Source organism: Ostrinia nubilalis, chromosome 28 (genome assembly GCF_963855985.1).
Source record: "Ostrinia nubilalis chromosome 28, ilOstNubi1.1, whole genome shotgun sequence".
NCBI lineage: Eukaryota > Metazoa > Arthropoda > Insecta > Lepidoptera > Crambidae > Ostrinia > Ostrinia nubilalis.
In genome coordinates, this window is record NC_087115.1 from 7004462 (window position 1) to 7283760 (window position 279299).

Consider the following 279299-nt stretch of genomic DNA (forward strand, 5'->3'; position numbering starts at 1 on the left):
TAGTTGACTCGGCCGGCCTGTTCGACAACATTCTACAAGGTTCAAATACACAGTACGACGACGAGTTTTATGCCTACGAAGAATCATACAAAGGCATTAAAAAGGCTTTGAACCTAAAACTTGCATCAACTGTGCATCTTCAACAGTCGACACCACAAATCGACATACCAACCTTTACTGGCAAATATACCCAATGGCCTACATTCTACGATATGTACGTGGAAAGTATTCATAACAACAACCTCCTTACCAACACGCAAAAGATGCAACATTTGAAAGGTAAACTGCGAGGAGATGCTGAGCGACTGATTCAACATGTTTTGCACCGACAGTGGAATGTTGTCGATTTGGAGGTGCAAAGCGTCGATTGCACTCCAACGTGTTTGAATGTTGCGTAACTCGTCTTCCAATTCCCATTTGTCACGTATCTCGTCAATTCGCAGGCTTCTTACTTGTCGGTGAAAAGCTCTGAAGTTCGTTTGTTGTAGAGATAAAAGTTCGGCGGCCTGACCCTGATCTGAAGATGTCGTCAGCGCTGTCGACGTAGACGGCATCGTGAGTCTTGGCTGTAGCTTAGGTGGTGTCGGCAATGTAACCGTTTCAGGTTGCACGAACTTAGGCAGCGTTGCTGGAGCGGGAGAAATTGATGCAGCGGTTTCACTTGCAGGAGGAAACGACGATATCTTGTTACGCACAGAATCGAAGTATGTTCTTGCTTGTCGGTATTGATCTTCCACGAAGTAAGGATCCTTATCGTTTTCATAACTCGATAACTTGTGGTCATTGCCTTGAAACTCGGCCCATAACTTGTCAAGGGTGTCGAGTCGTTCATCCAAGTACTTACGAGTCTTCCTGATAGCGGAATCCTTGTTAAAGTTGCGTTCTACCTTCTTGATCGCTTCAACAATGTCGTGTTGGCGCTGAAGTAGACTCTCCATGTTTGTGGTTGATCATGTGGTGACACTTCCGAAGATGAAGGTTTTTCACACACTGGTTTGTTTGATTGATGATACTTTCTCGCAAGTCGACGTGAAAGTTTGATGCAGTGGTCCGGGATACCTTATGTCCTAGTGAACTAAGTACGACCTTATGCGCCTTCTCAATTAAACCGGGGATTCCCTCTTCCGGGAGGCCAGTCAACCGATTCGCAGTCGTAAAAAATTCACAAGAAACACAAAGCACCTTTAGCGTAGGGCCACTGTTGTAAGGATAGAAGTCCCAAGCGTCGATGGAACCTCAATAGTTGTTTGATGATGTAGATCACAGCATCCCCCGAGCGTCGACGAGAGATGAGGATCACGTTGTTGAGTTGTTTCTCGAAGGACCAAAGAAACTGTAGCGTCTTACAGTTACAGGATGAGTGCCGACGATTTGTATGGGATAGTTAGTGTACGAAACCAAACCCAATGATAGTCGTAATAACACTGATTTATTTCACATAACACAATTATTTATAAAATGATAGAATAGCAGAAGTACGAACGTACGTGACGTATAAAAGTGTGCATAATTGCTATTTCTAAGTGACCTAGATTAGGTATGTCGTTGACATTAACATAATATGTGCGGTAACCCGTACAGTAATATAGAAAATTATTAAAAAAACTGCAAAAGTTATGTTTATCTTTTCTTTTCTTCAAATCAAATAATTTATTCACATGGGCCCTTTCCAGGGCGCTTATACACTTCCCAAATATAGCTTGCCCTACCACCACTTCGGGACAACATATGATGTGCGTGTGGACTGAGTGATCTTTTCAAAAAACTCATCCAACCACAACCAAATTTTGAGAGGATTTAGGAAAAAACTGTGAAAACTTAATGGTAAGGCATTAAATTTGTGAAACCTAAACAAAGAAAGCTAGAATTAATTAACTGGATCACTCAATCTGGACACCTGAAGAATAAGCCATAACGCGTATCCAAAAATATACTACCATTACGTTAAATGGCAATGCCAGATTTTATATGGAAGGTGGCGTCTTTTTTTTTTTTGCGCGGCCATCGACCAAACCTTGTTTTTATTTATATTTCAAAATAGTGTATTAAATCAAACATTACCGTGACCAAACTTACTATGACATGTATTACCTCTAAACTCAGTCTGAACTGAGTTTCAAGCATTAGAAGTTTGATGATTTATTTACATACTAGACTAGCTTTCCGCCCGCGTGGAATTTCGTTTGTTAAATTTTCCTGAATTTTCTTTGCTATAAACCTCACGGTAAAATATGAAATGATGAATATAAAATATGATAATAGGTCAAATATGAGTCGTTAAGGGTTTATAGTGCCGTACTGTACTGTATGTCCTTGGAGGTATTTGGCCAGTGACCAGAAGAAAATTCTTGTATAAAAACGTTAAGGCTGAGTTGCACCACCTAACTTTAATAGTAACTACAACGATAACCGGTGTGTTTTTAAAAGTTAAAGTAAGTTGGTGCAACCCAGCCAAGGTATTTACTAATCACTTATTAAGAGGTAAGGGTGTTTTAAATAAAAATCAAATGTAAAGCGAACAATATATTATTATTAATACTACAAGAAACAACTACATACATGATTATTATTCGATTATACAATATAACAGTTCTAAAATCTAATACATTTTTTATCAATGGCAATACAGCGACAAGACAAGGAAACTGGCAACATTTTTTTGTACTAAGTTTCAGAATTATTAGTTATTCAAATGGAATGATTTAAACACTAATTAAATAATTTGATTTTTGATTTAATTTTAGGTCGTTTTTCGTTTTAAACCTTAATTCGAAGCAATAAGGTAAAACATTGATGAAATCTACACATTGCAGTTATAGTTATAATACTGAATAGTATTTTTTTAACTAGCAACACTAAATTATTTTTTCTACTTTGTCTACACTTGATACGATAAGTATAGCAAGTAACACCTACTTTTAATAGAAATGACAATCAGTATAAATCATTAAACTTTCCATGAAAATTGTGCGGGTATATTCTAAAAAACAACGAATGTAAAGTTACGTAAAGTAACTGGTATTATTTATCAGAAATTAGAAATGTTCAATATGACGTAAGTTTTAAGTCAAAATAATTCAAAATTAAATATTGCTGTTTAAATAAACCTTCAAATTGCAATAGCAGCGTTAGATTTCTGTAACACATGCCATTTGACAGGTGTCAAAATAATTTCGATGACAGTAGGTGACAGATCAGTGACACGTGACGTCACCATATTGCAAATAAACCATTTTATTACTAGTAGGTATATTGTGGATTTAGATGGTTGTGACTGATTTAGTTCACAAGTTTCGTTACGTAGTTGCTTGGGAAGAGGCCGGTCATCCCTCTGAGTTCGCCTGTAACAAATAATAATAATAAATTATTAACAATGTACCTAGCATTGTCAAACAACTGCGATTTGAACACAGTATAGGCTATTTAGTCTCCAGTAAATACATAAATAAATTATGTAGGGTACATTATCAAGTAGTTGACGTACTTTCTATGAGCTGTCAAAACGTGATTCTCATATTTTCTGTGTGGCAATACTAGTATACATACAGAGTGAGTTTTGATAAAACGTTCGAATAATCTTTAGTACTACACAAGCAATGTAAACTGTTTACATTATGACGTCGCTGCTGTCATAATTGCTTTCACGAGCAATGTGTTCCGTTTTTGGGCATATTGCTGCGACACCGGCCACGCCCCCTTTTCACATCTCCCTTTAGTTTCTGTGATCTGTGATTGCATACCTTGCCACCAAGCGGGGTCCTGGCTTCGGTCGGTGACTGCTATGATGTCGTCTTTCTCGAAACTCAGCTCATCTGCGTTTTGCGCTGTATACGGGTACAGAGCGATCACCTGAAATTAATATTAAGTAACTTAGACATCGTTATTTCAGCCAAATAACGTCCACTGTTGGACAAAGTCGTCCTAAAAGCGAGGTTTATGCCTGTTTTCACCATCAATCCCTATTTTTTAAGTGACCCCTTTGAAAACAAAATTCCTGTTAAATGTTACCATAGGGGTCACTTAAAAGTTAGGGATTGATGGTGAAAACGAGCATTAGACTAGCAATAAGCGATGTTTATGCCCGTTTTCACCATCAATCCCTAATTTTTAAGTGACCCCTATTAAAACAAAATGCCTGTTACGTTACCATAGGGGTCACTTAAAAATTAGGGATTCAAATAAAATCATTTATTTGCATGGATTGAAGGTGAAAACGGGTATTACACTAGTCAAAGTGCTTTTTAAAACCTTAAAATAAATGAGTTTTAATAAAACTTCCAGAAGTTGACTTCCGCAAGCTGTCACCACTGTATAAATTTTTGCTAGTCTAATGCCCGTTTTCACCATCAATCCCTAATTTTTAAGTGACCCCTATGTAAACAAAATTCCTGTTATTTGTTACCATAGGGGTCACTTAATAATTAGGTATTGATGGTGAAAACGGGCATAAACCTCGCTTTAAAGATTTCCAGTGACCGGTAAGAAGTAAAAGTAGGTAATTTATTTGACATTTTGATTTTGCTTAAAAAATGATTATTGAGTAAATAAAAACTGAAAAGATAAATAATTCAAGACCAGTAGCCTAGAAAAGCATAGTATAGATAGATGTCCAACAATGAACCGTCCCAGCTGTGACGTAAAGAGGGCGCTACTATAAATAATGGATTTGTATTATTATTACTTTTTTATTTTTGCCGATATAATTTGATTTTTACGTTATAAATGATCTGTTAAACGCGCTTCTCCCATAGATTTTGGATGGCATACTTTGTGACTTGAAAAAACATTTATCCTAATTTCTTTACCTTATCTATTACCGTCTCCGCTGGAAGCGTGTCCATCTTGGATAGAACTGGCGTGGTTCTACCGGACGTGCGTCCTGAGGACTGAAGAATCTGCAAATAATAATGTTTGTTTAATATCTAAATATATAAAAGGAGAAACTGACTGACTTAGTGACAGATCAACGCACAGCCTAAACGGCTAAACGTAGGCACTTGAAATTTGGAAGGGACGTAGCTTAGGTACCGTAGAGGTGCACTAAGAAAGGAATTCCCTAGATTCCCACGGAAACGGGAATTATCGGGAAAATCCTTTTGTATGAAAAAATCTAAACCGCTTAAGTTAGACGCTTGAAATTTGGCATGCAGGTACCTTAGTAAACTTAAAGCTTAGTTACAACAGGATATTGCAAAATTCCCACGGGAACGGGAGTTAGCGGGAAAAAACATTTGTATGAAAAAATCTAAACCGCGTAAGATGGATGAACGGGATCCACGCGTACGAAGTCGCGGGCGGCCGCTAGTCACTTAATATAACACTAAGCCCGACGGATTAGCAAGTTGAAGTGGCAATGGGCAGGGCACATAGTACGCAGAACTGACGGCCGATGGCGCAGCAAGGTTCTGGAATGGAGGCCACGTATCGGAAAACGCAGCGTGAGACATCCACCCACAAGGTGAACCGACGACCTCATAAAGGTAGCAGGAAGGCGCTGGATGCAGGCCGCTACCAACCGGGCGATGTGGAAATCATTGGGGGAGGCCTATGTTCAGCAGTGGACGTCTTGTGGCTGAAATGATGATGATGACTCACCTTGACATAGCTAGCAAGAAATCAGCCGACTTGGAACTTCTAGGTTCTTCTGATTAATTTCGTTGCGGGTCCAATGACTTATGACAGTTTAACTTTCCCCCGGGACTTTGACCTTCAGTGGCTGGGTTGAGCAGTCAAGCTGTAGATCCTGGCTACACAGGAGTTGCAGCGGTGGGAACGAGAGGTGGGAATAGTCAATAGTCCAAGCTGTAGATCCTGGCCAGGTGGGAAGTGGGAATAGTCTCACCTTGACATAGCTAGCGGGGAACCAGCCCACTTGTCTGTTCCTCCCTTTAGCCTGGAGTTCTCCCTCCCACCAGCCGCAGTTATACTAGCAGTGACTGACATCTAATGACACGGTGACAGCAGTGTTGCCACCTCAGATTTTTTTACCCTAACGTTTGGCGAATTTACTCTGAATTAGGCTGATTTATTATTTTTTACCCCGTTTTTTGTTAATGAACCAAATCAATAAATTACTCAATTAATTTATTATAAACTAATATCTAGTTTCCAAACATTCTTGGAATGCATCCATAGTAGTCATAGAACTGTCATCTGCAGTATTTTGCTTCCTAAAATCGTGTATTTCATTGGAAAAAATTTATATTTATTTTACCCTGAAAATTACATTAAAGGCCTATTCAAACATGAGCGATATTCGCTGCCACTGTAGGTAGAGGCAGGCCTGGCTCACTCCGCGCGGTACATCCGATAATTACCTACAGCGAAGCGCCCCGCCGGCGGGTATTATATCAGTCGAGTGTCACGCGCGCGCCCGTCAGGACGCTGGCGTGCATTGTAGTATGATTATAATTCTATGATCGAAGTATTATTTAAAAATGGACATAAAGAGAAAGAAATATTGTGCGGCGTTCGGGTGTTTAAATTCGAAAAGTAATCTACCGGATTCATCTTTTTTTTTCGCTTCCCAAAGATGCTGAAAGGTATGTTGGCCATGTAGGTAATCAATAATTACCACGAGGGGCTAATGGGACTATTAGTAATTTGGGCAATACAAATTGGTAATAATCTTTAAAAAAAAAAAATTCTTAGGTTAGTATAGGAACCTAACCTACTATGACTACTGCTCAGAATGCGTTCGTTCGTTTCAGCCAAATGACGTCCACTGCTGGACAAAGGCCTCTCCCAAGGTTTACCACAATGAATGCATACTTACCTACATACATAAAATAAAAATTTAAAAATTCATAAAATTCATTTATTTTTGCAAATAGGCTTTAAAAAAGCGCTTTTACACGTCCCAATATTAACCCTACCACTGCTTCGGGACAATAAATGGGCCAGTGCTGAGAAGAAGCAGCGCAAGAAACTCAGTCACTATTGTCAGCCTCCTTTTCAAGGTTTTACAGTCTTTAAAATATACAAATTATAGTCATAAGTATTAATGCGAGCTAGGTAGTTAAACATTCCAAACATTTTTATCCTTTATATAATCATCAACTTTATAGTAGCCCTTTTTCATTAAGGTGCTTTTGATATGTGCTTTAAATTTATGAATGGGCAATTCTACAACAGTTTGTGGTAATTTATTGAAAAGTTTAATACATTTCCCCGTAAATGAATCACCAATCTTGTGCAGTCTGAAATTTGGAACGGCAAGTTTATTTTTGTTTCTTGTATTGAACTTGTGTAAATCACTCTTTCTAGTAAATTGCTCTATATTTTTGCGAACATATAAAAGGTTTTCATAAATGAACTGTGAAGCTACTGTCAGTATATTAATCTCCTTAAAGAATACGTAGGTCATTACAAATAAGTAGATTAATTATTTTTTCACTAGACAGCAACCCTAATAGCGTAAGAAGAGTTCAGAGGCACGCGATAGAAAGAGACAAAACTTGTAGGTGAATAAAATTGTAGGTACGTAGTGCTGTGCGAGCTGAATTCCACTGTATCGCCTCGTAGCAAGACTCGCATTTATTTAAATCGTCTTGCGGAGTAATCCTTCTGTACCTGTACTATTACTTATTCTGTGGTAGAGGTACATAGGTAGACGGTAGCGAATACCGCTTAGGTTTGAACAGTATTATTACCGCATACCCACTGGGTTTTCTCTGCCGCAGACGGTAGCGAATACCGCTTAGGTCTGAATAGGCCTTAAATAATTTTCTACCCTAAAAATACCCTAAATTAGGGTAATGCCAGGTGGGGACACTGTCAATGACACTCACCTTGACATAGCTAGCGGGGAACCAGCCCACTTGTCTGTTCCTCCCTTTGGCCTGGAGTTCTCCCTCCCACCAGCCGCTGTCTGCTTTCTTACGGACGATCAGGAGTTGGCCCTTAGTCAGGGATAGCTGCTCGGCGCTGGAACAAACAAACAATATGACTAATGCCCGTTTTCACCATCAAAACCTATTTTTTAAGTGACCCCTATGAAAACAAAATTCCTGTTATTTGTTACAATAGGGGTCACTTATAAATTAGGGATTGATGGTGAAAATGGGCATGAGTTTCTTGCGCTGCTTCTTCTCAGCACTGGCCCATTTATTGTCCTGAAGCAGTGGTAGGGTTAATACTGGGACGTGTAAAAGTGCTTTTTTAAAGCCTATTTACAGAAATAAATGAGTTTTATGAGTTTTTACTATTAAGGCTGGGTTGCACCATCTTACAACTTTGACAAACGTCAAAAATCTTTCAAACTCCATACAAAAAACTTCGGTTATCGTTATAGTTACGGTCAAAGTTAGGTGGTGCAACTCAACCTTATGGTGGATTCGACCAAACAATGACGCCGCAGACACTGGATTATCCTAATAACACTTTGGACACTGGATGACACCTATGACACTTTTGACACCAATGACACTGGATGACACCTATGACGCTTATGACACTGGATGACGCCTATGACACTTATGATACAGGATGACGCCAATGACACTGGATGACTCCAATGACACTTATGACACTGGATGACGCCAATGGCATTTAATGACACTGGATGACACCAATGACACTGGATAACCCTAATGACGCCTGTGACACTGGATGACATTGGATGCCGCCAATGACACCTTTGACACTGGATGACACTTTTGACACTGGATGACACCAATTACGCCTATGACACTTATGACACGGGATGACGCCAATGACACTGGATAACCCTAATAACGCCTGTGACACTGGATGACACTTTTTGATACTGGATGACACCTATGACAATGGATGATACCAATGACACTGGATAACCTTAATGACGCCTGTGACACTCTTGACACTTGGCACTGGTTGACACCAATGACACCGGATGACGTCAATAACACTGGATGATACCAGTGACACTGGCTGACACCAATGACACTTTTGACACTGGATGACACTTTTTGATACTGGATGACACCTATGACACTGGATGCCGCCAATGACACACTTGACACTGGATGACGCCAATGACACTTTTGACACTGGATAACACCAATGACACTTTTGCACTGGATGACACCAGTGACACTTAATGACACTGGATGACCCTAATGCCACTTTTGACATTGGATGACATTAAGACACTTTTGACACTGGATGACACCAATGACACTGGCCGCCACCAATGCCACTGGCCGCCACCAATGCCACTTACGACACTGGCCCCGGGCTGCGGCACGGTGTGACGTCACCACAGTACCTGGCGGCGGTGTAGGCAGCCACGGCCTGCGCCACCTCGGGCTTCCGTCTGGATGACGCCTTTGACACTGGATGACGCCAATGACACTGGATGACCCTAATGACACTGGATGACACCAATGACACTTATGTGACACTGGATGACACCAATGACACTTTTGACACTGGACGACACCAATGACGCTTTTGACACTAGATGACACTGGATGACGCCACAGACACTATAGACACTGGATGACGCCACAGACACTATAGACACTGGATGACGCCTGTGACACTTATGACACTGGATGACACCAATGACACTTTTGACACTGGATGACACCAATGACACTTATGTGACATTGGATGACATTAAGACATAATGACACTGGATGACACCAATGACACTTATGTGACATTGGATGACACCAATGACACTTTTGACACTGGATGACTCCAATGACACTGGATGACACCAATGACACTTTTGACACTAGATGACATTAAGTCACTAATGACACTGGATGACACCAATGACACTTATGTGACATTGGATGACATTAAGACACTAATGACTGGATGACGCCAATGACACTTTTGACACTGGCTGACACCAATGACACTTTTGACACTGGCTGACCCTAATGACACTAATGACACCAATGACACTGGATGACACCAATGACACTGGCTGACACCAATGACACTTTTGACACTGGCTGACCCTAATGACACTAATGACACCAATGACACTGGATGACACTTTTTGATACTGGATGACACCAATGACACTGGATGACATCAAGACACTAATGACACTGGATGACACCAATGACACTTATGTGACATTGGATGACATTAAGACACTAATGACAATGGATGACATTAAGACACTAATGACACTGGATGACATTAAGACACTAATGACACTGGCCGCCACCAATGCCACTGGCCGCCACCAATGCCACTTACGACACTGGCCCCGGGCTGCGGCACGGTGTGACGTCACCACAGTACCTGGCGGCGGTGTAGGCAGCCACGGCCTGCGCCACCTCGGGCTTCCGTCGCGCGGTGGCGGAGTCCCGGCCCGAGTCGCGGCGGGCGGCCGACGGCGGGCGCGCCGCGTCCGTGATGGACCGACGACCGACCGTACGGGAGCGACGCCAGGGACGCTGGATGACGTCAATGACACTGGGGGACGCTGGATGACGCTGACGACTATGACACTGGATGACGCCACAGACACTATAGACACTGGATGACACCAATGACACTGGCCGCCACCAATGCCACTGGCCGCCACCAATGCCACTTACGACACTGGCCCCGGGCTGCGGCACGGTGTGACGTCACCACAGTACCTGGCGGCGGTGTAGGCAGCCACGGCCTGCGCCACCTCGGGCTTCCGTCGCGCGGTGGCGGAGTCCCGGCCCGAGTCGCGGCGGGCGGCCGACGGCGGGCGCGCCGCGTCCGTGATGGACCGACGACCGACCGTACGGGAGCGACGCCAGGGACGCTGGATGACGTCAATGACACTGGGGGACGCTGGATGACGCTGACGACTATGACACTGGATGACGCCACAGACACTTGTGACACTGGATGACGCCTGTGACACTATAGACACTGGATGACGCCTGTGACACTTATGACACTGGATGGCGCCAATGACACTGAATGACACCAATGACACTTTTGACACTGGATGACACCAATGACACTTATGACACTGGATGTTCAGGGAATTTAGTCGAACAATAAAAGATTTGGATTTTAGAATATTAGGTTTATAGATTTACCAAGTTTGAATATACGAGGGTGGTCTGAAAAGTTTCCGACCTAACATAGATACAAGTTTTTTTTTCTTAAAATTTATTTTTATTTTTCTACATAGTCTCATCTACAGTAATTAGTCGGCGCCAAAACTCGGATTTATTGCGCCTAAACTGCGCCAACAGAGCATTGGAAATGTTCATTCGAACACGTCGTTGGTCTGACGTTAGCAAACGCGGCAGCCAACGCGCGGACAGCTTTCTCATGCCTAAATCTTGATTTAATATGTGACAAACACGTTCTTTGGACATTTTCATTGCCTCTGCTATCTCTCTCACTTTAATTCGGCGGTCGTCGAACACCATTTGGTGAACTTTAGCGATGTTATCGTCAGTAGTTACAGTTTTTGGACGTCCCGAACGTTCATCATCTCCCAAGCTCTTACGGCCACGTTTAAATTCGGCTGCCCAAAATTTTACTGTGGTAAATGACGGTGAAGAGTCCCCGTACACAGAATCTAACTCATCTTTGATTTGCGTAGGGGTATTCCCTTTCAAAAACAAATATTTTATGACAGCTCGATACTCGATTTTTTCCATTTTCACAAAAATACTCACATCGACTCACTCAAACGACTTTCAAATAAAAACCGCGCGTCAAAAATGGCTGAAACTTTGAAGTGTTGCTGTCAAAAGATGCACAATTACATTCCCTGACTTTAATTGATGTGTGCTGCCATCTTCACGTTGAGGTCGGAAACTTTTCAGACCACCCTCGTAAATACAATGCAATCAAGTTAATAGTTCGGGAGGCGAAAGAGGTCTGTCGTTGGAGTGCGAATTTGACAGCTCGGCGCGGGAGCGCCCACGTTACGCGCTGTGATTGGTCCATAGATCAGCAGCGACATTATGGCGTAGACATCTTGCCGGCCCTTGGAAGCTCTAACTAAATAGAGCTTTCAAAACTGGTTCTCTGATGTTGGTAGAAGGCAGAGGCGATTGAGTGCTCTCCTGATCGTTCCTTGCGAAGTGGTGACGTCAGCGACGCGAGGCACGCAGTCGGTTCCAGGATATATCTTGGCAATTCTGCCTAATCGCCAGCATAGGGGTGGGGTGCTGTCATCCTTGACGAGCACTAGATCATCTAGTTTCAAGTTAGTACAATTGGTTCGCCATTTTGAGCGTTGTTGTAGCTCAGCAACATATTCGGTGGCCCACCGCTTCCAGAAGTGTTGTCTGTGTTGTTCGAGGCGTTTGAAGCGGTCGAGGCGATTGCTGTTGTGGTCCATGAGGCTCGGCGACGGCAGCGATGTCAGCGACCTACCGATCAAAAAGTGAGCCGGGGTAAGGGACTGATAGTCATTAGGTGAGGAGCTGAGGGGACAAAGGGGGCGGCTGTTGAGGATTGCTTCAACTTGTGCAAATAGAGAACTGAGTTCCTCGAATGTCAAGTGAGTGTGTCCGAGAACTCTAGAAATGTGATGTTTAGCTGATTTGACCCCCGCCTCAGCCAGACCATTGAAATGAGGAGCGTATGCCGGAGAAAATTTAAATTAGATGCCCCGACGAGCTCCAAAGTCTAAAATAGTGTCTTTATTGGACTCTACAAAATTAAAAATTTCCTTGGCTGCGGCAACAAAATTTCTACCGTTGTCACAATATACAATTTTTGGCATACCTCTACGTGCAATGAATCTATTTAAAGTTAAAATAAATGCATCCTTACTTAGTTCACTTACTGCTTCTAAATGAACACATTTGTACCGAAAACACACAAAAATACATAAGTAACATTTTGTGATTTTGCAGCCTCTCCCCTTTCTATCTGTAATGTAAAATGGTCCAGCAAAGTCAGTGGCCACTGTGTTAAATGGATAGTCAGGCTCAACGCGTTCATTGGGTAGATTTCCCATGATATTAGACATAGTCTTGCCCGTAAAGCGTCGACATACATGACAATTACGAACTATTTTTCGTGCCAAGTTACGACCGCCTATAGGCCAATACTGGTCTCTTACAGAGGCTAACAAATGCTGGGGACCGCAGTGTAGGAGTCGGAGGTGTTCCTGTTGAAATATCATTTTTGTTAGAGGATGGTTAGCGTTTAAAACTATAGGGTGCCGTTTTTCATAGGCATAATTTGAATTGTTTATGCGACCTCCCACACGCAGGGTTCCAGTTTGATCTAAAAATGGATTGAGGGATGAGAGATGCTTTTTGGGTGAAAGAGACTTATTTAATTTGAGACGATTTATTTCGTCATGAAAGCATTCGTTTTGAGCTATAATTATGAGCATTTCCTTTGATTTAGTTAATTCATTTACTTGGAGTTCTTTAACAAATTTATTTTTAGGATTTTTGCAATTGTGAATGAATCTGAATACCCAAGCATAAACTCTTTGTAGAGTAGAGAGTTTAGAGAATCTATTAAAATCGACCACCTGTTCCACAGGTGTCACTTCCGCCGCCAGAACGGTAACGGGAACAGTAAATGTAGGCCAGGAAGATTCTGGCTGAAGAAGGAATGTAGGCCCGTGCCACCATAAAGAACAATCTTTTAGATTTTGAGGATCTATGCCTCTAGATGCCAGGTCTGCTGGATTGTCGACAGTGGGTACGTGTCGCCACATAGAGACATCGGTGAGTTCTCCTATAATAGCTACTCTGTTAGCTACAAAGGTTTTTGCTTTACCTTCGGATTTCAGCCAACCTAGGGCAATACTAGAGTCAGTCCAGTAGAAGTGCCTATCGATTTTGCACCTCAAGGCCTTTGTTACTGACGAGCTAAGCTGTGCACCTAGGAGACAAGCACACAGTTCTAATTTTGGGATAGTGATGGTCTTTATGGGAGCGACGCGCGCCTTGGCGGTAAGCAAATGAACTTGACTGTTACCTGATGTGTTGGTTGACTTTAAATAGACACAAGCGCCATACGCTTGTTCTGAAGCATCACAGAAGCAATGCAGCTCAATTGTCGATCGATCTTGCATTAGAACAAGCCTGGGAACATTTAAAGCTGAAATGTAATGTACATTTTGAGCAAACTTTAACCAAGTTGTTTGAATGTCATGAGGGACAGGTTCATCCCAATCTAATTTTAGAGACCATAGTTTTTGCAATATTATCTTGGGTTTTATAGTGCATAATGAGAGCAATCCCAGTGGGTCGAATATTTTAAAGGTAGCGGAGAGAATAGATCGTTTAGAGATCTTTTCGATGGGATGAACTTCTATTTCGAAGTTAATTTTGTCTAAACTAGGCGACCAGCCGATACCTAATGTACTAGTGGCATGACTGATTATTAGGTTATCTGTTTCAGTTTGCAATTCATTTGCAGGGAATAAATCAGGAAGGTTAGATCTGTATTTCCTGAGGTTAAAACAGCCTTTGGATAGTTCATCTGACACTGAGCGCTGAATATGACGAAGTTCTGAAGCCGAATCGCTTCCTGTAAGCAAATCATCACAATAGAAATCTCTTTGGATAATAGTTTTAACACTTGGATCGTCACATTCCTCCCCCAATTGCCAGATACACCTTGTAGAAAGAAAACTTGCACTTGAGAACCCATAGGTTACTGTATTTAATTGAAATGTTTTTAAAGTTTCGCCTTCATTGTTACGCCATAGAATTATTTGAAGGCTACGATCTGACTCTCTAACATTGATTTGGCGGTACATTTTTTCAATGTCCCCCGATAAAATATATTTGTGTTGGCGGAAACGAAGGAGAATGTTAAATAAAGAATCTTGTACTATAGGTCCTACCATTTGCAAATTATTAATAGAGAAACCAGAGGAAGTGCGAGCTGACGCATCGAACACAACCCTTAATTTTGTGGATTCACTTTTTTCTCTAATAACCGGGTGATGAGGTAGAAAATAACAATTTGTAGGTAATAGTGAACTCTTAGTTTCAGAGAGATGACCGAGTTCAGCATACTCTTCAATAAATTCTGAATAGGCCTTTTTGAGTTCTGGTTGCCTTTTGAAACGACTTTCTAAGCTAATAAATCTTTTCTTTGCTAATTGATAGGAATTACCTAAACAATCTCTATCGTCTCGTAAGGGTATAACACGTCCAAGGTGTTGGCAATGAAATGTTGCTCACAAAGTCTTTCCTCACGTGTATAAGGCTTAGTGGGTGGAAGACTCTCTAGCTCCCAGAAAATTGACATTTGTTTTTCTAGATTAGGGAAATCTTGATCATTTTGTGTGAAGTTACATATGATTTGCTTATTAGGAATAGGTTTGGTAAAACTTGGCAGGGGACCTGCAATTAGCCAACCTAATTTTGAATCACGAAGTATAGGCATATTTTTCCCTAGAGTTATTTGTTTGGACCCTATTAGTTGCCAAAATAGATCAGCACCAATCAACATGTCAATAGTTGAAGGATTGTGAAAATTAGGGTCTGCTAGCTTGACGTTAGGCAGTTTTAGGACTTTTGAATCAATAGGTATTTTAGGTAAGTTGTCTGCAATTTTAGGTATAACTAAGCATGATATGGATACTTTGAATGAACCTTGCTTGGATTTTAGACGAAGAGCACATCTCTCCGTAGTTTGCTTGAGTGGAGTTTGACCGATACCAATTACATTGACATTTGATGGCTGAGAAGTCAGTTTTAATTGTTGCATAACTGCTGAACTTATAAAGGATGACTGGCTTCCGCTGTCAAGTAAAGCTCGTATTGTCAAAGATTTGTTAGTAATAGGATTGAATATTATAACTTGAGCTGTACACAGCAAAACTTCAGGGGCTGAAATAACAGACATCGAAAGAGAATAATTAGTGCTGGTATTTTCATTGCCTTTGGAAATGTGTAATAATGAATTGTGGCGCTTTTTACAGACACGACAAGAACCTGAAAGTTTACAGTTGTCAGTGTTGTGTCCGGGCCGAAAACAATTTTTACATAAATTTAGTGACGTTACAATGGAGTTCCTATCTTCTGGAGATTTAGATTTGAATGTGGGGCACTCATAGAGGCGATGATTTGCCTGGCACACTGCACACACAAAATTTTTGTTATAATTAGGAATTGACTCCTTAGACGTAACGACAAGAGACCTTGTTTGAGTTTTAGGCTGAATTGGAGAAACTATAGGCTTCGTTCGGTCTTGCTTGTTACGAAAAACAGTTTCCAAAACGTCAGCACGACTTTTCAAAAAGCTAAAAAAATCATTGAGAGTAGGTATGTCTGAGATAGAATTCCTATGTTCTTCCCATTTAAAACAAGTAATGCCATCTAACTTTGCTGTAACCATATAGATTATTAGGACGTCCCATTTATCGGTAGGTAGTCCTAGCGTACAGAGGGCACGCAGATTTTTTGTTACATGATCAATTACATAACGCAAAGACTTGTCTGACTCACGCATTGGTTCAAAACTAAATAAAGATTTTAAGTGATTATTAATTAATTGTCTTTTGTTGTCAAAGCGCTCGCACAGAAGTTGCCAAGCCTCTGGGTAGTTTTTGGCTGTAACTTCTAAATTACAAAGTACTCGAGCTGCTTCACCTTCCAAGTAAGAATTTAAATAGTGAAATTTATGTATATTGTTTATTTTATGATTGTCATGAACCAATGAACAAAAAGTTTCTTTAAACTCTAACCATTTGTAATAGGTGCCATCAAAGCTAGGTATTTTGATAGTAGGTAATTTAAACCCGAGTGGACTATGGCCCTCGTCATGGCAATGGTGATGAGTGGCATGAGTTGAGGTATTTGAAGTTATTTCATCTTGAGAAGATTTGGAAGGTGAGTACTTTTTTATAGTTTGTTGAGCCAATGAAATGTAAGTATCAAAATCTTGTTCAAAAATATCACGAGTTGTTAGTTCGACACTTAAATCTGACACATTCATTAGTTCGATTTGGCTTTGCAGCTCGTCGAACTCAATGTATAATGACTCCATTCTAGATAATTTCATTGAAAGTTTGCTAATTTCTAGTTCAGATACAGTTTCTAGCGTTAATAAATTATCAACGTGATTTTTAAACTTTGTTAGACGTCCTTTGGCTATTCCACGCCTAGAATTAAGCGAAGAATACCCTTCGGGGATCTTTGAGTCATTAGACATTGTGGCAAAATAAGTTAAGTTAATGGAAAACTACAAAAAATAATGAATTTGAATACGATACGCTCCTCACTTCGTGTTCCGGCTGAGATGCACGTTGAATGCGCAGCGGGTCGATCAGCTGATGCGCTCGAGTCGTAGGTAGCAGCAGGCCGCGAGAACAATAGGCGCCGAGTGCACGTTCGTAGCGCGTGGTCGGTCGATGACCGCACCCGATCGAAGCACACTGGAATGTTATTTTCGTGCACTTATTATGCGGAAAATTAATTAAATTAAGAAGCGGGGCGATATTTATGTACGCGTTGTAGCTTAATAATATGCTTAAATCGTAGTCAGTCAATTGAAATATGCAAATGAGTGCAAAATATTTAAAATAAATGCAATTGTAGCACAGAATTTAGCGTAGGCGAGCAAATTATTAAGCTAGTGCGCAGTATGAAAGAAGAAGTGATGGAAAATAATTAAATTTGAAATGAAGGTAGGAATATAGTGCCAAAAAAAAATCGAATGTTCTTGAAATAATGGAATTTGGGCGATTTAAAGCGTGAAATTGCGAATGAGAAGAGTTAATTTGAATAGTTAGGCACAGAATATTGATTTGAAACTGCGAATTTAACGGTAAAACACCACTTGAATGCAAGTTACAAAGTTCACTAATATGCACAAGTCAAAGGGGACGAAATTAGGATAGAAGAAAAGGAACGGGCTCACAGTTAGAAGGGCAGGAAGCAATGCTGGGAAGAGTAGTCCAGGCTGTTGGCTGCTGTCCGTCCACCTCGTACGTAGGCGTGATCCGTTTTGCGTAATTTCTTCGACACTTCTGTTATGGGGCGATGCGGGGCGCGAACTGGCTGCGTGTGCGCTCCGTTGTAGTCACCGCTGATGGTTTCCGTCCTTGGTTAGGCTTGACTTGGCTGCAAATTGTTCCGCGCGCAGGCGATGACCTTTGCCCTCCACGCGTTCGGTTGACCGTTGGATTGAGACTTCGTGTTTTAGGCGGAATATTAGTCCTGTCACGGTTTTGTTCAGGGAATTTAGTCGAACAATAAAAGATTTGGATTTTAGAATATTAGGTTTATAGATTTACCAAGTTTGAATATAAATACAATGCAATCAAGTTAATAGTTCGGGAGGCGAAAGAGGTCTGTCGTTGGAGTGCGAATTTGACAGCTCGGCGCGGGAGCGCCCACGTTACGCGCTGTGATTGGTCCATAGATCAGCAGCGACATTATGGCGTAGACACTGGATGACGCCTTTGACACTGGATGACAACTATGACAATAGATAACACCAATGACACTGGATGACACCAATGACACTGGATGACACCAATGACACTGGATGACACTTAATGACACCAATGACACTGGATGACATTTAATGACACCAATGACACTGGATGACATTAAGACACTAATGACACTGGATGACGCCAATGACACCGGATGACACCAATGACACTTTTGACACTGGATGACACTTTTTGACACTGGATGACACCAATGACACTGGATGATACCAATGACACTGGATGACATCAATGACACTTACGTGACACTGGATGACACCAATGACACTTATGACACTGGATGACGCCAATGACACTGGATGACACCAATGACACTGGCCGCCACCAATGCCACTGGCCGCCACCAATGCCACTTACGACACTGGCCCCGGGCTGCGGCACGGTGTGACGTCACCACAGTACCTGGCGGCGGTGTAGGCAGCCACGGCCTGCGCCACCTCGGGCTTCCGTCGCGCGGTGGCGGAGTCCCGGCCCGAGTCGCGGCGGGCGGCCGACGGCGGGCGCGCCGCGTCCGTGATGGACCGACGACCGACCGTACGGGAGCGACGCCAGGGACGCTGGATGACGTCAATGACACTGGGGGACGCTGGATGACGCTGACGACTATGACACTGGATGACGCCACAGACACTATAGACACTGGATGACGCCACAGACACTATAGACACTGGATGACGCCACAGACACTATAGACACTGGATGACGCCACAGACACTATAGACACTGGATGACGCCACAGACACTTGTGACATTGGATGACATTAAGACACTAATGACACTGGATGACGCCAATGACACTTTTGACACTGGATGACACCAATGACACTGGATGACACCAATGACAATGGATGACACCAATGACAATGGATGACACCAATGACACTGGATGCCACCAATGACAATGGATGACACCAATGACACTGGATGACACCAATGACACTTTTGACACTGGATGACACCAATGACACTTTTGACACTGGATGACACCAATGACACTTTTGACAATGGATGACACCAATGACACTTTTGACACTGGATGACGTCAATGACACTAATGACACTGGATGACATTAAGACACGAATGACACTGGATGACATTAAGACACTAATGACACTGGATGACATTAAGACACTTATGTGACATTGGATGACATTAAGACACTAATGACACTGGCCGCCACCAATGCCACTGGCCGCCACCAATGCCACTGGCCGCCACCAATGCCACTTACGACACTGGCCCCGGGCTGCGGCACGGTGTGACGTCACCACAGTACCTGGCGGCGGTGTAGGCAGCCACGGCCTGCGCCACCTCGGGCTTCCGTCGCGCGGTGGCGGAGTCCCGGCCCGAGTCGCGGCGGGCGGCCGACGGCGGGCGCGCCGCGTCCGTGATGGACCGACGACCGACCGTACGGGAGCGACGCCAGGGACGCTGGATGACGTCAATGACACTGGGGGACGCTGGATGACGCTGACGACTATGACACTGGATGACGCCACAGACACTATAGACACTGGATGACGCCACAGACACTATAGACACTGGATGACGCCTGTGACACTATAGACACTGGATGACGCCTGTGACACTTATGACACTGGATGACGCCTGTGACACTATAGACACTGGATGACGCCACAGACACTATAGACACTGGATGACGCCTGTGACACTTATGACACTGGATGACGCCTGTGACACTATAGACACTGGATGACGCCACAGACACTATAGACACTGGATGACGCCTGTGACACTTATGACACTGGATGACGCCACAGACACTATAGACACTGGATGACGCCACAGACACTATAGACACTGGATGACGCCACAGACACTATAGACACTGGATGACACCAATGACACTGGCCGCCACCAATGCCACTGGCCGCCACCAATGCCACTTACGACACTGGCCCCGGGCTGCGGCACGGTGTGACGTCACCACAGTACCTGGCGGCGGTGTAGGCAGCCACGGCCTGCGCCACCTCGGGCTTCCGTCGCGCGGTGGCGGAGTCCCGGCCCGAGTCGCGGCGGGCGGCCGACGGCGGGCGCGCCGCGTCCGTGATGGACCGACGACCGACCGTACGGGAGCGACGCCAGGGACGCTGGATGACGTCAATGACACTGGGGGACGCTGGATGACGCTGACGACTATGACACTGGATGACGCCACAGACACTATAGACACTGGATGACGCCACAGACACTATAGACACTGGATGACGCCTGTGACACTATAGACACTGGATGACGCCTGTGACACTTATGACACTGGATGACGCCTGTGACACTATAGACACTGGATGACGCCACAGACACTATAGACACTGGATGACGCCTGTGACACTTATGACACTGGATGACGCCTGTGACACTATAGACACTGGATGACGCCACAGACACTATAGACACTGGATGACGCCTGTGACACTTATGACACTGGATGACGCCACAGACACTATAGACACTGGATGACGCCACAGACACTATAGACACTGGATGACGCCACAGACACTATAGACACTGGATGACACCAATGACACTGGCCGCCACCAATGCCACTGGCCGCCACCAATGCCACTTACGACACTGGCCCCGGGCTGCGGCACGGTGTGACGTCACCACAGTACCTGGCGGCGGTGTAGGCAGCCACGGCCTGCGCCACCTCGGGCTTCCGTCGCGCGGTGGCGGAGTCCCGGCCCGAGTCGCGGCGGGCGGCCGACGGCGGGCGCGCCGCGTCCGTGATGGACCGACGACCGACCGTACGGGAGCGACGCCAGGGACGCTGGATGACGTCAATGACACTGGGGGACGCTGGATGACGCTGACGACTATGACACTGGATGACGCCACAGACACTATAGACACTGGCCGCCACCAATGCCACTGGCCGCCACCAATGCCACTGGCCGCCACCAATGCCACTTACGACACTGGCCCCGGGCTGCGGCACGGTGTGACGTCACCACAGTACCTGGCGGCGGTGTAGGCAGCCACGGCCTGCGCCACCTCGGGCTTCCGTCGCGCGGTGGCGGAGTCCCGGCCCGAGTCGCGGCGGGCGGCCGACGGCGGGCGCGCCGCGTCCGTGATGGACCGACGACCGACCGTACGGGAGCGACGCCAGGGACGCTGGATGACGTCAATGACACTGGGGGACGCTGGATGACGCTGACGACTATGACACTGGATGACGCCACAGACACTATAGACACTGGCCGCCACCAATGCCACTGGCCGCCACCAATGCCACTGGCCGCCACCAATGCCACTTACGACACTGGCCCCGGGCTGCGGCACGGTGTGACGTCACCACAGTACCTGGCGGCGGTGTAGGCAGCCACGGCCTGCGCCACCTCGGGCTTCCGTCGCGCGGTGGCGGAGTCCCGGCCCGAGTCGCGGCGGGCGGCCGACGGCGGGCGCGCCGCTTCAGTAATGGCTGCCACTTCTGATGACACTGGCGTTGAGGATTTTTGCTCCTGGAAGGAAAAAGAATTGGTTTTATGCGGGGTGAACCAAAATTAGCAAGTCATAGTAATACTGGAGGTGAAGACCGGTCGCCGAGCACATAGAATTTCGTCCAATGACCCCAAGCTAAATCTCGCACAGTCGCGAAAGGAATAAGGATGGGTAGTTTAAGGTAAGGACGAAATTCTATCTGCTCGGCGACCATACTTTAGCTGGAGCTTAAGGTCATAGCAGACAGAAACTATACGTATTATCAGGCCTGTTCATCTCCGCGAGTTTACATTGAAAACAAAACACGCACGATGACCCACCTATAGGATACTATTCGACAAGGCCTCACATACGAGCGAACATTGACTCACGCACGCGTATTCTTGTGTATGATGGAAGAAAATAAAGAAAATGGTGTACTAAATGGGCCATTCTTATTCTTACGCATTTTTGTGTGAGATGTAAGAATAGCATATGTTTTTAAAGAAAATCAGTGCACTGTATATTAATTTACTTAGTAAAATACCTCTATTAACTAGGCCCAATATCATTTTTATCATAAAACTATTAGAAGAATATTAAAAAAAAGTTACAAGTCCAAAATGTCACGGACCGTGTAGTGTGAGATTCCCGGATTTGGACATACAATATTTTTTTCTAAAGAGATGTTATGTTATTTTGATAAATATTACAGTAATTATGCAAGATTAATACATGTTATACAGGGTGTTAGGTAAATGGGTATATGAGCCGAGACCAGCCCATGTTAACATAGTCATATAAATACTATAGTGGTGTCAGAAAGTCTGGGAAAGGTACCATTATTGAGTAATCAGCTGATTCAGTTTTTGTCGCCAAATTGCGTCGTGACACCCCTGAAAATTAATAGTACGACAAACTAGCGTAGATAAAACAAATGACAGAATTCATTATAATTTTCTGCCTAAAAGTTTGTCTCTGAGAGGCAAAAACCTTAAGCAATCCCCCAGGAAAATCAGTCCATCTAAAAAGATTTAGCACAAGTCAAATACTCCCTTACCTTATTTGATTCGATTTGGATTTTGGATAAGTAAAAGTAAACAAAGTGGTCAAGAATTATTTTACTTCATTGACTGTAACTTACTTATTCAAATAAACTGAATAATCAGGACCGTTCATTGTGGAAGTCATTCGGCTGAAATGTATGAAGGAACGAATCATTAAACTTGATTAAGGAAAATGAGAAATTGTAGGTAATCATCTAAATTTTATCATCGTAAATCACGATATTGTGTACTAAAAATACCTTAACTAAAAATAAGACACCATTGAAAAAAAACCTTAGGCATTAAAGAAATGTGCCCAACGCACTGTTTAATCTTTGAAGGTCAACGAAAGGTCTTACAATGGGACCGGCACGTGTAGTGCGAGTGAGACGCAAGACGTATCGCACGGCGGCTTTCACTTGCAAGAAAGAGTCGGAAGATCATCGCGGATCAGGAGTAAGGATGTGTAAGGAGGTGACATTGAAGGCTAAAAATCGATTAAGATTTTTCACGTGTTCAATAATAAATCGTTGAAGGATTTTTTTTCTACAAATAATAAATTTAGGTGCCATTAATTGTGGTTGGGGTTAAGTTTTCATTTCATGATTGACTAATGAAGGTCGAGTCGTCTGAGGTCAAAGTGTCGTAATTACAGTGCCGTAATTACAATCCAGTTGGTCAGTACAGTAGTCTTGCCGATTGTCTATCAATAGCCTATCGAAAGGCAAACCAATCACTCATACTATCGTTAATAAAATATCATATTTTCTAAGAAAAATAACAGCGTTTATCGCAAATTTAAATTTAGCTAAAACATTTCCAAAAGCATGGCAGATTACGGTTTTCTTAATTTACCAAATAAAACTGTGTTGTTTTTTTTTTCAATGTCTTCTATCAATGCAATGGTATCGTTAAACTAATTTAGACCCATCGATAGTATGAGCGATTTCAGGTAGGTAGGATCTATCAATTAATCGATAATTGATTTTAAGACATTCCTATTGATTACTCAGATGGTTTTCAAACAATTTGATATTTTAATCGATTTTTTGTAATATCAATATCGATTACCGATTTTATGGAAAAAATAATGACCCCGCACTAGTTGCACCGCGCATGCGCCATGCGGCCATGTTTATTTGTTTACATTATTTTGTCAGTAAATAATTTGCGTTCGGTGCGATGTTTTGTTGTTGACGTTCTGGATAATTAGATATTCAAATAGCTAAGTAATACAGTGAAATTATGGTGATGTGTGTTGAGTGGTGTTGGTGCAATAGGACTTTGTTTGTGTCTTCTTTAGTGTGATGAACGATTTATGTCCGGGAGACCTTCCGTTCCACGATGCCTTGTATCTTAATGTTTTCGCGGGTGGGTGAATCGACACCACCATACCACCGATGGGAGACCCGGAGATCCCGTTCTTGAAAATAGGATTTCACTACAAGAACCTACCCGGCCACTTGAAAGCGTGGGAAGGTGAATAAGTGAGTGGATGGATGTGATAGATGTGTTGCGATTCGTTTTGTGAATTAGAGTGAAGTGTTACCCCCTGAATACCTTGGATTGCTTGCAGAGTCAATAAAAAGAGGTAAGTGAAGAATTGGTTCAAAAGTAATAATAAAAGTGCCGACTCGCGTCAAAATTTGTGAATGAAATACCGTTTGACCACGTTTGACCTAGGAGGGAGTTGCGCGATCGTAGGGCTGTCCAAAAATTAAAATAATAATAATTTATTTAGTTTTGTATGGGAAAATATTTTTTATTAAATATTACGATATCCACTTTCTGACACCACTATAGTATTTATATGAGTATGTTAACATGGGCTAGTCTCGGCTCATATACCCATTTACCTAACACCCTGTATAAGACTGTTAAAAATTAATATCAATAATAATTACCATTTTTGATTTTGAACACCAAACATTGTGTGAGCAGTTTTTGTGTCACAACCACGTGCGCCACTTTAAATATGCGTAACTCGGTAAAAAAACTATCTTTGATATTGACATCCCTTGCTAAGTTTTTTTAGAACAGTAACATTGTCATCTTATTAGATTTGCAAATGGCTAAACGTAGTGAGTGAGCCGCAAAAAATTATTTCCTATTTATTTGAAAAAAGGGACAACCATAACACGTCCATCCCGTGTACGGTTTTTAAAGGTAGGTATCAATGTCACGCTATTGTATAAAACATAATTATGTACCTCATGCAGTATAGTTTCAGATAATTGCACAAGATCTGCTAATTCACAGATAGTTTTTTGGATATATCGGACACGTTCCAAATTGTCACGGCCATGGTATTAAAAATGTGTCACTACCGCAAACTATTTAAGTACATGGTCGTGACATTACAACGCGTGGTTGTGACATTCTATTTTTATTATTTTAATAGTTTTTGTTGTTCTGCTAAATTATTTTGTGTATTGTGCAATTTTTAGGAGTAGCCTTTTAGTAAGTATACTTATTTTTCGCTAGTATGATTTTCTAGATGCCACGAAGGAAAAATTATTGCACTTTCTCATTTCTGCAGTAATATCAAATTTTACTGAGACAGCTCCCGGTAAAGGCCCTGCAGAGGTGGTCGGAGTTGTTTTAAAAGGAATTGCTATTAATCATATTTTTAGTGGTACGGTGACTATGAAACATGTTTAAGTTGTCAAAACCAACTGTTATGTGAATCCTACAAAAATCTCATTTGATACTCAATTAGGTACCTACTGTGTTTAAGATTTACTAATTTGTCAAGCATATTATCATATCGAAACCATGTAGGTAGCATACCGGAAGCATGATCAGATAGTGCCAATAATAAAAAGTCTATTTTTTTATTATCTAGTAGATATATTAACTACCTGACGGTATTTTTGATCTCAATTTTAATTAAATTTTTGGATGTTCAGAAAAAAGTACATATTACCAAATAACACCTTGTTGATGAAACGAATTTAGTGTATTTTATTGTTAATCAATTTAAACTATTAAGATATAAATTTAACAACATAAATATTATTATTTACAGTAAAAATGTAAAACTGTCACATCCGTGTCATGCAGTGTCACAGCCGTGTTTACGTAGGCTATTTTGTTTCCTTTCCGAGGGCTTTAAGGTTGTCCATATACATCAAAAGTATGCTTTTGGTTTATACTTTCGATACACATCGCAAAAAGTAAAAAAAAATAATCTTTAATTAAAAAAAAATAATTGGCACAAATTTAAGAATGGCCCAAATACTGTGCAGTATTTAACTGCGTAAATAATAATAAAAACACAGAATGTACTTTTTTAAGTTGCCTCAAGACACTGAGAGGTAAATAAGTAGTTAATATTATTCATGATAATTCATGCTAAATCATGCATTTCCTCCGCCATTTTCCGCAGTTTGGCACCTCACGTCACATCATTTTACCGAAGTCAGCCCTATAGCTTCGGCGCAGTGCCGATCGCTGACGTTTGTCAACAAAATGGTGCTTGACTCTTGAGACAGGCTAAATTACACCATATTGATAATGACATAGAGCATACATTTTTTAAATACCCTTGCGAAGTAAAACTTCTGTACGTAGTACTTATTATTATTCTGTGGTATTATTAGCAAATTAAGAAACGTCGAAAAGATGCGGGCGAACAAAACCTTACTATCAGATTCGTTCGGGGAATACCCAAAGTAGTCCAAGACCAGCCAAAAAACACAGAAAACAATATAACCACTACAAATGTTACTCACCAAGTCGCAGACACGCACCATAATGTAACACAAAACAATAAATCGCTAAAATGTTACTACGCTAATGCACAAAGTATAGTAAGACCAGGCAAACTGGATGAACTATAATGTATTCTAGAATCAATACCAGGATTGGTTCATGTAATAATATTAGTGGGAACTTGGATAATATTATTGGATAATAATAACGGTCAAATATACACCCACGAAGTTTGTCTAACCTTCCGCCAAACACCCTGTATAGTTTCCAATATGGAAAAAATCGGAACCAGCGATCCCTTGACGGTGGCGCCCCTCTGTCAATGTCACGGGTGGGACAGTTCATTGTATTGGGTCTATACGGGGCAATTGGCATGACGTTTCGTTATCGTGAACGACTTTCTATATTATCTAATTTGTTATGATACATTCTTATTAACTGCACCAAATCCGGCTCCACTGCTGGACAAAGGCCTCCCTCAAGGATTTCTACAATGAACGGTCCTGCGCTACTTGCGTCCAGGTACTTCCAGCGATTTACACCAGATTGTCGGTCCATTTAGTGAGAGACCTACTCGCACTACGTCCTGTAGTTGCTACTAGAGAACGTGGCGTGGGCAGGCCTCCCACTAGGTGGACCGACGATCTGGTGAAGGTCGCGGGAGGCGCCTGGATGCGTGCGGCGCAGGACCGGTCTTTGTGGAAATCCTTGGGGGAAGGTCTTTGTCCAGCAGTGGACGTCTTTCGGCTGAAACGAACGAACCTTCTTATTGTTATGTATGGAGGGTAAACCTTAAACTTATTATAAATACTCCTGTATGATGTGTGGTTCGCCAGTTCATAAATAGACGTAATAGCAAACAGACCGTTGTTTCATTTTATCAGTGGCGACTGCGGGTGGACTTGAAAATTGACGCGACCGTTATATTTACTCGTAGTGTTACTTAATTTACTTGTGATTCGGAACTATGTCGAAATTGAGTGAATTCAACGTGAAGGACGGCAATTGGCAGTCGTATTGTGACAGACTGGATATGTATTTCAAAGTAAATAGTGTGAAAGACGATCTCAAATTACCGACGCTTATCGCATTCATGGGTGAGGAGGCGTATGAACTGCTAGTAAATCTATGCAGCCCGCGCAAACCAGCCGAAATGACATTGGAAGAGGTCAAGCAGGCGATGTTAAACCATCTACAACCCAGTCCATCGTTTTTAGCGGAAAGATACAAATTTCGACAAAGACGTCAATGTGTGGGTGAAAATATGGCAGTTTACGTGTCAGAACTAAAAAAACTGTCGCGTTATTGTGAATTCGGAACAAGCTTGGACGAGAATTTAAGGGACCAATTCGCGTGCGGAATAATGAGTGACGTCATCAGACAGCGGTTGTTTGCGGAGGGAAAAATTACGTTTGTAAAGGCAGTGTCAGTAGCGAACTCCATGGAAGCGGCGGAAAGAGATTCAGCAGCGGTGAGCATGCACAACGGCGGCGAGGGCGCATCGGCGTCGCGGGCTGCGGCTGCGCCCGGGGGCCGGACGGGGCCGGAGGCGGCGGGACGACGTAGTTCCGCGGGAATGGATTTAGCTGGGACACTAAACAAGCTACATCTACAGGGAGGATGTTTAGCATGCGGTGATTATAGGCATAAGAAAAATGACTGCAGATTTAAGACATACGAGTGCAGCCGTTGTAAAAAAGTGGGTCATCTAAGGCGGGTATGCCAACAGAATATAGATGCCCACGAGCCTAGAACTCGCAGAGGTAACTATCAAGGCGGACAATGGGGGCGCGGTGGCGTTCACGGCGGTAACGCCGGCAACCGCATCGAACGTTCCAGAGGCGGCCGCCGCTCGGGGTCAAAGGTGAATCGGCTGGACCTTATCGTGAGGAAGCGGACGAAGGCGGGGCTACATATAGCAGCGAAGACGACGGAAATGAAGAAGCAATTTATCAAATGTCCTTAAATCAGTACCGACCGGTGAGCATGACAATATGTGTTAATAATGTAAATTTGTCAATGGAAGTTGATACGGGTTCACCTTTATCTTGCATTTCATTTGATACATACAAATTATTTTTCCAACATTTGCCTATTCAAAAATGTGATTTATCGGTTAGATTCTATAATGGAAGTAAAGTTAAGCCGTTAGGTTATTTGGAGGTAACAGTAAATTATAACAAAACGTGTAGAAAGCTAGATTTGTACGTTTTTAATGATGGGGTTACATCGCTCCTGGGGCGTCAATGGATAGCTGAATTAAATATTTCCATACCAAGTATACCTATACAATGTAACTCTTTAAATAATAATTGTAAGTTAAACGAAGTAAAGGAATTGAACAATGTACAAAAAAATGTAATCGTTAATGATGTTGTCGATAGATATAAGGAGTTATTCGACGGCGGGTTGGGGTGCTTCAACGGGGGCCGGGCGACACTTCGCATCCGCGAGGGCGCCGCGCCCGTGTTCTGCCGCGCGCGCCCGCTGCCGTACGCGCTGCGCGCGCGCGTAGACGCCGAGCTGGACGCCATGCTGCGCGCCGGCGTCATCGAGCCCGTGGACTGCTCGGACTGGGCCACGCCGCTGGTAATTGTACATAAACCGGACGGCGCTTTACGTATCTGTGCTGATTATAAGGTGACGTTGAACAAAGTTTTAAAAGTAGATAAGTACCCTGTGCCTAAAATAGATGATTTGCTCACTAAATTAAGCGGTTATAACTATTTCACCAAGCTGGATTTATCTCAAGCTTACAATCAGGTATTGTTAGATGATACGAGTAATTTAACGGTGATAAATACTCATCGAGGTCTTTTTAAATATAATAGACTTGTTTACGGACTGTCGTCGAGTCCAGGAATATTTCAAAGAATTATGTCACAATTATTTGCCCACATGCCCAATGTCACTGTGTTTTTGGATGACATTTTAATAGGAGGTACATCTATTTCAGCGAATTTGGAAACCCTAAATAATGTACTAAGAATATTGCAGGACCATGGTTTAAAATTAAAAAAACAGAAATGTGATTTCTTTAACAAAGAGGTAAAATATTTAGGTTTTATAATCAGTAATCAAGGTATTAAAGTTGATCCAGACAAAATTAAACCGATAATAAACCTTCTCCCACCGAGAAATGTTTCTGAACTTAAATCATTTCTAGGGATGATTAATTTCTACGGCAAATTTATAAAAAACTTAAGTTTTCATTTATCACCTTTATATGATTTGCTTAGGAAAGGAAAACATTGGCATTGGGAACATATTCATGATCGTTGCTTTAAGTTAGTAAAAAGGCTACTAATCGGCGCGGACGTGCTGGTGCACTACGACGAGTCGCGCGAGCTCGTGCTGACGTGCGACGCGAGCGCGCACGGGCTGGGCGCGGTGCTGGCGCAGCGCGGCGCGGGCGCCGAGCGGCCCGTGGCCTACGCCTCGCGGGCGCTCACCCGAGCCGAGATTAATTACAGCCAAATTCACAAGGAGGCCCTTGCTATAGTTTTTGCTGTAAAAAAATTTCATCAGTTCTTGTATGGTAGACACTTCACTTTGCGGACGGACCATAAACCCCTTGTAAGCATTTTTGGTCCGGATACAGGGGTACCGAGCATGACGGCTAGTAGGTTGCAAAGGTGGGCGTTGTTATTGTCGGCCTACGATTTTTCTATCGAATATGTTAGCACTGATAACAATACGGCCGATGCATTATCGCGCATGTTGGAAAGTTACAAAGCGCTGAACGCGACAACTCACGAGTCAAACGAACCGGAACAGACTTATCTACATTTTGCTTCGGAAGCATTACTACTTAAATACGAGGATATCAGAGACGGGACTAGGAAAGATCCGATTCTAGGGCGTGTGTTAAGTTACGTTAAAGACGGGTGGCCGAACGAAGTCGAAATTCGCGAGCTTCAACCTTATTACAATAGACGGAACGAGTTATACATAGAATTGGGTTGTCTCATGTGGGGGTATCGACTCGTGATTCCTAGCACTTGTCGGGATGACGTACTCAGAGAACTACACGACACACACATGGGCATCGTGCGGACGAAGAGCATCGCCCGCAGCTACGTGTGGTGGCCCGGCGTAGACGAGGCGGTGGAGGCGCTGTGCCGGGCGTGCGCCGTGTGCGCGGAGCAGGCGGCGGCGCCGGCGCAGCACGCGCCCGTGCCGTGGCCATGGCCGGCCCGCCCGTGGACGAGGCTACATGTAGATTTCTTAGGGCCAATTGGTGGCGAGAAATACTTAGTAGTTATAGACGCCTGTTCTAAATGGATCGAAATCTGCAAGATGCATACTACGACTGCTAAAACGGTAATAAATAAATTACGGGAAATGTGGGCTCGTTTCGGTATCCCTAAACAACTCGTTAGTGACAACGGGCCCCCGTTCAGTAGCGACGAGTTTAATTATTTTTTAACAAACAATGGCGTAGAACACATCTTTTCTGCACCATACCACCCCGCTTCTAACGGTTTGGCTGAGAATGCTGTAAAAATATGTAAAAAGGTCATTAAAAAAGCGGTCGCACAGCGAGCAGACGTAGATGCGGCCTTACAACGTTTTTTATTAATTTATCGCACCACGGAACATAGTACGACCAAGGAAAGTCCAGCGCAAATATTACAAGGTAGATTATTGCGAACGAGACTCGACCGGCTGAAACCGCCGCGGGAGGAGCTGGTGGCGGCGGCGCAGCGCCGGCAGCAGCGCGCGGCGGGCGGCTCGTGGCGCGGCTTCCAGGCCGGCGACTCCGTCTGGGTGCGGGTGTATCATCCGCAGAGTAAGTGGGTAAGTGGCTTAACTATCGAAAAGTTAGGTAACACAGATTATAATGTAAAATTAGACGATGGCACAGTGGTACATAGGCACGCCGATCAAATGAGATTGAAATGTAAAGTAAATACGTCCCAAATGACTTCAACGGACCCTGTAAACAGCACAGGTACGAATGAAAAGGAAGAATTGAGTAATCTGAGGAAACCGGTTCTTTATCCAGCTGCGTGTCTCACACCGAGCGGTGGGCGGGTGACGTCGGTGGGGGGCGAGGGCAGTAGTCGGCCCACGGGCCCGGTCCCTGGCGAATGCGAAGTGTCTGGGTCGGAAGTAACTAGGTCTCAGGATCAGACCGGAGCACACACAGGTCCAACCCATGAACCCCTGCCCATCGCGAATGAACCTCGTTACCCAATACGTACGCGTAGACCCCCAGAGCGATATGGATATTCATAATCCAATATAATAATACTTTATAACAGTATGTTGTTACTATATAGTATTGTATAATAATGAGTAGGTACCTATCTACTACTTTGAGATTTCTTGTAAATATAAAATGTCTATGTTTGTACCTTTCCTAGGCTACCTATCTCCGTCCGATGTTAGGTACGTAATTGTTAATAAAATTATTATATGAAACAAGGTTAAATTAAAATGTTATTTTTCATGAGTCATACTTATATGAATAAATATTTGTAGTGAAGACCTGTTACATAATGTGTTATGCTCAGTTCATTGTTCATAGCATAATTTAGTTATTAATTTAGTTATTGGTTGAATTCGTTAGTCGAACTTCAATGTATTAAATAAGGGTGGAGGTGTTATGTATGGAGGGTAAACCTTAAACTTATTATAAATACTCCTGTATGATGTGTGGTTCGCCAGTTCATAAATAGACGTAATAGCAAACAGACCGTTGTTTCATTTTATCACTTATAAGGCCCATGATAAGCGCGACCTTACTTTTGTGGGATACGATGTTCATCCACAATAAGGAAGCTAGATGTTAGTGCTTCCTTCCGAGCGGGTGTTGTGCTCGGGGACCAAGGTCCAATTTACACCATCTTGGTTTGTCTATATACAGTGTGAGTCACGTTAAAGTGTACATATGAAAATAGATGAAACTAGAACTATTTTTATCGACAAAAAAGAGGTCAAAAATTTTTTGACATTTTTTTTTAATTTTTTATCGAATTTTTTTTCTTCCAATTACTTATTGTAAAGAAAACGTAATAACTTTTAAACTAAGCGGTATATCCTTATAAAATAAAAACAGTAATAATGCTAAATAACAGGCGATACTAAAAAAATACATAAAATACACAAAAAAGGCCAACAAATAATAAAAAATGATACTTTTTGAAAAAAATCTGCTTAAAAATTCGTGTTTTTTTTGGTTATTTGATAATTTTTTCCAAAAAATGCCCCTATAACCGGTGGTTTTTATTACTTTGTATTATTCTCTATCGTATTACCTTCGTAAAACCAAAAATCGCATGTCTCTATCCCTATCACAACGTTTGCAATGATTGTTTGAACTAAGCCTCTCCGGGCGCGCCATTCAACGCTTCGTTAAGAACGAAACTGAAAATGGCTCTAGATTTGTAATTTTGATAAAGAAAAGTTAGATTTCAAATAAAAACAAAAGATTTCGTAGTAAAATAAGCATTTTAGTAAAAATTAAAATTGTCTCTACCTGTAGCGGAGAATAATGTTGTGGCAGGCCTTTGTTCAAACGATCATAGCAAATGTTGTGATAGGGATAGAGACATGCAATTTTTGGTTTTACAAAGATAATACGATAGAGAATAATACAAAGTAATAAAAACTACCTGTTATAAGGGCATTTTTTTGAGAAATTTATCAAATAACCAAAAAAATACGAATTTTTAAGCAGACTTTTTTCAAAAAGTCTCATTTTTTATTATTTGTTGGCATTTTCTGGGTCTTTTATGTATTTTTTCAGTATCGCCTGTTATTTAGCATTATTACTGTTTTTATTTTATCAGGATATACCGCTTAGTTTAAAAGTTATTACGTTTTCTTTACAAAAAGTAATTGGAAGAAAAAAAATTCTATAAAAAATTAAAAAAAAAATCTCAAAAAATTTTTGACCTCTTTTTTGTCGATAAAAATAGGTCTAGTTTTATCTATTTTCATATGTACACTTTAACGTGACTCACACTGTATACTTGGCAGGATATAAAACTCCGTCACCGCGATGCAGGTTTGTATGAGCGACGGAGTGTGCCATAGTGAAGTAGTGACAGCGCCATCTGTTGGTCACTAGTTTGTAGTGGCGTCGCCACACTTTTCTTTTCTTCTTCTCACCTGCACTAAATCCGGTTCCGGCGCCACGGCGACCGGCGCCGGTTGCGGCGCCGGCAGCGGGCTCGCCGGCTCCGGTTCCGGTTCAGCCGCCTCCGGTATCGTGCTGATGGTGTCGCCGGTGGAAGAGGTTGTATCTTTGGTGACGTAGTTTGAGGGGAATATGCCCGTTCTGGGGAGAGAAATGATTAATAATTAAATTAAGTTGGGAAAAATAGTCCTGTGTAATAATATTAGGGATTGTTGTTGGCATTAACTACTGGAGCAGTAGTTATTAACTGGTGGAGCAGTAGTTAATAACTGCCGGAGCAGTAGTTATTAACAGGTTTGCTGCCACTTTAAAAAAATATGATCAACTGGGAGGCCAAATATTGTTTTTTTATGAATCTACTAAGACGCGAGACTGCACCGGTATATGGACGGCTTCGATTGTGTACACCTTTTGGTTGGCAGGTTGGCAGTAAAAGCTGTTAACTGCTGGAGCAGTTGATATTAACTGTAAAGCAAGTAAAGCACACGCGACGTGAAATGAAGAGTACGGGCGGATAACTGCGCGAGAGCTGTCGACAGCTCCAGCAGTTAATGTATGCCTGGCGATTGCTTAACCGCCTGAAGCAGTCCGCTTTAACCGCCTTTGTGGTCTAGTGGTAAGACCACCTGCTTCAGTCGCAGAGGTCCCGGGTTCGATTCCAAGTGGGGGCAGATTTTTATGTTCGGTTTGGTTGGTCGTAGGGCTTGTTCTAAGTCCGCCTGGCTAGCTACCACCATCTTACCTAAGTCTGTCGCCATAGCAACAATGTTAACAGCATTGTTGTGTTTCGGCAGTTAGAGGTAAGATAGCCAGTTCCTCAGTGGTTGAGGATTCCGGGTGAAGCTCGCTTCCACCTTCGGCCTGATCGTCACTTACCATCAGGTGAGATACAGGCCAAGAACTTCTTCGTTGTGGATAAAAAAAATATAAAACAAAAAGTCAAAACTGCTCCTGCGGTTCCGTGTATTGTGTACGTAGAATACTGCAGTTTGCAATGCAAAGCTGTCGACACTCCTTCAAGCTGTCCGTCAGATGTCTGGGGTAAATTGAACTTTAAGACTAGGGATTAAGACTTACGACCTCATATAGGTAGCAAGAAGGCGCTGGATGCAGGCCGCTGCCAACCGTGCGATGTGGAAATCATTGGGGGAGGCCTATGTTCAGCTGTGGACGTCCTGTGGCTGAAATGATGATGATGATGATGATGATGAATAACTTACCGGATCCCAATCCGTCCAGTCCACCAGTCCCCATCCCGCCTCATGACCTCAATCCGCTCGCCAGCTTCGAAGGTGAGGTCACCAGGCTCGGCCGAAGTGTAAGGATACGCCGCTATGTAGAAATCTCCACCTTCTGTAGCAAAAATGATACATTATAGGGATGTTTCCTGGGTAAAAAAGCAGGAGTTTGAATTAGTCCGTCAGTTGATTTATCAAAAAATACTCGACACGTATTTTTCTCTATTTCAAACTGCTGAAAATTGAAAGAGATAAAAGACACCAAAGTTCAAAAGAAGAGGTTCCTAAAACACTTTTATGCCCGTTTTTACCATCAATCCCTAACTTTTAGGTGATCCCTATGGTAACACTTAACAGGATTTTTTTTCATAGGGGTCACTTAAAAATTAGGGATTGATGGTGAAAACGATTAGTCCATCAATATTATAATATCAAAAAATATTGAACACATATTTTTTTTATTTGTCAATCAAACAAGTGATTACGAAGTTGATGCGTTGAAGTTCCTCGTGACGTCACAAAGTGCTACACTTTAAAGCACTCCTTGACGTCACGGGCCTCTTCTTACTGGTGTACAAAACTAGCTGTGCCCGTGACTTCGAACGCTGAAAATAGTTTGAACAATATTTTGCCGGTATTGCAACATTTTTCTTTACTGCTCCGCCCCTATTGGCTCACTCTTACATGTGTAAATGTATTTGAATCTGCCACTTACCAACAACAGGCATCGCTCCACCCAAATCGTTTGCAATCTCTGCCTCTGGCACTTCTGCTATGCCTGAAACAATACAAGTACATATTAATATTTTAGCCTTGGTAGGAACAAAAACATCGTTTTAGTCTGCCGATAGTTTGGCCAGCTTTCTATTTGTATGAGGAATCGCCCGATACCAAATCGGTGTAAGTGCACACTTCCATACATGTATACAAGGTGGAATTTTGTAATGCCACCTGGAGGAAAAGTACTCTTAATATTGTAGATATACATTTTAGCTCAAAGAAAACATTCCTTTATTTTTTAAAAGAAATAGAACTGCATTCAAAGATTTCCAAAAATTTGCTTGCCACACTCGGGAATCGAACCTACTAAAATCTGTTAAAAATTACACCCGGTATTTTTATTGCATCGATCGTTAGGGCAGTGGTTCTTAACCTTTAAGTCACGAGGGTCCATTTTACCAAATTTCTATCTTGTCAGGGACCACTTTTTTTTTCAAATCCTATGAAAGGGGAGGTCGATTTCTCGCCCACTGTGCGCCGTTTGCGTTGTGTTGACTCGACTCATCACGTCACGTCACTTGTTTATTACGATGTCTTCGTGGACCACTTGGAATGCCTCCAGGGACCACCAGTGGTCCGCGGACCACCGGTTAAGAACCACTGCGTTAGGGTTAAGTATAAGGATTCTAACAAACTTGGTAAATCAAATGAAAGGAAAACCATGAAATCTTAAAAATTATTTTAATTATGTACAGAAAATTGTAGGTATGGCATGGTAGTGAATTTTCGAAAAGTTTTCGAAAACCTTTGAATGCAGTTCTCTTTCTTGAAAAAAATAATGGAATGTTTTCTTTCAGTCAAATTTTCTATCTACAGTTTTAAGAGTACTTTCCCCCCAGGTGGCATTACAAAATTCCACTCTGTATACTGATTAGCCCCATGAAATTATCGGTCAAAAATAAGTCTGTAGTTTGCTGGACTAACAGCAATAATATTCGACTGGTATTAAGTACGCCACTGTATATTCGTAGCTTTTAGCAAAATGACGTCCACTGCTGGACAAAGGCCTCCCCCAAAGATTTACACAACAACCGGTCCTACGCTGCCAGCATCCAGGCACCTCCCGCGACCTTCACCAGATCGTCGGTCCACCGAGTGGGATAAGCTAAGTCCTACATTAAAGACTTACCTTCGAGTTTTCTTAAAGGTTTTAAACCTATGTTTGTCACCTGTCATCCGCTTTGCAATGGAGGGAAGTCGAACCTTAATTTCGAACTCCTCCTATGTTCTTCTGATTAATTTCGTTGCGGGTCCAATGACAGTTTAACTTTCCCCCGGGACAAACTTGACTTTCATTGGTTGGGTTTTTGTGGCGGTCAAGCTGTAGATCCTGGCTACACAGGAGTTGCAGCGGTGGGAACGAGAGGTGGGAATAGTCCCGTTACCTTCGAGTTGAGTCTTGGTCTCCATAGGCTCGATGACTTCCGTAGCATATGCGGCCACCGCGTTAATGTCCTCAACATAGGATTCAGGGAACCAGCCCGATTGACCTGTGGGAACAACATGCATTTGGCACGTTAAAAAACTAAATAAATAAATATCCTTGGACATTTTACACTGCGCTTCTAGTCCCAAACTAAGCAAAGCTTGTACTATGGGTACTAGACAACGGATATAAACATACTTAAATACTTTTTTTTTGTAAATACATACATATTATACATAGAAAACACCAAATCCAATACAAACAAATATGTTCATGCACACAAATGTTTGTACTGTGCGGGAATCGAACCCGCAACTTCCGGAATAGTAGTCCGTTTCGAACCACTACACCAAACGGCCGACTTAACAGTGTCTTGTTTTTGGATGCTGTTCAAAAACGCTTTTTTTACAGCTACTTGCTGTATAATCCTGTTCAGAAACGCTATTTTTCAGCCATTTTCTATAGGTTACCATCAGAATCCTGTTCAAGTGCTTTTTTCAGCCACTCGCTTAAGGATTTCTTAAAAAAAAACGCTTTTGTCAGCTAGTTGCTTTAGGGTCCTGTTCAAAAACGCTTTTATTCAACCACTTGCTTTAGGGTTCTGTTCAAAAACGCTTTTTTTTAATAACTTGCTTTAGGATCTTGTTCAGAAAGGTTTTTTTAGTTATGTTAGAATTCTGTTTAAAAATGCTTTTTTCACTCACTTTCTTTAATAAATCTATTATAATCACTTATGTGTGATATAATGCTAAGCTTATTCTATTAACACCCTGTATATTACCTCTGGCTGTGCCCCACCGCCAGCCGGGCTCGGCGTCGCCTCTAGGCGCCTGCGCGTCGCTGACCTGATGGACAGACGATTTTATATTACACTTAGAAAAACAAAGGAGTCTCACCATAAGGGCTCTCTCCCACGAGGACATTCCGTTATATGCAGGTACTGTTTTTTGCAGGATACAGTTTAGAGTAGTATACAACATGTTTTAACTTTTAGTCCGTCAATTTATGTGCGTTCCCTTCGAGAGGCCACTGTGGAAAACGAAGGTTTCGTATACATAAAGATTTAGCAGAACCTCTAAAACAAATGTAGCCGGAATGATAAATTTGTAGGTGTTGTAAGTTGGACGCTACAACTCGCCGAATGTGGTCCCTCAGATGAACTATGTCAAATGCCAAATTACTGAATCTGACCAAATAAGATGATTTTGATGAATGGTAATATTTAGGAGGTAAATCGTAGAGCTACATACGAAAATAAGAGCTCTGCATAGTTACTGCAAATAAAGAAAATCCAATCAGACGATGGGCCCTCAGTTCACCAGTGCACAAAATTTACTTTAATGCTACAAATTGGAACTTGAGACTAAGTTTCTTTGGTAAGGTTTTAATTTTAGCAGAAGTAGCCACAATGCTACCCTGAGAGTACAGGGTTTATATATTCTACTAGTACAGAATAAAAGCTCTAGTAAAGTGAGCCCTCGGAACACACGCTAAAAACCAATTCCATGATAAATATCTCGCCCAACTCATTGTTTGATAAAAATAGTTAACAGCATTTTATGTACAAAATTTGCAGTTTAAAATTGTATTCAAATATTATTGCTATATAAAGTATTTAAAGAAATATCTTGCTTCTTAAATTCTCCGTAATGATTTTGTGTATGATAACCACATTGTCGATTTTTTTAGGAAACTCAAAACAAAAGTATAAATCAGGACTATTGATTTTATTTTAATTAAATAAGTACGACGTAAAAATAATTCTATTTAAATTACCTATGCATTGTGTGATACGGAATAGATTTAGAGCTGTGATACAACAAAATCGATTAATGCCGCGGTTCATTAATCAGTAGCAGTCTTAGATTAATAAAACCTAGATAGATAGTCAGTGCACGAAAAGTGAGGCAGATTTTAGTAAGCCTGAATGGCTTACCCGTAAACGTCACATGAACTGTCAAAGTGAAAAATTGGTAAACACGTCCGACGACTTTTAATTAATTAAGACGGTTTGTGCTGTGAAAGGGTGTCTAAATACATCAGAAAAACGAAAGAAAGTGACCAGTGTTATATTTCATAAGTAAGTACGATTCGACGCGTAGGTATTTTGCTTGAATTTGGCTTTCAAAAATTAAATACGGGAATGATACCAGTAACAAGAAAATTTATTTCCCAATTGTTTGCCGTACAAATACACTTCCTTTTTTATGAAATCGAGACTTTTAAGTCGATTTATCTTATTGTAATTAGGTAGGTACTTTGAATTCAATAAATAAGTAAGTAGGTACATGATGCGTTTTGTTTTTGTTAATTATAAAATAATTAAAAACGTATTAAAAATTTCCCTACTTTCGGGAAAATCGCCTTCACTGTCTACACTCCCCAACAAAATGGCCCTTTGGGTGACCTTGAGCCTTCATGAGGCCCATAGTAAACAACCACGTCTCAGACGTATACCATCACTGGCAACACACACTGGTCAGTCTTAAATAAATAAAATAATATAAAAAGTATTTATTTCAGATAACAGAGATCCATAAATGTTAGTAAAAATTTAGGCTAATGTTAGTATCTTATTTCTACAACCGACCTCGTCCTGCTGAGCATGTGGCCGATCAGTGGACAATCCCCACTTTCGGATATCTCCTTCAGTACGCTGTGGCACAGTTCTTAAGACTGCGGTATTTCGGACGTGAGAATATCGAGAAGCTTCCCGGCGGACGCTGCCCAGCAGAGTTGAATTCGACGATTGAGTGAAAATCGCACTGTACACATGGTAATTTTGTTATCAGTGTACTTTGTTTTATTATGCTCTATCTATAGAAATGTTTAACAGTACAACTTTATCTTGAATTTTTTTAATCATGGTATTGGTTGTGTAGGGACACTTTTTCTAGTTATCCATTAATTTTCTGATGTGTGGTTACCCTAATACGAATATTTTGTTCACACATAAATGAGTCAGTTTTATTTCAAGAAAGGAAATATTTACACACCACACAGATACTTAAGTTTGTACTACGAAATGACTACGTTTTTATAGTATTATGTGTAAATTAATACACCTTCCACCTTGTCTCTAAATATGATAACTTTTTTCTGAAACGTGTGGCCCGAGGGCTCACTTTACTAGAGCTTTTATTCTGTACTAGTAGAATATATAAACCCTGTACTCTCAGGGTAGCATTGTGGCTACTTCTGCTAAAATTAAAACCTTACCAAAGAAACTTAGTCTCAAGTTCCAATTTGTAGCATTAAAGTAAATTTTGTGCACTGGAGAACTGAGCGCCCATCGTCTGATTCGATTTTCTTTATTTGCAGTAAATAACCAGAGGTCTTATTTTCGTATGTAGCCCTACGATTTACCTCCTAAATATTACCATTCATCAAAATCATCTTATTTGGTCAGATTCAGTAATTTGGTATTTGACATAGTTCATCTGAGGGACCACATTCGGCGAGTTGTAGCTTCCAACTTACAACACCTACAAATTTATAATTCTGGCTACATTTGTTTTAGAGGTTCTGCTAAATCTTTATGTATACGAAACCTTCGTTTTCCACAGTGGCCTCTCGAAGGGAACGCACATGTCAATTTTATTATTAAACTAGCTGACCACGCGAACTCTGTTCCGCCTTAAAGGCAATAATAAGCCATCGCAATTTTTCCTTATTTGCTCACCGTTTAGACCTACCCTGGACTACGACAAACATTTTAAAACCAAAATCAGCTCAATCGGCCCAGCCGTTCTCGAGTTTTAATCAGACTAACGAACAGCAATTCATTTTTATTTATATAGATAGATAGATAGATAATTAAATTAAATTAAATTAAATAATTATTTATTTCAATCACATTGGGATCATATTAGTTTAGGTTAGTTTACACTCAAATTTAAAATTAAATAAATCAATAATATTGGTCATCTTTATTTGTCAATCAAAAAAGTAATCACGAAGCAATCGTGCGTGATGTCACAAAGTGCACACCTTTTACCACGCCTTGACGTCACCTTTTCTTTTGAACTTTGGCGCGCTTTATCTCTTTCAATTTTCATTAGTTTCAAAAAGTGAAAAATACGTGTCGAGTATTTTTTGATAAGTTAACTGAACGGCTAGCACGAAAAAATTTCGAGTTCGAATCGTTTGCGTATTCGAATCGCCATCAAAAGATTTAGTACGAAAACTACAACAGCGCCCTTGTGAAAGTGTCGTAAAGTGAACTTAGTATAAGTAATGGTTGCACGAAACTTATTCTGAGAATCAAAATTGTCACGTTATCGTTTAATTCGAAGGTTGAGTATCGAATTTTGTCGAATACGCAAACGATTCGAAGACGAAAGTTGTTCATGCTAAAGCCCGGTCCGTGAGCACGTAGAATTTTGTCCAATGACCCCAAGCTACCCATCCCTATTATAGCTCGCGCGTAATTATGTTGCTGTCGCGCTCGCACACTCACTGCGGGCGCCCGTCGCACAGTCGCGACAGCAATATAATTACGCGCGAGCGATAAGGTTGGGTAGCTTGGGGTCATTGGACAAAATTCTACGTGCTCACGGATCAGACTATAGAGGTACTGACAGACTAATTCAAACTCTTGTTTTTTTACTTAGGAATCATCCCTAACTGTCAAGCTTCACGTGACTTACCAGGTCACCCGGCTGCAAGCTAAGCTCGTCGGGCGTTCGCGCGTTGAACTCGTACACGCAGCGCCATCTCGCGGCCGATGGTGCTGACGTAGTCGACGGAGTTGATGTCACGGGTTCGGTGGCTGGGAAGGACAAAAATATTAAGTCATTATCATGAGCAGTGGGTCTTCATTTAAAGTCACTTTTCATGATTTTTCTTCTAAGGAATTTTTACTGGTTAAGAATTTTTAATACACGAGTCAAATGACTATTACTCTTATGCTCGTTTTCACCATCAATCCCCTAATTTTTAAGCGATTCGTATGTAAACAAAATTCCTGTTATTTGTTACCATAGGGGTCACTTAAAAATAAGAGATTGATGGTGAAAACATCTGACTAACTGATGTATCTTAACCGTTATAGTTTTCCTTGAAAGTTCATGAAAAGCAGAATTTTTCAAGCCAACAGTTTGGTTTTTAGAGGGGGGGATGGGGGACGGACAGACAGACAGACATATCGAAACTATAAGGGTTCCTTGTCAGGACTACGGAACCCTAAGAAGGCCTTTCGGTCTTCTTTCGACATAAAAACTGTCACATTTTGCAACTTGTCTAGGGGAGCTGGACACATAGCACGCTAGGTGTTTCTATACGAGATCGAATCAGAAATGAGGAGATCCGTAAACGAACTAAAGTCGCTGACGTAGCCCGACGGATTAACAAGCTGAAGTGGCAATGGGCAGGGCACATAGTACGCAGAACTGACGGCCGATGGGGCAGCAAGGTGAGTGAAGGCCACGTACCGGAAAACGCAGCGTGGGACCACACACGTCCATTATAAGGGGGACCGACGACCTCATTAAAGTAGCAAGAGGACGCTGGATGCAGGCGAATAGCGACTGGATTATGAAAATCATTGGGGGAGGCCTATGTTCAGCAGTGGACGTCCTGTGGCTGAATACGAGACTATTCCCACCTCTCTTTCCCACCGCTGCAACTCCTGTGTAGCCAGGATCTACAGCTTGACCGCCAAGCCGCCAACCCAACCAATTAAGGTCAAGTTTGTCCCGGGGGAAAGTTAAACTGTCATTAGACCCGAGTTCGAAGTTGAGGTTCGACTTCCTACGTTGCAAAGCGGATGACAGGTGACAAAAAAAGGTTTATGAAACGATATGCGCCACGGACAATAAACATCAATAAGGGATCTTATGAGCTATTAGCTACCTGCCAATAATATTTTTCACAAAATCGCTGCTGAATGATGATGATGATACTATTATCAACAATTTTCTTACCAGTGGTGGGAGGAGCGTCGCCCCAAGCGTCGTCTTGGGCTCCAGTGTCGCCCCAAGCATCGTTGGAAGTCCCCCAATCAGCTTCTAGACAACATAAAAAGATATTTTATATTTATTGCCTATTCACTCTCGCCTTGAAAGGGCCCGGATTAATATAATCAAGGCGAGAGTGAATAGGCACTTACAGGGCAGATATGTACCATCCTAGACTGCATCTCACTTAACATCAGGTGCGATTGCGGTCAAATACCTGGCTTGTCTTGCATAAAAAAATTATAAGGTGCAAAACATGGATTTTTATACATAACAAGGCAAGTATTTGACCCATAGAGAAATACGTAGAGAGATGGCAACTAATGCGCTGAGTTCGAAACTCAGTGTCGCATTAGAAATTGACACACACAAAGTAATCAAAATATGTGCTCATTATCCACTGCGGTATCAGTACTCAACGTTCGAATAATTTTTAGCACTAAGCAAGCAATGTAAACTGTTTACATTATGACGTCTGCAGCAATTTGTTCTGTTTTTGGGCATATTGCTGCGACACCGGCCCCGCCCCCTTTTCACAACTCCCTTTAGTTTCTGTGATCTGTGATTTGACCGCAAACGCACCTGGTGTTTAGTGAGATGCAGTCTAGGATTTAGTCTAGGGATGTTTCTCAAATTAAGATTGTACTTAAGTACTAGAGAGAAGTAAAATAAAATAAATATAAGTATAATTTTTCTAAGAGACATCGAAACATCAAAAAATAGGTGGACATACCAAAAGAAATAGCAAAAAAAAAAGATATTAAAAAAGAAAACAAAAAGGAAAAAAAAGAAAAAGAAGAAAAAGATAAGAAACAAAAAAAATATAAAAAGGAAAGAAAAATTAAAAGAAACATAGAAAAAAGATACGAAATATAGCGAAAAAGATATGGAAAAGTTAAAAAGTAATAGAAATAATTGAAAAATAGTAGAAAACTAACCACCAGTGCCCCAACCGCTCTCAGCAGGCGCTGTAGACCGCTGCTGCTGGTATTCCAGCCGCTTCGCTTCATAAACCTTCCATACGTTAGCGCACTTCTCGCTAAGTTCTGTCACTCGCGCTGACAGATCTGACAGCTGGGAGTTGTTGGACTCGAGGTCGGACTTCTTGCTTTCGACGATCGCTTTGGCTGCTTCCACCTGGGAGAAGGAAATCAAATCAAAAATCCATTATTATTTATTTTGAAAAATATAAACGTTAAAATATAGGTATCGTAGTCAATGGGCTGCTGTCAGGGTGACATTGACGTCAGTTATGTCAATGTCAGAATAGACGGACGGCGCTTTTATGCTAAGTGATTAATTGTATTAAAAATGAGGCAATATAATTTGCAAGTTAAGTATCCTGTGTTTTATTTATAAGAATAGAGATATACCAGTTACTATATAAGCATAAAAGCACTGACGCACAAATTATATTCTCAAGACAAAAAACTGTCAAAATGTACAAAAACGTATAAAAAAGTAGTCAAACTATAAAAATATCTGACACCTTTAAAATACCTATAATAAACCTTAAGCCTTTAGGCCCAGAACAGACGGTGAAACGCAACTGCAACGAAACTGCAACTTTGTGATGATTCTGATGAATGAAACTGAAAGTTTCAAACTGGTCGCGTCATGTGTGGTCTCTCAACGGACGCTATGGCAGAAACTTAGATGCAACTCAAAAGTAACTAGCAGTTGTAGTTTCGTTGCAGTTGCGTTTCACCGTCTGTTCTGGGCCTTATAGGGTTCTTGTTATGGCAATAATGCCACTATAAACCCTATTCACTTATCATAAGGTCAAAAAGCAATTAATTTGTTAAACACGCCGTACATTACAAAAGTTAAGAATTACCTTGTCCCGCAGTTGTTTCAGAGTGATCTCCATCATGTTCAGTTTTCCATCTTCACCAGCTCCTTCTGATGCTTTAGCCTGAAATTATTTCAAACAACAGTCATACAACTTCGTAAAATTAACTTAGCGGTCAAAGCTGTAGATCCTGGCTACACAGGAGTTGCAGCGGTGGGAACGAGAGGTGGGAATAGTCCCGTGTATCGCTATAGTCCCGTAAATATAGTATCTTCTTACCTTAGCGTCCAGCTCAGCTTTCTCTTTGTTAAGGGCGATTTGCTTCGCGTTGAGTTCCTTTACGCGAGCTTTGAGTTGCTGCATTTCAGCCATGCTTGAATCGCGGTCGGATCTGAAAACAAAGTTCATGAAATATCAAATACAAATACAATTTTTATTCAGTACTTAGGCCCTTTAAAGAGTGCTTATACATGTCCCAAATACCTTGCCCTACCACCACTTCGGGTCAATATGAACTGGTGTAGAGAAGTGGACCGACGACCTGATAAAGATAGCAGGAAGACGCTTGATGCAGGCCGCTACCAACTGGGCGATGTGGAAGTCATTGGGGGAGGCCTATGTTCAGCAGTGGACGTCCTGTGGCTGAAATGATGATGACGATGGTCAAGGATTTTTATATCTTGTATAGTTTTTGCGATATCATCTAGATCAGGGGTGGCCAACCGGTCGATCGTGATCTACCGGTCAATCGCGACTATTAGTCCAGTCGATCATGGCAAGGCAAAAAATACTACATGATTGCTACTACTTTGACCGTCTTAAACTAAGCCTAAACACCTTCATATTACAGTCGATTTCAGTCCTTACAGCTTTGTGTGTCTCTAATGTGTTGCTAACTGAAAATGAGCCTTAATCCTTTATCATAAAGTTAAATTTACCTCATTCCATCAATAGTACATTTAGCAGCGGCCACAGCTGTCCTGGTGTCTCTGATACTCTTGGCCAGGTCGGCCGCTTTGACCTTCTTAAAATGAGCCTAAATACCTTCATATTACGGTCGACTTCACTCCATCATTGATGTTGGACTCGTATGCCAACTGAAAATGAGCCTTAATCCCTTGTATTATCATAATAATATTATAAAGGCGAAAGTTTGTGAGTGTGTGAGTGAGTGTTTGTTGCTGGAGCGATTTTAATAAAATTTGGTATGAAGTTAGCTGACACCCTGGATTGACACATAGGCTACATTTTACCGCGGGTAACACCGCGGGGCAAAGCTATAGTCTGGTCTGCGAGCACGTAGAATTTTATCCAATGACCCCAAGCTACGCATCCTTATCGCTCGCGCGTAATTATGTTGCTATCACGCTCGCACACTCACGGCGGGTGCCAGTCGCACAGTCGCGACAGCAATATAATTACGCGCGAGCGATAAGGATGGGTAGCTTGGGGTCATTGGACAACATTCTACGTGCTCACAGACCGGGCTTTAGTAGATCATATTGCCGTACCTCATCCCGTCAATAGTACACTTAGCCGCAGCCACAGCTGTCCTGGTGTCTCTGATACTCTTGGCCAGGTCGGCCGCTTTGACCGTCTTAAAATAAGCGTAAACACCTTCATATTACAGTCGATTTCACTCCTTACAGCTTTGTGTGTCTCTATTTGATATTAAACTCGTTTGCTAATTGAAAATGAGCCTCAATCCTTTATCATGAAGTTGAATTTACCTCATCCCATCAATGGTGCACTTAGCAGCAGCCACCGCTGTTCTAGTGTCTCTGATACTCTTGGCCAGGTCGGCTGCCTTGACCGTGGCTGAGTTGAGTTCAGCTGAGACTGCTTGAGTCTTTGCTTTTAGGCTTAAGACTTTTGTTTGCTCTTCTGTCCTCATGGCTTCTAGCTCCCTTGTTCTGTAGATAAGAAAATTAATGAGTTTATTGGCCCACAAAGTATATTATTTACAATCTATATAAATAAAAATGAATTGATGTTCGTTAGTCTGATTAAAACTCGAGAACGGCTGGGCCGATTGAGTTGATTTTGGTTTTAAAATGTTTGTCGTAGTCAAGGGTAGGTCTAAACGGTGAGCAAATACGCGCGCGATATTGTTTTTCTGTGACAGACAAAATTCCACGCGGGCGAAGCCGCGGGCGGGAAGCTAGTAATCAATAATATATAACTCAAAGGTGACTGACTGACAGACTGACTGACTGACATAGTTATCTATCAACGCACAGCCCAAACCACTGAACGGATCGGGCTGAAATTTGGCATGCAGGCAGATGTTATGACGTAGGCATCCGCTAAGAAAGGATTTTACGAAACTCCACCCCTAAGGGGGTAAAACGGGATCCACGCGTACACTTATGAAGCAATAAATGATTATAGTCGCGGGCGGCCACTAGTAGTGTATAAGTGCCCTGTAAGGAGCTTATAATACTAATAAATAAAACCGGCCAAGTGCGAGTCGGACTCACGCACAAAGGGTTCCGTACCATTGATTTATGAAATTATTTTTTCTTTTAATTAAAGTTATTTGTATGAAAGATTACGCGGTAATAAGCGGTTTACGATTTACGAGGTATTAAAAAAAACTACTTACTAGATCTCGTTCAAAACAATTTTCGTTGGTAGTTTTTATAGTTATGTACATCATATGTTTTTTTTAGATTTTTCATTTTCTTATTTTAGAAGTTAGAGGGGGGGGGGGGGGACGACACCAACTTTTTTCCACTTTTGAAGCGTCTGTCACGCAAATTATTTGGTTTAGAAAAAAAATGTTTTAGAAACCTCGATATCATTTTTGAATACCTATCCATAGATACCCAACACGTATGTTTGACGAAAAAAAAATTTTTGAGTTTCAGTTCTAAGTATGGGGAGCCCCCAATATTTATTATTATTGTTTTATTTTTGCATCAAAATCTTAATGCGGTTCACAGAATACATCTACTTACCAAGTTTCAACAGTATAGCTCTTATAGTTTCGGAAAAAAATGGCTGTGACATACGGACGGACAGACGGACGGACAGACAGACATGACGAATCTATAAGGGTCCCGTTTTTTGCCATTTGGCTACGGAACCCTAAAAATGAATACTTTTATACCTCTTTTTCTCCCATTCTAGCTGGCACTGTCTTTCCATTTCTTTCCTTGCTGCTTCACGTTTCTCCTGCAAAGAAAACTCAAATAATTTTGAGCCATATATACCAAAGGTATAAGGTTGAAAAAGGAGGTAGCACACTTATCAACCCGGAAACGTATCGTAACTTTATCAACTCGAGGCGGTCAGTATCGTTTGCATGAAACTCCATACTGCAATGCACACTTATCCGCACCGTAACGTAAACGCCTCGCCTCGCGGTTGACAGGGCGGAAGGCGATACGATGTTGATCCCTTTCCGAGTTGATAAGTCTGCTATGAGCACATAGCTCGTAGAGACGATGGCCGTTGGGGCAGAAAAGTTCTCGAGTGGCGACCACGGGCTGGAAAACGAAGCGTAGGACCAGGGTAAATACAAATGAGTAGGTCATCTCAACTCCCCGCTAATCCCCGCTAAATTTTGTCAGCGTGTGCGTGCGCGCCGCATACGTATTGGCGCGCTCACATACAAACCGCGCTCGGTGCGTTTCTATGAAGATGACCTACTCATTTGTATTTACTCTGGTAGGACGTCCACCCGCAAGGTGGACCGACGACATCATAAAGCTAGCAGGAAGGCGCTGGACGCAGGCCGCTACCAATCAATCAACATGGATATCATTGGGGGAGGCCTATGTTCAGCAATGGACGTCCTATGGCTGAAATGATGATGATGATGAAGTCTATGACCTAAATACAGATACAGACCTGTTCTTCTTTCTGTTTCCTCATCAATTCTTCTTGTTCCTTCTTCTGAGCTTCCAGACGGATTTTTTCTCTCTTCTCTGCTTCTTCCCTCTCTTTGCGCTCTCTTTCAGCCTAAAGAAGAGAGATATAAATAAATAAATATAAATAAATATCCTTGGACATTTTACACTGCGCCTCTAGTCCCAAAGTAAGCAAAGCTTGTACTATGGGTACTAGACGACGGAATAAACATACTTAAATACTTTTTTTTTTTTGTAAATACATACATATTATACATAGAAAACACCCAGACCCGTCACAGAAATTAAAATTCATCATTTCAATTTCTGCCCGGCCGGGAATCGAACCCGGGACCTCTCGGCATAGTAGTCCGTTCTGAACCACTACACCAAACGGCCGACATCAAAATAAACAATTTGGTAATTCACTTAGTGGTAATAAGAGCAATTATTGAACAAAAATAGGTATAGTCTGATGTGCTACAGAAAACATTTTTAAATAATTTTATGTTATTTTTCTACAAATGTCTAAAATTGATATAAAAATTAGTGGTTATTATATTTACCTCGGCTTCCTAGAATGCAGAATGCAAAAGAAATAGAAATATTTAATAATTATATGACAATTATTATACTCTCCAGCTACCTACTAGGGGTCATCGGTTGAGTTCGTACTAAATAATCTAAAATGTAACAGCTATAAAAATAAATAGAAATTGTTTTATGTGCAACTTTTGTATTTTTACATGAGTGCGTCAGAAGGAGGGTTGTTTTTATGATCTTTTGTCTCTGTGTGACGTTCATTGCAATTTTATTCTTATTATTCTTTTTTTTTTCTTATTTATATCCCAAAGATGAGACGATGTTAGGTTAAATATGAGTTTTGCTTAGTGTCCGAGGGCCAGTGGCCAAATTCACGTATTTTGAAACAATCAAATGTTGACGTTTAGAAGTCGTCCTTTTGAAAAACAGTCCTAAATCCATTTTCACGTGTCATTTCGACGTTTATTCACTGGCACCAAACTTCTAAATATGTAATAGGTGTATACCGCAGAGGTATAGATGACCCACGCTGAACTGTCCCACCAAACTCAATGACAGGGGGGCGCCACCATCGTTCAACTATATGGTTTCCAACATGGCAAAAATCGGAACCAGCGATCCGGTATTGACGGTGGCGCCCCACTGTCAATGTCATGCATAGGACAGTTCAGTATTTTGGAACTATAAGATCAAATACGGATAAAAACGAAATCGAAAAAACATCGGGCGATTAATACGTGAATACGAAAAGTGACAAATCGCTTGCATGTCGTTGAAGTTTTGATACGTGAATGAGGCCACAAGTGAATTTGTGGGTAAATTCTGATCGTACCTTCTCTTTCATATGCTGGTCGGCCAGCTGCGACCGTCGTCTCTCTAACTCAGCCTGGCCTCTAGCTAGGTTCTCCCTGCGGCGTTCTTCGTACGACTTGTTGCTGCTCACTGACGTCACTGATTCACGCCTGTCAGATTAAATAACAAATTGTTAATCGTGAAAAATCTGTACGTTAAAATATCGGTATCGTTAAAGTCAATGAAATGCTGTCAGGTTGACATTAAGGTAGTCAATGTCAGCTTATAGTCTGGTCGCCGAGCACGTAGAATTTTGTCCAATGACCCCAAGCTACCCGCGACTGTGCGACGGGCGCCCGCAGTGAGTGTGCGAGCGCGACAGCAACATAATTACGCGCGAGCGATAAGGATGGGTAGCTTGGGGTCATTGGACAAAATTCTACGTGCTCGGAGACCGGGCTTTAGAAACGTCAGATTAGAGTATGCAGTGATGGGCTGATTTTTCAATCGTTGGATAACTTTTAACTGAAGAATAAGTTTGGCGCATTGACAGTTTCAGTACGGGAAATATAGCAAAATGACAAGTTTATTCTTCAGTTAAAAGATATCTGACGTGTCACTTTGCTGATTTTTATTTACCTGCTGCTGCTCGTCCTTTAAGAGAGCATGTGAAAAAGTAAACATACAAATAGAAATGTCGTAATTTGTTTTTTAAAATAGTTCACTACTTAAGTACATGTTCAGTATTGTACAACTTTTTTAATACTGAACAATTTATCCATTTATGTAACTACATACCTGAAAGTGGGCGGGATCAATTCTGGCGGTAGTTTTGCAGGCACCGGCTCGCCTTGCGTTGCCTTCTCGCACAGATACATGGCTAGCACGAACTCCTCACAACCTGCGACAAAAATAAAATAGTATATGTCGCAGGCGGTCATGAGTACGGACACTAAAGTGAAACGCAAGTGCGCCACCTAGCGGCGAATCGGCGCAACACCGCTTTGGCGCGCTTCGACAGAGTCGTAACGGTCACGGCGGGACGGATCGAACTCACTTTCGCTCCGGACGCCGACAAGAGAAGACATCGTCACGGAACTGTCCCACGTTTCATCTAGTGCCTATTTTATCGCTCGACGAAGTCTAGATTGTAGTACTAAGAACTAAGTGCTGATTTTGAACTCTGTTTGACGATTATTAAAAGTGTTAGAACACAAGTCTCATTCTCATTGCACGATACCCTATTTCGCCCACAATATCTGAGGTTCGAATCCCTGACGAGCCGACATCAGAATTGGGATCGAATCGTGCAATTGAGATCACTTTCAACGATATTGGAACCAACACGCTAATGAAGAGGCCAACATTTGCGACGTGCTATTTTGGACCAACAAAATAAGAACATACCTACCTATACCTACTACCGGCAAGCTCCTTTGGCATCCAGGAACCGCTCGCTCGCTGGTTGTTCACTGGGCCTCGACCAATGTCGTCTCACCCGGTGGGCTAGTACCGCGCTGAGGGCGGAACAGTGGTGTCAAAGTCGAGCTGAGGGTATGCCCGGAATATAACTGGCCAGAAGAATGAAGAATCAGGATAGATGACGCGGGGCGACGGTCAAGTTCACAGCGTTGGACCGGCGCAAGACAGCGGTCAAGCTCACAGCGTTGGACCGGCGCAGGACGGCGGTCAAGCTCACAGCATTGGACTGGCGCGGGGTGGTGGTCAAGCTCACAGCAATGGACGGCGGCGGCGGTTAAGTGGAGGACACTGGACCGGCGCGGCGCGGAATGAGGTTGCCCGCGAGTGCTTTGGATCACAAGGGTGAGCGATATTGTTTTTCATTTGATTCTTTTGCTGAATACTTGTTGTTGTTGGTTAAAGATTGTCGCCAAGATTGAGTGGCAGACGTTTCAATAATGTTACTGTAATGACCGGTATAGGTCAAACACAAGTAGTCAGCACAGAATACATTTTATGTTGTGTAATGATTAACGATCGAATTGGAGGAATGCCCATCAGTCGAGTGCCGATTGATTAGTAATAACGATGATTTGAGTAATGATATTAGTGATGTAGAGGCCACTGAGTGATAGTCACAGGGATGACTACCACTATGTCCGTAATCACAGGGATGATTGCGATGTGTGATGTAATCACAGGGATGATTACATAATTTTGACTTGATGACGGACCATAGACTTTCGACTTATGACGATATCGTGATCACAGGGATGATTGCGATTAGTAATGTAGTCACAGGGATGATTACATTATTTTGAAACCTATAGTCACAGGGATGACTTGGGGTGTAGTGTGCAGTTACAGGGATAATTGCAATAGTAGTCACAGGGATGATTACTTTATTTTGAAACCTATAGTCACAGGGATGACTTGGGGTGTATTGTGCAGTTACAGGGATAATTGCAATAGTAGTCACAGGGATGATTACTAGTGAAAGTGATTGTTACAGGGATAACATTCACTCATTTTGAGAGTCACAGGGATGGCTTTCAAAGTTGTGGCACTTACATACCTACTATTCATGATGATTTCTTTAAATTTGACTAAAAGGCACTTGTACTTTTTGGCTTTTCTCTAGTATTTTCGTTAAAGTACGTTTTATAGGACAAAGGTAGTTTTCAGTTAATGAATTTTCATGTTTTACCATTTGGTAAAAGATAGTTGTTTGCCAATTAGTATTACGTCCAATCGAGTGATAATTTAATCTTAATTCAAAATAATTTTTGGTTTGGCTCAGTGGTACAAATGGTATCCAAAAAAAGGAGGCCGTTAAGAACATGCAATAAATTACGTCACGTGCTCAATCACGCGTGACCTCAGCTGAGTTTACATTGAATGAAGATGTTATTGTAAATTATTTGGTTCCTAGGTGGTAGGTTCACCACTGATGTGAATATTATCGATACGGACGTACGTGACGGATGTAAATAGACTAAAACTATTAGAATTGCTTAAATAGACTTCCTGAATTCCTTGTCGGTTTACCTTGTAGGTACTCGTTTAGTAGAATACGGGCGGTGAGCTTAAAATAAGATTTCATCTTAGGAAAGTAGCAGCCTTGCCACTTTGCACTTGCGTACCTACTATTCATGATCAATTGAGAAGAATGCCATAGGGTTATGTACCAGTCTAAAGTTGAAGTCGAGGTACATGCTGATCACAGTTGTGGTGATGATGATTATTTTTCTGTAATGGGAACTCGAGTTTGCTCTTGAGCCGTAAATCGTGGTGTGTAGTCGGTGAGTGATGCACACGGTGGCAGAGGACGTGGTCTTGGTAGACCGTAGTGTGTAGTCCGTGGGTGATGCACACAGTGTTGTGATGGTACTTAATGGTACAGTTTCAGTAATGGTGATTACTGTGGCATATGGAGATACTCGAGTGTCCTACGAATTTATTAGTGACTAAGATTATTGAAGTGTTGAAGTTAATGATCATGTTACATAGCCGTGGCTACTTCTATGTTATTAGAGTTGATAATGTATCAAGTGTCGATTTTAGAAAATAATTAGAATTGAGTTAGTTTACTTTCATGTTTTAATAGCAGTGATTATGGTAGCGATTGGTAGTGTAATTATGAACATTGGATTGCAATGAAATTAGAACGCCTGAGGTAGACGTGTCTAATGTAGTACAAAAATGCTAGATAAAGTATTTGGTAGATGAGTGTACTTGATGGAGGTACATTGCTTTTTCATGGATAATAATGAATCCCCTACATTCATATGGACATGGACCTTAAACCAGTTATAGGATTAGTCGATCAAAACTCAATTATTTTAAAGTTACTTTTCTCAGTATCGTAGTATGCAAGTCGCTCAGATTGCTTGCATCTCCCGTGCATTCGTAGTCGTAAGCGTAAATCGGGCCTGATTTCCCGTAGCAGTGCGGCCATGACTGTGAATGGCATGCGTTTGGCGGGGAGGTGTAAACGATCGCTGTGAGTCCACCGGATTGTTTGTATTCGGGTACCGGAGGGAGGTAGCCCATGATTGTGTTGTATTGTACTGGATGAAAGTAGCCCATGATGTGTTGTATTTGGGTACTGGATGAAAGTAGCCCATGATGTGTTGTATTCGGGTGCCGGATGGAGGTAGCCCATGTTTGTGATATGGTGTAAGAAACAATCGGATGGAGATGAAGAGTATTGTTTACTGCTTTGCTGACCTTAGTTATTATGATGTAGTTTATTGAGTTTTGATGGACCTTAATCTCTATTGTGTTTTGATAATGTATCAAGCGATCGCTAGGTACATAGTAGCGTACGTGTGGTACGTGTCTCGCTGTATCGCACCTGCCGCGTTTCCGAATAGTCATCCGTTAAAATCTAACTGATCGTTGATTATTTCGTATTAAATTCTAATTGATTGTGGGAATAGACGTCTATACTGCAAATAGAGACTAATATTTCGAGTTTTCCCGCCATGTCTGACCCACTTTATAATGAGTCAACCCATCTACCTTCGTTTCAAATTGTGGAAATCTGTGATGGTGACCGTTATGTTTTAAGATCCCTAATTAACAAACGTGTATTGAGTATTCACATGATCGTGTTAGGAAGACCCCTGAAGGCCCAGTACCTATTGAGATTGTGAGGGAAACGAGTTGGATGACTAAGTTCCATCTAATTAATTACAAGCACAGGTTTCTCAATTGTTTGGTCGGAGATTGTACCAGGATGCCGTAGCCGTAGCCTATTAGAAACTGGTATCTGCTCTGAGTAGTCCGTGGGAATTCGGTAGTGCGATAGTTCTGGGTGGTGCAGTAGGATCTGACAGTGTGTAGCTAAGATCATAAAGTCATTGGTTGATTGACTTAGGCTCCCGAGGTAGGGTAGCAAAATGTGGACCGCGATTGTGATACCTGGGACTCATTCAATTTTTGAAGTAATTTTTGGTAATGATGATTTACCACATGGTCTTAGTGACTTCAATGTAGCAATTATTAGGAATTGTGAATAGTAGTGATTGGATTCCTAAAAGCTAGGTAGTTTCTAATAGATAGCTATGGTTACTAGTTAGAAACACTAGACATCTATTTGGATGGCTTTTATTTGGAAGAGTGGATAGAGTATAGTAAACTAGTAGTAGAAAGAGTAACTAGTTGTAGAAAGAGTAACTAGTTGTAGAAAGAGTAACTAGTTGTAGAAAGAGTAACTAGTTGTAGAAAGAGTAACTAGTTGTAGAAAGAGTAACTAGTTGTAGAAAGAGTAACTAGTTGTAGAAAGAGTAACTAGTAGTAGAAAGAGTAACTAGTAGTAGAAAGAGTAACTAGTAGTAGAAAGAGTAACTAGTAGTAGAAAGAGTAACTAGTAGTAGAAAGAGTAACTAGTAGTAGAAAGAGTAACTAGTAGTAGAAAGAGTATCTAGTAGTAGAAAGAGTATCTAGTAGTAGAAAGAGTATCTAGTAGTAGAAAGAGTATCTAGTAGTAGAAAGAGTATCTAGTAGTAGAAAGAGTGTCTAGTAGTAGAAAGAGTGTCTAGTAGTAGAAAGAGTATCTAGTAGTAGAAAGAGTATCTAGTAGTAGAAAGAGTATCTAGTAGTAGAAAGAGTATCTAGTAGTAGAAAGAGTATCTAGTAGTAGAAAGAGTATCTAGTAGTACTGAAAGTTTAGTTTCCTCATTTCTGAAAGCACATAAGTTGCTTGAAATAGGATTGGCCGAGCGGATACTGTGCTGTTCTTTTGGTTTTTTTCAGATGATCACACGAGGACGTGTGACACGCAGGATGGCCGTGTCGCAGGCGGTCATGAGTACGGACACTAAAGTGAAACGCAAGTGCGCCACCTAGCGGCGAATCGGCGCAACACCGCTTTGGCGCGCTTCGACAGAGTCGTAACGGTCACGGCGGGACGGATCGAACTCACTTTCGCTCCGGACGCCGACAAGAGAAGACATCGTCACGGAACTGTCCCACGTTTCATCTAGTGCCTATTTTATCGCTCGACGAAGTCTAGATTGTAGTACTAAGAACTAAGTGCTGATTTTGAACTCTGTTTGACGATTATTAAAAGTGTTAGAACACAAGTCTCATTCTCATTGCACGATACCCTATTTCGCCCACAATATCTGAGGTTCGAATCCCTGACGAGCCGACATATATTTAAAAGACCAGATAAAACATAACTATCTTTTGAATGCAATGGGTTAAACCCAAAGTTGAACGCCAGAAACCAATCAATGGCTGAAAACACCCATCAATGGCTGAGAAGCCATTAATCGATGGGAACCCACCAATGACTGAGAACACCAATCGATGGCTGAGAACACATTAGTGAATAAGAACCCACCCATGGCTTAGAACCATTAATGGCTGAGAATCTATCATTGGCTGAAAATCCCTCAAAGGCTGAGAACCTTTCAATGGCTGATAGGATCCATCAATGGCTGAAAGGGTCTGTCACTGGCTGACTGAGAGTTCATCAATAGCTGACTGAGAGGGTCTCTCAATGGTTGACTGGGAGGGTTCATTAATGGCTGAGAGGATCTCTCAATGGCTGACTGAAAGGGTCGATCAATGGCTGAAAGGGACTCTCAATGGCTAAAAGGGTCTCTCAATGGCTGACTGAGAAGGCCCATCAATGCCTAAGAAGGTTCACCAATGATTGAGAACACCCAGCAATGGCTGAGAACCCATCAATGACTCAGAACACCTATCAATGGCTGAGAACCCATCAATGACTCAGAACACCTATCAATGGCTAAGAACCCATCGATGACTCAGAACACCCATCAATGGCTGAAACCTACAAAAGTCTTAGCACTTGTTAAAGGCTACTTAGCACCTATCCCCACTTACCGAGCTTCCCGTCAGAGTCGGTCAGCGGAACTAGTCAATGGCCGAGAACCTACTAACGGCTGAGAACCTATCAACGGCCGAGAGAAAGGCTGGCTAGCACATACTAAAGATTGAGTTGCCTACTACCTACCAATGGCTTATTGAGGACTGGTTTGCACCTACCAATGGCTGAACACTCATTTAAGACTGGATTTGCGCCTACTAAAGGCTGAGATGCACTAATCAAAGGCTGACTATAATGGGGTCAATCTGAAAATACATACATTGAGAACATCCTTTTTTAAATCGGTTAAACCTCACTTACCGAGCTTCCCGTCGGAGTCGAGGTCAGCCAGCGCCCAGATTTGCGCGAGCGACTGTTGCGGCAGCCGCGACTGCAGCATCACAGCCCTCGCCTGCGCTCCCGACACGGACCCGCTCTTAGTGCGGTCCGTGGCGTTGAATAGTTGGGTGTACCTGGTGGAAACATAATCATCATCAGAGGGCTGAGTGTGAGTCAAAAAATGACATTTTGAGATACTGACTACTTGAGATACAGGTGTCATTACCTAGTTCAGGTGTCAGCCCACCATAGCCAATGTTTTACTGTAAACTAGCATAATTGTGTTTTGGAATGAACCTCGTTTGTATACGGTTATGGTGAGAAATAAACGATATTATTATTATATTATTATTTAATGTATGACGGATTGTACAGCGCCCCTAGCGGGAAACGTTCAAAAACTAAAATTTTCATACATTTTTTAATAAACTCACACTCAGCCCACAGGTTATTTAGACCGAAATAAACACTATCCTATGTTGTTCCTTAGGCCCGGTTTCAACTAAGACGGAGCGGAGCGGAGACGAGAGGTTTTATGCGGCGAAGCTAGCAGGCTGTTTGGAGGAGCAGAAGAGAAGTGGAAATAAAAAATAAGCCTATAATTGTTGTTTCATTGTAACTTTGATCATATTTGTTATTTTTAAGTGTACATGTTGTTATGTAACAATGTTGGTAGACCTAATAAATAAATAAATAATGAAATCAGCTCTGTTCTGCCTTGGTGGAAACAGAACCCTTAAGTACCAGTGTTGCCAGCGACTAATTTTTGACTGCCGTGTTCGGTGGGGGAAATTGCCGTGTTTCTAAGGAAAGGATGTCTTCGGCTGCCGTAGCACATAAATTGAATAATACATTTTTGTTTTTAATTTTTACAATCATTTTAATTAATAAAAAGTCAGTCAAAACTATTTTTTATCGTCATTTTAACAAAATTTAAATCTGTCTGGAAGCAAGTTTCACTTGGATGAGCGTTGTATGCAAGTTTCCTCATCCTGACCTAAATAATAATGGCAGCGGACAAAAGAAAGAACTATTCAAATTCAGTACAAATAACAGGACACTAGCGCCACCCGCAACTAGAGATGGGTTTCCACCCGGGTAAAAACCCACATGAGGGTAAAAACCCAATAAAAACCCGTTTCATTCCACCCGTGGGTGTTTACACCGGGTGAAAACAAATAATTTTATAATTATTTCAATTGGTATCTTTTCTTTATTTTTATTGAATTTTTCTCATTTAAGTTTATTGATTAATAAGTAATAAGTCAAATTTAACAATAATATGCATTTATATCGTGGCCAAATCGTAAAATTGATCACGTTATGATGATGTGACCAATTATTTTATAAAATGGTGTTATTTCAAGAATCGTTGAACCGATTTAGAAGAAATTTAGTAGGAACACAATAATTTGTGATCATGGCAAGGACATGGGGGGGGGGGGGGGGGGGGGGGTGGGGGGTGGATGCCAAAGATGCCAAACTTTCTCTTTGATGACATTACGGTATAAAGTTACAAATAACAACACCAACTACAAAGTACTTCTGCTTAAAAACTTGAAATCGAACCGCCCTTCCGCCACTGTAACGCATTGTAACGTTTTTCAAGACCTCCTCTCCTCCCAGATTGCATTACGTAACACTAGAACGCCCCCTTAGCAACAAATACCACTTCTCACTTTAAAAAAAACGCTATTTTTGTTTTCACCCACCAGAATGGGTGATAATGGGTAAAAACCGGGTTTTTACCCAAATCACCCAGTTTTAACCCAATCGAGTGAAATGGGTTTTTACCTACTACCCATCTCTACCCGCAACTGCTAAGCTAAATTTGTACCTCGTCATGGATAGAGATGGGTAGTGGGTAAAAAACCCATTTCACCCGATTGGGTTAAAACTGGGTGATTTGGGTAAAAACCCGGTTTTTACCCATTACCACCCATTCTGGTGGGTGAAAACAAAAATAGCGTTTTTTTAAAGTGAGAAGTGGTATTTGTTGCTAAGGGGGCGTTCTAGTGTTACGTAATGCAATCTGGGGGGAGAGGAGGTCTTGAAAAACGTTACAATGCGTTACAGTGGCGGAAGGGCGGTTTGATTTCAAGTTTTTAAGCAGAAGTACTTTGTAGTTGCTGTTGTTATTTGTAACTTTATACCGTAATGTCATCAAAGAGAGAGTTTGGCATCTTTGGCACCCCCCCCCCCCCCCCTCCATGTCCTTGCCATGATCACAAATTATTGTGTTCCTACTAAATTTCTTCTAAATCGGTTCAACGATTCTTGAAATAACACCATTTTATAAAATAATTGGTCACATCATCATAACGTGATCAATTTTACGATTTGGCCACGATATAAATGCATATTAGTGTTAAATTTGACTTATTACTTATTAATCAATAAACTTAAATGAGAAAAATTCAATAAAAATAAAGAAATTATACCAATTGTAATAATTATAAAATTATTTGTTTTCACCCGGTGTAAACACCCACGGGTGGAATAAAACGGGTTTTTATTGGGTTTTTACCCGGGTGGAAACCCATCTCTAGTAGAGATGGGTAGTGGGTAAAAACCCATTTCACCCGATTGGGTTAAAACTGGGTGATTTGGGTAAAAACCCGATTTTTACCCATTACCACCCATTCTGGTGGGTGAAAACAAAAATAGCGTTTTTTTAAAGTGAGAAGTGGTATTTGTTGCTAAGGGGGCGTTCTAGTGTTACGTAATGCAATCTGGGGGGAGAGGAGGTCTTGAAAAACGTTACAATGCGTTACAGTGGCGGAAGGGCGGTTTGATTTCAAGTTTTTAAGCAGAAGTACTTTGTAGTTGCTGTTGTTATTTGTAACTTTATACCGTAATGTCATCAAAGAGAGAGTTTGGCATCTTTGGCACCCCCCCCCCCCCCCCCCCCCTCCATGTCCTTGCCATGATCACAAATTATTGTGTTCCTACTAAATTTCTTCTAAATCGGTTCAACGATTCTTGAAATAACACCATTTTATAAAATAATTGGTCACATCATCATAACGTGATCAATTTTACGATTTGGCCACGATATAAATGCATATTAGTGTTAAATTTGACTTATTACTTATTAATCAATAAACTTAAATGAGAAAAATTCAATAAAAATAAAGAAATGATACCAATTGTAATAATTATAAAATTATTTGTTTTCACCCGGTGTAAACACCCACGGGTGGAATGAAACGGGTTTTTATTGGGTTTTTACCCTCATGTGGGTTTTTACCCGGGTGGAAACCCATCTCTAGTCATGGAACCAACCTAAGGGGAATCCCAGCCAGATATTGACATTCATGTTTTTAAAATTTTTGGCTTTGGCACTTAGCTTTGGTTTCATGCTAAATACGGCCTTTGCAAATTGCCGTAGATTTTGCTACGGTAATAGATTTGCTGCCGTAGGCCGTAGACTTCCCTTAAATTTCGTCCAATTTCCGTAGAACACGGCAATTGCCGTAGCAATGGCAACACTGTTAAGTACCCTTAAGTCGCATCTCAAACTAATTTTTAAATAGCTTGAAAAACGGACAGATAATCTAGCATTCTAGCTTAAAGTCTGGTGTACTAAGAAACTCACTTCAGTTTCTGAGGTTGCGGGATACCCCACTCCACCGGTGGGGGACTCACGACTCCCATCGGCATATCAGTTGGGCTTGTCACCACAGATCCTGTAAAAAAGGGGTAAAAAAACATAAACCTATCGATGACATAACTACTGTTTAAACATTGTTTCTGGTTACTTTAATAAGACAGAAAGAAAGAAAAAAAATGGAATAAATTATACGAGTAATGTAAAAATAAAACATAAAGAGCTAAAAATACTAGCTGCTCAACAATAAATAATCAATAACACATGAAGAAATCAATAAATTTAAAAAAATATAATTTAAACTTGTCTGCATCCTGTAAATGAATAATAAAAGAAAAAGCTGTGGTTTTCTGAATAAAGAAAAATATAAATAAAAACAAATTTACTTACCAGGTTTCGACAAAACTTCACTCTTCACAGCGTTAATAGGAGTGGAAGTGACAGGCTGGCCCGCCATCGAACCCGCTACCGTGTTGACAGGCTTAGGAGGACTGCTGATGAGCGACCCGACGGTCGTGCCACCCACTAACGACGGCTGGGATGAAGGCACCAAAGGTGTTGGACCCGCCAATGGCTGAGCCATTATCGGCTGATTCGGGATCAGCGGCTGAGCACCCATTAATGGCTGAGAACCTATTAATGGAGCTAGAGGCGGGCTAGCGCCAACTAGAGGTTGAACTGTCGTAGGTAAGGATTGAGTAGACGCTAACGGTGGAGATCCTCCAATTAAAGGTTGGGTAGCACCGATCAAAGGCTGACTTGCACCTACTAAAGGTTGAGTAGCACCCACTAACGGTTGAACTGCACCTACCAAGGGTTGAGTCGCCATTGGCTGAGCATTCATTAACGGCTGGCTCGCACCGACTAACGGCTGACTTGCACCAATCAAAGGCTGACTAGCTATAGGCGGAGCACCCACCAATGGCTGGGTATTAATCAATTGCTGGTCCATCAACGGCTGAGCCATCGGTGGGTTCAATGGCTTTACACCGGAGATCAAATCGGGTACAGCTGTGACCGGTTTGGTGGGGGGGATCATAGGGGGCACGACTGGGGGTCCAGTGCTGATTAAGGGTTGGCTAGGGGCCCCGAAGTCTCCTAGGAGGGAGTTACTGGTCAGCGGCTGAGGGGCTTGGGAGGGGAGGCCGCTTATGAGGGGCTGGGCCGGTTGGGGGGGAATGGATGGCATGGGAGGGATCGGAGGTTTCGCTGGGGGAGTGAATTGTTTCTGAGGTGGAGCTGTGAAACGAAAAATGGACAAGTTAGGGTATATTTGATAAGTACGTCATTTAATTAAATTACATAGGCTAAATAAATAGACATGATGAACTATCTATAGTGCAGGGGTGGCCAACCGGTCGATCGCGACTATTAGTCCAGTCGATCGTGGCAAGGCAAAAAATACAACATGATTGTGTACTAAACTATGCTGTTTTATTTAAGATTTCAAGAAGTATGTAAGCAGGGTGTCCACTGCAAATGTTCGAAAAAATTCCCTGACTTTTCCCTGACTTTCCCTGACAATTTTTTCAAAATTCCCTGACCAACTATGTATACAACGTGTCCCAAAATTCAAGGATAAGCCGGCGCCGCAGGATGGACATAGTCATGACTACTTTAGGAAAAATTAGGAAAAAAATCTATCTCAATTATTTTTTAAGTTACACAATATATTACGAAATTCTTCGAATATTGACACCCCTTATGATATTTTACATTACCACGACCACCATTTTTCAAATATTTCTGTTTTTTTGTTTGTATCGGCAACTTAAGTAGTGTTGCTGTCCACCCCAACTCTTAAAACCCCCAGAATCCTTGCAGTTTTTACACAAAAGTTAATCAAAATATTTTATTTCCTTACAATTTTGAACGATTTTTACTTTCACTCCATTTTGACTCATCGTTTTGTAAAAAAAAAGTATGAACACTACTGCGGCAAGTTTTTTATAAAGTTGACGCAACTATCCAAGATTCCAAAATGGTATAATACTCTAAGAAACCTAGTCGCAAAAAAGATATGCGTACCATTTTTACAAGCACTTCGCTTGTTAGTTAGTATGGGATAAATCTTACAACTGAATTTAAAACCAGTTCTCCTTAACCAATTGAGCTGAAATTGGGTATACTAAGTTTACTGTTTGGCGGAAAAATGCAAAAAACTTGGACTTCGTAAATTTTTTTTTCAAATGACGGATCGCTGGGGACTTTTGACATTTCATTAAGGATGGTGTTCTCAACAATCACACAAATTTTCAGCTCTATGCAAATTATTGTAACCTGGATTTTCTGACTTGACCGGGCTAAAAGAGTGACCATAGAGTTACAAGTAGAGTAGTGACGTGTGCATATAAGAGCTCTTAAACATAATAGACACGAAAACTTCGTATCTTAGAAACTCACGGTGCAGTCCTTCGTCTAAGTTGCAAACATTTTTCGACAATTAAAGATGACAAATGACATTGAGGTTAATCATTTTATATTCGACGTCGACAACACATCATGATACAATGCTGAGTCGTGGCACGAGGCGATATCACATTGGATTTATGTGTAAGACCGTTATGAAGAAAACACTTTTTTGACTCTTCGGATAATCGAATCTCAGAAACGCTGACTCTAAGGAGAAAGTGTATAGACAATTTTGATAGATAATTGTATGGTCTTAAACCTTGTCATACATATTTTTGTGATAAAACTTACCGTTTGGCTGAAAATCTCAAAAACCCGTATTTTTTAAGTTTGACCTTGAATTTTTTTTTAGCACACGTCGGATCGATGGGGACTTTTCACAGTTAATTCATAATGGTGCTCCGAACATTCGTACCAATTTTCAGCTGTATGCGAATTATTGCAGGGTTCATGTCTAATTTGACTGGACTATAAGGGGTGTCAATATTCGAAGAATTTCGTAATATATTGTGTAACTTAAAAAATAATTGAGATAGATTTTTTTCCTAATTTTTCCTAAAGTAGTCATGACTATGTCCATCTTGCGGCGCCGGCTTATCCTTGAATTTTGGGACACGTTGACTTTTCGGATAGATCCAGTTAATTCTGTAACCTATTACTGATATCGTTTGAAAGAGCCGTGAAGCACTTTCAAGATCAGTAATCAGTTTTTCGATATCTTGTGTAGTTTAGAAATAATTGAATGAGATCACTTATCGTTTCCACCCTGTATTAATAGCACTCACAGTGAACTGCTCACTAGTCTGCACTCAATAATCAAATCAAAAAAATATAAATAAACATAAGTTATAAGTCGCACTTTCACATCGACAATAGAAAATATTAATATCATTTTACTGAAACAAAAAGTACAACTATTAAAACAAAAAGGAGTAATCTAGTTATGACAAAAAAAATCATAACATAGGTCACTCTAATCCTGAAAAAAAAACTATATGAAAGTAATCTAATTAAGAACAAAATTATGTCATAATTTAGATCAATCCACTTCATTAGATAAAAAACTAAAAAGGAGTAATATAATTATGACTAAAAACAAAGTCATAATGTAGATCACTCCAAACCTGAAAAAAAAAATGCTTCGATAGTCAAGATCAAAGGTCTTTGTAGAGCATAAAGGACAATGACCAAATATGTATGGAGTGTGGTCCAAATGTCCACCACTAACGAGACCTATGTAGTAAAATAGTCTACTAAATACTGATTCATTATAGCCAAATCGCAATCAAAAATTTGCTGTCAGTAAAAAGTTATGACTGAATGAAAAGTCTGTTTTTTAACTTTTCTTCCGAAAAATGTTCTTGATATCATTCTATCCATTGCACATTTTGGACTAATCTACGCATGTTATATGTCATGTCGCATGTGGCGCGGAGTAATAGATGAAAATTATTAAATATTAAACTAGCTGTGCCTACGACTTTGTATGCGTGAAAATTGTTTGAATAATATTTCCCATTTGTACAACATTTGTCTTTACTGCTCCGCCCCTATTGGTTGTAGGGTGATGTTATTTAGCTTAAAACTATCCTTGATAAATGGGCTATCCATAACAAAAAGAATTTTTCAAATCGGACTAGTAGTTCCTGAGATTAGCGCGTAAACTACTATAATTTTTCTAACAGTCATAACTTTTTACTGACAGCTTATTTTTTTTTCGTCCCATACTGAAAGTTAATCTCTATTTAATGGACTATAAGCCAATATAGGTCTCATTGGTGGTGGACATTTGGACCACTTTTGGTCATTGTCCTTAATTAAAGGACAATGACCAAATATGTATGGAGTGTGGTCCAAATGTCCACCACTAACGAGACCTATGTAGTAAAATAGTCTACTAAATACTGATTCATTATAGCCAAATCGCAATCAAAAATTTGCTGTCAGTAAAAAGTTATGACTGAATGAAAAGTCTGTTTTTTAACTTTTCTTCCGAAAAATGTTCTTGATATCATTCTATCCATTGCACATTTTGGACTAATCTACGCATGTTATATGTCATGTCGCATGTGGCGCGGAGTAATAGATGAAAATTATTAAATATTAAACTAGCTGTGCCTACGACTTTGTATGCGTGAAAATTGTTTGAATAATATTTCCCATTTGTACAACATTTGTCTTTACTGCTCCGCCCCTATTGGTTGTAGGGTGATGTTATTTAGCTTAAAACTATCCTTGATAAATGGGCTATCCATAAAAAAAAGAATTTTTCAAATCGGACTAGTAGTTCCTGAGATTAGCGCGTAAACTACTATAATTTTTCTAACAGTCATAACTTTTTACTGACAGCTTATTTTTTTTTCGTCCCATACTGAAAGTTAATCTCTATTTAATGGACTATAAGCCAATATAGGTCTTATTGGTGGTGGACATTTGGACCACTTTTGGTCATTGTCCTTAATTAAATCCCTCATTTTACAAACACTTGGAAATTTCGGGAGACAAACACTGTTTTGGTAGACAAAATCTCAATGTTTCCCTGACTTTCCAGGTGACCCCTCTATTTCACTGACTTTCCCTGACTGCTATGAGCTTCCCTGACTTTTCCCTGACTGTCCAGAATGTGGACACCCTGGTAAGTGATAGATCGCCCAGGGTTTCGTTAGTAAACAGTAGATCTTATGTCTAATCAAGTAGGCCACCCCTGCTATAGTGGATAGTTTTAGTACCATATTGATAGTAGTCGATAATTTTAATACCGATAGTCAAATTAGTCGATAGTTTTAATATTGATAGTCGATAGTTTTAATATTGATAGTCGATAGTTTTACTAACGATAGTCAATGGTTTTATAATGTTAGTCGATAGATTTCATAGTGATAGTTTACTCTATTTCACTTACCTGCAGGACTCAACGATGCGATCAAAGATGGCGGGAGTGCTTTAGGTATTTCAATCCCGTGTAGCTTCAAATTGATAATCTGAAAACAACATGTAAAATATGTAATCATAAAAAGCTTACAAGATTTTTTCTGTTTTTGACTTAAAGGTTTTTCCACTGCTGCAACTCCTTTGTACACAGATGATGTTGTTGTTGACAGATCTTTTACTGAAGGATATAGCCAATAGTGGGGATTGTCCACTGATCGGCCACATGCTCAGCAGGACGAGGTCTGTTTTAGAAATAAGATACTAACACTAGCCTAAGTTTTTACTAACATTTATGGATCTCTGTTATCTGAATTGAATACTTTTTATTTTATTTATTTAGGTGATATTGTTAGACTTAGTTCCTTTAAAGCGACTGTAGTGCTTTTAGGCATGTTCATACATTTTCTGCGAGATTTCCGAGGGGGGGCGTTGCCCTCCTCTGTCCCCCTAGGTACACCCATGAAAGCTAGTGTATAATGTATACCTTGCAAGCAATGGAGAATTCCTTCAGGTCCAATTTCCCATCAGCGTTGGTATCGGCAAGCGACCAGATCTGCCCCAGAATGGGCGGGGGTAGCTGGGACTGAAACAAGCAAAGAACATATTTGGGTATTTCTCATCAAATTGCGAAATTTGATTCCCGAGCCATTAGTGCCGAGTCACATGCATTAAATTACATAAGTCTTTTTTTTATTTGAATGTACGCTGTCGATACCACTATTGCATAAAAAGAAAACGTATTACCTCTAAAGAAAAAAAAGATATGGCTACTTTATTACCGTGAAAATCATTCCCTCACCTTGTCCCTTAGTCCAAAATTATTACTAAAATGCCTATTAACTTGAATTATATCAATATTTTTAATAATAAAATTATGCAAATATGTAAGAAAGATGTTTGTTATTGTCCATAAAAGCTTTCATCTTACAACAACAAATTTATAAAAACAATGATTCGATTTTAAATGTGTCCCGCCAAATAAAATCATTCCCTCATCCTATTACGAATATTCGATTTCTGAATGTGTCAAACGATATTTGGGCATTTCTCCACTAAATGGAAAATCGCTGTCCCAAGCTAAATTTATGTAGTAAACCTTAAAATTTCTCAGGTTTTTGTATCAATACCGACATAGAATTAGGTATTCTTAGCATGACATAGCATATTTAGTAATTTAATCATGGAATATTCGAATAAATAACCTCAAACGTCTCAAATCACAGTCCCCTGGTACGTCCCTTTTCCAGAATTACACATATTGTTACAAATGTTTATTATATTGCTGTTGATATTTGAATAAAAAATATCCAAATACATTAACAATAACAGTTAGCATCTTAATACATCACAAACAATGTTTACAATATAATTTTAATCAAAATATCCTTCTGAGAATGCTGTCCTCAAATTATTAAAACATTCCCCTGTTAAAATTTTAAAACCGGTTTAAAGTCATATTTAGTTTTGGCGCAAAGCACTTAGATCGCGAAACGGAACGCAATAGGTGTTAAGGTTGTTCAGTTGTGTAGCTAGTGGGCAGCCGTTATTTTGTTTAATGCTACTACTGCGTCATCTGGTGAACCACGCGTCTCGGCCGTCAGTGAAAACATTCCCCTGGTGAGCCTTTTTTTTACTATTTTAAGAGTTTCAATAACGACAATTTGTTTAAATTAATTAATCTTCTAGTATGTAGCCACATAAGTTGCGTTTATTTTAATGTTTTTAAATGATATTGTTTTATGAAGTATTCACGTAAAAATAACATTCCCCTGGCGAACATTCCCCTGTCATTTCATAGCACAGGGTACTGTTCATACCACAGGGGACTGTTCATACTACTGTTTTCCTAGGTTTTGACCACTAAAATAACGTCTTTTTAGTAGGTATTATCTCAAAATTTCACCGAAAAAGAAGCTACGCGAAACATGAGAAGAATTTCTAGAACAAAAACGTATAGCTGTGAAATTATGATATCATCGACTTGAAACATTACCCTAAAAGAAAAATTGAAAAAAAAGAAGAAAAAAGAAAAACTTTAATTAAAATCAGTTAAAGATATGAGTTGTCGTGAGCATAAGGCTGTAAAAAAGGTTTGGAGGGAGCACTGTGCTAAGTTTCGTGCAAAAAAGAAAGTCATAAAGACATAAGAAATAATTTGTGTTTCTTTACGAGATCGAATCAGAAATGAGGAGATCCGTAAACGAACTAAAGTCGGTGACATAGCCCGACGGATTAGCAAGCTGAAGTGGCAATAGGAAGGCACATAGTACGCAGAACTGATGGCCCATCGGCAGCAAGGTTCTGTAGTGGAGGCCGCGTGGACGTCCCACGCTGCGTTTTAAGGTGGACCGACGACATTATAAAGGTAGTAGGAAGGCGCTGGACGCAGGCCGCTACGAATCGATCAACATGGAAGTCTTTGAGGGAGGCCTATGTTCAGCAGTGGACGTCCTATGGCTGAAATGATGATGATGATAATGAACAAATAATATCGGAAGAGAAAATACCTACATCTGATTCAGAAGATTTTGCAGAAAAACATCAGGCGCCTTTAAGATCATCTGACCCAACACGAAATAACAAGAATAGCGTTTCAATATTACATTCACCAGAAACGGGGTCAAAAAACAAAAATTAGCAGTAATAATGTTTTTGTTTATTACTTTTTGTATTTTTTTGGTTCTGTTTTAAAAGACAGGATACTACATTTTTGATTATTATAAAAAGACTGACTTTAGTGTCATACAATTTAAGTCTTAAAACTTAATTGTTCGTTAAGTTTAATGCTACTGTTATTAGACTTAAGAAAAGTCAATATAAATTAGTAATATTTGTTTTAATAATAATATTATTTGTTTCAAAAACTTACATATTTTTATAATGGCAAAGAAAAATAAAGAGTTTGTTTACTTAAAGAAAAATACTAATTGTTTTTGTCCATAAAACATTCCCCTGGGTGGTTGCAACAGTCCCCTGTCGTAATTTTGCGAAAAATCGCCAATAACTCAAAAACTAAGGGGAAAATGTGTGGGCTTTTTTAGATATGTATTTAAATTACTATTGCCCTGAATTTCATTGGCAAAATTTCTCAACAATTAATAAAATTACTTCAGGACAGTCTTGTATGGACGATTTTCCAAATAGCAGAGAAACACCCATTTAGTAACGCAACTTTAAGTTTTTAGTACCTGGATACACTCTCAAATGATTCAAGATGGCAATTTCTTCTCAACAGTAGGTTAGTTCGTGTAAAAAAATATTTTGCGTAAAATTGTTAAAAGTTAAATTTATGACGATCATTACCTCACGTTACATTAATGTATTAAGCATTTTAATATTTATCATTAAAATTTGTTGGTTTTATGCGTTTTTGGGAGTAAAATACATATTAAAAATGTAACAAGCAAATTGAGGTTATGTGTCGGTGTTTTTGTAGCTTAAGTTAAAATTCGTCATTCCCTCACAGTCATTCCCTCACTTCTAAGTGCAGTGAGGGAATGACGGTCGTGTGAGGGAATGATTTATCCAGTAATCTGCGGTTTTTTAGATTGTTTAGACACCGTTGATTTTTAGTCGACCGATAGTTTAGTTGGGTTGGGCTCTCAGTGCTCACACTGATTCAACTAAACAGTTGAATCGGGTGTGAGTGCGCAGACCGCCGATTTAAAATCGGGCCGATTGCTTCATTCGATAGAGAGCTGTTGAAGAGATCAGTCGCGTAGAATGTTTCCCAGAAATATTATAATTTTTTCTATACCAAATTAACTCATGCCTGCGGCTTCAACTGCTCGAAATTCAGATTGTTACATAAAAGATAAAAGTTTAATAAAAATCATCTCAAATTTATACATCATGAAAAGGAAATTGACCTCCTTCTTCTCGAAATTGGACCTACCTAGCTGAATCGTTTGTCCGAGGTAGACATACTTGTCAACAATCTCAAGAATCGAGCGCAACATGGACGTTCGACATAAGCTTCGTTTTGTCCGTGTTCATCCTGTGATGACTCGGAAACGTGGCCTCTCACTATAGACCCTATACAGAAGCTCAAAGTTGCACAGCGTACTATGGAGAGGGCTATGCTCGGTGTTTCTTTACGAGATCGAATCAGAAATGAGGAGATCCGTAAACGAACTAAAGTCGCTGACATAGCCCAACGGATTAGCAAGCTGAAGTGGCAGTGGGCAGGGCACATAGTACGCAGAACTGACGGCATGAGGCAACAAGGTTCTGGAATGGAGGCCGCGTACCGGAAAACGCAGCGTGGGACGTCCACCCATAAGGTGGACCGACGACCTGATAAAGGTAGCAGGAAGGCACTGGATGCAGGCCGGGACCAACCGTGCGATGTGGAAGTCATTGGATTATGTTCAGCAGTGGACGTCCTTGTGGCTGAAATGATGATGATGAAAGGGAAATGATCATGAAAAAGTGAAATCGAGAGTAATAACTAGTTAAATCAATTAATTAGTAATAATAACCTTTCCCGCCAAAAACGAGGAGCAAACTGAAGCTATCGGCCGAGTTGGACGACGAAAAATCGGCCAGTCTGCGCGCGCGTAGAGGAGCGCCGTCTGATCAAGCTATCGACCGATAGTTGGACGATACTTTAGTTGGAAGGCAGTTGGGAATCGTATTCAACTATTTAGTCGGCCAAATCAAATCGGCGTAATGTGCGAACTTCCATACATGCCCATACTGATTAACTGCCCGACTAAACTATCGGCCGACGAAAAATCGATGGTCTGCGCCTAGGCTTATTTATTTCATGTAACTTGTATTTCCTGGTATTTAATTTAAAAGAGATGCATGTATGTGGAAGCAAAATAGCACGACAAAAGAAGTTGAGTGATGCAAAAAAATAAATAAAAAAGAAAGAGTACGATAGAAAAAGGCGAGAAAAATGAAAAATAATACTGAATCTTTGAAAAAACTGCGGGAAAAAGAAAGATTAAAATATTTAAAGGAAAAAGCGAAAGTTCAAGTAAAAACTTAGACTAGTGAATACCCGAAATACTTGTCAAAACTTAAAGCATGCCAATATGCCATTTGTACATGTTGTTTTTTACTATAATATAATAATAAATCATTCCCTCACTCCGTTAATCATTCCCTCATTTATTAATTTTTATAAACCTCATTTTTTATAGGTAATATAAAAAAATATGGAAGACCAATACCCCTGGACAGATCTTTAAAAGTAACTTTTCTGATCTCTGCAAAAAATATCTAAGTTTATGTAAAAAAAAAGAAATTTAAAAAAAATCTCAAATTTTGAGATTTCATAAGAAATACCCATTTAGTGAAACACTGTTCCGTTCAAATGTACTGTTGTGGTCTCCTTCAGATGTTGATGTCAGCATTCAAACGTCGATAGAAAAGTTTGACGCTGACGTCTGATGCCGCGATATTTACAGTTATAAATATTTAAAGTCAAAGTATCTTTATTTGTATAGACTACTAGCTGTGCCCGCGACTTCGTACGCGTGATAACCCGTTTTCGCAACTTTTTTCATTGTTTCTTCTTTTTTCATTACTCATAGCAGTGGTGGATTTACAGTTTTGCCGCCCGTAGGCTAGGATGGGGTTGGATCTTTATTTAACTTTTATCTTCTGAAATCGAGTAAGCGTCATCTGAAATCTGCCGCCCCAAGGACGCTGCTGCCCCTAGGCCGCGGCCTATACGGCCTATTGACAGATCCAGGGCTGACTCGTAGCGTGATGGTATATAGCCTATAGCCTTCCTCAATAAATGGGCTATCTAACACTGAAAGAATTTTTCAAATTGGACCGGTAGTTCCTGAGATTAGCACAACAAACAAACAAACTCTTCAGCTTTATAACATTAGTATTGATTTAAATAGTACATACACATCGTCAAATATTTTACTCTTAAGAAGCCTCTGCATATCTCATAATCTATTTACCCTACCAGAGACCATTTCCTTAGAAGTAGAGGAGCACCACAGTGGCCATAAACAAGAGAAGAAGAGAATCTCTATGGTTGAGAATTCTGGATGAAGTTTGCTTCCTCTTTCAGCCTGATTATCTTTCCCAGATGCAGATTCAAATTCAAATAGTTTATCCAGTACATAAGCCCTATCCAGGGCACTTATACATGTCCCAAATATAGCTTGCCCTACCACCACTTCGGGACAACATATGGGCTGGTGCTGAGAAGAAGTGGCGGAAGAAACTTAGTCACCATTGGAAACTTGTTGTATGTTAATGAAAAAACTTTAAAAACATACCTGCAGCATGAATCTCTTGGCCTGCTCGCCGGTCAGCGCTCCGTTGATGGGTCCGAGGTTCCGGAAGTGTTCCGCGAACTTTGCATGCTCGTGTGGCTGAACCACCCAGGGATCCGCCGCCATCTTGCGGGTGTTATCTGTAGAGTAAAAGACCCTTAACTCAGCCCATAACGTAAACATAATATTTGATGACTCACGCCCAATTTACAAACGACGCTTGCTTAAGTGAAGCAGCAAATCGAACGCACAGCGTTGCATAGAGCTCTGTGATTGGTTCGTGTGTCACCCTGTGCGTCCACGCGCACTGTGAGACCTCATAGTAATGTTTGTGAATACAGGCGTCATTATCTTTAAAATACCTATTTATAGAAGTATTTGTACAGCTGTATCAGAGCTGAACTGTTAAATTCTTATGTCATTGTAGTAATTTAATGGAAGGTAACCAAAAACAGGCTTTAAATTAGCGCTATTCATGAAAAAAGGTAGTAAGTTTTATAAATTGATATTTTATTAATTAAGCCCGATTTTAATGATATCATTCAAGTCTAGCATCTAGAATCCATTAATAATTATAGGAAAATAATTAAAGTTGGATATAAACCATAGAAATCGGTAATAGTTATGCTAAAACGCAAAAGAAAGGGTGTAACTTTCTAGCGTAATTAAAACACATTTTTTACACTGTAAATCAAGAATTATTGAAAAGTACTTACATCCGGTTCGAGTTAAAGTTTTCCTGGTAAGTTGCAACGCCCCTTTTTATTGCAGTTTCACAAGATTTTCGAGAGATTAATGGAAAATCCTCGACCAAATATTGATCGGATAGCAACTGTCAAAACTGGAATTGACATTACGCATTTCGTTCAAAAATTGAAATGTCCTTTTCAAAGGACTGCTGCCTCATGCCTGCAGTCCGACTGGCAGTTTTCCTTTTCTGAAAGTCATCTCAAAATGTTATGTGATTAAATTGAGTGTAATTTCAGGAAATACACCTTTAAAGTGCTGTCCGACAGCCCCAGAATCGTTATTTTTCGTGTGCTCTATTGCTGCGATTAAGCGAGTGTATTTCAGAACGTTTACTAATGTCATTAACGTCACATTTTTGTTATTGTTGTGAGCCCGAGCCCCCTTCGCATTTTATCAATTATCTCCATATTTTCACGCCTAAACATGTCCAAAATAGCTGATAACATCAACCCACATGTCTACGAGAAGAATTCCGAGCGCGAAGTGACTTCAACCGAGCTTGACGAAGATATGGAGGACGAATTTGATGAACGTGAAATTTACGATTTAATTCGCAATATCAACGATCCTGAGCACCCTTTGACCCTGGAAGACCTGAGGGTGGTTGAGGAGAGTAACATAGTCGTGAATAATAAGGAGAATACAGTGGATGTAACGTTTACACCGACTATTCCTCATTGCAGTATGGCTACTCTTATAGGTTAGTTTTTTTCTTAGTTTAATTGAGTCAACTTATATTATAACAAGGTCATAAATGACCTATGATCAGGTGTATCATACAGTGAAATTATTGCACTGGTTTCCTTAAGCAGGATGGTATTGAAAAAATAATTACAGTTCTTACATTATCAATACAGCTTGCAGCTATTCTCATAAATATTTGGCTAGACACAATTTTTTTAATAACAAACTGCTGAGCTAAACATTACGGGTCTTTTACCCCTCAATAACCTTTCATTAATTGAATTTTGACATACTTATAATGCATATTCTATTTCCAGGATTATCAATCCGAGTGCAGCTGCTCCGAGCCTTACCCAGCCGTTTCAAGGTCACCGTCCGAGTGACTGAAGGATCCCATGCATCTGAGCATGCGGTGAATAAACAGCTAGCAGACAAAGAGAGAGTGGCCGCTGCATTGGAAAATAATAACCTGGTTCAAATCATCAACCAGTGTGTCGCTGGTTGATAATTCAGATACTCACTGGTTGCTGAATAATAGGTTGTTAGCGCTCCTGCTCACGACGCCGCTACCGCGCCGCCGCCGCGCCTTTGCACTGTTTATACGCGCCGCGTGAACACCGCTGCCGCGCCGCCGCCGCGCCGCGGGCGAAATTATGCTTTTATGGCGCGGTGGCGGCGCGGCGGCGGTTTTACTCGGTGCGTATGAACAGTGTAGCGGCACGGCGACGGCGCGGCGGCGCACAGTGGTCCCGATTTAATAAAAAATGGACATTGATGCTAGAGGCACGAAAATTTTTTTAATGGTTACTGCTATGATAACTAATAAGGTAAAAAAATATTACAATCCTACGACGTCTATTTCGTAGTAAAAAAAAATAAATACATATTTTTTGTATGGAAGAAATTACGTTTCTGTCAATTTTTCGAAATTCTTTAACGATGTCAAGATGCCGATCACACATGTTATAGAACAAGTGATTCTGAGTATTTCATGCTAAGATACTTGTCACTTATCTCTGCGTACTTTTGAGTTATCGAGGGTTGAAAAATCGATTTTTTTATATTAAATATTTCCACGAAAAATTGCCAGAATTACAATATGGTGTATAAGGGACACCTTTGATGACACATAACAACGACTCGCACTCGGGCGCGCTCGTATGCATCAATTTTTACTAAAATAAAAATAAAATTAAGTGAAGTAGGTACTTAATACAACGTTGTATGTATAGGTCCGCTGGCCGTCAAAAAGTAGCTTATACGAGAGGTTGCCCAATTTACAATATGTCCATCATTGATAACTCACACAAATATCGTCTCTCTCTGAAGGATAACAAGTTTTTTTTGTTTCCAGAAGCTCTTGATAGGATGGAAACCCATAAATACTCTCTGAAGCGAGAATGAATCTCAAATTGCGATATTGCCATTTTGACAAATTACATGATGAAAAACTAGCACCAACGTTTATCTTCAGGTAGACACAGTTTTAAGTTAAAAGATTGTCTACTATTTCACACTGTTCTTCGTTTTGGAACAGTTCTTTGATTATAGGTAGTCGCTAATTTCGTTTTGTTAGACTCTTTCAGTTTAGCACATAAAGCGTAAACTAATTCCTCCTCAGAATGATCTAAAAGTGTTAGAGAGCGCCTCTTCTTCTGCAGAAGAAGAATTTTACATAAATCTTCAAAAGGTTTTTTATTTATACTAAAAGTCGATGGTTGCACATCTACTTCCGCAGTCTCATCAACTGAAGCGTCTTCCTCAATATTAACGTTGTCTATGCGTTGTGTTAACTCGGTAAAAAACATTGTTTAAATCTATATTTTTACAATTCGGCCAGACAATTTCAGAGTCTAGCCAATGCGAATTCTGGTGCAAAAATGTCTTTTGGGCTCTGCTGGAAGCAGACCATATCTTCTTTGATATATTTCTTGTAAAATTACGACTTAATGATTTGATAATTACTCAAATCTTCGGAAGAAAATTCAATGCCAATACGTTCGTCATTTTAGTCTGAAATGGTCTGGCCGAAATGTAAAAATATAGATTTAAACAATGTTTTTTACCGAGTTAACACAACGCATATACAACGTTAATATTGAGGAAGACGCTTCAGTTGATGAGACTGCGGAAGAAGATGTGCAACCATCGACTTTTAGTATAAATAAAAAAACTTTTGAAGATTTATGCAAAATTCTTCTTCTGCAGAAGAAGAGGCGCTCTCTAACACTTTTAGATCATTCTGAGGAGGAATTAGTTTACGCTTTATGTGCTAAACTGAAAGAGTCTAACAAAACGAAATTAGCGACTACCTATAATCAAAGAACTGTTCCAAAACGAAAAACAGTGTGAAATAGTAGACAATATTTTAACTTAAAACTGTGTCTACCTGAAGATAAACGTTAGCGCTAGTTACATCATGTAATTTGTCAAAATGGCAATATCGCAATTTGAGATTCATTCTCACTTCAAAGAGTATTTATGAGATTCTATCCTATTAAAATAAAAGCTTCTGGAAACAAAAAAAACTTGTTATCCTTCAGAGAGAGATGATATTTGTGTGAGTTATCAATGATGGACATATTGTAAATTGGGCAACCTCTCGTATAAGCTACTTTTTGACGGAAAGCGGACCTATACATACAACATTGTATTAAGTATTTCCCTTAATTTTTTATTTCATTTGATTAAAAGCTGATGCATACGAGCGCGCGCGAGTGCGAGTCGTTGTTATGTGTCATCAAAGGTGTCCCTTATACACCATATTGTAACTTTGGCAATTATTCGTGGAAATATTTAATATAAAAAATCGATTTTTCAACCCTCGATAACTCAAAAGTACGCAGAGATAAGTGACAAGTATCTTCGCATGAAATACTCAGAATCACTTGTTTTATAACATGTGTGATCGGCATCTTGACATCGTTTAAGAATTTCGAAAAAATTACAGAAACGTAATTTCTTCCATACAAAAAATATCTATATATTTTTTTTTACTACGAAATAGACGTCGTAGGATTGTAATATTTTTTTGCCTTATTAGTTATCATAGCAGTAACCATAAAAAAAAATTTCGTGCTTCTAGCATCAATGTCCATGTTTTATTAAATCGGGACCACCGTGCGGCGGCGCGGTGGCGGCGTCGTGTGCAGGAGCCCTTAGTTTGTTGAACTGGACGGATACACCGTACTTAGGCTGGGTTGCACCACCTAACTTTGACTGTAACTATAAAGATAACTGGTGTTTTTTGTAAGGAGTTTGACATATTTTTGATGGTTGTCAATGTTAAAGCCTCGAGGCTGGGTTGCAGCATCTTACTTTAACCTTAACCCAGTCTAAGGCTTGATTGCACCATCTAACTTTTACTTTGACAAAGTCAAATATCTGTCAAACTTCATACCAAAAAACGCTGGTCAAGTTACAGTTATTAAAGTTAGGTGGTGCAACTCAACTTTATTCTTGTTTTTATTTTAAGATATCCAAAATAATGAAAAATATTCATGTGTAAATATTTTATTTGAGCTTACAATTATTTGTAAATGTCATTAAATGCCTGTAAAAATAAAAATACTGTGTAAAAGTAAATAAAACTTGTAAATAAATATTTCTTATTTTCTTCAATAACTTGTTTTATTTTGAATTAGCTGCTTTAGTTTCATTCTTCATGTCGTCATAAGATGTTTGATTCTGAAAGAGAGAAGGCAAATTATTACAGGAAAAAAATAAACAGAAAAGTATCGTTTACAATAGGGATGTTTCCTGGGTCAAAAAGCAAGAGTTTTAATTAGTCCGTCAGTTAACTTATCAAAAAATACTCTACACGTATTTTTCACTTTTTCAAACTAATGAAAATTAAAAGAGATAAAGCGCGCCAAAGTTCATAAGAAGAGGCCCGTGACGTCAATGCGTGCATAAAAATGCCGCACGTTGTGACGTCGTGCGGAACTTCAACGCACCATAACTGTAATTATTTGTTAGATTGACAAATAAAAATATATGTGTCCAATATTTTTTGATATTAAACATGGCGGACTAAAAAAATTTTTTTAGGAAACTAGCCTATTACACTGGATATTTAATATTAGCACACTAGCTACATACAGCTGTGTGGGTGTGGCTCAGTATAAAATCTCGCCTACTCTCAGTGTAAACTAAAGGGCGTAGCACATCTATTAACCCGTGAAGGGATCGTAACCGTATCAACTCGAGGCGGTCAGTATTCTTTGTATGAAACAACTCCATACTGCAACGCACACTATCCGCACCGTAACGTAAACGCCTCGCCTCGCGGTTGACAGCGCGCGGAAGGCGATGACAGCTCGCAAAAGGCGATACGGTGTTGATCCCTTTCCGAGTTGATATGTCTGCTATGACCTTAACACACCCGCTCGGAAGGAAGCAATAAAATTCCACCTTAGCTTCCTTATCTATACTAATATTATAAATGCGAATGTAACTCTGTCTGTCTGTCTGTCTCTCTTGCACGCCTAAACCACTGAACCGATTTTGATGAAATTTGGCATAGAGATAGTTTGAGTCCCGGAAAAGGACATAGGATAGTTTTTATCCCGGTTTTTGAAACAGGGACGCGCGCGATAAAGTTTTTCTGTGACAGACAGAATTCCATGCGGGCGAAGCCGCGGGCGGAAAGCTAGTTGTGGATAGTCATCAAATTCTACATTGGTGACCCTGAAATAAAAAAAGATACGGAAAACTCACATCCCACATGTCTGCGTCCCACTCTGGGAAGAGTTTCTTGAACACCGAAGGCTCCTTCCCTTGTTTCACCACCACCGATATAGCCGAGTCCACTGTACGGTCCAGCCCGTCATCCTCTATGTACTCCTGTGGGAGAAAAAATAAGATTGTCTATGTAACTGGCTCATTTATGTTATCTAGTCTCGGTGGTGGAAATATAGAGTGTAGTTTTGTAAAATAACGTCCATCTCAGGGGTGTAGTCTGGTCAGCAGCCAGCACGTAGAATTTTGTCCACTGACCCCAAGCTACCCATCCTTATCGCTCGTGCGTAATTATGTTGCTGTCGCGCTTAGGGTTGCCAGACGTCCGGCTTTAGCCGGACATGTTTGGCTTTTTAGGGACTTGTCCGGCCAAATATTGCCTTGTCCGGCCTGTCCGGCTTTTGTTAGGCTTTTTATTTGGTTGCCGCGCCAGGCGAAAGTCGAGCCACAGAATCATAAAATATGAAGCGCACGCATCAGGATGTTGGTTAGCAACCGATGATGATAGTAGGTACTCACTCATGAGCTGACACTAATTCACTAATTGCAAACCCCCCCCCCCGTCACATGTCCGGCTTTTAGGGTAAAATGTCCGGCCAAATGAAGCACAAAGTCCGGCTTTTGTGATTTTGGACCTGGCAACCCTAGTCGCGCTCGCACACTCACTGCGGGTGCCAGTCGCACAGTCGTGACAGCAACATAATTACGCGCGAGCGTAGGGATGGGTAGCTTGGGGTCATTGGACCAAATTCTACGTGCTCACAGACCGGGCTTTAGTAATTATACAAAGCTGTATTTTTAAAATCACTTTTGTTCTTGGACGGGCTTCGCCGTTTTGCTCAACTGGCATCCGCAGAATTACCAGTGGTCGTGACGCGCTCTCTGCCGTCACGGCTTGTACTGCTTGTACTGAGCAGATGCCAATTTGGTGCATGTACCTTACGGTTTGGTATTATTATTGTTACAGTCAAAACTCATAATCGGTCAAAACCACGTTTGACTTCAAAAATCAGTCAAAAGTGATTTTGACCAAGGCCGTTAGTCAAAATCACTTTATAAAATATAGTTTTTACCTTGATGATGTTCTCCCTCGCGGCCTTGACTCGTTCCGGCGTGTTCTTGCCCTGCCAGAAGTACAGCTCCTCGCCTGCGTCCAGGATGTACACTCCGTCGTCCGACAAGTCCTGTGGAATAAACAGAATAAAATAGTTTCACTTTATAGTTAATCTAGCCAGCAATGGGCGTATCGAGGGACAGCGGAGGGCAGCTGCCCCCCTGAAAATTGATAGCCTCTACCTACATACGTACCTACGGCCTAAATTAAAACTTGTAAGGTAAGTGCCCCCTACTTCGGTATATTAAGGCTCTTACGACATTAACATTTTATTTAAAAATAACCAAGCATGATATCAGTATGAAAGCTTTTGTATGCTAAACTTTGGTCTTTTGACAGTAAGTTAATACATAATTTATAGTTATATAGTTTGAACTTTTTTTTATATTAATTGTTCTGCGGACCTCTTGTTTGGATCCTGTTTCGTGACAAAATTTTGCTCTGTTTCTAAGTTCGTGAACTCATGTCCCCTATTTCGGGATAAGGTTTTATGCATACAGTTAGGATATTTTAATAATGATTAAGGGTTTAATAAATTTAAAAACGATAATAAAAATTTACAATAAAATAATTATGTGAAATTGACGATATTACTTACCTGAAATATTCAAAAGAAATAATGTGTCTAGTATAATATTTTGATTTGTTAATTGTAACAATATGTGAAAATATTTATATAACCATTAGAAATATAGAGGGGGAGGGACTAAACCCCCCCCCCCCCCTCGTACCCATAAAATTTTGATTTGTTATTTCTAGCGATATGTGAAAATATTTATATAACCATTACAAATGTGGGGGGGCTTACCCCCCCCCCCCCCTTCTCCCCATAATCCCACCCCTGGAGCTGTTTCAAGTGAGGATAGCGCCCCCCCCCCCTGAAAATAACCCCAGATACGCCAATGACTCATAATAAAAGTAAGTAATTAATTAATTTCTTAGGTAGGTAAGTATTAAAAACTAAAAAATATGTCGATTTCTTTGATGGTGTGTGTCATAAAAGTACCTAACACCATACATTTATATATCACGAACTTGGAAAAAAGTAACAATAATACGGTTCCTTGTTTCGTGATACTGATTATTCCAAATTTCCCAGGTAAAATTCATGGATTATTGTCAAAATGTGTCAATTAACTATTATCTATCCCATATACAATACAAATAAACAAAGATAAATAAAACAAATCGAAATAAAACCAAAATTATGCTGGTACTACTTATGCTAATTTATCTTAAAATTGGTCATATATGTGAACTTCAAACTCGTGTCATATAAATTCTAGTGAACGAAACATATACCGAATTTAGGTCACGAGAAACTTAAATAAATGCATTATTTGTTTCATAACTTACATTTAAATTATCATAAATAATTATTTAAAAACCAAGCATCAAAATGTTATCCATAATATCCTTGAATCGGTAGTGTCACGAAATAGGGGACACACGAAAAATAATATGTACGCTATTTCGTGAGTCAATTAATCGCAATTTTAAAGGAATTCTACGTTTTCATATAACTTTTTTCTAAGCCAAATAAATTGTCAAGGAACACATGAAACCACTATTACAAGTTTTATTTAAATGGACGTTCCTTCGCCTTCTTATAAGCTTAAGAAGTTGGAGCGCTAACCTTACGGTGAGAGCAACCTTTGCAAGCCGCACGGCTGTTTTTGGCTCTCTGAGAGTTTGAAGCTTCGTATTACTCGCATTTTTGGCGCCACAATGCTGGTACTTGGTTTTTTAGATAGCTTAAATAATAGAGTTTTTGCAGTAATGAAGAATTTTTATAAATAATATTCCATTTGCTTATTATTTGAGCTAGAAAAAAAACTTACGAACTTACGTACTATCACGAACTAGTAGCCGTTTACCTTACAAGTGCACGGAACAGATTCTCGTTAGTTCCGCTTTCCAAACATACCACGACTGCGCCGTTCATATTATTTTTTGCTACAGACACGCGTGCGTACTAAGTACCCTGCCTAAAAATCATATTTGCCTCCACAGGCCTAAGTAAATATAACAACTACTTATAATCGTAAATCTGTGAGTGAAGTCCGGCGGCAGCCGGCAACTCCTCAAACTTGACCTTCCCTTTTTTTTATCCACAACGAGGAAGCTCTTGGCCTGTATCTCACTATCTGATGGTAAGTGACGATCAGGCCGAAGGTGGAAGCGAGCTTCACCCGGAATCCTCAACCACGGAGGAACTGTATCTTACCTCTAACTGCCGGAACACAATAATGCTGTTAACATTGTTGTTATGGCGACAGACTTAGGTAAGATGGTGGTAGCTAGCCAGGCGGACTTAGAATAAGCCCTACCACCAACCAAACCGAATAGAAAAATCTGCCCCCACCGGGAATGGAACCCGGGACCTCTGCGTCTGAAGCAGGTGGTCTTACCTACCACTAGACCACAGAGAAATAAGGTCGTTTCCCTGTGATGGTGACGGTGACAGCTGTCAACGTGACAGACTGCCCTCTGAATCAATGCCTTACCCATGGTCTTCAGTATGGAAAGAATCTACCAACCTGCTGAGTGAAGTCTGGCGACAACTCCTCGAACTGGACCTTCCCTGTTATGGATACAGTGACAGCTGTCAAGGTGACAGGTGTGGTGACGCGCCGGCTGATGACCTGCTTCCAGCCGGATCTGGTTTCCTCTGGGGCACCTCCTGTAGAGAATTGCATGCAATGAATTCAGCATCATCATCTCAGCCACAGGACGTCCACTGCTGAACATAGGGCTCCTCCAATGATTTCGGTTGGTAGCGGCTCCTTCCTGCTACCTTTATAAGGTCGTAGGTCCACCTTGTGGATGAATATCTCACGCAGCGTTTTCCGGTACGTGGTCTCCGCTCTATTACTTATTATTTATTTTATTATTGCCCTACTAGCGCAAACATTTGGCAAGTGCTGAGAAGGAGCTTCTTTTACTTAAAAGCAAACTTTCTTCAAAGTTTTGTAGCTTAGGTACCCAAAGCTTTTTAGCTTACCCAAAGCTTTCTATCTTACCCAAAGCTTCCCAGAACTCGTCGGGCTCGTCTCCCTGTTCCACTGGCACCACCTCCTTCTCCTTGACAGCCTTCGAGAGGAACTCCGTGGCCGCCTCGTGCTCCTCCGAGTTTGATTCCTGAGGGTATCAGAGTGTTAAGGTTTGGTTGATGAAGAGTATACCTTAAGGGCTTGTTCCCTCGGCAATCTAATTTGTTAATGGTTGTGTGGACACACATTTATGTTGTTCGAATTAATTACAAATTCGAACGGATCGGTTTTTTGAAAGACACTGCAAACGGGATGTTCGTGTGAACGTATGTATGAAGGGCTCTTCTGTGCCTACCTATGCCCGTGTATTTTTGATTGGTCGGCTGAACCATTTAAGAACCTAGTAAGGGACACTTTTTCAGATTTTCGTTTTTTGTCATAAATCACCTTAGAATTAAGGTCTCCACAGGATGTGAAGACAGAAATCGCTCTATTACACTTAACACCGGAGAAACGCGTTGCTAAAAACCTAGTAAGTCCAATTCAAATCTGCAAAAACCATTATCAAAACCTAGCAAGTCACATTGACCATTTAAAACCTAGTAAGTGCATGGACTTACTAGGTTTCAAAATGGTCAATGTGACTTACTAGAGGTAAAATGCTACTGTAATTTAAATATTATTTCGAGTTCTGTTGGCTGACACTCGATAACCATATCAAAATCTGGGGACTACATGAGTACTGATTCATATTCGATTTTGATTTTGATTTTTACGAGGCACTTTTGTCAAAAAAATATTTTTTAGTGTTAGTAAAGAGCATAAAACTTGCAATTTTTAACTAATATTCTTTTATTCCATAAAGTATACTTTAGTAACTAATCTTTAATATAAACATCGGAAGTTATCCAAATCTTTAAGCATCTTAGCAGGGCAAATGAAAATGCGTTTTTTCGCTCTCCTGTAAAATTTGCTCCGCTGCACTTACTAGGTTCTTAAATGGTTCAGCCGTGGTGTCAGATCGGACTTTATTTTACTTTAACTATCTGCCTTTGTCTAAAAACTAAAAAACATATTTCTTCTTTCTCAATTTAAACATCTAAAGTATCATACCTTTCCGCTCCACACGAAGACTTTCTCCAAGGTCTCCAGAACGAACACGTCATCGTCCTCCAAGACATCTGCCTTCTCGGCCACCTGGACAGCACGCATGTCCACTCCTGGCTCCGTACCCTCGACCTGATGGAATAGATAGAAAGAATATAGACGGGACTATACCCACCTCTCGTTCCCACCGCTGCAACTCCTGTGTAGCCAGGATCTACAGCTAGACCGCCAGTAACCCAACCAGTGAAGGTCAAGTTTGTCCCGGGATAGAAGGTATTAAGCAGATTCTTAAAGCGACGATAGCCGAACGATGAAGGTGTCGGACTGGCCGACTCGTGATCTGAGGAAGCGGGTTCGAATCCCAGCGCTCGACTATTGAGGTAAGCCCACTCGTAACACAAGCATATTTAGCTTACCACGAAGGGTTAAGGGGATTAATTAATTAGCAATTTGAAAAGTTGAAATGATACAGTGATACAGGAAGATAACCTTCCTGAAAACCCAGTCCCCTAGAGACAAATGGCAAAACGTGTCAATAATTTCGAATAGCTTCACAGAACGAAAATACCCCGGAGTCACAGAACGAAAAAATTATAAGCTGTCAATTTTTGCAACTTGTCTGCTGCTTGGGCTGGGAGAGGACAGTTGTTTGAGATGAAGAGGAAGGCGGTGACAAATTACTATGTATTTTCTGGTTAGGTATTGTAGATTTTTAACTGTTCCTTAGTTATAAATAGGACTCACCCTGAATAGCCGAATGTTGTCGTCATCGTACGAGTTATTGGAGTTCACTGGTTTATATTCTGTCTCCTTTCCTCCGAACAGAATCATCAGAGCACCTGCGAAAGTTATCTGACAGTTAGTTAACTTACTTATGTGTAAAACTAATATACTTTAGTGTAAGTTGGCTTCCGATTCGGTGGACCGAGGATCTGGTGAAGGTCGCGGGAAGCTCATGGATGTGGGCAGCGCAGGACCGGTCATTGTGGAAAAATCAATCATTAGGGGAGGTCTTTCCACCAGAGTTTTTCTTACTGACAAAACATCTGACTAAATTAAATTCCTCTCTTTTAGTACTAGCGTAAGGCTAAATGGTAAGGTTCTGGAGTGGAGGCCGCGTACCGGAAAACGCAGCATGGGACGTCCACCAACAAGGTGGACCGACTACATCATAAAGGTAGCAGGAAGGCGCTGGACGCAGGCCGCTACCAATCGATCAACATGGAAATCATTGGGGGAGGCCTATGTTCAGCAGTGGACGTCCTATGGCTGAGATGATGATGATCATGATGGCTAAATGACCTGATGACGTACCTTTGAATATATTGAGGAAGTGCTTGGACTCCTTGCCCTGAGGGATCTTCACGACATCCACATTGCCTTCGATCTCTGCCTCTAGTTCTGATACCAGTTCTTTGGCAGCTGCCTTGTCGTCTGCGCTGGCTTGGGAGCCCTGTAAGGTAGAATAATGGGTTATTTCATTATTCTTTAATAAGTACTTAGGCCCTTTTCAGGGCACTTCGGGACAACATATTGGCTGGTGCTGAGAAGTCTCGTAAGAAACTTCGTTCGTTCGTTCGTTTCAGCCAAATGACGTCTACTGCTGGACAAAGGCCTCCCCCAAGGTTTTCCACAATGAACGGTCCTGCGCTGCCCGCTTTTAGTATCTTCCCGCAACGTTTACCAGATCGTCGGTCCACCTAGTAGGAGGCCTGCCCACCCACCTGGCCCGAGTGACAGAGTTTAAATTAAAAATCACAAAAGTGAGAGGAAGGGATGGTAGAGGAAAAAAGAAAAAAAAGAGAGAGGGTGAAGAGAAATAGGGGTGGAGCGGGATAGATGGGGTAAACAGAATGAGGAAGGGTAAAGGACATAAAACTCACAAAAGATAGGTATGGCGAGGAAGTTAGAGCGAGAAAATAAAATAGAAGAGGATAAGGAAAAAGTTCTTTTTTCTTTTGAGTAGCGAAAACAAGAGAAGAATATTCAAGAGACATTAACCCAGTCGAGTTAACTGCGCACCTGGAAGTCGTGACGTCACATCGAAGCTCTACGGACGGGGCAAACGCGGGGAGGTGTGCGGGTGAGTGCGAGGGAGAGTTATAATAAATCTGTAGAGAGGTCAATTCTGTACATTAAATATATTTTCAAAATAACTATCAGGGGGTGATAGTGATCGATACTGATGCCAAAAATGCAATCAGTAAAATTTTTGTCTGTCTGTCTGTCTGTCTGTCTGTCTGTCTGTCTGTCTGTCTGTATGTTCCTTATAGAAACAAAAACTACTCGACGGATTTTAACGAAACTTGATAAAATTATTCTTCATACTCCTGGGCAGGTTATAGGATACTTAGGAATTCCCACGTGAATGGGAATTAGCGGGAAAATCGTTTTGTATGAAAAATCTGAACCGGTTAAGTTAGACGCTTGAAATTTGACATGCAGGTACCTTAGTAAACTTAAAGCTTAGTTACAACAGGATATTGCAAAATTCCCACGGGAACGGAAGTTAGCGGGAAAAAACATTTGTATGAAAAATCTAAACCGCTTAAGTTAGACTAGTAGTTTGTGCCACTGTAAGTGTAGTTAATAATAATACTCACAATCCACCAGTACAGTACGAAGCCATCGTCACCTCCCTCATCAGCGTACTGGTACTTGAAAACGTACGTCTCGGTCTGGTACAACTTAGAGACGCCGGACTGGAACTCCTCCGTCAAGTCTTCCTTCTCACCGTCTACGATTCTGGAGGAAAAAAAGAATAGAATAGAATAAAATTTATTTGTCTCAAAACAGGTTAAAAGAAAAAGAGTTTAAAGCCTAAGTTACTCGTAAGAATCTGTGACTGTACTGACTGTCCTACAACGCGACTTCAGCGCGACGTTACGTTGTCAACTATAGTCAGACTATAGTCTGGTCCGTGAGCACGTAGAATTTTGTCCAATGACCCCAAGCTACCCATCCTTCTCGCTCCCGTGTAGGTAATTATATTGCTGTCGCGACTGTGCGACGGGCGCCCGCAGTGAGTGTGCTTTAGACTTCCAACTCAGAAAGGGATCAACATCGTACCTACATCGCCTTTCGCGCACTGTCAATCGCGAGGCGAAGCGTTTACGTTACGGTGCGGATAAGTGTGCGTTTCAGTATGGAGTTTCATACATAGAATTTACTGACTGCCTCGAGTTGATATGGTTACAATCCCTTTCCGGGTTGATAAATGTACTACCTCCTTAAGTCAGTGTAATTACGAATGTCCTAAAGCCAGGACAAAAACTCGCGGCTCCGTTTCATTAGGGTCCGGAGGACACCGTTTGGTTTTAGTGGGAATGCCCCGCCGTTCTGATGGGAAGAGTCCCCTAGTGGTTAGACCACTTGCTTCAGACGCAGAGGTCCCGGGTTCGATTTCCAGTGGGGGCAGAATTTTCTGTTCAGTTTGGTTGGTGGTAGGGCTTGTTCCAAGTCCGCCTAGCTAGCTACCACCATCTTACCTAAGTCTGTCGCCATAACAACAATGTTAACAGTATTGTTGTTCCGGCAGTTAAAGGTAAGATAGCCAGTCCACTCTGTGGTTGAGGATTCCGGGTGAAGCTCGCTTCCACCTTCGGCCTGATCGTCACTTACCATCAGGTGAGATACAGGCCAAGAGTTTCCTCGTTGTGGATAAAAAAAAACTGGTCTTCGTCGGCCAGTAGCCGCCAGTCGGTATGCGTCGTAGCTACTATCCCTCCTGGCCCCCCTTCGGTACGCCCATCATGATGACTTACCTGGTGACAGTGAAGCTGCCTTCTCCATGGTCAGGCATGTAGCCTCGCACTGCTGCGCTTTTGCCGATGCGCTTGGCGGCGGCCGCTGACTCGTCGGCATCCGCTGAGTAGACCGCGAAATCTGGACAGAAGAACATCAGCTAAGAACTTGGCTTCTTGAAGCTTACTAGAAGAATCTAATTCTTAGTAAAACTTACTGGCGGACGGCTAAGCTTTGTAGTTTCGATCATTGGTGTAAAATTGCGTGGAAGGAAGATTATAGGTACAAAAGCTATAGGCAAGCAGAGCTGACCTTGGAGGTTTCAGCCCTGATTGTTCGTAATTAGAGCATCCTTGAGCGAGTGTTAGTCAGGTAGGAGAAAAGGACATCGGAAATCAAACATACCGCGATGTAACTCAGCACAGTGCCATCTATTGGAAACTTACGGGACTACTACGTAATTAATGTAATTATTACCCATTTATTATCCCGAAGCAGTGGTAGGTTAAAACTGGGAAGTGTAAAAGTGCTTTTTAAAAGCCTATTTAATAGTTGACAACAGCGCCATCTATTGGAAGCTCCAAGAACTCCCTGCTAATGTAACGGTGGGCGCCATCTATCGGTAACTAGAGGACCTAACTGCTAATTTAATTTCATTACCAGTTTCAGAGAGCCTGCTGTTAGCACCGTCGCCCACGGTATCCCAGTTGTGGAAGTATTGCTTGAAGTTCGACACCTCCATGCCTTCGGCTACCCTGGTCACGTGCACCTGGCAAATAAGGATAAGAATCCGTGGGTATCTTTAAGTCTATATTAAATAGTCTACTCGTACCTATTCAGTTGGTAGGTTTTTACACAAATCTTAGGTTTTGGCACTTCATATTAAAAACTATTGTTTGGGTAGGTACTTTGGGTAGTTAACACTATCAACTAATAACCAAGAAATAATCTCCATAAAAAACAATTTAATCTGTCATCTACCTAGAAAGACTATACTTACTGATGGTGGTGTCAACGATAGCCTATTGTTTGGGTGAACTGGCCTATTGTTTGGGTGAACTGGCCTATTGTTTGGGTGAACTGGCCTATTGTTTGGGTCAACTAGCCTATTGTTTGGGTCAACTAGCCTATTGCTGTCATCTATCCTATTCACTGCATACGTACCCAGTCAGGATAGTCCTTCATTCCGAAGTACTTCTGCACGATGTCGTTGTAGTTCTTCTTCGTTTCCGCATCCACATCGTTGCCGAGCCACACGTACACTCCCGAGCAAGGAGTGTCCAGGATGTACACCTCCTGTTACAGTAAAAGAAAATAAGTCAAAACCTTAGTTACTAGTAATGTCATCCTTATTTCCAATTGCCAATAAATTATATAACATTTAGAATTGCATTTGAAAACGAGCTTGCATTGCAGAAATTGTTTTTGATCCGGCTCGAAGGACCAACATTTTTTTATTTGGACATCCAACAAGACTACAAGTTTTTGTAAAAGACTAAGAGTTTAATCATGTATTTTTAATAGCGTTTAAAGGACTTAGATTGCCAAAATTATATGTGATCCGGCTCGAAGGACCAAAACTTTTGCTAAAGAATTTCTTGCATAATCCACAACGAGGTTTGATTACAGTATTTTTTATGCATAACAAGGCAGGTATTTGACCGCAATCGCACCTGATGTTAAGTGAGGTGCTGTCGCGGATGGTACTGACATATCTGCCCTGAATAAGCAATACGCAATAGAATGTGTGTCTATCTAACTTTACTTTGGTCTTGCAAAGTCTTACGAATGCAATATTTTGTTTGCCAGAACTAAAACTTACCGAAGAAGATAGCTGGCTCTGCTGGTAGGGCTTGCTCAACGAGATAAGGTCGAGCTCGTCTCCAAACAGCACTCTGTACAGGAACACCGCCGATATGTCTTCTCTGGTGTAGGTCTGAAAAACACAAGATATTAGTTTTCATACAAGAGCATGGCCTGATAAAGAAGCTCAAAGTTGCGCAGCGTACTTTGGAAAGGGCTATGCTGGTGTTTCCTAGGTGATCGAATCAGAAATGAGGAAATCCGTAAAAAAACTAAAGTCGCTGACATAGCCCGACGGATTAGCAAGCACGGGGCAGCAGGGTTCTGGAGTAGAGGCTGCATACCGGAAAGCTCAGCATGGGACGTCCCCTCAAAGGTGGACCTCATAAAGGTAGCAGGAAGGCGCTGGATGCAGGCCTCTACCAACCGGTGATTATGGAAATCATTGGGGATGACCTATGTTCAGCAGTGGACGTTCTATGGCTAAAATAATGACGATGATGATGATACTTGAAGTACTTACCAGAGAAGTGTCGTCATCAGACATAGTGTCCCTGGAGCCGGATCCGAGGGACTCGAAGAACAGATCCCAATCCTCATCAGATGAAAACTCGTCTGGAAAAGAAGACAACATTATATTCTGTAAACAATTACTAATTTGAACCTTGGAAAAGAAAGAATTATTTTAAGCTTAGGTGCCAATTATTACACCGAAAACGGTTCAGTTATAAGCATGAAAAAGTAACAGGCAAGCTATTATAAGAGGCTTAATTTATGGGAATCTTACTCATGCCTAGAGAGAGAGAGTAAAGAAAGAGATAGAGAGCAGAAAGAGTAGGGAGAGATGAGAGAGAGAGAGAACGACAGCAGAGGGAGAGGGAGGAGAGAGAGAGAGAGAGAGAGATAAGAAAGAAAGAACGACAGGAGACATACAGACCTATGATCTCGATAATAGTGGCCCACCGTTAAGGTAGGAACTCGTCCCGCAAGTTGTTGGCGAGGGAGAAAGGGAAAACAGAGCGGGAGGAAGATAATAGGGAAGACAGAGAGAGAGAAAGGGGAGAAAGCTGTGAGAGGGGGAGGTAAGAGAGAGATCTATTTCGCCCCTAAGTGGCCACATGCTCACTATTATTGGGTTTTTTTTGGGCCTTCATATGCGCCAGCTCGACCAGGTTTGATCTATTGTGGCAGCCCTTGTGTTTAGAGTTCACTGCTTAGTCCCGTTGAGTCTATAAATTTCCAGATTCTTCGGAGCGTGATATCTGCTATCTCATCCGGGTGCATGATGTGTCGCCCGAGATGGATACTTCTTTTGCTCATAAGCGGGCCGCATGAGCAGAGAACATGCATGGCCGTTTCTTCTTCAGTATGGCAGAATCTGCACAGAGTTTCTTCGGTCATGTTCATGTTTGATTAATGTTTGTTTAGTTTGCATGCTCACTAACCTATGATTTCAATAGTAGCCCGTCCATTATGGTACTCGTCTCTCAAGTTGTTGGCGACGCTTATGATCTTCCTTCTATGAGTGGCCTTCGCTCCTTCAGGCATCAGCACGAAGATGTCGTGCTCGTTCTCTAGGATGAAGCAGTGGTTCTTGGTCAAGGAGGCGTCTTCGGCTGGGACCTGGAGGATAAAAACATTGTAGCATTTCTTACTCCGGCCATTACACTTCGAAACCGGCTCGAAGGACCAGGTAGGGCAGCGGAGTTGTAAGGATTGAAAGGCCGTGTTTTACAAATTTAGTTTATTGCCAGGTCTGCACAATTTAAGATAAATACAGCACAAGTGTAATGGCCGGAGTAAGAAATGCTACTGGGCGCGATGGCGCTCAAATACAAACGTCACAAGACCGAACGAATGAATGAATGACAAATGTTAGTGTTGGAACCCAACATTGATTTTGTTTCCATTGCAGAAGCACGACCCTAGAGGATTTTTAGCACTAGAAGCACTTATGTCTACAAATCGGTCGAGTTAACTGCGTATCTGGCAGCCGTGACGTCACATCGACGCTTTGGTACGAACGGGTCGAACATGGGGTGTCCGGGTAAGTGGGAGGGAGAGTCGTATTTCAGCGAGGTGTGCATTTAGCTCGATCGGTTTGTGTTTACGGTCTTCTGTATTTTTTGAGGCAAATATAGTTTTTCTATTCTATTCTTCTATTATTCTGGAGTAGAGGCCACTGGAAAGCGCAGCGTAGGACGTCCACCCACAAGGTGGACCCACGACCTCATAAAGGTAGCGGCAGGCAGGAAGGCGCTGGATGCAGGTCGCTACCAACCGGGCGATGTGGAAATCATTGGGGGAGACCTAGGTCCAGCAAACTAAAATAAAAAGACAGGGGTCTTTAAACGCGACATTTATGAATGAGTTACATTATGTACTTACTCACGGCTTGACGTTTCGGCTGCTATGTTGCAGCAGAAACGTCAAGAAGCGTTAAAGACCCGTGTCTTTCTATGTCCAGCAGTCCTGTGGCTGAAATAATGATGATGATGATTCTAATTCTTACCTCCTCAATCCTCATATTCTCGCAGCCAGACAGCTTGAGGAGCCGCTTCTCAGCGCCCGCGTTGATCTCCACCTGATTGAAGCCTGACTCGCTGCCGCCCTCCAGGTATCTGATGGCTGACAAAGGTGGAAAGAAATTATGATAGTACCTAATTCTAGTTCTCTTTAGTTACTTTTATTAATTCCTAGAATGCTCGCAGAATAGGACTTTTAGCCTTTGGTCTAACCCCCCAGTTTTCAATACGTTAAGTTACTTTAATTAGGCCTTAAATACGCTCCTTCCTTGCTGCTTAAATACGCTCTGCAGAAGAATTACCTGGCTGGAAGTAGCTGAAGAGTTGTATCTAGAATGCTATTGAAGTTTAAATGAATCTTGCACCACCTTTTCGCTGAAAAATCCAGGGATCTGGTGTATATGGTTTAAATTCTACTGATACCTGATTGGAAGTAGCCGAAAAATGTAGCTCCGTCTTTTCACAGTAAAAGCTGCGGTTGTGCTATAGTTATAAAGTCCAAATTACCTGGCTGAAAGTACCCCAGGAACTGGCTAGACTCATGACCCTGGATCTCTCTATGGTGGACTGCTCTTCCACTCAGCATGTCATCAAGAGTGACTGTGAGGATAGCAGCAGCCCCCTTCTTGTCTTGGGTCGTCTTGCTACCCAGCCAGAAGTGAGCGTCGTAGGTCAGGGTAGAATTTCCCTTGCCTGTGGTCTGGAGGAGGTTAAATTCTTTATTTAGTGCTATGAAGTCTATGAAGCAACTGCACGCAAAAAGATTTAATGAAGGCTCTGACTCAAATAGTCGTTTTTCGGCGTAAAAAGTAATCGATTTAGTATCTACCTGAAGAAAATCGATATTGATTCAAGGTTGTGGCTGAAAATAGTAGGCTATTAAGCAGCGGTACCTAAAGTGGGCTAAATTGTCCAACAGGTATCGATCGAAACGAAAGAAGTCGATGAAGCAACTGCACGCAGGAAGATTTAATGAAGGCTACTGACAACGCCACTCTTGTAGTGGAGTTTTGGGCTGACATTGTGTAGGTTTGTTGTCGGCACGACAAGAAGAAGTGCTCTGCCCCCCTAGACAAAACGCACTTTTTGATCGAATCGAAAATCGAATCCGTCAAAACTCCATACAAAAAAGGGGCTTTTCGACCACTTTTCGACTGGTTTGCGATTATAATTTGCACTTTGTCTAGACCAATGATATTATAGAACTATAGATATGTTACGTTCATAGAAATTACGATTTTAATCCATGCCGAGCTATTCCAAATTGCACACATTGACAAATGTAACTGATAAGTGAAACAAAAGATACGAAATAGCACGCAAATGAAAGAGATAGCTATAGTTTTAACGATTCTGCACTAACTAATCTATGTCCGCATCGCACGCATCCTTATCGCTCTAACGTCAAAACAAGATCGCTTTCTCTTTCTTAACTTGAACATGGCGCATGGCGTCTTGATTGTTTGCATAAATTTGAAAATATAAATACTAAATAATTTTGCATAATCACATGTGGTAAGAGATCCCTTGTATTTTGTTTACTTTAGAGTCATAATTGGTACACTTTCGAAACACACACGATGGCATTTTTTATTTATTTTGGTAAGAACACAGGAACTTACGGTGTGGTACACGCGATTGCGCACGACGCAGGCCACACGAAGACTAAACACAAGACGTCCCAATTGGGACGTATTTGAGTATTCACAGCGCGAGCGCTTATAACATATCTGCTTTTGTTTTTATATAATATCATTGGTCTAGACCCACTGAAGGGAAATAGGCACTTGCCCTAACAAGCGTGGTTCTGACTATCGTTCTAGAAAACTCAGTCAGTGCTTGAAGTATGGCAGCGGCACGGGAGGGGTGACTTTGACATATTATTATCGTGTCATGACGGAGCATATAGTTCCAAAATACTGAACTGTCCTATGCATGACATTGACAGTGGGGCGCCACCGTCAATACCGGATCGCTGGTTCCGATTTTTGCCATGTTGGAAACCATATAGTTGAACGATGGTAGCGCCCCCCTGTCATTGAGTTTGGTGGGACAGTTCAGCGTGGGTCATCTATACAAATCTGAAGCTTAATCTGAAGTCTCCCTGACTTGTGACGTCTCAAAAACATCCTCCCGTGTCGCTCCCTTACCTCAGACACTGGCTGGATTATGCGCTAGTCCTTTTCAAGTAATTTGGTTTCGTGACAATGAGGGTTTTCGCGAATGAAAGATCCGCTAGATGTCAATGTCATGACAAAAATAACCAATCATGCAGCATTTGGACCTCGCGGCTACGTATTTTCGCGGATTATTCATTCGCGAAAACCCTCATATTGGCATTTTTTGATAAACGGTATTATTTATTTTATGGGCCATGACATTACAATAAATATAAAACAATTGCAGTTATCAATCAAATCTTATCAAAATAATTTAGCATGATTTCCAATTGTATTGTTATCATTTGATTATGAATAATTTTGATAGGAAATAAGTCCTCGGAATTCTAAAAATTATCTTAAATGGCATCTGTGTTTTTCTGGTCTTATCGCAAGAAAGCGATTCTTTCAGACAACCCAGAAATAAATCGAAAATGTAGGTAGTTTCATAAGCTGAAGAGTTTATTTGTTTGCTTCGATTGAAAAAACAAAAAACTTTTTGTGTTGGATAGCCCATTTATCGAGGAAGGCTTTATATAACATCACCCAACAGCTAATAGGGGCGGAGCAGTAAAGAAAAATGTTGCAAAAACGGGAAATATTATTCAAACTACTATTTCACGCGTCGCGGGCATAGCAAGTCCTATTTATAAGGAAATATCCTTTTACTAAAACCTGCGTTTTTTCCTTCACTTATTTACCTTCAAGATGATGTATGAGTCCCCATTGAAGAATTTTCCGTACATTTTGGTATCCACAGCTACGGGCTCGAACGCCTGAAAGAAATACATATTTAAAAAGTACCTACTAATTATTAAAACTCATTAAAACTCTTAAAACTCATTAAAACTCATTTATTTCTGTAAATAGGCTTAAAAAAAATCACTTTTACACGTCCCAGTATTTTAACCCTAAAACTGCTTCAGGACAATAAATGGGCCAGTGCTGAGAAGAAGCAGCGCAAGAAACTCAGTCACTATTGTCAGCCTCTTTTTCAAAGGTTTACATGCTTTAAAATGTACAAAGTTATAAATATTTATGCGAGCTAGGCAGTAACGTATCCCAAACATTTTTATCTTTTAAATAATCATCGACTTTATAGTAGCCCTTTTTCATTAAGGTACTTTTAATATGTGCTTTGAATTTATGAATGGGTAGTTCTACAACAGTTTGTGGTAATTTATTAAAGAATTTAATACATTTTCCCATAAATGAATTACCAATCTTATGCGATCTGAAATTTGGAACGGCAAGTTTATTTTTGTTTCTTGTATTAAAGTTATGCAAATCGCTCTTTTTCGTGAATTTGTAAACTAGCTAAGTGCGAGTCGGCCTGGATCAAAGGGTTTCGTACTACCATTATTTAATATTGACTATCAATAATTTTTAATCTGGTATCTAATAATTTCTTTAAAACAGAAAAATAAATCGAAGCAAAAATTATTCTACTTCTTTTTTACCCGACTGCGTCAGAAGGAGGGTTAAGTTTTTTCTTTCTAATAGTTCCGTTAACCCATCGTGATCGTCTTAATTACTATTTCCTTTAAACTTACGTATTAAACGTTAAGATCGTTTCATTTATTTTTTAATTTAAAATCTACTTTATCCGGGGCTCGAACACGTTCAGATTAAAAATTGTTCTAGGTACTAATTTAGTTTTGAACTTCATCATAGCGTCATAGTAATTGTGGTATAGGTATGGGTCAATTTCCCAAACACATTTTTTGAGCGGCGTAGCTGAAAATCATATGTTTTTTATGACATAGAACTTTGATTTTTTTTTACACGAAAATATACAGAGGTTCCATTTTGAGGACAACATTATTAATGAGTATTTTCTTTTACAAATTCGACAAAAAATAATTGAACTAAGCGTTTCTAATTTTGGTGCAGTGTCCACATCCTTAATTTCTTACAATATGTATTTTTTTAGCTGAAGATCAAAACAGAACTTAGGGAAAAAGTATATTTTTGGATTATACAATCTATCTATTATCTAAGATTACCAAATTAAGCAAGTTTCCCAAATAACTGTGATTAAGTCACGTCCTTAAGTTTTGTCCGCATAAAATTTAAGATTTTGGTGTCAATAATGAAATAGCTCGTCAGTTTCTTTAAAGATCAAACAGGATTTAAACACTCCCATCATTCGTTAGGTTTAGTACCGCCCCCGCGAGCAGTGACGGCAGACGGGTGCAAGACCTCTGCGTCTTCCCGCCAAAAACGTAAATGTGTTGTTTTTTTTTAAACGGACAACAATTCTGCAATTTTGGTGTCTTTTTGTATAAGATTTCTAAGCTATTCTTTTTAGTTGAATTCCTCGTATAATGTAAAGGAACTGTTTTCATACCATGTGTTAAAATGTTATTGTTATATTTAAAACAGATTTCATATAATTTAGCTTTTTCAACGAGAATCTAATTTTGGTGAGTCAATTTTGGTGTTTTTGGTGGTGCACCAAAGCATTTTTAACCGACTTAACTCCGTCAATTGTGAACCGATTTTCAAAATTCTTTTTTTGTTCTATAGGGTACACTTATGTGGTGGTCCCATTGTCACCAAGACAGGATCTGATGATGGGATCCTAGTTAAATCGAGAGTAAACCTCAAATTTTGTAGGAATGCAATACGTTTTCTAAAGTTATTCAAGTAGTCATCATCTAATGTTGATGAGGTGATGATGGAAGGTAAAACTCCTTAACGCTTAGGAGTTGGAGGATAATTCTTTAAATATTTTAGGTAGGTATGTACATACAGTTGTATTATTTCAGGTATTTAAGATGAGCTGATGATGAAAGGTCAAACAACATAAGTTAGGAGTTAGATGATACTCAATACTCATTTGTTGATACATACATTGACACATGACATTGATACTTTTTAGTTGCCGATATTTAAAGTAGAGAGCCTGTATTTTGCTAGGAAGATTATTTACACTTGGATTGTGATTAAGACTATAATTTTCCATTAAAACATAGGTACTGTCCCTCTTCAGTGACAATAACAAGGACTAATCAACTAAAAAGCATGAAAAAAAATAATTTTAACAAAAAAATTAAAACCGACGCCAACAATCACTTAAAAGTAGAAAATAAGTACGTCGTTATTTATTTATTAGGACAATATACCATAATTAATATTTTTGGAGTCGGTGCTGGTAAATTTAAAACCATTTCTTGAGCTTGGCACTAAGATATGACCGACTGACAGCATATTTTCTAATTTTGGTGCTTTAATATAAATTTTGGTGTTCTCTTAATTTTGGTGTAAGGAAAATCTAAAAAACTACTGGACAAAATTTTATGTCTTAATCATTTTAGAAACAGTATAAGTTTCCAATAAATTTGATCTATAATTAAAGAATAAAAATACACAAATAACAATTTCCACCAAAATTAGGCAAAAATATGCACTTGTTGAAATTCACCCGTATAATACACCAATACTTAGATACGTTACTTATCATTTTTTTAATTTTAATAAAACTACTTCGCCCGGGACTCGAACCGGTTCAGAATTAAATATTTAATTTTGAACTTCGTCAGGTAATACGAACTACCAGTATGACCGGTACTTATGTAGGCAGGTGGTACATACTTAAGTAGGCATTTTCCTAAACTTATCTCTAGTCTTCTATTCTACAAATAAAACTAAAATCACTAACCTCTATTCCCCATATTTCTATTCCGGGACTCGCACCGGCATCCGCAAAAGCAGGGTGCTCCATTTTCCAAAAACACTGCTACCCACTCTAACACCACGAGTAAAATAATAAAAACAATATTTTAATCTACCATGACACATTAAAAGGAGGTTAAACAGAAAAGTCAGCGGCAGGAAAAGGAACTAATTCGTTTTCCAAAGAAAACTCAGCGACTTTAGCGACATGAGTTGACTTTCAAAAATGGCCGGCGTGTACTGATGTTTTTCCTGATAAGGATACAAATTAACTAAGTTTTCCTCGTGACTTCATTTGTTAGATTTATGTAATCTTTACCTTTTTATTGGGCTATTGAGGATACTTTTGATCTGACAACTTAAGAAAAGTACATTTTCTTTGTCGAAAAAGTTTCAGAACTTTACTCAAAACCTATTCAGAGACTGACAAAAATGACTTGAGCTCTGCAATGGTGGTAGGGCAAGCTTGGGACGTGTATAAATGCCCTGGAAAGGGTCTAGGTACTGAATAAAAAAAATTGACTTTGAAGTATAGACTTCAACAAACATACAAAAACGTTACCTATCCTATCTTTAGTGTAGTTTAGTATGATGATGATAAGCAATGAATCATTATGATAGCATGTCATATCAGATTGTAGTCCAGTATCATTATAATCGTTTTTCGGCGTAAAAGGTAATCGATTTGGTATCTACCTGAAGAAAATCGATATTGATTCAAGGTTGTGGCTGAAAATAGAAATGCTATTAAGCAGCAGTACATAAAGTGGTCATAATTGACCCCCAAGTATTGATCGAAGTGTCCAAGGGGTGTAAAGAAGGTGGATTATGAATCTATATTGATTTAAAATGCTGGAAAGTTTGTTTGAATGCGCATTAGCGCAAAATAGAAATAAATTAGAAATTATTCTAGAACTCAGCCCATTTATCAAGGAAGGCTTTAGGCTATCTACATAACATCACTCTATGGCTGTATGGGCGGAGCAGTAAAGAAAAAATGTTGCAAATACGGGAAATATCTATAAGTACTTATAATAAATCTGTAGAGAGGTCAATTCTGTACATGAAATATATTTTCAAAATAACTATCAGGGGGTAATTAGTGATCGATACTGATGCCAAAAATGTAATCAGTAAAACTTTTGTCTGTCTGTCTGTCTGTCTGTATGTTCCTTATAGAAACAAAAACTACTCGACGGATTTTAACGAAACTTGGTTTTTAAACAATTATTCTTCGTACTCCTGGGCAGGTTATAGTATACTTAGGAATTCCCACGTGACCGGGAATTAGCGGGAAAATGCTTTTGTATGAAAAATCTAAACCGCTTAAGTGAGACGCTTGAAATTTGGCATGCAGGTACCTTAGTAAACTTAAAGCTTAGTTACAACAGGATATTGCAAAAATCCACGGGAACGAGAGTTAGCGGGAAAAAACATTTGTATGAAAAAATCTAAACCGCGTAAGATAGATGAAGGGGGTAAAACGGGATCCACGCGTACAAAGTCGCGGGTACAGCTATTGGGATTGGGTTTTTGCTTTCCATCAAAGAAAGCTGTCCAAACTTAGAGATAGTTTGTTCAGTTTTTAATGTTCATTCGTTTCAGCCAAATGACGTCCACTGCTGGACAAAGGCCTCCCCCAAGGATTTCCATAAAGACCGGTCCTGCGCTGCCCGCATCCAGGTGCTTTCCGTGATCATAGATCGTCAGTCTACTGAGTGGGAGGCCTGCCCACACTATAGGTACCTCCCGCGACCTTCACCAGATCGTCGGTCCACCTAGTGGGAGGCCTGCCCAGTGCCCACGCTACGTCTTCCAGCTCGTGGTCGCCACTCAAGAACTTTCCTGCCCCAGCGGCCGAGCTATGTGCCCCGCCCACTGTACACTTGATTTTAGCGATTCTGCGGGCTATGTCAGTCACTCTGGTTCTCCTACGGATCTCCTCATTTCTGATTCGATCACGCAGGGAAACTCCAAGCATAGCACGCTCCATCGCTCTTTGGGCCCACACTATAGTAGTAGGTATTTAGAAGTCAATTATTGATCGGTCTAAGACTTTAAAAAACACCCGTATTGACAAACGATGCTTGTTTAAGTGACGCAGCAAATCGAACGCACAGCGTTGAATAGAGCTCTGTGATTGGTTCGTGTGTGACCCTGTGCGACCACGCGCACTGTGAGATATCATAGTAATGTTTGTGAATACGGGCGTAAGAAAAAGAAAATAAGAATACTTTCAAAATGTATTTAATAACACAACGATTTTGAAACAATAATCAATTAAGACATAATAATAAGAGAAGCAAGTACACATAACATTAAATTAAAGATATTTAACTAATTAATCATTGCAGTTAATACTGAAATTAAACAAAACACAAAATGGACGCTGTTCGCACTCGCTGAGTTCGGTCTTAAGGTCTGTAACAAAGGCAATTAAATTAAATTCATCATCATCATCATCATCATCGTTTCAGCCACAGGACGTCCACTGCTGAACACAGGCCTGCCCCAATGATTTCCATATCGACCGGCTGGTAGCGGCCTACATCCAGCGCCTTCCTGCTACCTTTATGAGGTCGACGGTCCACCTTATGGGTGGACGTCCCATGTTGTATTTTCCGGTACGTGGCCTCCACTCCAGAACCTTGCTGCCCCATCGGCCGTCAGTTCTGAGTAAAAGTACCCTGCTCATACCACTTCAGCTTGCCAATCATTCGGGATATTATTATTTACTGTAGTTCGGTTACATATCTCCTCATTTCTGATTCGATCTCGTAAATTCGAACATAGCCCTCTCCATAGCGTTCCATCGTTTCAGCCAAATGACGCATCCAGGCTTTTCCCGCGACCTTTACCAGATCGTCGGTCCACCTAGTAGGAGGCCTGCCCACGCTACGTCTTCCAGCCCGTGGTCGCCACTCGAGAACTTTTCTGCCCCAACGGCCATCGTCTCTACGAGCTATGTGCCCCGCCCACTGCCACTTGATTTTGGCAATTCTGCGAGCTATGTCGGTCACTTTGGTTCTCCTACGGATCTCCTCATTTCTGATTCGATCACGCAGGGAAACTCCAAGCATAGCCCGCTCCATCGCCCTTTGGGTGATCTTGAGCCTTCTTATGAGGCCCATAGTAAGCGACCACGTTTCAGATCCATATACCATCACTGGCAACAGCGTTCCATAACCATAACGTGTTTAAATATTATTATGAAGAGTTTGTCGCCAGCCAGTAGCCATCTGTGGCTGAGGCCCATTAGCGCGGAGTCTTATCATCATTTCAGATCAGATCCTAGGCCAATGACAGGTCGCGCGTTCTGTCGTTGGTCTATGATCGCGTTGGTTGAACTTTACTTTTCTGTAACTTTCTGAAATAGTAGGCAAAGTCCGGTCTATGAGCACGTAGAATGTTGTAAAATGACCCCAAGCTACCCATCCTTATCGCTCGCGCGTAATTATATTGCTGTCGCGACTGTGCGACGGACGCCCGCAGTGAGTGTGCGAGCGCGACAGCAACATAATTACGCGCGAGCGATAAGGATGGGTAGCTTGGGGTCATTGGTCATCATTCTACGTGCTCGCAGACCAGACTATAGAGCCTTTCGTATGATCTTAAAGAAGAATGTGATAATACCGTAGCGCTCAGTTTGGTCCTCTTGTCGCAGCTGATCTCGTCTATCGAGGTCCTGAACTTTTCTATCTCTTTGTTGTTGGTCATATCCGGCTGGAACTTGAAGCTGGAACCATCAACAATCTAAATTTACTGACTGACTGACTAACATAGTGATCTATCAACGCACAGCCCAAACCACTGGACGGATCGGGCTGAAAGGCATGCAGGTAGATGTTATGACGTAGGCATCCGCTAAGAAAGGATTTTACGAAACTCCACCCCTGAGGGGGTAAAACGGGATCCACGCGTACGAAGTCGCGGGCGGTCGCTAGTTCAGTTATAAAGAAAGAGAGAACCAGTTTCTCTAGAAACTAACGCACTACATAGATCCTGTTTTTACTGGTCCAGTTTAGTGACAAAACCTATTCAGTTTTTCGCAAATTCGAACGGATTAGTTTTGTGATGATTTCAGAAAAAACTTACTTGACTTTCGATCGTGCTACGGGCTTAGCATCTTCTTCAAGTAGATTTTGATTCTTTATGGTGGTCGCATCTTTAACCACCTCAGAGCTGTCAGATTTATAATCTGAAATGTGAGAAAAGGATAGAAGTATCGTTATTTGGAAAGCGCAGCAGCAAACTTGACCTTCACTTCGGTTATTGGCGGTCAAGCTGTAGATCCTGGCTACACAGCAGGTGCAGCGGTGGGATTGAGAGGTGGGATAGTCTCATAAGGGCAGTATCTATCCGCCAGGAGTTCAGATGAAGGAGTGCAGGAGCAGGAAGGCTTTGGCCATTGTCAACCAGTCAATGTGAAAATGGAAATCATTGGAGGAAGCCTATCTTCAGCTGTGGACGCCCTGTGACTGAAAGGATGATGATAATCTACATCTTTCATTTGCCTCTTATAAAGACTTATAGATTGTTTCATCCACGAAGAGTGGCCCCACCAATATTTGGGTGAAAAAACAACCAGCAGTTTTATCCGAGTAAACTGAGCGTCATTATTGTAGTGTACGTGTGCACTCATGGATCATTTAGCGTGTACCGATAATACTCGAACATTAGCGGAAGAATGGTGGGGCGCGACCGAGTGGATGAAACGATCTATAGTCATCCTCCTTCAGTGGAGACTAAATGATGATGATGATGATGAAGAATGTGATACCTAAGTTGTCCTTGTATATCTCGGCGAGCTCCTTCTCGATTCTGGCCTCTTCATCATCAGGTTTCGTGGTTTTGTCCTGGACACCTTTCCTACGAGTGTCCACAGTTGTCTGAAAAATATAATTTGGAATTATACTAGGATTTTTTATGTGGTTTAGAGTGAGTGGTTTTTTTTTGCATAATAACAAGGCAGATATCTGGCCGCAATCGCACCTGGTGTTAAGTGAGATGCAGAGATGGTACATAAAATATCTGGTTTTTAGGTACCAATTAGTTAAAAAACTACGATAATATCTACGACGAGGTCTTGGGTTTAATTACTTTGTGAGACACAGCTTTCAACGTTTTTCTAACTGCATAGTTTTGAGCACCGGAGTCATATCGGTCAGGGCTTGCATTTCAAAAATAGGAGGCGGTTCAAGTCTATAGATCTGTTGTTCTGTCCAAGTTTGAACGATGTAGGTACCTACTTTTCACAATTTGTACGTTTTTGTACGGTCCCCCGGGCAAGGCCGTCTTTAACCTATTGGGACTCTGGGCATTTAAGAATATTAGGATCAAGGGGGCCCTTATCATCTGGAAAAGGACCTTTTGAGCAGATGGGGTCCCATCGGTCGCGGGGCCCTGGGTACGTGCCCAAAGTACCCAGTGGGAAAGAGGGGCCTGCTCCCGGGACCTTTCTTTAGTCCCACTTGATCCAACCTTGTACCTTGATCCAAGATAGAAAAAGAAGTAAAAATCATTTACCAAAGTGGTCTTTTTAATGTCTTTCTTAGTGGCAGCCGGCTGGACGGTAGCTGTAGACTTGTAGTCCTCATCATTCTCCGCTGACGGCTCCTCTTCCAGATCTTGAGGGAGATCTGAATTGATGAACAGGAACGAAGGTAAAAAACGGGACTATACAACCAAGGACCAAGGATTTCCATAACTACCGGTCCAGAAGATACGGGACTATTATTCCCATTTCTCGTTCCCACCGCTGCAACTCCTGTGTAGCCAGGATCTACAGCTTGGCTGATAAAAACCCAACAAATGAAGGTCAATTTTGTTCCCTTTTTGCTACGGTATTTATAATCCTACGGCAGGTGGTAGACCTATGCCAAATACGGTGTTTTTACCGTAATTACGGTGCAGTTGGCAACACCTTAGGCCCTAAGGTTTAGGGGAACACCTTAGCCCCTAAGGCTTAGGGGAAAGTTAAACTGTCATTGGACTCGCATTGAGATTATTCAGAAGAATAAACAAGGAGTTCGACGTTAAAGAGATAGGAAGGGAGCTAAATGAATAAACACCGTTCTGTGTTAACCATTGCTGGATAAAGGCCTCCCCCAAGAGTTCAATGACTGGTCCTGCGTTGCCCGCATCCAGGTGCTTCCCGCGACCTTCACCAGATCGTCAGTCTACCAAGTGAGAGCCTGCCTACTAACACTACTCTGGCTGGAACACAGTCAGTGATTATTGCAATTTTACTTTGGATTTGTCTTATATTTGGGGCATGTGTCATAAACTAGTCTTATTTTAAAAGGATGCCAAGAATTTAAACAGCCTATAGAAGTTGAAGTTGTTGATGGTGACAGATATAGCTCGCACACTCACTGCGGGCGCCCGTTGCACAGTCGCGACAGCAATATTACGCTCGAGCGATAAGGATGGGTAGCTTGGGGTCATTGGACAAAATTCTACGTGCTCACAGACCGGGCTTTAGCTAATTGATGAATTACCTTTAATAGGTGCTCCTATTTCTATAACCTCTTGTCCCAAAGACTCCGTGAGAGATTTCACGTTGTTTTTTGATAAAGCACAGTGGAGTATTGCAAAAAGAACCAGTGTTGTTAACGCTCTCATTTTTCTTGGGTAATTTTGTCGTTTAAAACAAAATGTCTGGGACCAACTAGATTAGTTTGGGAATTTGTGATCTAGATGGTTCTTTTGGGGTTCTGTAGCTTTTAAAATGAAACCTTTAGTTGTCTTTCACAACGTAAATTACAGCTGGGATCAGCAAAACGGGGTTTTTTATATACAGGGTGTGTAATGCCACCTGAAGGGGAAGTACTCTTAATACTGTAGATGGAAAAGTTTACTCAAATAAAATATTCCTTTATTTTTGAAAAGAAGAACTGCATTCAAAGATTTCAGAAAATTCGCTGGCTACACCCGGGAATCGAACTGACTCCCGAGTGAAATCTAACTGACTCCCGGGCGAAATCTAACTGACTCCTGGGTGAAATCTTTTAAAAATAATGTAAGTTCTAAAGTTATATTAATCAGAATTATCCTTGATTTTATGGGGCTTTCAGTAGGGATTTGTAAATAAAATAACAATTGACAGTTTGGGTTCTTTAATTAACGAAACGAATGAGTACAATGTAGAAAAACACAGGCATACAACAATAATGGGCTTTGATGGAAATACAACCAATTGAAAGTTATCCACACCTAAAAATGTAAATTCTGAGAATTTCAGACCTTAGTGTGTGAAAATCAGTTTCAGTAGGTATGCCTAAAAATCTCTTGATTTTGGTAAAATTCTGTGAGAATCGTTAAAATCGAAGACTGTGTAGGTAGGTACACAATAACTTCGTCAGGAATCCAAGTATTTTTTCAGACCATTTTTGACATTTTTCAGAACAAAAAAAGTGATTTTATTTTAAAAATTTTTGAAGCTTTAAAACAATAATTTAGCTCGTCAAGAAAACAAATTAACATAATCGACTTTAGACGAAGAACTTAGTGGTTTTAAGCAAGTATTTTTTTAAACATGAACGTTTAGTATGATGAAATGAAACTTGGTGTTGTGGGTGCTCAGAGTATGGCCAGTCCACAAGGAGTCACCGAACGGCATTTCTGTAAAAAAAAACAAATAGATTTTATTAATGACACATCAGTTATTTATTAAAATTAATTTTTTTTTGGGTGTGGGAATTGACGACTGTTCTGATCAATGAGCTACCTAATCCAGTCGAAATTCATCTGACCACTGAGCTGATACTAAAGTCTACAACCAATGTATGTATTGGGGGAGGCCTATGTTCAGCAGTGGACGTCCTATGGCTGAAATGATGATGATGATCAAATTGTTTCGAGTAGTGTCGAGACGTCGAATTCAATATTACTGTCATGTCAACGGCAAAAATAAATAATGCCGTGTCTAATTGAATCTAATTAAATCAAATCGAGTTAAATATGTCGTGTTGAAGCGCGATGAGTCAAACCGCATTTATAGATGACCCACGCTGAACTGTCCCACCAAACTCAATGACAGGGGGGCGCTACCATCGTTCAACTATATGGTTTCCAACATGGAAAAAATCTGAACCAGCGATCCGGTATTGACGGTGGCGCCCCACTGTCAATGTCATGGATAGGACAGTTCAGTATTTTGGAACTATAGTAGGTAGTTTCGAGTGACGTCGAGTTGTCAAATCGTATAACACCATGTTTATTTTACCTCTCTATAATCAGCCTCGGCGATGACGGGTGTGCGCATCTCCACTCGCTTCGGCGGCTCCTGCTCCATATTGTGGATGAGCTTGTACACGTCAGAGTGTTGAAGGTGGTCGAGGGACACGGGAGGCTTTTCGTATTTCATGAAGTTGATCCTAGAAACATAATCAAGTGAGAACACTGGACATGTTTCAAGAAATAGCATGTTTTGGTTAATTTGTAAATGTGTGAGACATGTAACGATGTTTGCTGGATTTATTTAAAGCAGTGTCCATAAGACTCTTCGCAGTCTGCAGTATTTTTGTCGGCCGATGGTTTGGTCGGGCTGTTAGTCATCCACGAAGACGCGCCCCACCATTCTTCCGCTAATGTTTGAGTGTTATCGGTACACGCTAATTATCCATGAGTGCATACGCACACTACATTAATGACGCTCGGATCAAATTCCCTGCATCCCGCACTTCCCTCGATCAAAAATTGGTGGGGCGCGTTTTCGTATGTAGATGGCACGATGTATGTACGAGTACCTATAACAGCTGACGATAGCAGCACAAATAGCAGTTTGATCCGAGCAATCCGAGCGGCATTATTGTAGTGTGCGTGTGCACTCATGGATCATTTAGCGTGTACAGTTAACACTCAAACATTAGCGGAAGAATGGTGGGGCGCGTCTTCGTGGGTGGCTTTCGTTTTATGATTTTGAAAGGAAATCCGAAAATAATTTTAATTTTACAAGTGCAGTGATGTCGCATTTGGCAATACAGAATCGTTTGGATAAATAATGATAAAACTTGAGATGAATTAGAAATGAACTTTTGGTGCCAAGATTTCACAATTATAAATTATGTTCATTATTTACCTCTGAATTTATGGGATTTGGATGAAAAGTCGAACGTCTCAACATGTAAAGTTCAACATTTTCAAGTAATATAATAAGTAATTATGTATGCAAGTATAAGACGTAGTTATTGCAATTGACGAAAGCGAGTGAGCTTTATATGTGTGGTGGCTTGCTACTGTTCAATCTTCAAAAGTTTTGACAGACATTACATTGTCGTTATGTGCATGTACACGTACACACACAAGTAAAGCTCACTCGCCTTCGTGAGTTGCAAGAGCTATAATAATGTGTAAAGTATGTACAAGAAATGCGTATGTTTCCGAGTGATGTGATAAAAAACTTAACACCTTCATGCTTTTAAACTCACTTCAATTATCTTATCGTAATTAACAACATACATCTCTCGAAGATAATGAAAATCCACCAGGTGGCAGTTAGATTCTCTGGAAAAGTATTTTTTTATTCTTTTTTACTGTAAAAATATTTTTAGGGCTTGGCATTGTGGTAGGGCACGACCTAGTGGTCGTGTGTCATTAATGGTTAAAGATCTCTATAACCTAAGAAATCGATATTTTTGCATTTGAGATTCTATCACAAATTAGATATTTTTAATCTTGAAAAAAATCAATTACAGCTGGGAATATATCGACGAACTTTCGCTTCGCGTCGTGTAACCAAACTGACCGCTGAGCTACCATCCCAATGTCTCCGTAGCTTAGTGGTCAGCAAGCTAAAGGTTGTAGTTTCATCCCCATACGAAGCAGTATTTTTTTACGAGAAAACGACTTTTCACGTGACTGTACTGACACCTGAGCTACCACAGACCACTCCGTAGCTCAGTGGTCAGCAAGCTTAGTCAGCTAGCTAAAGGACGTGGTTTTCATTCCTGCCTGAAGCAGTAGGTAACTAAAAATCTAATAAAGCGCTTGCCTTTGATCTTAAATCATGGTCAGAAGTAGGAACTTTTAATAGAAGAAGGAAAAATATCCAAAAATTGAGATAAATTACTTTTAGATATTAAATTCGTACCTAATTGAAAAATACAAAATTGACAAGTAACTTTATCATAGGTAGACTACTTTAACTAGGTGGTTCGCGTACCGTATTTTTTAAAGAATATTTAGTAATCCCATGAACCCCTCGTGGTAGGTAAGCTAAAATGCTTGTGTTACGAGTGGGCTCACTACAATAGTCGCGGCGGGGATCGAACCCGCGTTCCTCGGATCACAAAAGTCAATCCGAGACTTTCACCATTCGGCTAAGTACCGTTGCTTAAAATAGGCGTTCGCGGGTTCGATTCCTACTGAGGACAAAAAAATCTTGATTTTTTTGATATTATTATTAAGTAATAAGCCAAAGTACATACCTATACTGCCTATTATAAGATTTCGGGTTCCCCCAGGGCCAGATGTCGTTCCAATTCTCTATCTGCCACCGGACAAACATGCAAACAAACAGATAATTTCTAGTGAGTAAGTGAGACACACAACTTGCAAGCTGAAAGTTAAAAATGCTGATGAAACCCCTGGTTTTTGTTACGATTTTTGTAAAGGGGTTCGCGATAAGTAATTGCATTTAAAGACCATAAAAAGATGTGACGGAAAAATCATAGATTGTTAGGGAAAAGATAGCGTAGGGCTTCCCAAACTTTTTTTATTGTGACGTCCTTGAGAATATGACATTACTTAATTCTTTCTTTTTATTTTCGATCATCTAATGACGCTCTGGGAACTGGACTATTCCCACCTCTCGTTCCCACCACTGCAACTCCTGTGTAGCCAGGATCTACAGCTTGACCGCTATAAAACCCAACCAATGAAGGTCAAGTTTGTCCCGGAGGAAAGTTAAACTGTCATTGGACCCAGGATAGTCTATGCCCCCTGTTGATCTCATATTGGGATAAACATTTTTGGCAAAGAATAGATAAAATCATCATCTACCCCCAACTTCTACGATTTTCTATGAATACTATTATGTTTGTATCAAGTTCTCATAGTAAGTAACCGAATTTTTGTAATTCTTAATGAAAATAAAGATCCTAAACCATAATCGCGTCGCGTTCCTATGACATGCTGTACATTCATTCAATCGTTACATTTTCTGTAAAAAACCAGGGGTTGAAGCTTATGAAACATACATTATGTATAAATATTTACAATGTAGGTAAACATATAACTACTTGAATTTACAATGAACCTCTAAAATTCTACTGAAACTAGTGTAACAACAGTAAATCATTTCAAATGATAATTACATTAAATTATTACATTACATAATTATGTATTACAAACTTATGATTAACTAGAAGCTTATTTATTAATTTACAAACAAAAAGAACTAGCTTTCTAAACATTTCAATGATGATAATTATGTAATTACGATGAATGATGATATTTTTACTATTATCGAATTTTGCGTACAAAATAATAATAGCTATTCCTCCACCTAAGCCCTAATTATATTCCTTTTTTTTCTATCCTCAATGAGGAAGCTCTTGGCCTGTATCTCAAGATGGTAAGCGATGATCAGGCCGAAGGTGGAAGCGAGCTTCACCCGGAATCCTCAACCACGAGGCTATCTTACCTCTAACTGCCGGAACACAACAATGCTGTTAACATTGTTGTTATGGCGACAGACTTAGGTAAGATGGTGGTAGGGCTTATTCTAAGTCCGCCTGGCGCTAGCCAGGAGAGCAAGCCCTACCACCAACCAAACTGAACAGAAAAATCTGCCCCCACTGGGAATCGAACCCGGGACCTCTGCGTCTGAAGAAGGTGGTTTTACCACTAGACCACAGAGGCGGTTACCTATTTCACCACAATAGCCCACCGGTGGATGGAGATCGATGCTGACCATCGGGTTACTGTCATGTAGGTAACCTAACTCTACTTTGGTTGACTGGAAGAAATTGCTTTTCGCAACAAGTCAGGATTCATTATTAGGCATATCATAGTTATTGTGCATAATTTAAATCGTAATATAATACAAACAAAACGATTTTGTACATTATAACATTTTGTGCAAATTATTTCTAGCTAAAAATAAATACATAACAAAGTTAAGAATAGCAATCAACTGCATATCAAGCTGCTACAAAATTATATAACTACAATCTTATGTAAGGTATAGTCTGGTCTGCGAGCACGTAGAATTTTGTCCAATGACCCCAAGCTACCCATCCTTATTGCTCGCGCGTAATTATGTTGCTGTCGCGCTCGCACACTCACTGCGGGTGCCCATCGCACAGTCGCGACAGCAATATACCTAATTACGCGCGAGCGATAAGGATGGGTAGCTTGGGGTCATTGGAAAAAATTCTACGTGCTCACAGACCGGGCTTTAGTTGTAAATTGGTGCTATGTTACAACAGAAATGTGTCTGATGTGTTAATGTAATGACATGCGTGTAAGCCTGTGTATGAAGATGACCAACCTCTCATCGTATGGCAGTATGTCGCTTTCATATGACCTATAATGATAAATGGATCACATGAAAAATGATTTTCATCTTAAATAAAAATGGGATGTCAATTTGCCACAAACATAATTTGTCACACTTTTCAAGTTAAGTAAATTCGTCATAAACATAAATATGTAACGGCACTTTGCCACAAAAGTGATAATGTGACTAACTATAGAAGTGTGACGAATATTTGTGACGAGTTAACTTGGTGGCAAGTTGACAAATATCCATAAAAATTAACTACATAGCTAAGTACAAAATATTTGAAACACAGTGATACATTAAATCTATTAAAAATGGGTTACTTTATGCCAATGAACTGGTAATACTTAAGAATTTTGTTATATAAATTATCTATTCTATTGAAACATACATTTTAATACCTAATTAGTTTGAAAATTATTTCAATTGACAATAAAATGGCACTAGCTTAAGTAACAAACTCTTCCAGAAGCAAGAATTGATTGGTTTCAGAAACTCAATGGATTACTCTTAAAAAAACTATTCATTCAAAAATTAAAAATATCAAATGTTTCCATTCCTTTCTCGCAGAGCGAGATACCAGCATGAGGGACAGTGACAGATAGAGCCGAAACAGTACGCCATATTTCGTGGTTTATATGGTCTCATATGTCGCTGGTTGAAATCCGTCTCGAAGGACTTTGTAAAATTTTATGGCAGAGGCCCAGTTCAGCAAAACAATAAATTAAAAGTAAGTATTTAGAAAAATCGACGTCATAGAGCAAGCGTGTAAACTTACAAATCTTGCTCCAGTAAGATAAACAGGCATAGCGTAACTTAGAGTAGGGGCACACCGTTGATTTTTTGTCGGCCGATAGTTTAGTCGGGCAGTTGATCAGTATGGGCATGTATGGGAGTGCGCAACTACGCCGATTCGATTTGGCCGATTCTTCATACAATTTAAAATCGGCACAACTATCGGCCAACTAAAAATCAACGGTGTGCGCCTACTCTTAGAAGTTTCCTTCCTTCAGTAGTGGAGCGGTGTATAGTTTTGTTTCGTAAAACGTCTATATGTAGGTTAGGACCCCAGTTGAGACAAAATTGTTTCACCACCACTTTCATTTTGTGCCGACCACGTTGCCTAACGTGGTGGATGGGACAAAAATAATGTTTCATCTACCACGTTCAGTAGAGTCAGTACAGTCATTAATTTACAGTCATTAATTGACAAACAAGTGCAGTATAACCATAAAGGAGCTATTGCGAACTCTACTTGGTTGAAAAAATATCACAAATAGCTACATTAACAGTTAGTATTGAAAATATTTGGTTCGCTTGATAGCTCTTTCATAAGTTCAGCTCTTTCACATGTCTTTGCCTCACCGCTCCACTACCAGAATAACTTACAAATGCTTTTAATATACACTAAGCACAAACCCTTTAGTTTTTCCTTGAATCATCTCAGCCTGCGCGCTCAACGTCTCAGCAATGAACGCCTCGTTGTACGCATCAGCAGGTTTCCTCCACCTCCTTCCTCCGGGCAGGACCAAAGGCCTGGCCTGAGGCTCTGGGTTCCCAAACACGGGCTTCGGCTTGCCCACGCGTGGGGTCGGACGCTGCTTCACTTGTCGAGACTCTTGTTCAAGCCTCATTTGCTCCATGAGCTCCTGATGTCGGTAAGAAGGTTAATTCTCGCACGGTTTGCTAAATCTATGTGCGAGTGATGTGAAAGTTCTCGGTGGCACCGATAGATGGTGCTAATGTAAAATAGTTCTTAGATACTGTATGTATAGTAGTTTTCAGTACCACCAAGAGGTGGCGCTGGCTGTGATTTAGATCGCAGTAGTGAGTTACGTCATAATCACAACATTACGTATATGACACTGTGTATACAGCAGTTTTCAGTGCCGCTAAAAGATGGCGCTGGCTATTCTTTGGACCGCAGTAGTGTTTTGAGTCATTTAAAAAGGTCAGTAAAATTTTCTAATTCACATTATATTATTAGAAATACCTAGCTAAAAAGATGAAGCGGAGAAAGTGCTAATAAAAAGAGAACGGGCAAAGTATTAACTATTTATCCTGGTAAATTGATCCGTAATTGAACTGTGTTGATGTGTAAAAAATAACAAATTCGTTGCTTTTTTAGGAAGTTTTGGATTGAAACCCTTAAAAAAACATACCTAGTAGCCATATTTTCAGCTGTAAGTCAACCGTAGCTACTCCAAAAATATGAAAACGAAAATAATGTGCTCGCGGCTCAAGGGCACTATAGCTCTTAAATATAGGAAAATTAAAATAAAATGTTACTGGTTGGTGGGGTAGAACTTAACATAAACATGATTTAGAGGGCCATCGCCCAGCAAGCAAAATCCGTGGGTCTTTTCAATGCCCCTGGATAATTATTGCCGTTCTCTTTTATACTTAACTTGCTCTAACCGTACCTTATTCAAAAACCCTACCTTCTTCTGCTTCTCAACTCTTCTCTGTTCCTCCAGCATTTCTTCTTCTTCTCTTCTCAACTTCTCCATTTCCTCTTGCGTGAGGCTGGGCTTCGTTTCTTCTACCACCTCCTCGATTGTCGTACCGTTTTGTTCGCCATTTTGGTTTATTTCTTCTTTAATTATGTTGGATTCTTCTTGGACAGTTTCACAATTGTTTTCGGTTACTGAAATAAGTTTTTTTGTTAAATTGAATTCAATTAGTGATTTGAATTATTTAAATATTGACACCATAAGTTTTTTCAAAACAAAATCTTGAAAAAAGAAAGATGAACAGTACCTCTAGTATGAACAACTTTCGTCTTCGAATCGTTTGCGTATTCGATAAAATTCGATACCTACTCAATCTTCGAATTAAACGATAACGTGACAATTTTGATTCTCAAAATAGGCAAGTTTCGTGCAACCACATCTCATACAATGTTCACTTTACGACACGTTCACAATAAGGGCGCTGTTGTAGTTTTCTTACTAAAATCTTTTGATGGCGATTCGAGTACGCAAACGATTTGAACTAGAAAGTTTTTTGTGCGAGCCGTACAAAAGATGACAAAGATGGAAAATTTGTTTTTTACAAAGGCATAATACAAGAAAAAGAAGATACATTTTACACAATGATCAGTTAATTTTGAAGTATTAAGGTCATAGCATACTTATCAATCCGGAAAGGGATCGTTAGTATCGTAACCGTATCAACTAGATGCGGCGAGTATTCTTTGTATGAAACTTCATACTGCAACGCACACTTTAACCTATGCTTTAACCGCACCGTAACGGTTGACGGCGCGAAAGGCGATTCCGAGTTCCGAGAAGGCCTTTTCCGAGTTGATAGGTGTGCTATGACCTTTATTCGGTTCAGATAATAGTAACGTTTTAATACCTTCAACAGATTCGTGGGATTCCGACTGCATCTCAGAATGCATCTGCGTTTCAGACACGGCAGTTATTTGTGTCTCCTGAAACAAAGGTAGATAAAACATTAGTTATTATAGTTTTAAAATGTTGCTCACTATTGGTGCTATTGATGCCGGCATACAAAGGCAATGATGCCACTCGGCATGGGGCACACTGAAAACCAGCGTCGTGGCCTTTTTCACCGTGGGCCATACGGCATATGCTGAGTGGGGTCCCATTGCGATGGGCATCGCTGTGCGACTGAGGCACTGCTCCTCTCACTTTATCTTTCATTTTATGTTTTATGTGTTACCTCTGTCTTTATTATTTACCTTTTTTATCTTTGTGTGATGTCTATGTTATGTCCATAGTAATAAATGTTTCTTCTTTCTGATGTTGCAGGCAGCGTAGAACCAGCCGTTAAAAGAAAGCATTTGTCCACTAGTGGAGCTGTTCTAGTTGAAACAATGGAATACCTGCTGGGTGAGCTGGCTGAGCTGACGCGTCACCAGGTCGAGGGTCTGCTGGATGACGCCGGGCAGCTGTGCTAGTGCTGCCATCTGCGCTCGCATCTGGGCCAACTGCTGCTCCACGCTCGCGTTCGGATCTGCAGGCAGGCATCATAAGATAATTTTAGTCTCCTCCACGCCACTAATACACTGCTGAGTCGTCACGGCACGACAAAGAGTGTGGTACGTACTAACTTTTCCCTTGTCAGGCAGGGCACATTCGACAGCTCGTTCCTACCACAATTCTTGAAAACGATGTGGTGGAAGAAACTCAATCACTTTTGTCCGCTTTATTAGAGGAAATACTGTTAAAATAGACAAGTATAGTATGCAAATCTATCCAGGTTATGTCCCGTTGTAGTAAGAGGCAGAAAATCCTAAAGAATTCGTCTATAGGACTGCAATAATGTTAAATCCTCAACCAATAGGTCAAATGATTTCATAATCAACAAGTGATAAAGATACATACTTGAAAAAGAGGCTGACAAAGGTGACTGAGTTTCTTCCGTCATTTCTCAGCACCATTGTGGTCTCGAAGTGGTGGTAGAGCAAGCTATATTTTGAGACGTGTATTATAAGCGCCCTAGAAAAGACCTAAGTACTGAATCAAATCTTTGAATTTGACTCACCAACCATATTCTGCACTCCCATCAACAACTGCTCAGCCAAACGATTCTTCTCCATATCTTCCACGATCTGGTTCGTCTCCTCAACCACTGCTTCCACGTCCAACTCCACAGGTTCTTCTGTGGCTTCCGGTTCTTCTAGAGGAACCGGAGAAGGAACAGATTCTTCTTCGGGCTTCGGAGGGGGCAGGGGTATACCTGTGGAAAGAGAGGTTTGATTTGAGATTTTAGAACGAATAGGAAAAGTTAGGTAGCACTTTCGAAGATGCATTATCGTACATCGTGATGTCCGGCTTTGGGGCAGTCTACCACGCTCTATCACGCTGGCTCAGCTCAAATCTCGAATCTGCTGTACGATGCCAAAACTGTCGGGCTATGTTCTATTTTTGATTGGATTTTTTTTGCCAATTTGTAAACTATTAGTTGTAAGCTTCAGAAAAATTGTAAAGAAAATGGTTCAGTCTTCCATTGAGTGTCCATCTTCGTTGCTAACTAAGAAATTCGAGCAGTTTTTTGAAATACAATTCTTTAGAACAAGTCAGGGCATATAATGTATGCTAGGATGATATTCTAGGGCAGAGTGCCATCCTAAACTGCATCTCACATAACATCAGGTGCGATTGCGGTCAAATACCTGCCTTGTTTTGCATGAAAAAAGTACAAGTGGTTTTGCTACAGTTCTTTTTTAGAGACGTTTAATTCATGAACGTTCTCTGCTAGAAGACACCTCTTCTTCAAAAACATCACCTGTCTCCTCAAGATCTGGCACTTCACTTTCTGGCAGAGGGTCAACAGCTTCCAAGAACTCCGGCACCTCCTCAGGGATCAGTATTGGGTCCTCTGGCTCTACTGGTGGTGGAGGAGGCTCGTTGAGGGCCCGCTCCTCCCAGGGTAGAGGACCGGTCTCGAAATTCTGGTGGATTGGGATGGATATGAGATGAGATGAGGAAAAATGTGTGAGAAAATGGGTGTACTGCTCGTCTAGATGTGTGAGAATGTGAGAGTATGTGTTTTGAACAAAATGGGTGTACAGTCAGTGTCAAATAGTTCGTGATATCTAAAGTGGCTACAAAGTTGACAACACAACCTTATTCCAATTGTAACAAAGACGTGTTGCGAACTTTTTGGCTACTTTGGGTGTCACGAACTAATTGACGCTGGCTGTATTTACTCTTTGACTACTAAAATATTGAGAAGATACGATATTCTAACCTATTTTATTGTCAATACCAGAGTAAATACAAATGAGTAGGTCATCTTCATAGAAACACACCGAGCGCGGTTTGTATGTGAGCGCGCCAATTTGTATGCGGCGCGCACGCACACACTGACAAAATTTAGTGTGGATTAGCGGGGAGTTGCGCCGAATTGGCGCGCTCACATACAAAACGCGCTCGGTGCGTTTCTATGAAGATGACCTACTCATTTGTCTCTGTCAATACTGTGTACAATGAAGGCTGAAGAAAATTATGAATTAAACGATATAAGCAAAATAAACTATGAATTTCAGCAAATCGTAAGCTTTGTTACCTTTTTGATTTATGTGCGTGTGATTTCTGAAAAAGAGTGAGTGAGTGACTGTGGAAAAGTGCTAAAGTCAATGTTGAAAATGTTAAAAAACAAATGTTGATAAATGTGGCAGATTTTTAACGAATTCAGCGAGCTTGCTTACAATGATTGTTTAGAAATGTTATTTATACAGGGTGGAATTTTGTAATGCAAAAAAAGTACTCTTAATATTGTAGATAGACATTTTTTCTCAAAGAAAATATTCCTTTATTTTTTAAAAGAAATAGAACTGCATTCATAATATTTTTAAAATTATTTACAATATTATACATAGCAGTTTTGAAACATGATTTTGAAAAGAAATTAATAATAAATAATTAATACAAAGCACAATTTAATTAATTTAAGACAATACTTTCGTTTTATTATAGCAATAGAGTAACAAATACTGAGTAGGTACCTAGGTTCCTTTTTATGACCTTTTAGAATAAATATCTACATACATGGAAAAGTAATTAGTTAATTTACGTAAATTGTGGAAATAAAAGACTCATTAAAATTAATTGAAATCACTTAAACTTCTTTGCAGTCTAAGCACAGAATAATAATAAGTACTGTCTAAGTAAAATTAAAAATCTTACAGATTGTGTTTATGTTTAAATAGTTCTATAAAAAATCATCCTAAATAGTGTAGAGAAAAATATGTAAGTATCTACTTAGTTGACATTACAAAATTATTAAATAATAGGTAAATATTTAATGTTATTCTGGGATACATAAGTAGGTAATAGGGATAGTATTAATCTAAAATAAAGAGTTTAAGTTTTAGTAACATATTTATTAACTTAATTAACATTCCTCGTTAATACTATTAAATTACATTAATTTTTAAATTACTGTTAACATAACAATTGGGAAAAAGTCCTATAAAGGTCCTATTTCTCCTTAAAGCTAGCTTAGTTAGCTTAAGTAGCTGTGCAAAGCGGAAACAATTCAAATAAATAGCTTTAAACGCGAGACAAGCTAAAGATATAGCTTGCATAAGCGCGAGGTAAGCTAGGCTAAAAGCAAATAAAAAATAAGCAGCTTGGCATGTGAATGTAAATTGAAACGTGATTAGCTAACAAGCTAAAAAATGGCTGTAACATTTTGCGTAAGCTACTAAATTACACGAATTTAAAAGAAGCTATATTAAGTATCTTAGAGCGCAATTATTTAGCTTGTAAGCTGAGTTAGTTTAGCTCGCGGTACACGTAACATTAGTTTTACTTACTATCTAACAAAGTTATAAGTATTTAGTAAAGGCAGTGGTAGCTGTAATTATTACAGGGTGAAATAGGACCTTGATTAACAGATTACCTCTGGTTTGTAATCGGGGGCTACTTTTGGCTTCGGCTGTTTCACTATTTTCACTTTGTACGGCGTCTGTAACAAGAGAAAATCGAATTTAAAATATCTGTTAGTTACTATTAACTAAATTGGATGAGATAAGGTACAACGCGGTCAAGTTAAATGCGCACTTGGCTGCCGTGTCGTCACATTGACGCTCTGGTACGGACGGGGCGAACGCGGGGAGGTGTGCGAGGGAGAGTCACATTCCACAGCCAGGTGCGCAGTTAACTTACTGGGTTGTAGTGTAGGCTAGGCAGGCCTCCCACTCGGTGAACCGACGATCTGTTGCAGGTCGTAGATAGGGATCGGTGGTTGTGTGTGATAATCTTTGGGGGAGGCCTTTGTCCAGCAGTCAATAAGCTTAGCCAAGTTTGCATAGTTATACAAAGCGGAAGCTTTAATTTATTAAGATGAGGCAATAAGCACAAAATCATCGTAAAGGTAGCAGGAAGGCGCTGAACGCAGGCCGCTACCAACCAGGCAACATGGAAAACATTGGGGGAGGCCTATGTTCAGCAGTGGACGTCCTATGGCTGAGATGATGATGATGATGAACACATTCACACGAGACTCGTAGCTACGTGGTAGACGCAAATTGAAAAGCGCAGATTGACGAAAAGCTAAAAATAAAACTAGCCTAGCTCGCAGTAAACTGCAAACTATGTATATAAACATAGAAGGCTAAGTTTTGAAAAGTCAGTGGTTTTTCTGTAGAATGAGTCTAAAAGATTTTGCAAAAAATAAAGTACCTATTTTAAAAATAAGCAATCGTATTCTCAATCTTATAATGGTTGAAGAATTAGCTAAGTCCTCCAAAAATATCAATTTGAGCACAAAACAAGAAAAGAAAGCTAATGAAAGTTCTTTGTTATAAAAAGTTAAGTTTTGTCATAAAAAAATAGAAAAAGATATTTACCAAACTAAAAACCACTGTTATCCACGATCGCACACTATAAACTGACCTAAAATCAATTCCTATTCCAATACAATTGCCAAATTGTCTTGTTTGCTATTATCGTTGACAGCTAGCCAAAATCATTGATGAAATTGCTGTAATTACTATGATGATGCTATATCAATCGGAAGATATAGGTACTATGTTTTAAAGGTTATTTCCTGGATTGAAATAGATCTTCATTGAAAACACTGTTGACCAAGGTTATTGTTCATCACCACCGTCATTTCAGCCACAGGACGTCCACTGCTGAACATAGGCCTCCCCCAATGATTTCCACATCGCCCGGTTGGTAGCGGCCTGCATCCAGCGCCTTCCTGCTGCCTTTATGAGGTTGTCGGTCCACCTTGCGGGTGGACTTAAACTCTAAATAGGATCATTCAGGTCATTTAGTCTCCACTGCAGGAGCACGCCCTCTATAATTTACGGAAGCAAAGAAGGAGGATTCGAGGAGGAGGAGGTGGATCAACGACCTCATAAAGGTAGCAGGAAGGCGCTGGATGCAGGCCGCTACCAACCGGGCCATGTGGAAATCAATGGGGGAGGCCTATGTTCAGCAGTTGTGGACGTCCTGTGGCTGAAAATGATGATGATGATGAAAGTTTCTTTAAGATTTAAGATTCTATGGTATGATTTAAATCTTATTCAAGAAAATGTCTAGATAATCTAGAAAATTTATAAGCTTACCTCAATCTTTTCTTCCTCCTGAATGTATCCGAAATATCCAAACTTCGCCTTCGGGACCGGCCGCTTCGGCTTTTGCAGGAACGTCGTCCATTTCTTCTCTTCTTCCTTCTTCTTTTCTTCTGCCGTCCTGATCAGCTCGTCGTTTAATGCCTTTAGGACTTCAGAGTCTTTCAGCGACTCGATGATGGGTTTTATCTTCTTGAAGTCCACGCTGGAATCGTCAGCCCGGTGCATGTGTGATTTCAACACGCGAGAGAGCCTGTTCAACCATTTTATGTGAGTGTTCTGTGTGGTTTTGTTTAGTTTATTGCGCTTAAGTTGAATGTGTCTGAAAGCTTGAGACTTTTGCAGTGCCGGATTAACCTTAGGAAAATTGAGCAATTGAGCAAAGCATCAAAAAGAACATAAAAATGTGCTCCAGGTTTCCACATAATTAATAATGGTGAAGAATGAACCTTTAAATAGAATAACTTCCACAACATTCTTAGTCCATATATGCCCAGAGGCACGAAAACGACCAAATGGCACAAGTTCTCTTGCGATACCTATAAAAGAAACTGTAAATATGCCAAATTACATAAAAATCGGTGATTTAAATAGTTTTGGGCATATATGGCTTAGGAATCACTTTAAGAATAATAAGAATAGGAATACTTTATTCAGCATAGAAAAATAAAATAAAAATACTTTAATGCTAAACTTCAGTGGGGTCCTCATATTGAAAGTATTGAAACAGATTGAAACCTTGTCAGCAAGGTTCAGTTCGGCTACTTTTGCAGTGAGAAAGATAAGGCAATTAACAGACATTGAAAAGGCAATTGGGTGGAAATTTTGATAACGCTACAATAATGTAAACTGCGTGTCTAAAATTGAAAATGCTGATGATGTTAAAGTTCAAATGGACACTGTAAATGTAAATGTTACTGGAATAATGCTGATGATGTAAAAGTACAAATGGATGTAGATGTCACTGGAATCGATCCTGCAACCGCTACAGTGCATAAAAACCATTAAAATAAAATCAAATCTTTTATTCAGTACTTAGGCCCTTTTCAGGGCATAGGTACGCGTCCCAGATATAGCTTGCCCTACCACCACTTCGGGACAACATGTGGGCTGGTGCTGAGAAGTGGCGGAAGAAACTCAGTCACCTTTGTCAGCCTTTTTCATTTAATATTTATGTTATATGAATGAGTTATAGTAACAATGGTTCCATCTGATCTATGTACTAGCTTAGCATAATATAAAATGATGTCGATGATGTTCAGCTTTGTAATGTATGTAAAAATTAATGAAATGGTATATTATAGATAGTGATCTTAATGTGAACACATTATGGATTTGGATTTTTACAAGCTTTATATTGACTTCACTTGTTAGTATGTGTGGGACAAATCTTGCAACTGAATTTAAGACCACTTCTCCTCAACCGATTGAGCTGAAATTTGGTATACTTATGTAAGTACGATGACAATGCAATGTTATGGTACCATTGAGCTGGTCTGATGATGCAGTCAGGAGGTGACCATAGGAACTCTTAAACGAAACGGCGGAATCGCATCGAGTTTGGGTTCGTTGGATTTGTCTTTTCGAGCAGTTTAGTGCTAGATGATGTTCAGGGTCCTGATGATGGATTAGGGAGGTGGCCACAGGAACTCCTAAACGAAACGGCGGAATCGCATCGAGTTTGGGTTCGTTGGATTTGTCTTTTCGAGCAGTTTAGTGCTAGATGATGTCCAGGGTCCTGATGATGGATTAGGGAGGTGGCCATAGGAACTCCTAAACGAAACGGCAGAAATTCATCGAGTTTGGGTTCTTTGGATTTGTCTTTTGAAGCAGTTTAGTGCTAGATGTTTTTTTTTTTGAAGGGACGCGCGCTGGTAGCTTTAAGAGCTTTTCCAGCTTAACCGGGCAGATTGGCGAGTACAGAAGGTACTCTAGCCGTTTGGCGATCGTCGGTGCGTGTGCCGACTTGGCCGAGTGTGGGCTTCGCGAAGCGAAGCCCCGGCTCGTCCGCGTCGGTCGCAGACCGACGTTTGCGATCGGGCCGTATCGAGCGCATAAGGCGCCCGATCAGTGGCAAACCCAACTAGAGGGTTGCCCACCGCGGTGTTGGACCAAAGTCCAGCCTACGGCGGGCTCACTCTAGTAGGGCCCGATCGAGGGGGACTACGGACGCGGCCTGAGGGCGCCACGGTAGGCTCGGACCTCGGCTCAGGCCGTGTCCGGGGGACGGATTGGGGAGAACCGGCCCGGTACATGTCTGTACCGTCCGAAATGGAAGGCAGGGCCTCGTACTCGCCGGCGAGTACGGTGTAACGAGCTACTGTGTTGTGGAGTAGTTGGCGTGCTTAAGGAAGTGATGTCTGTGTTCAGAAATTCGGTAATAGGATCGTCCGGGTCGTCTAGGACATGCCTAGGTCGTCGGTATTGGGCAGCGACATCTTTCTGGGGTGTAAACGTGGCGGCGCTAACGATAAGAGTGTTCTTGTGGTTGATCGCTTTATCAAAGTAGCGGCGAGAGGCTTCTTTCATAAAGTGATCAATCGATGGAATCTCGAAATCTCTATGGAGATTCGTGTTACGCACGAACCACGGGGCATCCGCGGCTCGGCGTAAGAATTTGTTTTGGAGGGTCTGGAATTTCTTAAGGACTGTGCAGGAAGTGTGAGCAAACACCGGACTGGCGTAAGTCAACACTGGGCGGATGCAGGTTTTGTAAATTGTCAACTTATTTCTAAGTAACAATTTACTTTTCCTTCCAACTAGGTGGTAGAGTCGGTGGGTGTAGTGGTTCGTACGGCTCAAGACGCGTCTGAGGTGCGGAGCGAACGATAATCTCTGGTCGAGGGTGACACCTAAGTACTTGGCCTCACTCTTCCAAGGAATAGTTTGGTCAAATAAGGTGAGATGGGTGGGACATTAGGACGAGTGCGAACCGGAGGACGTTTCGCAGACAAAGCCCTAGAAAAGTACACTGCTGCACTTTTTTCGGGATTTACCTCGATACGCCACTTCCTGAACCATGCGCGTTGAAGCGCCAAGATGACGTGATTCCGATTAACTACGTCCGGACTTGTAGAGTGCGGTGTCGTCCGTAAAGAGGGCTAAATCCGTATTCGGATATTTAGGGATATCATTGACGTACAATGAAAAAAGAATGGGTGCTAGATGATGTCCAGGGTCCTGATGATGGAGTCAGGAGGTAGCCATAGGAACTCCTAAACAAAACGGCGGAATCTTAGCGAGTTTGGGTTCGTTGGATTCGACTTCGCGAGCACTTTGGTGCTAAATAATGACCCAGAGATTGAAATACAACTAAAAAGTGTAAAATAAAATTATAATAAAAAAAACTTTTTTAAAAACAAGCTTTATCCTGAAATGCAGTTGTACTAAAACGAAAAAAAATAATTGTATGCTTGGTTCAAAGAATTTCAAAAGCTTGTAGCGCAAACAGAAAAAAAGAGAAATAAATTCCATGCGCGATACAAGCTTTTGAAATTCTTTGAACCAAGCATACAATTATTTTTTTTCGTTTTAGTACAACTGCATTTCAGGATAAAGCTTGTTTTTAAAAAAGTTTTTTTTATTATAATTTTATTTGAATGTATAAATGTGAAATGGTATAAGTTATAAGTATGTATAAGTGAATTTAATGTGAACATGTCTTGTGAACACAAAATGGTTGAAAATGCGCATGACATAATGATTAACATAATAATGAAAAAACACAAATCATCTTTTACTTTCAATTCAAAAAACTATAGACTAATAAGGTCAAGCGCTTAACTTAGTGCCTGAGGTATGGAAGTGGCACGGGAGGGGTGACATTGACTATTATGACGTGACAGAGCCTAAAACGAACTAAAGTCGCTGACATAGCCCGACGGATTAGCAAGCTGAAGTGGCAATGGGCAGGGCACATAGTACGCAGAACTGACGGCCAATGGGGCAGCAAGGTTCTGGAGTGGAGGCCGCGTACCGGAAAACGCAGCGTGGGACGTCCACCTACAAGGTGGACCAACGACATCGTAAAGGTAGCAGGGAAGCGCTGGACGCAGGCCGCTACCAATCGATCAACGTGGAAAGCATTAGGGGAGGCCTATGTTCAGCAGTGGACGTCCTATGGCTGAAATGATGATGAGAGCCTAAAAATCTGAAAGATATCTGAAGTCTCTCACGTTACAAAAACACACTCTCGTGACTCTCCCATACCTCATTCATTGACTGATTTAAGCGCTAGGCCTACAGTATACACAGAATCAGAATCAGAATTTTATTTCACACTGTCAAAAAATAATATACTTTATTTGCAAGTAAAGGTACCCAATCATTTGTACTGTACATACAAGTATTATTCAATTTGAAATAAATTAACATAAAGAAGTAGAAAAGAGTGTTTCTAATCTACTTACCCCATAACGTGCGCCTCTCTTAACATTTCAGATTCACCAGAAATCAACTCTGCGATCTTCTGTTCTGTCATGCCAGGCTTGCCTAATTCCTCTGCAACAAAATAATCATCAGCAATGTAGTTAAACTTTATCATCATCATAACCTATGGCACTGTAAGAGTCTACATTCTACATCAGAAGTCCCAAAGATTTTCATTTCGAGTTAACATAATGATAATTTTTCTGGTCAAAACTGAATACGATATGATTTTTTTAATGATTTTGTGCGTCATGGCTTTTCCACTATCTCATCGAGTTGCGAAGGTTTTCATAAGATCTCCAACACTTTTGCTATGTGGACGTTTTACAGCAACCACAAGACGTTGTGAGTTGTTTTTTCGTTCTTTGAGCGTTTTGTCTATACGTCATACATACTCGTACGTAAAATAATTATTTTAATGTGTGTAAATTAAAGGGATTTATGGGGTAGGACCACGAATCCAAAAACGTAGTGTAGGAAGATCTTTTACTCAATGGACCGACCATCTGGTGAAGGTAGTGGTAAGCAGGTGCTTACCAGGTGCATACAGTCCAGCACCAGTCGTTGTTTATATCCTTGGGGAAATCTTTGTTCAACATTGTACGTCCTTTGACTAAAATGATGATGATGATGATGGGAAGTATCTGCTGAATTTTACTTACTAGCAAACTCTTCGTCCACTGTAGCCTCCTCAAGGCTGTCCACAATGCCCTGGTGGGTGCCGAGCGGTTCACCCGAGCTGGACACGTAGTTTGGAGACTGCGCCCTTTGGAAGGTCGGCTCCTGTGGGATTGCATTATTAAAATAACTAAATGTAAATACCTGAGACTTTTTCCTGGGTAATTATAAGAATCGATTGTGCAGAAACTAAGATTAAAGTCATCCACAAATTCCACAATCTTTTTATCAAAAATTAAGATACTATCGTGGAACTTCATTTCTTCGAACGGGGTTGTCACTTTGCAAGAAGTCTTTAGGAGATTGCAATGTTTCATGGGTAATCTCAGACTTGAATTATGTTAGTTAGACCGCCGATAGGTGTTTTGATTAAGATAAAACTCCCAAAGATTTGATGGCGAAATGAACCCATGATTAATTGCATAGTTTTTTATGTAGAAGTTATTTCTTTCTTACACAATAAGTTTGGTACATGTAAGAAAAAGTAAATACTAAACCTAGAGACACTTGAATGAAGAATTTCTTACCTGAACACTTAAGTGGATGCTCTGCAGGCCTTTCTTAGCCGCGATCAGTTCTTCTGGATTGAACTGCACTGGTCTGTATCCCTCCATCGGATCTCTCTTCTGTTCTATCACAAATGCAGCCGACACATCCCCTGGGTTACCTCCATTTGTAACTACTTCCTCTGCAGGCTTTATGTCAAATTTCGCAACATCTACTGATGATTTGCGAGGTGTAGTATCACTTAAAATAGCTGTATCTTCCATTGTTTCTTTAACTGAATTTGTAAGTGATATTTCGGCTGTATTTTCTGATTGAATCAGATCCTGTTTAGCTTCTAAAGAATTCAGTTCTGTAGCTTTTAGTGTTGTGTCTTCGACCTTAGCTTTTGTTTTAGATTCAACTCCATTAGCTACAGTTTCTTCAGTCAGACCATTTGATGCAGCTTCAACTCCATTGGATAGAGTTTTTTCAGTTAAACCATTAGATGCAGCATCAACTCCATTGGATAGAGTTCCCTCAGTAAAACCATTTGTTAGTTGAACTAAATTTTCGTTGCTTTCCTTGACTTGCTCGTCGATTTTCTTCCATTCCTCATCTATTCTACTATCAGCATTGTTGTATACTTTTGTCTCTACTTTGGCAAAGCCGTTGTATATTATTGGTTGGTCGCTCGTAGACTTGATTACTTCTGTTGTAGATACATGTTCTTCAATAGATTTTGTGGTATGTTCTTTTTTGGTCTCTTCTGTGACTGTGATCTCCTTTTTAGTTTCAATGCCTACTTCTTCTTTGTATTCTTCTATGCTTTTGATTGTTTCGTCGATGGCAGAAGCGAGGAGGGACGACTTTCGTTCGATTTCGAGAATTTCCTCCTGTTTACATAAAAATAATTTAGCGCTGATTCTATGAAGAAGAAACGTAGAATTTTATGGATGAAGCACAGAATAGGATCAAAGAAGATGGACAGATAGATAGTAAACACTAACAATGATTACTTGATTCATAAATCAGTAGTACCTACCACGATAAATACGAGTGGATTGTTTTCGAAAATTATGAATACACAAAACTTATATTACCGTTTTACAAACTCTCTTTTACATCGTATTCCAAATTAAAAGACGAGACTAGTTTAAACTAGCAAAAACAAAATTACAGTGAAATTAATTTTATGATAATGTATGAAATAATTTTGTAAGATACTTAACTAAGTACATAACACACACACAGAATGAAAAGTCGACTCAGCATCATCAGTATGCTTCCATGGCTTTAGGCTTGATTTTTTCTTTAGCAGAATGAGATGAGATCGTGTACCATACGATCATGCTTCCTTTTCATCATCATTAGTTCAACAGTGGACGTTCTATGGCTGAAATGATGACGATGATGATGATAGTGACTGTTATCTACCCACCTTTCTATACTGTCGTCGGTCCGCTCCCCCCCTCAAGCCTGGCTTAGTATACACTGGAGATTGAGGCTTACTGAAAGGGGGACTAGGCAGAGGGGGATCGTAAATTACAGGAGACTCCAATGTCGTATCAATATATGGAATCAGTTTCTTTTTCACGATATTCGGGTCTTCATCTTCAGGGGTAGGAGTGCAGTCTCTAGGAATCGGGTCTCCTACGTTTTTGGGAAGGGGAATTTGGAGTTTAAATACGTATTCGTCGGTCAAAGGAGTGGGTGGGATGGTTGAAGGTGTGGGAGTATTTATAGTACTCGGTATACTTGATTCAGATGATGTTGTTTTGATTTTCCGTTCGTTTGATAGGTCAAGGGTCAGTTGAGACTTTTGGTCTGCCAACGAAGCAGTGAATGATGATTCTTGGATTACTTCTGTTGACTGAGACTTCTGGTCTATTAATGAAGCAGTAAATGACGATTCCTGAACCATTTCTGACGATTCGTAACTAGCCATCTTGCTTTTGTGTACTTCTGAATGTGTGCTGGCAGTTTCCGATATTTCTGTGTGCTTACTTATGTTCAGTTCTGATTCTTCCGCCAGTTTTAGCACTTGTTCTCGTTCTACTATTTCTTCTTTGACGATTTTCAATGCAGCAGCCTCTTCTTGCAATGTAGGTTCGGGTTTTGCTGGCAGAGGTAGTTTGATTTCCACAGTCTCTTCTATGATCGGGGCCACTTCAATTTCTTTAGTTTGTACTTCAGATACTTCTTCCACAATTGCCATTTCAACTGCACTCGATTCTTCTATATTGCTCACAGCGATTTCTTCCTGTTTAATTTCTTGGATTTCCACAGACTCGTGTCTTTGAGAAATATCAACCTCAGTTTTCTCGCTAATAGACATGATATTATGCGTTTCTTCTTTGACTTGTTGGATTTCTTCTCTCATTTCTAAAGCTTTTTCTTCCTTCACTTCTACTTTTTGGACTTCTTCCTTTATTTCAATTGCTTTCGCTTCTTCTACAATTGCTTTTGATTCGACCACTTCTTCAGCCATTTGGACTAGTTGAGTTTGAGCGCTTGCAACACTTAATTCTTGAGATTGCGCTACGATAGACTCGGCGACTTCTTGTTTCATTTCTTTACTTTCCAAAGTGACTTTCTCTGTAGCCAATGATTCACTAGCTTGTAAAGCTATATTAATTTCGTCTACGCTTTGCACTGAAGATGTCTCTGAGAAATCGGCTGCTTGCTCTTCAAATATGGCGTCTTTGTTCGTAAATATATGAGATTCGACAATAGCAACGTACATTTGCTTTCCTTCTTTAGATTTGGTTGACTTCTCTCGCCTTTCATGCTTTGATTCTACTCGTTTCTTCTCAACCGATTCAGTAGTAGAACTGAATGATTTTGACTCTGATTTAAGTTCAGTTATCTCTTTAGAATGCTGTTGGTCGACTTTTGAGAGCCATTCTAGAGGATCGCTCTCTTTAGCTACTTCTTCTTCTACCCTACTTCTGCTTCGTGATCTCCTCTCTTTAGTTATCTCGGTTTCTTCTATACCAGCCTTCGTTTGGAACTCGGATATGACTGCATCCATTTTTTGGGCCAACTCAGCGGATTTTCTCTCTTGTACTTGTGCCATTTGGGCTCCAGATAGCTTTTGCTTCGTAATTATTTCTTCTACTTCTAGATTGGCTTGGATATCTTCAGCATAACTTCTTTCTTCTACAAGCGCCACCTGAGCTGTTTCTTTAGCTATAGTGCTTTTGATGGCTGCTTGTTTTTCAACTCTTTCTTCAAAAGCCATAACTTTTTCTTCTTTTTCATGCTTCATCACCTCTTGTTTCGCCTCACTAACAGCTGTTTGCATTATTTTTTCTTCTTTTCTATCATCAACCGTTACTTCTTCGTTTACATATTCTTTCTTATATTCAGAGACTGATTTCTCAGTAACTACATGCGATTCAGTTACTTCTTGGGATTCTTCTATCTTATTAAACACGGGTTCTGATAGAATAAATCTAGAAAGAGCTACCATGACGTCAGTGAGATGAATAAAGAATGTTTTTAGTAGTAAATTGTAATGATAAGACGAAGTGATTGTTCCTTTAATATTTGGTATAGTTTGTAAACCTATCGCATACGCTCTTTGTCCCGCAAGACGTTTGGCAGTTGATGTTTTTGTATCAAATTGTTGTCCTGATTTTTGTGAAGTTGTAGCTTCTTTTTTGATAGCTGATGTTTTTTGAGCGCTTTGATTAATTGATTCAGCTTTGACAGCTTTCTTTTGCACGTCTTTAGCATCTGACACAGTGACTTGAGCTTGAGCGATTTTGGGTTGTTCGGTTTTTTGAGCAGTCTGGTTTATTTCAACTTTCTTTTGTATGTCTTTGGTTTCTGCGACGATTTTGGTTTGTTCTTTCTTTTGTGATGTCTCCACAGATTTGACATCCACTTTCTTATCGAATACCTCTGATTTTCTTCTAACACTGCCAGATTCAATAATCTCTTCAATCTCCTGCTTTGTAGAAAGCCTTCTTTCATCCACAACCTGTTCCTTATTGTCTAAATTCTCAATCTTTTTAACTTCTTTACTAACTTTCACTTCGGATTTGCTTCCGTTGTACGAAATGATTTCGTCTGTGGTTTGGTCAATTAACTCAACAAGTTCACTGGCTTCTTTGCTGGATTTTTTAACCGAGTTAGCTACTTGAGAAGATTCCGATGCACTCATTTCTATGGAAGCTTTAGAAGACTCTTTGACCGATGATGACTGTTCAATTTTGGACGAAGTTATAAAAGATTCGTGCAGTTCAACGTCTATTTCTTTCTTAATCTCATCCGTAACAGACACAGCTCGTTCAATACTTTCGTTGACCAAATTAACAGCTGTCATTTCGATCTTATCCAAATCAATTTCCTTCTTCATTTTCTCCATATACTTCTTCTCTTCTAACGCCGTTTTCTGCTTCAGATCTTTAGAAAATTTGCTCTCTGATACTGTCACGTCTTCTTTTAAGTTGACTTCAGCAAACTTCACCTTACTCGCCTCACAGCTGGCTCTTTCCTTCTTCTTCTTAATACCATCAGGGTCATACTGCTCCGAAATGGGGAGCTTAAACTTCGTTTCAGGTAGACCTCTAAACTCATCATCATCGTCGTCAAGCTTACCGAATTGGTCTTTATAATTAGGGTTCAATATAATCGGGTCTTCTAGAGGAGGAATTAGTAGGGGTTCAGTGGAAAAGGGTCTGTAGGGTTTCGTTGATAAAACAAAGGGTGATGCAGTCAAAGATCTGGATTGGTCTAGATCTAGGCCATTGCTTAGAGGGGTGAGTCCAGGCTCGATATCTTTCAGTTCTGAGGCCTCCCGGGAAGGTTGTTTGGGGTCCAGGAACTGCTGTATTTTAAAGGGGTCTACCTCAGTCGGCTGCGATGGTTGGTCGAAATCTTCCTGGTCTATGGTCTCGTAAATTGGCTCGTAGTCGTCCAGGACCGGGTCGTAGAGACCACTGGAAAAGAAAATTTGTTTTAGAGTGGCAATTTTTAAACTTTACTTACTAGTACCAAATAACTAGTTATGATACACAAAATACTCATGAGTTAGAAGTTATGTCACACTGGTTGGGCACACAATGAACTGCCGATGCAATCCTTAGGTAAGTCGGTAGTCCAAATCGAATTTATATTACCAGAAAGTAATTAATATTAAAATTAATTATATCTATCCCATAATCTGTAATTATTAGATGTATCATATTTACACTTTAAATAATAGATATAAATTCGGCAAAAGAAATTAGGTACTTTGTCATAATATTATCTTCATCATAGGTATTATAAAATATGCATTTGACCTATTTATCAGAGGCAAAGATTAAAAGTACTCAGGAACTCTTGTGAAAAAACATAAATTGAATAAAATTAAAATACCTTCATTTGTTGGGTCAAGGTCAAGAACAAAATTAATAAGAAAAATTAGAAAGAAAGAAAGAAACATTTATTGCCATGGACATCACAAAAGACAAAAGAGGTAAAATAAAAAAGCAAATAAGACAGAGGTGACATAAAACATACAATGAAAGAGCAAGTAAACTAAATTAACATGTAGGTAGGTAGTCATCATTAAACCTTTGCAAGAGTTACATACAAATGCGTATGCGCGGATATGTTAAAAATTCTTCGTACACAACGCTAGGTGGCGCTAGCGTACATTCAAACTCGCACTTACAGAAAGACAAATACTCGCATACACTGTGTTACCATGATTTTTCTACTAACTAATATTAATGTGAAATTTTGTGAAAATAAATGGTTTCTATCCCAGATTTTAAAGGGAAACACGCGCACACAAGTCATTTTGAGACCAAAATACGGTCGAAGTCATGCAATAAATCCCAAAAAAGAATGAAAATCATACACTATAATCATGTCTATAACGTGTGATCACAATCGCTAACAACGACACTTTGGGTATGTCCTCTGAACTCATTTTAAATCACACACAAACACAAAAAAATTACGCTCACTTATTTTTATAGACCAAAAAGAACTTCATTTCGACCAACCAAAATTCGTTTTTGAAACCCAAACTGTCGCTTTACCAAACCAAATCGCAAATGAGTAAAAAAAACCCTCACCTAATAAAGATTATTTATAAATACTGACCTTTATTGCCTAATTTAATTTGGCAAAACAACGTACTACCGTTTTTTAAGTAATCACATTGACAGTAGCTCCCTCTATAAATTGGCAGCCATGTTTGATCTGTCAATTTTGACGTATCTTTAAATAAATTACTGGCATCGTTGCTGAGTTAAAAATAATCCTACCTGACCATCAGCAATTTAAGCTATGTATGACTCAAATGTATGAAATCGGTAATCAATGCTTAAAATAATTATGTTAAAGATAGACAAAACTGTGAAGGTTACAAAATTATTATTGGCCCAATTTAAGGACGTAGCACACTTATCAACCCGGAAAGGGGTCGTAACGGTATGAACTCGGTGATCAGTATTCTTTGTATGAAACTGCATACTGCAACGCACACTTATCGCGCGGTTGACAGAGCGCGAAAGACGATGACATGCTCGCGAAAGGTGATACGGTGTTGATCCCTTTCCGAGTTGATAAGTCTGCTATGACCTTAAAGTCGCTTTTCGGAAGATCGAAGTAGCGACAGCAGTTGCTAAAACCTGCGATTCCAATACCGCGATGCTGCATCGATATAGTCGCAAAATCGCCGATCGTCGGTGCTAAAAATAGCATGTGTGCTAGCTCATAAAGTACGAAGCACACCTATCAACCCGGAAAGGGATTGTAACCGTATCAACTCGAAGCGGTCAGTATTCTTTGAATGCGTCCATATTTGTATGAAACTCCGTACTGCAATACGCACACTTATCCGCACTGTAACGTAAACGCCTCGCCTCGCGGTTGACCTTGACAGCGCGGCGAAAGGCAACACGGTATTGATCCCTTTCTGGGTTGATAAGTTTGCTATGACCTTAATTCTACATCACATTTGTCTTTACCGCTTCACACCAAGCTCCAAAGTGTCCTTTGCGTCGGCCACAAACTGCTTCGCGCTGTCGTGCGACATTTCAGATGCGTCTGTGCCGGTCACGTGACACAGGACGTCGCCATTTTGGAGGCCCGCGCGAGACGCCGGCGAATCTGGTGCCACCTGGAGGAAGAAGTCATAAAAGTCATTTTATTTCTTCAAATAAATTCAAATTCCAATAGTTTATATAGTATATAGACCTTCAACGCTCTGCGTGTTCTTTATAATAATATGTTCCGGGTGCTGCTGGAACTGCCGAGATTCTGTAGTGCGTCTGGTATGTTTGCCGACGCTCACGTAAACGGGTTCCAAGCCGTGATGAGAAACAAAATCACATCCATCAAAAACCGAATGCTCGACAGTCCCAACAGTATTCTAATGGTTTTGGCGGGGAGGTGGGACAGTGTCTTGATAAGACATTGGATCACCGCTCTAATAAACCAGGAGCAAATATATGTAAATAATTAATAATGTCAAATATAACTACTAACATTAGATGTAAGAACATTGTTACTAACATAATTGGATCTTTGTAATCTGAATAAATGAAATTTATTATTATTATTATTCTCTTTATTAACTTTGGTTCTTAATTTTAAATATTTTTTTACAATGTAAATTATCAAAAAAAATAAATAAAAATACATTATAAAAAAATACTTAAAAATAGTTATTCCGCTGGTAGCGGAGCAGGGCCCAAGCTACCGGTGGTCAGGGTCACAGGCTGAGGAACCTCCGGACAATGCGTGCCGTGCTGAGGATCACCGCCTTTTGCATCTGACCCTTGAGCCAACCATCCAGCGAGAGCTTCTTTAGATGTTGGTCGAAGCTCTTCGCTATTAGCCCGTTTGCCGAGACAACTATCGGGACAATGATCGTCGAGTCAACATCCCATATGGCGGTCACCTCGTGGGCCAAGTCAAGGTATTTGCTTTGCTTTTCCTTCTCGGCCTTCACGAGGTTTTCGTCATGCGGGATGGTAATGTCAACGAGCATTGCCCGACGTTGGGATCGGTCAACCACCACAATATCAGGCTTATTACAGACAATAGTCCTGTCTGTGATGATAGAACGATCCCAATAGAGCAATGCATGACCATTTTCGAGAACTGGCACCGGCTGGTATCGGTAATAAGGCGTCTCAGATTCAAGAAGGCCGTACTGAAGAGCAAGTTGCTGATGGATGATTCTGGCTACTAGGTTATGCCTGTGCAAGTACTCACCGTTAGCAAGATGCGAACAACCAGAAATTATATGCCTGAGTGACTCTCCGGGACGGTGGCATGCTCGACAAATGTCGACCGTACCGTCCTTCAGGATATATTTTCGGTAATTGTTCGTCATCATGACCTCGTCAGCAATTGCACAAGCAAAACCCTCGGTTTCCCCAAAGAGGTCACCGAAGCGTAGCCAGTTCACCGAGGCGAGGAGGTCTACATCAGGACCTGTATGGGCCCGATAGAACCTCCCGTGCAGCTCCTTGCTCTTCCATACGTCCTTCCGATCCGCGACGCTCAGGACCTTTGGCTTGCGCCAGTTCTCGTTCGCCAAGGAGAGCGGCGTGAGGCCTTTGTCAACTGCCACAACATCGCGATGCATTCCGCACTCATTGGCAAGGAAATAATCCCTGAGACTGCACACTTCACGGTTGTGGAGGTTCTTGGCATTTAAAAAGCCTCGACCACCCCACTTCCGTGGAATGTACAGTCTCATCACAGATGAACGCGGATGTAACATGCGATGTTGTGTGAGCTGCTGACGTACCTTCCTATCCAGGGCGTCAAGTTCAGTCTGAGTCCATCTTAGTATGCCGAAGGAGTATATTAATAGAGGCATCACCCAACCGTTGAAAGCTCTTACTTTGTTGCCGCCAGACAAAAGACTATTAAGAACTTTTGTCAGTCGGCTACAAAAGCGTTCTTTCACCGATTTTTTGATGTCTTCTACCGATATACCTAACGATTCTGACATACCAAGATACTTATAGGTCTCAGTTTCGGAGAGAGATTTGAGTGTCATTGTCTCAGAAAGTTGTAAATTCGGGGAATTCACAACTTTTCCCCGCTCTACATGTAAGACCGCACACTTGTCTACACTAAACTCCATCCTGATGGCGTTGCTAAATACCTGTGTGGTTTTTAGCAACTTCACCAGGTCTTGTCGTTTTGGTGGAAACAACTTGAGATCATCCATGTAGAGCAGGTGACTAATGACCTCACCCCCTCTTCGAAGCCGATAACCAAGCCCTGAATCCTTTAACAGAGTGCTAAGAGGATTCAGTGCTAGGCAGAACCATAAGGGACTCAAACTGTCACCCTGGAAAATGCCTCGCTCAATCCTTATGAAGTTCAATGGATCAGGAGACCTCTCACTACCACCTGGTTGCCGAAGGACTGTAGTCCACTGCCCCATGCATGAGCTTAAAAAGGATCTCAGAGTTGCATCTACCTTATACAACTCTAAAATCCTCTCTAGCCATGAATGAGGCACCGAATCATAGGCCTTCTTATAGTCAATCCAGGCAGCAGAGAGAGCTTTCCTGCTCCGTCGAACTTGTTGGCTAATGGTCATGTCTATGAGGAGGAGCTCTTTAGTACCACGAGACCCAACCTTACATCCATTCTGAGCAGGGGCCAAGATATTGTTCGCGACAATATGCGTATTAATTTTTGTGGTCAGAATAGATGTAAGGAGCTTGTAGATGGTAGGCAAGCATGTAATCGGTCTGTAGTTCTTTGGGTCCATGGTACTACCAGATTTGTAGAGCAAGGTGGTGACACCGGTAGTCATGAAGGCTGGAAGGGAACCGAGCTCGAGGGCTTCTTGGAATTGTGTCGCTAAACGGTCATGTGAGCATCGAATCCACTTAATCCAAAAGTTGTGCAATCCGTCCGGCCCAGGGCTTTTCCAGTTCTGGGCCGTGCTGATTGCACTACTAACGTCTTCGGGATCTATAACAATAGACCCCATGGATTCGATGGACTCACATTCACGCTCAATTACACGCATCCAATCACCCTCAGTGTGCTCAACGGGCATCGACCAAATGCCACGCCAGAAATCAATCATGGTATTGACATCTGGCAGCTGCCCGTCGCTCACACGTTGATCAGCTCCCTCCCATCTCCGGTACACCTTCCTCTGGTCACTTTGGAAGACACGATTTTGCCAGTATCTGTTCACGCGCTCTTTGTAGCGACGAATACGGTTTGCCCATGCATAGACTTTTTGCTTTAGGTAGTCAATGCGTTCTGTGACACAAGCCGTGTAGTCCTGAGGTAGAACGCCAGTCCCAGCAAAGGCTTGCGTCACAAACCGCATGACTCGGGGACGATTATTTCCCCGTCTAAAACACATTAGCTTTGCAATGAGAGTTCTGAATGTATTAATACGCCGCTCGATCCGTATTTGCCACGCGGGTGTCATCCCGGCAGGACGCGTTGCTCTGTCCGAGTCTGGGAACTGGACACCAGCAACACGGCAAACCGCAATGGCACCACAATACAGGATCGAGTGGGTATCAAATTATTATTATTATGTTTGTACGCTTTGGAGCTCACGGGTCAAAAGTGGCCCGGTCCTTTATAAGGCTTGCGTGGGGATACAGATCCAACACGTAGAGGCCGTTTTAAGCGCAAAATAATCGACAAAAGTGAAAGTGGTGCACATGCTGGATCTAGTCTCTGACTATATCATGGGATGTAGCCAGAGACCATCCCCAGCCTGTGCACAGGAGCTATTGCAGTTATTGGAGAATGGACTAGGGTTATGGATGAAGGATGGATGGACTGGTTACTGGGCTATGGATGGAGACTACGGGACACCTGCCTGGTTCATAGTCTCGGACTGAAAAAATGGCAGGCGGTGACTAGCCAGCGACTAAATGGGCCCCCCCTGGCATCATGGGTCGTATAGACCGGACTGAGGGGCAACATTGGCGTCTGCCAGCTCAGGGGTGTAGAGAGGTGTGCTGCGCTTTCTCCGAAGTTACTCGCGGCGTTATGCCCTTTAACACTTCCACCCCTGGAGCATATAGCTCTAGCGACTCCACTCTGGCCGGCCGGTTAAGGCAAGCCAGAGGTGAAAGTCCTGCAGACCCTCTCGGATTCCACTTCGGCAAGCCGAAGACGAGGGTCTTGACCGACTCTCGGGAGCACTCGGATTAACAACTGGCCCCGTGGTGTCGCTACTCACCAACAGCTCGCCACAAAGCTGCCCTGCGGGGCTTATTATTATTATTATTATTATTCAATACATAGGCCCTTTCCATGGCACATTAAACACGTCCCAAATATAGCTTGCCCTACCACCACTTCGGGACAACATATGGGCTGGTGCTGAGAAGAAGTAGCGGAAGAAACTCAGTCACCTTTGTCAGCCTCTTTTTCAATAAAATACAGTAATTTATAGCTTACACGACACGCAATAAGTGCGAGCTAGACAGGTAAAATCCACGCACCCTTGTTTATTTAAATAATCGCTTACTTTAAAGTATCCTTTAAGATCCTAATGCTTAAATCAAGTGGCAGTGGGCGGGGCACATAGCTCGTAGAGACGATGGCCGTTGGGGCAGAAAAGTTCTCGAGTGGCGACCACGGGCTGGAAGACGTAGCTTGGGCAGGCCTCCTAGGTACTAGGTGGACCGACGATCTAGTAAAGGTCGAGGGAAGAACCTGGATGTGGGCAGCGCAGGACCGTTCGTTATGGAAAGCTCTGGGGGAGGCCTTTATACAGCAGTGGCCGTCATTTGGCTGAAACGCACGAACAAAGGAAAATGGAGTCACCTTTGTCAGCCTCTAGCCCTTAGTCTATGTACCTAATTCTTTGTATGTTCTCCGCTTTCTTGGAGTTTCATTAAATATTTTATAGAGAAGCTCTCTACTTTACTGAGACCTAACGTGAATTTCTTGAGAAAATATAAAGTGATGTTGCAGTTTTGTTTCAATTGGTTCTACGTTCACGAATACATACTTCTAATGGTTATACCTATATTCCCTTTGTGTTATACCTACTTACTACTTCGCAATATTCGCCCTGTATACTAGCGGATCGATATCGATTATTTAACAGTATGTCGGCCATTGCACAAGATCAATCGGAGCGCTGCCAATCTATTCGTGCCGTGTCAATGTCAGCATTGGCAGTTATAGATTACGCTCTTGGATCGAAACGCAATTCGTCAGCGAAAACAACAATGCTGTTCTATACTAGCTTTATGTATAAATTTAAAAAGTGTCAAAAGCTTGTTTATCTATACACATGTATATCTGACTGACTCACTCACTCATCACGAAATCTCAGAAACTACAAGTGCTAGGAGTCTCAAATTTTGCATGGGGGTTCCTTTTAGAACGTAGGTGCTCACTAAGACGGGATTTTGCAAAATTCAACCCTTATAGAGGTAAAACGGGGTCCACGCGTACGGAGTCGCGGGCGGCCGCTAGTATCTTATAAGCTACGCTTGGGAATCGAACTCGGGACGTTCATTTTACATACCTTGACCACCGTGAGGGGCATCTTGGAGTCTTTGCCCCCAACGAGGCGGAAGCCCCAGGACTCCCCGCCTTCTCTCTTCAGATGAACATCTAGCTCCATCTAGCGGCAGAAACGAACGTATCTATAATTCTTGTTTTAAGGACAAGGTCAATCCTAATAATACAAATTTTTAGTTTTTGGTTTTTGATTCTGTTTAGTTTTGTGTTAATATTGTTTTCTTTTAATATTGTTTTCTTTTTTTGTTTTTTTTTTCTCTCTCTCTCTTTTTCTGATCACCGTCCATAACGCCCCCTGTTGCGCGCCTTCTTGACTGGTAGCCTCAATATGGTCCCGGTCAAGAGGGCGCGCAATCCGCAATCATCGTGTTGGTTTCCGCTGAAAACCAGCTTCTCGACATGGCGCTTGTTATGTCGCGAATATAGCTGAGCGGAAGCCTCTTCAGCATAGCTTGTCTAAGCTTGTAGTTTAATGTTTAATGTTATATGTAGTACTGTATTTTTATTTTATTTTTCTATGCTGAATAAAGTATTCTTATTCTATTCTTATTCTTATTCAAATTCGTAATTACAATAGGTCTAGCGCTTAAGTCAAAGTCAAAGTCAAAATTTCTTTATTTGTTTAGACTAATAAATAGTTCTTACAAATCGTCATTTTGCTCGTAAGGAGCCTCTACATGTCTCATAATCTTTTTACCCTACCAGCGCTTCGAGACCAACATTTGGCAAGTGCCGAGAAGAAGCGCCGCAACAAACTCAGCTTAACTCAGTCCGAGCCTGAGGTATGAGAGCGGCACGAGAGGGTGTTTTGTTTTGAGGGTGTAGAACAAATATTATTGCCTATGAGTCAGCTATCTAGTCCTGCGAGGTTACAGTGTTATACAGGGTGGAATTTTGTAATGCCACCTGGAGGGAAAGTACCTACTCTTAATATTGTAGATAGAAAATTTTTCTCAAAGAAAACGTTCCTTTATTTTTGAAAAGAAATAGAATTACTGTATTCAATGATTTCCAAAAATTAGCTTGCCATACCCGGGAATCGAACCAACTAAAATCTGTTAAAAATTACACCCTGTATTTTTATTGCATCGATCGTTAGGGTCAAGTATAAGGATGAAATCTCTCTAACAAACTTGATAAATCAAATGAAAGGAAATCCATAAAATCTTACATTATTTTAATGATGTACAGAAAATTGTATGGTATGGTATTGAATTTTGAAAAAATGTCGAAAATCTATGAATGCAGTTCTCTTTCTTTTCAAAAATAAAGGAATGTTTTCTTTCAGCAAAATTTTCTATCTGCGGTATTAAGGGTACTTTCCCTCCAGGTGGCATTACAAAATTCCACCCTGTATACAAAATAACTTTATCGTTTTTATTCTTATCTACGAGTACATAGTTTAAATTCTATTAAATTAATAAATTAAAGAAAATCGGTACGGTGTTATTTAGTCGACAAAGTTACAGAAGTTAGTCTTACGAGGCTTACTTGTAAATCAAAGTAATTTAGAAATTTAAAATTGCTTCAGGTGGGATTTGAACCCACGAAATTTACTTGCGGGACGACTCTGACTATGATATGGAGCATTAATAAATCTATCAATTTCTCACATAAAACAACAGTCACTAGAAAATAGGATCCTACCCAAAACATTTTCATGTGAAAGGATACCTAGACGAGAACATAATGGCTCCCATTTTGAAAAATATTATCACGTCATGTAGAGCCAAAATTCTTAACTCTACACTCCCTGACTAATGAAACTGGATGCGGGTAGCGCAGGTCCTTATGGAAATCCTTGGGGGAGGCCTTTGTCCAGCAGTGGACGTCATTCGGCTGAAACGAACGAACACCTTGGACGTCACAGTGATGGGCGCAAACTGTTCTTTTATGTACAAAGATAGTAACGAAACGACCTAGCTTATCCGACAGTCATTTTGCAAGGCGGTTGTCGGAATACCGGATTTTTCGGACTACACACTACTACAATAAATAATCAGGAATATTTCATAAAAGTGCCTTGTTTATACTAACGCTCGTATTTAAAAACGATGCTTAGATTAACTTAATAGAGCTCTGTGATTGGTTCGTGTGTCACCCTGTGCGTCCACGCGCACTGTGAGACCTCATAGTAATGATCAAGTGAATACGGGCGTTAGACATAAAACTCTTTTATAGTGCGAACAGCTAGGGACTGGAATTTGTTGCCTGCTGCTGTGTTTCCCGAACACTATAATCCGGGCCTTTCAAGGCGAGAGTGAATAAGCACAGGGAAGATATACCATCCTAGACAGCATCTCACTTAACATCAGGTGCGATTGCGGTCAAATACCTGCCTTGTTCTGCATAATAAAATATCAAAGACTAGCTTTTGAAATTCAGTTTGTCTGTCACAGCACAGATCGTCAAATTATAGCCTATATGTTATTCTGGGTTATAAACAATAATACTGTAAAGTTTCATCAAAATCCGTTCAGTAGTTTTTGCGTGAAAGAGTAACAAACATCCAGACATCCATACAAACTTTCGCATTTTTAATATTAGTAGGACAGGATGCTACTTGTATTTGAACTTCAAATTACTTATGTGCCATCAAGAGTGATATGGGGGATTACAGGGGTCCAATTAGCCAATAAGATTACCTGATTTCCACTGTTAATAATATAAAAGAAAGTTCTACATCACCTTATTCCTGTAACACTTTGTAGCACTTCACAACACTGCAGTTAAACATTAACTGAACCAATATTTGGCAGAGTACCTCGTGACCGCATTTCTAAACAGACCACTGGGACACTAACTGCTGTTTGGACACTAATGATTTAGATGTCTAATCGATTGATCAAAAGTCATAAGTAATAGGCTTTTCATCATCATCATCATCATCATCATTTCAGCCATAGGACGTCCACTGCTGAAAATAGCCTCTCCCAATGATTTCTTGACCGGTTGGTAGCGGCCTGCATCCAGCGCCTTCCTGCTACCTTTATGAGGTCGTCGGAACCCCTCGTAATCGTTATGTGTTACCATAAATTAGGGATTGATGGTGTAAACGGGCATATAGGTTTATAATATAAATATGAAGTTTAAAAAACCAAAATCCGATAAATTGTTTTTGAAAGAAAAATAGTTTATTTGGTTCAAACATTATACGTTTTCACAATGGACATGGCGCACAATTTTTGTTGAAGATGCCAAAAAAAACTACAAAAAATTAGAATGAATACTGTATTTTTACTTTTTTGATATCTTTAAAAATGACTGAAATATTCAAGCTCAAAGTGCGCTCTTCCGCTAGGAGCGATTTTCCGCGCGGATTTTGAAAATGTGACGTAGTAACATGAAAAGCTGCATGTAAGATATTATCTGTGTGCAATGGTTAGAATGGTTAGTAGGGGAGCCGAAGCGGGGATTTCGGGACTTACTAAAGAGTGGCAGACTAACATACAAGGAAATACTTTGTACCTGGTTGATTACCTAAAAGTATGAATTTTTGATATAAAACGGCTTTAGTTCTTATGCCTCTCACCCAAAAAATACCTCAATTAAGCCCAAATTTGAGACCGCAGCCAAACTTTGAGTGACGATGGAAACTAGCCTAGATGGAGGACACATGAAATTGAACTTCTGCTTCTTCATTGATAAAGACTTATCATTTACCATACCTTATCATTTTGTATTCCATTTTCAAGTCACTTTTTTTTTCGCTTACTGTTTAAACAAAACGTGGGTTTTTTTTAAATCTCAGGTCTTTTGAACGCACATCTGAACGATGTCTGGTTTTAATTTCTTCAGTTACTCCGTGACCATGGCGCTTGCAACAGTGCCGAAATATTGGAAACTCAAAACTAAGGTACATGGTAGCAATCCCGTTAGTAATAATAATAGGAAAATGTCTTGAAAAATAAGTAAATCGTATATTACTTTATGTAACTAATTTTATTATGTATCATACTTATAACTAATCACTTCATTCAGAACTAGAAAACGATTCCAAGGATTCCACGTTTCTTCAATAGATGATCAAGATAAAGAGGTATTTATTATAAATTGCTCTTCCACCATTTTAATTATTCTATCTTACATCTTACTTGATGAAAACTTTTTCAATTTTATTTACATGGTCATAACATTTTCACCATTCCTCTGCACCAATTTGTGAGGTACACCTGAAACCCCCGATAAAGCAGCTATTATAAGAATAATATTTAAAAAAACCCTCCTTCTGACGCAGTTAGGTAATAAACTAAATGTACCAAATTTCACTCCAACTTACTGTCAACTCAACGACGCGCTTTAAAATCAAAGATTGACTTTGAATTATGCATTTATGCCTTATTTTACAATACACATTGAAAACAATATGACTTGCTTGAGCTTTTTCGACTTTTTCACAAAAATAACAAATAGGCATGAAGAGATTACAAAATTTCTGCAGCGACTGACAGTTCTCTTGATTTACTTTGACAGGTGACAATAAAGCCATAGACATTTGCCATATGAAAGACACACTTTTCCAATATTTTTGTTTGCCATGAGATTCTGGTACACCTATACCTATAATTTAATGAAAAGATAAACTAAACTTTTTTAGCACAACGAAAATCTGCTTTGGCGCGTAGCAATGCAACGTGATAACTGCCGTTCGGACTTCTTTATGCGTCCACTACACATACAATAAAATTCGAACTATCGCACATTTTTTCTTTTTAATTCTAATCCAGTAAAAAATGTTTTTGAAACCTTCATTCAAAATTCAAAATTTATTATCATATGACAGAACTTATGACCAGACTATGTACATTGAATAAAATATTTTTCTTTTTATCATCAAGCTTAGCAGTCTAATAAGTTACTATGACACTCGAGTTAATCCACATTCAGCACCATAGCCTCCCCTTCTACAAGGCCCTCTACAAATGTCAAAACGTCACTTAACCCTTTTAGCACCAGTTCTTTTGTTTTTGAGAAGATGTACCCAAATTTTTATATCAATTTAATATAGTCCAGTCGTTTGGTACAAATTAACGTGGTTACCTGGAAAGTGTTCCGGGAGTTTTGAAAATTGGTGATTAAAATAGATTTCGCTATGCTCTCTGTTAGTCTGTTAGTTAAGTGTGATTGCCGCGCTCGTTGCGAAATTGGAAAAATGCTGCCTTAGAGAAGATTTTTGATAGTTACATTCTTTCCTATTTCGTCGTTACAGCCAAATGACGTTCACTGCTGGACAAAGGCGAGAGGCCTTTGGGTTTTCCATAGGTTTTTCATAAGGAACAGTCCTGCGCTGCCCGCATTCAGGTTGTTTCCGCGACCTTTACCAGATCGTCAGTCCACCTAGTAGGTGGCCTGCCCACGCTATATATATATAAATCTATTTAACTTACATTACATGAAATTTATAACATTTATCGAAGCTTCTTAGCTTGTCTATGTCCCAAAAATTATAAAATGAAAAAAGTAGTTGTCAAAAACCTTTTTAAGGCGGATTTTTTTCAATAAGGCGGGCGCGCGCGCGGCTATAAACGAGGTCACAAAATTCGGAAAGAACATAGCGAAATCTATTTATTCACCAATTTTCAAAAATTCCGGAAAACTTTCCAAGTAAAATTAACAAATAACTGGACTATTTAGGGTCAGATGTTCAACAATGAAACAATGGTACACAATAAAACATTGCAATATTTCTTAAATGCTGCGTTGCCATATCGTGCACTATATCGCGTAAGGATACTTTCGACAATACCCCGCCGCACCTCAGTTCGTGTCCGCGCCACGTGTGAGAAGACATGTCTGTGGAGCATTATTTATTTTTTTCACCAAAAGGCAAGTATTTTTGTCGTTCTTTAAAGATTTTTGATAAAAATATGGTTGATAAATTTATATTTTTCATGATTACCTAGCATTACACATATATCATAGACTAAGTGGAACTAAATTATATGTTAAAAGTGTTACAAATTAGTGATTTTTTTTTGGGGTTATTAAAATAAACCCTATGTAGTCAACAATGAAACAGTTGCATGATGGACACAATGAAACAATGTTTCATTGTGTACCATCTTGTTTGATTGTATAATACCATATACCAAACAAAATCTACTGTCCGTGCAAATAATCATTTTTAAGGCTATAAATTACTAGGTTATCCTAAAATTTGATGTTTATTTTTCATTTAAGATGGCGCGAACTAAATCTCTAAAGAGGAAGAAAGGTGATCATTTAGGAGATAATATAAAAAAATATAATAGTAAATAGTAAGGAGTTATCTTAACTAGTTATAGGTAATTTTTTATTTATTTTATTTATTTACACTTTTGCACATACAACTGTACAGTGGCGGAATTAATGCCAGGTGGCATTATCTGCCAGTCAACCACAGGTCGAGTAGAGAGACTAAGGCGGTGCAATAAATATGACGTTTAATTAATATACTTACATAGCATTAGATAAAATAAATAACATAAGAATACATATATTAATATAATAGACATAGGTATAGAGGTATAGACGTAGGTCAATTATTAATAAAACCTTTTGATTGGACTCGGGCATTTTTTATTATTCACTTACTTCATAAATTCAATAAATATGAATCAATCACTCAATTATAATGTCTCATTGTTGAAATTGTAGTGTTTCATTGTGCACATCAGAACGGACACAATGAAACATTTCCAATATGTTTGTTTTTATTGTTTTGCTAATTGATTACAAATTTATTAAAAAAAACATAAATGACATCCGATACCTACCCAACTAAGTTAACTATGTAGCTTCAAAAAATTAGACTTGTATCTGTAAAAACAAAAGGTGTACGAGATATTGAATTGTTAGTGTTTCATTGTTGACACACAATTAATTATTATGTTTCATTGTTGAATTTGAGGTGTTTCATTGTGTACACAACAGTGGACACAATGAAACATTTCCAATTTATGTGAATTTATTTTTTTGCTGATTGATTAAACATCAATTAAAAAAAACATTAATGCCATCCTATACCCAATAAAATTGCCTACATACCTGTCAAAAATTAGACTTCTATCTATGAAAATAAGAGTTTTATGAGACTTTGAAATTTTAGTGTTTCATTGTTGAACACATGACCCTACTCGTTATTGAGCACAGAGACACAAACTTGGTTATTTTTCCAGAAAATATTTTTTTTTTTAAGTGCATAAATGAAAATGTAAAAATGGCTTCATAGTGCACAAAATTGGCAATAGGTGGCATAATAATGGTTACTTTTTTAGCGCCTAGTTTGAAATGTGATTGAACGATGACAACTAACAACAGTTGTCAGTTAGGTAAAATTTTATTTTAGTTGGAAAAAGACAAAAAGTGGTAAATGGGTTAACGTGCGGGGGCTGCAAAATCATGTTGTGACGTCACGCGCGAATATTGGAAATTTTTGAAAATTTTAAAAAGTCCGTAAACTTCTCGAGGCTCTATCTTCGGTAATACTGGATGGATTTAGGTGAAATAAAAACTAGTGTAATGTGTGTGATCTAAACTTTAAATTAAGTCATAATTTAACTTAATATTACAACTTATGCGTGTTGTCCATTTAAATAATATACATAATTTATTGAACCAAAATGGCTCCTACTCAGCTTGTATCAATGTTCCATTCAGAACATGAATGCTGGTATTCGTGTAATATTCTATCCATCTATCCTCACAAACTATCACAATTACTTTCTTATTAGTAGATAGGATATTTCAGTCATCGTCGCGTCTTTCCATTCTATACATAGCCAGAACGCAAGGGTGTGAAACTAATCGAGTATAGTTTGGATGTGACTTTTTTTACTAAGCTCCTCCAAACTATACACGACTAGTACGCATACGCTGCGTACTGCTCGCGTATAGTTTGTAGTGACTGAGGTCAATTATCTTACTCCAAAATATACATCGTCAGTACGCATACGGACTAATCATGTATGTATTGTAATATGTTCGCGATTACAATAATAATAATAATAAATTTTTATTTCAGAAAAAATATTTTCTATAGTGGGTTAGTAGTTACAGATGTACTTATAAACTGAATAAACATTTTTTCTTTCTTCTTTCTTTCTTTCTTTCTAGTGTTAGTAATTAAAACAAAGAGAATGGATAAAGAAAACCTAACCTACTTTACATTTACAATGTATACGCGAGTACTTATAGTCTAATTTTTTAGAAATCAGCAGAAATGTCATCAAATATGGCCAACTGACATAAAAATATTTTTAGTCTGTGAACTAGTGATGCGACAAAACCTCTCGTTAATCGCGAAGTGAAATGTTGTAGTACTTGCGTATCATCGCCGGGTGATCGTCAAAATACTAAAAATATGCAACAAAGTCGCAACATTGAATGTGAACTGATTATGAAATTTTCGAGAACAGGAAACAAACTGTATGCACAGATGTAATCAAAAAACACACTGGACAGTAAAACAATCAATGATATCAGTAAAGTTATTAAACTTCTGTTGCTTGCTGCGTGATTGGTGGATTTTGACATATCTGTCAATGTCATGTCAAAAATAACCAATCATGCAGCATTTGGACCTCGTGTCTACGTATTGCCATCTGGCGGATTTTTTAATCGCGAAAACCCTCATTGAAAGAAGTTTTTTATTATCTTAAAAATAAACAATGGAAAAATACGTAAGCATTAATTGCATAAAAAAGTAAAATAATTTCGTTTAAATAAAACCGACTATAAATTAAACTAACTCCGAAAAAGTAAACACTAAAAGTAGAAAAATAAATTTACGTTATCTCCAATATTGTCAAAGTTATCGCTGGAAAACTAAACAAAGTATCGTATATTTTTTATTTAAAATTAATCAGTAATCGGAATAAGTGAATACTTAAAATAATATCGATTAAATTTACAGATTATTGTCTATGACTCACAGGTTACGGCACTGATGTGTCAGAGACAAGTCATAGACAATATGGAGATAACACATGATTTTAAACGTCAAGTCAATTTGACAAGTCTCACAAATTCTCATCGTCCACGTATTTTGCTAAAATAATTTGTTTCAAAGATTGATTTCAAACTTGTATAACGTGAAAATAAAGTTGGTTTCATGGGCTTGTTAAATAACGTGTATGATATTATGAACACGTAAGTGATTATGGTGTAATTGTGTATGAAAGTGTTTGTTTACATCTCTGCTGGATTCTAAAAAATCAAGGTATAGTTGCATGCTCGTCATTTTGACTTATTTACCTCTCTTTCTATTAATATTAATTCATAACTGCGTGTCTACTTTAAACATTGAATCAATTTCGACACGTGCCATTGTTTTGATAAAGAGTTTTTTGGTGTTTCATAGTCTGCCATAGAAAAGATATTTGTTTTGGGGCTGAATAACTCTTAAATTAAGAATTATGTATGTCAAAATGATTTTTGTTCTTGAAATAAAAGCTTATAAATAAAAATAAATATCCCTGGACATTTTACACTGCGCTTCTAGTCCCAAACTAAGCAAAGCTTGTACTATGGGCACTAGATAACGGATATAAACATACATAAATACTTTTTTTGTAAATACATACTTATTATACATAGAAGACACCCAGTCCAATACAAACAAATATGTTCATGCACACAAATTAATGTTTGTACTGTGCGGGAATCGAACCCGCTACCTCCGGAACAGTTATCCGTTTCGAACCACTACACCAAACGGTCGATAATTTTAGTTAATAATGCACGTTTAACTTTCTTCATTCACTCTCACTAATAAAAAAATTGAAATCTACCTAATCAATTTAATTTCAGAAACCACTTACATTGGTGTTATAAATCTAGATTTATTATAATAATAACTATGTAGATTCAGTAAAATAATAATATTTTATGTAATAATTAATGAATTTAAAAATGGCATCACCGTACGTGATCTACATAGGTAGTTCTTATTTCTAATCTCGAGGACAAAGCAAGAGCATAATATCTAATAAATGTAATAATCTATACTTATAATAAATCTGTAGAGAGGTCAATTCTGTACATGAAATATACAGTGTGTCCGGGCATGTAGTGATCAAACTTTAAGGGCGTGATCAATGGACAATTTTATCGGTGAAAAAATTTAAATTTGGGGCTTGACCCATTTCTCGCATATTTACAAGGATTTAAGTTTTTAATTTTTAGTTTTCACCTCTTCCTTCAAAAACAAGTGATAGCGTGGGTAGCTTAACATTAATAAGCAAAAATTTTATATCATGCGATAGCCAATAAAATTATCTATTAGTAGAAGAAGAAAGCAGATACAAGTTTCATACATTTTATGGGAGTAAGAATGGATTTAATTAGAAAAATACATTACTTTTTTCACTTCTTTTTCAGTTATTTTCCAACACAAGAAAAACCAGGTCGTTAAGGTGTGTTTTATTTGCATTGTATTTTTAGTATTTGAGCAATTCTACAAAACGAATGTAAATTTATTAGTCTACGTCTATTAGTTTCGACGTAATTGTTGAACAAAGATACCCCTTCCCAGCGGTTTCCATAGCGAACGCGACATGCGAAAATGCACTGCCTGAAAGAATCACACAACCTATTCCGATTAATATGGAAACGGCTGAGAATGGGTATCTTTGTTCAACAATTACGTCGAAACTAAAAGACGTAGACTAATAAATTTACATTCGTTTTGTAGAATGGCTCAAATACTAATAATACAATGCAAATAAAACATACCTTAACGACCTGGTTTTTCTTGTGTTGGAAAATAACTGAAAATGAAGTGAAAAAAGTCATGTTTTTTTCTAATTAAATCCATTCTTACTCCCTTAAAATGTATGAAAGTTGTATCTGTTTTCTACTTCTACTAATAGATAATTTTATTGGCTATCGCATGATATAAAATTTTTGCTTATTAATGTTAAGCTACCCACGCTATCACTTGTTTTTGAAGGAAGAGGTGAAAACTAAAAATTAAAAACTTAAATCCTTGTAAATATGCGAGAAATGGGTCAAGCCCCAAATTTAAAATATTTTCACCGATAAAATTGTCCATTGATCACGCCCTTAAAGTTTGATCACTACATGCCCGGACACACTGTATTTTCAAAATAACTATCAGGGGGTGATTACTGATCGATACTGATGCCAAAAATGCAATCAGTAAATTTTTTGTCTGTCTGTCTGTCTGTCTGTCTGTCTGTATGTTCCTTATAGAAACAAAAACTACTTGACGGATTTTAACGAAACTTGGTATAATTATTCTTCGTACTCCTGGGCAGGTTATAGTATACTTAGGAATTCCCACGGGAACGGGAATTAACGGGAAAATCCTTTTGTATGAAAAATCTAAACCGCTTAAGTTAGACGCTTGAAATTTAGCATGCAGGTACCTTAGTAAACTTAAAGCTTAGTTACAACAGGATATTGCAAAATTTCTACGGGAACGAGAGTTAGCGGGAAAAAACATTTGTATGAAAAAATCTAAACCGCGTAAGATAGATGAAGGGGGTAAAACGGGATCCACGCGTACGAAGTCGCGGGCGGCCGCTAGTTTTAAATATAATTCCATATTTTATTAAATCAAATCAACTAAACACACTCTAGTCAACTGTAAGTGGTGTAGTATAGTTTGGAGCGAAGACGGAATCCATCCACGAATCAAACTATACACGATCAGTACGCAAAATTCGTGTATAGTTTGTAGTGACCGATTTACAAAGAGACACTCCAAAATATACACGAGCAGTTTCCTATGGGTGCGTTCTGGCCATGTATAGAACGGAAAGACGCGTCATCGTCAATCGTCATCCCTGTCTTGATTTTCTCTTGTGTCAAAGTAGATGTTCTCAGCTTCCACCTTCTGCATGTACATCCTCTCTGTTAAGAAAAGATATAATTTAATCGTCATCAAGTCATTTAAGGATATAGCACACTTATCAACTCGGAAAGGGATCAACACCGTATCGCCTTTCGCGCACTGTAAACCGGGAGGCGAGGCGTTTACTTTACGGTGCGTAGCATTACGGAATTTCATACAAAGAATACTGACCACCATGAGTTTTTACGGTGACGATCCGTTTCCGGGTTGATAAGTTTCCACTGCAGGAGCACGACCCTCTCTAATTAATACCAGAGGCAAATGGAGGATTTGGCCTACACTCCCCACGCTGGCCAGACGGGCTGGGGAATTTAATATTTTGTTTTAATAGTCATTGAAAATTCACTGTGTCGTTGTTGTTTCAGCCAAATGACGTCCACTGCTGGACAAAGGCCTCCTCCAAGGATTTCCACAAAGACCGGTCCTGCGCTTCCTGCATCCAGGCACTTCCAACCTTCACCAGATCGTCGGTCCACCTAGTGGAAAGCCGTCTACGAACTACGTCTTCCGATCCATGGTCGCCACTCGAGAACTGTTTTTTCCCCAACGACCATCAGTTCTACGAGCTATGTGCTTCACAGTTTGGAAATTATGCTATTATACTAATTCACGATAGCTGAACGGTGAAGGGGTCGGACTGGCTGACTCGTGATCCGGGGAACGCGGGTTCGGTCCCCGCCGCCGCTCGACTATTGTGGTGAGCTCACTCGTGACACAAGCTTATTTAGCTTAGTACGAGGGGCTAACGGGACTATTACGTAATTTGTGAAACAAAAAATTACTGATTAATCTTTTTGAAAACAACAAAAAAAATGCACCACCTGGGAATCGAATCAACTTACCGACTGGTACAACAGCCGCCATCATGTCTGGATGGTGATGATTGGCGTCACCTATAATTGAATATTGTACCTACGTGTTTTAAAAATATCTTGATACCTTCATCTATCGTTATGAAAGGACACCAGTGAATAAATTGTATTTTACAAAGCCAAAGTCAAAAATTCTTTATTTGTATAGACTAAAATAGTACTTACAAATCGTCAAATATTTTGCTCATAAGGAGCCTCTACCTACATGTCTCATAATCTTTTTACCCTACCAGCGCTTCGAGACCAACATTTGGCAAGTGCTGAGAAGAAACGCCGCAACAAACTCGGTCACCAAAAACAGCATTATGGTAGGTAGGTTATATAAAATACACGTTTTGGTTACGACTTTGGTATTTTTAAGAAAATATTTAATTTTTAGACTACTAAAGAAAGTGAGATGACCTCAAAATATTGTAAGTACCAGTTGCTACTTAAAATTATGTACTTACAATGTTTAGCTGTGACTACTATTAGAAGAAGTGCGGTTGTTGCAAAATACGTTTTCATTCTAAACGTTTATACGAGGGGCGGCTGAAAAGTTTTGAGCCTAAGGTATTAAAAATGCCGATAGAAAAGTATAAAAAATATATTATTCTATTTAATCTCCCTCTACTACAACGGACTTCTTACATTTGTGTAAAAGAGCTTTTAACCCACTGAAAAAAAATTCGCAATCTTTGCCTTCGAAATGAGCCTTTAACGCCGCCTCCATTTCTTTCTCACTCAAAAATCTTCGTTCCTGGAGGTATTTTTTCCTATTTGAGAATTAGACAAAATAGCTAGGGATTCGAACTAAACTGTGTGGTGGGTGATTAATTTCTTGAAATCCAGTTTTACCCGGGGCAAGCCATATAACATGCGCGGTGTGCGCGGGCGAATTGTCTTGCAATAACAGATTTCCTTTCGCCAGTTTGCCTCTTAATATTTCAACAACCACTTGACGCACTCTTATCATTAGTACAGCATAATAATCCCCGTTTATTGTAGTTTTTTTTAAAGTAGGTAATCAATGAATAAAATTCCTCCACAATCCCAAAAATAGTGGCTATGAGCTTGGGGTCGATCGCTCCACTTTGAATTTCCGCGGCGGCGTTTTCCCTTTTGAATCCATTGCATTGACTCTTATTTTAACTCTAGATCATACTGCCGGATCTATTATTTATCAATAGTGACAATGTGAGAAAAAAAATTGTTAGGATTATGGCCAAAGATGTCCTAAAACTCCTGCGAAGTTGTGACTCGACATTGGTTGTCGAGCGGCGTGGCCATTTTTGACACCCATCGCGCGGACCCCTATTTCATGTGCAAATGAGTATGAAAAATATCGCCGATACGTTCCTTGCCAATGCCTATGGCTTCAGCTATCTGTCACAGCTTAATTCGCTGATCTCTAAAGCAAGATTATTTAAATTTTCATTATTTTATTCGTTAATGGCGAAATCTGGCCGCCCTGACTTGCGGTCATCTTTTAGCGACTCCCTGCCATGCTTGAGCTATCGGATCCAATCTTTCATGATGGCAAATGAAGGCCCAGACTCCCCATAAACTGTAGACATCTCTTCAAATGATATCGTCAGCGTTTTGTTCTTCTTTTTGAGGAATTTTATGACAACTGTGTACTTCAATTTCGTACATTGCGCGGATGACTGAGACATGATGATGTTTACGGATTAATTCCTAAAAGCGTGATGACGCTAATGAAATGAAACTTTGTACATATACTAAAGAGGTTATTGATAAATTAATTAAATTTAGCGCGAGTCAATAATAACACTTGAAGATACTTAGGCTCAAAACTTTTCAGCCGCCCCTCGTAAATGTTGTTAGTTGTTTTTTCATAATACCTTTATATAACGTAAGTGCGCCTATTAACGACCCCCCAAAATTTGTATTCTATTACCGCCCTATTTTTCTTTCTTTCATAAAAGACATAATAACATGTTCCCGAAAACACGTAACCTAAAAAATATCTAGATATGTTTATTGACTATCAAAACGATTAAACTTTGTGTTCGTAAATAACCAGTAAACGGAGTTATTTGACATTAAATGGGACGTGCCCGCAACGGACGCACTTTTCATACTGACGCGCTCCCAGCTACTTAAGGTGCACCTTGTTATTAATTAGCGATTTTAACACATTTAAAATAAGTATACCAACGTGTTTTTGCATAACAATATTAATTAGTACTTTAGTTTCCTTAATAAACCCTCAATATAGCCCTCTCGCTGTATTTTTGTGGCTTAAATACAATTTTAAATAAGGGCGGTAATAGAAACACTTTTCATAATTTGGTTCCTAATAACGACCCATGGCGTTGTTAGAATTTTGATAAAGAGTATTTTATTTTAGTGTTTATATGTTTAATTACGCATTTAACCTCCATTTTGTTGTCTTAATCGATTCATAAGAATATTTCCCATAAGTAAATCAATTAACGCCATACGTTAATTGTCATAGGTTTGGCATAAAACTGCAATGAACATTAAAGAATATCTCTAATAATGTATGACAATAGATTTTATAAAAACCTGTTATATTCTAATTAGTACCTATTTGATATAAAATAAAACCTAATAAAAATGATACTTCACTTATCACGTCTTCATTAAAGTAGATATTTTAGCTGGTTACTGTTTTTTTTTACGGTCGGTAATAGATTATAGTAATATTCATACTTAATTCTATTACCGCCTCATAACTATAACGCCACCTGCAATGACTTTTATGCCTGTATTTTGGATAAAACTAACATTTATGACATGTCACCAAACCAATCATGCGTTATCACAACTACTATGTAACTTTTTAAGATCTTTTGAATAATAAATAAATAATTTAAAATAATTATACAGACAGTGTCCAATTGTCCATAGTTTAAATTAAAATACACAATTACACACAATTAAAATCAAAAACTAATTAAAATTTACAGTCAAATTAAAAATAAAATATTAAATGAAAATTATTTTTTATTAAAACTCAAATATAGTTTAAATTATAATGACACCCACTACTCACTAGAACACCGGGTACCGTGTAATCAAGTATAATAGAGGAATTTATTATTCTACTATTTCTTCTTGATTATTCTTCTTAAGCAGTGGTTAATCTATTATTGTTTCACTGTATGTTTTCCAAACAAAATAAAATAAATTTATTTATTTTCGAGAAGGGTGCCTTTTCTCTTTTAATAATAAAAAAATAAATATAAAAAAAATAACTTGAAAAAAAAAACAAATTTAACTAAAACTAAAAGCAAAACAAATTTAACTTGAAAAAATCAAGTGGTTCCCGAGCCTCTGAGCGGGAATCGAACCCGTGCCTCTTGGAATATACCCAATTGAAGAGCAATATTCTTAGCGGTCGGTAATAGAAACAGAAAAAACGTTAATAGAAACACACCTCGTCTATAGGTCGGTAATAGAAACAACTGCTTTTTCAGATTAAATTGCTATTTATTAATTATTGTGTGATTGAATACTCATTGTTACTACTTGAATTCAAAGATTATTTCATCATTGTTATAAATAAATTAAAGTGTCTTTTCTATCACCACGTCTTATATCTAATTTTGTAACGTTTATCCGAAGTCAGCTTAAACTGGCGGTAATAGGCGCATTTACGTTACTATATTATACAAAATACTTATATGGTAAAGAATGTTACAACTACCCGCATAACGTTTATTTATTTAATCGTTTATTGCATTAACATAATATCAATACCTCTGGGCTTAAAGGGCGTAAAGGACGAAAGAACTATAAAAAACTCACTTTCGGAGTTTTTTATACAGTTTTACCTAAGTTTGTCGAATTTCCTAAAAAAAAGTGCCTTTACAGACCATCATATTTTGATATGCTAAACAGAATTCATCGTGAAAATTTATTTTTAATTGAAATAATTCGACTTATAGAAATACTAATGCGACAGTTTATATGAGCAACCTTCTACATACAGTGACAATAAAATCAACTATTTCCTATTACCTACATATTATTATTATTATGCTATAAAATAAAATAAACGTTTAGTGAACATTATACGGGCTACAGTAAGTATTACTACGCACTTGACATATTATTATGTATTTTATTGACTACAGTAGGTACCTATATAAAGGCATATAAACAGTACGATAAAAAATGTTTGATATGAAGACTTATTTTAAAACTGTTGCGATATTGTTCCTAATTTTCACAGCAAAACATTGTAAGTACCTTTTTCAACTGTTAAGTTAAACAAGTCTTTATTGGCCCTTAAATTTTACTTGGACTTGGACACCCAAAGGACGAAGCACACTTGTTAATCCGGAAACGGATTGTAACCGTATCAACTCGAGGCGGTCAGTTGACAGTTCACTGCTCGCGAAAGGCAATGCGGTGTTGAATCCCTAGACCACTATTGTTACAGTACAAGAAGACTAATAAATAATTCATGGCATAAAGAGGCTGACAAAAGTGACTGAGTTTCTTGCGCTGCTTCTTCTCAGCACTGGTCCATTTATTGTCCCGAAGCAGTGGTAGGGTTATACTGGGACGTGTAAAATGCTTTTTAAAAGTCTGCTTGCAAAAATATAATGAGTTTTATGAGTTTTAATTTTAAAAAAAAACTAAATTATGTTATATTTATTACAGGTGCAGCAAATCACCATCATCCAGACAAGATGGCCGCATTTGTTCATTTCCCAAGTGGTATAGACATGCATAGAATTACTTTCCAAATGTAGCAGTAGTCTAGACAAAAATCCCAATGATTTCCTAACTCAAAATACTCGAATACCTGCCTTGTTATGCATAAAAAAAATAACCGGTTGTTAGCAGCCTGCATCCAGCGCCTTCCTGCTACCTTTATGAGGTCGTCGGTCCTTGTGGGTGGCCGTCCTACGCTACACTATCCGGTACATAGCCTCCACTCCAGAACCTTGCTGCCCCTTGCTGCATTGCAATCACTGGGGGAGGATTTTCAGCAGTAATGCTTCGTTGTTGGTGTGACTTACTTGACTTAAGGTCCTATGCCCCCTAGATGGGGCAGAGGGCGTCCACAACAGTCCACCATCGCGTTCGGTCTTGAGCTTCGCGTTTGATCTCGCTCCAAGTCTTGCCGATCTCCTTCGCCTCGACTGCCACAGTGCGCCGCCAAGTTTGCTTGGGGCGACCACGTTTGCGTTTTCCTTGGGGGTTCCAATCCAGAGCCTGCTTGGGGGATCCCTTCGGAGAGTGTGGTGTGGTTGAAGCTTAAAACATCCTAGGCTGAAATGATGATGATGAACTAATGTTTAATAAATTATTTTTCAGAGAAGATGTACGTAATAGAGCCATCAGAGATACACTACGGAACAAGGGGAGACAGTCCAAACAACCTCATCTATAATATTCATAAATAATAAAATAAATGCCTTTCTAAGTTATGTTATTTTGGTGATAATAAACGTTTGATTTTTTTATCTAATTAATTATTGTTTTTACACTCGACATAAAAAAAAATCGCACCTCCCGCGACAAGCACTTTCAAACGTATGCATCCATTTCCCACCAATATTGGCACCATTTAAAAGCCTAGTTCTAAACTTCATTTCATTAAAGGAAAGGTTTTTACCCCAAACATGTGTCTTTAGAAGGATCCAGAGTCACTTCTATCTGCAAATATACCAGTTAATAACTTTCCCCGGGAACAAACTTGACCTTCACTGGTTGGGTTATTGGCGGTCAAGCTGTAGATCCTGGCTACACAGGAGTTTCAGCGGTGGGAACGAGAGGTGGGAATAGTCCCATAATGTTCTCGATCACCATCTCCAAGTAAAGTGTGAAGTAGGCTATTCGTTAAAGTCAGAAGTAGCAAATTATCAAATTTCAGCATCTCTGAATAACGCTAAAATACCTCTTATTTGTGGCCTGGATGCCTGGATGCAAGCGGCGCAGGACCGGTCTTTGTGGAAATCCTTGGGGGAGGCCTTTGTCCAGCAGTGGACGTCTTTCGGCTGAAACGAACGAACGAACGAACGAACTTCTTATTTTACTTGCTAAGTTGTCGTAATCAGGAAGTAACTAATTGGAAGTTTACTCGGAGATGGTAAAAGAGGTCCTAAATCTGTTATCCACGTTTGTAATCACTATGCTCCGAAACTAAGTAGTTAACTGGATCGACTTGCAAAATGCTTTCACCATTTGAATCGTACATTATCTCATGAACATTGAACATAGACTATAAATAACTGTAGACGGTTTTTTTACTAGCTGTAAGAAGTTCGCCGGGCTAGCTAGTAAATAAAATAAATTGAGAAGCTGGGTCTACATTTTTTTGTCCCGTTAGCCCCTCGTGAGCTCACCATAATAGTCGAGCGGCTGCGGGGACCGAACCCGCGTTCCCCGGATCATATGGCTATGACATTTATGACTCTAAGGCCCTTTTCACACGTCCCGGTTGCCGGCTAACCGGCGCCGGGTATCCGGTGGTGAAGTGTAGTGTAGTGTGAATCCTTGGCCTTTGTACTGCTGGACAAAGGCCAAGGATTTCCATAACAAATGGTCCTGCACTGCCCGCATCCAGGCTCTTTCAGCGACCTTCACCAGATCGTCGTTCCACCTGATGGGAGGCCTGCCCACGCCACGTCTTCCAGCTCGTGGTCGCCACTCAAGAACTTTCCTGCCCCAGCGGCCATCAGCTCTTCGAGCTATGTGCCCCGCTCACTGCCACTTGATTTTAGCGATTCTGCGGGCTATGTCAGTCACTCTGGTTCTCCTACGGATCTCCTCATTTCTGATTCGATCGATTCGATTCGAGCCTTCTTATGAGGCGTTCGTTCGTTCGTTTCAGCCGAAAGACGTCCACTGTCTTTCGGCTGAAACGAACGAACGAACGAACGAAAAATAAGCATTTATGGGAAAAACAACTTGACCTACACCTACTTTATTACAATCACAATAAACTGAACAATTTACGTTAGCTATAAAGTAAATAATAAACACATAGTAAAAATTATGCGGGTTGCTAAACTAGGTACTTGAAGTACAGGTTGTTCCAAAATTGGTATGCCAGACTAAAGCCCGGTCTGCGAGCACGTAGAATTTTGTCCAATGACCCCAAGCTACCCATCCTTATCGCTCGCGCATAATTATGTTGCTGTCGCGCTCGCACACTCACTGCGGGCGCCCGTCGCACAGTCGCGACAGCAAAATAATTACGCGCGAGCGATTAGGATGGGTAGCTTGGGGTCATTGGACAAAATTCTACGTGCTCGCAGACCAGACTATAGTAATCTTTCGGATGTCACTCCTAATCTTCCCGTGGATATCGTAAAAGGCTTTCGGAGAAATACGAACCTTAGGTCTTCCCAAGCCGTCTGCCCAGGGCGGGGAGTGTATGCAAAATCCTTCATTTACTTCTGGTAAATTGGAGAAGGTCGTACGTACCTATTCCTGCCGACCGTGTGGTGACGGCAGAGTGGAATACATTTGTCACCTACCCTTACCCCTCCCGCGGGTGTCGTAAGAGGCGACTTATGGACTACACATCAAACAGAGAACGGGCAGCAGCGCTCTCTGAAAAACAGCAATCTTTTAAACTGCGATCTCCAACCTGCCTGCCAAGCGTGGGGATTATGGCAAAACCCTCCACTACTTATAGTGGAGGAGGCTCATAATCCAGCAGTGGACTGTAAAGGGCTGTTGATGATGTACTCCTGCAGTTGACCTTTTATTATGCAACTTTTACTATTATTCTAAAGCTTTTATCAGTCAGTTTTAACACCAGGTGCGATTGCGGTCAAATACCTGCCTTGTTATGCATAAAACAAAGTCAAGCGTGGTTGGCCGTTTTTGGAACATCCTGTATAACATTCTTTGCATATAATTTATAGAGTCATAGCTATAAATATGCAATAGAGAAGTAACCAACAGCTTATAAACTATGAAGGCGTATTTAGCAACAATCGCATTACTGCTATTACTTTTTATGGCAAAATATTGTAAGTAACACTACCCACATAGTTTATTTTAAGTGAACTACAAAAGGTTTAAAAATAAAATATTCTTGCACAATATTGGATATTCCCAAAGTCCTTAAGAAAACTTAAAATGTGGGTAATGAAACGCATAAAAGTATTAATAAAACTGTGTTTGTAAAAGATCTTTAGATAGCTGATGGTGTTCCGTGTTTTTTTACATAGTAGATGGAGGTAGGTAGGAATAATTTTATACAATATTTTTAAAATACGTACCTATTTTTTTCTTGCAGGTGCAGCCAATCACCACCATCCAGACATGTTAGCCGCCGTTGTACCAGTTGGTGAGTCGATAAAACAATAGAAAACTGCCTAAACTAACTACACCCGTATTTACAAACAATGCTTGCTTAAGTAATGCAGCAAATCGAACGCACAGCGTTGAATAGAGCTCTGTTATTGGTTCGTGTGTCACCCTGTGCGTCCACGCGCACTGTGGGACCTCATAGTAACTTTTGTGAATAAGTACTTCTCTTACAACTGCACCTCGTTGGAATGCGACTCTCCTTCCCACTTACCCGTACGTACACCTCCCCGCATTCACCCTGTCTCTGTACGAGCGTCAATGTGACGTCACGGTGACAAAATCATGATCAAAATTATCTTTATTCGTGTAGACTAATTAAATTAGTACTTACAAATCGTCAAATGCTCATAAGGAGCCTATAAATGTCTCATTCTTTTTTTGCCCTACCAGCGCTTCGAGACAAACATTTGCTTGCCAAATGTTTGTCTCGAAGCGCTGGTAGGTAAGCGCTGCTGAGAAAAAGCGCCGCAACAAACTCAGTCACCACTGTCTGCCGATTTAAAAATAATATAAAAAAGTAGGAAAGTAGTAGACATAAGATTAAGTACTCTCTAAGGCCGAGTCCACTAGTCCTACGGTTAAACCGCCGCGGTTTTTAAACGCGTGATTTTATAACCATTTAAAACTAATGCAAGCGTCCGCACTGCGGTTTTTTCCCGCGACTGTATTTACGTACATTTCGGGCGGTCGCGCGGTTTGGCGGTTTACCGCTTGCGGGAAAAAACCGTAGTGCGAACTCAGCTTAATCTGTGGCTGCCAGGTACGCAGTTAACTCGACTGTGTAATACAATAACTTTTAGCTTAGCTCTTGGTCTGCAATTGTCATAATTTCTGGAAAATAAGTAATATTTTTCGTTTTCAGAGAAAATGTACGAAGTGGAGCACAACATGCACAACAAGGAACCTGAAGTGCTCTTCTTTGGAAAAAGGGGCGTAAATACTTATTATGACTATTAGTGAAGTATATCAGCATTATCAGCCTCAGAAACATTTTAAGATAATGGTACTAATTTATTTTAATGGCAAGGCAACAGTAACTAAAAACTTCATTGACATGTCACCTTGCATGTCAGTCTATTGCTGTCAAAGTGTAAACAAACTTTATTTTAAATGTGCGCAATTGATTTTGTGAATGAAATTGCTAAAATCTTTTTATAGTCGTGAAAGAAAAGTGGTTCACAATGTGTTAAAGTATTTGTCGAAGAGAAATACCAAGGGTTCGGACAATATTTTCATTGAATAATGTATCCAACAAAGGTTGTCAAATTGACTGACATGTTTATCGCATAGTACAGTCCACTATGAAAATTAGCTGTGGTTTGTTTCAACTACCTATTTTAAAGTTTTTTGTCACTTTCTAAGTGTTGAATTTTATAAAATTGGAAAGAAGTACCGAGTTTGAAGCGTTCATGAGCAGACATTGCAGTTGAATATTCGAGTTCTGAATTTGATTATTGATGAATAATAAAATAAATCCTACTAGTTCGATTGATGGTTTCATTTAATTTATTTAAACCAGGTTACCTATAATAATATTTTTTCGTTAATTTATGAAAATATCAAATTAGCCCGTAATCCTGAATCCTGATACATAAAGTTAGCCTATTAATTTAACACAGGTACGACTGTACTCAGTGTTGCACTATCAAATGCAATGGACATGGCGCACAATTTTTGTTGAAGATGCCAATAAAAACTACAAAAAATTAGAATGAATACTGTGTTTTTACTTTTTTGATATCTTTAAAAATGACTGAAATATTCAAGCTCAAAGTGCGCTCTTCCGCTTGGAGCGATTTTCCGCGCGGATTTTGAAAATGTGACGTAGTAACATGAAAAGCTGCATGTAAGATATTATCTGTGTACAATGGTTAGAATGGTTAGTAGGGGAGCCGAAGCGGGGATTTCGGGACTTACTAAAGAGTGGCAGACTAACATACAAGGAAATACTTTGTACCTGGTTGAGTACCTCTAAGTATGAATTTTTGATATAAAATGGCATTAGTTCTTATGCCTCTCACCCAAAAAATACCTCAATTAAGCCCAAATTTGAGACACGCAGTCAAACGTTGAGTGACGACGGAAACTAGCCTAGATGGAGGACATAATTATGAGAACTTCTGCTTCTTCATTGATGAAAACTTATCATTTACCATACCTTATCATTTTGTATTTCATTTTCATGACACTTTTTTTTCGCTAACTGTTTAAACAAAACGTCGAATATTTTTTAAAATCTCAGGTCTTTTGAACGCACTTCTGAACGATGTCTGGTTTTAATTTCACCCTGTTTCTGCTGTAGACTACCTCCAGGGTAAACAGTTATAAAGCATGGGATTCTTTGGGTTCTACTACTACTCTACTACTACTAGGTCTCCCTATCCGTGAGAGGGCAACTACTTTTATTTTTGATTTTTTACACTTAAAACTTCATTGTACCTATTGTTCACGCAGAACTAATTAAAGAAATACATTATTTAGTTTAGAGAATTTATTGTACTTTAGACAATTATATTACATTGAAATTGGAGTTAACGTGCCGGCCGGCAAGCCGGTTCGGTGGCTGATATAGATGACCTACGCTGAACTGTCCCACCAAACTCAATGACGGGGGGGCGCTACCATCGTTCAATTAGATGGTTTCCAACATGGAAAAATCGGAACCAGCGATCCGGTATTGACAGTGGCGCCCCACTGTCAATGTCATGGATAGGACACAGTATTTTGGAACTATAGGCGAGAGGGGGATACAGTGAATGGAAGAGTGAACGCGCGCGCAGACCGAATGAGATCGACCGATAGTGATGTGTAGCTGTCTATCATAGACACCTATCATTTAATGAAAAGATGAACTAAAATTTTTCATCGCGACTAAAATATGCTTTGGCGTGTAGCCGCACCAATGCAGCGTGACAACTGCAGTTCGGACTTCATTATGCGTCCACTACACATACAATAAAATTCGAACTATCGCATATTTTTTCTTTCTAATTGTAATTCAGTAAAAAATGTTTTTGAGACCTTCATTCAAAATTCAAAAGTTATTATCATATGACAGAACTTATGACCAGACTATGTACATTGAATAAAATATTTTTCTTTTTATCATCAAGCTTAGCAACCTAATGTTACTATGACACCCGAGTTAATCCACATTCAGCACCATAGCCTCCCCTTCTACAAGCCCCTCTACTAATGTCAAAATGTCACTTAACCCTTTTAGCACCAGTTTTCTTTTGTTTTTGAGAAGATGTAGGTATCCAAATTTTTATTTCAGTTAAATTATAGTCCAGTCGTTTGGTACCAATTAACATGGTTACCTGGAGAGTGTTCTGGGAGTTTTGAAAATTGATGTTTAAATAGATTTCGCTATGCTCTCTGTTAGCCTGTTAGTTAAGTGTGATTGCCGCGCTCGTTGAGAAATTGGAAAAATGCTGCATTAGAGAAAGTTTTGATAATTTTACATTCTTTCCTATTTTGTCGTTACAGCCAAATGACGTCCACTGCTGGACAAAGGCGAGAGGCCTTTGGGTTTTCCATAGGTTTTTTACAATGAACAGTCCTGTGCTGCCCGCATTCAGGTTCTTCCCGCGACCTTTACCAGATCGTCGGTCCACCTAGTAGGAGGCCTACCCACGCTATGTCTTCCAGCCCGTGGTCGCCACTCAAGAAATTTTCTGCCCCAATGGCCATCGTATCTACGAGCTATGTGTCCCGCCCACAGCCACTTCATTTTAGCAATTCTGCGTCTTGCGGATCTCCTCATTTCTGATTTGATCACGCAGGGAAACCCCGAGCATAGCCCGCTCCATCGCCCTTTGGGTGACCTTGAGCCTTCTTATGAGGCCCATAGTAAGCGACCACGTTTCAGATCCTTAAACTTTCCTATTTATTTCACGACTAGCTTATGTCTGCGGCCTCACCCGCGTGAAATTCAGTGTCACAGATCGGCATAAATTATAGCCTATATGGTAATCTGGGTTACAAACAATAATATTGTACAGTTTCAACAAAATCCGTTGAGTACTTTTTGCGTGAAAGAGTAACAAACCTAAGACACAAGAATCTTCCTAGTTCAGGTATCAACCCACCAACGTCCAACATTCTTACTTTTTATTTTTCCTTATTATTTGTTATTATAAATATCATAATATTATCTGTTATGTTGGTGAGAAATAAACATGACTTTACTTTACTTTACTTTAAACATCCAGACATCCAAACTTTCGCATCCGCGACTTCGTACGCGTGGACCTCGTTTTACTCCATTAGGGGTGGAGTTTCGTATAATCCGCTCTTAGCATCTATAGCGCATACATAAATGTAAAAATGGCTTAATAGTGCACAAAATTGGCAATAGGTGGCATAATAATGGTTACTTTTGGGTTTGAAATGTGATTGAACGATGACAACTAACAACAGTTGTCAGTTGGGTAAAATTTTATTTTATTTGGAAAAAGACAAAAAGTGGTAAATGGGTTAACGTGCGGGGGCTGCAAAATCATGTTGTGACGTCACGCGCGAATATTGGAAATTTTTGAAAATTTAAAAAGGTGCGTAAACTTCTCGAGGCTCTATCTTCGGTAATACTGGATGGATTGAGGTGAAATAAAGACTAGTGTAATGTATGTGATCTAAACTTTAAATTAAATCATAATTTAACTTAATATTACAACTTATGCGTGTTGTCCATTGACGCGCCTCTATGCCAGGGTTTTTATGTTCCTGGTCAGGCTATACATTTTTTTTTATTTCAATTAGCACAGTAATTTTGAAAACGGCATCTATAGTAATCGGACCACTTAACTGTGAATCGGACCGACCGAAATTTCAATGTCAATGTCAGCTGTTTGTCAAATGTCATTGTCAAAAACACGCACACTTGTTTTCGTTCTAGAAAAACACCGAAAATCGTAATTCAGTGACTATTTCCGCAAAAAAAGAGTAAAATTTATAAAGATAAATAAATAAGACATAATGCTTTCATCTAAGGTAAAGTAATGTTTTATTATTTCTTAATAGTTTTACGTGACACTCAATAATCTTAGTACATGTACTTTATACCATTTTAATGGAATAATTACGAGTCATTCGTATAGTATTAATATGCGATATCATCATGATCATTCATTATCATCTTAATATAGCATTTACAAGTCCGAACCCCTTAATTTTCAGGTAATATAGGCATTTTGTTTAGGACCAAAAATAATTTGTCAATAGAACTTAATAAGTATTTATACTGTATTATAGCGACTTATTTAACTGTACGGACATTGGCACATAGAACTCATTACTATAGGTCTTTTGTATATTTGTAATGAGTGTGATTTTGCACTAAAATACCTATCTTAAGGGTTGAGGTGAATAAATGTATGTAATAACTAGCGGCCGCCCGCGCTCATTACAATAGGTCTTTCTTTTGTATATTTGTAATGAGTGTGATTTTGCACTAAAATACCTATCTTGAGGGTTGAGGTGAATAAATGTATGTAATAACTAGCGGCCACCCGCGACTTCGTACTAGTGGATCCCGTTTTACCCCCTTCATCTATCTTACGCGGTTTAGATTTTTTCATACAAATGTTTTTTCCCGCTAACTCCCGTTCCCGTGGGAATTTTGCAATATCCTGTTGTAACTAAGCTTTAAGTTTACTAAGGTACCTGCATGCCAAATTTCAAGCGTCTAACTTAAGCGGTTTAGATTTTTCATACAAAAGGATTTTCCCACTCCCGTGGGAATTTCGGGAATTCCTTTCTTGTGCACCTCTACGGTACCTAAGCTACGTCCCTTCCAAATTTCAAGTGCCTACGTTTAGCCGTTTAGGCTGTGCGTTGGTCTGTCAGTCAGTATTTAGATTTGTTTTTCTTTATTGATCACCACCACTCTTCCCATGGATGTCGTATAATGCGACTAAGGGACGAATATGCGAACATCAGGCCTCCCCAACCCGTCTGGCCAGAGTGGGGAGTGTAGGCCAAGTCCTCCATTTGCCTCTGGTAAATTAGAGAGGGTCGTGCTCCTGCAATGGAGACTAAATGACTTGGTGAACTTATTACATTGTGTGTTATATGTAAATAACCCAAAGTATTATTTTTACTTACTGACAATGACAGTTTAATTAACTTTCCCCCGGGACAAACTTGACCTTCACTGGTTGGGTTGGCGGTCAAGCTGTAGATCCTGGCTACACAGGAGTTGCAGCGGTGGGAACGAGAGGTGGGAATAGTCCCATTACCGACTAAGTAAATGCTTTTTTAAGTAGGTAATAAAAGGAGAAACGTACTGACTGACATATCAAGGCACAGCCTAAACGGCTAAACGTAGGCACTTGATATTTGGAAGGGACGTAGCTTAGGTACCGTAGAGGTGCACTAAGAAAGGAATTCCCGAAATTCCCTCGGGAACGGGGCCCTAAGGGGGTAAAACGGGATCCACGCGTACGAAGTCGTGGGCGGCCGCTAGAGTATTATGATAAAGAAGAATAATATCTAAAAAAACTGGAATGCTTGATTTTGTGAATAATTTGTTTTAGTTGGAGGTACTCGTAGACTTGGGATCAAAGCCAGACGAACAGCTGTTGGAGAAAACATTAAGCGAACTAAAATTAAAAGATGGAGTTCAAGAGGTATGTAATATGATGATAAAAATCCATATCTATGCTAATGTTAATAAATGAATATGAATAGTATTATACAATTTGTTCTGTGGCTTCTACAAAAGGCAATAGAGTTCAAAATAATGTATTTTTAGGCTGTATTTAAAGATGGAGCCATCGTTGTAGAGACATCGTTACCGAGCGCTGTGGTGTTAGACGTAGTCACCAAAATGTCAGGAAGGAGAGCCGTTTTACAAGGGTTTGGAGGTAAGTAGCAAAAATACTATAGATCAATGGTTTGGTTCTCGAACTGGACACTTTAGACCATTATAGCTTCCATAGGCGGACGTATTTATTTATTGAAATATACTTTAACATTCTCTCAATATACCTTGACATTCTCTAAATAAACTTTGACATTGATGACAAAACGCGGCCGCAACAGCGTGAAAATTTCGATGGGTTCATCCAGTGTCTAAGTAGCTCAAATAGAAGAGCAGTCGTGCGGCAAGCGAAAGGTCGTGGGTTCGATTCCCGCCATAGGCAGTTCGATTTTTTCAAGTTGTTTATTATAACTTTGACATTCTCTCAATATACTTGGACATCGTCTCTAATCGTCGTCGTCGACCCAATCAGCCGTAGCGATGGTGTCCAGCCAGTCGTGCTGCAAAGCAAACGTGATGGGAGTGATGAAATGTCTAATAATTCAACTCTAAATGTAGTTTTGATATAATAATATTTAAAAGTAGTTTCACTCCCCTAAATATATTTTTTTCATGCCTAAAATCAATATTAAATATAATTTAAATTTTCTAAATGTTTTATTAACATTATCTAAATCTACTTTGACATTCTCTCAATACACTTTGACATTATCTCAATATACTTTGTCATTCTCTCAATATACTTTAACATTCTCTCAATATACTTTAACATTCTCTAAATATACAATCCTCTCCAGAGACCCAATCAGCAGTAGCGATGGTGTCCAGCCAGTCGTGCTGCAAAGCGAACGTGATGGGCGTCATCAGGTTCCAACAGACGCCCGAAGGTCCACTGGTAGCGGATGGCAGCATCGATGGGCTAAGTCCGTCCAGTGTACACGGATTGCACGTGCATGACGCCGGAGATCTTAGTCAGGTAAGATTTATAAATAAGTCATAGAAATTCATGGAATTTATTTATTTTCTGCTTTTCTTTAAAGGATTCGCCACACTGGATAGTGGATGCGTCTGCGGTCGCTCAAAGTGAATACAGCCCGCATCATGTTTGAGTAAAACCGGGTATCTAGCGCCTGTTTTGCCCTACACAATCAACAAAAACATGTCAACATTCAACAAAATTGCTTACAAAAAATGTTGATTGTGTAGGGCAAAAGACCCGGCTTAACATTGTCAAAACAGCGGGCACAAGCAAAGAACACAACCGCACAGCTGACAGATTGCGCTAATTTATAATGTCAGCAATTCATTCGCGTTTCATTTTCAGTTACACTCCATTTTCATTCCAGCGTAAAGTTCACGCGCAAACAAAGATGATACAACGAATTTATGAACTTTCCATTAAAAGTCTGAAGACCTCTTTTAAAACTAAAATATCTAACACTAGCGGCCGCCCGCGACTTCGTACGCGTGGACCTCGTTTTACTCCATTAGGGGTGGAGTTTCGTAAAATCCGCTCTTAGCATCTATAGCGCATACATTTAAAATTTCAACTCTCTTACTTTAAACACATAGGACTTTCATAATATAAACTTCCAACCCTTTTATCTCCTTAGCCCCCGTAGTTGATTTCTAATGATACATTTTCAGTATATGTACCACCACTACCACCACCACCACCATTTCAGCCATAGGACGTCCACTGCTGAACATAGGCCTCCCCCAATGCTTTCCATGTTGATCGATTGGAAGCGGCCTGCGTCCAGCGCTTCCCTGCTACCTTTACGATGTCGTCGGTCCACCTTGTAGGTGGAAGTCCCACGCTACGTTTTCCGGTACGCGGCCTCCATTCCAGAACCATTCTGCCCCATCGGCCATCAGTTCTGCGTACTATGTGCCCTGCCCATTGCCACTTCAGCTTGCTAATCCGTCGGGCTATGTCAGCGACTTTGGTTCGTTTACGGATCTCCTCATTTCTGATTCGATCTCGCAAAGAAACACCAAGCATAGCCCTCTCCATAGCACGCTGTGCAGCTGAGCTTCTGTATAAGGCCTATAGTGAGAGGCCACGTTTCCGAGCCATAAGTTATCACTGGTAACACACATTGGTTATACACTCTAGTCTTCAGGCATTGAGGTATTTTGGACGAAAAGATGTTGCGTAGTTTCCCGAACGCTGCCCAGCCGAGTTGGATTCGACGATTGACCTCCTTCTCGAAATTGGACCTACCTAGCTGGATCGTTTGTCCGAGGTAGACATACCTACTTGTCGACAATCTCGAGAATTGAGCTCCCAACTGAAACTGGGTAGGGCGCAACATGGACATTCGGCATAAGCTTCGTTTTGTACATGTTCATCCTCAGGCCTACCTGTTGGGAAAATCGATTAAGGTCTTCGAGCATTGTTCCAAGATCTTCCAACGATTCTGCCATGACCACAATATCGTCGGTAAACCGATGTGTAACTACACAGTACCACAGTGTACCGAACAGTATATGTACACCTCCACAATATCTAGAGATCATAGTGAGCATACACTTTAACTTTCAAGTCTCTTACTTTAAAAACCGAGGACTGCAATACAAACTTCTAACCCCCTTTTTAACTCCCATAAGGGTTGAATTTTGCAAAATTTCGTCTTAGTGACTACCTACGTTCTAAAAGGAGGTGTATTCCACTTTGATCACCTGGCTTTGATTAGCCAGGTGATCAAAGTGGACTTACAGCGACAATTTAGTGTCCTTTGAATTTATTATGTGCCTTTGATCACCCACGGATACGATGACCTGGGTGAGCCAAGTGGACTCTAGTTAAATTATTATTTTAGTGTCCTTTGATCATCTACAAACAAATCACACTCCTCTGAATAGTCACATGTCCAATTGTTGTACTACATAATATTTTGTTTTGTAACATTTTTGATATTTTCTAAAAACCGCAATAAACAAATTGGACATGTATGTGACAATTCAGAGGTATGATTTATTTATGGTGATCAAAGAACACTAAAAATATAATTTAACTGGAGTCCACTTTGATCATCTTGGTGATCAAAGCCAGGTGGAATAGACCATTAACCCCTGAGAACTCTTTTGAGACTTGTAGTTTCTGAGACTTCGTGATGAGTGAGTGAGTCACTTAGTCATTCAATGACCTTTCTTTCTACTAAAATTATACGTACCTATAGTAATTATCATTAAAATCAAATAAGTAAGTACCTACCAACCTAAGTAATTAAAATAAAGACCCTACCAAAAAATTAACAAATTACATACAGAAAATAAAAACGAAGTAGGTAATTCTTATCCTATTTAACTACAATCGCCCACGCGCCCATCCCATTTATCCGCCGCTGAACCGTACCCTAATATTCATCTCGGTAGATGGCGGCACATAGTAAGAATTTTATTTATTTATTTATTTATAATCTGCTTGAAGGCTTACAGAAAGTCCAACGCGCCAACAAGTTATACAATACAGATAATTTATAATATCAATTTCAATATGTAAAATTGTCAAATAATTAAAACGATAAATTAAATAATAGTCAAATAACATTAAAATTAAATACATAAAATAATTAAGTCCAAAATAGAATGTCATACCTAAGACTACTAATAAGAATAAGAGATAAATACATTTATGTCCAGAGATCAATGTCAAAGTTATTCAAAGTTATTACTTACACAAAAATCTATGAATTAATACCATTATTGTACCTAAGCGGTCGGCAAATATGTCGATATCGTGCTGAGCAACTAAGTCCCCGATTAAACGTAATGCGCGGGTAGAAGGCGCGCTCGCTGCGCGAGTGGTGCGCGTGACCGGCCGGTGTAGCAGCCTAGGGCGGCGACGCGGTTCAACCATCCCGGTAACATCCCGTGGTATGCGCGTGGGCACTGATAAGCCTACTTTCGCTAATATTTGTGGACTATCAATTTTGCCATGTATAATCGACAAATAGTATATTATACTTGACATTATCCTCCTAAACTTAAGGGTTTCCAAATCAACCATGCCGGAGACAAACAAGGACGGGTACAAATAGGGGTAATATCCGTATCTCTTTTTATACAGCCAGCGAGCAAACTTGCGTTGAATTTTTTCTATCATTAAGGCATATTTATCCTCGTAGGGATCCCAAATGACAGCACCATACTCAAGCTTGCTACGGACGTATGCGCTATACAATATCTTAGCTACCCTAATATCGTCAAATTGAGCAGACGTCCTTATAACAAACCCTAATAACTTACTAGCCAATTTACAAATTTTTGTCACATGTTTGTGAAAGTCCAACTTAGAATCTAACATTAAACCTAGGTCTCGTATGTCAGCAACTCTTTCCAGTGGAGTGTCATATAAATAATAATTAATATTCAATGGAGAACGTTTACGTGTAAAAGTAATTACTTTACACTTGTCAGTATTAAATGCTAGGCGATTGACGAAACTCCATTCTAATACCGCATCAATGTCGCTTTGCAATGCTATAGCGTCTGGAACACTGGAGACACCCAAACAAAGTTTGAGATCATCCGCAAACAGTAGGCATTCAGAAAATTTAACACATGTAGGTAGGTCATTTATAAAGATTAAGAAAAGTGTGGGTCCAAGGGTACTACCTTGACTGACACCTGATCGTGTGTAGTATTCATCAGACTCAAATCCATTCACTCTTACAAATTGACTTCGATTTTCAAGATAACTGGCAAAAAAATCCAAAAGTTTTGGAGTTAATCCTATAAGAGCCAGTTTCTGAAGGAGAATATCATTATCTACCATATCGAACGCCTTTCTGAAATCAAAGTAGGCTGCATCTACCTGATGACCAGCATCCATCTCAGCGTGCACATAATCGACATGCCTAACCAGGTTAGTAGTGGTCGATCGTGCTTTTCGAAAGCCGTGCTGATCATCATGCAGCAAGTGGTTGACTTGTTTGCCGATACGTAGATTCAAAATTGATTCCATAATTTTCGCAAACACTGAAAGCACGGCAATAGGCCTAAAACCAGAGACATCCATAGTGGACTCCCCCTTAGGAATAGGCGTAACCCGCGATGTCTTCCACTGCTTCGGGTACTTAGAGCGTCTGAGACAGAGGTTGAATATGTACAAAAGGGGCTCCTGAAGAGCAGATATGCAGTCCTTAGCAAGAAACACTGGAATACCATCGGGGCCACCAGATGATCGCGCCTTAATGCGCTTCATTGCTTCTCTTAGATCAGATTTGTCAATGATATCTATAGAAATGGCAGTGGCATCCGCACGTGCTGAACGTGCAGCCTCACCAGAATCTAGCTGTGGAACCTCACTCTGAAACACTGAGCCAAAGTATTCGGCAAAGGCGTCGGCTGCAGCCTGACCAGTCACTTCATTGCCGTTAAACTTAAAAGCATCGATGTGACATCTCTCCCTCTTTTTATCTTTAACATGCTCCCAGAATTTACCCGGGTCGTTGATAATATTTTTTTGGAGTTCTTTCAAATTTTGCTTATGAGCGTTGTCTATTAATATTTTAACTCGCCATCTATAGAATTTAAAAAGTTCTTTGTTGAACTCCTTACCTTCAGTCCTATAGCGTTTCAAATGAAAGTATTTATTCTTAATATCACGTATAATGTCTGCAGTATACCATTTAGGATAAATGTACCGTTTATTACACGTGGATTTGATTTTAGATGGTACAAAACAATTTATGCTATCATATAATTTTGAATAGAACAGTTCTACAGCTGAATCTGCATCGTCAACGCCAAACAAATCAGACCAATCCATAGCAGCCAGCGTCCCATATAAACCTTGAAGGTCAGCCTTACGCCAGTTCCAATCAGGCCTAGTTTTAGGGCGTACATCAGTAGGTGGCGAGGTGGGCAGGAAACCAATCGAAAGTTGAAATCTAACTTCAAGTACAGGATGGTACTGGTCTATTGGCACTAAGGGGTCCAATCCTGTAGACACCGTAACCTGCTCGGGTTCGAGGTTGCCCAACACGAGATCTAACATACCACCATATCTATTTAATACATTATTATATTGCCGGAGATTACAGAAGTCACAAAATAGATTAAAATTCATGTTAACGTTAACACTACATGACTTCAGATTAAAGTCACCTATAACTAAAACATTCATATTCGGGTAGGTACAGATTACATTTTCAATACATGTCAATACATTTAGATACTGTTCATTATTGTAATTTGGAGGCAGGTATACAACACAAAATAAACAATTGATTCCTTTAAGATTTACAATAGCTAAAACTAATTCCATGTCGGGTGTGAGACCATCAACATCTTTAATCACTCTAACATTGAAACAATCCCGTACTGCCAACAGAACTCCTCCCCATCCAGAATCTCCCGCACGGTCCTTTCGAACCACAGTGAAGCCCGGTGGAAAGAGCTCACCATCGGACACGGAGCTTGTCAAGAATGTCTCAGTCAAAGCTATAATATCATAACTCGACTGAGTAACATTATTAAGAAATACGCTAGTTTTAGACCGCAGCCCTCGAACATTCTGGTAGATCAAGGACACATTTTTGATTCGTCTATGACTCTGACTTTTTACTTTCCTTGACACGAAAGGACTGACGCCAAGGCTTCACGCAGATGTCTTCTGCCCAGTTATTGGAAGACATAACATTTTCAGCATATTTTGCAGGAACTCCCAATTTAAATGATGCATAGCGCCCACGTGGCTTTAATGCCTCCACTGTGCAAATGTCACTATCACAAATAGACTTAAGATGGGTACGCACCTGCTCTACTGTAGTACCTTCCTGTACATAGTAGAGATGAAGATATCTCCATCTCTCGGCAGCACATAGTGACGTGGCTCCGGGCACAGCAGTTCCTCGCAGCACGCCAGGGAGTGAGTTATGCGCACGTTTCCGTCTCACTTGTATCCAGCCACCGTCATCGGCTTCTTCATCTTTTTTGCCAGAGATAGGAGTCTGCGTGTTTTGAGTAGCAGAGAGGTTTCTAGTAGGCGTTCCGTTAGTAGCCCCGGTATTTCTCCTTCCTTCTTGCTTGTCTGATGGTTTACGCTTGTTTATGATTTGTTTGAGGCTAGGGTTAGTAGACCCAGGAATGATGTTAATTTCCCTGGAGACCTTGGGAACTTTGGTTTTCTCTGGTCTAGTGCTGGAGGCACCCATATCTTCAATTTTCTTCTCTAGATCTGTCACTTTCATTGTCAAGTCAGATATTTTGTCCAGTAATTCCGATTTCAATACCGAAAACTGCTCAGTAAGTACTGTACTGATTTTCTCTGTTAATCGCGCTTCAAACTCATCTTGAGCCTTTTTCAGTTCCTTCAATAGGGTAGCTTGCATACAATCTAGGATATTTTTTACCGGATCAGGATCATTTTGCTTGGTCGCTTGAGCATATCGTGCTCCAGCGCGTACTGTTACCCTATCGGGGCTGCTCATTGATATATCTGGACAATCACTAGAGATACTCATATCATGCAAATTGTAATGACGTATAGGAGTATGAGAATTGTCGGTTTTTGGAATCTTACTGCGGCACTCCACACAGATCCAAGTGTTCTTAAATTCAGGTGAAAGTGTAAGAAACATGGTTTCAGTAAAATTGGCGCATAAGATATCGTAGATTTTCTTACACTTTACACATTGCATAAATGCTCCTCCATCGTCGATCCTTCCGCGGCATCCCGCACACCAGTAGCCCCTTTCAGCCATCCCGGGACGAAGCACTTGACCGCACGCAGCACAGCACTAGTAGGCACGATGATTCACACCGAGCGCCGCCCGGGTTCAAATGGCGAAGTCCGCGAACGATTATTTCCAAATTGTTTTCGCTTATATCTTCGGTGTCCCTTAGAAGATTGTAACGGGAGTCACACCACTAGATAGCTTAGGTTTTCCGCTACAGAAGTAGTACCGATATAACTCCAATCGGTAACTTTTGACCACTGTTAAAGACAAATTTTGCGGAGCAGACAAATACAGTTGTTTACTCGTAGACTCCCCGCGCGCGAAAAAAAAAAAAAATAATTTGCAAGGAAGTTTGTAAAAAGTCACTAATTAACACTTTGATTTGCTCGTTTAAACACAGTGAATGATTCAAATAGGTACCTACATACAGTGAATGGTTCAGTTACATAAAATATCTTTATTTATTAAATTTTCAATATTATTTACAAACAGCGCTATTCATAGTACATGTAATATTTAGTTACTAATTTACTAATGATATCGATAGATGGCGTTTGACAGCTTTGCCTTCATGAATATTTACGTACCTCAAAAATTTTTGTCAGGCGCAAGAAGATTTTAACCAATGACGATAGATGGTGCTTTTCCACGTCTTATGAAAATCCCAAATATTTTACGGGACCCTATTTTTTCCAAAATAAAATTTAGCCTATGTTACTCGTGAATTATGTAGCTTTCGAATGGTGAAAGAATTTTTAAAATCGGTCCAGTAGTTTTTGAGCCTATCCATTACAACTAAACAAACAAACAAACAAAGTTTTCCTCTTTATAATAATTATTAGTGTAGATACAGAAAATGTTCGTGAAGCGTTTGAGAAAAAGTAGCTTTCTGTCAGCTTTTACTCAAGAGGTGCAGTTGCCCCCGCTGACGTTACAGCGTCGTTTGAACTAGCTGTCAAAACGACACCGCGCGACGGATTTGTAAAACAGCTGATCTTCGTTCGTCGTCCAGTTGCGTTGCAGCTGAAAATTTTTACCGCAATCGGGGCCCTGACCGCAGTCAGCAGAACGTATCCAGTGGCAAATCCTTAAAGGATTTTTACACATGCCTTTTAACAACTCTAACTACACATTTTAGGGGTGCGAATCAATAGGGGGTCACTACAACCCCTACAATAGTCCTCACGGGGGTCCAGACGACCCCAAAAGCAGTAGACACGCGGGAGACTTGGGGAACATTGTTGCTGATGAAAATGGACGAGCTACGTTCAGGATATTGGACAATGTACTTAAGGTAAATATTTCAAATCTTCACTTCATTAACACCCATTTTCACAAACGATGCTTGCTTAAGTGAAGCAGCAAATCGAACGCACAGCGTTGAATAGAGCTCTGTGGTTGGTTCGTGTGTCACCTTGTGCGTCCACGCGCACTGTGAGACCTCATAGTAATGTTTGTGAATACGGGCGTTAGTTTCCACTGCAGGAGCAAGACGGTCTTGCCAAGACCCTCTTCAATTTACCAGAGGCAAATGGAGGATTCCACAATGGCCGGTTGGTGGCGGCCTGCATCCAGCGCTTTCCCGCTACCTTTATGAGGTCGTCGGTTTACCTTGTGGGTGGACGTCCCACGCTGCGTTTTCCACCACACCACACACCAACTCAATTTCATGACTCAGTCTAGCTCAAAGAACTTAAAAGCTTAGAAAGGAAAGGACTGAGAAGACAGAAGACTGAAAAGAACTCGGACTCATGTGACTAACGAGTACTAGTCTTGAAAATAGACTCAAGTCTCGAAGTAAAGACATGCTGGTTTTCTATATTCAATCCTAATCCAAATCCGTCCATCAACTGTTAAATTTCAATATGTTTTGGTGAAATTATCTACGGTTTTCGATGTTTTTAGATTTTCATATTGTTTATAAGTCTATTTAAACAATATGAAAGTGTAACCGCATCAAAAATTATAGATATTTGATGGAAAACAGATTTAAATTTGACAATTGCAATCCAGATTTGAACAAGGATGGGATAATTATGAGAAACGGGCGTAAGACTCGAGTTTTTTAAAACTATTGGAAATGCTATTGAGCGTTATTTCTGATGAACATAGGCGGTATGAGGTTCGCCTTAGCAGCTAATTAACTCTAAAACTAATCGTTCAACAGGTTTGGGACATAGTGGGGCGGTCGGTAGCAGTGTCAGCAAAGGTCGATGACCTGGGCAGGGGAGGCTCGCCCACTTCGAGGGTAGACGGAGACAGCGGTACTCCGTGAGTGTTTGTCTCGTTCTCTTTTTACGGCAGGACAGATTTTGATGAAGTTTATTTTATTTATTTATTTACACTTTAATGCCACAAGTTGTTATACATAATAATATGTAGGTATGTTACGGTTAATGTGATAAATTGAAAATTATGAATAATAACCGGTTATTATGAATAATTCCCTACATTCGCGGTAATGGTGATAAATTAATAACATTTAACAGTGATTATTTAATAATTCAACCTTAGTACTAACAAATATTATCATAAAATAGAACAACATCTTGTGTACGTGCTCTTGTACAGCCAAAATTTTTGAACGTTTTGATATCATATATTAATATAATTTGGCATCATGAGTTTGGAATGTTTCTTGCATAATATAATATTACTTTTCCATGCGCCCATAACATAATGTTTTGATTTAAAGTGAAAAATAGGTTAAGGTGCGGCGGGGGTGGCCCTTTGGCCACTCCTAAGCCGCCCATTTAGTTTTATACACACATAAATGACCTCATATTAATCACATTTACCAAATCATAAGGTAATTATTCATAATAACCGGCGATTATTCATAATTTTCACATTTATCACATTGACCGTAACATGTATAAGGCGAACTTAATCCCATTCTCTGTCAGTTGGCCTTAGTTGAAAAATAAATCTTTGGCAGTGAATTTAAAGCGAAAGAAATGAGAGGAAAAGATAACAAAATGCTACATACAAAATTATCACTCCACGGGATTTTAAAACAAAACTTTTATAACGGTAAGTAAGATATTTCCTCTCCCGACGTTTCAACTCGGTTGCACGAGTCATGGTCGCGGGCAGACTGAAGAGTTGGCAGAAGTTGAAACGTCGGGAGGGTAAATATATCTTATCGAAGAAATATCTTATTTACCGTTATAAAATTGTTGTAAAATTCCGTGGAGTGATAATTTTATAGTAAAAAATGCAACATACCTAAAAATTAAAAATATTATAAAATGCTACATACATAAATAAATAGAGACTACTTTTTCCCGACGACCTTTAGTTGACTATTTTTCATAATCTTTCGCAGTATAGCCTGTGGAATCATCGCTAGATCCGCTGGTATATTCCAAAACCCGAAACGGATATGCGCGTGCGACGGCGTCGTAGTGTGGGACGAGCGAGACAGACCGCTTGCGGGAAAGGGACGGAGGAAGGACACGGGCGATGCGGGGGAGCGAGACAGCTGCTGCAAGAAAGAGACGGAGAAGAAACCGTGCTGTAAATTTTGAGGGGTTCGAATTTCAGAGCTTTAGTTTTGTGGTTATTTGGTTTTTGTTAAGTTTAAAATGCTAATTCCAGATGTCAAATAGTTCGTGGCACAACCTTATTCCAATGAGGGCTATCGTTTTTATACTTAACAGTTGGCACCCCTGGCGATTGACAGGACCTTACTCTACAGTGGCGCCATCTTGATGAGTGCAAATGCGATAGTCCTCCTACCACTTTAGCGCTCACCAGTTGGTGCCACTGTCTTCGCTACTAGCAAGTGACAGGACCTTACTCGACAGTGGCGCCATCTTGATGAGTGCAAATGCGATAGTCCTCCTACCACTTTAGCGCTCACCAGTTGGTGCCACTCTTCGCTACTAGCAAGTGACAGGACCTTACTCTACAGTGGCGCTAACTGGTGAGCGCTAAAACGATAGCCCTCATTGAACTGAACTTTGAAAATATCTCCCATATTCAAAATAAATAGAGAGAAATTCGAAAGTTGTATCAGGAGTAAGTAAGCTTAATGTCAATAAACTTGATAAAACATAACCAGTTTAGATTGCAGTGGGGCCCCATTTTTTTATTTGCCCCAGGGCCCTTGTATTGTCAACTTTTTGGCGAACTTTAAAGATTTTCTTTTGACACAATAATGGTGCCCCAACAATATTGGTGTTATTTGAAAGCCCAATAAATATCCTTAAAGAAAAACACATTTAATTGCTTAATAAATGATTAACATATACCATAAATGTGACTTGAAAAAAGACCTCACTTTGGGCTCACCTCTGGGATCAATTAGACCAAATTTTATGGTTATAAAACCAAATAATGATCACACGTGTCCTCTTTAACAGATGGATAGCGATTAATCCCAACTTAACAGTTTTATAGCCATAAAAGTTGGCTCAAGCGTAACTATCTATTTTTTGAAGAAGTGACTCTGGATTCTTCTAAAGAAACATTTTTGGGGTAAAAACCTTTCCTATAATGAAATGAAGTTTAGAACTAGGCTTTTGAATGGTACCAATATTGGTGTGAAGTGGGGATGCATACGTTTGAAAGTGCTTGTCGCGGGTGGTGCGATTTATTTGCTGTCGAGTGTATTTGACGCTGACTGAACTGTCCGTTAGACTGTTCTCAAGTTTGAATCTACACACGTTCTAGGACTGGAGTTAAGTGAAACTTATGTGATTTAATTATATCTTAAATTATTGAAAAACTTTTTTCTCCTGGTTAATTTCGTTGCGGGTCCAATGACAGTTTAACTTTCCCCCGGGACAAACTTGACCTTCACTGGTTGGGTTATTGGCGGACAAGCTGTAGATCCTGGCTACACAGGAGTTGCAGCGGTGGGAATAATCCTTATTGAAAAACTTCAATAGTTATTTATTATTGTACTTCAAGGCATTTCTGTACTGCTTTATTATTTGTTTGCGAACAGTTTTTATTTGTTGAATAAAAAACTATCTTTACATAAACGTAGTGTATTATTTAAACCTGATTTTAGGGTTCCGTACACAAAGGGTGCCAATGCGACCATAACCTGTTAGAAAGATAAATTCAAAGATTCGTAGGCAATTGGAATCTTAAAGGACGAAGCACACTTATCAACCCAGTAACGGATCGTAACCGTATCAGCTCGCGGCGGTCAGTATTCTTTGTATGAAACTTCGTACTGCAACGCACACTTGTCCGAACCGTAACGTAAACGCCTCGCATCGCGGTTAAAGGCGTTACAGTGTTGATCCCTTTCCGGATTGATAAGTGTGACTCATCGGTAGGTAAATTGCTGATTTTAGATGCACCTAGTGCTAGCTATCTTGAGTTAATGTTATATTTTGACTGAGGTGACTGAATTTCTTCCGCCATTTCTCCTCAGCAGCAGCCCATATGTTGTCCCAAAGTGGTGGTAGGGCAAGCTTTATTTGGGACGTATAAGTACCCTGGAAAGGGCCAAAGTAAGAATAAGAACTTTGACTTAGAAAATCAATAGAAATCCATTATCTTGTGACAAATCCGTGATAGATGTGCAAAGACACGGGAAAAAGCAAGTTATAAATGAAAAAACATTCACGGGTAAAACTAAGTCATTTATTTATCCCTTGTCCGATTTTGATAAATCAAGTCCAATTCTCTAATACACTTGCCCTCTCTCTCTTATTCTAACGTGTGAGCGAGACAGAACGCTGAGAATTGGACCCATGTACAGTCAGCAACAAAAGCGAACGAACATTTTCAGAGTTCTTTTCACAAAGGTCTCGTGAAGTTGTAATTTGGTCTATTAAAAATCTGTAATAATAAAAAAAAAATACTAGTGTCTGACTGTCCTTTTTCAGGTTTAAGACCCAGGAAAAAACAGGATATATATTTTTTATCCCGGTTTTGCCACGTGCAAAATTAAAAACATTCTGTAACTAAAATTAAATAAACGCTAGTTCTGTAACCTTTGTGAAATGAACTAATTTGCCACAGATAATAATTTACACAGTTTTTGACAGCATGGCAAGTGTCAATGTCAAATTACATTCCAAAAAGTAAACCAAAAATCAACAAATCGAAGTTAAAAATCTATCAATTACTTTATTCGTTTAATAAACATTTAAAATTATCTTTAAGACAACTGACAAATACGCTGTCTCAACTGTGTGATATTTTGGCGGTAAATGTTAACATTATTTTGCTCTAAGCTTATTAGAAGAATGCAAAAGTAGTTCCATGAAGTACTTCTGCGTTCTTCCTCGACATTTATTTACCAACTCGTAATAATACTTATATTTCATTCAATAAGATTCAGTTCCATACATAAAACGTCGAGGGTTTTCTTAATTGCAGGACCTTACTAAAGTCCGGTCGCCGAGCAGATAGAATTTCGTACAATGACCCCAAGCTACCCATCCTTATCGTGCGTAATTATATAGCTATTGCGCTCGCACACTCACTGCGGCCGCCCGCGACAACAATTTAATTACGCGCGAGCGATAAGGATGGGTAGCTGGGGGTCATTGTACGAAATTCTATCTGCTCGGGGATATCATGGTGAATGCATGCGATAGTCCTATCGACTGGTACCAGTTGGCGCCACTGTCTTAGCCACAACCGACAGGACCTGACTCGCCAGTAGCGCCACCTGGTGAGCAATTAAGTAAACCCTCATTATAGTAAAGATACAGTCAGGATAAATCCATTAGGATACTTTTGTAAGAGCAGTGTCAATCGTTTTCTTTGAAAATACATTTAAACTACCTACCTCAGAAGATACAGTGAACGAACATGAAAAATATCTACAAAATTATTAATTTCAGGCCTCATAAGGTCTCCAGCGCGTGTTTTGCCCTACACATCAACAAAAGCATGTCAACATTCAACATTTTTTGTAGGCAATTTTTTTGAATGTGTAGAGCAAAACGCGCTGGAGACCCGGTTTTACTGATAGTATCTTGCCTGCTATTAGATATTTTTTATGCAGACTGTAAGTACATTTTTTTTTATCCACAACGAGGAAGCTCTTGGCCTGTATCTCACTTGATGGTAAGTGACGATCAGGCCGAAGGTGGAAGCGAGCTTCACCCGGAATCCTCAACCACGGAGGAACTGGCTTGAAACTTTCAAAGAAAACGAATGATTCTTTTAGATTACATTAAAAACCTAAGATGTGTGCGACATTTAATTTTGTTGATAGGGGCTCTAATTGAACGAGTTAAAATAAACTAATAAACTAACTCAAATATAGATTCATTTAAAACTTTCAAATATCGAGTTAACTGCGCACCTGGTAGCCGTGACGTCACATCGCCGCTCTGGTATAGACCGGAGGAACGCGGGGAGGTGTGCGGGTGAGTGAGAGGGAGAGCTATTAAAATTTCATTCCAGCAAGGTGCGCAGTTAGCTCGATCGGGTTATAATCACCTTTATAATGTTTAAAACAGGGTTCGAGGATATATATCAAGGGATATACACTCAACATCAAATAAACCGCACCTTCCGCGACGCGAACTTTAAAGATTTTCTTCTGACACAATTATGGTACCCCAACAATATTGGTGTTATTTGAAAGCCCAATAAATATCCTTAAAGAAAAATACATTTCATTTCTAAATAAATGATTAACATATACCATAAATGTGACTTGAAAATAGACCTCACTTTGGGCTCACCTCTGGGATCAATTAGACCAATTTTTATGGTTATAAAACCAAATAAAGATCTCACGTGTCCTCTTTAACAGATGGATAGCGATTAATCCCAACTTAACAGTTTTATAATCATAAAAAATGGCTATAGCGTAACTACCTATTTTTTGAAGAAGTGACTCTGGATCCTTGTAAAGACACATTTTTGGGGTAAAAACCTTTCCTTTAATGGAATGAAGTTTAGAACTAGGCTTTCAACTGGTACCAATGTTGGTGGGAAGTGGGGATGCATACGTTTGATAAGTGCTTGTCGCGGGAGGTGCGATTTATTTGATGCCGAGTGTATATCAAGATATATATCGGATATATATCCGATATTATATCAAGCCGGTTTTGATGATATATATCAACTTTTAAAATTTGTTACTGTATTTGTACTTTTTGACATAAGATTTTTATTTTTTTAGTTGAATTTGCCGTATTTCAAAGATATTTTATGTTTTTGCTTTATTTGTCTGATTTTAAGTTATAAAAACATGTTTATGTAACACATATGCAATAGTATTCATGAATAATACAATAAAATAATACTATGGCTTTCATACAAAATTGATATATATCAAAGTTGATATATATCGGATATATATCTTAAATATCCGATATTTTGATATTTATAATAAATATCGGATATTTTCGAACCCTGGTTTAAAATCAACAAATAGAGAGAGAAAAGTCAGCTATTTTCAAAATTTGGAGAAGATGTATTTAAATAACAAAATCGGTGCCCTCATTCATTCAGAGCCCTGCCGCCTGATACACAGTGAAATCAAGCGTTACATTACTCTAGAAGCAATTATTTTAAGGACGTAGCACATTTATCAACTTGGAAAGGGATCGTAACCGTACCGACTCGAGGCGGTCAGTATTCTTTGTATGAAACTCCATACTGCAGCGCGCACTTATCCCCACCGCGCCGTAATGTAATCGCCTCGCCTCGCGGTTCACAGCGCGCGAAAGGTGATACAGTGTAGATCCCTTTCCGAGTTGATAAGTCTGCTATAACCTTTAACCATCCCACATACGTACAATCCAATCATTCAACTCTTTGTAAAACTTTAACAATACACATGGCCTTGGCAACAAATACACCATTTTCGCTGGCCAAACGACGAAGTGTCATGGCTGCAATTAAAAAGTAAAACGTCAGTCATGTTCAAGCAGTGTTGGGCGAGTATCGATACGGTTGTCGATAGTTTGATGTTTTTAATTTTATTGTTTTGTACAAGAATGTATTACTATAATGAAAATTATGATTTTTTTGGCCTTGAAAAATGGTGTATTACAATATAAGAATGTTGCTATTCCAACATTAATAATCCTTATTAAAATACAATTACTCATTTCAATGATTTTTTATGTAAAAAAGTGTCAATTTCTTGCATAATGAGTATTTTACTCGACTACGAAACAGAGGAAATAGCATAGGATCTTAAATTTATAATGAAAATGTAATCAGTAATTATTTTTTATAAATGTCTAGTGAATACTTGGCTGACCTACTTAATATGTATTTTTTTATGTAAAAGGAAATGAGTAATTATATTTTCAGTCCACACCATCAAACGCACGAAGGAAATACCTGTACACGATTGAACACATCAATTAGCGTATTTTTATTTAAAATAGTTCCAAAAACTCATATGTATAATGTGTAAAATACAGCCACGGTTTTTCTTTTACGTTTTTTTTTTAAGTCAAAAACGTGAGAAACTATTTTTAAGCAAATACCTACCGCTAAAGATTTGTGCAAGTATTTTTTTATTTTTGGTTTTCCTAAAAATGAAAGCAAAATAGATGTTACTATTAAATTTCTAAGCGATTAGAGCCGCTTTTGGTTCGATTTCCGCCTTAGGCAGTTCGATTTTTTCAAGTTGTTTATTTAAAATTTAGATTCTAAGTTAACAGTTACTATGAAAGGAAGCATTTTATAATATGGACAATGTATTAGTTGTAGGGGTCTGTCTGTAGTTTTTCTTATAATAAAACATTTTTTTTTTTTCATTTCTAAACTCAAATTGTAACCGCAAAAGATGCACCGGGCTATATTTCACGAAAGATTCATATGCCTACGTCAAACATTGATAGTTATTATTGTTAGACTTTAACTATTAATATTTATTCTCATTACGCTACTATTTAAAACCAGAAATACACTAACAAACAAGACTGAACAACAAAAACATACAATAACACTAAAACAATTGAACAAGCGACTCTATGCGTCACACTTACCTACTCGACACAACACTCTGTAATTTGCCTACAAATAAATAAATAAAGAGACCGTTTTTAAATGTTAAAATAGCAGCCAATATTTAAAAGCACCTGGTGCCGTTAGAAAAAAAATGTTTTGCGCAAAAAAAAAAAAAACCGTGCCGAACAGAAAACTATCATTCTAAATAAGACTAGTTACTTTTAGTGTAGTTGGTATCACTAATATGACTTATTATAAGGTCAATAAAAAGAAAGAAGAGTGGAATACTAAAAAATAACAAGATACAGTTTTAACTAAAAAAAAAGTAATTTTTTTCTTTTACTTCAAATTTTAAAACAAACTTGTAAACATCATACACCTACAGGACAACTTTCAACACATTAAAGGAAACTCTACTACTTTTTTGTCTTCAAATTATAACATTAAGTATACACAGAAACTCCCCCTTTTTACTAAAAAATAATAATATTCCAGTTGTTAGTAAGAGATTTCTTTTCTTTTTGCCAAATAAGACATCACGCTGTAATGTTATGAGACAAGAAATTTAAGTAAATATTTTTTACTGAATGAGATATGGAAATAAATCATTCATGTCCTAAATATTAATTACGCGAATATTTACGGACATTATGTGAAATCTTTTTTTTTTTAGATTAAACTCATATCATTCCTACTTATATATATTTTACTTTTTGATGCAGTTAACTAATTGTTTTGACACGCTTCTCTCGTTAATAAATACCTAATACTCAAAATTCCAATTCTACACACTCGAGCCGGATAGTCTAAAATCATTCAATCATATTTGCATGCACTACATCTAAAATGCATGTGTTTTAAGAGTCTTCTTTTACTGAAGAGCACATTATTGATTATTCTTATCACTAAACACTGTTACATGTTGGAAATTAATTTTTTTTATGTGTTCCAGCAGAAATGTGTTTTCATAAACCTTGCCAAAATCACAAAAATTTAAAACGCTTCTAAAGCCCTACGTAAGACTCAATTTTTGAGCTTAATGTTTTTTTTAAACAATTTTAATCTTAAATCAATAACATAAGTTTTAATTTAGAAAATTTTCCAGGCCTTTATAGACAAGGTATCATGGGTAAACACTCAAAAGCGAAAATAATACCGACTTCATTTAACTTACAAAATATCTTTATTGACATTGCTTTGTCGACTGTCGAACCTCCCTAATTTTCCAAAACAAAGAGTTAGCACACATTTTCAGACAGAAAATCTAAAAATACTCTAACTGAAGGCAATAAGGTTATTTTTTGCTATGTACCTACTTAAAATCAAATTATTATAATTCATTATAAAAAGGGTAATGAAGTACCTAGTTAGGTACATACAAGATAAAGCAAAGAAATAAGTATTTTCAATGGACTCACATACAACCAAAATCTTATCTAAATTATACTAATGTGTGCTTGGTATCAGTGGCGTAGCTTGGGGGGGGCAGGGGGGGCCATGGCCCCGGGCGGCATATGAAAGGGGGCGGCGGATAAGAAAAAAAATATTGCATGAACAAGAAAAAAAAAGGTCGACTATGTCTACGTTGAGACTAACAAATCTAGCTATACTGGCAATTGAAAATGAGATACAATTTGATATCGACGATTGTGTAAAAGATTTTGCTTTGAAAAAAGCACGAAGAGTACATTTTTAATCTATTTTTTTAAGTAATTGTAACAAAAATATTTAAGGAGCTTACTTACCCCTCTAAAACTTGCGCCACAGATAATCTTTCGTGATTTCTCTTGTTACAAACCGAAATAAAAAAGTGGTTTGTAAATAGTTAAAGCCATATCTAAGCTACTTTTAAAACCGTGTATTTATTATATTCTGCAAATTCGAAATTCAAAATTAGCTAGCAATAAGTTAAATTTTATAAAAAAAAATAAAACCGACTCCAAAAAACCTACACTAAAAAGTAGAATAATAATTACTAATTACCTACTTATTTATTAGGACGAATTATTCATATTTATGTAGGTATACCATGATTGATAGGTACTTCTGGAGTCGGTGCCAAGATTATGAAACATGTAAAGTTTGCCTGCACCTAATCGTATAATCGGCGGAGATATTGCGTATAAAAAAGTTCATCCCCAATTTTCCACCCTTGGGGGTTGTTTTTTTTATTATTAAATTTAAATGGGACCACCCTTGAGGTAGGTATTACCTATACGCTGAAAAAAGATTTGTTCAAATCGATTCATAATGGCGGAGTTATCGCGTAACAAACATAGAAAAAAAAAACATACGGGTCGAATTGAGAACCTCCTCCTTTTTTGAAGTTGGTTGAAAATGGTAACTTTTAGCAGTAATTAAATCTGTAACTTGCTGCAAATATGTAATGAATTCAAACAAATTATTTCAAAAAATAGCTTCGATACATATTATACATTTTTCAAACCACTTTTTTAATTTCGGTCGGGTCGCGAACTTGTAAAAAAAAAATGTTAATCCGGCATGCTCGAGCGCGATTTTTTTTATTTTTATTTTGAAGAATATAATCTAAAACTTACTAAAAATACAAAATCTGCCGGTTTCCGCATGACCGGAAGTGTGGAGAAGCCATTTCGTCTTCCTAAGAACGTGTTACGGGATATAAGTCGCGAACGATACATTTTACAAAAATAAAGTTTAAATAAACATTTACGTTGGTTGTATCTATCGCTTTATTGGCATAAATTCCCCATTTTATCAAGGAGAAAGAAAGGAAAAAAAAGAAACCAAAAACCTTTTTCGGTCAGATTAAAAAAATATGCTTTCAGGATACCGAGATAAACCTCCCCTATGAAAATCTGACGCGCTCGAGTATTTCAAAAAAACTTTTTTTTTTGCATTTTCATAAATTCATCGTAACTTATTGTCATCACGCCGAAATCGTCAGTTTTTTTAAAGGGAGCTTCCTTGGGGTCTCCTTAACACCCCTTCCGAAAATCTGACGCGCTCGAGTAAATATATATATTTTTTCATTTTTGACTACTTTATATGCCTACCCCCACCACGCAAACCGGCAGATTAGTACACCGTTGTTATCAGAGGCACTCGGGGCATACGTAGTATGAATATCTGACGCGCTCGAGAATGCCCAAGTAACTGTTTTTTTTAACATTTTTGAAAAACCGTACACGCCAAACCCACCGCTAAAATGGTTTTTGCCATACGAGCTTTTCTTTTCGAAATTATTTTATCTTTCGATTTTGATAGGTCTCGACGGCGCCGTTGAATTACGCCATTTAGCTACCTCGCCTCCCTAACTATAATAAAGCTGAGCTATTTAAGAAAATCAAACTTCCTGTGGGTTTCAAGCAATTGCTTCTCTTTAATGTATTTTCCTTCTGAAGCAGTGCGTGGTAGTTTATTTTGTCTTTCAACAAATAAGGTGAATAGTGTACCTGAAGTCCATTCAATATAATATTTAAACTTTAAAATATTTATAATTAAAATAAAGGGCGGCGGATTTCCGGACGGCCCCGGGCGGCGAAAAGCCACGCTACGCCACTGCTTGGTATAAATTTAAATTACGTTAAAATAATATTGAAATAAAAAAAAAAATTTTAAGAACCCTACTTACGTATGTTTTATGAAAAATATAATTATGATTGTTTACTGAAAAAAAAACAATAATATATTATTAATAACTTGTGTTTTTTATTTTATTACAATACGGATTATTATTTTAGACACGACGTTACCTTTAAAGAAAGTTATGAAAAAAATAATGTGTAAAAGAAATTAACAGGAATTTCAAGTTTTTTTTTTATTCTTTTTAGCTGAATGGAATACGTCATGAAGAAATACATTGCTATTTTTTTTATTTAGAAAAGATATTGCTTATCAACTTTTCTACGCGAATGCAATTTTTCAACACTCAAAAAATAATAAAGATTTTTTTCTAGAAGAAGATTTTGGCAAAAATACCAATAGTGAATAATTTAGTTAGTAGATACCTAATATAAATATGAATAAATTTTATATATTATAATGAACAAATTAATAACATGAATATGGTCATAATGAAATATACTTACACTTATATCGATTCTTTCATACAGTTAACCTCTCTACCCACAAATCACATAAATTACATACTTCGCACACCAAGATAAAAAGCAGTGCAACTCAAAAAACTTTTTTTTTACAGGAACAGCAAGTACTTTACGTATTTTTTGACGCAGATTCGTAAAAACTCAATTTTGAATTATTTTGAGTTATGCCACTTTTTATCTAAATGTGCGATCGCGACAAATACCATCAACATTTTGTGTAGAAAAGTTGAAAAACACCAAATATTTAGAGAAACTCCAAAAACTTGAATCAAGTACACATTTATTTCTTTCAATCGACTGAAGACTCGGAGTCTTCGTTCTTGGTGCTCAGATGGAAGGCTATGACGGGAATGGAACCCAGGACCATGCAGGAGCCCATGCCGTAGAAACACCAGGAGTAGCCGCCGGTTACGTCTCTGATCAATCCTGGAAGAAAAATATATAGAGTGAACACATGGTGGTGTATCAAAATAAAGGATTGAATCTACTGCATAAATTCAACAACTTTTCCCAGAGAAGGAAAAAAACAAAACTTCCGATTGTAACAAAGACGTGTTGCGAACTTTTTGGCTACTTTGGGTGTCACGAACTAATTGACACTGACTGTACCACTATCTACTGTTATTGTTTACTAGCTTTCCGCCCGCGGCTTCGCCCGCGTGGAATTTTGTCCGTCACAGAAAAAATTTATCGCGCGCGTCCCTGTTTCAAAAACCGGGATAAAAACAATCCTATGTCCTTTCCCGGGACTCAAACTATCTCTATGCCAAATTTCATCAAAATCGGTTCAGTGGCTTAGGCGTGAAAGCGAGACAGGCAGACAGAGTTATTTTCGCATTTATAATATTAGTATAGATTATTTTTGAGAGGGCCCTGGGCATGTGCCCAGAGTTCCCAATGGGAAAGAGGGACTTGCTAACTATTTATCTAAAAGCGATAAGCGCAGCATGGGACGTCCATAAGGTAGACAGACGACCTCATAAAAGTAGCAGGAAAGGCATTGGATGCAGGCTACTACCAACCTGCCAATCTAGAAATCATTAGAGGAAGACTAGTTATATTCTGCAGTGGACGTCCTGTGGCTGAAATGATGATGATCGAGCCGATATCTCTACAGATAAGGTAGGGTAGACCGGGTACAATAGTACCACGGGTCAATAGTACCATCGGCGATATTTCTTCATACAAGCGACGTTAGATTGTGTGCATAGCGTCAGAATATGCGCTTTTTGTGTTTCCATCCGCTCACCAGTCGGCGGCGCTTGCGCTGAAAAACGAAGGTGTACAGGAAGGATTTTTGTTTTTTGCCCAGCCGCAGTAAGTTTTTATGTCAAATATATGAGCCCATAAGTTGCCTAATATGGTATTTGTTACCAAAGTATTGTTGTCAATAGTTTATCCAGGCTCTAAACTTTGTATCGACAGCGAATTATTGGCATTCACTGTGAAAATGACTGAATTTTAGGTGAAGTTCTCCTGACTACCTACTTGGAACAAATGTACCAGTCTCCATGGGGTCAATTGTAGCGGTACAATCAACCCCGTGGTACCATTAACCCCCGGAACCTTATTTTATACTTAATATTTTAAATTGGTTTTAAAGTATCTATACTTATAATAAAATAAGTTATTATAAAACATTCACGTGGTTATTTTACATTTTTACAATTATATTTTTATAATTATAGGCATACCTAGGTACCTACTGAAAAAATAGTTAATGTGTTTTATTAAATAAGTAGGTAGATGTCGATAAAAAGGTGATATAAGTACCTAAATGCCTACTTAAAATATTTTAATATAGGTTTATAAAACCCTTCTGAATATGTACATTTTAGCTTAATTCAGTAAGTAACTAAGTATTTGAACGTTTTGTTTTAGATGCCTCGACGTAGAGTCAAAAGTACGGATCACGGATCAACGGATCTATTCCTTTATGAACAGGCTTATGAAAAAATTTTAAAAGGTCGAAGCATTAGTAGGTATAAATAAATCAGGGTCAATTGTACCAGGGGTCAATTGTACCCTCATACAAAAATAGATTTTTAAGTTTTGATTATTCTATCATTGTTATTATGCTTATTGTTGTTTCAGGAGCAATATCCGAGCCAAATAAATGGCATATTATGTAGAAACAGTTAGCTTTTACGTTTTTATGGAAGAAAAGTTATTGTTTTGTTTTAAAACTTTAGTGTTGATTTTTCATACTTGTTCCTAAATATTTTCGATCTCAAATAATAAAGAATGATGATTGTAGGAGATTAAGAGTACAGAATACCAATAAAGGTGATGATTAGATAAACATAACGACTTTTATAGCCTCATATATTATTGGTACAATTGACCCGTTGTAGGGGCAATTGTAACATAAGACATCGTACAGTTCAAACTCGTTTTTCATTAAGTATTCGAAAGAATAGTTCAACTCTGCATGCTTAAATTTGTAGCTTAGGAGTCTAGTTTTTACAGCATACTAACAGAATAAGTTATATTTCATTAGATTTCTCAATATTGAACAATTTCCAAAAAATGGTACTATTGTCCCCGGTCTACCCTACTTTAAGGTCTGCACCAAAGCTTGAATGCACAAAAAATTTAACAGATGTGTTTTTTCGTCATTTTTTTTTCAAAAATGTTCGCACCGATTTCTGCTGCTAGTCTATTCTAACCAAGTGACCCCATAGAAGGTAGCAGAAGGCGCTTGACTTAGGCCGCTACCGGCCAATCTGGGAATCATGGTCTATGTTCAACAGTGGTCGTCCTACAACTGAAATGCTGATGATGATGATGATGATCTAAGCCAGTGGTTCCCAAACTTTTTTAGTCTACTGCCCACTTACAGAATGAATTATTTTTAGCGCCCCCCATTTTTGTAGTCAAGAGTCGAGCTCAGTCGATGTCTAAGAGTCCTCCTAGTAGATGACGCCTCCCAAGCCTCTACACAACGTCCCGATTTTTTTTCTGGGTCTCTTCTTACCGCCCCCCTTTAAGCCTGCAGCGCCCACAAGGGGGCGTTATCGCCCACTTTGGGAAAGACTGATCTAAGCATACTAACCTGCTGTAGGCGGCACGGAGACAGCCGCTATGCTCTGGAACATTCGCACGAGTCCGTACGACGACGCGATGCGAGCGGTGCCGAACGCATCCGCCAATAGCACTGGTACGAGGAGGAACCAGCAGCCGAGGCACAATCCGTATGCCGCTGGGAACACAAATAATATGTTTTTGACGCTATGAACCAATATAAGTACCTAATCTTTACGAGATCGAATCAGAAATGAGGAGATCCGTAAACGAACTAAAGTCTCTGACATAGCCCGACGGATTAGCAAGCTGAAGTGGCAATGGGCAGGGCACATAGTACGCAGAACTGACGGCCGATGGGGCAGCAAGGTTCAGGAGTGGAGGCCACGTATTGGAAAGCGCAGCGTAGGTGGATGGACATCCACAAGGTGGACCGACGGCCTCATAAAGGTAGTAGGAAGGAGCTGGGTGTAGGCCGCTACCAACCGACCTTTGTGGAAATCATTAAGGGAGGCCTATGTTCAACAGTGGACGTCTTATGTCCTATGGCTGAAATGATGAAGATAATGAACCAATAATCCCCGGTTTCCACCAAAGCGGAGCGGTGCAGAGAAGTGTGTGGAATACATAACCAAGTGTCGCCGCGCCGCTGTCAAATTGTTTAAAGAAAAATTTTACGCCCCGTCACTTCTCCGCTCCGCTCCGCTCCACTTTGGTGGAAACCGGGCCTAATTCCAACTCGTTGACCAGACGATCTAGTGAAACTCGCGGGAAGCAACTATGTAAGTATTTGCATTTATGAAAATGTTATTGAAATTTTTGAATATTTAAATAACCAGAACTTATTTATTATTGGGGAACTATAGTTACCTGAAGCAATCGCAAGTGCCCACCAGGATGTGAAGCTAGGAAGAGTCAGAACTGCTACACCGGCCACTAGGATACTGGAAAAAACAAGACATTACAAAACAATGCTAGAGCCTTCCTTGTTACATATGTAGGTACAGTATTTTAAAAATCCTCTCTGTTTCAAAGGGAGGATATCATCATCAGAGGTGGAATTGTGTAAAGCAATCGTAATCATTTGACAGTTCATAACGTACGATAAAGTCAGTTAAACAAAGCGTTTGACAGAATATTCGTACATTGCTTTACACAATTCCACCTCTGGTAATTTAGTCTCCAATGCAGTTGGGCGATTATCCCACTGCACCGCGCTCCGCCGCGGTACGCGGGGCGACAGATTTAATCATTATATTTTATGCAAGTACCTCAGTTTACGCGCGGCACTTCACACTGACAACGCGTTTGCGCGCGGGATTTTTTATAAATGTCGCCACGCGGACCGCGGCGGAGCGCGGTGCAGTGTGATAATCGCTTTGCATGACCCTTTCTTCTCAACAATATTCAGTGTCAAATAGTTCGTTTCGTGACACCCAATGTAGCCAATAAGTTCGCAACACATCTTTGTTGCAACAGGATTCAGGTCAAGTTTTGTCAACTTTTGGCCACTTTGGGTGTCCCAAACTATTTGACAATGACTGTACAAGCGGACTACAAACCCGGCGTTGGCCAGAGAGACCTGATGTTCGCATCGATTAGTCGCCTCTTACGACATCCACGGGAAGAGTCATGTTCATCCAATTTAGCTTCTTCTTCTTCCTGTCGTGTCGACAACAAACCTACACAGCGTCGGCCCAAAACTCCACCACAAGAAAGGCGTTGTCAGTAGCCTTATTAAATCTTCCTGCGTGCAGTTGTTTGGGCACGCAGGGCACGACATCATGTGCTTCGTCGACTGGCGAACAAAACCACACTTGCACTCCAAGTTTGATCCATCCAAGAATCCCCACCTAACAGATTGTGATAACCTAACACCTTACTGGGCCGACTTGCGTCCGAAGTCTATTTAAAGACTTCCAGGTAGGCCAGGGGAGCTCATGTCCAGGTGGAGGACTCTCAGACATATGGACAAAAGGGCAGGGGAGATCAGCTCTCTCGCGCCATCACCTGCATCCTGCTTTTGACCGATCGTCATAAAGGAGAGGGGACACACTTACAAAAAATTAAGCTCTCTGAATCCCACAAAAGAGAGGATGCAATGACTTTTGCCAGCGTGGAATATGAAGGCCAAATTCTCCATTTACCTCTGGTTTAAAGGTTCGTGCTCCTACAGTGGAGACTAAATGACCTGATGATGATGAAATAAACAAAACAATTTGCTCACCTGACGATGTAAGCCTTCCGTCTGCAGAAGAGATGCAGGTCGCAGAGGTATCCGAGTCCCAGTCTGCCGCAGAGATCGAGCACTGCACTTATGGCTACCAGGTGACCTGCAAACAACATCATGGCTGATGGGTACCTATACATTGGGTTACTTTGTAACCAGTGACCAAATATTTCTTGAGTAAAATCCGGTCGCGAAGCAGATAGAATTTCGTACAATGACCCCAAGCTGCCCATCCTTATCGCTCGCGCGTAATTATATTGCTGTCGCGCTCGCACACTCACTGCGGCCGCCCGTCGAACAGTCACGACGACAGCATTACTTATAATGAGGCGAGTTATAAGGATGGGTAGCTTGGAGTCATTGTACGAAATTCTATCTGCTCGGCGACCGGACTTTAGAACACTCATGATTCTGGTCATTCTGGACAATTTTTACAGTGGGATAAGCTAGGCAGTCGGTTGGAGGTAATTAATTTTAGATTTGGTCTTGCCCATTGGATGAAGCGCTTATAAGCAAATTTGGTGATCGGTAAGCGCTGTCACTGCTAAAATATGAATGAATCACGTCACTATTGAAGTTGGCAAATGTTTAAATCAAACGTGTCCTCGCCAAAAACTGCCGTCACCCATTGATCCATTCTTTTGTCTTTTGTTTATCTGGCATGGGGAGTGTAGGATTAACTCCTCCATTTGTCTCTGGTAAATTATGTCGTGATTCTACAGTGATGATGATGATGAATCAAATATACCTGCAGCAGACTTGCTGTGTCCCTTAGCCACGGTGTACGCTGGCAGGTAGTATAACGCGTAGGGCGAGCCACAGGACATAAGCGCCACGGAACCGCATAGGAGGCCGAACCGCCAGTCTTTGAGTAAGGAGACGTCCAGGTACCTGAGGAAGATGATAAGTTATGTTCTTTGCGAAGCCGTCGGACTAATGGACAAGTTTTCAATTTATTTCTATTAATAAAACTTGAAAAAATAAGTAAAACCAACAATAATACGGGATGATGACTGGGTAATGAAATCGAAATTCTATTTAGTCCGCGAGACAGATAATAAAAAAATTTTGGACGCATATTTTTGAATTTTTTTCATATTCGAATTTACAGTATTATCATCATCAACAGCCCTTTACAGTCCACTGCTGGACTATGAGCCTCCTCCACTATAGTGGAGGGTTTTGCCATAATCCCCACGCTTGGCAGGCGGGTTGGAGATCGCAGTTTAAAAGATTGATGTTTGTCAGAGAGCGCTGCTGCCCGTTCTCTGTTTGATGTGTAGTCCCTAAGTCGCCTCTTACGACACCCGCGGGAAGAGTAGGGGTTGGTGACAAATGTATTCTATTCTGCCGTCACCACACGGCGTTTGAGTAAAAAATTTACTCAAGCCTGACGTTTCACGCCATATCAACTCGATGTAGCACTGTTTATTATTATTCTGTGGTAGCACTGTTATTATTTAATTAGGTATGAAAGAAAATAAAAAATATGAGTCTAATATTTTCTAATTATCTGTCTGACGGACAAATAATTGAAATTTTGTCATCAAATCAAATCAAATCAAATCAAATTTCTTTATTTGCGTAATTCCAGGTACATAAGTGGTCTTACATAGATTTGGTAGGTTTATCTATCATCTAGCCTATTGTGAAACAATCATGAAAATATCTCTACAAATGAAAAAGTTGCAGGCCCTCAAAGTTGCGCACGGCACTCATTTGGAGTACAAACAGTGAATCACCCCTGCTGGTCTAGTTTGGGTCTAGTGTAGATAGCCAGTTCCTCTGTGATTGTGAATTCCGAATGAAGCTTACTTCCATCCATCTTCAACCTAGTCATCACTATCCATCAGATGAGGTGCAGGCCAAGAGCTTCCTCGTTGTATAGTCTGGTCCGTGAGCACGTAGAATTTTGTCCAATGACCCCAAGCTACCCATCCTTATCGCTCGCGCGTAATTATATTGCTGTCGCGACTGTGCGACGGGCGCCCGCAGTGAGTGTGCGAGCGCGACAGCAACATAATTACGCGCGAGCGATAAGGATGGGTAGCTTGGGGTCATTGGACAAAATTCTACGTGTTCACGGACCGGGCTTTAGTAACAATAACCCTTACCTGGATATTTTCTCAATGCAGCTTCTCTTTGCTTTCTTGGGTTGTACGACGTCCACCTTCTGCACTTCCTGCTCCTGCTTGATGATGACTGGTTCTGCCAACTTGTTCTGGATGAGCCGGCTGGGCAGCGGCGGTCGGATGTAGAGGGACCTGGAAGTAAATAAATTGGGTAAATAATTGACACCATTAACGAATCCTTCCTTCCTAGACACAAACACCCGTATTTACAAAAGATGTTTGCTTAAGTGAAGCAGCAAATCGAAGGCACAGCGTTGAATAGAGCTTTGTGATTGGTACCTGTTGTGTGACCCTGTGCGTCCACGCGCACTGTTAGACCTCATGGTAATGTTTGTGAATACGGGCGTAATTGTAATGCATGCACGTTCGTTCGTTCGTTCGTTTCAGCCAAATGACGTCCACTGCTGGACAAAGGCCTCCCCCAAGGTTTTCCACAATGAACGGTCCTGCGCTGCCCGCATCCAGGCTCTTCCCGCGACCTTTACCAGATCGTCGGTCCACCTAGTAGGAGGCCTGCCCACGCTACGTCTTCCAGCCCGTGGTCGCCACTCGAGAACTTTCCTGCCCCAACGGCCATCGTCTCTACGAGCTATGTGCCCCGCCCACTGCCACTTGATTTTAGCAATTCTGCGAGCTATGTCGGTTACTTTGGTTCTCCTGCGGATCTCCTCATTTCTGATTCGATCACGCAGGGAAATGCATGCACACTACCTACTAAGTACTCCTCCTGCTATGTTATTTTTGTATAGAGTTCACCAGTCCAGTCAGTGGGGGGATTCGAACTATCGATACTCGAATTTATTGAAAGTCTGAATAGACACCGTTGGGTTATTGACGCTTCATAGTCTTTTCTTCTACTTCTCAGTACATTTATTGCCGTTTGGTTAAGACAGAATAGAACAGGACCACTTCCACTCTTTTCGATGTTATAAAAGGTGACTATAATAATAATTATGGATGAATATGCGAGCATCATGCCTCCATTTGTCTCTGCTAAGTTAGAGAGTGCTTCTGCAATAAATCCTAAATAACCCGATGATGGACTGACCTGCTTAGTTTTCTCCTGCTCGCTTTGTAAACGCAGGTGCTGTCTGTGGACAGGTCTTCCACGGAGTGCAGGATAGACGAAGACCTGGTTGGTCTTAGACGGAGCTTGGCCACCTCCCTGGGCAGACCTGGGCATGAAAAAAACTATGTATTTGTATTTCCGTTTAAATTATTTGAAGTTATGATGTCACCACAATAATGTAGCGGTCTATGGGGATCGAACTAGCGTTCTCCGAATCGGCAGCGTGACGAGACCAATACGGTTGGGCTATAATAGTCGTTAGTGTAGTAGTAGGGTTGCACCATCTTACTTTAACTTTGACAAACGTCAAAATTCTGTCAAACTCCATACAAAAAACACCAGCCCCCCTAGACAAAACGCACTTTTTGATCGAATCGAAAATCGAATCCGTCAAAACTCCATACAAAAAAGGGGCTTTTCGACCACTTTGCGACTGGTTTGCGATTATAATTTGCACTTTGTCTAGACCCACTGTTAAAACTAAAGTTACGGTCAAAGTTAATCAGCCTTAAAAACGCATAGGTATTTCAAATTCAAATATTTTATTTCTAAAACTATTCTTACTTACCAACTACGCCCAGGACATCCATGACTTCAGAGTCTTCTGAATCTGACATGTTTGACTGCAAGGGTGGACGAGCGACCTGCGAAAAAGACAAAGTACTAGTTAATTAATTCAAGGAAAAAAAACATCAAGGCTCGCTGATGTGTTCGTAGCCAACTTCACACAGCAGCAGCAGACTTCGTGTCATCGCGACACTGCTGGTTTCTTGTATGTCTATGAAATAGCATCCGATGCTATCGATACGTCGTCTGAAAGTACCTAAGTATTTCATAGAAATATACAAATCTGGACCGACGATTTGGTGAAGTTCGCAAGAAGTACCTGGATGCGGGAAACGCAAGACCGGTCGCTGTAGAAATCCTTGGGCTTTGTCCAACAGTGGACGTCAGAACATAGAAATTAGGGTCTAATGATGATGATGGATTGACTCACTTCAATAAGGCTAGGATGGATGATCTCAGTGATGAGGTTGGTTCGCTTGGCTTCCTCAGTGAGGAGCGCGTTTTTCTGGTTGAGGGCAGACTCTGGGTCCAGTTCGAAGAGGCGCTGCAGACGGTAGTCTTTGGAATCCATTTTACCTGAAATGGAAAAAAACTATATGACACCAAATTCATCATCATTAGGTACTAGCGTTCGTCTGCAGATTCGCGTGAGTTAACTCTGGAATATCTAGTTTAGTTTCTCCATTGTTTTATCCCAAATACCCTCGGTGGTCTAGTGGTAAGAAGACCACTTCCCTCATGGGAGCATGTGCTCGGTTCGGTTGGTTCCTAATTCTTCTTAACTAAGTATGTCGCTTTAACAATTTATAACAGCAGTTGGATGTAAGTCACTTCTGTGGTGGAGGAAAATCGCTGAAAATCGGCCTAAATATTACTATTCATCAGGTTGGATGCAGGCCAAGAGTTTCCTTGTTGTGGATAAAAAAGTACTTGCGAAATAACACTATTACCAATGCACAAAGAATCTTCTTGGCAGAAATGCCAAACTTATATGGTAGTGGGCGGGGCACATAGCTCGTAGAGCTGATGGGAGCTGGGGCAGAAAAGTCGAGTGGCGACCACAGGCCGGAAGATGTAGTGTGGTCAGGCCTCCCACTAGGTGGACCGACGAACTCATAAAGGTAGCAGGAAGGCGCTGGATGCAAGCCGCCGCTACCAACCGGTCATGGAAATCATTGGATTGGGGGGGCTGTGTTCAGCAGTGGATATCCTGTGGCTCATATGATGATGATGCTGACTCACACTCCTGTATGTCCTGCAGCAGCGTGGTGTTCTCTGTGGTGTAATATAATAAGTTGCCATCTCTCTCACACAAAGCGAGATGATAGCATGAGCGAAGGTGACAAATAGACCAGAAACTAGGTACTACTTTCTGTGCCGTGACAGCCCCTATCACCGCTCCACAAGGTCTTCCATACTCACACTTCTAGAATGCCATAGGTACTCATCACACTCTTATAAAATGTTCTTGCAAAACAGCTCCTATCACCGCTCCACAAGGTCCACTCTGGTGTACTCACACTCCTGTATGTCCTGCAGCAGCGTGGTGTGAACAGTCTATCCACTAAAGTCTGGTCGCCGAGCACTTAGAATTTTATCCACTGACCCCAAGCTACCTATCCTTATCGCTCGCGCGTAATTATATTGCTGTCGCGACTGTGCGACGGGCGGCAGCAGTGTGTGCGAGCGCGACGGCAACATTATTAGTATAATCGAGCCACAACTAGGCCATTGCAAAACAGCCTCTATCACCGCCCCACAAGGTCTACCCAGGTCTACTCACACTCCTGTATGTCCTGCAGCAGCGTGGTGTGAACAGTCTATCCACTAAAGTCTGGTCGCCGAGCACGTAGAATTTTATCCACTGACCCCAAGCTACCTATCCTTATCGCTCGCGCGTAATTATATTGCTGTCGCGACTGTGCGACGGGCGGCACCAGTGTGTGCGAGCGCGACGGCAACATAATTAGTATAATCGAGCCACAACTAGGCCATTGCAAAACACCTCCTATCACCGCTCCACAAGGTCTATCATACTCACACTTATATATGTTGTGGGGCAGCATGGTATGCGCTAGTTGTTCTTGCAAAACAGCCTCTATCCCGACTCCACAAGGTCTACTCACACTCCTGTATGTCCTGCAGCAGCGTGGTGTTCTCCGTGGAGGTGGTGGCGGGGGTGGGGCTCCGCTCGCGGGGGGCGGGCGGCGCGCGGTACAGCGTCGCCGACACACACACGTGCAGCATGCCTCCTCCTATACAAAGAAAATAATAATCATCTCTATAAATCGTTTCATTCAGCAGCGCAGCCCGACGCGAAGTACCGTATTTGTGGTGTCAAGCCCCAGAAGGAGAATTGACTATGAGAAGGGACATGGATCAGAGAAATTTGTAGGGAGTCAAGCAAAGCGCCCGGGGAAAAGAGCCCAGAGCAAGTACCCGCGCGCTCTCCCGAGATTCGGTTCGTACGCCGTGAGGCAGGAAGAACCATGGGTGGTGGTGGGTTAGATCGTTTCATTCACGAAGACTGGTCCGTGAGCACGTAGAATTTTGTCCAATGACCCCAAGCTACCCATCCTTATCGCTCGCGCGTAATTATGTTGCTGTCGCGCTCGCACACTCACTGCGGCCGCCCGTCGCACAGTCGCGACAGCAATATAATTACGCGCGAGCGATAAGGATGGGTAGCTTGGGGTCATTGGACAAACAAAATTCTACGTGCTCACAGACCGGGCTTTAGATAGTTTCATTCACGAAGACGCCACCATTCTTCCACTAATGTTTGAGTGTTATCGGCACACGCTAAATGATCCATGAGTGCACACGCACACTACAATAATGCCTTACGGATTGCTCGGACCACACTCCCCGCACGCCGCGCGACCGAGACCAAACATTGCTGGCGTCTATAAATTGAAACATGTTAATTGATGAATTTTTTTTTGGTACCAAATACGAGTAAATATTTTTTTTCTTTCTTACTTTCTAATTCAAACTCACCCAGAAGAAGTACAGTCCCATGCAGTCCATACATATCCACCAGCTTCTCAATCAGCATAGGAAACACGAAGCTGCCCGCAGCCGTCCCGCTCACGCATATTCCGTTCGCTAGTGCTCTGAAAGGGACAGAAACATAAAAAAGATCGTTAAGATTGTATAGGTAAGTCGGTACTAAGATAAATGGGAAAAAAGGGTCACGTTATATTAGTTCAATGTTGCAGAACGAATTGCTCTTTTCGAAAAACAGATGGCGCCGTCTTGATTTAGATCGCGGTGGTTAATTTATATGTGGTTTAAGCAGAGCAGGATAGAACCACATCTTCTTGTGTATGTTATAAAAGACGACAGAGTTTACCTGGCTGGCGAATTAGAGAGGATCGTGATCCTGCTTGGAGGGTTTAATAATGACGTGATAGAGCATAAAAACTGCTGAAAATCTGTGGTCTCGCTGACGTTTCAGGCAATAACAAAGTAAAGCTTTAGACCTGTAATTATTAATAAAAAAAATATGCTAATCGTTATCTTACCTGTGCTTATCAAAGTACTGGGACACGATAACAATTCCTGGAGTAGTTGATAATCCTCCACCGATACCTGTAGGAAAAAATACATTTAAAACTGTGTACCCTACGAGACATGAATTCTTAAACTTAATGCCCTTAGAAAACAAGGGAAAAGGTACTGAGAGGTTATGTTCTTTAGACCTCAACATGCAGGAAGGGATATTATCAGCTGACCAGCGTAAAGAGTCCAAAAGAGGCCAAACCCTCCTTGCTTTTGCTCGCTTGCTCCTGTAGTGGAGACTAAATTACCTGTGTGCTTACCACGAGTTTACGTTAGTTGTGCTCGCTAGCGACTGCGTAAAAAAATGACATTTTAATGTATGACATATTGTGCAGCGCCCTTAGCGGCTACTTTCAAGAAATAAAGTCTTCATAGAAAGGACATTGTCAGAAACCGCCTTAGATTCCTGGGCACAGCAGTAAAGTATCAAAATTAATCTCTTACTTTTTGAATACTTAAATATTAATTAGATTGTAACGGACACTTGAGGATTAGAAAATGAAATAATAAAAGTATTTTATATGTATTCCATAATACTATGACGACATCCGGACATTTTAGGGCGTGGCCTGCTCCATATCCTATGAAGTTCCATAATTTGTGTCGATAAAATCTATGTAAAATCGGCACAAGGCAATGCCGAACTTCATTGTTAGGAATCCATGTAATAGTGATGTTGACTGCGGTCATCATAGACAATAAGATACCGATCTTGTAAATAAAATAAATCGTCCAAATTGCTACAGTATGACTAGATTTTAATTAAAAGTTTAAAATATATTGCACGATACTACAAGAAGCTATCTAATGTGTCCAACTGGTCGAAGGTCATGAATAAAATAAAAAGAATTGTGATCATAACACTGATATAGACAATGACAACAATATGGGATCATCTTTAATATATCTGTTACAGTTTCAAATCCGATGAAAAATCCAATGCCGCTTAAAGTGAGAGAAATGTCTAAAGTTCTAATAGAATTGAAAGTTTTATTCGCTCAAAATGCTTATAACAATAAATTGGTAATACATTTCAAATATTAAGTACCTTTATAATGTATCGATAGAACCAAAATGATATCCTCTCAGCTTGGAAAGGGAAAACCCAGGATTGGGGGAGCGCTCCAGGCAATTTTTAGAACATTTCATAGGTGGTAGTAAATAATATTTATTTTATTATTAAAATTGAATATTTTGATATTGATAAAATTGAATATATCTTTCGATTCAAATACCGAATATTTTTCAATCGATAATAATTATCGAGAATTGTTAATAATATTCAATTAAAAGTTGTTCAATCCCTAGTCATGCATAGACTAAGACGGTAACCATGGAGGTAGTTTGGTAAGTCACGTGTTAAATGTCAAGAGTGAAAAGTAAACATAGGATTCATGTTATTTATTTACGTGCAAAATGTAAGTAAGTAAATCATAAAAGTGGAACGCCGAGCTATTTCCAAAACCCGTCCAATATTATAATACAATTTGGCTGCGATAACTACAATACAGAACATCTCCCAAATCGATGTGTATAAAATAATATAATACAATACTAGTAAGTAAGAGGTTATGATAACAATATTGCTATCAATAAGTTTATAGAATTGGTCCGCCAGGAATAATTGTTCTTACATAAAGATTTGTGTCATTTAGAACCTAGAAAGTATTATTTCGGCACTGTTGATCTAACGGCGAACAATGTATGGAGAACGAACATTGTCCTTTTTGACATACTCGCTATCGAGCACACCTAACGTAAACTCATGGTAAGCACACTGATGATGAAGTTGTGTCTTCTATATGCGAACATCAAGCCTCTACAATCCGTCTGTCCAGTATGGGGAGTCCCCATATGACTCCATGACTTGATGATGATAATGATGATGATTTACCAGTCATAACTCCAAAGCTGAGCAGCAGATGGAGGAGTCCAGTGCTGAAGTAGGATAGCGCGAGACCAGTCGCACAGAACAGGCCTCCGATGAACACCACGAGCCGGCAGGAGTACTTCTCGCAGAGGGCCGACGAGAGAGGAGCTGGATGAAGAGGAAAGAATCAGTTAGTGATATCGTATTTACAGTCAAGTCACCGATTCGTTTCACTGTAAAGTCCTGTCCTATATCTAGGTAAGAATCCGTTGTTAATGTGGGTGACTGTACTTGTCGCTTGTGCTACAGTTGACAACAGTGGCGCAAACAGTGAGCGAAGCGGCAGGAGGACTATCATATTGGCCCAAGGTAGATTATTTAGCCTTGATACACGTGTCTGGAACACGTGTGGATATCGTAACTGCATGGCGACTCCGATATATACAAAAATGCGAACACCATGCCTCCCCAACATTTCTGGCGTGGGGATTGTAAGTCAAATCTTCCATTTGGATACATGCTCCTGCAATGGAAACCAAATGATGAAATGACCTAACAACTTTATCAAAAGTTTCGCATAATTATTAAACCAGCCCTCTTCTGCAAAGGAAGATGGATGAGTGACAGTGATAAACCCGAAACTACATAAATAACGTAATGAAGTAATAGCCCTTCTGATCAGTCTTTTTTGAGTCTTCAAATGTTATTTTATAATTGGCGGTAGACATTCAGACCTTGAGCTTAAATTCAGGTATTCCCACATCGGATTCCCTAACTTCTACCATAATGAGCGAACGCAAGCGTCCTTGGATATACTGAAGATAGAAAGAAGAATTCGTGTGATTGGTCCAGTAAAACTCACCCAAAGCCAAGCAAAGCGTGGACAGCGCAGCGGGGATCCACGACGCGACCGACTCAGACGAGTCGGGGAACGTCTCCATGATCTCTACGTACAGAACGCCGTAGGATTTGAACAGGCCAGCCACCCAGAACTGCACCATGAAGGCGCCGAAGACCACCACCCAGCCGTAACCGCCGTCGGGAGGGCTGGTGCTACAGGTGCTGAAAGAAAGTAGGAAACATAGCTTATTTATAATGCGAACAGCTTCTTAGCTGTGCAGAAAAGACCTGACTGACTGTCCTGACCTGAAGACTACGGCGTAGCTATAGAAGCGCCAGCTTTTCCTGCTATTACCGCAGCGTGTGACGTTAGATAGTTTGTCCAATCTAGAAATCCTTGAGGGAGATATTTGCGGTGTTTCTTTACGAGATCAAATCAGAAATGAGGAAATCCGTAAACGAACTAAAGTCGCTGACATAGCCCGACGGATTAGCAAGCTGAAGTAGCAATGGTCAGGGCACATAGTACGCAGAACTGACGGCCGATGGGGCAGCAAGGTTCTGGAATGGAGGCTGCATACCGGAAAACGCAGCGTGAGACGTCCACCCACAAGGTGGACCGACGACATCATAAAGGTAGCAGGAAAGCGCTGGACGCAGGCCGCTACAAATCGATCAACATGGAAAGCATTGGGGGAGGCCTTTTTTCAGCAGTGGACGTCCTATGGCTGAAATGATGAGACATTTGTCTAGCCTTTGTCCTTCTTCTGCTGCAACACGCGCCGTTTGCTGTGGGTCCTACAGGAGCTCCAGTAAGCTACTCAACGTCTTCGGTGTCTGACTCACTCGGTGGTGTCTGTGGGGCCGCGCAGCTGGCGCGAGGCGGCCAGCAGCGGCCGCGCCGTCACCGACGACAGCGTCAGCAGCGAGTCCTCCTCCTGCTCCGTCGGCGACATCGCCGACAAGTACGCGCCGACTTGCTGTTGGGGAATACAAGAGTTAGAGAGTGTTGCAAGAGGAAGGAATAGTCCCGTATTTTGGGGGAATCACGGATTCGTTGAAAACATAAACACTAAAGCGTCTGCGAGCACGTAGAATTTTGTCCGATGACCCCAAGCTACCCATCCTTATCGCTCGCGCGTAATTTTATATTGCTGTCGCGACTGTGCGACAGGCGCCCGCAGTGAGTGTGCGAGCGCAACAGCAACATAATTACGCGCGAGCGACAAGGATGGGCAGCTCGGGGTCATTGGACAAAATTCTCTACGTGCTGACTATAGTGATGAAAATAAGATTTTACATTTTAGTGCATCAAAAAATATTGGTGGTTTTAATCGAATGTTTTGCTTATTTTTTCATTAAAATTTTACAAGTGTAAGTAGGTAAATAGAGAGTAGTAGTTTGATGCTTTGCGCATTCCCACAGGCCACTGGTGGGTTATGTGGGCGAGGCCTACCCACTAAAACCTGAATGTGTCCACACTGTCTACCGGACCGGAGCCCAATGCAATGAAACGGAGCCCCATGCAATGAAACGGAGCCCCGAGTTATTGTCTGCGGCTCCATCTCAGGCTATAGCTTCGAGGAGCCCATCATTAACCTCCTCTGGTTGTTTTTATACAGGTTTTCTCCCAACACTTACGGTCAGAGAATCAGAAAGGAGGAGATCCGCTGGAAAACCAAATTGACCGATGCTATATCGGACGCACAGAATTGCTAAAATCAAGTGGCAGTGGGCGGGGCACATAGCTCATAAAGATGATGGCCGCTGGTGCAGAAAAGTTCTCGAGTGGCGACCAATGGCCGGAAGACGTAGCGTGGGCAGGTCTCCCACTAGATGGACCGACGATTTGGTGAAGGTCGCGGGAAGAGCCTGGTAGCGTTATGGAAATCCTTGGGGGAGGCCTTTGCCGAGCATTCGACGTCACTCGCGCTGCTAGTGTCACACTGACAGATGATGATGATGATGATGATGAACACTCACGGTAGCGAGCGGCAGCTCTAGCAGCAGGATGGTTGGCTCAGGTTCCCCCAATTCTTTCCATGTTGATCGATTGGTAGCGGCCTGCGTCCAGCGCTAGGTTCTGGAATGGAGGCCGCGTACCGGGAAACGCAGCGTGGGACTTCCACCCACAAAGTGGACCGAGGACATCATAAAGGTCCAAGGATATATTTATTTATTTATTTACTTACGGTAGCGAGCGGCAGCTCTAGCAGCAGGCTGGCGGGACGCTCGCGCTGCTCCGGTGGAGCTGACTGCACTGACATGAGGGAGCCCGCCTTGTCTGGGGACAGGGCGGCCTGGGGACAACACCGTACTTTAAGTGTAAAGCCCGGCGACTGTGCGACGGGCGCCCGCAGTGAGTGTGCGAGCGCGACAGCAACATAATTACGCGCGAGCGATAAGGATGGGTAGCTAGGGGTCATTGGACAAAATTCTACGTGCTCACGGACCAGACTATAGATCGTTTCATCCACGAAGACGCGCCCCACCAATCTTCCGCTAATGCTTGAGTGTTATCGGTACACGCTAAATTATCCATGAGTGCACACGCACACTACAATGAAGCTCGGATTGCTCGGATCAAACTCCCCGCACCCCGCGCGACCGAGACCAAACATTGGTGGGGAGCATCTTCGTGGATGAAACGATCTATAGTACAAAATAAGCTTTCAGATTAGACACAGGTCTATGACCAGAAGGTACACAACAAGTGGAATCAAATCCGGCAGTTAAATGTAAGATAGCCAGTTCCTCCGTGGTTGAGGATTCCGGGTGAAGCTCGCTTCCACCCTCGGCCTGATCGTCACTTACTATCAGGTGAGATACAAGCCAAGAGCTTCCTCGTTGTGCAAGTGTACACTATGCGGCAAATTGTCCAAGTCAAGTCAAATCAAATCAAATATATTTATTTGCATCAATCTTGAGTAATACAGTACAGTAAAGTCCTGCTCCTGCAGTGTGGAAACTAAATGACCTGATGATAACGAGCGTATTGTTTTAGGTAAAAAAAGCGAATGTATCACCTCCGCGATGGTCTCCGAAGGCAGGTCGATGGAGCATGACAACGGAGCTGACGATGGCGGTGCTGACGTACCGAGGATCTCGCCGTCAAGCTTTGACAGCTCCTGCAACAAGGAAAGTAAATATTTTAATAAGTAATTATGTTTATTGTAACGACAGCGACGTGGCGGAAGAGATTGAGAGCCGTAAATGGAGATGGGCAGGGCACATTGCACGGATGAACCAGGATCGCTAGGCCAAGGACCCCGCAACAACAGCCGCGGCAGGAGAAGACCGCTTAAACGGTGGACAGACGACATCCGGCAGCAGGCTGGAGTAAACTCAGGGCCGTCTTTAACCTATTAAAAGCCCTGGGCACTTAAGGATCAAGGGGGGCCCTTATCATCTGGACAAAGGTATTTTAAGCAAATGGGGGCCCCCTCGGTCGCAGGGCCCTGGGCACGTGCCCAAAGTGCCCTGTGGGAAAGGGGGCCTGAGTAAACTGGATGCAAGTGACCACTGACAGAAGTCGGTGGAGGGTTGAAGAGGAGGCCTATGTTCGAAGGCGAACCCCCTAAAAGCGGATATAGATAAATAGATAGATTGTAACAGTTACTTCTTCGGCCTCTGCCTCGAATTTGCCTCTGCCGCCGCAAGCAAGGCAAAATTCGAGGCAGAGGCATTCGCAGCAGATTTTTAGAACTGAAATTTTATTATAATTAAGAAGATGCCTTCAAAGCTCAACATACGTAAGTTATTGGCTTCACTAATTCTTTTCAACGCAATACGTACCTAATACAATAAAAAACAATCATCCCCACTTTACACGTAGGGGAGCTACCCTAAAAAAAAATTGATTTTAATTTTTTTTTTACCCCTTTGTCGGTGTGATTAATATACATACCTGTCATGTCATTAGATTCCAAGCAAAACGTCGGATTGACAGACGGACAGACGGACATGACGAAACTATAAGGGTTCCTTGTAAGGACTACGGAACCCTAAAAAAGTAGATTGAATAATGTTACACACATACCTACTTGCGTTGACGCGTTACGTCGCAAAAATTCCGTTCCGTCCAACATTACGCCAAAATGCTACGTAATTTCAGCCTTGACTGAACTTTCAGCTGCGTAAAATATAAAGAGCTCAGGACTCAGGAGGCTTCTAAAACCCCTCTTATAATTTCAACTAAATTGTATACGTTAGTACTTATGTCACATAAAAACATTGAGAGCATGTAACCCTAATTTTACACTTTTAGCGAAAATGGCACTAACAGACAACGCCATTTTAACGAAAAGTATTTTTCGTTCAACGACCTTTCAGAACGATTTATCACGTGACTTGTCTATAGCAATAAACGTCAATATTTAATGGTGTCTTGTCTTCGGTCAATGACCTTTGGTACACGGTATCTTCACAAAATATAACAGAAGACAAACTCCATACTAAACGCGCTCGAGCCACGCACACATAGACACCGCTCTAGCAAGACTGTCTTGGACGAATGCGAGCGCGACGTGGCGCGACAGACGTTCGCCACACGTTCGCTGTGGTTCGCTTGAGTCACGCGCCGGTCAACCGCCTGTGATATTATTTTGTTTTGCGAAATTGACGAAAATGAGTGAACAGAAAAAGTCGTATTATAATTGTTCGGTATTTGGTTGCTTAAACTCATCATTAAATACCGAATTTTCATTTTTTAAATTACCAGTTGATTCGGGGAAGTAAGTAAGTTATTTATTTGAATTTCAATTGAAATTGAAAGCCAACTCAATTATTAGGAATATCAAATTGTTTTAGAGAGGTTTTAGGAATTATTGGATAACTAGCTTTTGCCCGCGGCTTCACCCGCGTGAAATTTAGTTTGTCACAGATCGTCATAAATTAAAGCCTATATGTTATTCAGGGTTATAAACAATAATACTGTAAAGTTACATCAAAATCCGTTCAGTAGTTTTTGCGTGAAAGAGCAACAAACATCCAGACATCCAAACTTTCGCATTTATAATATTAAGTTGGATAACAGTGTCACTCAACTAAATACTACTTCCTTCTCGTGTATTTGTTTGCAAACTATTACTATAATAACGTACTAAATATAAATAAGTATACGTGGATATTTGTTATTGTCTTTCTTGCATAGTATTAAGAGAAACATTTTTCTATCTTATCGAAATAAACGCAACACATGACAAGACAACCCTAGCGCGACGGCCGAGCGTGCGAGCGAGAGAGGTATGCAAAGCGATGTACATACATGAGTTTACCTTCTGTTATATTTTGTGGTATCTTTTTGACTTGGGCTTTGTCACTTGTTTTTATTCCCAACGAATAATAAGGGGGTTTAAAAGTCTAAACTTGAAAGATAAAAGATAGGTTAAAATTATTTTTGTTCTGCGATAGGCTTTTAAAAAGCGCTTCACGTTCCAGTATTACGTTAACCCTACCACTACTTCGGGACAATAAATAGGCCAGTGCTGAGAAGAAGCGACGCAAGAAACTCAGTAGGTACTACCCGTTCGCGCTAAGTTTGCCGGTCCGTGGAATGGAATGCGCGTCCCCTCCCCCAACCGCGATTAAACGCAATTAGTTAGTGATTAAACGCAATTAAAGTGTCTTTTTTTACGCAAATACACAATTTTTATCAATAATAATATTTTAAATATAGTTTGATAAAGTTATAGACGCTTCCCTTCGAGTAACGTCACATCGCCAGCGGCAAACTTAAAGCGAACGGATAATGTAGATAGGGTAAAAAAAATGGCAACAGAAATGCGTCGTGTGCTCTACGCTCATAGGTAGGTACCTATAGTTCGTAAAAGCAATACTATATACCTAATTATTCTATTAATATAAGTATTGATTTCTTCCCGGAACGATTGCAGCTGTGTACTTACGTCATAGCGTAACGATGACGTCATTATTGCCTACCCGATCTGCTTGCGTAACTAGAGCAAAAAAACATCCAACCCCACGCGGGGCTTCACATAAGGGCAGAATTTATAGGATTATGGTTTATACTTGGTAGCGATTTACACTGTGATTGCAACCACGTGGGTTTACATATGTAAAGACTATCCTATTACAAAAAATACATACAATGTAGAGTCCTAACTATTTTACAAAAAAGTTGGTTTATTTCTCAAAAGAGAACCTGAAGGTTGATATAATAATATGTTTATTCAGTAACTAGCCTTCTTCGTACGCGTGGACTCTTTTTTACTCCCTTCCCTTAGGGGTGGAGTTTCGTAAAATCCGGTCTTAGCGGATGTCTACACCCTATAAGGAAGTTAAGGAACCTACCTGATAAATTTCAAGTTTGTAGGTGATAATAGTTCCTGAGATTTCATGAAGAATGAGTCAGTCAGTGATGGTTAGTGACCTTTTACAGATAAAATCGTTGTTTATCTACCAAAAACGAGGTGAAATTTAACCAATGAAAAGCCTCAATTTACTTTTAACCTTGAAATTTAATTAAATTCTGAGCTTTTGTAAAAAATTTTAGGGGTTTTTAAAAGCCTTTTCAACGGAAAGTAAATTACTTTTAAGACTGTTCGGTACCTACGAACCGTTAGACTTATGTAGTGTACTAGTGCTATATCACGAACTTATTGTCTGTTATTGGAATCGATCAACCAAAGTCCTCGACCTATCGATCCTCTATTTCAGTCACTATACATTATTGAGTAGGTATTTAGTCCCATCGAAGGATTTAAGTCCAATCACTTTAACGTCACGCACGTATAGTTTAGCAAATAGTACCAACTCGTACCTCATCATCATTTCAGCCATAAGACGTCCACTGCTAAACATAGGCCTCCCCCAATGATTTCCACATCGCCCGGTTGGTAGCGGCCTGCATCCAGCACCTTCCTGCTACCTTTATGAGGTCGTCGGTCCACGTTGTGGGTGGAAGTCCTACGCTGCGCTTTCCGGTACGTAGTCTCCGCTCCTACTTCCTAGCTTTCTACTCGTACTTAGTTATTCTAATTTCTTGTTTTAACCTAATGTCCACTGCTGGACAAAGGCCTCCCCATGGATTTCTACCAGCCCTGCACTGTCCTCACCCAGGTGCTTCCTTTAACAGATCATTATTCTTTATCTTAATTTTTGATTCATTATTTTTTTCACGTAGACTTTTGATAAGGTTTTTCGGCCATCCCAGCACAATCTCCCTAAGTTACTGATTGAAAAACTTTTCGTCACTCAGGTGAAAGCCTCAGGCGAAAAGTTTTGAAACTTAATCCCTCATTAACTAATATTTCGCTATTTTCACAAAACCTCTTCGCTCAGCTTCAGCTTGGAAATCTGATTGGTTATTCAAACACATCTCCTCTCCTCTCCATTTGTCTCCGCTTTGTTTTAACCGGGTTTACTTGCTTCCACTCTTCTATGTCAATCAATCGAACAAATACCGATTTTCTACTTCTAATAATAACAACTATCAGTACGGGAATCGATAGCAGCCTCGACCTATCGACTGGTTATTTTAGTCGCCGATAAACTATCGAGCAGTTAATCTGAACGATGGATTTGGTATCTTAACGACTCTGACGACCTTCTCTTAAAAACCTAAATATATGTATTTGACAAAGTGATAGGTGCAGTTTAGGTTAATGTCCGTGACTTCCATCGCTTTTGCGACAGGGTAGCACTGCTCAGTTCACTTTTTATTTCCTTGTAATATTTAATGTGCTCTTCTGTCTTTTTTTCCGTATACCTTTTTTGTCCATAACTAAGTGATGTTCATCGTAATAAATGGTTCTTTCTTTCTTTCTAATTTAGACTTGAAGGTAAGCTAGAAATGTGTCAAAGAGGCAGATGAAACGCCGCTACACATTCTCACGGACTGCGGACCTTTGATGTACTAGCGGAGCTCTGGGCAAACACATCCTAAGTCCACATGATGTAAATATCGCTCTCCAAAAGATACTGTAATGGATGCATGACTCGGAGGCGAACTGTAAGGAAAACAGTGGCGATCACAATAGATCGGTACCAATCACAGTGATACTGGGACTTCATAGAACCAGAATAGCCGCTCAACACAGAAAAAGTTACCCCAAAAGTGATAGTAATTTAGATGACAATGTGTAGAAGCTATAAGATTGTCTGTTGGTCTGTCGCCACAACAATGAGCATTGTTGTTCCGGCAGTTGGAGGTAAGATAGCCAGTTCCCCTGTGGTTGAGGATTCCGGCTAAAGCTCGCTTCCACCTTCAGCCTGATATTTCATCGGGTAAGTTGCAAGCCTAGTGATTCTCCGTTAAAAAAAGTTTCATCGAAATCTCTCTTGGCGCTTCTTAGTGAAGACTCTTCTCTTTTGTGCTTTCGTCCTCAAAATACTCATCTTTTTTTATCGTAACTCGTTTTATAACGATTTTCCACGTGGTCGTGATCGTGACTCGAGTACAGTCTAGTTTTCAGATACCATTTGTAACTAAACTTGACATTTGAAACATGAAATCGATCTCATTTTTAATTCAAGGACAGATGACATCAAATTATACCTAACAATGTAGATTGGTCTGCAGTAGACTCTTCCAAATAAAAGATGAAAATATTAATACTCGCATGTGTTCGAAAAGCTAGTATGGCTAACGTTTTTGAAAGCTAACAACAACTATGCAGTCAGCTAGCAGTTAGCCCGACGGATAGTAAGCTGAAGTGGCAATGGGCAGGGCACATAGTTCGCAGAATTGACAGCCGATGGGGCAGCAAGGCTCTGCAGGGGAAGTCAGAAAGCGCAGCGTGAGACTTCCATCCGCCCACAAAGTGGATCGATGACCTCATTACAGGTAGCAGGAAGGCGCTGGATGCAAGCCGCTATCAACCGGTCAAAACTTGGCCTTCACTGGTTGGGTTTTATTGACGGTCAAGCTGTAGATCCTGGCTACACAGGAGTTGCAGCGGTGGGAACGAGAGGTGGGAATAGTCCCATTGAATAAAATGGCAGTGACTTCGTTTCTATCCTCTAAGTCTGGACTATTGATGTGAGCTTTCTCACTTGAATTGTATTGTATTCAGGTATACTTAATGATGGTTGGTGGTTACTACCCATTTATTACGCTGCGATGGGCCGTGACAGTGATGCTTGGTACCTATTCCAAGAGGCTATTTTTATTTGTCCTTCGATATCGTGGTGTACCTTGATCAGGCCATGCTGGATTATTGATCAGGTCATGTTTTAGGGATATATTTCACCGCGACACCATGGCGGCGCAACCAGTCGCCGGCTACCAACAAAATGTATACAGCTCTATAGAAAGTTAGGGCTATGAGTCTCTCTATAGAGTAAAATTTCACGCCGGTAAAGCCGTGGGCAAAAGCTAGTTATTTATAAAACTAACTTGAAAAAATCGAACTGGCTAAGGTGAGAAGGCAGCAGTTCGATTTTTTCAAATTATTTAAATAATTTGGTTTGAGAAGCGATCTAAGTAAACGCTAAGAATTTTTAATAACTATTGATTTTAGTTGTTATAGATTTTAAAACATGAACAGATAGCGGCTTAGCGGCACAAAAAATTTAACAATGTGACATTTTCTAATTATTTAATTAGATGCTAATTCTTTGATTCTAATAAGTTTCTACCTACTGTGGTTTTGGTGGTGTACATGACGCAATACCTAAATGAAAATCTTTGACAATAAGTAAGTAGGTAGGTACTACAAATAAAGTAGGTAAAATAGTTTTTGCAATGAAATGGTGTCTGGTATTTGAATCGGCCTAACCAGGTTATTGGGGTAATTGATTGAACCTTTTAACAACAAGTTAAATGTTTTATAACCTTGCCCTGGAATCCATGGCATATTTAGAAAATCTGTTTTTTAACCGGTGGACATTGGTGACTGAGATTGTTTTTTTTTATCCACAACAAGGAAGCTCTTAGCCTGTATCTCACCTGATGGTATGGTAAGTGACGATCAGGCCGAAGGTGGAAGCGAGCTTCACCCGGAATCCTCAACCACGGAGGAACTGGCTATCTTACCTATTTTTTTGTTTGGGGCGCTTTCTTCTCAGCACTTGCTAAATATTTGTCCCAAAGCTCGGTAGATACCTAAGTAGGTAATAGACTGTTAAACACAAAATAATAAGTATTAATATAAATAAATAAATAAATCTTTGGACAATTTCACACAGCGCCAGCTAGCCCCAAAGTAAGCAACTTAATGCTTGTGTTATGGGTGCTAGCTTAACGGATATACTACAATAATATGTAATATATAAAAAAAGCATTTATAGATAGTATTATACATGGTGTTAAATCTTGTTACGGTGTCGCGGTGGTACGGAACCCCTCGTGGACTATTCCGGCTCGCACTTGGCCAGTTCAGTTAAAGTAATTAAAAACTAATTTGTTAGAGTTAATTTATGATAACTGTTGGCAACAGTGAATTGAAATGATGGTATCAATACATTATCCTTGAAAAGATCCTTGCTATGCTTTATAATTTGTATTTGACATTTTTTTATGTGACTAATTTTCTAACATGTTGGTGCTCTATATTATGTATAAGTATAGGCCTTGGTACACTTATTCTGTGGTATAGGTACCTTACAATGTATGTAATTTGCAATGCCACGATAATCTCCATGATTTTCAGCTCATTTCATAAAAAAACTCATAATTATACCTACCTCATTATATTTTTTAAAGTAGACTTTTAAAAAGCTGTTTCTTTTTATTTCAATCCAATTTGTATTATTATGGTAAAAAATTTCATAATTTTCCTGGCGACAGGACCGCTAATTGTGGCATCTAAAATCATGAGAGAAAAAGCCCCTCTTTAATTGGCCCTGTTTATTCATGCTACACTGGTTTTTCAGCTAGATTTCCCGATAAAACACTTATAAAACTCATTTATTTTTGCAAATAGGCTTTCAAAAAGCACTTTCACAGTACCTACCTCTAGCACGAAAAACTTTCGACTTCGAATCGCCATCAAAAGATTCAGTACCTCTAGTAGGAAAAACTTTCGAGTTCGTTTCGTTGCGTATTCAAAGTGTCATCGAAAAATTTTGTATGAAAAATTAAACAGCGCCCCCTATATTATAGCCGCCCTAGGGGGCGCTGTTTGAATACGCAACGAAACGAACTCGAAAGTTTTTCCTACTAGAGGTACAGTACGAAAACTAAAACAGCGCCCTTGTAAACGTGTCGTAAAGTGAACTTAGTATGAGAAATGGTTGCACGAAACTTATTTTGACAATCAAAATTGTTAAATTATCGTATAATTCGAAAGTTGAGTGTCGAATTTTGTCGAATACGCAAACGATTCGAAGACGAAAGTTGTTCATGCTAGAGGTACATGATGATGTTTAATTCTCAGTATTGAAAATCGTCTGCCTACCTAGTGAGTCTAGACCAGACCAAACGGGACAGAATACAGCCGGAGTATTGATTTCCTTCCGTACCGGGCCGTGCGACGACCCCTGATACACCCGAGGCTGTGGCAGCAATTCAGCTAACATTGTGGTATCTCACAATCTATGATTTTTTCCAACCGGCGCAAAAATAATGCGGTAGATCGTTTCATCCACGAAAACGCGCCCCAACATTCTTCCGCTAATGTTTGGGTGTTATCAGTACACGCAAAATTATCCATGAGTGCACACGCACACTACAATACGACGCTCGGATTGCTCGGATCAAACTCCCCGCACCCCGGGCGACTGAGACTAAAAATTGGTGGGGCGCGTCTTCGTGGATGAAACGATTTACTTATACCGCCTCCTCCCAGCGTTTAAGATGCTTAAAAAAGGTCTATTCCACTTTGATCACCTGGATTTTATCGCCCAGGTGATCAAAGAGGACTCCAGGCGACACTATGGTGTCCTTTGATCACTCATGGATAAGATCATCACCTAATTAGATGATCAAAGTGGACTTTTTGAGGTGGAGGCCAAACTTTGTCCCAGGGTAAAGTTGAAATGTCATTGCGACTGTACATCGTCGAAATAAATCAGAAGAATATAGGAGAGGTCTTTGCGAGGAGAGGGGGAGTGGAAAGAAAAATGAAATTCAGCCAAGAAATGAAAATTTGGGAGCCCCCAATCCCAAGGGAAAGTTCTTCGACACCGACACCCGAGAAATCGATGGGAGATTTAAAAGTGTTTTTTATATACAGAGCTTCAGTATAGAAAATGAATGAATGTTTATAAAACAATGAAAACTTGATTAACAAACTTAATGGAGGCCTCGTCAAAGTTACGAGGGCTTCTCGCACTTGCTATGATTCTTTCACGGAGTTCATTATGAAATGTTGATTACGCGATCTGATTGCCTTATACTAGCTAGATCCCGCGAGTTCACTTGCGACAGAAATAATGCAGAAATGAATCAGCATGGGACTATTCCCACCTCTCGTTCCCACCGCTGCAACTCCTGTGTAGCCAAGATCTACAGCTTGACCGCCAATAACCCAATCAGTGAAGGTCAAGTTTGTCCCGAGGGAAAGTTAAACTGTCATTGGACCCGCAGGGAAATTAATCAGAAGAACATGAGTTGATGAATCATCAATCATCATAATTTTAGCCTGCTGAACATAGGCCTCCCCCAATGATTTCCATACTGACCGGTTAGTATGGTAGCGGCTTGCATCCAACACGCCTTGCTGTCTTTATGAGGTCGGTCTATTATTCAAAGTCAAAGTCAAAGTCAAAATTTCTTTATTTGTTTGGACTACTAAATAGTTCTTACAAATCGTCATTTTGCTCTTAAGGAGCCTCTACATGTCTCATAATCTTTTTACCCTACCAGCGCTTCGAGACCAACATTTGGCAAGTGCTGAGAAGAAGCGCCGCAACAAACTCAGTCACCACTGTCTGCCGGTTAATATAAATAAATAGAAATAGTAGTAGTAGGTACATTCGATTCAGGAGCAGTTCACTGAATTTACCATGCATTCTTGTATGGTGAATCTTATAAGAATGGGTATACAAGATTGCGTGGTATATTAAACAAGGTAGTGACGTGCTAATATCTAGACTTACATATTAAGATACTAGTAGAAATGACTCGCATACATAAATTTGAATAACTTGGATTGACCAGTCCCCGAAAGCAGCGCCTGTTCACAGACATGACGAGTGAACCAGCCATCGCTTCACTCGACCATATTAGAGGGAATGTAACGACCCGCCTCACTACGCCACCACCCCAGAGACATTTTAGTGAGAATGACAATTCCAAGTTATCTCTTTAAAATAAAAAACTATTAATAAAGCTAAGTAACAGTCCAGATTGAGAAGCATGACACTATAACATTTGAGAAATTATTATGAGTTTATACATTACTTTTCATTTTAATTCTTTTTAGTGCGAGCATGAGAGGACCATAATCCTACTCCCAGGATGACTTATCATTAAGAAAATCTCGAGTTGTATAATAGGCTTTTTTAAGCATGTGATCTTTAACTATATCTTTAAATTTATTATACGGTAGCTCTTTATATTTATCAGGGACTTTGTTATAAAAATGGATACCTTGTCCCATAAAAGAGGCAAACACTTTATTAAGTCTAAAAGCGGGTATAGCCAATTTATTTTTATTTCTAGTGTTAATTTGGTGAATATCACTTTTCTTTTTGAATTCAGTAATATTTTTTTGAATAAATAGAATACAGTTTAAGATGTATTGTGAAGCGGCCGTGAGAATGCCAATTTCTTTAAACAATTCTCTAAGGGATGCTCTTGCTTTCATTTTATACAAGTATCTTATCGCACGTTTTTGCAAAATAAATATTGTTTCAAAATCTGCAGCTTTGCCCCATAGCATGATTCCATATGACATTAGGCTATGAAAGTAGCTAAAGTAGACTAAGCGAGCTGTTGAAACATCGGTTAATGACCGTATCCTTTTTATTGCAAAAGCCGCTGAGCTGAGCTTTCCCGCCAGAGTTTCTATATGGGGGCCCCACTGGAGTTTTGAATCCAGGGTAATTCCCAGAAATACAGTAGAGTCTACCAGATCGATTGCATTATTATTAAGTTCTATTTGAGTACTAACTGTTTTTACGTTAGGCAAAGAGAATTTTATACATTTTGTTTTCTTTGCATTGAGTTGTAAATTATTTGTAGTGAACCAACTTAAAACTCTTGTTAGTGCATTATTTACATCGTCAAAGTTATTTTTACTTCTGTCGATATTAAAAATCAAAGATGTGTCATCAGCAAATAACACGATTTCGCAAGAGTCCTTAACAAAATATGGTAGATCATTAATGTAATGGACCCCTGCGGAACTCCCATTTTCACAGGTGACCCAGAAGACAAAACACCATTTATGTCAACTTTTTGAACTCTAAAGTTTAAATAGGATTGTATTAAATCCAAAGCCGAGTCCTTTACCCCATAATAGTGCAGTTTGCGAATTAGCGTTTGATGTTCTACGCAGTCAAAAGCTTTTGAGAGATCACAGAAGACCCCTAGTGCATTTTGAGAATTCTCCCAAGCCTCGAAGATATGTTTAAGTAGTGCAACCCCAGCATCGGTGGTGGAACGACCCTTGGTGAAACCATATTGTTCACTATGAAATAGTTTATTAGAGCCAAAGTGAATCATAAGTTGCTCCTGTATGATTTTTTCAAAAATCTTGCTCAGAGCGGGCAAGATAGAAATGGGTCTATAATTGCCAGGGTCGGTTTTGCTACCAGACTTAAATAATGGCATTAGTCTACTATGTTTCATGAGGTCGGGGAAGATTCCCTTCTCTATGCAATTATTGAATATTATCGCTAACTGTGGGGAAATTATATCAATAATGTGTTTGACTATCTTGACAGAGATGCCCCAGATATCAGTTGTACTCTTTACGTTTAAAAGATTAAAAGTTTTAGTGATATCTAATGGAGTAATATGTTTAAAAGAGAAGTGCGAGTCACAGGGTGTCACGTGGGTTTTCAATATTTCTTCGGCCTCGGAGGGAGATGACTTTAAGTTGGCAGTTGTTGCTGAAGCTATATTACCAAAAAATTTGTCAAAAGCTTCCGCTACATCTTTATCTGCAGATATCAAATTATCGTGAACTTTGAGAGAAAAGTCATTATCTTTTGGTTTTAGTTTACCAGTCTCTCGGTTGATAACATTCCAAGTTTCTTTTATTTTATTACTGGCGTTCCCTTTTTTTTTTTTTTTTTTTTTTCGACTGGAAAATGCATTGAGTTGCATACCCAATGGCTCGGGGGGGCTAATGGGTTATGTGGGGCTCTCCCTGCTAGAAGAGCAGGGCCTACCCACTAAAAACCAGTCGGGTCCCTCTGGTCGCGCTTAGTGGGGCACACCGCGAATCAAACAAATTGTTCGGGTGCGTGCCCCCACACTACAGCCGCAGCCTCTCCCATAAGGCGTCTGAATAGGACGCCCTCTCTCCAAAGCGCGCGGGGACTCCGAGCGCACTTCGAGCCTCATCGTTAGGAGGCGGACACCCCCGTGTCCACCTCCATAAGGTTAGCCGCCGTGCCATTCTGTGGCACCGACTTAGGCTTTTGCGGCGGCTGGGGGCAGTTTTTTGCCCCCAGAATGTGCTCCGGCGCCTTCCCAGCCGCTACGCATAAAAGGCAGCGGGGGTTCTTGGCTGAGCACACCTTGGCCTTATGGCCCTCTTCTCCGCAGCGGAAGCAGAATCCACTGCGGTCAATTCCAGCCGTGCACTTGAAGGCCGTATGGCCAGTGCCCCAGCAGGCGACACACCTAGACGGCCTCGGTTTAAGCAGGGTTATCTGCACCGAAGCCCACCCTATCAGTAGCCGGCTCTTAGCCAGCTCCTTCGCTGCTTGAGCGGGTACCCGCACTATGACACTGCGGGTGTCTCTGGCTTGACTGATTTTACCCACTGATATAGCCTCCAGTGGGCAGTTCGCCTTACTCGCGATAGCTGCCGAGACCTCCATTGCCCCGGTGGAGTCATCAAGACCCGTGAGACGGAGGTCCTCGGACTTAATCGGTCGCCTAATGGTTACCGTGTCCTCTCCGAAAACTGGAACTGCTCGCAGAGCGGCTGCCAGTTTGTCTGCCTTTTCCTCTGCATCTGAGCTGGATAAAACCAAGAGTTTTGTGGCTGACTGGCTCGGTTTAAACCGAAGGCCGTCCATTATGCCTAATTCGGCTAGATCCACCTGCTGTCTGGCCATGTGCATGAACCAGACAAAGTCGCGAGGTGGATCACATCGGGCGGCCTCCGGAGTCATAGTGATGGCTATGGCCGCTGTCCGTGGGACGCGCACCCTCCGCGCATTACCCTTGGTGCGGCCAGGGCCGGTTCTCTGATTTTTGGCCGGTTGCGGCTTAGCTGGGAGGGCCTTAGTTTTGCCCTTCTTCTTCTTCTTGCCCCGCTTCACCACCTCAGACCAGCCGGCATCCATGGACGCTGGCGGCGGTGGCAAGGGGCGGGGAGCCACTGGGTAAGACGCGGGGGCAGATGAAACATTGCCCCGTTTTCTTCGAGCGCGGCCCCCAGATGCAGATGACGCAGGAGCCACGGCTGCCGAGGAGGGCTCAGCAGCAGGGGACAGTGTAGGCGCCGTCTTGGAGTCGGAACACACCTTATTGGAACGAGTAGTTCTCGCACAGGGAGCCGCCACTGCCTCCGCTAGAGTGGCAGGCGCAACTCTTTTAGTCCGTGTGGCAGGGCCAATGGATGTTGTCGCAGCAGGGGGTGAGGATACTTCGGCTGGTGCCGGTCCCTTTACTTTGTCGGACGCGAGAGAGGGGCGGAGGCGTTTCTCCGGAAGGAGACGATCCTCTATGCCCTTCAATTTGGCATCCATCATGGTCCCCATCCGGACCATGAGATCTCTCTCCATTTCCTCTACCTGGGTAGTACAGGCGCGAGGGGGAGCAATGCTGTTGGCGGAGGTAGCTTTGCTGCGTTCATTCTTCAGGTTGTTAACCTCCTGACGAAGCTCCTCAATCTCCTTTTTAAGGAGCGAGTTTGCCACATTCAACCTGTGAATTTCTTCGTCAGGAGGTCGGTCGGCGAGCACATTAATTGCCGCTTCTATTGTGAGAGCGGTTACTGGCGTTCCCTATCTTGTCCCGAATATAAAAAGATTTAGCCATGAAGCAAACTTTCTTAAAAATTTTTGAATACTTTTTTACATGCTCAAGAAAAGATATACTATTATTATACTTTTTCATGCCATAAAGTTCATATAACGTATTTCGACTTTTGTATATTCCCTTGGTAGCCCAGTCACTAAACTTTGATTTGGTATTTGGTTTTAATGGCTTTACCGTAAAAACTTTGTCATGTTCGGTTTTAATACATTCGAAAAGGTTATTGTAAAGAGCATCTGGGTCTCCCTGCACATACGGGACTAAATGCAATTTATTTTCAAGATTATTTTTAAAACGTTCTAGACGACTAATGGTTACAGGTCTACATACGGCATTTTTTTTACTTTTATTATTCAAATTATTACAAATAAATTCTACTTTAATACCACAGTGATCTGACGTAAGATTGTGTATGACAGCTTTATTGTCAGGGACACAGCTAGAGAAAATATTATCTAGACAAGTAGCTGTGGTTTCCGTAATTCTAGTTGGTTCCTTAAATTGACTAAACAAGTTAAATGACTGAAAAAGGGAAAGTAACTAGTCTTACAGAATATGATGATGAGCTATCTAGTAAATTGACGTTAAAATCTCCACAAACTAAGACCTTTTTGTTGCTGTTACAAGATTTATTAAGAGCATCCTCAATAGCCGCTTCAAAAATACCAAAGTCCCCAGAAGGGGGTCTATACACACATACAATGATGTAACTCTCAAGCTCGACACAGGAAATTTCGACAACACGCTCAACTGATAGCCCTACTACATCTTTGCGTTCTTTATATTTAATATTATTATTCACAAATATTAAGGAGCCTCCGTGAATGGCAGACTTCCTGAAAAACGCGCTACTTAGCTGATAATTATCTATATGAAAAGAGCTTTCATATTTCTTTAGCCAGTGTTCGGTAATACACATTACATTCAATCAATTTAATGGAATTGTGAATTAATGTAGGTAATTACCATCCCCTATTGTTAACGACTTGATGGATTCATTAACGCTATACAATACACTATTAATTTCTTTTCGCCGCTAATTAAAAAGAATCAGATACCTGCTTACATTTTTTTTATCATAATTCGGCCTGATAATCCCTTACCATCAGGTGAGATACGGGCCAAGAGCTTCCTCGTTGTGGATAAAAAAAAACCTAGTTAGTTAATTGTTATTTTATTTTGCGCTTGCATCGAATAAATACTTTTTCTTTCTTTCTTTCATTCCCTATTTCGTCACCTTCAAGCATTTTTACGACAAAGAAAACCAGGCATGTACCTAAGTCCTTTTCCGGGTCGAAACTTATTCTCTACTACATTCACGCCCGTATTCACAAACGATGCTTGCTTAAGTGAAGCAGCAAATCGAACGCACAGCGTTGAATAGAGCTCTGTGATTGTTGTCATCCTGTGCGTCCACGCGCACTGTGAGACCTCATAGTAATAAACTACGGGCGTCATTGTCGTGAAAAAAACATACATACCAATAACAAAAATAATCAGTTACTTTTGCGATAACATTCATGCCATAAATTCTTAATAGAAGAGTTTTCCTCCATAGAGGAAAGCATTTTCCATGAATGAATGAGCTAGAAGGGTGGGGTTCTCAAGGTCACCAGTGGCGTATCTACCAAGGGGCTAGGCGGGGCAGGGCCCCGGGGCCCTCAAACTCAGGGGGACCCTCAAATCCTTACCAGAAAATCTCAAAGAACTGAACTTTAGAAAATTTCTCCCATTTTCAAAATAAATAGAGAGAAATTCGAAAGTTATACCTAAGGTAAACACCGTAGAACATAATGATGCCATTAAATGATAACACTTTTTACGGTTTTTGCTAATACATATACAGGGTGACTGGAACTGAACCCGCCATAGCTAATACGCGTATAGAGGAGGTCATTTGCTAATTATTGAACCTTACTTTCTATGGCTAAAGTTTTATAGTTTAGGAGATATGTCAATTTTTATACTTTTTTCAGATTTTTCCGAAATTAGACCTAAAAACTGCTTAAATTTTTTTTCTCGCGTGATTTCAACGGTTTTTTTTATTTGATATTAATATCGAATATGTCTTTATTCAAATAAAATAAATTTCTGATCCAGATAATGATTGAATAGCTAGTTACGAGCCGTTAAAGTCTAACAAAAGTACAAACCACGATAAAAAATTCTACTTCGAATTCGATTGAAACAAAAATTAATGGTGATAATGGATTGCCAATAATCTCAAAAATATCTCTAACTTCTCTTCTTTCCAATGATATATCACACGTTGTAATTAGATATTGAAATTTGTCAAAAAATCAAAGTTTATGGAAGAAAATGGAGTAATAATACAAAAATTATCCATACAAAGTTGATTTTGAATTTTTTTAAACTCTTTTCTTCATAATGTGATTATTATTTTTAAATTCATTTTTCAAAAAACACAAAATTAGTTACGAAAAGAAGTATAGCAGAAAATATGAGATGTTTGAAGAAACTTTGTATGGATAATTTTCGTATAATTACTCCATTTTCTTCCATAAACTTTGAATTTTTAATAAATTTCAATATCTAATTACTACGTGTGATATATCATTGGAAAGAAGAGAAGCTAGAGATATTTTTATGATCATTGGCAATCCATTATCACCATTAGTTTCTTTTTAAATCGAATTCGAACTTGAATTTTTTATCGTGGTTTGTACTTTTGTTGAACTTTGGCGGCTCGTAACTAGTTATTGAATCATTATCTAGATCTGAAATGTATTTTATTTGACTAAAGGTTTATTCGATATTAGTATCAAATAAAAAAATCGGTTAAAATCATGCGAGAAAAAAAAATTAAGCAGTCTTTAGGTCAAATTTCGGAAAAATCTGAAAAAAGTATAAAAATTGACATATCTCCTAAACTATAAAACTTTAGTCATAGAAAGTAAGGTTCAATAATTAGCAAATGACCTCCTCTATACGCGTATTAGCTATGGCGGGTTCAGTTCCAGTCACCCTGTATATTACAATCATGACAGTTCAGTACAATAGAAAAAGCAAGAGCGAAAAAACAAAAGAAGCCTTATAAAAATTAAAACTAAAACGCCGCGCCGCGCACAGATTAGTGCAAAGAGGTTGAACGCCGTAAGCCGCAACATTAGGGAATTCCCCTAAATTCTTTAATGTATGTGGGTTGGCAGTGTTATCAATTTGACGAATAGCAATATAATTGCATTTTTATTGTGAAGAGAAGAGAAGAGAACGGTAAAAAAATTAATGCTGTATCAAGAGTAGTAAGCTAATGTCTTAAATTTCATAAAACCTAACCAGTTTAGATAGCAGCGGGGCCCCATTTTTTATTTGCCCCAGGGCCCTTGGTTTCCTAACTACGCCACTGGCTAGACTGACTCATTCTATTTGTTATGACGAAGTGTGACGAATCATGACCTCGGGAAACCATTGTTTAGGACTTTAGTGAGTAATTACCTTCCCTAAAGTTTAATTAAGTTGAAGGAAAGTGATTCCACGAGAGAATAGACACTTACAGGTCAGGTACTTATTGTACTTACCTATGCATGTACCATCCTAGACTTGCACCTCACTTAACATCAGGTGCGATTGCGGTTAAATACCTGCCTTGTTATGACATATTAATATTAAAATAAAACGGGACTCTTTTTTACAACAGCGCTAAGGACTCCGGTTTTCACCAAAGCGGAGAGATGGTGTTGGATTCAAGCTCCTTTCGGTCTAACATGATTTGGGCTAGGTATACAGGGTGGAATTTTGTAATGCCACCTGGAGGGAAAGTGCTCTTAATATTGAAGATAGAATTTTTTTCTCTCGAAAATCTTTGAATGCAGTTCTCTTTCTTTAAAAAATAAAGGAATGTTTTCTTTCAGTAAAATTTTCTATCTACAGTATTAAGAGTACTTTCCCTCCATATTATTACCAGCATTACAAAATTCCACCCTGTATAACGATTCCGATGAACGTGCGTTCGTATAAAATTAATTAATCTTACAATAATATCAATGATTAGGCATGTTTATAAGATAAGTAGCATACGAGCACATATACGTCCCAACATAACTATAAAAAATAACCTTAGCAATGATTCGGGACAAATGTAGGCCAGTGCATTTTGTTTTAATGTTTCTACTAAACAATGACACACATTTCACCAGCCACTAAGTAGGTACGAGTATGTCTGCAGTAGGTAAACTGACCACGTGATTGTACAAACAGTTCACGCGCTTTTATTTCATGTGTTGACTGTTTTGTAAACGTAACAGTTAATTAAAAGCGTAAATAATAATTTTCTTCAATTATACAATCAATTGACATACTTTTTAAAGCTGTCAAAACGCATTTCCCTTTATTTTTTATAGAAATTGCGACGCATCCCGTGACGTCACTTACTTATTTGCCAACTTTGGAATTTAAACTGGATTTTGGAGTTAAAATGAATTGGTTTTTAGATAAGTGACGTATTGGAAAAATGAATTGTATGTACTCAGCTGTAAATGACCCTACTAAATTGTCTTAACAAAAATCTACCCTCGTGAAATCCGGAAATACTTTTCTAAGGTTTACACGTCACGTCCATCTTTGGTAGACAGACAGAGTAATAAATTATTTATGCAGACAGACAACGCATTGATCTCAAAACATCTGTCATACCTAGTTCAGCCACTGTAGACGTTTTTTATCTAAGTACCTACCTGACTATTTTAATTCTACTTTAAAGTTAAAGGTAGATAGGTTTTCTCTGTGAAAGGAATTAAAACTGTCACGATTTCCTTGTTTATGAGGACAAGAGCTGTAAAATAAAGGTAGTCAAAATCAAAAATACACTTCATCATCATCGTCACATCAGAAAGAAAAAATGTTTATTTGGCATATCAGCCACAGGACGTCGACTGCTGAATATAGGCCTCCCCCAATGACTTCCACATCGCACGGTTGGTAGCGTGCAACCAGCTCCTTCCTGCTACCTTCATCAGGTCTTAGTACACTTACCTGGTTAAAAATAAACTCTCTTGGCAAGGACATCGCTGCTCGATGTCTGGAGGAGCTGGTAGAGTTCTGGCGGAGTACGTAAAATGATCCTCGGATTCCGTTGATTCTAACTTAACGTCGTCTCTTTTCAAGATACATACGGCATCAGCCGTATAATGCATTTGTTTTTTATACTTAGAATCTCGTGTCGACGCCGTTGTAGTGTCTTTTGTTATACTTTTAGCAAAAAAATCCCTTGAAAACTTATGTACCACTGTTACAACGCGAAATACGCGATTTATACAGAAAATTACGGATTGATTGCCACCAACATTGTAATGTTATAGTAAAAAAATACACAGTGTGCCCGCAATCGGGTTTTAGACGCTCAGGCCCGAGTTTTTAGTATAAAAGCTCAATAATCGCGGCGGTGTGAGCGAGCGCCTGGCACAACGTAACGGCAACGAATAACAGCGATGTGAAGTTGCTGATGTTGCGCAATGAGGAAAATCGATACGAGCGTATAGTCAGCGCCGTGGAAATCGCAATGTTAGTAAAATTAAACCAAATTACAAGGATACCAAGCTGTTTATATACTCAATGATTTCTTTCAAGCGTTTTTTAAGTAAATTTGAGAATATTAATGACAGTTAAATCTCGGTTTCTATCGATTTTATCATAACTAGAATTACAAAATTTCTAGTTTCTATCGGCGCTTACTGTACTTGAAGGCAAGAGGCTTGGAGCCACTGTAGCAGCGATAAACGTACACAGACTGGGGCATATACGTTTCGTTCAGAACTAGAATTCATTTTATCGCTATTTCGAGATTCGTTACACGCTGTTCCCGAGGACACGGTTGTCCTACGTTGTTTCATTGCTTCGTAGTGTTGGTACGACTAATTCTTTTGGGTCACAATGATGCCAACAATATGCAGATTTCATTTGTTATTTTAATCATTCAATATAAAAATTCATAAAAAAAACAAGAAAAGCTATTATTTTTCATATATTTTGGGACAGCTTAATAGGTACAAGTGGTCTAAATCTTCAACTTAGTAAGAAGTTGGTACCAATAACATCGACGCCAATTTTCTAAATGATATCGCTTCCAAACGGTAAGACCGCCTGCATTTCGTCTTTCTTGTAGTTTTGTGTGAATTTTAGGATCCTCCATTTTCGTATGGCAAAAAAATTAAGTGTTTTGCTCCTAAAGTTGAGAATAAATGACATGTTAATGATTAAGTTAAAATAAAAGTAGTTTTGTCACTTATGTTTAGCAATTTAGCTTTTAAAAAGCGCTTTGAGACATCCCATTTAACTCTAGCTGCTTCAGGACAATAATGTGACCAAAAGAATCGTGTTTCGTGCCATCGATTGGATAATATTGATCTAAATTTTAAAATACTGCGGCATGTTGTATAAGTCGGATTCGTGCTGTCACGAAGACATTGGAATAATGAAACTAATAAATGGCTAGGACAAACGGCACATTGGGGTAAACACTGTAGTCTTAGGCAGAGTTGCACCACCTAACTTTAACCGTAAATATAACAGTAACCGGTGTTTTTGTATGGGGTTTGACAGATTTTTGACGTTTGTTAAAGTTAAAGTAAGATGGTGCAACCCAGCCAGTAGTTAGGGGCGAATTTGCAATATAATCTGAAGTTTTGCCAATTTCATTTAAAACTGCGCAGTTTTTTCTCGTAAAAAAGCAGTTATTGTGCCTCAATTGGAATTTAGTATTTATGTTTAGATTTAATTAAGGCTACTGACAACGCCATTCTTGTGGAGTTTTGGGCTGACGCTAAATGTGTAGGTTTGTTGTCCTTTCGACACGAAAAGAAGATTATTTATGTAATGTATGTAATGCGCTGTAACTTCTTTACTACTACTCGTAATATTATAAATGCGAAAGTTTGTAAGGTGTATGTTTGTTACTCTTTCAGGCAAAAACTACTGAACAGTGAAGCTGTGGGCAAAAGCTAGTAGCGTATAATCGAGTAACTGAAGTAGGAACCTACTTAGTTATATCTCATATTTATTTTCTTCCTGCGTAAAAAATAAAACAACTGTATTGTGATTTTCTCATACCATAATTGTTTAATTTACTAAACATATTATTTCATTATTTTGTGATATAATATAAACCTCTAGCATACTATAACATGCGTCGCGTCGTTCTAACCTTTACAAGTAATATACACGTTGCCGTACGTTACCGTCCATATATTTATAAAAGCGTCCATTAGGTCGCCGAACCGAATTCGGTTCGCCGCCGTTCGCAGCGATTCGGCGAACGTGCTCGCGAGCATTTTAGTGCCCACTGAAATAATGTTCGATTCGGCGTCCTGATAGATGCTGGGATTTACACACTATTATTTATAACAATATTGCCTCTAATACAAAGTGTATGTATGTGCATTGCAATATATACATAACTATAATTATTTCCATCTATTTTTTACGATTCAACTATATTTTTTGTAAATATTTTACTTAATAAATTAAATCTACTATACTATGAATCTGTAACTATGTAATTACTGTTAGAAATATTAAAAACTTGACAAAAATGCGAATAATTGTTTTTCAAACAATTCAAAATTGCTTGAAACTTGAAAAAATCGACTGCCCCATATGGGATTCGAACCTCTGACTGACACACTAGCAACCTGTCGAGTTTTTCAAGTGTTCTTCACACAGTGAGCTTGCAATTTACTTGTCTATGCTCTCCAAAAGCGACACATCTATTACTATAAAAAATTACACCAGTGTCCATAACTATACACTACGTATAATCCTACGTCGAGTTCATATACAATGGTTGTATAAAACAAGATGGCGGACCGTATACACCCTTGTCTACACCTAAAATTAACTCACAATAACATTTTCTTATCTAAAACAAAAAAACACGTAACAACAAATCGAAATAATCTGTAATTACTAATTATCTTTAATTGTATCGGTCCGCCATCTTGTTCTGACATACACGGTGGGGGTGGAGGGTTATATAATATAATATGGACGGTACTGTACAGTATAAATTTATACAACTAGTTATACTAACGCTATTTATACTATGTCATATTTTAAAAGCCGGGAAACAGAATCAATAGCTTTTTTTAATTTATTTTTACTTTTAGGCACTTCAGGAAAGGTGTAGTCATGTGGTCTAAAGGTGTATTCACACTGCAGCGGGGCGTTCGCGGGGCTTTCGTGGGGCTTACGCGGGGCTTTTGTGAAATGTATGTTGCAATGTAAATACACCTTTTATATAGGGTCGGCAGTGACGTAAAGCAATGTACATAAAGAATTTTGAACGAAACAACATAACTATATATGCTAAATATACATAAAATGCTTTCAAGTAAATATTTACATTTCTATGTAGCACAATTAAAAATCAAAGTATAGTTTTTTCAATTATCATACTAAAATACTTCGTTTTTATGTAAAAGCATGCTTCAATAATGTTCTGAAAATGCTTTTTATACACGAATAATTAAAAATTTGGAATACTATCATGATAAAATCAAAATAATGTTAAAATACTTCAAAAAATTTCACCATTTACCTTATTATTTACATAATACGAACAATTTAAACCAAAAATGATGAGAAAATTATGAAAGATACTGCCAACGCGTGCCAAATGACTTCCACACCAAAAATACAGAGAATACAAGAGAAAAATTATCCTAAATATACGCCAAATTTTATATGAGGTCTACCAGTTGTTTGCAATTTGTACTATACGGACAAAACCAAAGGCCCAGTTTGTGTATTGTGAAACTCATAAAATTGATGCTCATAGTGCCCACAGAAACCAGTATTATAAAGCTAAATTAGTTTGAATGATTAATTTTAATCTCAGGAAGTACCGGTTGGAATTAAAATATTAATTTTGTGATAACGATATTATTGTATCAACACCGCACTGATTTAAGTGACAATCTTGACAGTTATGACAAATCAATAAATGTACAGTCAAAATTACTTTGAGATATTTGCGTAAGGAAAATTAAGCACATACTACCAAATGATGCTCAATTTTAATCCTACAATTTATAATAGAATGTAATCAGTCGAAATACTGCTCGAGTTTGAGTGTATTTTAGAGTACGGAAGTGTAAGCTGTCAAATTTAGAGTTTCACAACTTTATTTAAAATACTTTTTAGTTTCTGATGTTGGTAAAACCCTTTAAAACCTTTGACAAGGCAATTACATGTTTTGAACCATATTACCTTGTGTTAAGGTCTGAAAACGAACAATAAACTTAACGCCTGTATGGTTAAAATAATTGAATAGTTAAAATGATCACTTAAATATTATTGAGTAAAGACCTCACAAGCGATTATAGTGTGCAATTGGCAAACCTATTTTGCTTTTAAAAATGTCAAATTCAACGTGACACTTTGTACACATGTATGTACAAATGTTTTGGCAAAGTTTTACACTTTGCAAATAAGATTCTCCAGGCCTGGGCCTATTCGTTCATCTTTGCAAACATCTTCACAAACATTTTCAAGGCGAGAGAGAATAAGCACTTACATGGCAGGTATGTACTAGACAGCATCTCACAACACCAGGTGCGATTGCGGTCAAATACCTGCCTTGTTCAGCATAAAAAAAACATGCATATGACCTGCATTACATGATTTTCACTTATTACAAAATGTCACGTTAAATTTGACAGAGCCGTAATAAAATTTGAGCTAACACATAGCTTGTAACTACCGCATAAAATTGTGACTAAAATACGTTATAATTTAACAGTATTGGGGATATTATGAGCAAAACTTTCGCTGGTGTTGCCATATTTTATTAATTTATTGATAACTATCCGCCCCTGCTTCGTACAGGTACAATACTTAAAAACCATAGAGATTTAGAGAGATGCCAACTAGAAATTCACACACAAGTAATCAAAATATGTGCTCATTATCCACTGCGGTATCAGTCCTCAACGTTCGAATAATCTTTAGTACTGCGCAAGCAATGTAAACTGTTCACATTATGACGTCGCTGCTGTCATCATTGCGTTTACAAACAATGTGTTCTGTTTTTGGGCATATTACTGCGACACCGGCCACGCCCCCTTGTCACATCTCCCTTTAGTTTCTGTGATGTGTTAAAAACCTTCCTCTTGTATCACTTTATCTATTAAAAAAACCGCAACAAAATCCGTTGCTTACTTTTAAAGATTAAACATACATAGGGACAGACAGCAACTTTGTTTTATACCAATCACATACTAAAAATATTTTTTTTTTAAATCTTTTAGGACAGCAGAAGAAATGGGATTATAGTACCCATTGATGTACTGATTTGCAGACAAAATTATATTTGTTTGCTATATTTTTAGATTCTCCTAAGACTCGCACCAAGTGGTGATAGGGCCAGCTATATTTGGGACGTGTATAAATGCCCTTAAAAGGGCTTACATGCTTATAAAGAATTTAGATTCTTAATTGTTAGAGGGGGAAATGCTAATAATTTACAATTTTAATGTTTTTAATATTATATGGCAACACCAACGACACCTAAGAATTTATTAAAAACTAAAAAATAAAACGTATACATCCTACATGACATTAAAAGGCTGTCTACATCTTAAACTATATAAAATCACTAAAATAAGACCGATACACGAGTTATGATATTAATAATAATAAAAAACAAACAATTTTATACCAAAAAGGTATTAATTTTTCACTCCTGGCAACCCTGATCGTCTGACGAAAATAAAAACAACACACTATATTTATGTTTATATTATATACCGTTGGTGGCGTGTGAAAATTATGTATACTTTCCTTTTGTATGTACATATCTTTAATTTTATTATGTGTGAAAGAGATAGCTACGCTCGAGTTTTTCTCGAGAGTGACAGAGACAACTATATCATACACAGTGCCCGCACTGTTTTGAATCGAATTGACATTATTCATATTGTATTTTAGGCAATTTTTAAATTTCTTCTAAATGTCAAAGTGACACGTCAACATTTTACAGCTGACATTGTGTGTCAGAACCAAATCCTATCACATTCCATACACCTTCCATCTGCTGTTTAACTAAATGCAATAACAGGAATCCTGTCAACATTTGACAGCGACCCCTAAAATTGTAAAACACTCCATCTCCTTCTGTCATTGCTGAATTGACATGCGCCAGAAAGAGACGGCCTACCCTGCAAAGTTTCCACACACTATACCCGCCTCTCTCGCTCTCTATTAGAGTGAGGGAGACAGCTACACATACTTTTCACACACCACTAACATTCTGCTATTACACCTAAGGATTACCCATAATATGTGCATTTTTTTTAAATGTACATTTTTTAGTAGACCATAAATGTACAATACTTTTTTTTTCATTTATTCATTTAATAATTAATTAAAACTAGGATAGGATAAATGGACAGCCTTACTGGTTAGGCTAGATATTAGATACAGGGTGATATTAGTTTTTGTAACCTTCTTAAGGCATTTGAACCTTGTCTTAAGGTTCAATATTTAAAGTAAAACTACTTGAATGAGAAAAAATTCACCATTGAACTTATTGAGTTCCATCTTATTACTGTTTAAAGTAAAAATTTAATACCACCCTATGTTTCCTAAAGTGTGCAAGGTTTTTCCCACTGACGTTCCAAAATGAATTCTTAATTAAAGGCCGTAAGGTTTATATTACAACAAGTAAATTTAAACCGATCCTGAATTGATCAAATTTGAACTCTATGGATCAGTAAAGAGGTACAAACTTCAGTGGAGAAAAACTATTTTTATATTTAAAATATTTAACTTACAATTCACATAACATTAAAATGTAGTTACCGTTTTTTTTTTGTTATATTATGTAATATTTTTTTTATTTATAATACACAATTTTTAATCATTACAATTATTTAAATTTTACTCGAGAAAGAATTTAAAAAAAATCAGTATGAATGTTATTACATACTATTTTGTATAAATATACATCCCAGACGCTCGTATCACACTCGTTATGAATCTACACTCTATTGTGATTGGTTTAAGTATTGAAATCGCTTGAATTTGAATCTGTAAAAAAATATGGCTGACAATAGTGACTGAGTTTTTTGCGCTGCTTCTTCTCAGCACTGGCCCATTTATTGTCCCGAAGCAGTGGTAGGGTCAATACTGGGACGTGTAAAAGCGCTTTTTAAAAGCCTATTTGCAAACATCTTTTATGACTTTTCAACCAAAAAATATCCCTACTTATATTATAAATGAGTCCTAATAATGATTCTAGAGGACTCAAATGCGAAACTGTTACGCTTTCACACAAACTCAACCGATTTTGAAGAAATTTGTATAGAGATAGTTTGAGTCCCGGGAAAGGACATAGGATAGTTTTTATCCCGATTTTTGAAACAGGGACGAAGGCCCTAAAGTTTTTCTGACAGACAAAATTTCTTACTATGCCTCGTTCGTTGCCTGCTGCTGTATTTCCCGAACACTATAATCCGGGCCTTTTCAAGGCGAGAGTGAATAGGCACTTACAGGGCAGATATGTACCATCCTAGACTGCATCTCACTTAACACCAGGCGCGATTGCGGTCAAATACCTGCCGTTCTGCATCGGGCTGAAATTTGGCATGCAGGTAGATGTTATGACGTAGGCATCCGCTAAGAAAGGATTTTACGAAACTCCACCCTCAAGGGGGTAAAACGGGATCCACGCGTTCGAAGTCGCGGGCGGCCTCTAGTCTATCTATCTATATAAATAAAAATGAATTGATGTTCGTTGGTCTGATTAAAACTCGAGAACGGCTGGGCCGATTGAGCTGATTTTGGTTTTAAAATGTTTGTCGTAGTCCAGGGTAGGTCTAAACGGTGAGCAAATACGCGCGATATTGTTTTTCTGTGACAGACAAAATTCCACGCGAGCGAAGCCGCGGGCGGAAAGCTAGTTTTGTAATAAACGTATCTTTCTTTCTTTTTCTTTCAATATTTATACCAATCACATAGAAATATCGTGTAGAATCATCAACGAGGTTTCAACAAAGGTCTGAAGGATCTTACTCACTTGGTCGAGTTTTTTCTCTGCACAGTTTTCTCAGGTTTCGGCACTGGCTTCTCCGATTTCGCCTTTTCTTTCCTGTCTAGTTTGTCTGTGGGTTTCTTCTCTGCCTTAGGGGGGGCAGAGGTGGGGGCAGGAGGGGCTGCAGTGGGGGCTGAAGGCTTCTTGGGTTTTGTAGCGCGCGCTGCTGCGGCATAGTTGATAGGTTTGGGGCCAGTTGGCGTTGATTCTTCCACTGATGGTGCTTGAGGCTGCAATGAATATTTTGGAATAGAATCGTTGCAAAATCACCCCTATTAAAAGGATATAAGAGGCCAGTGTTTAGCTTAAGGATATCCGTAACCGTAACCGAAACTTTCGGATATCCGAAATAAAAAAATATCCGTAACCGGTATAATATTATTCCTATATCCGTAACCGTATCCATAACCGAACCTACGTATCCATAACATCCCTACCTTGGCCATTTTATAACGTTATTTGGACCATGGGTACTAGACAACGGAGTTTTATGTATGTATGTCGACGCTGTAGAGATGAGACGTATTTACTAGAACAGATCCACACACTAGGTATTTTACTGTACTAGGCGGCACCTATTCCAATTTTTTAAATACTTGATCCACCTAGTATTTTATAAATTACACGATTTCCGACCCTATTCCTATAGTAATAGAGGTTATTATTGCGTAATCCGTAGTCGTGTATTACGCGCACCTAGTATTTCTCGCTAAGCTTATGTGCGAACGTAGAGATTCACTCTGTCTCTGTCTGACCAAACAAATTTGAGCGCGACGAAGCAAACGCACACAAACGTAGTCAAACCATATTCATGTAAATAAGAAAAAATATGTAAATATTTTTATGAAATTGATATCTTTTAAATACGCCAACTTTTAAGTTGACAGTCCTAAGCCTGTTGAAGTATGAAGGGGGGAATTATTATTCAATTACAAATTGCATTATTCATACTACGGATGTATCTTTAAAAAAAAATGTATTTTAAAGTCATATTACGTGGATTAGTCCGCACTAGTCGCGTCAAGTATGCTAAATTACTACGTACTAGGTGGAATAGGTATTTGGATCGAGTATTAACAAATACTAGGAATAGGTGCACCTAGTATCAAATTTACCTAGTATAACCCATCTCTACGACGCTGTAGTGACTGTAGGCGTTGTAGGATACAGGACTCAGTCAATGAACCCTATACTTTGTGTATTTTTTCTGAAGTTCACTGATTCTGTAGACACTGTAGGCGTTGTAGGCCCATTTTAGACAAATTTTTCCTACCTTAGGTGCTTCCGCGGGCGCTGGTGGTACCGCAGACACTGTAGGCACTGTGGTCGCGTTAGCTGTGACTGTCGGCGTGGTAGGCGCTGTAGGCACTGTAGTCGCGAGACCACACAAGTGTTTCCTACCTTAGGTGCTTCTGGAAGCACTGTAGGCACCGCAGACACTGTCATTGCGTTTGTTGTCGGCATTGTAGGCGTTGTAGGCCCATTATAGACAAGTGTTTCCTACCTTAGGTGCTTCGGCGGGCGCTGGTGGTACCGCAGACACTGTAGGCACTGTGGTCGCGTTAGCTGCGACTGTCGGCGTGGTAGGCGCTGTAGGCACTGTAGTCGCATTTCAAATAAGTTACCTTAGGTACTTCCGCGGGCGCTGTAAGCACCACAGACACTGTCCTTGCGTTTGTTGTCGGCATTGTAGGCGTTGTAGGCCCATTTTAGACAAATTTCTCCTACCTTAGGTGCTTCCGCGGGCGCTGTAAGCACCACAGACACTGTCCTTGCGTTTGTTGTCGGCATTGTAGGCGTTGTAGGCCCATTTTAGACAAATTTCTCCTACCTTAGGTGCTTCCGCGGGCGCTGTAAGCACCACAGACACTGTCCTTGCGTTTGTTGTCGGCATTGTAGGCGTTGTAGGCCCATTTTAGACAAATTTCTCCTACCTTAGGTGCTTCCGCGGGCGCTGTAAGCACCACAGACACTGTCCTTGCGTTTGTTGTCGGCATTGTAGGCGTTGTAGGCCCATTTTAGACAAGTGTTTCCTACCTTAGGTGCTTCCGCGGGCGCTGGCGGCACCGCATACACTGTAGGCACTGTGGTCGCGTTAGCTGTGACCGTCGGCGTGGTAGGCGCTGTCGGCACTGTAGTCGCGAGACTAGACAAGTGTTTCCTACCTTAGGTGCTTCCGCGGGCGCTGTAGGCACCGCAGGCATTGTAGGTACTGTCGACACTGCGTTTGCTGTAGGCACCATAGACACTGTCGGCGCTGTAGGCATTGTAGGCCCATTATAGACAAGTGTTTCCTACCTTAGTTGCTTCCGCGGGCGCTGTAGGCGCTGTAGACACTGTAGTCGCAAGATTAAACTAGTGTTTCCTATCTGTAGTCGCTGTAGGCATTGTAGGCCCATTTTAGACAAGTTTCTCTTACCTTAGACACTGTAGGCGTTACGTTTGTTGCAGGCACTGTCGGCACTGTGGTCGCGTTAGCTGTGACTGTCGGCGTGGTAGGCGCTGTAGTCACGAGACTAGACTTACTGTCGGCCCATTCTAAACAAGTTTTTCCTACCTTAAGTGCTTTTTAATTAATTAATTTCGAACTCCTCCTATGTTCTTCTGATTAATTTCGTTGCGGGTCCAATGACAGTTTAACTTTCCCCCGGGACAAACTTGACCTTCATTGGTTGGGTTGGCGGTCAAGCTGTAGATCCTGGCTACACAGGAGTTGCAGCGGTGGGAACGAGTGGTGGGAATAGTCCCGTACCTTAAGTGCTTCTGCAAGCACTGTTTTCTGTCGGCATTGTAGGCACTGTAGGCGTTCTAATCTTATTTTTAGTTACCTTAGGTGCTTCCGCGGGCACAGGCGGCACTGCAGACACTGTAGGCACTGTGGTCGCGTTAGCTGTGACTGTCGGCGTTGTAGGCGCTGTATACACTGTAGTCGCGAGACTAGACAAGTGTTTCCTACCTTAGTTGCTTCCGCGGGCGCTGGTGGTACCGCAGACACTGTAGGCGTTGTGTTTGTTGTAGACACTGTCACTGTCGGCACTGTAGGCCCATTTTAAACAATTTTTTCCTACCTTAAGTGCTTTTATAAGCGCTGTGGGCACCGCAGGCACTGATGGCGTTGTTTTCTGTCGGCACTGAAGGCGTTCTAATCTTATTTTTAGTTACCTTAGTTACTTCCGCGGGCGCTGGTGGCACCGCAGACACTGTAGGCACTGTGGTCGCGTTAGCTGTGACCGTCGGCGTTGTCGGCGCTGTAGGCACTGTAGTCGCATTTCAAATAAGTTACCTTAGGTACTTCCGCGGGCGCTGTAGGCACCGCAGACATTAGGCACTGATGGCGTTGTTTTCTGTCGGCACTGTAGTCTTTGTAGGCCCATTTTAAAGAAATATTGCTCACTTTAAGCGTTTCCGCGGGCGCTGGCGGCACCGCAGACACTGTAGGCACTGTGGTCGCGTTAGCTGTGACTGTCGGCGTGGTAGGCGCTGTAGGCACTGTAGTCGCGAGACTAGACAAGTGTTTCCTACCTTAGGTGCTTCCGCGGGCGCTGTAGGCACCACAGACACTGTCATTGCGTTTGTTGTCGGCATTGTAGGCATTGTAGGCCCATTATAGACAAGTGTTTCCTACCTTAGGTGCTTCCGCGGGCGCTGGTGGTACCGCAGACACTGTAGGCACTGTGGTCGCGTTAGCTGCGACTGTCGGCGTGGTAGGCGCTGTAGGCACTGTAGTCGCATTTCAAATAAGTTACCTTAGGTACTTCCGCGGGCGCTGTAGGCACCGCAGACATTAGGCACTGATGGCGTTGTTTTCTGTCGGCACTGTAGGCTTTGTAGGCCCATTTTAAAGAAATATTGCTCACTTTAGGCGTTTCCGCGGGCGCTGGCGGCACCGCAGCCACTGTAGGCACTGTGGTCGCGTTAGCTGTGACTGTCGGCGTTGTAGGCACTGTAGTCGCATTTCAAATAAGTTACCTTAGGTACTTCCGCGGGCGCTGTAGGCACCGCAGACACTGTCATTGCGTTTGTTGTCGGCATTGTAGGCGTTGTAGGCCCATTTTAGACAAATTTCTCCTACCTTAGTTGCTTCCGCAAGCACTGTAGGCACCGCAGGCACTGTAGGCACTGTGGTCGCGTTAGCTGTGACCGTCGGCGTTGTAGGCGCTGTAGGCACTGTAGTCGCGAGACTAGACAAGTTTTTCCTACCTTAAGTGCTTCTGGAAGCACTGTAGGCACCGCAGGCATTGTAGGTACTGTCGACACTGCGTTTGCTGTAGGCACCATAGACACTGTCGGCGCTGTAGGCATTGTAGGCCCATTATAGACAAGTGTTTCCTACCTTAGGTGCTTCCGCGGGCGCTGGTGGCACCGCAGACACTGTAGGCACTGTGGTCGCGTTAGCTGTGACTGTCGGCGTTGTAGGCGCTGTAGGCACTATAGTCGCATTTCAGATAAGTTACCTTAGGCGCTGGTGGTATCGCAGACACTAGGCGTTGTTTATTGCAGGCATTATAGTCAATGTCGGCGCTGTAGGCATTCTAAGCATATTTTTAGTTACCCCGCTGTCCGCTGGCGCAGACACTGTAGGCACTGTGGTCGCGTTAGCTGTGACTGTCGGCGTGGTAGGCGCTGTAGGCACTGTAGTCGCATTTCAAATAAGTTACCTTAGGTAGTTCCGCGGGCGCTGGCGGCACCGCAGATACTGTCATTGCGTTTGTTGTCGGCATTGTAGGCGTTGTAGGCACATTTTAGACAAGTGTTTCCTACCTTAGGTACTTCCGCGGGCGCTGGTGGTACCGCAGACATTGTAGGTACTGTCGACACTGCGTTTGCTGTAGGCACCATAGACACTGTCGGCGCTGTAGGCATTGTAGGCCCATTATAGACAAGTGTTTCCTACCTTAGGTGCTTCCGCGGGCGCTTGTGGCACCGCAGACACTGTAGGCACTGTGGTCGCGTTAGCTGTGACTGTCGGCGTTGTAGGCGCTGTAGGCACTGTAGGCCCATTGTAGACAAGTTATTCCTACCTTAAGTGCTTCTGGAAGCACTGTAGGCACCGCAGGCATTGTAGGTACTGTCGACACTGCGTTTGCTGTAGGCACCATAGACACTGTCGGCACTGTAGGCATTGTAGGCCCATTATAGACAAGTGTTTCCTACCTTAGGTGCTTCCGCGGGCGCTGGTGGTACCGCAGACACTGTAGGCACTGTGGTCGCGTTAGCTGCGACTGTCGGCGTTGTCGGCGCTGTAGGCACTGTGGCGTCGAGGGCAGGCTCGCTCCGCGCTGGGCGTGCGTCCTTCTTCTTGGCGGCTACTTTGGGCTCCGACTTGACGGGCGCTGGTTTTGCCTACAAAAAAACCAACAACATCGAATTCGTTGAAAGTAAAGCCCGGTCTGTGAGCACGTAGAATTTTGTCCAATGACCCCAAGCTACCCATCCTTATCGCTCGCGCGTAATTATGTTGCTGTCGCGCTCGCACACTCACTGCGGGCGCCCGTCGCACAGTCGCGACAGCAATATAATTCGTGCGAGCGATAAGGATAGGTAGCTCGGGGTCATTGGACAAAATTCTACGTGCTCGCAGACCGGGCTTTAATCATAGAGATGTAGAGAGATGCCATCTAATGCGCTGAGTTCGAAACTCAGTGTCGCATTAGAAATTCACACACAAGTAATCAAAATAGGTGCTCATTATCCACTGCGGTATCAGTACTCTACGTTCAAAAATAATCTTTAGTACTACGCAAGCAATGTAAACTGTTTACATTATGACGTCGCTGCTGTCATCATTGCTGTCGCGAGCAATGTGTTCTGTTTTGCCCCCTTGTCCCTTTAGTTTCTGTGATGCTAATAATGATATTTCACGGTGGACCGACATCATAATGGTAGCAGGAAGGCGCTGGACGCAGGCCGCTGCCTGGATCATCATTGGAAGAGGCCTATGTTCAGCTGTGGACGTCCTGTGGCTGAAACGATGATTAGTCCAGTCAAATTAGACATGAACCCTGCAATAATTCGCATACAGCTGAAAATTGGTACGAATGTTCGGAGCACCATTATGAATTAACTGTGAAAAGTCCCCATCGATCCGACATGTGCTAAAAAAATTTTTCTTTGTTAAAAAATACGGGTTTTTGAGATTTTCAGCCAAACGGTAAGTTTTATCACAAAAATATGTATGAAAAGGTTTAAGACCATACAATTATCTATCAAAATTGTCTATACACTTTCTCCTAAGAGTCAGCGTTTCTGAGATTCGATGATCCGAAGAGTCAAAAAAGTGTTTTCTTCATAACGGTCTTACACATAAATCCAATGTGATATCGCCTCGTGCCACGACTCAGCATTGTATCATGATGTGTTGTCGACGTCGCATATAAAATGATCAACCTCAATGTCGTCTGTCATCTTTAATTATCGAAAAATGGGTGCAACTTTGACGAAGGGCTGCACCGTGAGTTTCTAAGATACGAAGTTTTCGTGTCTATTAGGTTTAAGAGCTCTTATATGCACACGTCACTACTCTACTTGTAACTCTATGGTCACTCTTTTAGCCCGGTCAAGTCAGAAAATCCAGGTTATAATAATTCGCATAGAGCTGAAAATTTGTGTGACTGTTGAGAACACCATCCTTAATGAAATGTCAAAAGTCCCCAACGATCCGTGATTTGAAAAAAAAATTTAAGAAGTCCAAGTTTTTTGCATTTTTCCGCCAAACAGTCAACTTATCATAAGAAATGATAAGAAATAGTAGTAGATCATAAAATTATCTATTAAAAGTGTCTTTGCCCCTTTTTCCTAAGAGTCACCGTTTATGTGGTAACGATGCAAAAAGTTGAAGAATTCGCATTCTGTTAACTACTCCACAAGTCCACAACTTCAACTCTATTGAAATAGTTTTGAATTGAACAGGATAACAAATACATCTTAAAAAAGGCCTACTGGGGAAACCTGGTAAAAAAAATGCGCCAAATAACCATCATAGGTGTTGTGGAAACATGTGCATATAACGAGAACATCTTAACTAACTTTTTGATTCGTTCTACCTCATAATCAGTGACTCTTAGGAAAAAAGGGTAAAGATAATTTTAATAGATAATTTTATGATCTACTATTATTTTTTATCTATTTTTATGACAAGTTTATTACTTGGCCAAAAAATGCAAAAAACTTGGGACTTCGAAAACTTTTTTTTTAAATGACGGATCGTCGGGGACTTTTGACATCTCATTTAGGATGGTGTTCTCAACATTCACACAAATTTTTAGCTCTATGCGAATTATTATAACCTGAACTGTCTAACTTGGTCGGGCTAAAAGAGTGACCATAGAGTTACAAGTAGAGTAGTGACGTGTGCATATAAGAGCTCTTAAACCTAATAGACACGAAAACTTCGTATCTTAGAAACTTACGGTGCAGTCCTTCATCAAAGTTGCACCCATTTTTCGATAATTAAAGATGACAGACGACATTGAGGTTGATCATTTTATATTCGACGTCGACAACACATCATGATACAATGCTGAGTCGAGGCACAAGGCGATATCACATTGGATTTGTGTGTAAGACCGTTATGAAGAAAACACGTTTTTGACTCTTCGGATCATCGAATCTCAGAAACGCTGACTCTTAGGAGAAAGTGTATAGACAATTTTGATAGATAATTGTATGGTCTTAAACCTTGTCATACATATTTTTGTGATAAAACTTACCGTTTAGCTGAAAATCTCAAAAACCCGTATTTTTTAAGATTGACCTTGAATTTTTTTTTTTAGCACATGTCGGATCGATGGGGACTTTTCACAGTTAATTCATAATGGTGCTCCGAACATGCGTACCAATTTTCAGCTGTATGCGAATTAATGCAGGGTTCATGTCTAATTTGACTGGACTAGATGATGATGATGACATACCTTGGGCTTGACTTCGACCTTGGCGGCGGGTTTCTTGGCTTCTTTCTTGACATCTTTCTTGGCGTCCTTCGGCCTTTTGTCGTCCGGACTTTCCTCTGTAACGGCTGTGGGCGTTGGCGGCGTCGTGGGCTCTGCAACTGGTGGATAAAACCATTTTAGACCATTCAAGATAGAAATAAGACCACTCTACTTGGGATATTTTACCGTCACAAAGCTTGTACTATGGATACCAGACAAGACGGATACACATTGAAGGCATTTGGCCGAAAATAGCGCTTGTTAGAAATTGTTAGCAAAATGGCGAACGCCATGGCAACCGCCGAAAACATGCTAGTTTTCGAAGAGAACTCGACACGTTTGCTAACTTCAAAAGTGACGTTTACCCATACATTTTTTAGCAGTATAGTTCCAAAATACTGAACTGTCCTATGCATGACATTGACAGTGGGGCGCCACCGTCAATACCGGATCGCTAGTTCCGATTTTTGCCATGTTAGAAACCATATAGTTGAACGATGGTAGCGCCCCCCTGTCATTGAGTTTGGCGGGACAGTTCAGCGTGGGTCATCTATAATAGCACTTATCGCTAAAAGGACGCCATTTTTCTTACTAGAGCTATTTTCGGCCAAACGCCCCCATTGTAGTACACGCCAAAAGAAACAGTTAATTCTATATTTTTATTTAAAAGTTTGTTTGGTTAAACGCTCTAATATCAGAAACTAGTGGTCCAATTTCAAAAAAAATTTTTGTTTTGGATAGCCCATTTATCGAGGAAGGCTTTTGGCTATACATATAAAAAACATTACGCTATGAATAATGAAAAATGTTGCCAGAACGGGGAATATTATTCAAAAACTATTTTCAAGCTTTCGATACACAGAATCCAATGATGTTAGATTGTATCAGCCGAATGTTTTCGCCCTTGAAACTGTTTTAATAATTTAAAAATTTGTACGAGTGATAGGAAAGTTGTCTATGCATGGTGCACGACACCATAGGGTCACTCGATGTAATGTAGCGCAGATTTAACACTAACAACTTATTGGAAGTTGCTAGCCTTCGTGCTAGCGCTATAAAATGAATACATTATCGTCATTTACACTCGTATTTACAAACATTACTATGAGGTCTCACAGTGCGCGTGGACGCACAGGGTCCCAAAAACCTATTCAGACTATACTTGAGTGACGGAGTGACACACTCGAACCAACCTGAGCTCTATTCGTGCTGTGCGTTTGACTTCGCATAGCGTTGCTGCTTCACTGAAGCAAGCATCGTTTGTGAATACGGGTGTAAAGCATTTGTCATACTGAATGCGTTCTGTCAGTTTGACAAGGGAATAAACTTCAAAATATGGTGGGAATTACATTCCCACTACTGTATAAAGGGTTAACCCTATAACAGTCATAACAATCAAAATTTTCATTGTTTTTGGACCTTAAGACAAGCGAATAAGGTTCAAAATAGGTGGGAACTATCTTCCCACTTCTGTACAAAGGTTTAAACCACAGATTAGATAACCTTAAGACAAGCGAATAAGGTTCAAAATATGGTGGGAACTATCTTCCCACTTCTGTTTATGGGTTTAAACCACAGATTAGACACCAACCTTCAGTCTTAACGTCTGTGTGTGTTTCTGTGTTCTCCTCTGCGCTTTGTGTGTGTTCTGTAGTGTCCTCCGTGACCGCCGGACTGGCTTCTGTGGACGGAGCGGCCTCAGGCGGCGTCTCTGGTTTGTCTTCTGCTGTAATTATATTTTTCTTTGTGATTTCTTGATTAAAATTCAAAGTTTCACCACTCATTTAATGTTTTAAATAAACAACTTGAAAAAATCGAACTGCCTAAGGCGGGAATTGAACCCACAACCTTTCGTTTGCCGTTTATTTAATGTTTTCTAGAAGAAACGGCAGAAGGACTATCTGAGGGTGGAACCACAGTCACTGTCTAATAAGATTATATTGCTCAGCAGTGTTGCCAACTCATAAACGCAATTAAGGACACTTAATAATTACTTTTTGTTTTAGCTTGGACAACCGATCAAGCAAGTAAAATTACCGATTTTTTTAATTGATTGAAAACTGAGATTTTTAACCAGAATTATCTTTTTTATACAAAAGTTGTGCTCTGCTGTTACCACTGAGAATTGAACTCCATCGAAGCTGGTCTTTTCTATTTTAGTTGATTGAAATAAAATTAAAACTAATTAATCTTTTATATTTCAAACTTTCGCGTTACATTTCAACTAAAATAGAGAAGTCTGCTTGTCCCACGTCACACGTCGAACGTCAAGCCGTGAGTTCAATGTAACTCATATAAAAATGACCGTGTTGAGACCCGTGTTATCTTTTTTAGTTTTAATTAATGTTTATAAAAGTTGTGCTCTGCTGTCCCTACCGGGCATCGAATCTGGTACTGACCTGGCGGCGGTTCCCTCCGCCCAAACGTGGGCACAAACTCGGCCGCCAACGGGTTGAGTGTTGACCGGGATACTGTTTCTTCCAGGGATAACGCTTGGCCGTTGCTGCTTCTGGAAATAAGGATATTGAAGTTAGTAAATAAATAAATATCCTTGGACATTTTACACTGCGCCTCTAAAGCTCGGTCCGTGAGCACGTAGAATTTTGTCCAATGACCCCAAGCTACCCATCCTTATCGCTCGCGCGTAATTATATTGCTGTCGCGACTGTGCGACGGGCGCCCGCAGTGAGTGTGCGAGCGCGACAGCAACATAATTACGCGCGAGCGATAAGGATGGGTAGCTTGGGGTCATTGGACAAAATTCTACGTGTTCGCAGACCAGACTATAGACATATAATAGTGACCAATTGTTATAAATTGGTAATTTTTGGTCTTTGTTGACTTCCATAAAGTGGATAGACGACTTTATAAAGCAGGAATTCGGTAGATGCAGGCCGCTACCAACCGGGCGATGTGGAAATCATTGGGGGAGGCCTACGTTTAGCAGTGGACGTCCTATGGCTGAGATTATGACGATGAACTAATGAAAAAAGGTGACTGGGTTTCGTCCTTTCTGAGCACCAGCCAGGGTTCGAAATTATCAAGATAATTACGCTTCGTGATAATTATCAACAGTGTAAGATACATTTGTCATATTGTTTCATAAGAAATTCTGATGTTACATTGAGAATGTTGCTTTATGTTTTTGGTTACTGATTGTTGTCAAGTTATCCATCGCTAGTCGCATAAAGCGTTGTGGAAAATAGATAAATATTATGAAGTTGGTTAATGTGGAGCTAAATAGATAGGTTTTACAACTATCCATGTTAAATAACGTGCACCACTAGACGCAAGTGCGGAAATACACGTTCGAAAACTTCGAATACAGTTCACTTTCATGAGCGATTTTTTTGTTATTATCAACCGATAATTATTATTGATAATTATCCGATAAGATAATTATTGTTGATAATTATCCTTTCCAATCCTGTGTATAAGTGCCCTGGAAACGACTGTACCACAGAATAATAATAAGTACTACGTACAGAAGTTTTACTTCGCGAAGGTATTTTTAAAAATGTATGCTCAATGTCATTAACAATATGGTGTAATTTAGCCTGTCTCAAAAGTCAAGCACCATTTTGTTGACAAACGTCAGTGATCGGCACGGCGCCGAAGCTATAGGGCTGACTTCGGTAAAATGATGTGACGTGAGGTGCCAAACTGCGGAAAATGGCGGAGGAAATACATGATTTAGCATGAATTATCATGAATAATATTTACCTCTCAGTGTCTTGAGGCAACTTAAAAAAGTACATTCTGTGTTTTTATTATTATTTAGGCAGTTAAATACTGCACAGTATTTAGTACACCATTTTCTTTATTTTCTTCCATCATACACAAGAATACGCGTGCGTGAGTCAATGTTCGCTCGTATGTGAGGCCTTGTCGAATAGTATCCTGTAGGTGGGCCATCGTGCGTGTTTTGTTTTCGATGTAAACTCGCGGAGATGAACAGGCCTGGCTGTACTGAATAAACTATTAGAATGAGTACTAACGTGTGCGGCGCGGGTCTTGCGTGGTTGTGCCTCGCGTGCGGCGCTCTCGCGCGTTCCCTCTGCTCATCTTCTAACATCGCCTCGATGCACTGTTCCATCAGGGCTTCCTCTTCCAACTGCTGCATCACCTGGAAACAATGATTAAATAAATAAATAAAATAAATAAATCTTTGGACAATTTCACACAGCGCCAGCTAGACCCAAAGTAAGCAACTTGATGCTTGTGTTATGGGTGCTAGCTTAACGGATATACTACTTATATACTTTTTTTTAAAATACATAAATATTATACATAGTCACACCCAGACCCGTCACAGAAATTAAAATTCATCATTTCAATTTCTGCCCGGCCGGGAATCTAACCCGGGACCTCTCGGCATAGTAGTCCGTTCTGAACCACTACACCAGACGGCCGATTATCATCAAATATCACCGACATTCAGACTCAGGAGAAAGCGAATAGCATCAATATGAAGAGTTAGGCACAGAACAGACGGTGAAACGCAACTGCAACGAAACTGCAACTGCTAGTTACTTTTGAGTTGCATCTAAGTTTCTGCCATAGCGTCCGTTGAGAGACCACACATGACGCGACCAGTTTGAAACTTTCAGTTTCATTCATCAGAATCATCACAAAGTTGCAGTTTCGTTGCAGTTGCGTTTCACCGTCTGTTCTGGGCCTTATTGTAAAAGAATCGAGGTGACACATCATTGGATGTGCAGAGCCGGAACTGTTATTATTACCAATTCAAACAAATCTGAGAAAGGCTGATGGCTGATCGCAGATAGAATGAAAAAAATATCACCGACTAACAAATTCAACCTTTTTTTACGGCAGTGGGAATATAGTTCCCACCACCATTTTTCACTTTATAATACGGTCCAAAACCAATGAAAAATTTGGACTTGTTATGTCTATTATTTAAAAAAAAAACATAACTCGAACATTATGCCTTATTGATGCACGATCTGCTGTCATGATTTTTTGTTAATCCATTTCAAACGACTGACTTCAAAGAGGTCACAAAAACATCTTGAAACTATTTAAAAATATGTTAATAAAAATAAATATACCCTATCACTAGAGATTACGAATTATTTTCCAATTACGAAGTACTTATGACCACTACGCCTGCTTAGATACGATTTGAACTACACTCGGCATCAAATAAATCGCACCTCCCGCGACAAGCACTTATCAAACGTATGCATCCCCACTTCCCACTAACATTGGTACCATTTGAAAGCCTAGTTCTAAACTTCATTTCATTAAAGGAAAGGTTTTTACCCTAAAAATGTGTCTTTACAAGGATCCAGAGTCACTACTACAAAAAATAAGTAGTCACGCTATAGCCATTTTTTATGACTATAAAACTGTTAAGTTGGGATTGATCGCTATCCATCTGTTAGAAGACACGTGAGATCTTTATTTGGTTTTATAACCATAAAAATTGGTCTAATTGATCCCAGAGGTGAGCCCAAAGTGAGGTCTATTTTCAAGTCACATTTATGGTAAATGTTAATCATTTATTTAGAAATTAAATGCGTTTTTCTTTAAGGATATTTATTGGGCTTTCAAATAACACCAATATTGTTGGGGTAAAGGTGCGGTTTATTTGATGTTGAGTGTATTTATCAGCACACATATTTTGTAAAATAAGTAAAGTAATGCTAGTAGATACATATTAATTGAGGAGCAGTTCTAAGAACTTGCTACGCATTCAAACAAACGCACCTGCTTATCGAACTCTTCCTCATTTTCCATCCACATGTAGTCCTCGAAGTCGTCCTGCGGCGCCGCTACTGGAAAGGGCGCTGGCGGGTAGAAAGCGCCCGCCATCACGTAGCCAGCTGCCGACAAACATAAGTAGATTCATAGTTTAAAAAACTAAAAACACGCCTTTAATTACTGCATTAAAAGGCCATCATCAGAACCCTGGACATCAGTAGCGGCAGAGTAAATACAAATGAGTAAACTCTGATTTTTAATTCAACGGAATTTTGACATTTCAGAAGTGTTGTCAACATTGAAACATTCCCACTAAGAATGGAGAGCATTTTCACAAATTAAAAAATAATACTTTCTTGAATTTAAGGTTTCACTTGAAAAACTAAGGCTTAAAAATGTACTGATAATTTCAAAATGGTTATTTGAATTTTTATTATCATATTATGGAAGTTACAAAAAAAATTGGGAAATTATTTTTCTATTACTGGAATCCCTGCCCAATAATCCATGGGTTACAAACCTTTTTTATGAAAATCCTTTTGTTAATAAAATCTTAGCTTCATAAAATAATCAATTTAACAAGATGCCAATTTTATAATCCAAGTTGATTATGATGACGACAATGATGATTGATGATCAATACATATTTTCGTTTATGTTAATATGTTGTTTTACTGTGTTAAAAACACGTTTTTTTCTATTTAATCTCTAAAATGTACATAATAATTAGTGTACATTGAATTCACAATACAAACAATAGTTCATTCTTGTAAGTTGTACTTGATGAAATTTAATTTAATATTATTTATTATTAATTCTAAGCAAAAAAGGCTTATTACATCTGAATTGTCAAAAAATGACAGCTGTCAGAATTCCGTCGAATTAAAAATCGGACTTTAGGTCATCTTCATAGAAACGCACGGGCGCGGTTTGTATGTGAGGTGTTGTGTTGAATTTTGTCAGTGTGTGCGTGCGCGCCGCATACGTATTGGCGCGCTCACATACAAACCGCGCTCGGTGCGTTTCTATGAAGATGACCTACTCATTTGTATTTACTCTGGTAGCGGCGTAAGGGGGAGGCGGCTCGGGCGGTCCGTCCCGGGTGCCAAGCATCAGGGGGTAACAACAGTCGCGCAGATTAGTACTTACTGGCGCATCGGATTGTCATGATACAAGGGGGGGTGCGATTGGTATCATATAGCTAATTCATACTAACATCCGTCATCTTCGAATCGGTAACCCAAAAATCCTGGGGGGCATCACCAGACCATTTTGCTGTCACGCTCGCACACTCACTGCGGGCGCCTGTCGCAGTCGCGACAGCAATATAATGAGGGTTTTCGCGATTGAAAAATCCGCCAGATGGCAATACGTAGAAGGGAGGTCATACAAAATAACCAATCATGCAGCATTTGGACCTCGCGTCTACGTATTGCCATCTGGCGGATTTTTCAATCGCAAAAACCCTCATTACGCGCGAGCGATAAGGATGGGTAGCTTGGGGTCATTGGACGAAATTCTACGTGCTCGGCGACCGGACTATAGCACTAAAGTGCTCGAAAAGACAAATCCCATCAAGTGAGATACAGGCCAAGAGCTTCCTCGTTGTGGATAAAAAAAACTCGTTTCGTTTGACAGCACATGTTGCTGTTCTATTTGGTTGTTGCTCTATTCAGAATTCTTGGACTTTACATTGGGTTGTACGAGTGATAGGAAAGTTTGTCTATGCACAGTGCACGACACCATAGGGTCACTCGGTGTAATGTAGCGCAGATTTAACACTAACAACTTATTGGAAGTTGCTAGCCTTCGTGCTAGCGCTATAAAAGCTCAAAATGCCTACATAAAAAAAAACCACGAAAAATTACGAAAATAAAAGAATGTATTTTCGTCATTTTTCGTGGGTAATCTTATTATTAGATTTCATACACATAATATGTCTGTGCGGGAATCGAACCCGCGAGCTTTCGCATAGTAAGTCTGAAAATGACTTTCTGGGAAATACTTTTTACGAAAAGGTTTTTCTGACAAAATAATGTAATGAAAATATTCGCAAGAGTTAAATAAAAACTAAGATCGATATTATTTTTAGTGTAGATTTAACAAAACGTTTAAATTGTATAAAAAACAAGTAAGGGGAAAGTATTTCCCACCTCAAAACCCCGTTTTTTGGTGGGAAACAATTTCCCACCATTCATAATTTTATCTAGAAACTCACAAATAATTTCCCACCTCAAAACCCTCTCTTATGTGGTGGGAAAAATCTTATCTAGAAACTCACCCGGGATATGCGGGCGCGGCATGTGCATGGGATAGACCGGCGGACGGTGCACGCCGGCGTCGCCGCTTCCCACCACGCCGCCGCCGACGCCGCTGTCGATAATCACGCCGTTTGGCTGCGGATAATAAGTGGGAAGTTTTAGAAACAACGCCTATTTATACAAATAAATAAATCTTTGGACAATTTCACACAGCGCCAGCTAGCCCCAAAGTAAGCAACGTATGCTTGTGTTATGGGTGCTAGCTTAAAGGATATACTACTTACTTTTTTTCTTAAATATTTTAAATATTTATATTTATATCTTAAACATTTTATACACAGAAAACACCCAGACCCGTCACAGATATTAAAATTCATCATTTCAATTTCTGCCCGGCCGGGAATCGAACCCGGTACCTCTCAGCATAGTAGTCCGTTCTGAACCACTACACCAACCAAACGGCCGACAAAATTATGATAACAATGTTGTAATTTGGCAGTTGGAGGTATATCTGCCAGTCCATGGTTGTACCAAATTGCCCTCCCCTTGTAGCTTTTGCCCTGGACCAAACAACAAAACCTGGATCTCTGAACCAGTATGCTCCTCTTCTGAATCAAAATGCTCCCTTTCTGTACTATAATGGTTCCGATCTGATCCAGAATGCTCCCCTTCTGAATAAGAATGCTCCCCCTCTGAATAAGAAGGCTCCCGTTCTGAATAAGAAGGCTCCCCGTCTGAATAAGAAGGCTCCCCTTCTGAATAAGAAGGCTCCCCTTCTGAATAAGAAGGCTCCTCTTCTGAATAATGCTCCCTCTCTCAACTAGAATGGTGCCCCTCTGAACCAGAATGTTCCTTTTCTGAATAAGGCTCCCCTTTTGAATAAGAAGGCTCCCCGTCTGAATAAGAAGGTTCCTCTTCTGAATAAGAAGGCACCCATTCTGAATAAGAAGGCTCCCCTTCTGAATAAGAAGGCTCCCCTTCTGAATAAGAAGGCTCCCCTTCTGAACAAGAAGGCACCCATTCTGAATAAGGCTCCCCTTCTGAATAAGAAGGTTCCCCTTCTGAATAAGAATGCTCCCCTTCTGAATAATGCTCCCTCTCTCAACTACACTCGACATCAAATAAATCGCACCTCCCGCGACAAGCATTTTCAAACGTATGCTTCCCCACTTCCCACCAATATTGGCACCATTTGAAAGCCTAGTTCTAACCTTCATTTCATTAAAGGAAAGGTTTTTACCCCAAAAATGTGTCTTTAGAAGGATCCAGAGTCACTTCTTCAAAAAATAGGTAGTTACGCTAGAGCCAACTTTTATGGCTATAAAACTGTTAAGTTGGGATTAATCGCTATCCATCTGTTAAAGAGGACACGTGAGATCATTATTTGGTTTTATAACCATAAAAATTGGTCTAATTGATCCCATAGGTGGGCCCAAAGTGAGGTATTTTTTCAAGTCACATTTATGGTATATGTTAATCATTTATTAAGAAATTAAATGTGTTTTTCTTTAAGGATATTTATTGGGCTTTCAAATAACACCAATATTGTTGGGGCACCATGATTGTGTCAGAAGAAAATCGTTAAAGTTCGCGTCGCGGAAGGTGCGGTTTATTTGATGTTGAGTATAGAATGGTCCCCCTCTGGACAAAAATGCTACCCCTCTTAACAAGAATTCACCCCCCTGAACCAGAATTCACCCCCCCTGAACCAGAATTCACCCACCCTGAACCAGAATTCTCCCACCCTGAACCAGAATTCTCCCACCCTGACCCAGAATTCACCCACCCTGACCCAGAATTCACCCTTCCTGAACCAAAATACCCCCTGGACAAGATATGGTATTGGTGTGGTCGGTCAACCGTTGGACAAATTATTGTGGTGAACCCACTCATAACACAATAGTTTAACTTAATTCAAATTCAAATGCAAAACTATATGTGCACTTCTAAAAATTCCATAATTTAATTTGAAAATTATAAATAACTTAAAAAAATCGAACTGCCTAAGGCGGGATTTGAACCCACGACCTTCCGCTTGACGGTTCGACTGCTCCATATTTGAAATTTGACTGCTAAAGGAAAGTACAATGGTGGACTAAAATGCCATACATACACATACAAATTAACCGTAGCAGCTATAAACTGTTCACTTTCCCTATTATCAATATAATCTACATTATATTTACCTGCCACTGTCCATTTTCCTCGTTTCCATAATATGCTCCAACGTTAGCCGATGTCTCCGGTATTTTCATGGTTCCACTGACTTTGTCCTTATTGCACTAATGTTAGTCAAGATTTTTGAGGTTACGTTCAAACTCAACGCGAAGTGTTGTCAGAAATATGCACTCTTGTAATATTATTTTGTGTCGTGTGTGAATTGGTGTCTATCTTCATTTCTGGTGTTCACGGCTGCTGGAATAGAAATTTTAAATAGTTAATTTTTAAATAAACAACTTGAAAAAATCTAACTGCCTAAGGCGGGAATTGAACCCACAACTTTTCGGCGGCGACTGCTCTTCCAACTAAGCAACTTAATTATTGCAAAATTTCTTGATTTGAAAGAACTAATCCGCAAAATTTAAGTTTATAATGTACGAGTGATAGGAAAGTTGTCTATGCATGGTGCACGACACCATAGGGTCACTGGATGTAATGTAGCGCAGATTTAACACTAACAACTTATTGGAAGTTGGTAGCCTTCGTGCTAACGCTATAAAAGCTGTTAATCTATTTAATCTACTCTTCAAATAGGCTCTGAAACCACTGGATTGATTTGGAACAATCAATCACTATTCGAATTCTACATTATCCATAGAATAAAGATGGATAAACGTTTTGTGGCAGACGGTAATTAACACAAGCAAATCCTGGGTCAAAAGCTAGTGTACAATAAAAATACCATGGAATAATTTTGTTCACTATAAAATTATGCTTATATTAGTTAAACTGATTTTCAATTTGAGCCATAAAAAACTGTTTTAAAGGCAAAAAACAAAAGTGCAAATGTTAAGAACGCAAGAATGCATGAATTTTTACCAGTTTACACAATCGTTTTGGATCAATATGCGAATATTTCTAAACTATGTCACTCTGCACAACCAGAACACAAATCAGTATCGCAACAAATTGTATGTCTTCCTAGTTATTTCTACTTTCAACTTGCATTTTGGGAAATTTGTGGAGAATTAAGTAATTTTGGGCCAATATTTGCCAGTGTCATAAGTCATTACTGATGGTAATGATTAAAGGTAGCATCATTTGTGAATAATCTAATGATCAAACATCACTAATTTCATAAAAACAAGACTGACTAAGAATGTAAAATGCAGAAATAACCATGATATAACGCGAAAAACACCACGATTCACCTCAAAAACACGTCAACACACCAAAAACTGATTATTATGAAATCTGATGTCAACAAAATATTACCCCAAATACATTTCAATTTCGTCAACTTTCTATTTTGCAGGCTCACTTTCCACGTATGGTTATTTTTAAACGAATCCAACGCGGCAAACGCAAAAAACTTATTTTCGAAATTTGAATAAGAACAAGTGCATAGGCCAAGCATAAAAATAGATCACCTAGAATCGAAATAATAATGCACTGAGCGACATTTCAACCACGCAGACCACCGGATATTCCAGGATATGTAATGGACATAAAGTACCACGCAAAAGGCAATCGCCAGCGAAGACAGGAGCTATGAAATCGTGCTAAAAATTAAAATAAATCTAGCACGTGTCCAGAGTTCCCCGAGAAATCCTGGCACAGTACAAACTTATGCAAAATGTACTTACTCATTTGACGCGCTCTCCGCGCTTTTAGGGCATAAAACGATACTTTGTCGTGCCCTATGCCTTTACAGGCGGTATTGACGCACTTATATTTTCTTAAATTAGCACTCTAACCTATAATTCCACAAATTCACACACACGACGAACGTAGCCTTCGTCACAGATTAGAGAGTATGTCTAAAGACAGATAGGAAACGGCCCTAGTATTGGTTGAACGATAAACAAACTGGTACCGAGCTAGATTGTCCAGTAGGTGGCGCTGAATACAATATGGCGTCTGACGCCCACAGATTAAATATACCTGTCATACTTTTTTATGATCCGTTCCTTTTCATGTATTGCGGTTAAAAATAAAACTATTGAAGTATCAAATGAAACTTTATTGATGAAATATAACATGAAATATTTTGTTTACGAAAATCAATAAGCATTAAAACTATTTTATTTTAAAAGATTACAGTTACTATTGTGATTACAGTACATTGTTTTAGTTTTTACATAATGTAGGTACTCACGGCTTAACATTTGTATGTAACTCATACAAAATAAGTTGCGTTATTATGACTTATAGTAAAACTAGCTTTCCGCCCGCGGCTTCGCCCGCGTGGAATTTTGTCTGTCACAGAAAAACTTTATCGCGCGCGTCCCTGTTTCAAAAACCGGGATAAAAACTATCCTATGTTCTTTCCCGGGACTCAAACTATCTCTATGCCAAATTTCATCAAAATCGGTTGCGAGGTTTAAGCGGGAAAGCGTAACAGACAGACAGACAGACAGACAGACAGACAGACAGACAGACAGACAGACAGACAGACAGAGTTACTTTCGCATTTATAATATTAGTTGGGATAGTTTAATGTTCTCCATAAATTCACACGTTCACTCTCACTTTGGTTCTGTCCAATCCAATAGCCACTGTTAGCAGGCCAGACCTACACGTTTCTCACCACCTGTAAAATATATGAAATATTTGTAAATTTAGAGCAAAAAGATGCACATGTCACCGTAAGACTGTAATCTCCTACATTCTACACTAATATTATAGAGTACAGCCGATAAACTACTGTCTGTTTTGTTTCTAGATTTGCACTACTTTGTTAAATAAAATTAATTTACCTTGTCAAATGTGCATTTTTCAATCAATTACATGTACATTCACAGAATCTGGATTCCACCAATCTGTAATTAAATAATTAACTTTTAGGTCTTTCTATTTGATATCAATAAAGTTAAAATCATTTTGAGGGTGTTTTAAATTTTAAAGGTACTTACCAAATGTTCTTATCAACAGAAGTTGTTTTAATTGTTATCTGGGTAATTCATCCAATACAAATCTTCCTAATTTAATGCATTTATGTCACGGCATAACCTGCAAATGAAATGAGTTCATCGTTTGAATCAAGCATTCTTGGTCTGGTTTTATTGCTTAAATAGGTTTCTTCTAAAGTTATTTGAATAGGAAGTAAAGGTTATGTATCATTTTGTACCAAATAAATATTTTTTCTTTCTTTCTTTCAGCACCGGTGATTCCATAGCAAGCACTTTTATTGTAATTGCAGCTTAACACCTTATAAGTTCGAAGTTCGATATTAACCTGAAACAAATAGGTACTTAGATTCACTGTATAAAACACGTATCATTCACTGTGTCCTGCAATCTATGCCTGCAATGTACCTACATGTATTGTATTTTGGGTCCAAACTCCAAAGTATGTTGTTACTCCATGAAACGATCCACATTTAGTTTCCATTGATTAGAATGGAGTTATGAATGATATTGTAATGAAGATTAAATCCTTTGTGTGGTTCAATACTTGATAAAACATGATGTTGCTGCAAGCTGCAATAACCTTTCTCGAGTCTTACTTTAGAGAAATTTCTTCTTAAACAAACATCAATCCAACAGGCAATCCATGCACATGTAGTTCTTATTAATGAATAATGAATATAATTATTGAGCAATAATTATTGATTTTAATTAGATAAAAGTTGTAGAAAAACACTTTTTTTCGATGAAAATTTTTGACGTTTATTTTTTTTTTAAATGTCACAGTTGTAGACTTGAGACGGAACTAAAGTGATTAAAGTGAAAATTACGACTTTGTATTAATATACTTTTAAATAATCATTTCATTTATAGAATGCAAATAGATTCAATAAAATAATTTATAAATAAAAGTTGAGTTGTAATTCGAAAATGTTTACTAACTTGATTCCAGACACGCAAAAGACCATTGTCGCATATGATACAAAGGACAACTATAAAAAAAGTCACTTCCTCTCGGAACTGTCAAAAAAATTCACTCTCTATGGAGCTGTCAAACTCTATGGCGTTTCCACCCCGTGGCCTTCGTGGCGCAAATGGCTACCGTTTTGAAGTTCGCGCAGCTATCAAAGGAACTCCCAAATTCAGACAACTTCACGCGGGTGGCGAAGCCGGTGTTTATTTATGAATATTTTTAAATATATTTGCTGGAAATTAACGAGTAATAATTAAATAATTACCTTTTCTAAGCGACAATCATACTCTTGTAAATTTTGCTGAGCCAAATAGTTGTCAAACTGATTAGTTCTTTGTTTAAAATTTTGTGGCATTTAGTTGTTGACAGCCTTTTTTATTTAGCAACATTGATTTTTACTTTCACACTCTTTACCACTGATATTATTATTAATTAAGTTAATTTTAATGTATACGATTTAAATTTTTAATTCAATTAATCACATAAGAAATTAAAAATTACCTTACTGACCAAAATTTCAAACTAACCGGACGCGGGAGATTTTCGGACGAAAACGAATACGTTTCGTTTCAATAGCAGTGATAGAGCGGAACAAATGAAAATTATTTTAATTTAGTTATTTTCATTTGCAAAAAAATTACTCAACATTCCCTTAGTTCTAATATTCAATGAAATATTTTCAACTCTTTTCTATTTTGAGGGAAAAATAGTCTCAATCAAAACTACATTTTACTTAACGAACCAAACGCTTTGTGAAGTTTTGTCAATATTTACCGATTGTCAAAATGTGAAAAAAAGTTTTCTTCCTGTTTTTCGCAAGTCGTGACTGAAAAACTTGTAAATTTTGCCGAAATCTATCAGTTATTTAATTTATACTTAGTTATTATTGTATATAATGTTCCGTGCTACGATTTGAACTAACTTTGCGATAGGTTGAAGTGGTTTTATTCTTCTCAACATGGGAGCGCCATACGCGGAATTAGAAAAACCTTTGGAAGAGTATGCCGTGCTCTGCCGGGGTTGCCTGGCGGAGTCCGGGGTCATGAAGGACATGGTGGAGTGGGGCCTTACCGAGGACTTCTTTATGTTCAGTAGTGTGCAGGTATAGTATATAAGACAAGGAACAACTATTGCAATGCATGAAGAAATAAAGATTATTATGATTTTAAGGCTACTCCGTCACGAATTCAAAAATGGTCCCATACGCATCCGGTCCCATTCTGTTCCATTCGCGATATGGTCAGACTGATAAACCCTATCATTTTTTAAACAATAGTTCAACTTGTGGGACCATTTTGAAAATGGGACTAACATTGGCTAACATCTAGGGTTCTTTTTCTGTCTTCTTCAAATCAGTAGCCCAACATCCTGGGGGACAACAACCAGACGATTCTGGGGGCTTATTCCACTATTCCCCGTTGACAATCCCCGTCAACGGTTTTTATTTTTAACATTATAAGCTCCAATTGGCGTTAACGAAGAATAGTGAACAAAAAGTTCACTAATCCCCATTGACGGGGATTGTCAATGGGGAATAGTGGAATAAGCCATTCTGGGGACTAAATGCAAATGGGACAGTGCGTCAAACCCTTAATACTATTATAGCTTCAGTGTCACCTTAAGTGCTCTTACACACTAGCGGTTAACCACGGGGGTGGCTAGCCACTTTTCCAGTTCTATATGAAATTTTGTGATGGTTTAGTGCGTACAATCATAAACGGGTGCATATTAAACTGGAAAAGTGGCTACCCGCCAGTCGTTTAGGCGTGATCGGTCCAATTTGCAATTGGTCCAATTGTGAAAAATTTACAAATTCGCGGTTAGTCCTATTCGCGATTGGTCCAATTCACGATTGGTCCAATTCGCTATTGGTCCAATTCATAATTGGTTCAAAATAAAAGGATATCCAAAATAAAAAAATAAAAGGAGGTTATTCAACTTTTACTACTATTGCAGAAGAAAGCGAATTGGTCCAAATATGAATTGGACCATTCGCAAATTAGACTAATCGCGAATTTGTAAATTTTTCACGATTGGACCAATTTTATTGCGAATTGGACCAATCGCGCCTAAACGCCCGCTAGTGCATAAAAGCGCTAAGACCTTACCGAACTTGTATTACAGGTGGACCAATCCAACGGCCTGTCGCAGCTGCTCTGCACCACGTGTGAAGACTTGCTGGACAAGTGCAAGAGCTTCCGCGAGCAGTGCCGCAAATCGAACAACGTTCTGATTGACATCATGAAGGTAATTTGATAAAAATTTATGCCGAAATGTATTTACTTGCATAATTTCTGAATGACTGAACTGATTTGGAAAATAATTTTTTTCTGCTCATTATTGTCAGGACAGAAAATAAAGTTGTAAATGTAATAAAATTTTGCTAAAATGGGTTCTGCTAATAAACCTGATTTAATATTACGTAACAGTATTCTAGATTGCTAGGTTTAATCATGTTTTTTAGTTTTTTAATTTTTCACTTTTTTAACCCTAAAAGAGTATTATTTCAAGGTTCAATATCATGATTAATTTGTTACAGAAAAAATCTAAAGAAACGTCTATATCGCCTGAACCGATCGTCGAATTGGTTGAAAATAAAAACGATGAAACAGAGGAACAGGAAACCGACCCCATCTCAATATCCTGCATCCTCTGCGAAGACCAACTAATCATCATGATAACTGCAGCGGACACCGAATCTAAAATATACTTCTCCTGTCCCTACAGTTGCACCGACAAGTTTCTCAAAAAGCCCGATTTGCTCCATCATCTATCAAAATACCATAATGTAGACGAAAAGTCGTTCGAAATCGAATTCCGATACTACTGTGCTTTTAAAGACTGCAATTACCACGCCAGCAATACTAAAGAAAATAAATGGTTTTCCGGCAGGAAGTTTCTGAACCAACATTATAACAAAGTGCACAAGAACAAACGACTCCATTGCGACGTTTGTAGCCTCAGATTCACGACCGATTCTGAGTTTAACAGACATCTAAGTACGTGTAATATGAAATACTCATGTCCAGTGTGCCCGATGGATTACGATCTGAACGAGAAATTGCTGGTACATTTGATGCGGCGACACCCTGAAATACACAAACAGTATAAAAAAGACCGCAAAGCATATAAACGAAAGGCCAAAGTAGAGACTGAGACGAAAAAGGCTAAAGTGGAGACAGAGCGGCTTGAAAACTACATGTGTGACAGTCCGAAGCGCTCTTTCGCGACTCAAACCTTGAAACCTGAAGAAAATATAAAAAATGACGTCTCGCTATGGAATATTCCCGGCAAAAGTGACGAAGCAAAAACCGACGAAATATCAACGCAAACTGTTTTCGAAGACCTTTTATCCCTAAAATCGCAGAACAGCGAAGATGAATCCATATTTTTCTCAGAAACAGTCTCCCTATCCGATATTCAAACTCAAACTTTCCCTCTTGAATTTGGCTTGAGTCGTTCTAACAAAGAAACGATTACATCGGAAACCCAATCTCCAGATTTGAGCATAAAAGAAACCCAAACCTGCGTATGTCTTTACGATTCGCCTAAAACAAACTATAGACTCTTCGACAGCGTATCATCAAGTCCCTGTAGCATCAATTTGACGTCGACTGAGACTCAGACGGCCGAATTTAGGTCGAGCTTGAGAGCTGATGTGTTATTGAGCTTCAACAGCACTGAGACGCAGACGTGCTTTGACGAGGATCTGGATAAAAGCGCTTTGTGATGGCTAGACTTCTAGCCCGAGTCATTCGGTTTTGTGGATGACATCGCGGCAATGCAGCAGACTGATCTTGAAAAGCATGAAAAATTTTAAAGCTTTAATGTTAGTTAAGTTTAACTTTTGGAGGTATAGTCAAACTTGTTCTGACCAACTTACTTACTAAAAGTTATACGCGTATTAAACACTAGTTTAAAATTATATTTCCAGACTAAAACTTACTTTTATTAGTAAGTGAGTTAATATTATGGAGAGAAACGTATTTTGGGACTACTAAAAATTTTATTGTTGTTATTTTTGATATTCTAGGCAAGTGTAATGTTTCGTTTCAAAATTGAGAAGTACTGAAATATTATTTAGTTAATTGTAACTTTATTTTTATGGCTTTCTTTGAGATTGATAACATTATGGTGTTAATTAAGATGATTACAGATACTATATTTTAATTAATACAATTTAATTCTTCTAGTCAAGTCTAGATCCAGTAATTGATGTCCATTTTAATATAGGTTTTTATTCGATATTATAACTCGAATTTAAGGTTTTATAATGTCCGGTAACTACGGTATTTTTAAGAGTAAGTACCTAGTTTATAGAACTTAAGAATTTTCCAGACAGTGGCGTAGCTTGACTGGACGGGCCCAGTATCAAAAAACATAGCCCTCCTTCTGGCGCAGTCGGGTAAAAAAAGGTTATTTTTGAACCTAAAAAAGAACCGTAAACTGGGGTCCCTTATCTATCATTGATACGACTGCAGCTACGCCCCTGCAAGTTCATATAGATTGTAAAAGGTTATTTTTGAACCTAAAAAAGAACCGTAAACTGGGGTCCCTTATCATTGATACGGCTGCACTTACGCCCCTGCTTCCCATGTTTACATTGATTTTAAATTACATGAAATATTCATAGGTTTTAAGAGTTCTCTCATGTAAGTATTGAAGTCGGGAGATATATCAAACTTTGTATTAAGCTGAGCGTGACGTCACGTGACACGACCCATACTAACTACATAGTATGGTGCGCTACGTGTTTTAGTGTGATTAGTGACGTCACAAGATGTCCAAATATCTGTATCTTGGGTATTTTTAGAGAGGATTTAAGATAAGAGGCATGTGTTGTGCACCTATTTTCTATAGGTACTTTTTCTTGTTAACTACATCTACTATTTAAATAAAGAGGAAAGATTTGATTGTTTGTTTGTAAAATTCTATCATCATAGACCAGGGGTGGCCAACCGGTCGATCGCGACTATTAGTCCAGTCGATCGTGGCAAGGCCAAAAATACTACATGATTGTGTACTAAACTATGCTGTTTCATTAAAGATTTCAAGAAGTATGTAAGTGGTAGATCACCCAGGCTTTTATTAGTAAACAGAGCCCCGATTACGGTAACTTTTATAACGTCTACAATCCAGACGCGTTTCTGATTCTGCGATACGATTGGTCAAAACAGCTGACGTACGCTGTTGAACGACCAATCGTATCGCAGAATCGAGAAGCGTGTCTGGATTGTTGACGTTAAAAATTACCGTAATCGGGGCTCAGTACATCTTATGTCTATTCAAGTTGTGCACCCCTGTCATAGACTAGAATTGGCGGTACGAAGTTCGCCGAGTCAACTACAAACGGACGACATCACATCTGACTAATCCGATCAAGCTAACTGCACACATCGCTGAAATGCGATTCCCACGCAGACGCACACCACGCGCTCGCCCCGTCCGTAACAGAGCGTCGATGTGACGTCACGGCTGCCGGGTGCGCAGTTAACTCGATCAATAGGTGACATTTTTGTTTAAATATAGCACCTTTTACAATTATTTAAGGTGTAACAGTGTTGAGGTTGATGTATCGTCGTCTATAATTAGGGGGCGTCCATAAATTACGTGAGACGTTTAGGGGGGGGAGGGGGTCAAGAAAAACCTCACTAAATCTCACGTAGGGGAGAGGGGGGGTCTCGACAAATATCACGTAATTTTTTTCAGCAAGTAAAAGGGTCAAATTGCGAGAGAACTGGGTAATTTTAAATTAAAAAAATAAATATATTTTAAGATGATGATGATAAATTATTCAATTTTTTTATTCTAAACCGTCAAAACAATAAATAAATTAGAAGAAACTGTTTTTTTGTACATTAAATCGTAATCGAATTACCCTTTACATTGCAAATATGTATTTTAAGAAATCTCACGTGAGATTGTGGGGAGGGGGAGGGGGTCTAGAAAAATCTCACCAAATCTCACCAAGGGGGGCGGGGGGGTTGAAAAATTGGCAAAATTGTCTCACGTAATTAATGGACGCCCCCTTAATCAAACTTGACCATGTAATGATTATAAAGTGTTAAAGCCTGGTCCGTGAGCACGTAGAATTTTGTCCAATGACCCCAAGCTACCCATCCTTTTCGCTCGCGCGTAATTATGTTGCTGTCGCGCTCGCACACTCACTGCGGGCGCCCGTCGCACAGTCGCGCCAGCAATATAATTACGCGCGAGCGATAAGGATGGGTAGCTTGGGGTCATTGGACAAAATTCTACGTGCTCACAGACCAGACTAATAGTATAAAAAACTTTTTGATAATTACGATGTTAGATATAAAAATATACATATAAGACAAACTTAAAATTAACCATTAACCTTCGTATACCCGCGCCAAAAAGCATTACACATATACCCGCGCACGGTCTCTCAGACCGAAAGTTGAGCTCTTGTTTTATAGTATAATTGTGTACTGTATTGTACTATAATTTGCTTTAAATTATACGTTAAGGTATTAATTGCATAAAAAAATTAAAACAAATTAAATCAGACTTAAAATTTAAACAAAATTTTACATCAGTCTAAATTTAATAACAAAAATAAACTTTTTTTCTTTTGAAGCCTAAAAAATTACTATAAAATATAATAAATGGAAGTATCCTTAGTAATATAAAAGAACAAAACAGTATTTATCACTAGTGGTTTCAGTGGAATAATAACCGGAACATACCATAACTTCATGCTCGTATAATGACAAAAATACTTTTTGCATGTGACAAATCGCCCTTTTGCTCGGAATCGGTGTTCTTCTCCTGCACTTCTAAATCATCCACCACCTCATCACTGTCACTCTGGTCATCATAGTTGAAGTCCGAATCTTCACATTCTAACAGCGCCCTTATACTTTCTTCGTTCATTATGACGACAAAAATGGTTAAAACAAATTAATAATAATAAAATACAGTAATACTTAATTGATATGAAACGCCACTAAAATATGACAATGCATTTTATTGAGTAATATTGTAAAATAAAACAATAGTAACATACCTGAAGTAGTTACACGTATACCCGCGTCGGTCTCATAGACCGAATAACAGCAAAAAGTGACACACATACACTTGGTAGCAGCGATCGCCCAACACTAAACAATGGCAGGCCACAAATCATGAAGCTACTAAAAACCGCAAAGTCATAGAGTTAATACTTTTTGAAAAAACTTTGAATTATTAGTTCGTCGGTCTGAGAGACCAACGCGCGGGTATAGGAAGGTTAAGAACTAAGAGCACGTAGATTTATATTCACGCACTTACATTAAGATTATACTCATAAAAACGTTAAATAAATGTTTATAAAATTGTTTAATTATTTTATTTACTTATTTAAAAACTTCTGCGATCAAAAAATACCACTTGTCTAGGAAGGCTTGTGGGCTGGACCCTTCCCACTTTTCGTTCCCACCACAGAAATGTCAACCAAGATCTACAGCTTCATTCTGCCAGAACAACTCGACCAGTGAAAGCCAAGTACTGGCAAAAGATTTATTCCATATACAGGGTGGAAACGATAAGTGATCTCACCCGATTATTTCTAAACTATACAAGATATCGAAAAACTGGTTACTGATCCTGAAAGTGCTTCACGAGCTCTTTCAAACGATGCTAATAATAGGTTTCAGAATGATCTGTAACTATCCGAAAATTCAATGTTTCCAGCTTCCATACATTTGGTAAAGTTACATAATTTTAAAAACTACACAAGATATCGTAAAACTGGTTACTGTTCCTAAAAGTGCTTCACGAGCTCTATCCAACGGTATCAATATCAAGTTGCAGAATAAACTGGATCTATCCTAAAATTCAATGTTTCCATCTTCCATACATTTTGTACTATCACAGTCATTGCACTCATCTCTTGATAATTTTACAGCAAGTAAAACCTAAAAGTAATGTATTTCACAAATAATTTTAAATAAGATGCAAGTTACAAGTTTATTTAACCGACTTTTTAAGTTTATTAATTAACCAAAAATAAATTACACTTCTAATATTGTGTCATCGCCATACATTTAGTATGGAAGCTGGAAACATTGAATTTTGGGATAGTTCCAGTCATGGGTTCCAGTTTATTCAGTAACCTATTATTGGTGCCGTTTGAAAGAGCTTGTGAAGCACTTTCAGGATCAGTAACCAGATTTTCGATATCTTGTTTAGTTTAGAAATAATCGAGTGAGATCACTTATCGTTTCCACCCTGTATATTTATTGGGCTAAAAGAATCCTCATTCCACCTTATTCCTCTGTAAAAAACCAACTTTAGTTTGCAGTTTAAGTTCATCGTTTCCCATGCTATTTATCTACTACTTTAGGTTTGTTTTAATAAACTTGTAGGATTTTATTCTTTTCATATGACTAATTAGATACACTCTAGAGTTCGTTTGGAGGGCTAATAATTTTTCTCATCATTCATTGCATTTTCTTCTAAAAATATTAAAATGAAAGAAGAAAACATTTTCAAATTTTAATAGAACAAAACGTAATTTACTACAAAAATTCCTGTGACATTTTTACAAGTTGACGGTGAACTAAACGCTATGTGATTGGTCGCGGCGTGTTCTTAGCACACGTATTTTTCAAATTTTTATATCGTGGTCGAATAGGAAACTGACAAGTTTCCTATGTATTACTTTTCTCTATGCTGACAAGTATGAAAAACGACGCTAAGTAAAAAAAAATAACGCTCATGTAAAAACTAGTAAAATATTTGTCGTTGACGAAATGTCATTAAATTGCAATCGTCAAAAAAAAGTTGTGTGAAGCGATCTATTTAATTGTTTTGTTTGCTTTAATTGCTTTAATTACTCGTATTAGGCCAAAAATTATTGCAAGATAAGTTGTGTCGGATAAGTGGAAGTTCTACCTGTCGATTAGTGTGCATAAATGTTGTTTTTATGTTATAATTGTTGTGATGTCGGCAGATTTATTGTAGGGTCCCGACAATAACAAATCTGAGATGTTACCTATACTTCTGTATAATAATATGGATGGGGGCTCAAATTCGTTGAACAACGCGCCGAATACGTCGTTTGGGAGCGTATACGATGAAAGTATTATTTTGAATTGTGTTAGAAATAGAAAAAAGGTGTCGGAATTGCCGAATTGTCCTGTATGCAGTTGTACAATACGGCAGGGGGAGTTAGATAGTCATTTGTCTTTGGAAGTTGAGAGATTACAAAAGTTGTCTGGAGGTGGAACTAAAAGGAAACTTAGTGCGACTCAGTCAAGTCTAGCGATACCTGGGTCGAGTACCAGTTCTGATGTGCAGGATGACCAGGAAATCGATGTCTCTGGGTGTCCAGGCAGTGATGTGTACCAGGTTAGTTTTGTAAATATTATAATTTAATTCATTTTCATTACTTTCATAATGTCCCAATTAGATTTGAGGCCATACACAAGGAATTTTAGATAAATTACTGATACTTTATGTATAATCTTTGTGTTCCAAAGGGTTATTGTGTTGCATTTAATTTTTCTGTCTCTGAATTCTGAAGACATTAAAAAACACCTTGTAAATAATGGGCCAGAGGGTAGGGTTAGGGGCAAGATGGAGTATACCCTTAGGGGCAATGTGGGTGGCCTAAAAATCTATTTTAGAGTGAAAAAAAATACTAATAAAAATTTTTTTTCTTTCAAATTTATTCACCATTACATAATAAGTATGGATACCTAAAACACAGGCAAACATTTTTGCTTAGTTTAGGTATACTACCTTAATTAACACCACTACTTTCATAGACCCATTTAAGTTTCTTGTATTTAGGCTAAGTTTTTATTCAATAAATTTATCTTATCTTACCACTTCTGGGACTTAAAATTTTCAACCAAAGGCTACAGACACCAAATATTGCATCCAATATTTCAACCAAGAATCGCAAATAACAAAATAAATCTTTTTGCTGCAAAATTTTTAATGATGCATTTCATTTTAATAGTTCATCATACAGATGCACATTATATTTGCTTTAAATAGGGAATTTACACAATATCACAAGAATTATGTCAAATTGATTGGTGGTGGGAACTATGCAATTTGAAATGAACTTTGTGCTACTATAGATGTGGGTTACTATAGCACTAGAGGGCAACTTTGGCTCAACAAAAAAATATTGGAATTGAGCTAACTATTTTGCAGCTAACTAAAAATAAATAAACATCAGTAACTATATCTATCATTGTTTTGTCGAATAATGTTGTTTACCGTATTCACAAACAATGCTGAAAATCGAACACACAGCGTTGAATAGAGCTCTGTGATTGGTTCATGTGTCATCCTGTGCGTCCTCGCGCACTTTGAGTGCGCGCAATGTTTGTGAATACGGGCTTTAATCTTGTTTGTTTTTTTGCTAGTTAGTTGCCCCCTAGAACTGAAGTAACCAATATTTTTACTCATCAACAACAACCATGATTTACAATGCAGTAGAATCTTGATTATCCGGACTACGATTATCCGGACTCATTCTTTACAGCTCTATTAACCTATTTAGTGCCTAGACCCATCAATGCCACCAGTGATATGGCTTGGCGCGGCTTATTCCACTATTAGATTAGCGAACTTTTTGTTCACTATTTCCCGTTAACGCCAAATTGGAGCTTATAATGGGGAATAATGAACTAAAAAGTTCATTAATCCCCGTTATATTAGGATTTTATTTTTAAAGTAATGGGGAATAATGAACTTTTTAGTTCATTATTCCCCATTATAAGCTCCAATTTGGCGTTAACGGGGAATAGTGGAATAAGCCCTCGGCACCACCATCGTAACACGTTCAGACATCTTCTTGGTTCATTGTTAATAAAAAAGGGTTCACCCACTGTTCTGAATGATGTTATGAAGAACCCTTTCTACAGTAAAAAGTTAATTATTGTTTGATTTTACTTTGAAATCGATTATGCGGAATACCCCTGGTTTTAATTGATCCGGATAATCGGGATTCAACTGCAACTCTATCATTTCCAATTCTACACCTTACTTCTAAAGCCTGGTCTGTGAGCACGTAGAATTTTGTCCAATGACCCCAAGCTACCCATCCTTATCGCTCGCGCGTAATTATATCACTCGACTACCACTTCATCACTCATATTCACCGCAGCTCTCTGCTTACCATAGCCTGATTTCCAGCGGGTTCACTCCAACCGCCTCCGCCGACTCCGAGCCCGAAGGCGAAGCACCCCGCCTCCCCAGCAAGGAGAATGTCCCGTCTGCAACGCTACGCTACCAACGTCCCGGTTACAAAGACACGCGTTACGGTGTCTGAAGCGGACTGGGGCGGTCATGGATGAAGATGTTCCTGATACAAGCTCGGAGGAAGGCAGCATTGACGTTGAGGTAAGGATCATCATCGATTGTCATAGTTATTAGCGAATTTTCCATCTGCAACGCTACGTTACCAACGTCCATAGCACGCTGTGCAACTTTGAGCTTCTTTATGAGGCATATAGTGAGAGGCCACGTTTCGGAGCCGTATGTCATCACTGGTTACAGACTTTCGCCTTGAGGCATTGAGGTATTTTGGACGAAAAGATGCTATGTAGCTTCCCAAACGCTGCCCAGCCGAGATTTTTTTTTATTATCCACAACGAGGAAGCTCTTGGCCTGTATCTCACCTGATGGTAAGTGATAATCAGGCCGAAGGTGGAAGCGAGCTTCACCCAGAATCCTCAACCACGGAGGAACTGGCTACCTTACCTCTAACTGCCGGAACACAACAATGCTGTTAACATTGTTGTTATGGCGACAGAATTAGGTAAGATGGTGGTAGCTAGCCAGGCGGACATGGAACAGAAAAATCGGTGATGGATGAGGACGTGCCTGATACGAGCTCGGAGGAAAGCAGCATTGACGTTGAGGTGAGGGTCATCATCATTTAGGCCGGTTTTAGAATCGCGCTGACCGCTCACTGATCGTCGGCGCTGTGACAGATCAATATGTATGTAATTGAAGGGAACGTTCCTGAGTGACGCTGATCGCTCGGCGCCGACGCTTCATACATTTCGGCTGTCAGCGCTGACGGTCAGCGTGCGTCAGCTTGACTCTAAAACCAGCCTTAGTCTTCACTGGAAGAGCACGAGATGCAAATAGGGTTTGATCTACACTCCCCATGCTGGTTATGGAGTCTTGACGCTCGCATATAAACTCGGTTTTGCGATGTAAATTTTTTTTAAAGATAGTATTATTTAAAACATCGAACATCATGGTGTCACTTATGAGCCCCAAACATCAGATTTTCTAGTCATCATCATTTCGGCCACAGGACGTCCACTGCTGAACATAGGCCTCCCCCAATGACTTCCACATCGCCCGGTTGGCAGCGGCCTGCATCCAGCACCTTCCTGCTGATTTTCTAGTACATAGGTTCATCCAATCACAAAAAATAAGAGTAAATGGTTTATTCATAAAAAAGAGTATTCTAAGAACATTTTATGCTTGACTTTACATAGGTTATTATAGTATTTTTATTGATTTATTCACTGGCCCTGGGAGTTTGTGACTTAAATCCGGTTCTCCAGCGCGTGTTTTGCCCTAACATTCAACAAATAAATTGCGACGAAAAATGTTTAATGCTGACATGTTTTTGTTGATTGTGTAGGGCAAAACAGTCGCTGGAGACCGCCTCTGTGGTCTAGTGGTAAGACCACCTGTTTCAGACGCAGACATCCCGGGTTCGATTCCCAGTGGGTGCAGATTTTTCTGTTCGGTTTGTTCTAAGTCCGCCTGGCTAGCTACCACCATCTTACCTAAGTCTGTCGCCATAACAACAATGTTAACAGCATTGTTGTGTTCCGGCAGTTAGACGTAAGATAGCCAGTTCCTCCATGGTTGAGGATTCCGGGTGAAGCTCGCTTCCACCTTTGGCCTGATCATCACTTACCATCAGGTGAGATACAGGCCAAGAGCTTCCTCGTTGTGTATAAAAAAAAAAGACCCGGCTTTACTTTAAAAAACTTTGCCCTACTAATAAGTGGGCCATTTGTCCGCAGAACGACTCGCCAAGCGGTTTCGGCGCGGAGTACCAGTGGTGCGGATCGTGGCGTGTGCGCGCCGCTGCGCTCCAAGATTCGGAAGCACGCGCCGCCACTACTGTACGACGCGCGTCGCACGACCACGCACTGGTAAGTGAGAGAGAGAGAGTGCGCTGTGCGCTGGTGAGTGAGAGAGAGAGCGCTCTGCGCTGGTGAGTGAGAGAGAGAGAGTGCGCTGTGCGCTGGTGAGTGAGAGAGAGAGAGTGCGCTGTGTGCTGGTGAGTGAGAGAGAGAGAGTGCGCTGTGCGCTGGTGAGTGAGAGAGAGAGAGTGCGCTGTGCGCTGGTGAGTGAGAGAGAGAGAGTGCGCTGTGCGCTGGTGAGTGAGAGAGAGAGAGTGCGCTGTGCGCTGGTGAGTGAGAGAGAGAGCGCTCTGCGCTGGTGAGTGAGAGAGAGAGAGTGCGCTGGTGAGTGAGAGAGAGAGAGTGCGCTGTGCGCTGGTGAGTGAGAGAGAGAGAGTGCGCTGTGCGCTGGTGAGTGAGAGAGAGAGAGTGCGCTGTGCGCTGGTGAGTGAGAGAGAGAGCGCTCTGCGCTGGTGAGTGAGAGAGAGAGAGTGCGCTGGTGAGTGAGAGAGAGAGAGTGCGCTGTGCGCTGGTGAGTGAGAGAGAGAGAGTGCGCTGGTGAGTGAGAGAGAGAGAGTGCGCTGGTGAGTGAGAGAGAGAGAGAGTGCGCTGGTGAGTGAGAGAGAGAGAGTGCGCTGTGCGCTGGTGAGTGAGAGAGAGAGAGTGCGCTGTGCGCTGGTGAGTGAGAGAGAGAGAGTGCGCTGGTGAGTGAGAGAGAGAGAGTGCGCTGGTGAGTGAGAGAGAGAGAGTGCGCTGGTGAGTGAGAGAGAGAGAGTGCGCTGGTGAGTGAGAGAGAGAGAGTGCGCTGTGCGCTGGTGAGTGAGAGAGAGAGAGTGCGCTGGTGAGTGAGAGAGAGAGAGTGCGCTGGTGAGTGAGAGAGAGAGAGAGTGCGCTGTGCGCTGGTAAGTGAGAGAGAGAGAGAGCGCTCTACCACAAGGCGTGCCATAGCAGCACGATCACGCATTGGTTGGTAAGTCGCTTCTACCAACTTATAGGCCAAGATGACTTTTTAGCGCTCCAAGATTCAGAAGCACGCGCCGCCACTACTGTACGACGCGCGTCGCACGACCACGCGCTGGTAAGTTAGAGAGACAGAGAGAGAGAGAGAGGGAGTGCACGCATCTCTAAAGCTCGGTCTGTGAGCACGAAGAATTTTGTCCAATGACCCCAAGCTACCCATCCTTATCGCTCGCGCGTAATTATACAGGGTGGAAACGATAAGTGATCTCATTCGATTATTTCTAAACTATACAAGATATCGAAAAACTGGTTACTGATCCTGAAAGTGCTTCACGAGCTCTATCCAACGGTACCAATAATAAGTTACAGAATTAACTGGATCTATCCGAAAATTAATTGTTTTCAGCTTCCATACATTTAGTAAAACCACATCATATTAAAAACTATACAAGATATTCAAAAACTGGTAACTGATCCTGAAAGTGCTTCACGAGCTCTATCCAACGATACCAATAATAGGTTACAAAATTAACTGGATCCATCCTAAAATTCAGTGTTTCCAGCTTCCATAAATTTAGTACAGCCACAGTCATGGCACTCATGTCTTGATAATATTATAGCAAGTAAAGCCTAAAACCAATGTTTTCTATGAATAATTTTAAATAAGAATGCAATTTACGAGTTCATTTTAAGTGTTTATTGTTTAATAAAAAAAATTAATACTTCTAATTTTGTTTGACTGGCATACATTTAGTATGGAGGCTGAAAACATTTAATTTTCGGATAGATCCAGTTTATTATGTAACCTATTATTGGTACCGTTTGAAAGAGCTTGTGAAGCACTTTCAGAATCAGTAATTAGTTTTTCGATATCTTGTATAGTTTAGAAATAATCGAGTGAGATCACTTAACGTTTCCACCCTGTATAACTGTCGCGGCTGTGCGACGGGCGCCCGCAGTGAGTGTAAGGATGGGTAGCTTGGGGTCATTGAACAAAATTCTACGTGCTCACAGACCAGACTATAGACACTCGCACAGAACAGACACTACTGCAATGCTACTGTCTATTGCAATGTAAGACTACAACGCCGTCAAAACCGTGCGACGCGCATCGCACGAACACGCGCTAAACTTAGAGAGAGACGCGCGTCACCACAGTTAATGCGTGCAACGCACGACCACTCATTAGTAAGGTAAGTGAATCTCGCTCTTTATGAACACTTGGAGAGAGAGAGAGAGAGAGATAGTGCGCTTCTGTCAATTTATAGTCCCCAGCGACTTTTTGACAGCACTATTGACGCGCGTTAGTGACATTTGCAACGCGTGACCGTATTCGACCACAGTAAGACTGATCCAATTTACACCATCTTGGTTTTTCTATTTATACTAGGCGGGGTAAAAAACTTCGATACCGCGATGCAGGATTGTAGGCGCGGTAGCGTGTGCTAGGCATTGTGTGTGTGAACGCCATCTGTTGGTTGTTGATTGGCACTAGCTTGTAGTCACTCGCCAAGCGGCTTCGGCGCGGAGTACCAGTGCGTTCCAGGATTCAGAAGCACGCGCCGCCACTACTGTGCGGCGCGCGTCGCACGACCACGCGCTGGTAAGTGAGAGAGAGAGAGTGCGCTGTGCGCTGGTAAGTTAGAGAGAGACGCGCATCACACGAACACGCGCTGGTAAGTTAGAGAGAGAGAGTGCGCTGTGCGCTGGTAAGTTAGAGAGAGACGCGCATCACACGAACACGCGCTGGTAAGTTAGAGAGAGAGAGAGTGCGCTGTGCGCTGGTGAGTTAGAGAGAGACGCGCATCACACGAACACGCGCTAGTAAGTTAGAGAGAGAGAGTGCGCTGTGCGCTGGTGAGTTAGAGAGAGACGCGCATCACCCGAACACGCGCTGGTAAGTTAGAGAGAGACGCGCGGCTAGGGTAGGCGTATCTAGGGTAATTTTTTAGGAGAGGCGTGGCTCCTGACATGTCATGGTACGCCCAAAATCCTGTTGCAGGCACCAGACCATTCATGAGTGGGTACGGGCACAGGTTTGACTTGTTTCCCCACCCTAAGCCAGAAGCTGGGTACGAATGAAGGCTATCGTTTTAGCGCTCACCAGTTAGCGCCACTGTAGAGTAAGGTCCTGTCACTTGCTAGTAGCGAAGACAGTGGCGCCAACTGGTGAGCGCTGAAGTGGTAGGAGGACTATCGCATTTGCACTCATCAAGATGGCGCCACTGTAGAGTAAGGTCCTGTCAATCGCCAGGGGTGCCAACTGTTAAGTATAAAAACGATAGCCCTCATTTCAACCACAGTGCGACGCGCATCGCACGACAACGCGCTGGCAAGTTAGATTAGACTGCGTGCATAGGGTTGCCAGGTCCAAAAAACCCAAAAGCCGGACTCGGTGTTTAATTTGGCCGGACATTTAATCCCAAAAGCCGGTCATGTGGTCAACTCCATCACCCTCATTTATACTCGCAACAGGCAAAAACGCGTGCGCCATTATAAAAAGGGTGTGAAACGCACGACCACGCTGGTGAGTCGTTTCTGCCAACTCATAAGTATACACGTTCGTTTCAGCCAAATGACGTACACTGACGGACATAGTCCTCTTATCTACTGTGATTTATGTGCATATAAGTTTTAAATAAATAAATATACATGCATATTTGCAGGTGGTAGATGGCGATGAAGACACAGAACTCTACGGACCTCCCCAATACTCCCCGTCCAGGATAGCACCTGATGTAAGTTGTCGAAAATACAGATATATTCCATCACTTGTGATTCATATTCTAAAACAACACCCCAAACTTTAATTCATAAATTGTTGTTTGCCTGTCTCTTACCCACTGTAGGTAATATTTAAGTTCGGAGCCCGCTCCAAAATCGTGAAGTTTGTCAACCAAAAATTCAACAAATGCCGAAATAAAAAGTTGTCGAAAACTAAAATTCAATTCTCGCACACTCACTGCGGGCGCCCGTCGTACAGTCGCGACAGCAATATAATTACGCGCGAGCGATAAGGATGGGTAGCTTGGGGTCATTGGACAAAATTCTACGTGCTCACAGACCGGGCTTTAGGACGGAACAAAGCTTTAAAATGAATTTTTTTTGTATATTCCAGTCAGAAATCCCCGCACCAGAAGAACCAACGTCAGAGGAACCTCCCCCAGCGGAGACGGAAGACGAGCCACCGACGGAGCCCAAAGACGGCTCCAAACACAACGGGATGGTCATGGCCAGCGCTGAGGTAAGCATCCGTCGTCAGGTCATTAAGGGACACGGAGGAGCCACCGATAGAGCCCAAAGAGCGTTTAGGCGCGATTGGTCCAATTCGCAATTGGGCCAATCGTAAAAAAATCACAAATTCGCGATTAGTCCAATTCGCGATTGGTCCAATTCGCTATTGATCCAATTCGCGATTGGTACAATTCGTAATTGGACCAATCGCGCCTAAACACCCAAAGAGGCCTCCAAACACAACGGGATGGTCATGGCCAGCGCTGAGGTAAGCACCACCATAGTCAGGTCATTAAGGGACACGGAGGAGCCACCGACGGAGCCCAAAGAGCCTCCAAACACAACGGAATGGTCATGGCCAGCGCTGAGGTAAGCACCACCATCGTCAGGTCATTAAGGGACACGGAGGAGCCACCGACGGAGCCCAAAGACGGCTCCAAACACAACGGAATGGTCATGGCCAGCGCTGAGGTAAGCACCACCATCGTCAGGTCATTAAGGGACACGGAGGAGCCACCGACGGAGCCCGAAGAGCCTCCAAACACAACGGGATGGTCATGGCCAGCGCTGAGGTAAGCATCCGTCGTCAGGTCATTAAGGGACACGGAGGAGCCACCGACGGAGCCCAAAGACGGCTCCAAACACAACGGAATGGTCATGGCCAGCGCTGAGGTAAGCACCACCATAGTCAGGTCATTAAGGGACACGGAGGAGCCACCGACGGAGCCCAAAGACGGCTCCAAACACAACGGAATGGTCATGGCCAGCGCTGAGGTAAGCATTACCATAGTCAGGTCATTAAGGGACACGGAGGAGCCACCGACGGAGCCCAAAGACGGCTCCAAACACAACGGGATGGTCATGGCCAGCGCTGAGGTAAGCATCCGTCGTCAGGTCATTAAGGGACACGAAGGAGCCACTGACGGAGCCCGAAGAGCCTCCAAACACAACGGGATGGTCATGGCCAGCGCTGAGGTAAGCACCACCATCGTCAGGTCATTAAGTAACACGGAGGAGTCACCGACGGAGTATGAAGGGCCTCCAAACACAACGGGATGGTCATGGCCAGCGCTGAGGTAAGCATCCATCGTCAGCTCATTAAGGGACACGGAGGAGCCACCGATGGAGCCCAAAGAGCGTTTAGGCGCGATTGGTCCAATTCGCAATTGATCCAATTCGCGATTGGTACAATTCGTAATTGGACCAATCGCGCCTAAACACCCAAAGAGGCCTCCAAACACAACGGGATGGTCATGGCCAGCGCTGAGGTAAGCACCACCATCGTCAAGTCATCGACGAACGAAATTCAGCTGTTTGCACTAATTCGTATCGCGGTGTCGCTTTGACAGCTAGTTAAAACGAAGCTGTAACGGAACGGAACGCAATTTGCGTCTTTGTGTAAAAGCTGACTGAAAGCTACTTTATCTCAAACGCAAGTCAAACGCTTCACGAACATTTGCTGTGTTTTAGTGAAAAAATAAGGTGTTCGGACTTTTAATGGAAAGTACTTTAATCCGTTGTTTCGTCTTTGTTTGCGCGTGAACTTTACCGCGATACCGAATTGTACATCAGCTGGAATGAAAATGGAATGTGAATTTGGTGTGGCCTAGAGATGAAACGCGAATGTATTGGAGACATTATAAATTAGCACAATCGGGGCCCAGGCCATGTATTTTATTTATTTATTTATATTTATTATAGAAGCATAGTCTTCAGTGTGTGTTACTAGTGATGATGATATCATCATCACTGGTACGGCTCGGAAACGTGGCCTCTCAATATAGGCCTTATAAATAAGTCAAAATTTACACAGCGTGCTATGGAGAGGGCTATGCTCAGTGTTTCTTTACAAGATCGAATCAGAAATTGAACAATTGTGAAAATCTCCCAAGGCAATTAGTTTACAAACATGACAATAGATGTCGCTTGTCGCTGTGCATAGTTAACTCGCGCACATTGAATATTTTGCAGTTTGATAAATAAAATGACTTTTTCTTTCAGACAAGAATACAAGCTTTGAAAGCGAAAATAAAAGAATTGGAGAAGAAACAGAATGGAGCTTCAGAGGTGAGAAATATTTAAATTTATTTATACAAGGTGCTGTTAACGTTTTTGGCGTTTAGGCGCGATTGGTCCAATTCGCAATTGGAAAAAAATAAATGCTTGGCATCGGAAGCATTGTGTGCCCAGTGTTTGGCTCGGACGGTATCTTGTAGTATTCGCTATTAGGCCAATTGGCTATTGGACCAATTCGCTTTTTTCTGCATATAGTAGTAAAAGTTGATTAACCTCCTTATTTTTTTATTTTGGATATCCTTTTATTTTGGACCAATAGCGAATTGGACCAATAGCGAATTGGACAAATCACGAATTGGACCAATAGCGAATTGGAGTAATAGCGAATTTGTAAATTTTTCACGATTGGACCAATTGCGAATTGGACCAATCGCGCCTATACGCTGTTTTTGATTTCCTGGAATTCTAGGGTATTATTAATATTAAGATATTTATTTCAACGGTTCAACCACATGCAGACAGTGGTGACTGAGTTTGTTGCGGCGCTTCTTCTCAGCACTTGCCAAATGTTGGTCTCGAAGCGCTGATAGGGTAAAAAGATTATAAGACATGTGAAGGCTCCATACGCCATAAACACCTTTGTTTAAAAAATATCAATATCACCTCGTCGTTTCAGCCAAATGACGTCCACTGCTGGACAAAGGCCTCCCCCAAGGATTTCCACAATGATCAGTCTTGCGCCGCTCCCATCCAGGCTCTTCCCGCGACCTTTACCAGATCGTCGGTCCACCTAGTAGGAGGCCTGCCCACGCTACGTCTTCCAGCCCGTGGTCGCCACTCGAGAACTTTCCTGCCCCAACGGCCATCGTCTCTACGAGCTATGTGCCAATATCACCTCAACCTTATTCTAATGAGGGCTATCGTTTTTTTACTTAACAGTTGGCACCCCTGGCGATTGACAGGACCTTACTCTACAGTGGCGCCATCTTGATGAGTGCAAATGCGATAGTCCTCCTACCACTTTAGCGCTCACAAGTTGGCGCCACTGTCTTCGCTACTAGCAAGTGACAGGACCTTACTCTACAGTGGCGCTAACTGGTGAGCGCTAAAACGATAGCCCTCATTGTAACAAAGACGTGTTCGACAATTTTTTTGGCTACTTTGGGCACAGAATAATAATAAGTACTACGTACAGAAGTTTTTCTTCGCGAAGGTATTTAAAAAAATGTATGCTCAATGTCATAAACAATATGGTGTAATTTAGCCTGTCTCAAGAGTCAAGCACCATTTTGTTGACAAACGTCAGTGATCGGCACTGCGCCGAAGCTATAGGGCTGACTTCGGTAAAATGATGTGACGTGAGGTGCCAAACTGCGGAAAGTGGCGGAGGAAATACATGATTTACCTCTCAAAAAATAACTACTCATTTACCTCTCAGTGTCTTGAGGCAACTTAAAAAAGTACATTCTGTGTTTTTATTATTATTTAGGCAGTTAAATACTGCACATTATTTAGTACAGCATTTTCTTTATTTTCTTCCATCATACACAAGAATACGCGTGCGTGAGTCAATGTTCGCTCGTATGTGAGGCCTTGTCGAATAGTATTGTTTTCGATGTAAACTCGCGGAGATGAACAGGCCTGCCCCAACGGCCATCGTCTCTACGAGCTATGTGCCAATATCACCTCAACCTTATTCTAATTGTAACAAAGACGTGTTGCAGTCTTTTTGGCTACTTTGGATGTCACTATTTGGTGCTGACCTAAATCAATATTTTTATTTTTCTTTCAGTCAAAATGCCTGATCTGTCTCGGTGCCTACGTGTCGCCTGCCGTCTCGATACAATGCTGGCACGTGTATTGTGAGGTCAGTTGTCTATCATAATCATCATCATCTTAAATAGAAAGAAACGGGTCTTAACGCGACATTTATGATTTAACAGCCTCTGTGGTCTAGTGGTAAGACCTGCTTCAGACGCAGAGGTCCCGGGTTCGATTCCTGTTGGCAACATCGAATAAAAATGTGTATTTTTTACTTAAGCAACTAAGACTTTTCTTCTTGTCTATGTGTGCAACGAACGTGTAATGTGCTATTACTTGAAAGTTGTCAATAAAATTGTGAAATTCATCAGCGCCTATAATTTTAGAATAAAGAAGCCCTGCTCTTTACATTGGTCCTTCGAGCCGGATATGCACCAGCGACCTATGGTTGGGTGTAGTGGGGGCAGATTTTTCTTTTCGGTTTGGTTGGTGGTAGGGCTTGTTCTAAGTCCGCCTGGCTAGCTACCACCATCTTACCTAAGTCTGTCGCCATAACAACAATGTTAACAGCATTGTTGTGTTCCGGCAGTTAGAGGTAAGATAGCCAGTTCCTCCGTGGTTGAGGATTCCGGGTGAAGCTCGCTTCCATCTTCGGCCTGATCGTCACTTACCATCAGGTGAGATACAGGCCAAGAGCTTCCTCGTTGTGGATAAAAAAATAAATGAGTTACATTATGTACTCACGGCCTGAATGACGTTTCACGTGTATATGTGGTCACAAGCAGACTGGCTTGAAAATTTTCAACCCAAGCGCGACATTCTTTAACATGCTAAAACTGATTTAAAATGCGTTTCATTGAATCAACAGATGATGCAAAATCGCCACTATAATCTGGTCTGCGAGCACGTAGAATTTTGTCCAATGACCCCAAGCTACCCATCCTTATCGCTCGCGCGTAATTATATTGCTGTCGCGACTGTGCGACGGGCGCCCGCAGTGAGTGTGCGAGCGCGACAGCGACATAATTACGCGCGAGCGATAAGGATGGGTAGCTTGGGGTCATTGGACAAAATTCTACGTGCTCACAGACCGGGCTTTAGTTCGGATCTTACACTATTAGATAGGTCTCCTTAATTGATATTTATTGTCCGTGGTGCATCTTTTCTTAAAAGTTACTAAACCTTTGTCACCTGTCATCCGCTTTGCAACGTAGGAAGTCGAACCTTAACTTCGAACTCCTATGTTCTTCTGATTAATTTCGTTGCGGGTCCAATGACAGTTTAACTTTCCCCCGGGACAAACTTGACCTTCAGTTGTTGGGTTGAGCGGTCAAGCTGTAGATCCTGGCTACACAGGAGTTGCAGCGGTGGGGACGAGAGGTGGGAATAGTTATACAAAATATCATTATACTACACTTGTCGTCAAATAAATCGCACCTCCCGCGACAAGCACTTTTAAACGCATGCATCCCCACTTCCCACCTATATTGGTACCATTTAAAAGCCTAGTTCTAAACTTCATTTCATTAAAGGAAAGGTTTTTACCCCAAAAATGTGTCTTTAGAAGGATCCAGAGTCACTTCTTCAAAAAATAGGTAGTTACGTTTGAGCCAACTTTTATGGCTATAAAACTGTTAAGTTGGGATTAATCGCTATCCATCGGTTAAAGAGGACACGTGAGATCATTATTTGTTTTTATAACCATAAAAATTGGTCCAATTGATCCCAGAGGCGAGCCCAAAGTGAGGTCTTTTTTCAAGTCACATTTATGGTATATGTAAATCATTTATTAAGAAATTGAATGTGTTTTTCTTTAAGGATATTTATTGGGCTTTCAAATAACACCAATATTGTTGGGGCACCATGATTGTGTCAGAAGAAAATCTTTAAAGTTCGCGTCTCGGAAGGTGCGATTTATTTGATGTTGAGTATATATTCTTGTTTTATTTCAGGTTTGCTGGCTTCAATCTTTAAAAGCGAAGAAGATATGCCCTCAATGTAACGCCATCACCACATCACAACACCTCCGAAGGATATACATGTGAATATACAACTGTATAGTGTATACTGTATAACGTGAGTCCAGAGACAAAAGTAGAGAAAATAAAATTTTGTACATTTTATTGGTATCACGAGTAAAGGTGTGTTCACATTGATGTGGGGCGTACGCCCTTTGTATGACACTGACCCAACTGTGTAGCGAGTGTGCTGTATAACATGAGTCCAGAGACAAAAGTAGAGAAAATGAAATTTTGTACATTTTATTGGTAACACAAGTAAAGGTGTGTTCACATTGATGTGGGGCGTACGCGGGGCGTACGGCTTTTGTATGACACTGACACAACTGTGTAGTGAGTGTGTACTGTATAACGTGAGTTCAGAAACAAAAGTAAAATAAAAAATACAATTTTGTACATTTTATTGGTAACACGAATAAAGGTGTATTCACATTGATGTGGGGCGTTCGGGCTTTATATGACACCGGTGTGTGTCTCATACATTGACATCCACAATGTCAATGTCAACGTGAAATTGTAAACTCCGTCAGTTTATAATATAACGAGTAAGATTGTAAAGTAACAGTGAGCTGGGTTAGGTTATATTGCAAACTGTCGTAGTGAAGGCTTTGGGCGGAATCCCACAGTTCCTTCCCACTTTAGGCGAATAACGGAGCACCCCGGGGTCTTTTTAGTGGGTATGCCGTGTTTTCTGACTTCGTGAGCCCCACATAACCTATCCGGTCCCCGCATGTACGCATTTTTTCGGTTACATTGTAATCAAACGTCAGTTTATAATTTGACGAAATTTACAATTTTACGGTGACAGATATAATTTAAGTTTTATAATGTTGAACAAATATTGTAAAAATACGCACATAAATCTGAATAATATTGCGCTGGCAGGAAGTTTTCCAGTCACAAACTAGCTGTTTGAAATTGAGACTGTATAGTATAAAAAATAATGTAAAGGTGTAAGATCACTTATGCTTGAGCGCGAACATTCGTCTCAAAAAGTTCGGGTGATGTTTTTGTGTCAACGATTTACTTTTTACAGGCAAGACTGAAAAGCCGTTAAAGTAAAATTATTTTTTTCGTCTTTTGTGGTTTTAACTTCTGTAAAATACCACCCTATACGGGAAAAATGTTTTGATGTTCCACTGTTATAATAATACTTCTTCTTGTCGTGTCGACAACAAACCTACACAGTGCCAGCCCAAAACTCCGCTACAAGAGTGGCGTTGTCAGTAGCATTCATTAAATCTTCCTGCGTGCAGTTTTTATTTAACAAAACTATATTAAAAGTGAATGTAACTTGGTATTTTTAAATTGTACATAAAAATGGTTGTATGTGTGTTTGCTCAATCGAACGTGAAAAACTGTGTTCTTGTTTTATTTTATTCTTGGATTCCGTACGCAAATTATTTAAATAAATTGGTTTGAATTATGCATTATGATTATAGTAGAAAGTTTTATGTGTAAGAGTCATGTACAGTCACGTATTAGGCTGGTTTTAGAATCAGGCTGACCGTCAGCGCTGATAGCCTAAATGTATGAAGCGTCGGAGCCGAGCGATCCCTTCAATTACATACATATTGATCTGTCAGCGCCGACGATCAGCGAGCGATCAGCGCGATTCTAAAACCAGCCATAATGAGAATATTACCCTAATGGCTCCAAGTGCAGGATTCGGATAGTAATATTTTTTTATAAAATCTTAAGTCCCTCATATATTCAAAAAAAGTATTTATTAAGTTCTAGTTTTTTTATTTGTCTAAAGGCAACTTATGTATTTATTCTAGACTTACATTCTTGTTTTAATAAAGTTTGGGTTTCATTTTCAAGAATTCGTGCGGTATAATTATATTACAATTCCTATAAGGGCTGTTTTTTCAATCGTCATATCTTTTATCGGAAGAATAAACTTGTCATTTTGACATATTTCCCATATTAAAAC

General features: G+C 40.1%; 11 protein-coding genes and 3 long non-coding RNA genes across 14 annotated transcripts; 7 read left to right on the forward strand and 7 right to left on the reverse strand.

Annotated features, from left to right (window-relative positions):
• Window positions 1-2510: 2510 nt before the first annotated feature.
• On the reverse strand, window positions 2511-73313 carry LOC135085230 (intersectin-2). The gene is made up of 27 exons (XM_063979986.1): window positions 73184-73313; window positions 72471-72607; window positions 66704-66802; window positions 66191-66269; window positions 61267-62115; window positions 60865-60955; window positions 57249-57400; window positions 50921-51023; window positions 50163-50292; window positions 48789-48899; window positions 48046-48110; window positions 46664-46846; window positions 45213-45324; window positions 44979-45056; window positions 44080-44278; window positions 43109-43192; window positions 41834-41955; window positions 37966-38029; window positions 37144-37248; window positions 35694-35756; window positions 34961-35093; window positions 33713-33881; window positions 21717-21874; window positions 7791-7926; window positions 4806-4895; window positions 3741-3849; window positions 2511-3341 (listed from the first exon to the last, which is right to left on the reverse strand). Exons 2-27 carry the CDS (start codon window positions 72591-72593, stop codon window positions 3280-3282), a joined length of 3669 nt encoding a protein of 1222 aa, XP_063836056.1. The 5' UTR covers window positions 72594-72607; window positions 73184-73313; the 3' UTR covers window positions 2511-3279.
• A 242-nt stretch (window positions 73314-73555) lies between these two features.
• Window positions 73556-77525, forward strand: LOC135085384 (MIP18 family protein galla-2). Its single transcript, XM_063980170.1, has 2 exons — window positions 73556-73917; window positions 74219-77525. The coding sequence occupies exons 1-2, from the start codon at window positions 73641-73643 to the stop codon at window positions 74404-74406; spliced, it is 465 nt and encodes a 154-aa protein (XP_063836240.1). The 5' UTR covers window positions 73556-73640; the 3' UTR covers window positions 74407-77525.
• On the reverse strand, window positions 77399-97863 carry LOC135085383 (gelsolin-like). The gene is made up of 19 exons (XM_063980169.1): window positions 97751-97863; window positions 94788-94862; window positions 92435-92627; window positions 91915-92030; window positions 90848-91025; window positions 89926-90017; window positions 89422-89535; window positions 88764-88895; window positions 88260-88368; window positions 87620-87740; window positions 86459-86600; window positions 85170-85308; window positions 84600-84694; window positions 83862-83987; window positions 82779-82896; window positions 82296-82438; window positions 79715-79825; window positions 78621-78746; window positions 77399-77588 (listed from the first exon to the last, which is right to left on the reverse strand). The coding sequence occupies exons 1-19, from the start codon at window positions 97811-97813 to the stop codon at window positions 77532-77534; spliced, it is 2250 nt and encodes a 749-aa protein (XP_063836239.1). The 5' UTR covers window positions 97814-97863; the 3' UTR covers window positions 77399-77531.
• Window positions 97864-101328: 3465 nt separating this feature from the next.
• Window positions 101329-104457, reverse strand: LOC135085153 (uncharacterized). The gene is made up of 5 exons (XM_063979909.1): window positions 104265-104457; window positions 103291-103403; window positions 102545-102653; window positions 101860-101962; window positions 101329-101500 (listed from the first exon to the last, which is right to left on the reverse strand). Exons 1-5 carry the CDS (start codon window positions 104386-104388, stop codon window positions 101329-101331), a joined length of 621 nt encoding a protein of 206 aa, XP_063835979.1. The 5' UTR covers window positions 104389-104457.
• Window positions 104458-105248: 791 nt separating this feature from the next.
• Window positions 105249-137517, reverse strand: LOC135085253 (golgin subfamily A member 6-like protein 22). The gene is made up of 17 exons (XM_063980004.1): window positions 137419-137517; window positions 131894-132045; window positions 129778-129868; window positions 124964-125815; window positions 124421-124541; window positions 123740-123830; window positions 119325-119583; window positions 117650-117715; window positions 115529-115694; window positions 114785-114979; window positions 114123-114253; window positions 113633-113708; window positions 112714-112919; window positions 111692-111921; window positions 110261-110296; window positions 105992-106142; window positions 105249-105387 (listed from the first exon to the last, which is right to left on the reverse strand). The coding sequence occupies exons 1-17, from the start codon at window positions 137515-137517 to the stop codon at window positions 105346-105348; spliced, it is 2964 nt and encodes a 987-aa protein (XP_063836074.1). The 3' UTR covers window positions 105249-105345.
• A 20540-nt stretch (window positions 137518-158057) lies between these two features.
• Window positions 158058-159412, forward strand: LOC135085471 (uncharacterized). The gene is made up of 3 exons (XR_010260125.1): window positions 158058-158110; window positions 158380-158430; window positions 159316-159412. It is a non-coding gene; the product is annotated as an uncharacterized LOC135085471 (long non-coding RNA).
• Window positions 159413-163336: 3924 nt separating this feature from the next.
• LOC135085498 (copper chaperone for superoxide dismutase) lies at window positions 163337-176522 on the forward strand. The gene is made up of 7 exons (XM_063980290.1): window positions 163337-163445; window positions 164990-165082; window positions 165208-165319; window positions 166014-166192; window positions 174046-174201; window positions 175075-175178; window positions 176236-176522. Exons 1-7 carry the CDS (start codon window positions 163431-163433, stop codon window positions 176435-176437), a joined length of 861 nt encoding a protein of 286 aa, XP_063836360.1. The 5' UTR covers window positions 163337-163430; the 3' UTR covers window positions 176438-176522.
• Window positions 176523-186825: 10303 nt separating this feature from the next.
• On the reverse strand, window positions 186826-204455 carry LOC135085232 (monocarboxylate transporter 12). The gene is made up of 14 exons (XM_063979987.1): window positions 204381-204455; window positions 203035-203168; window positions 202211-202410; window positions 201373-201516; window positions 199442-199508; window positions 198915-199030; window positions 198041-198169; window positions 195327-195453; window positions 194261-194410; window positions 192895-193037; window positions 192144-192249; window positions 190787-190860; window positions 189948-190094; window positions 186826-187318 (listed from the first exon to the last, which is right to left on the reverse strand). The coding sequence occupies exons 1-14, from the start codon at window positions 204453-204455 to the stop codon at window positions 187182-187184; spliced, it is 1749 nt and encodes a 582-aa protein (XP_063836057.1). The 3' UTR covers window positions 186826-187181.
• A 21846-nt stretch (window positions 204456-226301) lies between these two features.
• LOC135085169 (uncharacterized) lies at window positions 226302-233666 on the reverse strand. The gene is made up of 2 exons (XR_010260034.1): window positions 233572-233666; window positions 226302-232528 (listed from the first exon to the last, which is right to left on the reverse strand). It is a non-coding gene; the product is annotated as an uncharacterized LOC135085169 (long non-coding RNA).
• A 3765-nt stretch (window positions 233667-237431) lies between these two features.
• LOC135085233 (transcriptional regulatory protein AlgP) lies at window positions 237432-254430 on the reverse strand. Its single transcript, XM_063979988.1, has 10 exons — window positions 254365-254430; window positions 252021-252169; window positions 250401-250629; window positions 248235-248349; window positions 245960-246075; window positions 244225-244352; window positions 242626-242735; window positions 241818-241952; window positions 240209-240345; window positions 237432-237641 (listed from the first exon to the last, which is right to left on the reverse strand). Exons 3-10 carry the CDS (start codon window positions 250467-250469, stop codon window positions 237432-237434), a joined length of 1020 nt encoding a protein of 339 aa, XP_063836058.1. The 5' UTR covers window positions 250470-250629; window positions 252021-252169; window positions 254365-254430.
• A 611-nt stretch (window positions 254431-255041) lies between these two features.
• LOC135085463 (uncharacterized) lies at window positions 255042-259829 on the forward strand. The gene is made up of 3 exons (XM_063980260.1): window positions 255042-255358; window positions 256381-256503; window positions 256796-259829. The coding sequence occupies exons 1-3, from the start codon at window positions 255215-255217 to the stop codon at window positions 257984-257986; spliced, it is 1458 nt and encodes a 485-aa protein (XP_063836330.1). The 5' UTR covers window positions 255042-255214; the 3' UTR covers window positions 257987-259829.
• Window positions 259830-262963: 3134 nt separating this feature from the next.
• Window positions 262964-267470, forward strand: LOC135085234 (E3 ubiquitin-protein ligase RNF220-like). Its single transcript, XM_063979989.1, has 3 exons — window positions 262964-263610; window positions 265414-265620; window positions 267273-267470. The coding sequence occupies exons 1-3, from the start codon at window positions 263248-263250 to the stop codon at window positions 267468-267470; spliced, it is 768 nt and encodes a 255-aa protein (XP_063836059.1). The 5' UTR covers window positions 262964-263247.
• Window positions 267471-268395: 925 nt separating this feature from the next.
• LOC135085266 (uncharacterized) lies at window positions 268396-271580 on the forward strand. Its single transcript, XR_010260054.1, has 3 exons — window positions 268396-268452; window positions 271001-271072; window positions 271453-271580. It is a non-coding gene; the product is annotated as an uncharacterized LOC135085266 (long non-coding RNA).
• A 645-nt stretch (window positions 271581-272225) lies between these two features.
• LOC135085235 (E3 ubiquitin-protein ligase Rnf220-like) lies at window positions 272226-278103 on the forward strand. The gene is made up of 4 exons (XM_063979991.1): window positions 272226-272444; window positions 273570-273635; window positions 275377-275451; window positions 277298-278103. Exons 1-4 carry the CDS (start codon window positions 272226-272228, stop codon window positions 277388-277390), a joined length of 453 nt encoding a protein of 150 aa, XP_063836061.1. The 3' UTR covers window positions 277391-278103.
• The last annotated feature ends 1196 nt before the right edge of the window (window positions 278104-279299 follow it).

Coding starts and splice junctions, on each gene's coding strand:
- LOC135085233 (XM_063979988.1), bottom strand. CDS start 250,469: ATGAAAATACCGGAGACATCGGCTAACGTTGGAGCATATTATGGAAAC. Junction 244,353..245,959: donor AGGAAGAGTTCGATAAGCAG/GTGCGTTTGTTT, acceptor CATTGTTTCCAG/GTGATGCAGCAGTTGGAAGA. Junction 241,953..242,625: donor GCGGAGGGAACCGCCGCCAG/GTCAGTACCAGA, acceptor ATATAATTACAG/CAGAAGACAAACCAGAGACG.
- LOC135085235 (XM_063979991.1), top strand. CDS start 272,226: ATGGCCAGCGCTGAGGTAAGCACCACCATAGTCAGGTCATTAAGGGAC. Junction 272,445..273,569: donor TGGTCATGGCCAGCGCTGAG/GTAAGCATCCGT, acceptor TTTTTCTTTCAG/ACAAGAATACAAGCTTTGAA. Junction 275,452..277,297: donor GCTGGCACGTGTATTGTGAG/GTCAGTTGTCTA, acceptor GTTTTATTTCAG/GTTTGCTGGCTTCAATCTTT.
- LOC135085230 (XM_063979986.1), bottom strand. CDS start 72,593: ATGGCGGCGGATCCCTGGGTGGTTCAGCCACACGAGCATGCAAAGTTC. Junction 44,279..44,978: donor TGAAACAACTGCGGGACAAG/GTAATTCTTAAC, acceptor TCCTTCTCCCAG/GTGGAAGCAGCCAAAGCGAT. Junction 41,956..43,108: donor CGACGCTCCTCCCACCACTG/GTAAGAAAATTG, acceptor TGTCCTTCCCAG/CCACCGAACCCGTGACATCA.
- LOC135085463 (XM_063980260.1), top strand. CDS start 255,215: ATGGGAGCGCCATACGCGGAATTAGAAAAACCTTTGGAAGAGTATGCC. Junction 255,359..256,380: donor TTATGTTCAGTAGTGTGCAG/GTATAGTATATA, acceptor CTTGTATTACAG/GTGGACCAATCCAACGGCCT. Junction 256,504..256,795: donor TTCTGATTGACATCATGAAG/GTAATTTGATAA, acceptor AATTTGTTACAG/AAAAAATCTAAAGAAACGTC.
- LOC135085232 (XM_063979987.1), bottom strand. CDS start 204,455: ATGTCAGTGCAGTCAGCTCCACCGGAGCAGCGCGAGCGTCCCGCCAGC. Junction 203,169..204,380: donor TAGAGCTGCCGCTCGCTACC/GTAAGTAAATAA, acceptor ATTCCCCAACAG/CAAGTCGGCGCGTACTTGTC. Junction 195,454..198,040: donor GCTGCAGGACATACAGGAGT/GTGAGTAGACCT, acceptor TTTCATGCCCAG/GTCTGCCCAGGGAGGTGGCC.
- LOC135085498 (XM_063980290.1), top strand. Junction 165,320..166,013: donor CGTTTTACAAGGGTTTGGAG/GTAAGTAGCAAA, acceptor AATCCTCTCCAG/AGACCCAATCAGCAGTAGCG. Junction 174,202..175,074: donor TATTGGACAATGTACTTAAG/GTAAATATTTCA, acceptor ATCGTTCAACAG/GTTTGGGACATAGTGGGGCG.
- LOC135085253 (XM_063980004.1), bottom strand. CDS start 137,517: ATGGAGCTAGATGTTCATCTGAAGAGAGAAGGCGGGGAGTCCTGGGGC. Junction 125,816..129,777: donor AACCATCGCAGCCGACTGAG/GTAGACCCCTTT, acceptor TTATGTAAACAG/GAGGAAATTCTCGAAATCGA. Junction 106,143..110,260: donor ATACTGCCATACGATGAGAG/GTTGGTCATCTT, acceptor TTATGTTTCTAG/GATCAACTTCATGAAATACG.
- LOC135085234 (XM_063979989.1), top strand. CDS start 263,248: ATGTTACCTATACTTCTGTATAATAATATGGATGGGGGCTCAAATTCG. Junction 263,611..265,413: donor CAGGCAGTGATGTGTACCAG/GTTAGTTTTGTA, acceptor CCTGATTTCCAG/CGGGTTCACTCCAACCGCCT. Junction 265,621..267,272: donor AAGGCAGCATTGACGTTGAG/GTAAGGATCATC, acceptor ATTTGTCCGCAG/AACGACTCGCCAAGCGGTTT.
- LOC135085383 (XM_063980169.1), bottom strand. CDS start 97,813: ATGGAGCACCCTGCTTTTGCGGATGCCGGTGCGAGTCCCGGAATAGAA. Junction 88,896..89,421: donor AGAGCCAGCTATCTTCTTCG/GTAAGTTTTAGT, acceptor TTACTGTAACAG/GAGGTGTACATCCTGGACAC. Junction 77,589..78,620: donor GGGACGCAGACATGTGGGAT/GTGAGTTTTCCG, acceptor TCTCTCTTTCAG/AATCAAACATCTTATGACGA.
- LOC135085384 (XM_063980170.1), top strand. CDS start 73,641: ATGTCCAAAATAGCTGATAACATCAACCCACATGTCTACGAGAAGAAT. Junction 73,918..74,218: donor CAGTATGGCTACTCTTATAG/GTTAGTTTTTTT, acceptor TTCTATTTCCAG/GATTATCAATCCGAGTGCAG.
- LOC135085153 (XM_063979909.1), bottom strand. CDS start 104,388: ATGAGAGCGTTAACAACACTGGTTCTTTTTGCAATACTCCACTGTGCT. Junction 103,404..104,264: donor AATAGGAGCACCTATTAAAG/GTAATTCATCAA, acceptor TCATCAATTCAG/ATCTCCCTCAAGATCTGGAA. Junction 101,501..101,859: donor GTAGCACGATCGAAAGTCAA/GTAAGTTTTTTC, acceptor TGATGGTTCCAG/CTTCAAGTTCCAGCCGGATA.